Genomic DNA, 288358 nt, shown 5'->3' with positions numbered 1-288358 from the left:
AGAAGTATGTGCTCAGAGAGAAGGAAGGGAATAAAGGGTAGTGGGAGACTTCCTTTCATCAACTGCCAAATCCCACCCCCAGCCATCCCATTCTCCATTCTGATTGGCTATCTGTCCTTTTGGTGGCGATTAAAATCAACCTGATGCTCCAAACCTCATCTCCTGCTGTAGAATCAACTGAAAGTTGATTTCCTGTCTTTGTGGATAAGTTTGACAGATCAAGACCTCAATAGAGAAAGTAACTAGAGATGTGACAGAAATAGCAGAGGAACTGGTATTAGGAGTGGAATTTGAAGATATGACTCAATTACTACATTCTCTTGATGAAAGGTGCATGAATGAGAAGATGCTCCTTTTGTCTGCAGGGAAGTGGGGAGGCCTGTGGCCAGAGCCTCACACACGCAAGATATGTCCTCTTCCACTAAACCAGATTCTTGAGAAGTTGCTTCTCATGGATGATTAAAGAAAATAGTTATTGAGATGGAATCTATACCTGGTGAACATTGTGGAAATTCTGTGAACATTGTGGAAATTCTGTGAACATTGTGGAAATGTTGACAAAGGGTTTGGAATATAACCCAAACTCACTGAATAAAGCAATGTAACAAGACATGAGAGGACAGACTTCAAAATTTGAAAGACTTTCAACTTTGGTTAAAATGCTACCAAAGAACACTACATACTATATTCTAGAATGAGAATTATTTTGTGAAAGAGTCCATTGAGTGACAAATTTTATGGCTATCTTTTGTTATTGTTGTTGTCTTGGGGCCATACTCAGTGATGATCAGGACATACTCCTGGCTCTATGCTCAGGGATCACTCTTAGCAGTGCTGGGGCACTGTATGCACTGAGGATCAAATGGGGGTTGCCTAAAGGCAAGGCAAGCATCTTATCCCTTAAACTATCTCTCTGGTTCCCTCTTTTTTTCCCCTCAAATGATGCTGGGCCTCATACATGTGAGGAAGCATGTGCTCTACCACTAGAGCCATATTCCAAGCTCTACATGACTTAGTGTTGTAGAAGCTACACCCAACAGTATTACAGGTTGCCAGGTTCACACTCAAGGATGCTGAGGCAGTTGAGGATTGAAGTAAAGACTTCACGCATATAAGGCATGTGCTTTACTACTTAAACAATATCCCTTATCCCTTACCTTATGTTAAAAAATTATCTCAGCTGCCACAATGATGTCGAGACACCTTCTACCATGAAAAGATTACAACTCGCTACAAGTTTAAATGATGCTTATCAATTTATTGGAAGAAACTATTTTTATTAAGGTATATATATATATTTCAGGGGTATTAGTTTATTTTCATTGTGAAACAATGTATTTCACATTCACTAGAACACAATATGGCATAAATATAACTTTCAGATGCAATGAAAATTATAGACATGTGTGTGACTTGTTTTATCGTAATACTTGCTTTACATTACTGGGGTTTGAAATTGAACCTGCAGTATCCTTGAGTTGTGCTTATACATAAAATATTGTCAGTCAATAAAGTTGTGGAGCTTATAAATATGAACTTTGAGTTTATAAAGATTTTTTGCACAGTTACCATATACCGAATGTCTTTGACACAGTGGCTAAGAACCGAAGTCATATTCACTCTCCTGGAATTTAAATGATTTATAGACTAGGTTATTAAACCAAATAAGATAAAGTTTAAAATTCTCTCACATAACACATGTATTTGGTTTCATGTCTAAACTCTGTAAATACTTATTAGTTAAGACTATAAATAGGGGCTGGGGGTCTAGCTCATGTGGCAGGAGCATATGTTTGGCATGCATGAGCCCTGGTTTTAATCTCTGCCATCTGCACATCTCACAAAGCACCACTGAAGCCCTGCTGTCCCCCAACACTGCTGTGGAAGCCCCCTCCCTCCAAAATTCCACCAAAAAGAAAAACCACAAGAACAAATACTATAAATCAAGAACATCTTAAATTTATAAAAGATTAAGATGAATATGATAAGGGCAATTTGACTTATAACCAGTAACATATGATTCCATAGTAGTATACTATGTTTATAGAGGTGTCCTTTGTAAATTTTTGTTTCTTATCTGAACCTGCATATTACAAGTATAAGATAATCCCACAATCATAAAGCTCCATGGACATAATTTAAAACAGAGTCCAGAGGAAGTCAACATTTAAAATTATTTTTCTCTGCAGTTAAAAAAAAATAATAAGTAAATGCCAGGCCAGGGAGAAAACTCAGAGGGTTGTGGAGTGCATGCCTGTCATATGAAAACCCCAGGTTCAATCCCCAGCACTTTCTGGTCTCCTGAGAACCACTGTTGGCCCTGGTGTCCCCTAGCCTACTGAGTTCGAGTGACCCAAGCTCAGCAGCCCTGTGAGTATTACTGAGCACTGCTTTGGAAGACAATCCTCAAAAAAAATTAAGACCATATTAATTTACTAAATGCTTATTCTCATACCAGAGATTCTATGATCAAAGGGTTATAGACATTTCAACAACTATCAATTTGTCCACATAATCAGAAGTTTCACTAAGGAACCAGCATTTGGGGCCAGGGATATCACTTAGTGCATGTGCTTTGTGTGCATGATATACATGTTAGATCCTCTGATTACTGTCAGGGGAGTACCGGAAGCACCAAGCTAAGAATAGCCCTTGAGCCCACTGGGCATGACCCCAAAACAAAACAAAACAAAAACAGGAGCTAGTTCTCATGATATCAATACCTGAGGTCCCATAGAAGTTCTTTTTAGGCAAAACACGCTCTTCAGAGACCTTTCCCCGCATTTCTCTGCTTGCCGTGGGGTGTACTCTCTGGGAAGAGTGTCCCTTTGATATTTATTATTATTTTTTTATTGAATCACCATGAGATAGAGCATTGAAAAATTGTTGATGATTACATTTTAGTCATACAATGTTCCAACAGCCATCCCTCCACCAGTGCAATTTCCAAGCACCAGTGTTCCCAGTTTCTTTCCTACGCCTTCAAGTCACCTCCCACCCCAGCCTGTCTCTATGACAGGCACCTCTCTTCTTTCTTTCTCTTTCTCTTTCTCTCTCTCATTTTAGGCATTGTGGTTTGCGATACAAATGCCAAAAGGTTATTATGTGTATCCATTTACCTGCTTTCAACACTAAGTTCTTGTTCAGAGTGATCATTTCCAAATGGTATTGTCATAATGGACCCTCCTCTATCTTATATACCCTCCATCCGCAACCACTGACCTGTTCTCCTGGCCCTCTTTGTGTCTCTCAGGTAGATCCTCTGATACTTTTACTTCCACACTGCCACATCCACACTGCATAGATAAAACAGTAATATTCAATGGGTTAATTAATTTACTCTCAAGGGGAAAAAAGTACTAAAAAGTGACAAATTGTCTACTTAGAAACACTATAAATAGAGCCAAATTTCATTAGGTACTGCATCAGTTTCTTGGCAATGCAGAGTTCAGCATGGTTCTGTTTCATTGACTGTTCAAATCTTCATGTCTTTTTGAGAAATCACTTTTCTTATTCTCACTCCACTAACTTGGCCTTCTAATCTATTTAGTATGAAACCAGGTGGAATGATATAGTTGATGGGTTAATTTTCACCTAAATATCAAATAACCACTCAGCTGAGAGCAAGTATCTTAAACGTCTGCAGAAGAGTGTTGGTGCTGCTGAAATATTTATAAATAAGTTAGAGATACCATCCCAGATTTTCTAACATCACTGAGTTTTTTGCAAATTTTGGATCATGCAATTTCAAGGACTATTTAAAATTAATAGAAGTGGCAGTCAAACTGAAATTCACATAATATTTATTTATCTGTTTCTCTCTTAAAGAATACTTTTTCATTTAAAAATTATATCTCCACTGAAACAGAAACTATTCTGCAGTGAAATACAACTTTACACTCATTGGGATATTTTTAATAAAAAAGATAATAACAAGTTTTCATAAGGACAGGAAAAATTATAAACCTCATTGGTGGAATTACAAAAGAGAGTAGTCACTTTAGAAAGCAGTCATTTTAGAAAGCAGTTTGTAAATTTCTAAAAATGTTAAATACAGTTCTCAAATGATAGTTTATTTCTAGGCATGTACACAGAAATTTGAAATCATATCTCCAAATACCTGGACACTAATGTTCATAAAAGCATAGTGGCCCAAACCAGAAATAACCTAGATGTTATAAAAAGATGGCTAAAGAAACAGTATCCTCATATATACACATGGCAATATACTCATATATATATATATATATATATATATATATATATAAAAGGTTGGCTAGAGAAACAGTACACTCATATATACACATGGCTGTATACTCATATATCCACACATACTCAATGTACAATAATATTATTTGGCCATGAATAAGTGCTCAGGGACAGAGATTCTCTGCTTGCTCCCACCAACCACAGGTGACAAAGGGATTCTAATCAGGAGCCCCACCCTACACTGCCCTGTCTGCTTCCAACAACCACCCAGGGATCGGATTGCGCACAGAAGACCCACCCTACCCAGATAAATACCCCACTGGCAGACTTCCACTATCGACACTTCCTCCACTACCCAGCCACCGCCACACTCCAGGACGCTTTCCGAACCCACATGACATATCATAAGACACTAAATACCCATCTTCTGAAATTGTCGTACCATATTTGATAGGGTTCAAATATGGTAACACCTACAAGGGCGATTAGAGGTCGCCCCAAAAGCCTCTATCCCTCTCGGAAAGACTGGCAAGCTACCGAGAGTATTCCGCCCGCATGGAAGAGCCTGGCAAGCTATCCATTGTGTATTCAATATGCCAAAACCAGTAACTACAACTGGTCTCATTTACCTGACCCTGAAGGCTTCACCGACATGGCAGCACTGAGAAGGATGAGAAAGGAGAGGCCTATAAAATCTCAAGGCCGAACTAGGCTGCCACAACGAAGGAAGACAAAAATGATCGTCTGTACTTTCAATGCACGTACGCTAGCATCAGATGCATCCATCGAGGACCTGATGGTACAAGCGCGAATGATCAAGTACGACATCATTGGTCTGACCGAGACAAGAAGGCATGAATCTCACCATGCCGTTTTTGACACTGGAGAAGAATTGTTCCTCAGAACATGCGATAAAAGAGGTGTTGGAGGCGTCGGTGTCCTTGTCAACACAAACTTGGCCAAGAGCATTGATTCATTCGAATGCCTAACAACCCGAATCGGACATTTACATTTGAATAGATGTGGCTCACTGCCTGCAGTTTCTATCTTCATTGTCTATGCACCAACATCTCATTATGATGAAAGAGAAATCGAGAAGTTCTACATGGAGCTGGAGTTCTATAAAGAAGACCACACCTTCTACAAGATCATTGTGGGTGATTTTAATGCCAAGATAGGACCGAGAAGATCATCTGAAGAACTTCACATCGGGACCCATGGCCTAGAATGGAATGAACAGGGTGAGAGACTGTCTGAGTTCATCATGTCGACCAGGACCATCCATGGAAACTCACAGTTCCAGAAGGCAGAATCTAAATGTTGGACATGGGAGTCTCCCGGTGGACGATTCCACAACGAAATAGACCACATCATATTCAATCGAAGGTTTTGCCTGACCGATGTCGCTGTTGTCCCAAAATTTCGAATGGGATCGGACCACCGTCTCCTTCGTGCAAAATGCTACTTCACAGAGCGGGAAGAAAGGGCTGCAAAGTTCAAAAAGAGAACTCCCAGAATGACCACCAACTGGGAACTCTTTGGCACTATTGCGGCAACATGGGAAGATGCCATTGTTGACAACATTGACAAGGAATACGATCGACTGGTTCAGCACCTCCATGAATGTGCTAGGAACGCCAAGAGAGACATAGCCACAAAAAATCGCCTATCTTCGAAAACTCTTGAGCTAATTCGCCAGCGTGGTTTGGCGCATGCCTCAGGCAACCGCAAGCTAACGTCCGAGCTCACAAAGCAGTGCAGAGATGCGATCAAGGAAGACCTCAAAGAGAGAAGAGCAGAAGTGCTGGTAGATGCGGCAGAAGCCAGGAAAAGTATTCGTTACGCCCACCTGTCCTTCGCCAACTACAAGACCAAGATGACTGCCCTCCGACGTCCTGATGGATCCATCACATCCTCCAGAATGGCAATGGAGAAGATTATCCATGACTTCTACTCAAATCTCTTCGATAGCCATGTCCACTTGCCGACATACCAAATTCCACAGGATGGATATGTCTTTCCCAACGTTCTCCCTTCTGAAATCTGACACGCCATTTCGTCAGTAAAGAAACAAACAGCACCCGGCCCAGACAAGGTCAGACCTGAACACCTGAAGAACCTGCCATCAGTACTCATCAATACACTGTCTTGGCTCTTCACTTGCTACCTGTCGGACGGAATGCAAGGTTCCGTCCCAATGGAAAACCAGCAGGACCGTACTACTGTTCAAGAAGGGAGACATCCATGACATTGGCAACTATCTCCCGATCTGCCTATTGTCTGTCATCTACAAGTTGTTCACTCGAGTCATTCTAAATAGGATTGTCAGAACACTAGATGAAGGACAACCATGCGAGCAAGCCGGGTTCCGCAAAGGATTCAACACCATCGACCATATCCACACAATAACCAAGCTCATTGAGGTTTCTCGGGAGTTCAAGATGCCGCTCTGCTTAACGTTCATTGATCTAAAGAAGGCCTTTGATTCTGTTGAGACGGAAGCGGTCATTGAAGCCGTAGTCAATCAGGGCATTCAAGCCCAATACATCAAGATCCTCCGTGAGCTGTATTGCGATTCACTACCAGGATCTCACCATTCTACAAAGAAGTAATCATTGATGTCAAGGGAGGGGTTCGGCAGGGTGATACCATTTCACCGAAACTCTTCAGTGCCACCCTCGAGAACATCATGCGACGACTGGAATGGGAAGGAATGGGAGTGAAGCTAGATGGTCGGCAACTACACCACCTCCGCTTTGCTGATGACATTGTTTTAATAACACCAAACATCAGCCAAGCGGCACAAATGCTGGCCGACTTTGACCGTGAGTGTGGAAAGGTAGGACTACAGCTGAATCTATGAAGACAATGTTTATGAGAAACAGCTTCGTTCCTGATGCCCCATTCGCTCTCAACGAAATGACCATCTCCGAATGCAACAGCTATGTGTACCTAGGTCGAGAAGTCAATATGACAAATGACCTGGCACCTGAGCTGCGCAGGAGGAAGAGAGCGGCTTGGAACGCCTTCAAGAACGTCGAAGAAATAGCTAAGAGGACGAAGAACCTCCGGCTCCGGGCACATCTCTTTGATTCCACTGTTCTTCCTGCATTAACATATGCCTCAGAGACCTGGGCCCTACGCAAACAGGATGAGAACGCTATTCAGGTCTCCCAAAGAAGAATAGAAAGAGCTATGCTTGGAATATCACGTTTCACTCAAATGAGAGAAAGAATCCGGAGTTTCGACCTCCCTCAATGATCAAGAATCAAGGATGCTGTCTCATTTGCCAAGGTGTCCAAAATCAGATGGGCTGGTCACATAATGAGATTTAAAGACGACCGCTGGACTAGAGCTGTTACTGACTGGATTCCACGGGATGTCAAAAGACCGCGTGGCCGCCCACCTACCAGATGGTCAGACTTCTTCGTCAAGATCATGAACGATCGGTTTGAGGCTCTTCATGTTCCCGGAGCGAACAGATGGCATTGGGCTACACTAACACGCGACAGGGACAAATGGAGACGTTACTGGCACCCGCTCGAGCAAATCGACGACTAACGGGAAGTTAAGTGTTAAGTGAAAGTGCTGACAAAGACTAAAATGTGGATGAGCCATTAAAATAATATAATAAAAATCCAAACACGAAAGGCTAAATGGTTCTATTTCTATGAAATGTCAAGAATAGGCAAATGGATAGACATAGATTAGAATTAGCGGTTCAGGAGGTGGAAAAGCAAGAAATTGAGGGGTGACAGCTAAAGTATAAAGGTTTCTTTTTGTGGTGATGAAGCACTAAAAATTACATTGTAGTGATGTTTGTCCAACCTTGTTCATATATTAAAGCACAAAATTGAACATAATTTCCCAAGGATGAATTTTAGGGTGGGGAAATTTTATCTCAATATAAATATTTGAATTTATTTGGGGTTTGGACTGAAATGGTGCCCCATCTGGTGGTGCTCAAGACACGCTCCTGGTTCTGTGCTCAGGGATCAGAACTCTTATTGATGCTTAGGGGTCCATATGTGATGCTCAGGATGGAACCCCAGCCAGACACATGCAAGGCAAACAACTTACCTCTACCTCCTGTATTATTTGTAACTCTGGCTCCTCAGTACATATACTTCTGATATTTAAAAAAAAATTTAATAAACATGAATTACGGAGTTAAAAAATATTAATTATTAAGTTTCAGGCATATACTGTTTCAACAACACTCTTCACCAGTGTCCAGTTCTCTTCACCAATGTCCCTGGTGCTTTTCCCAATCCCCCAGCCTGCCTCGAGAGCAGGCACTTTTCTCTTCCACAATTGTCCTACTGTGCCTTTCCCAATCTTGTCACCCTTCAACTCCAATTCAGTGGCAAACTTCATACTATATAACAGTTCTCTTGCTCTTCATTTCTATTGCTTTTTGGGCTTTATATTCCCCTGTGAAATTTTTTTATATCCCACATATGAGACAGAGAGAGAGAAAGAGAGAGAGAGAGAGAGAGAGAGAGAGAGAGAGAGAGAGAGAGATCTCATTCTGGGTCTCTCCCTGTCCCTCTGACTAACGTCACTCAGTATGATACTCTCCAGATCCAGCCATATAGCAGTAAATTGCATGACTTTGTCTTTTCTTATGGCTGAGTATTATTTCACTGTGTATATTTACCGTAATTTCTTTATCCAATAATCAGTTCTTGGTCACTTGGGTTGTTTCCAGATTTTGGCTATTGTAAATAGTACTGCAATGAACATAAGAGTGTAGATGTGTTTTCTGGATTGTGCTTTTAGACTCTTGGGGTATATTCTGAGTGGGATTGCTGGGTCATCTGGAAGTTCAGTTGCTAGATTTTTGAATAATGAGCATATTGAGTTCTAATAAAGGCAGGATCAGTCAACATTTCTACCAACAGTGCATGAGAATGCCTTTTTCCTAGCATCCTCACCAACACTGGCTATTGTTCTTCTTGATGAGTGCCAGCCTTTCTTGAGTGACATAGTATCTCATAGTCACTTGGTTTTCTTTTCTTTTTCTTTTTTTTCATATAATTTCTTTTGAATCACCATGAGATACACAGTCACAAAGTTGTTCATGACTGGGTTTCAGTCATACAGTGTTCCAATACCCATCCCTTCACCAGTGTACACCACCAAAGTCCCCTGTTTCCCTCCTGACACCCTCCTAATCTTCCCCACTCATCCCCACCCCATCCTACCCTGCCTCTATGGCACACACTTTTCATCTTTCTCTCTCAAAATCCTGTTGTTTTGATTTGCATTTCTCTGATGAATTTATCATTAATAGTATTGTAAATATTGGCACTACAATAAAAATGTGGGGGCAAAAAAAATGGGAGGGCAGAAAATAAGTACTATTTGATCTAGTAATCTCACATTTGGTCATTATCTGAATATTTAAACACCAATTCAAAAGAATAAGTGTACTTCTATGTCCACTGGGGCTCTGTTTACAATAGCTAAGTGCTAGAAACAACCTGAATGCCAATGATAGATTACGGATAAAGAAGATACGGAATAAAACACAACTCAAAGAAAATGAAACACTGCCATTTGAAACAATGAGTAGACTATGAGGGGATTATAGTAAGTTAAGTAAGTCAGAATGAGAAATACAAGTGCCTTATAACATCACCTATTTATAGAATGCAAGGAAATAAATCCTTAGACACTGACAATGAATGATTACAAGAGGCAGCTATGGAATAGGCAGAGGTGGTGGATGGTGGCAAGATATTTAGTGGTGAGTGTGGTATAATGTATACAGTTGCTGAAGTAAGAGAATGGTACACTTGATACCTGGTGCAGTTTTATAAGCTAGTATTACACAAATTTTAAAATAAAGATACAGTGCCATAAAGATAGTACGGCAGGTAGAGGCACTTGCCTTGCAAGAAGCCGATCCAGGTTTGATGCCTGGCACAACATATGGTTCCCAAGCTCCAACATAAATGACACCTGAGTGAAGAGCCAGGAATAAGCCCTGTGCATGGTCAGTTGTGACTCAAAACCCAAAAATAACTCAAATAATGATAATGATAAAAATGAAGATGTGAAAAAATATTCAATGATATTGCATTGGCATAGTATTGTTAAACTGTTCAAAATACCTGAAACTGTAAATCTAATATGATCCTTATCAAATTACAGTGTTACTTTTGTCAGAAATATAATCGATCATTCTAAAAATCTATATCAAACTACAAACAACCCCAAAGATCCAAAACAATTGAAAAGAAAGAAACAAAACTGGAGGCATCACACTTCTTAATTTCAAACTATATTAAAAAAATCTTAGTGCCAAAATTGTGTACTATTGGCATTAAAAAAATAAAACAGGCACATGGACCAATCAATGACTCAGAATCAAAAATTTATAAATAAACCCAATCACAAACAGCTAACTAATTTTTGACAAAGGAGTATGAAATTATGAATGGGGCCATTACTTCAGGAAAATATAAGCTCAATAAATTATATTTCAGCCTTAAAAATCGAGAAAGTCCAGCCATCTGTGAGAATAGCTAAATGGAGGATATTAGTGCTAAATGAGATAATCCAGACAGAGGAAGAAAAAATACTGTAAGGTATTACCCTATGATAATATAATAATATACCATATTATAATGTGGAATTATTAAAAATAAAATAGTAAGTCACACTTGAGTAGGGAGTAGACTTACACAGAGAGTTAATAACACCGTGCTATAACTTTGAAATTTACTAGTAGTAGAATTTCACTGTATCTCTCCCAAAATATTATTATGTAAAATGGTTGATGTACATATATATCAAGATGTCACATTTTACACTTAAAATGAAGAGCAACTATTATAACTATCAATAATTCTGGGGAATAAAACAACAAAGAGACTGATGAATGAAAATAAACAAACACACTGATTTCGTAAAAGAAAAGCAGTTACATTGGGGGGGGGTGCAGTTCAGCAGTAAAGCACTTTTCTTACATGTGGGTGGCTTTGCTTTTTATACTTGAGTTTCAATAATGAGAGCACTGTAGCACTGTCCTTCCGTTGTTCATCAATTTGCTCAAGCAGGTCCAGTAACATCTCCATTTGGAGACTTGTTGTTACTGTGGGGCTGGAGCATAGCACAGCGGTAGGGCGTTTGCCTTGCACGCAGCCAACATGGCCAACCCGAGTTCGATTCCTCCGCCCCTCTCGGAGAGCCCAGTAAGCTACCGAGAGTATCAAGCTACCCGTGATGTATTCGATATGCCAAACACAGTAACAACAAAGTCTCCAATGGAGACGTTACTGGGCCCACTCGAGCAAATCGATGAACAACGGGAGGACAGTGTGACAGTGTGACAGTGTTACTGTGTTTGGCATATTGAATACTTCACGGGGAGCGTGCCAGGCTTTGCTCACCTTGCGGGCGACATACTCTCGGTAGCTTGCCGGGCTCTCCGAGAGGGGCAGAGAAGTTGAACCCAGCTCCACCGGGCTGGCTGTGGGCAAGGCAAATGCCCTACCACTGTGCTATCGCTCCAGCCCATATAATGAGAGAGAAACCAAAAAGCTACTATTGTAGAAGTTTCTTTCTATCTCATTTTATTTTTATATACTTTTTGAGGGGGAAATGGTTCCATCTTCTTGAAGGTACCTAAATGGGATAGCAGAATGTACCATCAATTGTATTTGGGGAATTCCAGCTATTCCCATGAGAAAGTTCCTGTTGGTAACTTTCTGTCTGTGCAGTATAGGTCTCTCTAACTAAAAAAAGGAAAAGAAAAAAAGTCATTTCTAAAAAATAGGGAATATGACAATTTTTGATCACCTCTGAACAACGGGAATAGAATCTGAATAACAGATTCTGAATAACAGAAACACCAACATTCTTCTCCCCAGGCATGATACCTGCATTAGGCCTGCCCAGAGGATTTCACAGGTCAAGCTATTTACTGTGACCAGGGCAATAACACATTAATCAGTATTGCCTTAGCTGACTTTCCTCTAGTCTACAGCATTCACAATCAACCAGCTACAAGCCCTGTGTTCTTGTGAATTCTGACAAATATTTGTATACAAAATTTACAAATATTTTGGGGTATACATATAAACCACTATTTTGATAAGCTTTGATATAAAGTAACAGGATTCAAGTAATATCTAGAGAAGCAATAATGAGAGGGAAAAAGCTATGAAGTAAGGAAGTGTATACTTACATCCTCCTATTTCTGAGGTGGGGAAACAGTAGAATTACTGGGTACGTTGAATTCATGTGAGATTTTTTGATTTGTTCCCCAACCCTTTCAGGACTGACTTCTGAATGCAGAGCAAGGAGTAAGCCCTGAGTCTGTTTTCGTGAGTCTGATTTTTCTTGAACAAGGCCCAGCTGATGAGCTACAAGCTCAAATAATTTAATTGGGTTGAATTTGGTTAAGTTGGACTGGAGCAATAGCACAGTGGGTAGGGCGTTTGCCTTGCATGCGGCCGACCTGGGTTCGATTCCTCTGTCCCTCAAAGAAAGCCCAGCAAACTACCAAGAGTATCCTGTCTGCATGGCAAAGCCTGCCAAGCTCCCCGTGGCATATTCAATATGCCAAAACCAGTAACAACAAGTCTCACAATGGAGACGTTACTGGTGCCCGCTCAAGCAAATCGATGAACAACGGGACTACAGTGCTAAGGTGCTTTTTTAAGTTGGGGTAAGAGTGATTGAGGCAGAAAAGCTGGGGGGGGGGGGGAAAGGAGAAGAGGAGAACCAGGAGAAGACTGATAGATACTGAGGAAGAGATGAGATCAATGAATTAGTGTTCCCAATAAGGTTCTAAAATTATAACATCGAAAGTTCTAAAACAGGGTCAGCGAGCTCTCTCTATACTTGCTGGTAACTGACAGTAAATACGTAGACTTTGTGATTCCACATATTTTCCACATATGTTTTTAATTTTATTACTTTTTTTTTCTTTTTGGGTCACACCCAGCGATGCACAGGGGTTACTCCTGGTTCATGCACACTCAGGAATTCTTCCTGGCCGTGATCAGGGGACCATATAGAATGCTGGGAATTGAACCCGGGTCGGGCCACGTGCAAGGCAATGTTCCACCAGCTGTGCTATCACTCCAACCCGAATTTTACTATGTTTTAAGAAGGAAAAATAAGGAGTTAGAGAGTGAGAGTACAATGGGTAGGATGCTTGCCTCATTCATGACTGACTGGGGTTCAATCCATCCCTGACATCTGTATGTTCCCCAACCCTTTCAGGACTGACTTCTGAATGCAGAGCAAGGAGTAAGCCCTGAGCATGCTGCAAAGTGTCACATAATAATAATAATAATAATAATAATAATAATAATATTTAAAAGTAAAAATAATTTAATCACAGGTGATACAAAAACTGTTCTTGGGCCACATGGGGCTTGCAGGGCATAGTTCACCAACTACTAATTTATGTGAGCAGAAAACTAGAAGGTGGGAGGTAGAAAGCACATATTCTGAACTGAATTGAAGTGATAGCTTGAGTGTAACTATGGAAACAAGTGCTGAAGTATAGTGGAAGAAAAGATCATTAGATCAGGGGGCTAGTAACTGAAAGGGCAGTGTTTGAAGGATTAGCCATGTAAACACTGAACCACTGAAACTGCTGAGAAGAGTCAAAGAGGAAAAGGGGCTGTCAAAAAAATATGAAATTGCTTTAAAATAAAATTTAACTTGAATTCTTGTATTTTGTTTATACTAACAATCCAGGGTGGGAAAATATTGAGCTGGAAACTAAAGTCTTCCATAAATACATAGATAATAGAAAAATAGTATAATTGTATAGCATGAGCTACAAAGGAACAAGGGTCAGCGTTGGGGAGAGAGGGAAAAAGGAGAAAATGATTTTAAAAGTATAACTAAAAGACATGAAAAGGATTCAAAGCTACATTTGGGCAACAAAGTAGCATAAAGGAAACTCAAAAAAGCTTGCAAGGAAATGAGTGGCCTCGGGACATAACCAGGTCTCAATTATGACAATAAAGAGGAAAAAGGCAAAGAACCCAAGATATTTGGAGAAAATTATGGCAGCTTGCTCACAGTTCTAGAATTTCAGTGGTTGCAATGAGAGTTTTAAAATATACTTTTTTTCAGATTCTCCCCTTATTTTCCTTTACTCTCCACTCTTACTAAATTTTACATTTCTAAGATTTATCTATATCATTTAAATGGTAAAATACATTCACAAAAAATATTCATAATATTAATTTTGAGACTTGCATGCTGGAAAAAAGGTATAGTATTTTTTGAAATTTTACTTTATCAATTTATCACTATTTACAATTTTATGGAATGTAGATTAGCTCTATTCACCTGTATATGTGTCACAACCTGCACAGTAAGATAGAGAGAGAGAGAGAGAGAGAGAGAGAGAGAGAGAGAGAGAGAATTCTATCCAAAATATTAGAATAAAAAGAAATATAGGGGCAGAGTGATAAAACAGTGGGTAGGGCGTTTGCCTTGCAGGTGGCCACCCGGGGTTCGGTACCTGGCATCACATTTGGTCCCCAGAGCACCACCAGGAGTGACTCCTGAGTGCAAAGGCAAGAGTAATCCCTGAGCATTGCCAGATGTGATGGAGGAGGAGGAGGAGGAGGAAGAGGAAGAGGAGGAGGAGGACAAGAGGAGGAGGAGGAGGAAGAAGAGGAAGAGGAGGAGGAAGAGAAGAAGAAGAAGAAGAAGAAGAAGAAGAAGAAGAAGAAGAAGAAGAAGAAGAAGAAGAAGAACAACAACAACAACAACAACAACAACAACAACAACAACAACAAGAGGAAGAAGATAGCAAAGAAACAAAAAAAAATGGTCAAAGTCATCAGAAGTTTTTGTCTACAGAACTGAGCTTACATGGAGTGGAGACCAGGAGGAGGGTCCCTGGGACACTGGTGGAGAGAAGCAAAGTCTCTGGAGATGGAGCACTGGACTGATGTATCCTTGAAAGGTTTAATTAGTAATATTGTAAATCCAGGTACTTCTATAAAAATGGTTTTTAAATAAAATAATATAACAAAATCTGTGTTTAGAGGTAAGACTTCTCGGATTGTCCCAGGAAAGCAGGGCCTGGGGCCGAGGTGATCAAATAGGAGAGCAAGGTTCTGGCTTTGCATGCAGCTAACCCAGTTCTATGTTGCCCAGGCACCATAGGTCCCACAATCGGACCCGTTGCCCTAAGCACCGCCAGGAGTCACTCCTGAGCACAGAGGCTGAAACAGACCTGGAGCGAAACCTGAGATGTTAAGACTCTCAGAGTAAGTGTGGACTCAGCATCGCTGTCCAAGAACCAGACTTGGAAAGTTAACGTTGTTTATGGGCGTGTAAATGAAGACTTCTGAGAAACTGACACCACCCTGGATTAGACGCACAAGAAATTTCTTGGGGGAAAATTACTTGTGAAGGATAATAGGGAGAAAGCTGGAGTCCAGAGAGAAGGGCTGGACTCGTGCAGGAGTCTCCGCAAGCAGCACGGATGAAGAAAGTTTCTGCCAGGCTGCTAGGACATCCCTTAACCAGCGTTGCCCAGGAGAATAGGAATTGGCCGAATGAAGTCGTTGGCTGGAGGACCCAGAAGGGCAGTCGCGGTGCTGGCTGTCAGTCAACGTTTCCCTCCCCAGAACTGACCCTTAACACAGCTTCTCCCTTTCTCTAGCTCCACTTAGCGTTTAGGGGCATAAAATGTGTATTATTTCTTTTTTAAATTTTTTAAACTGAATTATCATGAGATATACAGTTACAAAGCTGTTCCTGATCAGGTTGCAGTGATACAATGTTCCAACGCCCATCCCTCCACTAGTGCACATTTCCCACCACCAGTGTCCCTAGTTTCCCTCCCACCACCCCCAAACTGGAGCACTCTCACCCTTTTGCTCTCTTGCTCTCTCTCTCCCCGCCCCCTCTCTTCCCTTTCTCCCACTCTTCTCTCCTCTCTCCTCCCCCTTCCCTCCCTCCTTTCTTGCTTCCTTTTGGGAATTATGGTCTATTTACTTTATTGGCCTTTTATTCCAGCATGCAAAAGTGCTGTTCTGTGTAGAAATGATCCTTTTTCTACCCCAAATTTTCCAGAATGACCTGGAATCTGCATCCTTTTTCATCTTTCTCCAGTGTCTATATTTGCAACATTATTTTTAAAGCATGACTTTTTTCAAATAGTGAGAGGCTCACCATTCATTTCCCTACTTTTATTTCTAAAGACATAAAATTCTATTTCTTTTAGTGTAATGCCTGTCAGGAGGACAAACTCTGTAAGGACAAAAGAGGCAATAGTATTGGAATATCTGAATCTGAGTGATAGAAAGAAGCCCATTAAAGTGATAGAGGAAAAGGAATAAGGCAAGTGCCTTAATCTAAACCCCATTAAACTTTCAGTAACCAGAAAACTACCACTGCTACCTTTAAATTTTTTTAATGATAGGACCATAACTTGAATGGAAGTCATAGGACATGTTCAGTTTGAAGTATGATAATGCAGAAACTCTATTTAATCGATCCTTTCATGAATACCAGAGCTCTCTACCTACTTTCTTTCAGAATAAATAAAAGTCAAGAATTATATAGCTTTTAACACTTGAAATAATACAACATATGCATAGTCTTATGTAAAACTGCCAAGAAACCATAAAAGTGATTTTTAAAATTTTCTCTAGGGCTATTAAGCGGTCCACAAAATTTCTTGCAATGGAAATATTCAGTTCCATATACCAAGAAACTGCTTTTTGTTGTTGTTATAGAAATATGAATTGCCCAAATTATCCTTACTTGCCTCTTCCCTGAAGCTATATGCTTTTCTTCTGGTGCCTTAAATTGCTGCATCCCTATCACCAAATCATTTGCATAGCTATTAGAACATGACAGTCCCTTCATCAAGAGGCGAGGGACCTACTTTTTCAGTACTTGAATAACCCCAAAAGATGAAGTGTCAATTTGTTTCATGGTAATATAAATTAGAAGAGGGTTTCTTTCCTTTTAAAAAAAAAGTTATAGTTTAGGTAATAGGGCTACAATAGTGTGCAAGATTATGGTGTTAATGAACAAATTAATACCATAACTCTCCACCCTTGTTCCTATGCTACCTCTGGTTTGAAATTTCTTTCTCCCCTCACCTCCCCATATTATTTCTCTCTTGACAGTTACAGTTTGGGTGAATATTGTTACTTAACCCTGTATTCCAGACCCTATATTCCCCACAGTAACTTTTGATTTTTTCCACTTGTGACCCCTTTTATTCACAGACATGCTACATGCGTGAACACTGGCAGAAATATCTATTTCAATATGCACTTGATTTTTATTTTGTGGTTGCTGCATGTTCAGAAGCATTTTACTGTTTCCTTTTTATTTTTTTGCAAGCCCCACATTCAGCTCTAAAACTCCAGATGGAGTCACAACCCATAGTTTAAGAAGCTAGGAGTTTGTGTACATCCTGATTTCTGTGTTTCTCAGAATATTCTTTCATGGACTGTCAATATTTAAAGTTGTCTTAGTATGGCAAAATATACATTGCCCAAATTTTATCATTTTAACCATTTTTAAGTGTGTAGTTCTGTGTCTGTAAATATAGTCATGTTGTTATGCAAGCATCACCTTACAATCTTGGGAAGTATTTAGAATTAGGGACCAAAAATGTTAAAGTGCTCAGCATTAACTCCAGGCTCTAGGCTCAGGGATCACTCCTAGCAATGCTCAGGGAACCATTTGCGGTGCCAGAGAAGGAACCCAGGTGGATGATGTGCAAGGAAAATGCCTTACCCTTGAGTTACCTCTCCAGCCACTCCAGAACACTTTTAAATTCTGTGCACAATAGAAACCAACTCTCCCCTACCCTTCGTTCTCCCTTCCCCTGGCAATTGCTCTTCTACTTCTGTATCCATGAAATTCACTTTCTAGGACCCTTTATATAACTGGAACAACATAGCACTTATCCTTTTGTAATTGACTAATTTCACATAGCATAATATCTTTTAAGGAATGAATCTATACTGTAGTATATGTCAAAAGTTTTCTTTTTTTTCTGGTTGGAAAGTATTGTATTATACATTTTGTTCATATGTCACCTGTTGATAAACAACCAAATTGCTTCTACCGTTTGATTTGTACATAACACTGCTAGGCACATGGATATGCAAATAGGAGATTCAACTTAGAGTAAGCTGGTGGTTGAAATAGCAGCAGAGATACCATCAATGTCATTTTCTTCTTCCTTTTCATTTCCCGGATCATTATAGTTAGTACTGCAGATGGCCACAAAGTGAATACCGAGTTTGAACGGCAGGTGGCAGCAAAAGTCTACAAACCACACAGCTTGAAAATGCATAGCTGTTCTGTGCTATTAAAGTAGAATCAATATTTTTCTCTAATGTTCAACATAAGGAACACCTGAAACATTTGTTTGGGCTTAACTACGAAGGAGTACCTTGTGAAATGGAAAACACTGAAATCAATGCTGATGAATTCGTATCTGAATACCTGAAATTCTACTCAGTTTTCAACAACCTGACTCAACAGTTTCAGAAATACTTACATATTGTCATCTTCATCTTCTCACCCTATTTTGGAACTTTGAAAGTATATATATATAGGCTTTTTGGGTCACACCTTGCAATGCACAGGGGTTGCTCCTGGCTCTGCACTCAGGAATTACTCCTGGCGGTAGCTCAGGGGACGATATGAGATGCTAGGAATCGAACCCGGGTTGGCCGCGTGCAAGGCAAACACCCTACCCGCTGTGCTATCACTCCAGCCCCCTGAAAGTATATTTTTAATAGTTTCTAATTATCTTTTCTTTGGTAGGGGCATTAGGAGGGGGTCGAAACTGGGCTACCCCCCGCCCCATGGTGCTCAGGTCTAGTCCTGGCTCTACTCATGACTGACCCCTGGCAGTGCTAGGGGACCATATACATGGCAGATTCAAACTAGCCTCTGTGACATGCAGGACAAGTGCTTCACCCCATGTTCTACCACTCCAGCCCTGCTGTAGGCTTCTCCATGTGACAGACACAAGTGGTTGTTTGTGTTTATTTAGTTGGGGTTTTATTTTGTTTTTTTTTAAACTGTTTTCTTTCCCCTTCCCTTTCCTTTTGTCGTTCCCTGCCTTTTGCTGTTTCTGCAATGAAAGGGTTCCACCTCCTGACTTGTGACTCACACACACATTTGATTGTAGCACCTGTGATTCCAAATAACTCAGTCTCCAGGATAGCATGTGGGCATGTAGGTGGTGCCAGGGACAACGTGCAGCTTCAAACTTGCAAGGCGGGCTCTCCCGCTCTGACCTGTCCTCACACCCCAACACTCAGAGTTGCTTACCAAACATCATTCTCACCTTATTCCCCATTAATTAAAAACACAATATGGTTGTTGGTTCAGAGGCCACACCCAATAGCGCTCAGGGCTTACTCCTGGTTCTGCACTCAGGAATTACTCCTGGCATTGCTCAGGGTTTGCTGGGATTGAGCCTGGATCAGTCACAAGCAAGGCGAATGCCATACTCACTGTATTATCTCTCCGGCCACCAAACCTGGTTTTGATGAATCCTTTAGTATACCCAACTAAATCAGCAACTACTACTATGTTTCCCATCTCCATTGCAGCCTGCCTGGGACCATGTGCCACCCTTGAGTTGTAAGCTTAAGCTTGCTGGCGATTAAAATTTTACCTTGCCTCATGTGTGCTTCTCCCTTTTCTTCTTATCTTTGTTTTGTTGACTTGTTTGCTTCGTGACTAAAAAGTTAGATAGGAAACAAACATTTTAATCAGATATGGATTACAAGAGGCACATATCGTGTAATATTTAAATTAATGATCGAAAAGCCTTCAGATAAATGATGAAAAGGCATTTAGGAGTGGAACTATCAGAATAATACTTTAATAAAAATATAACTGTGTTACTGCTATTTCTCAGAAAGCCCTTGTGAATGTGGTGATGGTGGCGGGGGTTTATTCCATTACATTCAGTCCCTTTTCAGACGGTTCCATTTCTCTCATTGTGCCAAATGCATTAACAACTCACTTGAGAACCACCATAAGGTGAAGGTAAAGCTATCCCCAGCTTTATAACACATCATATTATGCTTATTGGAAGTGTTTCTTGTCTATGCACATAGCTATATCTATCATACAAAATGAATGTTTACCACAAAGCAAGAGGTAAAAAGGGAAAGAACTCGTTTTCTTTCAAAAAATAAAATTAAGTAGGGCCAGAGGGAGATAGCATAGCAAGTGCGTGATTTATAAACAGCCAACCTGGGTTTGAGCTTTATGTTGTCCCCTGAGCACTGCCAAGAGTGGTCCCTAAGCAAAGAATCAGAAGTAAATCCTGAGCACACTGAATTTGACCTAGAACTAGCTAAAATAAAATAAAATAATAATTAAATTAGAGAGTCAAATAACTATTCCAGAATTAAATCATCAAGTGGAAAAATACTAAATAGGTGGTGGTGATGGTGGTGGTGGTGGTGATGGTGTGTGTGTGTGTGTGTGTGTGTGTGTGTGTGTTGAGAAGTGGGGGTGGGGTTGAGAAGCAGAAGCTCAAGTGCTAAAATCGGGACTAAATCTCTGGCCTTAATTTATTCTAAGATTTTTCATACTAATACTTTTCTAAGATTTATTCTATACTAAGAGCAGTTTTTACATCCATAAAGTGATAGATGTGAACTGTCCCATGACACCTGTAATTTAGAGAATAAAAAATTATAGCACATTAACACATCAAATTATGTGGCATAATATGTAACTAATGGGTATATATATATAGTTCAGAAGATCAATGCTACAAAATTTGAGACTGTATGACCAAGTACTGTAGCACTGTCCTCCCATTGTTCATCGATTTGCTCGAGCGGGCCCAGCAACATCTCCAATGTGAGACTTGTTGTTATTGTGTTTGGATTATTGAGTATGTCATGGGTATGAGTACGTCATGGGTAGCTTGCCAGGCTTTGCTGTGCAGGAGAGATACTCTTGGTAGCTTGCCGGGCTCTTCAAGAGGGGCAGAGGAATCTAAACTGGCTCAGCCAGGCCGGCCATGCACAAGACAAACGCCCTACCTCTGTGCTATCGCTCTAGCCCTGCACGACCAAGAATTGTTAGGAAAGATTTTGTAGAAACTAAAGGAATGAGAATTTTTTTTATAAATTTATTTATTGAATCACCGTGAGAACAGTTACAAAGCTTTCAGGTTTAAGTCTCGGGCATACAATGATGAAACAACCATCTCTTCACCAGTGCACCTTTTCCAACACCAAAAACCCCAGTATCCCACCAATCCCACCCCTTCCCCTACCCGTGTGGCAGATGATTCCCACATTACTCTCTCTCTACTTTGGTTACATTCAATATTTTGATACCAGACCCACCATAATTATTTGGGATTATACCCCAACACCTGCCAAAAAGGCAATGCTAGACGATTTGTTTTCTATTGCTGATTATGAATGAAAAGTATTCTTTACGCCAGCCTGTCCTTCGCCAACTACAAGATCAAGATGACTGCCCTCCAACGTCCTGATGGATCCATCACATCCTCCAGAACGGCAATGGAGAAGATTATCCATGACTTCTACTCAAATCTCTTCGATAGCCATGTCCACTTGCCGACATACCAAATTCCACAAGATGGATATGTCGTTCCCAACATTCTCCCTTCCGAAATCTGACACGCCATTTTGTCGGTAAAGAAACAAACAGCACCCGGCCCAGACACGGTCAGACCTGAACACCTGAAGAACCTGCCATCAGTACTCATCAATACGCTGGCTCAGCTCTTCACTCACTACCTGTCTGAATGCAAGGTTCCGTCCCAATGGAAAACCAGCAGGACCGTACTACTGTTCAAGAAGGGAGACATCCATGACATTGGCAACTATCTCCCGATCTGCCTATTGTCTGTCATCTACAAGTTGTTCACTCGAGTCATCCTAAATAGGATTGGCAGAACACTAGATGAAGGACAACCATGCGAGCAAGCCGGGTTCCGCAAAGGATTCAGCACCATCGACCATATCCACACGATAACCAAGCTCATTGAGGTTTCTTGGGAGTTCAAGATGCCGCTCTGTTTAATGTTCATTGATTAAAGAAGGCCTTTGCTTCTGTTGAGACGGAAGCAGTCATTGAAGCCCTAGCCAATCAGGGCATTCAAGCCCAATACATCAAGATCCTCTGTGAGCTGTATTGCGGATTCACTACCAGGATCTCACCATTCTACAAAGAAGTGATCGTTGACGTCAAGAGAGGGGTTCGGCAGGGTGATACCATTTCACTGAAACTCTTCAGTGCCACCCTAGAGAACATCATGCGACGACTGGAATGGAAAGGAATGGGAGTGAAGATAGATGGTCGGCAATTACACCACCTCCGCTTTGCTGATGACATTGTTTTAATAACACCAAACATCAGCCAAGCGGCACAAATGCTGGCCGACTTTGACCGTGAGTGTGGAAAGGTAGGACTACAGCTAAATCTTACGAAGACAATGTTTATGAGAAACAGCCTCGTTCCTGATGCCCCATTCGCTCTCAACGGAACGACCATCTCCGAATGCAACAGCTATGTGTACCTAGGTCGAGAAGTCAACATGACAAATGACCTGGCACCCGAGCTGCGCAGGAGGAAGAGAGCGGCTTGGAACGCCTTCAAGAACATCGAAGAAATAGCTAAGAGGACGAAGAACCTCCGGCCCCATCTCTTTGATTCCACTGTTCTTCCTGCATTAACATATGCCTCAGAGACCTGGGCCCTACACAAACAAGATGAGAATGCTATTCAGGTCTCCCAAAGAAGAATAGAAAGAGCTATGCTTGGAATATCACGTTTCACTCAAATGAGAGAAAGAATCCGGAGTTCTGACATCCGTCGACGATCAAGAATCAGGGACGCTGTCTCATTTGCCAAGGTGTCGAAAATCAGATGGGCTGGTCACGTAATGAGATTTAAAGACGACCGCTGGACTAGAGCTGTTACTGACTGGATTCCATGGGATGTCAAAAGACCGCGTGGCTGCCCACCTACCAGATGGTCAGACTTCTTCGTGAAGATCATGAACAATCAGTTTGAGGCTCTTCATGTTCCCAGAGCGAACAGATGCCATTGGGCTACACTAGCACACGACAGGGACAAATGGAGACGTTACTGGCGCCTGCTCGAGCAAATCGACAACTAACAGGAAGTTAAGTGATTATTAAGTGATTAAGTGCTGATTATGACTAGCATATGATTTTGCAATTCTGAAATTTTAATAATTATATCAGGAGATATTTCTGTCCAAAGCCTCTGGGTTCTGAGTTTTGCTTGTGTGTCTCTGGAATCATGGACATTAAGCTGCTTAATCGATGGTCAAAGGGCCCGTTCATGGACGGCGACTTGTCTCCTTGGGTTGGGGAAGGTGAAGGGCCGGCATCACCCCCATCCCATGAGGCCCTGTGTGTCTCGTAACTGCAGGGTCCGTACCTGTCTGTCCAATGGCCTCTGGAAGATTGCAGCCACTCAGCTGCCAGGAGGAAAAGGAGGAGGGGCAGCACCCTTTCCCCCATGGGGTAGCCTGGCGCCGGCTACCTAACGCAAAGTCCGGACGCATTTCTGCCCAAAGCCACTGGGTTCCGAGTTTCATTTGTGTGTCCCTGGGATCATTGCCATTAAGCAGTTTTGGGAATGAGAATTTTTTGAAGACTTAAAAACTTTCAAAGTATAAAGGAAACAAAGATAAGGATGTATAAATAGAATTAATTTATTTGAAAATTCAGGTAATTTCTGCAAATTAAAGCTAAATAGAGGGGTCCAGGAATTAGCTTCAAAAATCTGAAGTATATGCTTTATATTCATAAGCCCTTGGGTTAGATTCGCAGTACTACATTTTTCTCTGAGCTGTTCTGAAAGTGACCCCCAAGCAATGACCTGAGAGTAAGCCCAAACACCACTGATAAGGCCTCAAAACCAAAATAAATTTTAGAAATCTAGATAGAGTTCTAAAGAAGTTCAATAAAATTCTCCCATACCCCAGATCCTCTGCTTCCTTGTTCTTCCTGTGGCCTTTCCTCAACACACACACACACACACACACACACACACACACACACACACACACAAAGAAGCAGGTTTCCCTTTATCCAGGCTCTAGCATCCTCCACTCTGAACTCTACCACCCCAGCAGGCCCACATCCACACCTCAAATCATGCGGCAGCTGGGATTGTCCCCACACATTTTCTTTCAACCCACCCAACACATTTGAATCTCCTCCTCTGCACCCACAAGGTCTCACTGTACACAAAGCCTCCATCAAGAACTCCAGCAGCAAAATCAATAGAGGCATAAATAGTAGCATGCAATCATGAACTGCATACAAGATCACTGCTCAGAACATCGAGAATTCGAAGTTTCACCCCACCACCATGAAGCACTAAGAAAAATAAGAAAACAAAGGAATTCATTGCCTTTAGCAGATATGCTCAGAAGTCCAGCTAAGTACCGAAGTTCATCACTCCTAAGGATGACCTCAGAACAATTTCCTCAATGGTAACTGAACTGAAGAAAGCACTGGATGAAAGATTCACTTATCTCAGAGAAAAATTGATTTCAAACATTAAATAAGTCATTCAATTAGAACTCAAGAATTAGAATGGAAGGAGCTAAGGAATACAGTAGTGAATTACAGAAGCAGAACTGAGGAAGCTGAAAATAGTCAGAGTAGTTAGAAACAACACAAAAGACATCATAAAAAAAAGAGGCAATACTTTAACAAATTGTGCTGGCAAAATTGGACGGCTTCATGCAAAAAAGTGGGCTCAGATCTCTGCCTAGTACCATGTACAAAAGTAAGATCAAAGTGGATTAAAGACCTCAACATCAGACCAGACTCCATAAGGTACATTGAAGACAAAGTTGGCAAAACCCTCCATGACATTGAGGTTAATGGTATCTTCAAAGATGTCACGCCACTGGCCAAGCAAGTGAAAACAGAGATAGATAAATGGGACTATCTTAAACTAAGAAGCTTCTGCACCTCCAAAGAAACAGTGACCAAAATATAAAGACAGTCTACAGAATGGGAAAGGATATTCGCCGAATACACATCCAATAAGGGATTGATATCAAGGATATACAAAGTACTGGTTGAACTCCACAAAAGAAAACATCCAACCCCATCAAAAAAGGGGGTGACGAAATGAATAGAAACTTTCTCAAAGAAGAAATCCAAATAGCAAAAAGGCATATGAGAAAATGCTCTACATCATTAATCATCAGGGAGGTGCAGATCAAAACCACAATGTGATATCATTTCACACCTCAGAGACTGGCCCACATTCAAAAGAACAAAAGCAACCAGTGCTGGCGCGGATGTGGCGAGAAAGGGACCCTCCTTCACTGCTGGTGGGAATGCCGACTGGTTCAGCCCTTTTGGAAAACAGTATGGACGATTCTCAAAAAATTAGAAATTGAGCTCCCATTTGGTCCAGCAATACCACTCTTGGGAATATATCCCAGAGAGGCAAAAAAGTACAGTCAAAGTGACATCTGCACTTGTTTGTTCATTGCAGCACTCTTTACAATAGCCAGAATCTGGAAAAAACCTGAGTGCCCGAGAACAGATGACTGGATAAAGAAATGTTGGTATATCTACACAATGGAGTACTATGTAGCAGTTAGAAAAAATGAAGTCATGAAATTTACATACAAGTGGTACAACATGGAAATTATCATGCTAAGCGAAATGAGTCAGAAAGAGAGAGACAGACAAAGAAATATGACATTCATCTGGGGAACATAAAGTAACAAAATAGGAGACTAACACCCAAGAATAGCTGAGATAAATACCAGGAGATTTACTCCATGGCTTGGAGGCAAGTCACACATGCTAGGGGAAAAGGCAGCTCAGATAGAGAAGGGAGCACCAAATAAAGGGTGTTGGGAGGATCCTCCCAGGATGGGAGAAGCATGTTGAAAGTAGACTATAGACCAAACATGATTGCCACTAAATACCTCTTTTGCAAACCACAGCATCCAAAAGGAGAGAGAGAACAAAAGGGAATGCCCTGCCACAGAGGCAGAGTGGGACGAGGGGGATGGGGAGTGGGAGAGATACTGGGATCCGTGGTGGTGGAAAATGGGCATGGTAGAAGGATGGGTACTTGATCATTATATAACTGAAACCCAAGCATAAAAATTTGTAAGTCTACAACTGTACTTTATGGTGATTCACTAATACAAATTTTTTTTTTTGCTTTTTGAGTCACACCTGGCCATGCACAGGGGTTACTCCTGGCTCTGCACTCAGGAATTATCTCTGGCGGTGCTCAGGGGACCATATGGGATGCTGGGAATCGAACGAGGGTCGGCTGCATGCATGGCAGATGCCCTACTCGCTGTGCTATTGCTCCAGCCCCAACACTAATACAAATTTTTTAAAAAAAGAAGCAATAGAGAGGAGATGTAAAAGATTTTTTAAAAATACACAATATTTAGAGGACATTAGCAGGAGTAATAATCTCTAAATCATAGGAATATTGAAGGAAAGGGAGTAAGGGAAAGAAAACCTAGCAGAAGAGACACTAGCTGAGAATTTCACCAGTCTGAGGAGGGAGGTCTGCGAACAGATCCTGGAGACCCGTAGAGTGCCAAACAAAGTAAACTCAAACAGAACAACACCAAGACACACTGTCATCAAAATGACAAGAACCAAAGAGATTGACAGATTACTTAAATTAGAAAAAAGAGGAACAAAACCCCGAGTACAAGGGAAATATCATAAAATTCAGAACCGATTTCCTACATGAAACCCTACAGGCAAGAAAGAAATGGAAACTTTTAATCTCAAGTACTTTATCCTGACAGGCTATCATTCAAATTTGAAAGAGGAATAAAAACTTTCTGAGACAAATAAGAACCCAAGATATTTTCTGCACTGAAACCAACTCTGAGAGGAATACTGAATAGCCTTCTATAGACTGCTATCCTTACAGACCAGAGGAGATAGCTCCCCAGCACACCATAAAGTCCTCCAAGTCTGCTATGAGTGCAAAGTCAGGAGTTAGCCCTGAGCATCACTGGATATAGCCCAAAAGAAAAAAAGAAAAAAATTAAAACAAGTAAGATAAGACTGGAGTATTAGTACAGCAGGTAGTGCACTTGTCCTGCATGTGGCCTACCTGGGCTCATTCCCTGACATCTTATGTGGTCCCTGAACACCACCCAGAGTGATCCCTGTGCACAGAGCTAGGAGTTATCACTGAGCATCACTGTGTGGGGGCTCCAAATGAAAATAAGCAAACAAGTTAATAAATGAAATGTACAAATAGGTGCAAAGTTTGGACAAAGATGAATCTGAAAGAGAAGTAATTATATCTACTTCCAATGCTGCTGTATCCCTGCGCAGTTAGAAAAGTTGCTTCCTGTGGGGCTCTTTACCATTTTTTAAAGTTAAATCTTATGTCAAATTATTTTGTTTCCCCCCAAACTGTCCCTGAGACTGAATTATTAATCATCCTCCACCTTATTAGGTAAGTCTCCTTTTTCTTGAGTAAAAAAAGATTCAATTCTTTCCTATCTTAAAGTTCACAGGGATGAGAAGGGACAGCGGTACAGAGGCAGAAGGTCAGAGACTCTGTGCTTGGGTTGGTGAAGTAGCATTGTGAGCATAAAACAATAATACAGGAACTAAAACATACTATTTCAATACAAATAGGGAAAAGAAGATTTCGATTGCTACAATTTATATTCTGAAACTAAAAAAGCGCTCTTTCATCTTTATATATGTTGGTTTATAGTGATGCATACATGAAACATATAATGTTGTAATGCAGTGTTATTTCAATAAAATATTTTTTGAAATTCTCAGAGGAAGCAAGCCCAGGCCACCATTATGAATCATTGTTAGAGGCTTAAAGAGACCTCAACATTTGTCATTTTCTAGAGCCATTGAACAAGCTGAGCCCCAGAGGAATATAATTCAATCACTGGGGAACAGGGAACTGAATAGTATTTCAGACAGGGGAAGAGGTCCTCAGTGGCTGGTTGTTGGATAACACTGGGTTGTCTTTGCTGCTCCAGCAGGGAGCTTAAGATTTACTGAGCCACTCCTGCAACAGAGCAACTGAGTTGATAACTAATAATACTATATTGCTTTTCTCTTTCCTTTATGTTATTTTTATGGTTTATTTAGCAATGTACTTTTTGTATAGACACAGGAATACAACTGATGCTATGCTATGTAACATAGGATTTAATTGACTCCAAAATAATATTTACTCCTGGGCATCCATATTTACTTGGTTTAAGCCTCAATTGCCCTTAGTTCCTAGCACTCCAAGAGCAGGGTCCCGACGGGGGACTGATGGACCCAGGGCAAGTTGTGAGCTACCCTGGCATCGAAATGGGCCAGGCCAAGCACCATAACACTTAACTATAAGTTAAGAGCATGGTCATGGACAAAAGAAGTAATTGAATAAAGACCCTGCTGGGGTTAGGAAGACTAACCTAGCCTGAGAACTATGGTCTGGAATATATAGTGAGATGTCCCCAGAAAGAAGCAAACTTTACACTTGAGATATTTCTTACTGTACGAGAAGAGACCAGAAACTGAAGAAGACAATGGCAGCAGACTAGAGAGAGCAGGAGACAGAGAGAGAGAGAGAGAGAGAGAGAGAGAGAGAGAGAGAGAGAGAGAGAGAGAGAGAGAGAGCACAACGACAGGGACAGAAGACAGAGGACTTAAGAGCACAATCCAAGGTTAGAAGTAGAAGACGGCAGTAAGAAGAGGACAGACTACAGACACTGGAGAGGAGAGCCTGAGACCGGAAACAGAGACCAGAGGAGAGACTACAGAGATGACAGTCAGACAGAGACTAGAGAGACAGATAGAAAGGAGCACAATGACACGCACAGAAGCAGAACACAAAGGAAGAAGACAGAAAGAGAATACAACAACGAAGAGAAGACAACAAGAAGACGAGGAGGAAAGCTGAGACTTTGGAGACTTTAAGGTCCGCGAGGAGATCAGAATGATGGAACTCTGATGACCGAGACTAAAGCTATAACAATGACTATGACTGCGCCATAAAGGGAGAGATCAGACAATGCGGGGGAGTCGGCTTATCGCCCATTCTCCTCCCCATCTGGGGAGGCCTATCCCTCCATATCCTGTCTGCGCCCGGCCTGTGAGTGAACCTGCCTTCACCACTGCCCATCATTCCTATTTCTTATATATTGTTTCTTGTATTGTGTGCTAAGTTGAGTGTGAAAACTCACAGCTCGTGGCTTCCACTTTGCTCTTCGTAAGACAGTTGCTCCCTCTTCCATAGCCTCATCACACACAAAACATAAGAACGATTTGATAAGGACGTCAAGGGGAATTTGCCCACCTTAAATCAAAGCACCAAACAGTCTGGATGAGTCACGTATATTAACCACACATAAGAAGAAATGAAAGGTCATGGCCATAGGGCAAGAATTCTACAATAGAAATCACCAGTACTCATCAGTGTTTCTCAGAACTTAGAGTACTTAGGAATTCAACGCAGAGAAACTGGGGAGCTAGTAAAAGGGCTAGGGCACAAGCTTTGCATTATCAGGACAGGAGGCCTGGGTTCAATCCCAGCTCTGCACGCCACTCCTCCTTCCCCCAACCAGCAATACTGGGAGCAACCCCAAGCAACATTCAAGGGGCAGCCTGAACACTGCTAAGTGTAGTACAAAATCCAAAAAGAAAAAAAGATAAATAATTAAATGGAGATTTTATGAAAATATATGTGCTGAATGAAGTTCATTCTTACAAATACTGCTTCTCACAAAAATCAGCCACACACACACACACACACACATACACACACACACACACACACACACACACAAATGACCCCATTCACAAATAGGGCCAGGAGACAAATAGACACTTTCCAAAAGAAGACGTATGGATGGCCAACAGGCAAATAAAAAAATGACTCGTCATTGCTCCTGATTAGGGAAATATAAACCAAAACACCACAGATATCATCTCAAGCCAGTGAGAATGGCACATATCAAAAAGTGGAGATAGCCAGTGTTGGGGTTGTGATAAGAAAGGAACCCTCTTCCACTGTTTGTGTAAATGTCACACCATTCCTTCTTTATGGAAGTCTTTCAAAAATAGGAATAGAACATCTGTATCATTGATACTTTATCAGCAGTACCATTTCTTGGCATCTATCCCCCAAACACAATTCGAAAGCATACATGCATAACTGTGTTCATCACTGCACTCAATACATTATTTTTTTAAATATAAGCTGCTTTTTTGGGGAAATGTGGCCTGGCTCTCACTGGGCTGTTATAGATTTAAGAGTTGTAGTAAAGGGAAACTGACACAGTTTTCTGCTATAATAAAATAATATTTTATTTTTACATATTAATATCCTAAAATGAACCCAGAAATTGTGGATTCTCTTTTAGGGTAATATTAATGTAGACATTTTAAAGCCATACATTCTAATTTTAACCTAAACAGTAATAGGAGCATAGTAGAGAGCCTATTGGCTTTGTTTGTTGTATTCTAATTGAATCACAGTGATATACAATTACAAAGCTTTCATGATTGAATTTCAGTCATACAATGATCGAACACCCATCCCTCCACCAGTGCACCTTTTCCACCACCAATGTCACCAGTATCCTTCCTTCCACCCTCAGCCCCTCCCACCCCCTGCCTCTTTGGCAGGCACCTTCCTTCTTACTCTCTCTATATTTGGGGGCGTCGTGATTTGCAATACAGATACTAAGAGGCCATCTTGCTTGGTCCTTAGTCTACTTTCAGCACACATCTCCCATTCCTAGAGATCCCTCCAACTATCATTGACTTAGTGGCCCCTTCTCCATTCCAACTGCCTTCTCCCCCAGCTCATAAGGCAACCTTTCAAATAGTAGAGCAATCCTCCTGGCCCTGTCTCTATTGTCCTTGGGTGTTAGTTTCATATTATGTTATTGTCTGTCCCTCTCTTTCTGACTCATTTCACTTGAGACTATTGGCTTGGGCAGACTGAAATCATAGCACTGTAGCACTGTTCTCCCATTTTTCATATATTTGCCCAAGTGGGCCCATTAACGTCTCCATTGTGAGACTTGTTACTGTGTTTGGCATATCGAATACGTCATGGGTAGTTTGCCAGGCTTTGCCATGTGGGCCAGATAACTCTCGATAGCTTGCGGGGCTCTCTGAGAGGGGCAGAGGAACCAAACCCTGATCAGCCAGGTCGCCTGCATGCAAGGCAAATGCCCTACAGCTGTGCTATTGCTCCAGCTTGGCCCCAAAACAAAAAATGAACAAAAAATTAAATCAACTAGGCTATAAAAATTATAGCCTTGATGTGTGGGGACTGACCTAGGATGAATAGAGAGAAGCCACCTGGTCTTATTCTACCTATTGGAGCTTTATGTTTTTCATATACCCTGTTTTATAAATCATTTGCTCTCATTAGGGCACAGAAGGCCTGTGCTTGGACTTTTATGGTTACCCTTAGTTCAGTAATTTTACTTAGTAAACTGTTTTTCTTAAAAAATGAGTGTGTATCTACATTGCTCTAGCATTGTAGAATAAAGATATTTGATGGGCTGGAGACAGTGCAGAGGGTAGGGTGCTGCTTTCACCTTTTTTAAATCTCTAGCACAGAGACACGAGGAAGCCCTGGACCCAAAAACTAATTAAAAAAAAAGACTAGAAATCTCTGAAAACTCCCTGTCCCCGAGCTGGAGTGCCAAGCACCTGCTGTATGTGCAGGGGGTCAGAACTTGACTGCCTGGCTCCAGAAATTATTTCACCACATGTAATTTATACACTTAATTATATATATGAAGTAGTTTCTTTTATTAACTTCTATTACAGCTTTAAGAGACATAGTTTACCCCCACAATTTGGTATTTCCATAAAAGTTGTGAAGGGGATGTTGCCTTATACAAATATTTTATAAAGTTAATAGCCTATATAAATGAGCATAATTATACAGATTTTTTTAAAGAAAATTTAGATTCTTGTATTATTTATTTATTTATTTATTTTGCTTTTTGGGTCACACCCAGCAATGCTCAGGGGTTACTCCTAGCTCTGCACTCGGGAATTACTCCTGGCAGTGCTCTGGGGACTATATGGGATGCTGGGGATCGAACCCGGGTCGGCCGCATGCAAGGTAAATGCCCTAACTGCTGTGCAGTCGCTCCAGCCCCAACATCTTGGATATGTTTAAAGGAATGCTTATATTAACCAAAAACCTCAAATACCATGAAATTTACCTTACCTAACACATATTTTAATGCCTTATTACTATGTTTATTATAATGACAACTTTGTATCATATTAGATAATTACTATTCCTCATTCTTAAAGATGAAGAAACAGATACAAAAAGGTTAATTTGTTTCTCAAAATTTGTCGAAGTCAATTATTTCAAAACTAAAGTAACAATCAAGCAATTACATAGGTGTACTGGGTTTACTCTGAATGATTCATATGACCTCAACTATAAAAGTTGAATTAGTATAAGAACCAAATGATTAATAGTGTTACATTTTTTTCAAAATCATAAGGCTGTGAAGACCAAAGTTCTCATTCTGAGAAATAGCTATACAGATTATCACTTAATATGTTCTCTTCTTAAATTAGTGCAGTTGAGTTTTTTTGTGTGTGTTCTCTAAGAATTTTTTAATGTAAAAAAGAAAATGCTTGGTGCAATAATAAGGAATGACAAAGGAGCCAGTATATATAAACATATATCATTTTTAAAACCTAATTTCAAAAAGGCACGAGGCTTACAAAGGCATCATCTGGCAAGTGACTTAAAGAACACGAAGGCAAGTTCCCACAGCTCTGGTCTGAATCCAGTGAGACACCCGTCTCGGAGGGGAGACCCTGAAATGCTCAGAGTCGCTCTGAGGAGGCTGAGGGGACAGAGACAGGCCGGCACCAGCTTCAAGAGTCCCACGTGACCGACAGATGGACACGTCAGAACCGTGGCGAGCACGATGGCTGGCACGGGAGGGCCAGGAAGGCTGGTGCCTCCCGCAGGAGCTGGGGCTCCCGGCACAGACACGATCGCCGTCTCCCACCAGGCCCCGCACCCCACCCCCACCCCTCCAGGGCAGCTTTCTCAGCCACGCCAGAGCTGGCCCGGTCTAAGTGGCCCAGAAGAGCACACACTCCAAGGGGTTTCTTCCACGTGCTCCTTTAAAATTCAGACTCACTGTCACCTCTTCAGATATCTGCTCACTAGTAAGTATGTCACACATTTTACATGTAAAAGTGACGCGTGTAATGCAGAAGAGCTTCGATGTGCACTAAGGATGCTCATCAGTGTTCTGTAAACTGGGCCTGCTGGCAGTGGGCAGGCGACCAGGCATCAAGGTGACCAAGGACACTTGGTGTCGAGCAACAAATCCCCTGAGTTCAGAAATGACATCTTTGTTCTTACGCCACCTTAAGCTTTGGTTCTATCCACATGATGGGGGAACTCGAGTCTCATTCCCAGGGATACGGAAGAGACAAGTGTCCTGGTACGGGACCCAAGGCCCGGCCAGGCAGGCCTGACACGTCGCTGGGGACAGAGGCTTGAGTGCAGTTGATTTTTAATAGTGTTTCTCCACTGGTAATATCCAATTCACAAATGACAGTTTATAAAACGTTTGCCAAAAGTCAATTCTCTCACCTTGAAATGATCATCAATTTGTTTAAAAATAAAATTAGTACTTTTTGGTACTTGTCTCAGTACCTAAAGTCCTTAGGTTAGTTACAGTGAATGGTTATCAACTACATATCTTGGCAGTAAATATACATATTTACTTTCCAATACATATTATAGTGGCAGAATCTCTTGCCCTCACGCCAGGCTGTCTTCACTGGGGCCCCTCGGAGGGGAAGAGAGCAACACCTGTAAAAGTGATTAGAGGCCGCCCCCAAAGCCTCCGCTCCTCTCAGAGATCCCGGCAAGCTACCAAGAGTATCCCGCCCGCACGGCAGAGCCTGGTAAGCTACCTGTGGCATATTCAATATGCCAAAAACAGTAACATTAATGGGCCTAATCCCCTCGACCCTGAAAGAGCCCCCAATATGCCACTGGGCTATGCTAGCATGAGACAGAAACGAATGGAGTCATTACTGGCGCCCACTCGAGCAAACTGATGATCAACAGGATGACAAGAGACAAGTGACATATTATAGTCAATGTATGTTTAAAATATATTTCTATTATTAATAGAGCAAAACCAGATTTGTTTTAAATGATATTTATTGGAAAAACAGAAAACCTAGCTAAAAATATTCTATCTCTGGTTTTAATATGAACATAGGTATACACGTATCCTTTCGAATTGTGTTTGGGGGATAGATGCCAAGAAATGGTACTGCTGATACAGTACCAATGATACAGGTGTTCTATTCCTATTTTTTGATAGATTTCCATAAAGAAGGAACCATGTGACATTTACACAAACAGTGGAAGAGGGATTTTTCATCACAACCCCAACACTGGCTATCTCCACTTTTTGATATGTGCCATTCTCACTGGCTTGAGGTGATATCTATGGTATTTTGGTTTGTATTTCCCTAATCAGGAGCGATGATGAATCGTTTTTTTATATGCCTGTTGGCCATCCATACGTGTTCTTTTGGAATGTGTCTATTTACCTCCTGGCCCCATTTGTGAGTGAGGTCATTATTATTTATTTATTTATTTATTTATTTATTTATTTTTTGTGGCTGAGTTTTGTGAGAAGCAGTATTTGTAAGAATGAACTTCAGCACATATATTTTTATAAAATCTCCATTTAGTTATTTATCTTTTCTTCTTTTTGGATTTTGTAGCACACTTAGCAGTGTTCAGGCTGCCCCTTGAGTGTTGCTTGGGGTTGCTCCCAGTATTGCTGGTTGGGGGAAGGAGGGGTGGCATGCAGGGCAACAAAGTGATAATACAGCAGGCAGAGCATTTGTCTTGCATGCTGCCAATCTGGGTTCAATTCTCAGCATCCCATAAAGTCCGCTGAGCATCACCAGTGGTGATCCCTGAGCACAGAGACAGGAATAACCTCTGAACCTCACCGGATGTGATTCCCTCTCCCCAAAATGATTTCACATCTTAAAAGCCAACACTGCCCTCATTTCTCTTGTTTTAACACCTGGAATATTTACAAATTTAAATAATTTTAAAACATTCTCAAGTTTCCAGCTAATATCATCTGTAGTGGTGAAAGGCTGAAAGCTCTAAGATTAGAAACAAGACAAGGTGCCTACTCTCGCCACTCCATTAACACAGTACTAGGCGTTCTAGCCAGTGCGATAAAGTGATAAAGAGAAATAACAGCATGTGAATTAGAAATAAAAAAATAAAATTACCTCTGACTGGATATGACATGAGCTCGTATATAGAAAATCTTCAAGATGCCACAAAAACTTCTTTAAGCTAATAAAAAAGATTTAGTAAATTTGCAGGATATATAATCAATACAAATATCAGTTGTTTTACTATACACTAACAACAAATTTTCTGAAAAATATTTTTAAATCCCATTGTCTATGCATTTATTGTTTATTTTATTTTTTATCCATTGTTTTTGGATACTTCCATATGAACTATTTGCATATTTGGGTTAGTGTGACTACAGTAGCACATCAGAGCATAAATGTCTTTTCTGAATACCGGTTTTGGGTCCTTCGGGTAGATGACAAGAAGTAGAATTGCTGAATCATATGGAGACTAAACTCTCAGTAGTTTTTTTTTAATTCTTAGTTTTTTTAGATGTCCATATAGTTTCCCAAAAAGGTTGAACCAGTTGGCATTCTCACCAGCAGTGGATGAGATTTCCTTTCCCCCCATCCATGCCAATACTGATTTTTATCTTCTGATGTGTGCCAATCTCAGTGGTGTGAGGTGATGTCACATTGTTGTTTTGAATTGTGTTTCCCTGATAAGTGGTGCAAAGAAGTTTTTTGTACTTGTATTTTTTCTTCTTGGCTATCTTGATGTCTTCATTGAGGAAGTTTCTTTTCATCTCTTTTCCCTGGTTTTTGATGGGGTTGGTTGTTTTTTCTTGTTAAGTTTTACAAGGGCTTTCTATACCTTGCATATTAACCCTTTGTGAGATTAGTTATCTGCAAATATTTTGTCCCACTCTGTGAGGTGTCTTTTTGTTCTGTCATTTCTTTTGCAATACAGGAGCTTCTTAATTCGATATAATCCCATTTGTTTATCTTTGCTTCTGCTTGATTGGCCAATAGCATTGAATCATTGAACATACCTCTAAATTCAAATTCCTGAAGGGTTCTTCCTATATTTTCCTCAATATAATTTATAGATTCAGGTCTGATATTATGGTTTCTAGCCCATTTTGAATAGCACAATATGCATTAGGGTTGTAAATTCATTTTTTCTACATGACTAGTCAGTTTTTCCTACCACCATTTGTTGAGAAAGTTTTTCTTTCTCAAAGAGTACAAGCTTTCCTCACTCCTGTCCATATATTAGGCTCTCTGTTCTATTCCATTGATCTGAGAGTCTGTCTTATTTCAGTACCACACTGTTTAATTCGATATGCCAGACACAGTAACAACAAATCTCCAATGGAGACGTTACTGGGCCCGCTCGAGCAAATCGACGATCAACGGGAGGGCCTTTACCTTTACCTTTTACTGTTTAATTACTATGGCTTTATAGTATGGTTTAAAGTTAAGGAGAGCTAAGCCTCTCATCTTATTTCCTAGGATTGCGTTGACTATTTCAGTAGGAGGTTATTACTCTATGTGAATTTCAATAGCATTTAGTCTACATCTTTAAAAAAAATGACATGGTCCCTATTTTTTTTTCATTATCCCACTTGTTTAATCTATTTTTTTATTATTTTTAGTGAAACACCATGAGGTACAGTTGTAGATTTACAATTTTTTGTGCTTGGGTTTAGATTATACAATGATCAAATACCCATTCCTCCACCAGTGCCCATTTTCCACCACCATGGATAATATCCCTCCCACCCCAATCCCTCCTATCTCACCCTGCCTCTGTGGCAGGGCAATCCCCTGTGTTCTCTCTCTCCTTTTGGGTGTTGTGGTCTGCAAAAGAGGCATTGAGTGGCAAACATGTTCAGTCCATAGTCTACTTTCAACATGCATCTCCCCTCCTGGGAGGATCTTCCAAACACCCTTTATTTGGTGCTCCCTTCTCTATCTGAGCTGCCCTTTCCCCTAGAATGCCCAGCTGGCCTCTAAGCTATGGAGTAATCCTCCTGGTGTTGATCTCAGCTATTCTTGGGTATTAATCTCATATTTTGTTTCTTTATATTCCCCAGATGAATGCAATCTTTCTATGTCTATCCCTCTCTTTCTGACTCATTTCGCTTAGCATGATACTTTCCATGTTGTACCACTTGTATATAAATTTCATGACTTCACCTTTTCTAAGAGCTACATAGTACTCCATTGTGTAGATGTACATGGTCCCTATTTTTATAGGGACTATATTGAATCTATATAGTGCTTTTGGTAGGATTCTCATTTTGAAAACATTAATTCTTCCAACTCATGAACAGGGATGTTTTTCCACTTTCTTGTTTCTTTTTTTATGATTTTAGTAGTGGTTTATAGTTTACTTGACATAAGTCTTTCAATTCTTTTGGTAAGCTGAGTACTTGATTTTTGTAAAAAAATTTTTTAATCCCCTGGGGTTAAAAAAAATTCTCTCTTCTCTTTCAGTATTTGCATAAAGAAATGCCATGGATTTCTACATATTGATTTTTTTTAGCCCGCCACATTACTGTATAGTTTTATTTTTTCTATAAGGTTCTTTTGTAGTCTTTTGTTTTTCTATGTATAGCATTATGCCATTTTCAAATATTGATAGTTTAACCTCTTTTTCAGAATAGATGCCCCTTAATATCTTTTTCTTGCCTAATTCCTATGATGTTTTATTTTTTTAGTTCCATGTAAAGCATCATCTTCAGCACCCAACAAAAACTAAATGAACAAATAAAATAATTAAATGGTTGAATAAATAAATGAATACATATGTAAACAAAATAAACAAATAAATGAAATAGTTTAAAAAAACTAGATACTAAGAAATAATTTTAACTTTAAAGAACCTGATAGTTATCTACAATGGAAACTAATAGTGATTAAAGAAATCAAAGATTTAAATATATGAAAAATGGTTCATATTCATGAATTGGAAGAATGAATATTCATAAAATGTTAACAATAGTCAAAATAATCTGTATATTTAATGTGATCCATATCAAAGTTCCAAAATTTTTCATTTATACAAAAATAGGAAAAGCAATCTTAAATTCACACAAAGGCACCAAAATCCTAAATAGCCGAAGTATTTCTGAGAAAAAAAGAACATAAAGAATAGGTAAGTATCTAAATAAAACTAGTTTTCTGTTAACAGAAAATAAGGTAGAAATGAATCTTGTGTAGAAAACTAAAAGCTATTATATTTTCTTTCCAGAATTTCCTGGCAGTGATTTAAATCTGGTTTTAGAGCCCATTTTGTGCTCTGACATTGCTGTTTTCTGCCTTTTCTTAATACTTGTAAAATCACATTCACATTTTTCTTCAGGATAATAATTTTGTGCTTTCTTGGCATACACTGAACCTCAGTTTTGCTAAAATTCCTTTTACTTTGTAAGCCTGGTTGTAAGTAGAAATTATTGTAGGCAACATGTCTCCTTTCTAAAACCACATTGTTATTTGCTTTATGATATATTAGATCATATTCCTCCTTTACCTTGAACTCAGAAAACTTCCTGCTTTCCTTAACTTTTTACAAATGAGACCAATCCAGTCTTCAACAAAGTCCACTACTGTGATCAGAGTTAATATATAATGATGTGTTGACTATTTCCAATCTAAGGTGGAAAAGGTGGTTGGATATTCAATAGTGAAACATGAAATCCTTTAGATGATATGTTTGCAGGTCCACTGTCCACTGTCCTCTCATTGTTCATCGATTTGCTCCAGTGGGCCCAGTAACATCTCCATTGTGAGACTTTTTACTCTGTTTGTATATTGTTTGTCATATTGAATACATCACGGGTAAGATGCCAGGCTTTACTGTGCTGGCGAGATACTCTCAGTAGCTTGCCAGGCTCTCTGAGAGGGGTGAAGGAATTGAACCCGAATCGGCCAGGTTTGCCACGTACAAGGCAAACGCCTACCCACTGGGCTATCGCTCCAGCCCATGTTTTCAGGTACTACTCTGTAAATCTTAATTTTATACGTTTTGTTTGTTCTGTTATTTAGTTCATACTCTGGGAATTCAAGGACTAGTCTGTGCTCTGGGATCACTTCTGGCCATGCTTAAGAGATCATGTAGTACTGGAGATTGAGTCAAGACATCCCAAATCCAAAGTAAAGGCTCAGCTCATTGAACAATAATCTTTCTTACTTTTTACATGATTTCTCAATAATTACTTGAAAATTAAGTATATGTAAGTCATACCATTTTGAAAACATCAAAATAAAATTCTCACATTAATTCAATTCTTACCCCAATAATTTTCTCCACAATTCTTACCCCAATAATTTTCTCCATTACCTGTCAGTAATACTTGGGGAAAATAAATAGTTGTACTAAATGTTGGCCTATAGCAAATCCTACATGGCTAATATCTTAAGTCTATAATCAAACTCGCTCTTTAAGAAAATTACACTCCTGATCTTTCTTGTCTTCTGTGATGTATTCCAGGAGCAGTACTAGGTAGGGGTATGAGAGAGTCATATAAAATACATTAACATGATTTGTACTTATATTTTAGCAGTGCAAGAATATTATCTCATGCCTATGTTCAAGAAATGTGTACATTATAGGAAATATATGTGAATCTAATGGGCAAAGACCCAAGTTTAGAATCAAAACAGTAAGTTTTGAGCATCAGTGGCTTATGTCTAAAAAGGGTAGGTATATGTAATCTTCTCTTAACACTTTTCTTTATAATAGAATGAGGATATTTGTATTTAGCTCAAGGATTATTCTGAGATGAAATTAAATCATTTGTATGAAAAGGCATTGTGAAAATTGTGACATGTTATAAGGTACTTCAGAGCTCATAAAACATAATAAGGATAGGGTAATATATTTTTTAATTTTAAGAAAACTACACTAGAAGCCAAGACAATATTATAGGAAGTAGGCATTTGCCTTGTATAGGACTAACCCAGGTTTGATTCTTAACACCCGGTTCTCCTAACTTGCCAGGAGTAATTTCTGAATGTAAAGCTAGGAGTAACCCCTGAGCATCTTCAGGTATGTCCCAAAATCAAAACAAAAGAAAAAAAGAAAAGTAAAATAATTAAGTCAACACAGAAGCGGGGAAAGCTAAATTAGCAGATGACTTTACTCAGACAATAACTGGCAACTTTGGCATCACAATCTAAGATCAGCTGTGTTCAGGTAGACAGTATTCTTAACTCCAAATAATTTCTTTCCTTAAGCATCTCTTCTCATTGGCTTCCAGGAAATTAATATCCCGAGAGCAAACATCAACCAACAATGGGCAAATACCCCTGCTTCTGTGTTCTTCATTAGGATAATCAAGATATATTTTACATTTTCCCTCAGAGGGCTCACAACACTAGTGAATGCCACATGCCCATGGCAGTAACCTGTGAGGTAAAACCACACACCATCCATTACTCTCTCCCTCCATTTCCAGTCTCTCTTCCCCTCTCCCTCACTGAGCTTCGTAGAATCACTAAATAAATTACTTACACCAAAGTTTTTGTCTCAGAATCCCTATCTGGTTAAAAACCCAAAAAAAAGACATCTCACTTTTAAAATTTTTCTCAATTTGCTTAAGTGGATACATTACAAAACATTATTTTACAGGTGTTTGTGTATTCTGTTTCAGTCTTTGCCTTTCATTGTTTTTTTTTTTTTACAAAGGTATAATGGGAAATGAGAGTAGAACAGGAAGAGGAAAGACGATAAGAGGTGAAGAATTGAAAGCTAAACTTCTTTAAGTGGATAACATTTTTGAAAAGGGAAGTAGCGCCTTTCAGGTTGTGAAGAGAGCCAGTCATGAGGCAGAAGCGAGAGAGAACAGTGTGAACCTCTAACTGGAGAGGATGGAAGGTAATGTCGTCATTATTCTGACCCCAATATTCCCTTACATATTATTTTTCTAAATCTGGAATCTTCTCATCATTGACTCTTCTAGATCCCATTCTTTGTACTCCCAAAATTCCTCCTCCTTAACCCCATTTCTCATCCTCTAGGATGACACAAACAAATCTTCAAATAAGAAGACTTTCAAGGAGTCTGTGCCAAAATGCACTTTTTAAAATCTAAGTTCTGAACTTGGACCGGCTGTCTGGAGGCCAGCCCATGCCCACCAATGCCAAGGACATATTGGAAACTGAGAGGAGCCAGTGCAGGGGTAAAATGGGGTGCAGGGAGCAAACGGGGACATAGACATGTATGCAAATTTCTGTCTGGAGAACTGTCACTCACACACTGAATGTTAGCATAGCAAAAGTTAACAAAAACTCTCATGTTTCTCTTAGCATTATCCTTCTCTTTTTATGATCTGGAAGGAAAGAAGATGGGCCTAACACAGGAAAACACATAAAAATTTACACTATTTTTCCCTCTAGATATTTCTAACGTCTTCTTGGAGAAATTCTCCTCAGAGACTGACAGGCAAAGCTGTATCTTGTTGGGAACCAGGTTTTGAACTAAGGAACAAGAATTAGACATCTGATCGATCATTTACTTAGAGGTAACTAAACATAAACAACTAACTAAACACACACACACACATACACAATCATTTAATCCATTAACTCCCATTGCTAGGATCCTTCCTAACCTGCATTAACTTTACTTTTTGATTTTTGTGCCACACAGAGCAGTGTTCAGAGTTTACTCCTGCCTCTTGTTCAAGGACCACTCCTGGAAGGGTTCAGGAAACCCTATGTGGTATCAGGAAGTGAAACTGGGTTGGTCACAGGCAAGGCAATAGCCTTAACCATTGTATGTAATGCTCAGGGCCTTGATCTTCACTAACTTTATAAAATGTATGTGGACTGGCTTTTTTTTGGTCTCAGTGCCTTTGGTGGGAGAGAGTTCCCCTCTCCCTGCCAGTAGAAATAGGTAAGATTTATAAGTTAGGTATTAAACAAAGATGAGATGAGGATATTTAATCAAAAGTGAGCAGGATACTGTTCACAGGCCTTGGTAAAAGAGCCAGTGTTTTTTGTAACCTGTGTGTGTTGCATCCAACTAACCCCTGTGGTTTTAGCTACAATGATCCAGGGCTCTCCCATGCATAAGATCTTCTTCTCTGTGACCTTCTTTCCTAAGTCTTTCTCTGAAGCAATGAGAGTTTGCACATCTGTGTTGGAACAAGCACATGGTCCCAGAGGTAACACCCCAAGTTTGCCTCATGCAGTGGAGTATGGAAGCAAGGGGTGAAAGCCCCCACTTCACTTTCTTTGTAGGTACAATTCTGAGTTGCATTTTGCCTAGTTCTCAGAGGATTCTTGGAAGATTTGAGTTACATTATCCTTATTGGAACTTGACTCAGTTATATAACCTTGACAAAGTTTCCATCATTCTTTCTCTCAGTAAACTCCCTTCCTTGTGTTGTTTGGAATTTTTGGAATCATTTCCAAAATTATAAATTACAAATTACATAGGTAATTAATAAGTCCTTACCTCCAGGGTCCATTTGTGAGAAAACCTAAACTAAGACAACACCAAATAGAGCTCTAGAAAGCAAATTCTCTGGAGAATCATTTGGAAATGTTTTTCCCATTAGTAAGTGTTGATTACTCTGCTAAAACGGGCCCCAAGATTTGGACCGTCTCATGGGTAAAGCAAGTTTAGAAAGAAAAGATGCATATGTGCATTAGAACTGCAAAAATGCAACACAGCAGAGAATGTCTTGCTGGGAATGTATAGGAAAACTAGTTTAGTAAGTGACATTTAAGGTGCAAACATGCATCTGATGTGCAAACACGTGACAAAGCAGAAAACATCCTGGTAGAAATATGTAAGCTTAAACAGGTTTATAAAAACTATAAATCATGTAGACTTACAGGGCATATTCTGCTCAGAAAAATAGGATAATCTCCTCCCTTCAAGATTATACATTAAGTGTGTAAGCTGGTGATTTATCTACAAAATACAATAAATTTGCCCTGGGCTATGTAAATCCTTTGTTCTAAAAAGATACATTTTAACTTATGGAGAATGATATATGTGATATATGTAATATATGTGACAGGATAGAAGTGAAATTGCTTTAGACCAAAGAATTTATAGTGAAGCAGGCACAACAATAGAACAACAATTAATACATGATATTTAAATCTACCATTTGTACCATACACCATGTTAGCCCAAAGTAGCTGACTTGGCAGAATGTTGGAGTGGGAATGGTTACTTTGGAAACGGTACTGCATTGTTGGGAGTTGTCAAGATAAACTTAGCATCAGTCCAATGACCAATACGTGATGCTGTGTACTCAACTGCAAGAATACAAGAGTTTGAAAAATGAAGTGGGAAAGGACTGGCTTCTCATTGTAATGCCTGGCATCTGTGCTTCATATTCTCACGTCCTTTGACTTTATTAGATTATAGATTTAGGTTACTTTTGGGAGTGGGAAGGAGAAAAATTAGGTAATTTTCATGCTCCAGTGAGAGTCTCACAAAACCTATAGTTATGATTATCATAAGCATCTGTCCTCTGCCTCTTGTCTGTCTCAAGGAGTCCCAGAGAATTGTTCCTCAGCTGCAAAATTCTTCACCCATTTCTTTTTATCCATTCTGCCCTATTTTATATCAATGGTCCATTCTCCCTTGCTCGAATAGTCTTCTTGTCCATAAAGTGCCTCCTTAGTTCAATTTTCACAGTCGCACAATCGAATTATGACAAAGGACAAATTTGATTGTTTTATTCTCTCATTTAAAGCCTGGCAGTGGCTCATCACTGCTTTCAGAACTATCTTAATCCCCTTATCAAAAAAAAAAAAAAAAAGAAAACCACATTCCCCTTACCGTGAATAACTTGGCATCTGCTTTACTCCCTATTTTTACACCCCATCAAAGTTTTTGTTCCAACCACACTGTATCACTTGCTAATACCAAATGGGTTATGTTCTCTCTCATCTCCTGGGATTTACCCTTGCTATCCTCAGAGATGATGATCTACTTTTTCTATCCATATTTATCTAAAAAATTCAACGGTTCACTAGTGCATTCAAGAATTACCTGTTGATTATGTGAAGCTGTCTTTGACACCCTGACACCAAGTTGAGTGACTTCTTGTGGGTTCCTTGTACACTTCCAACACTGTACTGCACCTAATCCTTTACTTGTCTGTCATTTCCACTAGCTTGCTAACTTCTTGAAGACAAGACTGATTCTCAGTCATCACTGTGGCCTCAACACCAATTTCCCCACAATAGGCATTTGATAAATGCCTGCCTCCTTCCTTCCTTCCTTCCTTCCTTCCTTCCTTCCTTCCTTCCTTCCTTCCTTCCTTTGATTTTTGGGGTCACACTTGATGATTCTCAGGGGTTACTCTTGGCTTTGCACTCAGGAATTATTCCTTGAAGTGCTCAGGGGACTATATAGAATGCCGGGGATCGAAACCAGGTGGCTGCATGCAAGGCAAAGACTCTCTCTACTCTACTGTTGCTTTGGCCCCTTGATAAACATTTCTATCTGAACCATCTCATGAGAATAAGACTCTTAGTAAAAGTTTCTGGTCTAGCCAGCTTTTCTTCTTTCTTACTTTTAATACCTCACTCACTTAGATTTTTGAGAATTTAAGATTCTGGATGATGGGTATATGCATGCAATATATAATTCTTTAATTTTTCTATGTACTACTTATTATCAAGTAGAATTCTTTATTGGATTAGCTGTTTCATCCCATTGTGGTAGGGCAAAATAATTAAACGCCTGGGCTAACGCTGTGTGTCTTTGGAGTCTAAAATAGCATTTTTCAACTTTAAAAAAATTTAAATTTTTAAATGAATCACTGTGTGGTACAGTTACAGACTTACAAACTTTCGTGCTTATTTTCCAGTCATACAATGATCAAGTACCCATCCCTCTACCAGAGCCCATTCTCCACCACCAATGATCCCAGTATCACCACCCCCCCCACCCCATCCTGCCTCTGTAGCAGGGCATTCCCTTTTGCTCTCTCTCTCCTTTTGGATGTTGTGGTTTGCAATAGAGGTATTAAGTGGCCATCATGTTCGGTCTGTAGTCTACTTTCAACTCGCATCTCCCATCCTTAGCTGGTGCTCCAAGCACCATTAACTTGGTGGTCCCTTCTCTATCTGAGCTGCCTTTTCCCCCAGCATGTGAGGCCAGAGCAATCCTCCTGGTCCTTATCTCTACTATTCTTGGGCATAAGTCTCACATTCTGTTACTTTATATTCCACAAATGAGCATTCTTCAACCTTTCACACCATGGACTGGCATTGTGCGTATGTTGTGTGATGTGTGTGTTGTGTGTTGTGTGTGTGTGACATCCAGCAGTATTCAGGGCTTATTCCTGGCTCCACACTCAGGGATCACTTCTGGCTGACTTACAGAACTATAATGCAGTGTTTGAATCAAACCTGGGTCAGCTGCAACAAAGCAAGCACCTTACCTGCTGTACTAACACTTCAGCCCTGTACCAGCCATTATAACCAAGGCTACAAACCTGAGGTTTCCCGTTTTGCACCTGTAGACCAGTCTTTGGACAAGTGACTAAAGAATATGGTTATGTAGAAAAGGCTCTGCTGAATAATGATGTTAGGAACTTGTGTACAATTGGGTTCAGAGTGAACCGTTAGGAAGGTTATGAGGGTCTGAAAATGTAGTCAATTACTAGTAGACTAGATTCACAACCTCTCACTCCCAAAACAGAATCAGAAGAGATTGAGAATGCTGTTTCTTTTTAAAAGGTATTTGAAGGGCCTCCATTGGGGTTCAAGGACTACAGACCATACATTGTTATTTCCAGACCCATATATTCTACACAATGTCATAGTGACAAAAACAAAAACATCTTAGGCCTAGTATGACTTGGCACTGTGCTCCTGTTGTTCATCGATTTGCTCGAGAGGGCACCAGTAACATCTCCATTGTGAGACTTGTTGTTACTGTTTTTGGCATATCGAATATGTCCACGGGTAGCTTGCCAGGCTTTGCTGTGCGGGTGGGCTACTCTTGGTAGTTTGCTGGGCTTTCAGAGAGGGGCGGAGGAATCAAACCTGGGTCAGCTACATGCAAGGCAAATGCCCTACCCGTTGTTATTAGCTATTAAAAAAAAAGGGAAAGGGAGTCTTTTGAGCATATACTTCTGCTTAGAATGGAAAGAACATAAGAATTCTTAATGATTGTGCATCTCCATGGCACAATTTCTAACAATGGCTAGTAACACCACTACCCATTCTCTTCTTCTAACCAAGAAGGGAGCGATTTTACAAGAGAGCTGTCTGCTCCATTCAAAACTTTGGTCTTTTGTGTGTTGGGGGGGCTGGAGGGAAGCTAAGCTCTTAGAAAGATTTAACCAACTTCAATGTTTGTTTCTGGAATTTCAACTGTTCTGGAAGCATTTCAGCGTCCTATTCAAAATTTACCTAATAGGTTTATATTTTGTTACAAATACTTTTTGTTTTGTTTTGGGACCATACCCAGTAGTGCTTAGGAATCACTCCTGGCAGGGCTCAAGGGTCAATCTGTGATGGTAGTGAACAAACCCTAGTCAGCCATTGCTCATATCAAGATCCTTACCTGCAGTACTATCTCTCTAATCTCACAGTCAGATACTTGAAACATTTTTGTTTGACCTCAACCAGATTTGTTAACAATCTCAGATTTATAGAATGGTTAATACTAAAGTCACATTACATATTACAATGGGGGGTTCAATCCTACGGAAGTGCATGAGCTCAAAGTTTTTTTTTTTTTAATGGGAGCACAATTCCTACATTTTTAGTTTGTATTAAGACTGCCTTAAGGTGACTAGACTTTAACAGTACACACTGAAGAAGTAGAGGTGAGGGGGATCTTTGAGGTGGGGATGGGGGGTGAGGGAAGGCCTGCAGTACGCAGGAGAAATGAAAGAAAATCAGTATGAAGTAACAAACTCAGGAAGGAAAGTATGCGAAGAAATAACACATAATTAATTTGCCCTCCCCTCTCATCCTTAAGGAGCTCAGTTTGTACCATCTTCTGTTCCATGCTCTGCATTATTTCAGGTAACAGGACTTCTTATCTGCTTCCTCTAGGACCCATCATACAGGGAAAAGAAAAAAAAAACCCAAAAAATACAAACACAAAAACTTAGTGCGATACAGTATCCACTGATGGAGGTGTACCCCTTGGCCCATACTCACTTTTGAACGCAGGAGTGTGGAGCCTGTGTAGTAGGTTCCTCTAGGCTACTGTAACAAAAGTACCTGTGCAAGTTAGGAAGACAGCAAACGCAATCATGAAAGCTTTGTAACTGTATCTCACGGTAATTCCATTTAAAAAAAAAAGAAGAAAAAATTGATGAAGGAGAAAGATGAGAAAGGGAAATAACATGGGAGCAGGGGCCAGGGGCCTCAGTACATCAGTAATGTGCGGGGAGTGGTACAGCTCTATATCCAAACCACAGACTCAACTGCACTGAAAACATGAGACTCAAACTGTAACCAACAAACTTTAAAATGTGTCACGTCAAGGTGGCCTACTGGGGTTGGAGAAGGATGGGGGGGGGGGGGGGGGACTTGGGAACATAGATGAATGGTAGTTAACACGGGTGGTGGGGCTGGTGCTAGAACATTGTATATCTAAAAAAATCAACTATGAATAGCTTTGTAACTAAAGGTTCTTAAATTAAATTAAAAAAAAAAATTAAAGACTGACCAAAAAAAAACCCAAAAGACAGGTTGGAGGCCCGAACGATCCGATACCCCTGCTGGAGTACTCAGGCCCCCGGGTACCCGGGGCGCCCGTGGGAGGGGGCCGCAGCGACCCCGCGGCTCTCGGCAGGTGCGACGCGGGCCCGGCGCACGCGACGACGCACGTGGTGGAGTTGGGTAACCCGCGCGCCCGTTTGAAACCGCGACGGCCCCGCGCCCGCCACCTGCGGGCTTTCCCTCTCCCCAGCCCAGAGCCGGGGCTCGGCGCTCGGGCCGTGCCCGAGACTCCCGCACGGGCCGCGGGGCCGGCGGGGGCCGGGGCGGGGCCTGGCTGCGGGGAAATGACGTCGGCAGCCCCGCGCGCTCCGCGGGCCGCGAGCCGCGCGCCCCGGTAACCGCGCTTCCGCGCCTCCCTCCCGCTCCCGCTGTCCCCGCCTCTCCCGCAGCCGCCCGCCGCGTCTCCTCCTCCCGCCGCCGCAGCCCCGGCCACATCCCCGGCGGGGGGCCGGTGGCCGCGGGACCCGCGGGGCCATGGTGCCCACGCCGCCCCTGCCGGGCGCGATCTGAAGCGTCGGCGCGAGCGGGCCCGCCGGAGTGGGGTGGGGAGGGCTGAGGGGTGGTGGGCAACCGCCGGAGACGACCCCGGGCTCCTGCCCCGCACCGGGGGCACCCGCGGCCTCGGGTTAGTGGGGTAGTGGGGAGCCCGCCCCTGCCTGGACTGGACCGACCCGAGGGTCGCGATCGCGCGGGCATCCCCGCCGACTGCCTCGATCGGTAGCAGGTGCGGGGGGCCGGGGCCGCCCCCTCGAGCGCGGGGGCCCTTGCCCCGGCCGGGGTCTGCCGGGAAGATGGCGACCCCGGGCATGAGCTGGCAGCAGCACTATTACGGCGGCTCGGCGGCCGGAGCGGCCAAATTCGCGCCCTCGGCGCCGCAGGCGGGGCAGTGCCTGGACTACAGTCCCGACCTGCACATGAAGATGAGCAAGAAAATCGCGCAGCTGACCAAGGTAAGGGGGCGGCGGCGGGGTCCCCCTCCCCAAGTCTCCACCACCCCCGGCTCGGCCGGCCGCCACCCAGAGGCCCGTCCGGGGGGCTCACCTGCCTCGCGAGGTGGGCGCGCGCCCTGCGCCCGCCGAGGATGGAGCCGAAGTGGGGTCGCTTCTCTGGACAAGCATCAGCCGGAGACGCAGCTCCGAGAACCCTCCAAACTTCAGCAGAACGCTGGCCACTGTCATGGCAACTAGGCAGCTCAGTAGGACGGTGGGGTTTAGGGGAGCTGCATCCCGTTGCCCTGTAAGGAGAAGCCCAACACAAGACAAATCGGATTTTTTACTTTCTTTATTCCACAATAATACTACTAATGAAACCACTCTAGTTTTTGCTTTTCCGCATCTAGCAGGGCGCCAGGCACGAAGCTTTACACCTTAGTACTGGATGAAGTACAGTACCGTATTTACCTAACATGACCTGGAATTCTCGGAATTAATCGGTACCTTGGTCTGATTACATAGAGGGAGAACAAATCTTCCGAGCAACGTAGGAGAGCAAAACATACCTTGCCTGCCTCTGGGGGTGGGGGGTGGGGGATTTTTATGAGTCATTCCTTATCCTGACAAATTGTAAAAAAAAAAAAAAAAGGCTTATTAGATGAATCATGTATCTGTGTTTAGTTAAATGTTTCGATTATTAAAAGGTAATTTTCAAAGAACAAATAGCCTGCAGATGTTTCCCGCTGTACTTTAGGATGCTCCTTGGATGTTGAGCTTTTTTTTTCTAGTTTAGTAAATATTGATAATGAGAAGAGAGTTGTTATGTGTGAAACTGAGAGCTATTCAGGTCGATTATATTGCTGTTTAGATCTCAGAGCTATTTAGCAGAACCCATTAAGTGAGAAGTGATTTGTGGCCTTTGAAAGTTGCTAGAGTGGATAGAAAGAACTCTATGCATTTAAATTGAACTGGCTAATCACTTGTTTCAGGGTCAGTAATGATGACAAGTGGGCATTTGTGGAGGTTACTACCAGATAATCTCTAAAGTCTGTCTCTGGAAAACTCCAGAATTTTCATTACATAACCTCATTACTAGTTACCACTTTGGAGACAGTAATAAGAGTGGGAAGAAAGTAAAATGCAATGAAAAGGGATAATAGAGGACAAAAGATTTGGGTGAAAACAAATGAAGTTGGGGCAGTCTGGAACATTATAGGATGTTTAGGAGATTAGAAAGAAAAATAACAGAAAGGCTCAACGAGTGAGGCATTAGATGGAGAAGCAAAGGAAAATGTGCAAGTATGAATGTGAAAACTCACACATGCAAATCAAGGAACGTTTTGTGAAACTTTATTTTTTTTGTGTATATCAGGCATTTTCCTGGAGGTAGGTATCCCTGCTGTTTTCTCTTAGGATAGAGGCTCCCCAGATTCAGACAAAGAAAGAATCCAGAGAGAGCCAGAGTTAAAAGTTGGCTTCCTGAAATAGTGTTTGGTCTTCAGAATACAAATGTCCAGAATGAAACACATGGCTCTTTATTCTGATTTTTCCTCTTACTGTTTACAACTTCCATTTTAAAGCTGTTAGAGCCCTGTAATAAGTAAAAGAAACAGTACATTGATGGTGGAACTGAGAATTGTTTAATAATAAAGTTTTTTCATCTTGGGACCGGAGCTTTAGTACGGCAGGTTTGCCTTGCACACAGCTGACCTGGGTTTGATTCCCAGCATTACATCTAAGCCTTCCAGAAGCTACTGCTGGGTGTAGCCCCAACACAAAACAAAAAGTAGTTTTCTCATCTCTCCAGTGAACCACTTTTTACTTTAGCTTTTTCAATTTCCTGTTCTTATCTGAAGTAAAAATGCAGCACATCTGCTAAAGGTGGGAGTCTTGAGTAGAAATTGCTGTCATTTTCTCTTTGCAGATGTATCTCAAATCTAATGAGGCAAGAGACTGCCCCCATACCTAATCTCTACTGTTATTTCAAGCATGCTGATTTAGTGTTTATAGTAACCGTCTCTGAACACTCCATCCACCCCCTCTGCTAAGTAACTCAGATATTTTACCTCTTATACTGACTAGTTTCTCTATTTCAGAATGGCAATTTGGACTGGATGTTTTCTCGTTGGGTAGTAGCATGGAAGGATGGGCCGTCTTGTACATTAGAGAATGTGCAGTAGTGTTCTGCTGGCACTGGTGGTTTCAGTAGCACCCCTTCTGCAACATAGCACCCCCTCTGCAACATAGAATTGCCACAATATACATCTCTGCCAGATGTTTCTAGGCTGGGAGAGGGGCTGTTGTTCCAGGTTGAGAATCACTGATTTATCTAGGGTTCCCGCCACTTGTCTCTTAGCTTTATTACTAAAATATGGCCTGAGAAGGAACTAATCTGATACTGGACTGCTGCTGGCCACAGTCTTCAAGTTATGAAACATTCAAGAAGATCCACTTTGTCATTCATGTTAAAAAGCTGTCAAATGTCATAATTGTGTATTCTTACCGCAGATATTATATCCTAAGAATGACATCATGAGTGATAAATTGATTGAATAAAATTGGTTGACTTCGGACATCAGTGGATTTTGCTTCTTTTAGGAATGAGTGTAACTCAGCTCTTAAACATTTATGGTTAATATGGCTTGGGAATCTGAAATACTGTCTTAAGACTGGCTCTCTACTTACCGAAAGTGTAACCTTGAGCAAGTTATTAAATTAAGCCTCAGTTTCTTAATTTAAAAAAATGGAATGATGGTTACTCATCCCTTAAATCACTTTAGGATGGTACACTTACTTTTGTGGCATGGAGGTCTCCCAGGCAGTGCTCAGGAGGCTGTGATAGGGGTTAGGGGTGGGGTTCCCTCCTAGAGATTCTTGACCAGTGGTACCAGGGATCCAGTCTGAGGACCAACGAGGATTGTGGTACCTGGGGATCACGATGACTGGGGGCTATGAACCTTTAGCTTTCTGGCCTCTAAAATAGTATAATTCGACTATCACTATAAAAACTTATTATATACTAACAAAGTATTAGTAAAATAGTAATATATTTTAAAGATAATCTTCATTAAATACTTACTTCTCATTACATTTATCTTGGGCAATGTGGGGGAGGGTCTTTTAAGCATTACTAAGGTGTACTGGGAGCCACTTGTAGTGTTTCTTGGCTAACCAAGTTGATAGGCCAGTAAAAGCCCTATCATAGATACTGTGCTGTTCGGGTAGTGGAGTGCTGTGGATGCTCAGGGCCACACCCTGCAGTGCTTGAATGGTGATTTTGAGGGTTTAGATGGTGCTGGGGATGGAAGCAGGCATTGGACTCTATCCCATTCTCTGGATTTAATGGCATTGATACTGAATTTCTGAATTTTCTACCTAGAAAGTACATAGTCATTTTTCTTGTTTGCATATCAAATTTTAGATTTCCACACTTTTTACTCTACATTTTTTAGTATAATTTAAAAAGTACATTTCATTTTTCAGAGATTTTAATGGGCTATGATACAATTATGATGAAAATAATTTTGCATTGTAATTTTATGCTTTGTAAGATTCGGTTTTTCTTTTCTTCCTTTCTCTTCCCTTCCCACCTCTGGCTTTTGGGTCACACCTGATGAGTCTCAAAATTTACTGCTGACTCTGTCAGGAATCACTCCTAGTGATGCTTGGGAGACTATAGGTAGTACCCGGCATCTAGCTGGGGTTGGCTGCATGCAGGGCAAGTACATTACCCTCTGTACTATCTCTGCTGCCCCAGATTCCATTTTTCTTAACAAACCAAAAACCATCTCATCTATAGACATATTTCTTAAGATTCTCGTTCCTAAAAGTCATGGCAGCGTGTCATGGAAAAGGAGGGCAGCAGTTCTTCAAGTACCTTTTATGTAAGGGGCATTTTGCTAAATGTTAGCGAGCTAATGGGAACAAGATAGTCTCAGCTTTTTAAAACACTATATTTAGGTTGTTCATGTCATAATTTTATTGAGAATTCCTGTTAGATTCTTGAGTTATGTGGCAAATTATAGAACTGTTAATGACTGAACCATCTCAGGATAGGCAGACAGGTTGTTTGGGATGGTTATTTATTTTTCAAAATAGGATGACATTTCCGTGCTTATCCTACTAAGTGTTGACTTCCACAGTGTTGACTCTTTAGTGCATTAGAACTGCGGGGTGTAATTATATAAAGCAGCTTTATCTTTGCCATTCTCTGCACCCTTTTAATGTACTCTGTGAGGCTGGTTCATCTCCTAACCATGGGTAAACTTGACTTCTGTTGCTCTTAAATAATACAAATCAGCCTCTTCCTTCTCTCCTTCTCTGTCCCCTCTCTTGCCAGTCCTGGCTTTTGCCCTTTCTTATGCTGAACAAGGAATAAGAGAAGAGGACAAAAGTCGTAGACGTGGCAGATGTTTAAAGCTAATGCTTCAGATTCCCCAACCTCAAGTTACTTGACTCAGATTCTGGATGGTTTCTCACTCCTTCCTTACCTCCTAGATCTGGCAAAACCTTCATGCTCATTTTGTTGAGGTCCATTTAACTTTGTGTATTCATGTTTTTGTATTCTTCAGATAGCCAGCCAGAAATATGGTCTATAAATCCACATCTTAAGGAGGATCCATCACTTACTTAAATCACTTAACTTCCCGTTAGTCGTCGATTTGCTCGAGCGGGCGCCAGTAACGTCTCCATTTGTCCCTGTCGCGTGTTAGTGTAGCCCAATGCCATCTGTTTGCTCCGGGAACATGAAGGGCCTCAAACCGATCGTTCATGATCTTGACGAAGAAGTCTGACCATCTGGTAGGTGGGCGGCCACGCGGTCTCTTGACATCCCGTGGAATCCAATCAGTAACAGCTCTAGTCCAACGGTCGTCTTTAAATCTCATTACGTGACCAGCCCATCTGATTTTCGACACCTTGGCAAATGAGACAGCGTCCCTGATCCTTGATCGTCGACAGATGTCAGAACTCTGAATTCGTTCTCTCATTTGAGTGAAACGTGATATTCCAAGCATAGCTCTTTCTATTCTTATTTGGGAGACCTGAATGGCGTTCTCATCTTGTTTGCGTAGGGCCCAGTTCTCTGAGGCATATGTTAATGCAGGAAGAACAGTGGAATCAAAGAGATGTGCCCGGAGCCGGAGGTTCTTCGTCCTCTTAGCTATTTCTTCGACGTTCTTGAAGGCGTTCCAAGCCGCTCTCTTCCTCCTGCGCAGCTCGGGTGCCAGGTCATTTGTCATGTTGACCTCTCGACCTAGGTACACATAGCTGTTGCATTCGGAGATGGTCGTTCCATTGAGAGCGAATGGGGCGTCAGGAACAAGGCTGTTTCTCATAAACATTGTCTTCATAAGATTCAGCTGTAGTCCTACCTTTCCACACTCATGGTCAAAGTCGGCCAGCATTTGTGCCGCTTGGCTGATGTTTGGTGTTATTAAAACAATGTCATCAGCGAAGCGGAGGTGGTGTAGGATCCATAGCTTTTTTTTTTCCCCAGAATGGTTGGATCGAGTTTCATTGTTGTAGAAAGCATCAGAATATTTTAAATAATTGGGTTTAAATTTCTACTTCTCTTCCTCCTCCACCTCCTTCTACTTCCCTCCCACACAGAGCAAACATGGTTTCATACAGTTCTTTGTCTAGTTAATTCTTAAAGTAATTCTAATTCAGCCATCCTTTTTGTTTTCATTACTCTTTAGACTTGAGAGGAATGATGCAAGTCTGTTCTTTAAAGTGCTTGAGACTCATAATCAAGCTCAGTAAGTGATTCCATTAAGCTCTTCCCCTAGACTGTGTGGAGGGGAAACATCCACCTTCACACTCTTCTCATTGAAGATTGGGCGACTTATTCCCATAGCTCTGTCTAAGGGAACTTCTAAAACGTTCCTCTAATCTTGAAGCTTCTAGTGTAGGTGTAGTAGGTAACACACCTTCTTAAAAGGTTTTGAGAACTTTAAGTCTGGTATTCAACAGATCCTTTCCCCTGTTGGCTATTTATTGAGAACCTCTTTAGTTTATTGCACTTTTTGATAGAGTTTAGTCAGTTGGGCTGGAGCAAAAGCACAGCAGTAGGGCGTTTGCCTTGCATGCGACTGACCCAGGTTCGATTCCTCCGCCCCTCTTGGAGAACCCAGCAAGCTACAGAGAGTATCTTGCCCACATGGCAAAGCCTGGCAAGCTACGCGTGACGTATTCAATACGCCAAACACAGTAACAACATGTCTCACTATAGAGACGTTATTGGACCCGCTCGAGAAAATCGATGAATAGCGGGAGGAAAGTGCAGTGCTATTCCCTCCTGAAAATTGCTCTGACCTACCTAGGACTTGTTGGACTTTCCTTATTCTGCATTGTTATATTATTCACTTATTTGATTTGATCTTTACTTATTTTTCAAACTTGTGCAAGTTTGAAAAATAAGTTTTAAAAAATATATTTTATTCCACCTGTAAGTTCCTCAGCTTTAGGACTGTATCTTATATTTCATGTGGACTTGATATGCATATTTTACTCATGATATAAAAGCTTTAGAACTGTAGCTGATGGTGATGGTGGTAGTGGTGGTAGTGATGATTATGTTGAAACAATTTTCCTTTATGGTAAGAAAGTATTTTTGTATACTTGTATCTGATACTCTCCATGATTAATGCTAGATCATACCAGCCAGGCTAAATAACTGTTAAATATTTATTGGTTTTCCATTAAAATTCTTTCAGATGTTAAAACATTTCATGATATGTTTATGTTTTAATGATGGAAATAAAGTACTTTGTGTTGTTTTTCATGTCAGATCATAGGTAATTGATATTCTTGATTCTTAGGAAATACTAAAAAATACTTTATGATTATTCATTTAGTATTAGCACTGCTTTTACTGTATCCAAATCCAAAAGATGTTTGCCTGGTTAAATTCTTAAAGTGGTCTGAATTCAGCCACCTCTTTTGTTCTCTCTTGCTTTTTATATTTGTCAGGGATGCTGCCATCAGTCTGTTCTTCAAAGTGCTTGAGATTCATAATCAAGCTCAGTGCATTTGTTTAGTATTAAACAAATGAAATATTCAAACAGTCCTCTCTTCTTTATGTTAAATATAGCTGAGTTTTTGACAGCTGTTTTGATTGAGTCACCTACTGTTTCATAATAATATTTATTTGATTATGACTTTGGTTGTGTGAGCTTAGCACCTGCATATAGCTTCTTTTCTCTTTCTCCTTGTGACATTACAGCTTTTTCATTCTATTATGCAGTAGCTTGCATATAATCATTTAATTATAGCTGAATAGCTTGAATTAATTTCTCATATTTTATTAATGGGCACAAAGACATGAGATAGTATTGTCCAATTGTCAAAGAAAATTATAAAGAACTGCCTTTCAAATGAAAAGGTTTCGAGCTGGAGGAAACCTCAGATTTGACCAGCTTATCCTAAGTTGGGAACCCAAAGTTACTTTGAATATTATGAAAACATGTCACAGGCATAGATGACTAGAATTCAGGTTTTTGGATTGGCCTGGGGGAGGGAGCTGTCTTTGCACAACCACTCCCAGTCTGCTTTTTTTCCCTAACTCATTTTGCCCCACAAGAGGCCGCAGATTCCGTGACCCCCACACCCCATTTCTGACCTGTGTTGCAACAATGTTTTGCTTACCATATAAATAATACTTATTCTTTTTGAATTTTGGGGCCACACTTAGTGGTGCTCAGGACTTACTCATGGTAGGGCATCAGGGACTGACTATATATGGTGCTGGGAATCAGACCCAGGTCAGCAGCATGCAAAGCAAGCGCCCTACTTGTTGTACTGTCTCCTTAGCCTCATTATAGGCTTTTTTAAAAAAAATTTTTTTCTTCTCATTTTGAAAAATTTCAAATGTACTAAAAACTATGTAATTACTCATTCATTACTTACATTTAAAAGTTATTTAATTTTGAAAATATTTTGTAATACTTGCTTTATTTTTTTAGCAGGCACATTATAATTTATATTGCTTGTTAGAATTACATGGCTAATGAAATTTTTTTTTTTTGCTTTTTGGGTCACACCTGGTGATGTTCAGGGGTTACTCCTGGCTTTGCGCCCAGGAATTACTCCTGGCAGTGTTCAGGGGACCATATGGGATTCTGGGAATTGAACCTGGGTCAGATGCATGCAAGGCAAATGCCCTACCCACTGTGCTATAGCTCCAGCCCCGATAGCTAATGAAATTTTCAAATATACTTCATTTCTAGATTGTAATTGGTTGGGTTCCAGAGACATCTCTGTATGGCACTAATCCATTTTGTGATTTAATTGGGAGTCTCTGGGCCAGGGCTGTTGGTGCACCAAGGCTGTTGGTGGCATCTGGAGGCAAGTTGTGGGCATGACAGCCAGTCTTCTGGGAAAGTGGGGACCCGGATCCTCTGCCATCTTGCTGCCTGGAAGTTTAGTCCTGAACTGCATACCTGGGCCTTATTTGTGGAAGCTCTTGGTCACCTGGATTCCATCTGGAGTAGGTGGTGAGACTGTACCTGCTCCATCTGGGGTGTCCCAGTGATATGGCTTCTTATGGGACCAGAGAGATCTCTGGTGCTGTGGTGTCTTCCAGGACTTGCTGCTGCGTCTCTGGACCAGGGCTGTTTGTGTGCTAAGGTGGTACCTGGAGGCTAATTGTGGGCATGACCGCCAGTCTTCTGGGCAGGCAAGGACCCGGAAGGGACAACCCAATCCTCTGCCACCATGCAGTCTGGAGATTTAGTCCTGGAACCCGCATACCTGAGCCTTGCTTGTTGAAGCTCTTGGTCACCGGGATTCCATCTGGAGTAGGCAGGGAGACTGCACCTGCTCCAGGATTTAACATTTTTAAAAAAAATTATCTGTAAGAATTTAAATGTATGTGACTATTATTCACAAGATTATGTGACTAGAAATTTGTAGTGCTTTCAGAGAACGTTCCATGCTTCAGACAGAATATTGGGGTGGGGTTAAGGCCAGTTATAGTTTGTCCATTTTAAAGAATTTATTACAGACACCCAACTTTAGAAACCACGAATCTGACTTGTGAGTAGAATCGGAATTGTGGTTCGATCCTCCTGTCACCAGCAAAAAGATTACACTTCCTTGTGAAGTCAGATGATGGTTATCTTGTATTGGCAATGAAGTATTTTCTAGGGAAAAATGTATGCATTACTGATTTGACACTACTTACAATATAGGATTTCAGAGGTATGTTTTATACCTCTATATTTGTTTAGAATTCACCATATTCATTACCAAAGTTTTAGTGCCATCTCATCATTAGAAAGATTGCTCATTCTTCCCACCTCTACCCCCTTTCCCTCTAGTAACCACCATAGTTTTTACCAAGCCTCCAAGTACATTGTTGTATGCCAGTTTATTTGATTTAGTTATTCATGTTTCACATATTAGTCCTTAACTCCCTGGCTTATTTCACTTAGCACAGACTTCTTACACCCATCCATTTTTTTCCCAATAGGCATGATTTAATCAGAGTAATAGTCCACTGAATATATAGACCACAGATTATTTATCCAGTTCTCTATCCAGTAGGTTGGTTTTCTGTTTTGGCTGATGTAAACAATGCTGCTATAAACACAGGTGCAAGTGTCCTGTCAAATTACTATTTTCAGATACGATGGACAAATGCTTGGGCATATACTTGCATTGTATGCAGCCAATTTGGGTTCAATGTCTAGCATATGAGACATGCAATGAATGAATGATTCTTGAGGATGGGAGGTCTGGCCAAAACTAACCAAAAAACACACATAAGAAAAATCCTCCCAAATGCCTAAGAGGAGTATTGATTTATCACATGAAATTTTCATTTTAATGTTTTTAAAAAGGAATTTTCCAGTCCTCCTAGCATGTTTTCCCTGGCTATGGATATTAGTCTTCTACTATATATTTTTTTGTTTGGAATCAACCACAAATGTGTGTGGGGTAGAAGGTAGGTAAGATAGAGAAGAGACTAGTGTGACAATAATAATTGGGAATGATTATGCTGGACAAGGAGTGTTAAAAGTTGGTAAACGGATATTTTTGATAACCATTCAGTATCAATATTGCGAACCACAATGCCCAAAAGGGGGGAGGGTGGGGGAGGAGAGAGAGAGAGAGAGAAGTAGTGAGAGAGAGGGGGAGGAAGGGAAGGAGGGAGAGTGAACTTGCTATAGAGGCAAGCTGGAAAGTGGTGGGGAGGTAGGAGGTGATGGGGACACTGGTGCTGGGAAATGTACACTGGTTAAAAAAAACTTAAAATAAAACTTCATAAACAGTTTCAATAATCAGAAAATCCTATCTATTATCCTTTATACTGCATATTCTATATTCTATATTGTAATCTTATTTTTCAAAGTATTTTTCAATGCTGTTTTTGTTTTTTTTTTATTGGGTTATATTTTTGGTTGACTGGAGGAGAGTTTAATCCCATATTTTTCATAATTTATCAGACTAAGAAAGTTTAGTCTAATTTATAAATTAGTCAATTTTCACTGCTTTAATAAAATAAAATTACCATTATTTGTCCCTCTCATGCCCCCTTCCTGTTTTCTCTTAAGAGCCACATCCCTGGCTCTTAATACCACACAGGTAGTATTCTAAGTCTCAACTATTAGATTTGTAAAGGGCTTAGAACAAGTCATGCCCAAATATGCCACTTTGACTTATTGATTGTTTTGAATTAAATTTACTTAAGAATCATCCAGTTCAAAAGGACTTGCTGACCCTTGCCTGTCTCTAGGAAAGCAGAAAATAAATGGTTATGTGTTAAGGATCAGAAGGTAGAGATGCCCAAGAGGTAATTCAGGGTAGAAAAACATATGTAAACAGCCAATGCTACTTCTTCAGCAAGTAGTACACAGGTTAAAGTTCAAGTTCCTCTGTCTAGTTAGTTCTTCATAAATGTATTGTTCCCTAGTCAAAAAAAAAATCGATAGACTACCTGCTATGATTGAACATACATAAATAAATGAATAAAAATAAATAAAAAGGAATCTCCATTCCATTTGTCACAGGGACTGCAGCAATTTACATTCTCACTCACAGTGGTCTAGTGTTACCTTTTCTCCATTTCCTCACAAACCTTCCTTGTTTGCAACCTTTTTCATGTAAGTCATTCTCAGCAAGGAGTGGTTGTTTCTCCTTGTGATTTTGATTTGCATTTCCCTAATAATAAATGCTGTGTGGCTTGTATCTGAACTTCTGTCTGTCCTGTGGTGACCTGCCTCTTTTTTTGATTGGTGACTTATCTACATTTTGCTTATAGCCTTGAACCATACTTGTAATGCCTTTGTGGTATGACTAATAAATTCATTATTTTAAGCTATAATGTTTATACATTTTAAGAAGTCTTTTTCACTTCTAGATCATTGCTTTGATCAGTGAAAGTATAGACAATTAGAACAAATCTATACTAATCCTGATGCAGTTGCTAAAATATTTTATTTTAGGTTTTTGACCTTACCCATCTGTGCGTAAGACTTAGCGTGGCTCTGTGTTCAGGCATCACTTCTGGTTATGCTTAGGGAGACCATACATGGGCTTGAGCCAGGATTAGACAAGCAAGGAAAGCATTTTGTTTTACCCCTGTACTATTTCTCCAGTCCCTGAAATATTTCCTTTTTTTTTTTTTTTTTTTTGCTTTTTGGGTCACACCCGGCAATGCTCAGGGGTTACTCCTGGCTCATGCACTCAGGAATTGCTCCTGGTGGTACTCGGGGAACCATATGGGATTCCAGGCATCGGACCTGTGTTGGCCATGTAGGCTGCGTGCAAGGCAAACGCCCCACCCGCTGTGCCATTGCTCCAACCCCAGAAATATTTACTTTAAAAAAGAATTTTTTAAATTGAAGTAGATTCTGTGGCTTATAATACCTGTAGTATTATTCTTGAATAAATTCTGTTACTTTTTTATATTCACTACTTTTTTCTTATAAAATTAAGTCTCAAGTTTGAACATGTATGAATTCTAGACATTGGACTTTTTAATCATTGGGAAGATTTAGTTGTTTTCTGCTAAGTGTGTGGCTCTGTATTCATAGGTATTTGCAGTTTTTTTTACTTCATTCAGAAAATATTTTGTGACTAAAACACTAAACAGTAATCTATTCTTATATGCTTTGCTTAGTAAAATGCTATTGGATAAAATCTGTGAAATTTTTTTTTCTGATTCCATTAACTATTCTTTTTTTTCTTTTTTTTTTTTATTAGTGAAACACCATGAGGTACAGTTATAGACTTACAAATTTTGTGCTTGGGTTTCAGTTATACAATGATCAAGTACCCATCCCTCCACCAGTGCCCATCATCCACCACCATGGGTCCCAGCATCCCCCCCACCCCCCATCCCCCCCGTCCCACCCTGCCTCTGTGGCAGGGTATTCCCCCTTGTTCTCTCTCTCTTCTTTTGGGTACTGTGTTTTGCAAGAGAGGCATTGAGTGGCAATCATGTTTGGTCTATAGACTACTTTTAGCATGCTTCTCCCACCCTGGGAGGGTCCTCACAACACCCTTTATTTGGTGCTCTCTTCTCTATCTGAGCTTCCTTTTCACCTAGCACGTGTGACTGGCCTTCAAGTCATGGAGCAAAATTCCTTGTACTAATCTCAGCCATTCCTGGGTGTTAGTCTCCCCTTTTTTTGCTTTATGTTCCCCAGATGAATGCAATCTTTCTGTGTCTATCCCGCTCTTTCTTTTTTTTTTTTCCCCTTTATTTTATTTTATTTTTTTTTAAGTTGTAGATTTACAATTTTTTGTGCTTTGGTTTCAATCATACAATGATCAGATACCCATCCCTCCACCAGTGCCCATCTTCCACCACCATGGATAATATCCCTCCCACCCCCATCCCCCCATCCCCCCTGTCTCTGTGGCAGGGCAATCCCCTGTGTTCTCTCTCTCCTTTTGGGTGTTGTGGTCTGCAAAAGAGGCATTGAGTGGCAAACATGTTCAGTCCATAGTCTACTTTCGACATGCATCTCCCCTCCTGGGAGGATCCTCCAAACATCCTTTATTTGGTGCTCCCTTCTCTATCTGAACTGCCCTTTCCTCTAGGATACCCGGCTGGCCTCTAAGTTATGGAGTAATCCTCCTGGTGCTGATCTCAGCTATTCTTGGGTATTAATCTCATACTTTGTTACTTTATATCCCCCAGATGAATGCAATCTTTCTATGTCTATCCCCCTCTTTCTGACTCATTTCGCTTAGCATGATACTTTCCATATTGTACCACTTGTATGTAAATTTCATGACTTCATCTTTTCTAAGAGCTACATAGTACTCCATTGTGTAGATGTACCAAAGTTTCTTTAACCAGTCATCTGTTCTTGGGCATTCAGGTTTCTTCCAGTTTCTGGCTATTGTAAAGAGTGCTGCAATGAACAAACAAGTGCAGATGTCACTTCGACTATACATTTTTGCCTCTCTGGGATATATTCCCAGGAGTGGTATTGCTGTATCCCGCTCTTTCTGACTCATTTCGCTTAACATGATACTTTCCATGTAGTACCACTTGTATGTAAATTTCATAACTTCATCTTTTCTAACAGCTACATAGTGCTCCATTGTGTTAATGTACCAAAGTTTCTTTAACCAGTCATCTGCTCTTGGGCACTCAGGTTTTTTCCAGATTCTGGCTATTGTAAAGAGTGCTGCAATGAACAAACAATTGCAGATGTCACTTCGACTATACCTTTTTTCCTCTCTGGGATATATTCCCAGGAGTGCTATAGCTGGGTCAAATGGCAGATCAAATTCTAATTATTTGAGAATCGTCCATACTGTTTTCCAAAAGGGTTGGACCAGCCGGCATTCCCACCGGCAGTGAAGGAGAGTCCCTTTCTCGCCACATCGCGCCAGAATTGGTTCTTTTTGTTCTTGTGGATGTGGGCCAGTCTCTGTGGTGTGAAACAACATCCCACTGTGGTTTTGATCTGCATCTCTCTGATGATTAGTGATGTAGAGCATTTTCTCATGTGCCTTTTTTCCATTCGTATTTTTTCTTTGCAAAAGTTTCTGTTCATTTCCTCGCCCCATTTTTTGATGGGGTTGGGTGATTTCTTCTTGTGGAGTTTAACCAGTACCTTGTATATCCTTGATATCAACCCCTTGTTGGATGTGTATTTGGTGAATATCCTTTCCCATTCTGTAGGCTGTCTTTGTATTTTGGTCACTGTTTCTTTGGAGGTGCAGAAGCTTCTTAGTTTAAGGTAGTCCCATTTGTCTATCTCTGTTTTCACTTGCTCGGCCAGTGGCATGACATCTTTGAAGATACCATCAGCTTCAATATCATGGAGAGTTTTGCCGACTTTATCTTCAATAAACATTATGGATTCCGGTCTGATATTGAGGTCATAAATCCATTTCGATCTTATTTTTGTGCATGGTGTTAGGCAGAGATCTGAGCCCACTTTTTTGCATGTAGCCGTCCAAAATCTGTGAAATTTTGAAAGCAATTTTATGTGCTTGTATCGATGTGTTTGGCATAAAGGTTTACTCAGAATAACAAAAGATGATTTACTAAAATATGACAAAATACAGCATATATTCCACATGACTGGTAAACTTTTGTTGGATGCCCAACCCATGATATATATTTTTTTAATATTTTAAATTTGCCATTTCATAATATTCTCATTTATTTATCGTAGGTGTTTTGGAAAGTGTCCAGAATAAAGTAGATGAAAATCTTCATAAATAGGGTAAACTGACAAATTCCAAATGTTTGATTATGGGTAGCTTTTTTTCTTAAGTTAGTAGGTTTGCTTTGTGTAGAATTCATGTAGTTTATAGTCTTCTATAAAGAAATGCTGCTCATCCTTTCCTTAATGAAGGACAATGTTGACTCATTCTCTGGTTACACATTTCTACAGTGTATTTATGCAGGAGATAAAGGAACTTTCCGTCTTTTGACACCCAGAAGTTCAAGAGTCTGTTATAGTTTCTGTCTGTTGGGCAGTTAAGAGAGGCCCATTCCAGAGCCAGGCCATCTAGGGAGGCACCAGTGGCTATCACTCAGGTCAGAGGTGCGACACAGTTGGTTATGTATGGTTTTGCACACCTGCACTGAATTTCGGTCCCACCACTTCATAGTGTGTGATCTTAGAAAGTCTTAATCTCAGACTCAGTTTCATCATCTATAAATATGAGAGAAAAACAGCCTGTCTCAGAATTACTGCAAATACGAAGATACTCTGTGTAGGAATGAGGTAAATAAGTACCACTTTTTACTTACTTTCTAGGTTCCTACCCTTTGGTTTGAAGTCTACTGACATGGTCCCTAATAATTAAATGCATGTTTGTATGTATTTTCGTCTCTGTTGAAGAGTCAAAATATAGTGTTTCTCAGTCTTTGTCTGACCCTTTTCCTACCTTTTCTTCCTGTATCCGACCCTTTTCCTACCTTTTCTTCCTGTATCCCACCTATTCCTACAGGGAAGCTACCCTATCTTGTGCCTCGGCCCCTCTACCTTAGATTATCCTGGGGCCCATAAGGAGCCATATGGCCCCCAGTGAGAAATGTTGATCTACATTTTTAAGGGTTGCAGCTATCAAAAAGTTGGGTGGCAAATACAGTTGATTCTCATAATTTGAGGTAATTATGTTCTTTCAAGTTTTGTTATAGTGTTAAGATTGCATTGCTGAGTTCCCTGGGCACATTTTTAGTAGCTGATCAGTATATAATCTTGTTTTAAGTGTAATGGTTCTGTTTTAAAAAACTCTGTTTAATACATATTGTTGATTCATTTATCATTCTGTGTGTTAGATTTTTAGGTTACACTTTTAGCAAGTTCGTAAATTTGGAAGCACAGCAGTAGGCATTTGCCTTGCGCGCAGCCAGCCCGGCTGAGCCGGGTTATTTTCCTCCACCCCTCTCGGAGAGCCCGGCAAGCTACCGAGAGTATTGCCCGCAAAGCCTGGCAAGCTCCCCGTGATGTATTTGATATGCCAAACACAGTAACAACAAGTCTCAGAATGGAGACGTTACTGGGCCCGCTTGAGCAAAATCGATGAACAATGGGAGGACAGTGTTTGACAGTGTTATGAAGTTAATGAGTAATGGGAATCTATGTATAAGTGGAGGCAGTACCTTGCATCTGCTATGTACTGAGCTCCTGTTCTGATCAGTTGTTATCATGTGTGTGGGACTATGGCTGCCACCCTAAGTACCCTTGGATGAGAGTGCTTTGACTCTTTATTTCTCTGAACCCCCTCAAATTAAAGAGTAGAAGGATCTTGGGATAGTGAATACTTATCTTTTGTGTGAGTTGCCAGTCACCAGGCAACTACCCTACAATCATAAGCATGGGATAAAATTACATTCAGATTCTACCCTTGTATATAATTTAAATAAATGGAACATAAATCTACCACATTACTTTAGTTAAAAAAAAATAAGTAGAATTTTATTTCATGACATGGAGAGAAACCTTTTAAGTTTTAAGTCTTATTTATTATATTCATTGGTCTAAAATATATTTGCAGTTACTTCCTTCCCAGCATAATTTGTCAGTGTGGGAGTTGGTTTTGCGAAATGCCTTTGCTGTGATCTTAAAGATAATATGTTTTTTGAGGCTATGCTGTATTTGACTGAATGTTTCTGAATTAGTTTATTATAATATACAGAAAACCTTGAAAAAGATTCAAGTATAGATGTCTGAGGCAAATAGTTTTACTGTTTTATCCTGAAATATATCATCCTTCAGTGACCTAGGATTATATTTAATGTTATTAGTTGAGCATGTTAATATCTGTCTCACAAACTGTTGTCCCTTTCCCCTGTGACTGTCAGGAAATACTTGTGAAAAAAGGAGCCTGAGAGTATCCTTATGAATCTGAAGGCATTAGCAAAGTCAACTGACCTAGCTAAACTACGAATTTCATTTGAAGCCAAATCCATCATTTTAATATTGCTCTCTTTAAGACCATACATATCTTTAACCTTCTATCTTGGATTGATTTGCATTTTTTTTTGGTTTGTTTTGGTTTGTTTTTGTTTTTGGATTGTGCAGAATTACTGGAGAAAATTTGGGGACTTAGTGTGGCAGAATAATGACTCCTTGAAGAGCTCCACATTCTAATTCCTGGAATCTGATAACATTCTAGCCTTAAATATGATTAAGATCTTGAGATGGACAGATTATCTTTTTTTTAAAATTAATAAAACCAGAGTAATCAGAAGAAATTCTGAATGAAAGGAGAAGACATAGGAGTATTAATGTCCAAGTGAATTTGAGAAAGACCTGATTGACCAGTTTTGACTTTGAAGATAGAAGCTTACTGTGACCCAGGCAGTTGTAGGTGGCCTCAAGAAACTAGAAAAAAACAACAAAAAAGATTGACCCCAGGAGCTTCCGGGGAAACTCTCTTTCATACTTCCAACTTTTAGAGTTGTAAAACTAATATATTTGTGTTGCTTTTTACTAACAGTTTTGTAATAAATTGTTATAGCAGCAAGAGGAAATGAATACATGGATGTGTATGATTCTCTATAATAGCAAAGAAACTAGTTTTCTCTGATTACTAAACATTATTGCATTATATCATGTTGTTTTCTGTGAATTGTTATGTCCTATGCTCTTTCTGTATACAAATTACGTAGAAAAAAGGTTTTCTCATATTAAAACAGTCAAGACTTTCAAGCTTAGATGATTTGTTTGTGAATACTGAGGTCATTCAAGCCTTTAATAAAGCAAGAGACATTTTTTTATTGTGGGGGAAGAAAAATGATTTAGAATTTTTTAGATTTAACAGTAAACACTGTTTTAGCAACAGTTACATGCCATTTCACATAGTTTAATCTGTAACCTTAGCCCCATGATGTTAGAGTTCAAGAAAGCCAAGTGTTAGAGAGGTTAAGTGACTACCTCAAAGCATCCTGTTGAAAGAGTTGGAAATTGAACTTTCATTTGTTTTACTGTACCCTTTTAGAAGGTAGTGCTGGGCAATGAGTTGAATGCCCTAAACAATTTTGGATTCTCTTGAGTTAAATGCAACATAGATTTAAGCGCAACATGAAGTACAATCTTTGGAAGAGAATCTGTTTTTGGCTGAAGAGCAGAAATGAATTTCTGAGGATGTAAGAAATTAGAGGTGCGTGTGTGTGTGTGTGTGTGCGCGCGCGCGCACGTGTCTGTGTCTGTATCTGTGTGTCTGTCTTTATGTCTGTGTGTCAGTGTATTTGTGTGTCTGTATCTGGTTCCTGTTCACATACTGGCTCAGGGACTGCAGAGAATGTAATAAGGTGGCAGTCAGTGGTGGAGAAATGAAGGGATGAAGGTAGTGGAATTTAACATATAGCTAATACTTCCGGAAATAAAAGAGGACATGAGGAAATGGAAAAATATCCCCTGTTCATGGATGGGGAGAATTAACATTGTCAAAATGGCAATACTTCCCAAAGCACTGTACAAATTCAACGCGATCCCTATTAGGATACCCATGACATTCTTCGAAGAAATGGATCAAACACTCCTGAAATTTATATGGAACAATAAGCCCCCACGAATAGCTAAAGCAATTCTTGGGGAAAAGAAAATGGGAGGAACCAACCTCCCTAACTTCAAACTCTACTACAAAGCAGTAAAAATTAAAACAGCATGGTACTGGAACAAAGGCAGAGCTGTAGACCAGTGGAACAGGGTTGAATATACTGACATCTCGCCCCAAGCATATGATCATCTAATCTTTGATAAGGGGGACAAGAAAAGTGAAGTGGAGCAAGGAAAGCCTCTTTAACAAATTGTGCTGGCAAAATTGGACGGCTTCATGCAAAAAAGTGGGCTCAGATCTCTGCCTAACGTCATGTACAAAAGTAAGATCAAAGTGGATTAAAGACCTCAACATCAGACCAAACTCCATAAGGTACATTGAAGAAAAAGTTGGCAAAACCCTCCATGACATTGAAGCTAATGTTATCTTCAAAGATGTCTCGCCACTGGCCAAGGAAGTGAAAACAGAGATAGAAAAATGGGACTATCTTAAACTAAGAAGCTTCTGCACCTCCAAAGAAACAGTGACCAAAATATAAAGACAGTCTACAGAATGGGAAAGGATATTCGCCGAATACACATCCAATAAGGGATTGATATCAAGGATATACAAAGTACTGGTTGAACTCCACAGGAAGAAAACATCCAACCCCATCAAAAAATGGGGCAATGAAATGAACAGAAACTTTCTCAAAGAAGAAATCCAAATGGCAAAAAGGCACATGAGAAAATGCTCCACATCATTAATTATCAGGGAGATGCAGATCAAAACCTCAATGAGATATCATTTCACACCACAGAGACTGGCCCACATCCACAAGAATATAAGCAACTGGTGCTGGCGTGGATGTGGCGAGAAAGGGACCCTCCTTCACTGCTAGTGGGAATGCCGACTGGTTCAGCCCTTTTGGAAAACATGGACGATTCTCAAAAAATTAGAAATTGAGTTCCCATTTGACCCAGCAATACCATTCTTGGGAATATATCCCAGAGAAGCAAAAAAGTATAGTCGAAGTGACATCTGCACTTGTCTGTTCATTGCAGCACTCTTTACAATAGCCAGAACCTGGAAAAAACCTGAGTGCCCGAGAACAGATGACTGGTTAAAGAAACTTTGGTACATTTACACAATTGAGTACTGTGTACTCTTTTCTTTAGAAAAGATGAAGTCATGAAATTTACATACAAGTAGTACTACATGGAAAGTATCATTTTAAGCGAAATGAGTCAGAAAGAGAGGGATAGACATAGAAAGATTGCATTCATCTGAGGAACATAAAGTAACAAAATAGGAGACTAACACCCAAGAATGTCTGAGATTAGTACAGGGAATTTTGCTCCATGACTTGGTGGCCAGCCAAACATGCTAGGGGAAAAGACAGCTCAGCTAGAGAAGGGAGCACTAAATAAAGGGTGTTGGGAGGATCCTCCCAGGATGGGAGAAGCATGCTGAAAGTAGACTATAGACCAAACATGATTGCCACTCAGTGCCTCTTTTGCAAACCACAACACCCCAAAGGAGAGAGAGAACAGAGGGGAATGCCCTGCCACAGAGGCAGGGTAGGATTGGGGGGCGATGGGGGGTGGGAGGGATACTGGGATCTATGGTGGTGGGAAATGGGCACTGATGGAGGGATGGGTATTTGATCATTGTATAATTGAAACCCAAGCACAAAATTTGTAAGTCTACAGCTGTACCTCATGGTGTCTCACTACTAAAAATTAAAATAAATAAATAAATAAAAATAGCATATAGCTAAAGTTACAGGTTTATCACTGTCATGTAGCTAAATAAGATCTTACTTGTAGAATCTTGGAATGTAGAATTTTCTTAATGCAACGTAGTTGTTTTTAATAACAACTAGAACATTATAGGTGTTGAATAAGAAACTAGAATTTTTAAAAAGTGATTTTGTTACTGTTTCATAACATTATGAATTATCTGATCAAGTGTTTCTAACTTGATTATTACTTTTTTCCAAATTTCTGCATTATTAACTATTCTTAAAATAACAAAAATACTGATACTGTCCTGTTTATAAGGTCCTTCTTTTGAATCACATTTTTTGGCTGATAATTTTGAAATAAAAATGACATCTTATAAATTTAAGCATCTTTCAGAAAACTAGCAGAAAAGTTATTTAATGAAAAAGATCTGGTGCCAAATATAGCATTAGGAATTAGTATCTCTGACGTATATGTCTTGGCTGGTGTTACATTATTCATATGTGGAGTGACCTTTTGGAGTATTGAATTAAGGACTAGGTGCTGAGGGGTATTCCCATAAGTTAAGATGCTTTTCCTTTGGAAGATTTCAGTCCAGCAGATACAGAAAACAGAAAATGCCTAATACAAAGCATTATTTAATAAAACTTACTGTTTAGAGTTATCTGAGTGAAAATCTTGCGCTATCAGTAACAAATTCTGACTCCTTTTATTTTCTTGACTAAACACAGATGCTTTTGACACAAGATAGGAGGCGGTGAAACCAACCATGTACTTTGTTACAGTGTCTTTGGAATATCATAATGAGAACAAAGACAAACCAAACCAAAGATAAATAATGCTATTGCATGTCAAATCACACAGCGTTAAGTAATTTACATGTTATAATGTTTAATGATTATAACATCTTAAATGTATGATACAGGAAAAAAAAATCCTGAGATTTATAGATGTTTGAAGTAACATTCCCATAGTTTTACAACTGTAAGTAGGATGACTGTGATCACCTTTCTCTAATAAATTTGGAATCTCATATCAAATCCACAGTATGCTCTGTTCAAAATGTCTACCAGAGGGGCTGGAGTGATAGCATAATGGGCAGGGCATTTGCCTTGCACTTAGCTGATCTGGGTTTGGTTCCGAGCATCCCATATGGTCCCATGAGCATCGCCAAGAGTAATTCCTAAGTGCAGAGCCAGGAGTAAACCCTGTGCATCGCTGGATGTAACAAAAAAAAAACAAAAAAAAAGGACAACCAAAAAAACGTCTACCAGAGTGCATTTTGGAAGCTTCAAGCTTGTTTTATCTTTGCTGTACCATTGTCAAAGGGCCCAAGCTTCTAGGGCAGACCTTTGCCTCATCATGTATGCTTACATTTTCTAGACATTTGCCAGGTTTCATACTTGCCTTCTAGAATTTTTATTTCATGCTTAAGAATCTTATCTTTTCGTAAAATATTTTATTTCCTCACTTAAATTGAAAATCTGGCTCAAGATAATTTTCTGCAGCTTTTGTGGGTAACGTGCTTATTTTTACATATTTTATCTTTTATTAACTGAAAACCCTCAGAAGTCACATATTATTCTAGATTTTAATTGTATCTTGCAAACCATCACTCTTAGTAAAAGGCTGTAAGAGTCTTACAGTGAACGCCTATGTGCAAACAAATTAAACAACTTAAAAGAAATGGATACATTTTTAGAAATCTGCAACCTGCAAGACTGAGCCAGGAGAAATAGAATGCTTAAATAGACCATTTACAAGTACATAAATAGACTAGTAATCAAAAATATAGAGTGCCAGGGATATGGCTCAGAGCACATCGTTGCATATATGAGATCCCGGATTTGCTCCTGAATACCACTTAAAAATCATGCTAAAAATATAAGTCTAGAATAAGATGGCTTCACTAATGAATTCTACAGAGTGTTCAGAGAACTAATACCCATTTTTTTCAAAAAGCCCAATATTAGTTTAATGCCCAAACACAAAAAGGACAACAGAAAGAGGAAAACTACAGACATGATACAAAAACTGTCAACTAAATCTTGGGCCAGAGAGATAGTCCCTATAGTAAGGCACTTGGCTTGCGCATAATAGACTTTGGTTCAATCCCTGAAATACATAGCATATGGCCTCTTGAGCACTTCCAGGAGTGAAATCTAAGTACAGAGTCAGGAATAAGCACTGAGTATCTCAGGAGTAAGCCCTGAGCACTGCTCAGTATGCTCCCCCGCTGCCCCTTCCCCCCCCTCAAAAAAAATCCAAACAAAAACAAAATAGGACAAAATCTTGGGCAAAATGAATGCAGCAACACATCAGGAGAATCACTCATCAGACTAAGTAATATTCATCTTTGTGATGCTAAGTGGTTTAAGAAATGCAAATCAATTAAGATAATACACCATTTCAGTTAAAATAAAAGATAAAAAATTACACAGTCATATCAACATATGTTGAAAGGTATTTGAGAAGATTCATGACCCATTATGACTAAAACAAAATTCATTAAATTGAGAATAGAAGACTGGAGTGATAGTATGGTGTGTCGGTGCTTATATTGCATGCAGCTTGATCCTTGAGCACCACCAGGGCTAATTCCTGAGTGCAGAGCCAGGAGTAACCCCGACCATTGCCAGGTGTGGCTCCAAAACAAATACAAACAAAAAAGTTGAGAGTAGAACATACCTCAACATAATAAGGGTGATATTTGGTAAGCCCACAGCTAATATCATACTCATGGGGGCGGGGAGGAAGCTTTTCCTCTAAAATCCGGAATAAGGATTTTCCTTCTGACTACTGCTTTTCAATTATTTTTGTGAACCCTGGACAAAGTAATTAGTCAAGAAAAATAAAAGTGATGAAGATTAGGAAAGTAATTTTTGCTGTTGATGATATTGAAATTTAAAGATTCCATCAGAAAACTACTACATGTAATGAGTTTAGTCAAGTGCCAAGAGACAAAATTAATATCCTGTTGCATTTCTATTTTTATAGAGGTGCTTGGGAATGTTTGGGAGATATGGAGTCAATTCCAGCGCTTGGGACTAGTGGACATGGAACTACTTCCTGCTGGGTGGATCTGAGAGTGGGCGGTGGGAAGTGAGTGGTGGGACCATTGGCACCCTGGGAAAGATTGTGGAATAAGGTGACAGGGGTTGAATTTAGGGCCTCGCAAAAGGCTATGGTGTTTGTGCTCTACCAGAAAAACAAAAAAAGGCAATTTATATTTGAGAGAAGATGCTTGCACATCGTACCTCTGACAAGGGGTTGATATCCAGCTTACTATTAAAGAACTGAACTTGTCCAACAAAGAAGCAAACAGTCTGAAAAAAAAAAAACCATACATTTCTCCACAGATGACAAACTTACCCACAGACTCACGAAAAGGTGTTAAGCATTATGTATTAGCAAAATGCAAACCAAAACCATAATGAGATAATTACTTGACATTGGTGAGAATGTTTGCAAACAAACAGCAATTATTGGAATGGATGGGGAAGAAAAGAAACATTGGTACACTATGGGTGAGAAAATAAGTTGGTGCAGCCTCTTAAGACTAATTAATAAAATGAAGATTCTTTAAAAAATAAAATGGAAATTCTGTGTACTACTAGTAATGATCCAACAGTAGTACTCCTTGGCATTCATTCTCACTATCTAAAACCATTAATTTGACAGGGCATTTGCATGTCTGTGTTTATAGCAGCATTGTTCACATTAGCTCAAAACATGGACCATATGCCATCAATAGAGGACTGGATGAAGGACCTGTGGTCAATATATTCAGTGGAATACTTTTCGGATTAAATCATACCTATCAGAACAAAAATGGGAGTTGAGACTATGCTGACTGAAATAAGAAAGAAGACAGTTCCTAGATTATGTCACGCATATGGAAAAATGAATGATTCAAACTGGCAAAAATTATAAACCTTATAGACCTAGTGAACACTATGATGGTCACTAAAGGGAAAGTGGAGGGGGATTATAGGAGGATCAAGAAAAGGAATTCTTTGAATATCACTGGAACTTTGATGATAGTAGTGGTGATACATAAACATAAAGAATTGTAAACTAAACTCAGTAGAAAGCCATAAAAGTTTAAGGTGATGCAAATCAAAAACAACAAAAGTTCTGGAGCTAAAATTCATAATCCCTGTAAAAGGCGTGCCTGAGAAGAGTGGAAGTGGCAATATTATTTGAAGGGGCGATCCTTGGATGGCAAAGTTTCAGTTTTGAGTAGTAGCATATTAGAATAGCTAGTTATGATTAGTGTCTTTTAAAAAGTCTCTCAGCTTTAGTAATAACTGGACATTTCGAAGCAATAGAATTAAGTTCTTCTCTGTCAAATAGTCAAAAACACTGCCAAAGAAGATGAAATTCTATCAGGATTATTAAGAGCTTGAGTTTTTTCAGTACAACTTGTGAGCAATTTATAGTTAATATAGTAGCAAATTATAAAATAATTTGTAAAAGGTAGAGATAGTGTGTTTTAGCTTATGTACCAAACCAGAACCATCTTTTCTGGATAAATAATACTGTAGATAAGAATAAATATAAAATTAAATATAGCCACCTTATGGAGACGTTACTGGGCCCGCTCGAGCAAATCGATGATCAACAGGAGGGCCTTTTATTAAGGTATTTATAATATAAATAACTAAAGGAATAATATATTTACATTAAACATGGAAAACTTCTGTGTCTGTCAGAATAATTGATTAAGGTTATAGTTGAATATATGACATCTTCCTTCGGGTAATTTTTTCTTATTTTATGACCTAATTCAAACATAGTCTGGATAAATATGGGCAGACTCCCCTGAAATAATTCCAGTAAGTAAAGATGTTGTTGAGAGAGAAGTCTCAAGTAATTTTGAAGGGTCAGGGATGTATCTCAGTGTAGAGCACACAGGTTTTACATATGCCAGGCCCTAGACACAATCCCTAGTAGCATTAAATAAAGAATAAGTCAAAGTTCAAAATCTAGAAAAAAAATTTGGGGAGTCAGATGTGATAGTTTTGAAGCTGAATTGTGAAAATAAATAATGGGGAAACTAACAGTGAACATTGACAAAAAAAATTATTTAGGAACGGGTTTCAGGGAATTAAATGGGAAGCAAAATGTAGAATATGGTCATTAGAACAAGAGATGGCCATGTTACCCAACATATACATTCCATTTATCTGTTGCTAACTTTCAAACCACCACACAATTTGTATAGAACAATAGCTATTGATATTCTGCTCACAATTTCTTGTCTTAGGAATCCATAATTAACTGGGAACAATTTGTCTTGGTTACATAATGACTGGATTCTAAAACAGAAAGACTAAGAATGGCAGGATGGGAATCTGGCAACTGGGGTTGGAGGATGACTTTTTACTCATCTTCTCTATGAACTGGAATAATCGGAAGGCTGAGTTTAGCTGGGATTATTGACTTGAGACTTGTTCTTTAAACTGCGGGTCACAACTCCTTGTGAGGTTGTGTAACTTTTATTTATTTATTTATTTATTTATTTTATCTTTTTAAGGCTATGGGTTTATTTTTTATGTTTTTATTAATATTTTTTGGCTTTTCTGGTTTATACCTGGCGATGCACAGGGATTACTCATGGCTCTGCACTCAGGAATTACTCCTGGCGATGCTCAGGGGACCCAATGGGATGCCAGGAATTGAACACAGGTTGGCTGTGTACAAGGCAAGTGCTTCACCAGCTGTGCTGTTGGAGTTTGTGAGCCCCCATGGGTGGCTTATGTTAGGTGGTGAGGAGAGATGGTCACTTTCTCCTGATACACATCTGCTACCCTGGGACAGCTGGAAAGGTTAGGACTGATAAAAGTATGAACACAGTGAGCCCTTGCTCAGCACGGGCCAGAGCCCTGCCATCCCCACTAGGTGGTGATGAAGCTACACCTGACGCCCACTTGACCTTCTCTGTAAGAGAGTTAATCCCACCTTCCGATTTCTTGGGGAGCTATGGACTCAGGCTGGAATGAGGAATTACTCTGTAGGAAAGGAAGGCCAGTCCTAGGCCTTACCTGGGCCTTTCAGGCCTTTGTCCTTCTCATAGAAAAGAATTTCAGGAAGAGATGAGCAGTGAAGTAAAAACAGATTTTATTTGGAAGCTTTTAGGAAGGGGAAGAAGGGAGAGAAAGATAGTAACATGCTCAAAAAATAACATGGGCTTCTCCAAAGGTGAAGAGAGCCCTGATTGGCTTTTAACACTGGATTTATATGAATAAATTCTTCAGGTTGCCTTGGCCTGGAATGTTCTGGAGTTTTCTGTGGACTGAGCCTGAGAATTAATAAGATTAAAGTGTGGACTGTGAGGGTTAATCAGGTTAAAAAGTAAGGAATTGGGAGCTTTTGAAGAATTTCCTTCAGGTCCTTATCACAGTCTTTGCTGAAGTTTATCCTCTCTGTAGGGAGGGGTCCAGTCTGCTGCTGGTGAAAGTCTTATTAGATCTTGGTTCCCGTATCCACAAGGTCTGGACAGCCTTCGGACTAGTGGTTTTATTACTTCCCAGGAATTCCATTGCCTTGGGAAGTGTGATTTTCTGTCTGACTGACTATATCACTATCCTTCATGCTCTGGGTTGAGTGACTTTTTTGTGGGGAGAGCCTCCTCCTCCCCCGTTCCCCCCCGCCATGCCCAGAGATGCTCAGGGGGTTACTCCTGACTGCACTCAGAAATTACTCCTGGCAGTACTTGGGGATGATATGGGATGTCCGGGTTTGAACCCTGCAACCTGCCTGCTGTACTGTTGTTCTGGTCCCAGTTGTATAACTTTTTAAAATACTTGTCTTAGAATAAAATTTTGTGTGATTAATTTATTGTTAGCAAATGAGTACTCTGTTTATCTATCCTACAAACCTATACATGTAGAGTCGTATAACAATTTCTTAGATAAAAGGGGATCGTGACTGGAAAGTTTCAAGAAGCTCTGGTCTTATGTGTCCCCTTTATGTAGCTTGTGTTTTAATGGCAGAGTGGCCTCTGGGGACTGAGAAAGAAGCTGCAGGATTTTTACTAATCTAGATTTGGAAGATGTTCAGTATCAGTTTCATCACATAGGTTTGGAAGACATTCAGTATCAGTTTCTTCACATTCTGTTGCTAAAAAGTGAGTTATTAAGGGCACCCTAGATCCAGGAAGAGAATTTGACTCTACTTATTTATGAAGGAGTGTATCTTGTGGTTTACAAAGTATTTGTTGTTATTCAGATGACTAACTTCTGTTTATTCAGACATACTGACTTTTGTTCACAGTTCCCTAAACCCTTCTTAACCTTTCTTAAGTGTTGAAAGTGACAAAGGATTGTTTTACTATGTTAATGAAGTGGCTTTTGGGTAAGGGTACAGGCTAGTGACTGGGAGAACTAACCATATGATTAATTTAGGGTTGAAAAATTTGGTTGAAATCCCTCACCTCCAGGAAAAGGAGAGCCTGGATTTTTTATCAATTATGATTGATTAATGACTAATGATTTTTTATCAATTATGTCTCATATAATGACAGTTTCACTAAAAAAAATCACAACCTAGGACTAGAGAGAATAATAGCAAATTATTAGATTCCACAGAAGGGACATGAAAATCTCTGGTTTACAAACAGATGGTCTGAAGCATAAGTGTGACAGCCTTGTGACTGACAATTGATGTCTGAAGTGAGGAGTTGGATACCTGTCTTGAGAAAGAGCCCATTTTCTCTGGAGTTTCATGCTATTTTCAGACTGAGACGGCCTGCAGTTAATTCTCCTAGAGTTGCTTGTTGGAATTGGAAGCCACAGCATACACTTATGTTGGAATTTGGTCCATCTGATCAGGGAGTTTGATAAAGACACATTACAGAATAGCATGTGAAGAGCACAGGACATACTGTGTCAACTTTTGGACATTATAGTCTGCCAATTTTCTGGGATTAGAGAAGTAAGTAAGACATATTTATAGCATTCTCAGTGATTATTTATCAGCTTATTTTGGAGGTTTCACATTTGGCAGCAATCAGAGGCTGTACCCAGCTTAATGCTAAGAGGTTGCTACTAGTGGTGCTCAGGGACCATGAAGTGCCAGGTATCAAACTGAGGACTTCTACATGTTACACATGCACTCCAACACTTTGAGCTATATCTGGCCCAATTATCCACAAGTTTCCTGAGAGTGAAAATAGCAGATATGGTAACATAATGTGCATGTTTAGAAAATAACTCTTTTAAGATTCTCCAGATTAGTACTCTGCATTCATCCAAAGACTATTTTAGATATATGACAATTTCGGTAATAAGAAGGACATTTTAAATTATATGCATAGTAGAAAGTTGGAAAATTTTACTAATTAATGCAAATGATATGCATTTTGGAGATTGCCAATGCTTTGCCACTTGCCAGTCTTTCCTATTTGGACAATAAGACATAATTTCAGGACTATTTAGATCCCTTCCAAGATTTCCAATCTTTCCCTCATGGTAATGTTAGTCTATATGTGTATATTAGGGAAGTAGCAGCTTTTATTGGTTTGGAGTTATGCTACATTAATTCTTAACTGCGCTGCCAAAGAAATTTATCAATCTGATTTAAGTTCTTATTTCTATCCTCTTAGATCCTTTGCTAAAGGGGCAGCTGGTAACATAAGTCGTGTTTGTCTCAGGAAGGAAGAAACTAAAATATACTAGCACACCAGTGAGTGCTAACCAGACCATTCTTATAGAAAACAAAGTCCCAAAGTAGGGGGAATTATAATAAGCTACTCATATAGAGTACTGTATATTTGAATACTGAATATTAATGGCAGTTGAGATTTTGGTTTTGTTTCATCACTTTATCACATTATAAATGCTCAATAAATGTGGACATTGACATTTTTGTCATTTTGGAAAAGAAATTTCTTGGTAGATGATATAAATATAAAAGATATAAATAGCGTAAATCTTTGGAGCTATTTGAATATTTAAGTGATGGAACTCACTGCTTTGTAAAACGTTGTTACTCTGCCAATAACTGATGCCTATGCCAAGTTATATTCTTGAGTAGAAGAGATATATTTTGGGGAGTCTAAATTGCTGCTATGGGGGCCAGAGTGACAGTACAGTGGGTACTACACTTGCGTTATATGTGGTTGACTTGGTTCAATCCCTGGCATCTCATATGATCCCCTTATCCCCACCAGGAGTGATTCCAGAGCATCTCTGGGTGTGACCCCAAACCATTTCAAACAGAACTGCTGCTGTAGAATGGTAGAGCCCTATATTAATATTTAAGATGTTTCTCTCCCTTTCATCTTTTATTTATTTTTAAGTTTTTATAAAATAGTTCACAGTATTTGATTACGTTTAATATTTGAACACCAGTCCCACCACCATTACACTTTTCCACCACCATATTTTGGATATTTCCATTCTGAACCCCAACTGTTTCCCCAAGCAGAACTGAAATAGTTTATTTTGTATTATTATGAATAAACCACTGAAAATGCTCCAAAAAACTTTTCCTTACAGGAGAGTGTGTAAAGATTGTTTTATTTCACCCATGGCCATGGGTCCTGATGTGAAGTTCTTCAGCTGATCTTCTCGGTCCTATCTTGGCATTAAAAAGAAGATCAGCTGAAGAACTTCACATCGGGACCCATGGCCTAGAATAGAATGAACAGGGTGAGAGACTGTCTGAGTTCATCATGTCGACCAAGACCATCCATGGTAGCTCACAGTTCCAGAAGGCAGAATCTAAACGTTGGACATGGGAGTCTCCTGGTGGACGATTCCACAACGAAATAGACCACATCATATTCAGTCGACGGTTTTGCCTGACTGATGTCGCTGTTGTCCCAAAATTTCGAACGGGATCGGACCACCGTCTCCTTCATGCAAAATTCTATTTCACGGAGCGGGGAGAAAGGGCTGCAAAGTTCAAAAAGAGAATTCCCAGAACGACCACCAACTGGGAACTCTTTGGCACTATTGCGGCAACATGGGAAGATGCCATAGTTGACAACATTGACGAGGAATACGATCGACTGGTTCAGCACCTCCATGAATGTGCAAGGAACGCCAAGAGAGAGATAGCCACAAAAAATGCCTGTCTTTGAAAACTCTTGAGCTAATTTGCCAGGGTGGTTTGGCGCATGCCTCAGGCAACGGCGAGCTTGCAAAGCAGTGCAGAGATGCGATCAAGGAAGACCTCAAAGAGAGAAGAGCAGAAGTACTGGTAGATGCGGCAGAAGCCGGGAAAAGTATTCGTAATGCCCGCCTGTCCTTCGCCAACTAAAAGACCAAGATGGCTGCCCTCCGACGTCCCGATGGATCCATCACATCCTCCACAACGGCAATGGAGAAGATTATCCATGACTTCTACTCAAATCTCTTTGATAGCCATGTCCACTTGCCGACATACCAAATTCCACAGGATGGATATGTTGTCCCCAAGTTCTCCCTTCCGAAATCCAACACGCCATTTCGTCGGTAAAGAAACAAACAGCACCCGGCCCAGACAAGGTCAGACCTGAACACCTGAAGAACCTGCCGTCAGTACTCATCAATACACTGGCTCGGCTCTTCACTCGCTACCTGTCTGAATGCAAGGTTCCGTCCCAATGGAAAACCAGCAGGACCGTACTACTGTTCAAGAAGGGAGACATCCATGACATTGGCAACTATCGCCCGATCTGCCTGTTGTCTGTCATCTACAAGTTGTTCACTCGAGTCATCCTAAATAGGATTGGCAGAACACTAGATGAAGGACAACCATGCGAGCAAGCAGGGTTCCGCAAAGGATTCAGCACCATCGACCATATCCACATGATAACCAAGCTCATTGCGGTTCTCGGGAGTTCAAGATGCCGCTCTGTTTAACGTTCATTGATTTAAAGAAGGCCTTTGATTCTGTTGAGACGGAAGCGGTCATTGAAGCCCTAGCCAATCAGGGCATTCAAGCCCAATACATCAAGATCCTCCGTGAGCTGTATTGCGGATTCACTACCAGGATCTCACCATTCTACAAAGAAGTGATCATTGATGTCAAGAGTGGGGTTCGGCAAGGTGATACCATTTCACCGAAACTCTTCAGTACCACCCTCGAGAACATCATGCGACGACTGGAATGGGAAGGAATGGGAGTGAAGATAGATGGTCGGCAACTACACCACCTCTGCTTTGCTGATGACATTGTTTTAATAACACCAAACATCAGCCAAGCGGCACAAATGCTGGCCGACTTTGACCGTGAGTGTGGAAAGGTAGGACTACAGCTGAATCTTACGAAGACAATGTTTATGAGAAACAGCCTCGTTCCTGACGCCCATTCGCTCTCAACGGAACGACCATCTCCGAATGCAACAGCTATGTGTACCTAGGTCGAGAAGTGAATATGACAAATGACCTGGCACCCGAGCTGAGCAGGAGGAAGAGAGCGGCTTGGGACGCCTTCAAGAACGTCGAAGAAATAGCTAAGAGGACGAAGAACCTCCGGCTCTGGGCACATCTCTTTGATTCCACTGTTCTTCCTGCATTAACATATGCCTCAGAGAACTGGGCCGTATGCAAACAGGATGAGAACGCTATTCAGGTCTCCCAAAGAAGAATAGAAAGAGCTATGCTTGGAATATCACGTTTCACTCAAATGAGAGAAAAAATCCGGAGTTCCGACATCCTTCGACAATCAAGAATCAGGGACGCTGTTTCATTTGCCAAGGTGTCGAAAATCAGATGGGCTGGTCACGTAATGAGATTTAAAGATGACCGCTGGACTAGAGCTGTTACTGACTGGATTCCACGGGATGTCAAAAGACCGTGTGGCCGCCCACCTACCAGATGGTCAGACTTCTTCGTGAAGATCATGAACGATCGGTTTGAGGCTCTTCATGTTCCCAGAGCGAACAGATGCCATTGGGCTACACTAGCACGCGACAGGGACAAATGGAGACGTTACTGGCGCCCGCTCGAGCAAATCAACGACTAACGGGAAGTTAAGTGATAAGTGATTAAGTGATTTCACCCATGGGGCATTAAGCCTTTCTATAAGAGATTACTAATATTAGTAATAATATATATTAATTATTTAAAATTTGTATATATATCAATTATTATATATATCTAAAAATTTATTTTCCTCTAAGTTTTGTTTCTTTCTACTTTAAACCCCATCAAGTGTAGTGTGCTACTCTTGGAGTATGAGTGGAGTGAGATATGAGATGTTGTACGGCTGAAATGCAGCTGTACAGTCCAGGGATAGGTTTACTGGTGGGTGAGGCTCAGCCCGAGCGTGTGGACAGTGGCCATGAGCATGGTGGCAGTTGAGTTCTGGAGGTTTTGGGCTGCTGGGGGTGGGTCCCTTGGGGTGGGATACCCCAAATGAAACAGCCTGGCATGGTCTGGGTCCAGTGGCATGGCTATGACATGTGTCATTTTATGCTCTGTTCCAAGAGAGAAGGGCAATGAATCTCCTTTTCATCTATTAAGACTGTCTCCTATACCTAGATATTGCCACCATCACAAATGCCATATGTACGAAATTGAATTAATCATCTTTTCCACAAGACATATCACATAAAATAAGTAATGAAGAAGAAACACCAGAAAACATACTTACCATCCCAACCTAGTATTTTTGTCTGAGTCTATCTAAAATCACACCACTTAGGATAGAATCTAGAATACGATTTTCCTCATCCTATTTTTTTTAATGTTTCTTACTTTGAAGTAGATTTTTTTTTTCATTCCCATTCCTCTCAAAAGTCAATATAGACCTTATTAAAGTCTCTCCTACTTCAGTTTATTTTGCTCAGTGTCTTGGTTCGTCTAACAAATGTAATGTTTCACAAGTGTTCATTTTCTCCTTGTTCTTTACCAGTGTAAATCTAAATTACTTTGCGTGGTTTTTATATATTTGTTGTTTTAAAAGCCTACAGAGTTTAAGCACCTATGTTATTCTGGATTCTATAGTAAAGTCAAGATTTAATTTATTTGTACACATACATATTACTAAAAGTGAATCTTTATTCAAATCTGATATTTTAATTAAGCAGGAGGATTATTAGACTGAGGTGGCACTAATGCCATGCTTGCCTCTATATAAGCAAATCAGAATGTACACATGTGAATTCAGGTTATAAAATTGAAACCTAAGCCTGATTAATCAGAAATAGCTAGCTATTGTGATTTTCATAGCCACATGATTTTTTTTCATTTTGTGTTTGCTCTTCTCTGTAAAGAACTTTTCCCTCTTCTGGTAAATGGAATGCCCCTTATCAACCAATTAAGTGGTGTTGCTCAGTTTAAATACAATTTTGCTCAGATCGAAACACAGAATTTTAAGTATGTTATAGTTTATCTTTTAGCACTATAAAATAAATCATACTTACATGTTATATATATAATATAACATGTAAGTATGATTTATTTTAAGATCCTGACACATGATTGTGGAGGCTTAAAAAATGTCAAGATCTGTAGTCAGCAAGCTGGAACACCGGAAGAGTTGATTGTGTAGTTCCAGTTCGGGGGCAGAAGGCCAATATTCCAGTTCAGTTAGTAAAAAGAAATTCCCTCTTGAGCTGGAAGAGCTGGCCTTAACATTTTCAGTGTTGTCCACCCCACCTTACCCCACTCCACCCTACAGAAGCTGAATGAATATTCTCTTGTGTACAAAGGATTCTTCTCCAGGATGGGTGGCAGACTGAAACTGAGAAGCAAGTGTCAATAATAATGAAAACTAAGATCACATCTGTTTCCTTTTCAGATCCTAACCTCATACCGTTAGTGGTGTGAGGATAGAAATCTAGCATGAAAAGGAGAGTAGGGAAAAACGCAAATATCTGGAACCTAAATGTGCCATTGAAAACCTAATACATTGTAGGGTGACATTGCTTTGTCCTTCTTCCACAAGAAGCTTACGTTTATCTGGTTACACCCATCACAGTGCTCCTGAGGCACTTCCATTCCATTGTGTTTATCTGTAAACAGTCTTCCCAATGCTCTCCTCCCCACCCAATCAGCTTTCCCCCTAATCAGACTCTGTTAACTTGTAAGGTTAGATTCCTCAGAAATCTATGATTTTATATGTATGAGTGAATATTGCCTTTCTCCTCTCCTTATGCCTTATGAACAGTTTACTTTAAAGCAATATCCTTTTTGTATAGATACAGAAAGACTGTTAACATTATGCTTTGTAACTTAGGATTTGATTGGCTTTGAATATTATTCACTCCCAGGCATCTGCTTTCTCGACTTAAGCCTCAGTTGCCCTTAGTTCCTAACACCCCAAAAGCAGGGTCCCGACGAGGGACTGAATGGACCCAGGGCAAGCAATGAGCTACCCTGGCATTGAAATGGGCCAGGCTAAAGTGCCATGATTCTTAACTATAAGTTAAGAGTTTGATTATAGGCAAATGCTGTCATGATCCAAAGGTAACGACGAGACTAGGATCCTGCTAGGGGTGGGAAAGTCTGTCTGGCCTGAGCACTGTAGTCTGAGATCGAGATGGCCCTAGGAGAGCAATTCTATAAGTTTAAGATATTTCTTACTGTATCCATACAAAATGATTTATGTTATATATTCTTACATGCTTGTAGGACAAGGAGAGGAGAGACACACCCACTGGGATCCCGCTCTAGGGTGGGTTGTCCTGCTGAGAAAGGATCTGTCCTAGGAGCAGCTTTCCCTGAGGCTAAGAGTTCTACCCTTATTGATTGTGACCACACCTATGTGTAATTATTACCCCAACCCCTCATGCTTTAACTAGACTGTAAGAGTGGGCTGGGGGGGTCAGAAGAAAGGAGAAGGGGATCAGAAGGAAGAGAAGGATGAAGGGGGATGGAGAAGGAGAATGAAGTAGCATGGGGGAGGAAGAAGGAGAGGAGGTGGCAGAGGCAGAGAAAAGAGACTGATGTGGATGGAGAGAAGATTGGAATAAACTGCGACTAATACCAACCAGCCTTGCCCTCGTTTCCTTCCTCCGCTTGCCCATCGCCATCGACCTCCTCGGGGTGGGGAAGAAGGGTGAGACTACCGAACGCGGGCGGCAGGAGAGGTAGAGCCACCGCTGTGTGCCGTGCCCCCTTTGTGTGAGTTTACACAATATGTAAGTGAGAAAATAACAAAAAAAGAAATTAGAGTTTCTGAAAACAACTAGAGAACAAAGCCATGTGTTTTAGAAAGTTTGGAATACAGAAAATGCAGTGCTAACAAAGAAGTTCACAGTAATAGAGGGTATATCGGGAAACAAGAAGATCTTCGAGTAAACCATCAAAACTCACATCTCAAGGAACTAGAGTCAGCAGAAGAAAGGAAACAAAAAAGAATAGAGTGAAAATAGAAGTCAAAGACAGATCTGGAGAGATAATACTGCAGGAAGGGCACTTGCCTTGCATGTGGCTGACTCAGATGGTTCCTTAAGCTTGCCAGGAATAATCCCTGAAGCACAGCCAGGAGTGATCCCTGAATACAAACCATCAGTAAAACCAAGAGCTGGTTTTGTTTTGTTTTGTTTTTGAAAAGAATAAACATCTTTGCAAATCCCATCACACCATTCAACTCTGTATCCAGAATCCTAACTACATCTATTAGCTAAGATAAATAAAAGGAATTCAAATTGTAGGGGAAAAGGTAAATTGATCAGCTTGGCTGGAAGTGAGTGAATCTGTTCTCAGGGATTTCCCCTCCAGTCTGTACTGTGGAGAAGGAGATCTAATGTAGAGTTCACCAGCAAGGGTATGAGTTTGACAGATGGTGCCTTCCTACGGCTTCAGCCCCTTAATGCTTGATATTTTCTTGCCCTTCTCTGTTGCAGTATTGTAAATATAGGATGGTAGTGGTTTCAGATATTGTGTATACCTCTTTCTGCTCCCCAAGGCAAAGTCCTGCACCTTAGAACCCCCTTCCCACTTGCAGGATTTCTTCTGTGGAGAAAGCATCTCTTCTGTCTGTAGGTGAGCTTTTATTTTATTCCTTGCTGCGAGCTTTGTTCACTAGGGTTTCACACCATCTTCTATATGCAGGAATCCTAGTGTTGGTATAGATTTGCTATTTTCGTGGATGATGTTAACAGAAGTTCTCTCTGTTTTAACATTCTGGCCTTATTCTCTGTTGTGAATTATATTTCAAAGCTATTTAAAAAAATCTGAAGGTTTAGTTACTCAGGAATAAAAACAGGAGTAATCCTAAAATCAGGGATTATATAACAAGAAGTCTGTATGAGTTTCTCTGCCATTTCATTCTGTGTTAAGCAATAATTTGTAATTCCAAAAATTTAATGTGCTACTTATTTATTTCTAATAACAAAATAAAAATATTAATGACTGAGTCATCTTGCTACATTTTAGAGAATTATGGATTACTATATGTGATTGCTAAGCTATTTGCTTTAGTTTTATTTTCATGGTTATAGACAAGATATTTTTATTATTTTGTGAAAAATAGTGGAAATAGGTTAGAAAAAGAAATATGTGCATTTTTGTTTTAGTCACTATTTTTTTGTGAAGATTTTGAATTATACAACTTGAAAGCTCTTTCCTGGAATTTCATTACCTTTCTTCAGATTCTTTTAGAATGGCACCGAGATTTTCTCAGTAGGGAGAGCATTGTAATATTTGTCTCATTAGACTATATGTAGTTCCTGCTGAGAAGTGAATTGAAACCTGAAAATGCTTATTACCACAGGAAACGAAAGAAAAAATATTTCAAAAGAACAGAGTTACCTCTTAACATCTAATATGAAATACTACTGTTATATTTCAGAATTCTTGACATAAATTAAGTATGCATATAGTATTTATTCTTTTTTAACTACTGAATTAATTTTATATGCCCTTATCTTTGCACTCAGTAAAGTAATAATTGACTTAAGTCTTTTTTTTTCCTCATTCAGTCTCTCCTTTTGGCCATCAGAATGGCAGAAGGTAATGAACGTGTAAGTTTTTAAAAGACCATTTTCTGACTCTTTATTGTTTCTTACCCCTATATTAAATTGGAAATGCCTGAGACCAAAAGTTATTAATGAAAGTATAATAATCCCTTGGTTCTTGGGCAGAAAATGGTCAAGCACAATTAGCCTTAGAGAAAGAAAGATAAGTTTGATGTGTTTTTAGAAGTACCTACTGTGCAGTATAGATTGGAGCTAAAACTGTGGTAGACCTTGTTGTCAGAAACTGAGTTCTAATCATTTTAACTAAGTGCTATTCCAGGTTACCTCGGAATAGTTGGGGTGTATGCGTGTAAGTAGTTGAACTTGGTAGATGCTGTACAAGGATCCCTTACAAGGTACGAACTGTGGTCAAAAACAGAATGAAATGAGTAAAAATAACCTCGTCATACTGAACAGTTAGGAGAGGATACATCTTCTGCTTTGAATTAACCACCACATGCCCTTGCCATGACCTTCTCCTTAATAACTCTTGAGTCTTCAGGCCTCACTCACCTCTCCTCCCTGTAGAGTTTGTGTTTGGAGCCTTAGGGGTCTCCTGAGTTATCTTGGTGCCTCAGACTATTGCTCAGTCTCACTCCATCCAATATATCCTCTTCAAAAACAACCAATTTTTAATTTTGTTTTTCTTCTTGGACACAGCCAGGTGTGCGTGGGGGCCACTCCTTGCTCAGTACTCAGGACTTATTTCCAGTGATGTTCTGGGGTCCGTGCAGTGCTTGATATTGAGCCCCACAGCTCCTTTGAACTGGCTATGCTTGCTGAATTAGCTGCTCAGCTCCATATTCCCCTTATTAAAATTTTTAATTTATTAAAGAATTATGGTTTACGAAGTTATTGACAGTTGAGTTTTAGGCATATATTTTCAACACCAATTTTGCCATCACTCTCAACTTCCCTCCACTAGTTTTCCCATACTCGGGCCCCACCCCTCACACCCCACTTCCTGCCTGCCACTTTGACAGGAACATTTACAGAGTTTGATGGTTGCAGCTTAGTTCTCATGTTTTCAGTGTTATTGTGTCTGTACTTTGGATAAGCAGCTAAACCATTCTCCCATGTCATCAGTATAATGGTAGCCCTGACCCCTGTTCCCCTATTATTTCCCTTTCTCATCATCTTCCTTCCCCCTTTAATTTCTTTCCTTTGTCCTCTGCCTCCCTAAAATCAGGGTAAGGTGTGATCTAGGCATCCCCTCCTTCACTACATTACATTTCCACGTCCAGGTATTCTCAGATAAGTGAGACCATCCTGTGTTCGTTTTCAAATGCAAATAAGAGCAGGTTACTACTTTGCTTACTTAATTTCTTGAGTCTCCCTTACCTCTAAAGAAAGATATATTTATTAAATTCAGTAATTTTTTTTTGCTGGTATATTAGGGTGTTTCCTTAGAGAAAATGCAATTATGGAAATTTAGGTACTCCCGAGTTTGCCCTGTGTCTCAACACATAATTGTTGGGGGGAGAAAGTGACTTTAAGCTTAGATTGAAGAGTGGGAGCCTATCAGGTACAATTTTAAAGGCAACACAAAAGTTTTCTTTCCAAATGTATGTAATGGGAAACTATGGAAGGACAATAAATAGGGGCTATTGTGGCTTATATTTTGAGATAACCACTCTGGCTCTTGAGTAAGGAATGGATCGTATTGTGCTTGAGCAGAACTTTATCAGTTAGCAAGTTTTGCAGAGGAGTCAGAAATGATGGTTGTGTAATCTCACACACAAGGGGCACGGCACACAGCAGTGGTGGCTCTATCTCTCCCGCCGCCCGCGTTTGGCAGTCTCACCCTTCTTCCCCCCCGGGGAGGTCAATGGTGATGGTCAGGCAAAGGAAGGAAACGAGGGCCAGGCTGGTTGGTATTAGTCGTAGTTTATTCTGATCCTCTCTCCATCTACACCAGTCTTCCTTCTCTGCCTCTGCTCCCTCTCCTTCCTTCCCCCATGCTACTTCATTCTCCTTCTCCATCCCCCTTCATCCTCCTCCTCCTTCTGATCCCCTGCTTCTTCCTTCTCCACCCCCAGCCCACTCCTACAGTCTAGTTAAATCCTCACTCCTTGAGGAATTGGGGGAACAATTACACATAGGTGCGGTCACAATCAATAGGGATAGAAGTCTTAGCCTCAGGGAAAGCCACTCCTAAGACAGATCCTTTCTCAGCAGGACTATCCATCCACCCTAGAGCGGAATCCCAAGGGTGTGTCTCTCCTCTCCTTGTCTGACAAGCTTATAAGCATATATAATATAAATCATTTTGTATGGATACAGTAAGAAATATCTTAAACTTATAGAATTGCTCTCCTAGGGCCATTTCGATCTCAGACTACAGTGCTCAGGCAAGATAGTCTTTCCCACCCCTAGCAGGATCCTAGTCTCATCATTACCTTTGGATCATGACAGCATTTGTCTATGATCAAACTCTTAACTTATAGTTAAGAATCGTGGCACTTCGGCCTGGCCCATTTTGATGCCAAGGTAGCTCATCGCTTGCCCTGGGTCCATTCAGTCCCTCGTTGGGACCCTGCTTTTGGGGTGTTAGGAACTAAGGGCAACTAGGCTTAAGTTGAGAAAGCAGATGCCTGGGAGTGAATAATATTCAAAGCCAATCAAATCCTAAGTTACAAAGCATAATGTTAACGGCCTTCCTGTATCTATACAAAAAGGATATTGCTTTAAAGAAAACTGTTCATAAGGCATAAGGAGAGGAAAAAGGCAATATTCACTTATACATATAAAATCATAGATTTCTGGGAAACTGACCTTACAAATTAACAGAGTCTGATTAAGGGGAAAGCTGATTAACTGGGTGAGGAGGAGAGCATAGGGAAGACTATTTACAGATAAACACAATGGAATGGAAGTGCCTCAGGAGCACTGTGATGGGTGTAACCAGATAAACCTAAGCTTCTTGTACTCCAACAATGGTGGTTTGCATTCAGGCAGTTGCTGTAGATGTGGAGAAATGTGTAGAGATTTGTGATATATTTTGGAAGTATAGCTGATAGAACCTACTAATGAATTCATGTTGGGTGAGGAAAACAAAATTTAAAAAATATAAAAAATTAAAAATATGTGTATTTCCACAGGTGAGACATTTGTATATTTTCATTCTTTAACAGTACAATTTCGGTGTGGATGAAGAAAATGTGAAATTTAAAATATAGGTACCTGTATTCAAAATGGGCCAAAGGGGGTAGGGCATTTGCTTTTCACACGACTGACCAGGGTTCAATTCCTCTGCCCCTTTCAGAGGGGCAGAGCCTGGTAAGCTACTCATGATGTATTCAATATGCCAAAAACATTAACAACAAGTCTCACAATGGAGATGTTACTGGTGCCTGCTGGAACAAATCAATGAACAATGGGCAGACAGTGCTACAGTGTTCAAAATAGTTAAGGAAAATATTGTAAGCCCTGGCTTAGATAGTAAATGTTAATATTAGATCACTTGATTATTTGACATCCCGTTACTCATTACTTTGCTCAAGTGGGTGCCAGTAATGTCTCCATTTGTCTCTGTCACGTGCTAGTGTAGCCCAATGGCGTCTGCTGGCTCTCGTAACATGAAGAGCCTCAAACCGATTGCTTAGGGTCTTGACGAAGAAGTCTGACCATCTTGTAGATGGGCGGCCACACGATCTTTTGACGTCCTGTGGAATCCATTCGGTAATGGCTATAGTCCAGCAGTTGTCTCCAAATCGCACAGAGCCAGAGGTAATGCTCAAACAATATTGACGTGAACCCAAAATAAAATGGGGTATTTTAAAGAATTCTATTGAATTTAGTATTGGTATGGTAGGGTGCTTAAAAAATATACCGAAGTTATCTGTATTGCAAACCATAATGCCCAAAAGTAGAGAGAGTATGGTGGAAATTGTCTGCCATAGAGGTGGGGGGAAGGGTGTGATGGCGGGGGTGGAAGGTGCAGGGGGATACTGGGGACATTGGTAGCGGAATATGTGAACTGGTGGACGGATGGGTGTTCGATCATTGTATGACTAAAACTCAAACATGGAAGCTTTGCAACTATCTCATGGTGATTCAGTAAAAAAAAAAAAGATGTATACTAAAGTAATACTGATTTATGTTGTATAAAATATTATTCAATCCTATATGGCTTCCATTGTCTGGATATTCCACACTTACTTTTGCTCTGGATATACCCTTCTTTACTTGGTTGCTCCCAAGTTTGGCAATTATGAATAAAGCTAGTATAAACATTCATGTGTAGGTTTTTGTGGGAACATAAGTTTTCAGTTCATGTGGATAAACACCAAGGAGCACAGTTTCTGGGACAGACATATGGTGAAAATGTGTTTTGTAAAAAACTGCTAAACTCGACTGGCTGTACCATTTTATATTTCTACCAGCAACGAGTGAGACTTCTTGGCTGTACCATTTTATATTCCTACCAGCAGTGAATGAGAGCTCCTGTTGTTTCATATCCTTGCCAATATTTGGTGTTGCCAGTGTTCTAGATGTTGACCATTTTAACAAATGAACTCTCATTGTTTGAGATCTAATGATCCTGAGCATCTTTTCATCCAGTTACCCTTTGTATGCCTTTCCCTATCACCCCTTTGGTTTCTGTGCCAAACTGGCGGTGGTCAGGACTTACTCCTGACTTTGTGCTTAGGAATCACTCCAGATGGTGCTTGGAGAACCATTTGTGAGGTTGGAGATTGAATTAGGTCAATTACAGGCAAGGCATGTGCCCTACCCACGATACTATATTCTCCAGCCCTCTGTGTCTTCTTTGTTGATGTGTGTGTGTTCAGACCTTTTGCTCACTGATTGCTGAGTCTTAAGAAGTGTGTGTGTGTGTGTGTGTGTTTGGTACCGGTGACATATTTAGTGGTACTGAGTACCCAAGACTTCTCTCAGTGGTGCTTGGGGGCCTTGTCTCCTGGCAGTGCTTGGGGAGCATGCAGTGCTAGGGATTGAACCTAGGGCCTTGCACATGTAAAGTGTATGTTCTATCACTTGAGCCACATTTTTGCCCTTTAAGAATTTAAGTCTTTAAAAACTTGCAAGAAGCCTATTAATCCCTGAATTTAGCCCTTGCTTTCCAATGCTCTGCTTGACAAATGAACTTACTTTTCAGTGGCTTTTCTTTTTTTACCTCTCAGGTCTTCCTTTACTCTGATAATCCATCATTTACTGTGTATACATTACTTTCTTTTTTTCTGGTCTCTCTTGCTTGAGCTATCTACTTTTGGTCAAGACACAATTTGTGTATGTTTCTGTCCCTTCCAGTTTTCTGACATCTTAAGATTCATTGTAAGCCAGAGATTTAGGTAGTATTTTTTGTGGACTTGATAATTTATTATGTTCTACTTTATACAGTCAGTTCATGTAGTCTTCCTAATGACTGGCATTCTAGATTCATAGTGGTGGCTGATTTTAAGGTGCACCATTGTTTTATATACTATTGGGGAGAAAATTACGATTAGGCTAGACAATTGACTGTAAGGTGCATCCAGATTTAGCACATATTTCAATGTGAAAAAAGTGTCTTAGAATCATTGCCCAGTACCATTGTAGACATAAATAGAAAGTATCTGATTATTAATCTCCTAAAATTAGACCCATTCCTCAATTAGATTTCAGGGATTAGTCACTAGGAGCATTTCAGTTTTAACTGGTTCTCGCTGGCTGTTGAAATACAGCTCCAAACATTTTAGGCTTAGCATTGGTTTGCCCTTCTCCACTTGCCACGAGGAACTCAGGTTTATTACAGTGCTCCTGAGGTACTTCCATTCCATTGTGTTTTTCTGTAAATTCTTCCTTATGCTCTCCTACCCAACCAGTTAATCAGCTTTTCCCCTAATCAGACTCTGTTAACTTGTAAGGTTAGATTCCTCAGAAATCTATGATTTTATATGTATGAGTGAAATATTGCCTTTCTTCCTCTCCTTATGTCTTTTGAATAGTTTAATGCAATGTCCTTTTTGTATAGATACAGAAAGACAGTTAATATTATGCTTTGTAACTTAGAATTTAATTGGCTTTGAATATTATTCACTCCCGGGCATCTGCTTTCTCGACTTAAGCCTCAATTTCCTTTGGTTCCTAACACCCCAAAAGCAGGGTCCCGACGAGGGACTGAATGGACCCAGGACAAGCGATGAGCTACCTTGGCATCGAAATGGGCCAGGCCAAAGTGCCACGATTCTTAACTGTATGTTAAGAGTTTGATCATAGACAAATGCTGTCATGATCCAAAAGTAACAACGAGACTAGGACCCTGCTAGGGATAGGAAAGACTATCTTGCCTGAGCACTGTAGTCTGAAATCGAGATGGCCCTAGGAGGGCAGTTCTAAAAGTTTAAGGTATTTCTTACTGTATCCATACAAAATGATTTATATTCTATATGCTTACATGTTTGTTGAACAAGGAGAGGAGAAACACACCCAGGGGATTCCGCTCTAGGGTGGATTGATCTCATAATGAGAATCTGTCCTAGGAGGGGATTTCCCCGAGGGAAAGAATTCTACCCCTATTGATTGTGATCGCACCTATGTGTAATTTTTACCCCAATCCCTCATGCTGGGGGAAATATGAGACTGTAAGAATGGGCAGGAGGAGGCAGAGGAGAGAGATAGGAATGAATGGAGAGAGTATTGGAATAAACTGCGACCAAGACCAACCAGCCTGGCCCTCGTTTTCTTCCTTTGCTTGCCCATCGCTGTCGACCTTCCTGGGGTGGGGGAAGCGGCCCGAGACTACCGTGGTTGCGGGACAGATAGACCGCTGCCACTGCTGCACTCTCTATGAGTTTACCTATGCTGGCATTAGGCTTTCCTTCTGTTCACCTTTATCTGTCCACATCAGTGACCATTATCATTCTTTATATATATATATGTTTAAATATTTTATTGAATCAGTGTGAGATACAGTTACAAAGCTTTTGTGATTAAGCTTCAGTTATAAAATGATCTAACACCCATCCCTCCACCAGTGCACATTTTCCACCACCAATGTTCCCAGTATCCCTCCCCTCATCCCCACCCCATCCCACCCCCTACCTCTGTGGCAGGCATCTTCCTTCTTATTCTCTCTACTTTTGGGCATTATGGTTTGCAATACAGATACTGAGAGGCCTCTCATTCTTATCCTGTGCCTTAACTCAGGTCGCTTTTCTTAGAGTTGTCTGCCTTTGCCCTTTCAAGGATTTTTCTTTACTGCAGACTTCTGAAAACCTCCTTGCGCTCGCTCTCTCTCTCTCTCTCTCTCTCTCTCTCTCTCTCTATTTATATATAGTATTCTGTATCTCACAGTTTGACACTTAATATATTATCCAAAAATATCATCTATTTTGTTTTATTTTAAGCAGTTATACTTAAGTGAGAATAAGTAAAGCTATTTTTTGTGGGTTTTTTTTTTCTGAGATGCATAAAAAATGATCTGTGTATATATAATAAGTCTTTAAAAATTTAAAAATTGTTTGATTCATTTATAATAAGTCTTTAAAAATTTAAAAATTGTTTGATTCATTTATTTTTTTCGGTTAAAATTTGGTATCATGGAGCCAATTGAACACACCATAAGTAATAAACTTTGTATAAGCCTTCTTTTTGATATTTTAAAAGTTAAATTATTTGGAAAGTAGATGTTTCTATTTTATCATAGAAGATAGTTCCTTCTACATTGAATTTATGTGATCCAAATGATTTTTCTACCAATAGTTACTGAAATATTTATGTATAGAGAGAAAATGTATTTTTAAAGTTCTTTCCCAAAGTAATTGAATTTTAAAACCCTTTTTAAAATTAGGCTTTTATGATACCTTTGTCTCAAATCTTTGGCTAAATGAATGACTAATACTCAGAAAGTTTTTTGGTTAACTCCCTCATAAATGTTTCATTTGGACATGAGTTTATTGCGGAATTAACTTTATTACATAATATAAATAGCCTTAGTTATTTTTTTTCCTTTCTAACTTAAAAGAAACTGGGCCAAGAAAATAATGGAAGTGATTAATTACTGGGACAAACCTACCTTGTATGAATAGCAGTTGTTACCCTCCAACTCGCCTGTACTCCTTCTCCAGTTATAATGGAAAATGGATGTGTGATTGAGTATTCTGTGAGATTATAAATTTAGGTTTTATATCCCACACCAGGTATAAAAACTGTTCATTCCTTAATTCTTTTTTTTTTTTGGCAGTGCATGGAATATAGCCCAGCACCTTACACATGCAAGGCAGGTGCAATCCAGCTGAGCCATATTTTCAGTCTACAACTATTAAAATCCCTTTACCTATCTATCCTGACTGGTTTCTTCACCAGTCTTATGGTTCCATAAAAAAAGATCTCCATGGTAATGGTTCAGACCTGGCCTTTGGCTTGAATACTGAATTTTGGAAATGGTAAGACAAGGAACCCAGAGGGTCAAATTATTCAGGCAAGTCCTCTTAGGGAAGCAGCATTGGAATGTCTGTGCAGTTATAGGTTAGGTATATAATAATAGCATTAACATGAATGAGCTAATACACAAAAAGTTTAGTAATTTTATATTTTGGATGGAGATTGAACCCAGACCTACCACTGAATTACAACCCCTGCCCCATGTTTAGTAAATACATGTTGTAGGGAAGAATGAATAAAGTATAATTTGGCCATTGAAGTTTTGCTGATAAGCTAGTACATTTATCTAGGTAATTAGATTTAATTTTTAGATTTTCCTCAAAATAATTCTCTTTTTAAAATATGACTTATACTTAGTATTCTTGGAAAGGTTTTGAAAACCTTTGTAAATCAGTTTTATTTCAGTGAGTAATTTTTAAAGAAATTAGCAAGGTATCTTTGAACATTAATTAATGTCCTCTTGATTTTTTTTTCATTAACTGTGTTTTGAAAAAGTCAACCAAAATGCTACGGCATTTTGAGTATTAGTTCATTTAGCTCTGTTAACGTTAATTTTTTAAAAAAGTTTACTCTTTATTGATTATAACAGTAATCTACATTTATCATAGTGAGTTTAGTAATGTCCCAGTTAAAGTTTGGCATATGTATTTACAAACCTTTTCTTTGTCCTTTTTTTTTTTATCATTATTTTTGGTCAGACCCAAGTATACTCAGGACTTCGTCCAGGTTTAGCACTTAGGATCACTTTTTTTCCCCTGAAACAAATATTTAGGAAACAATTTCAGAAAACATTTGAAAAACTTGAAACCACAGGCTCAAGTAAGACCACTGGGTTGTAATTTCAAAATAATGATGATAGGGATTTAAAAAAAAATTATTGAATCAAAGTTACAAAACTTTCAAGACTGAGTTTCAGTCATACAGTGATCAAGCACCCATCCCTCCACCAGTATGCATTTTCCACCACTAATGTCCCCAGTATCCCTCCCGCCACTCCTACCCCATCCTACTCCCTTCCTCTGATGAAGGTACCCTCCTTCTTATTCTCTCTCTACTTTTGGGCATCATGATTGGCATACATATACTAAGAGGTCATCATATTTGGTCTTCAGTCTACTTTCAGCAAACACCTCACATCCCAAGCAATCTCTTGGACTATCATTGATTTAGTGGTCCCTTCTTCATCTCAACTGCCTTCTTCCCCAGGCAGGTTTCCAACCATGGAGCTATCTTCCTGGTCCTTGTCTCTACTGTCCTTGGATGTTAGTCTCTGTATGTTCTTTTATATTCCATAAATCAGTGCAGTCATTCTATGCCTGTCTTTCTCTTTCTGACTCATTTCACTTAGCATGATACTCTCCATGTTCATCTACTTTATAAACAAATTTCATGACTTCATATTTTCTAACAGCTGCATAGTATTCCACTGTGTAGTTGTACCAAAGTTTCTTTAACCAGTTGTCTGTTCTCAGGCACTTGTTTCCAGATTCTGGCTATTGTGAACAGTGCTGCAATAAACATACAAGTGCATGTGTCATTTCTACTGTGCTTTTTTGCATTCCTGGGATATATTCCCAGAAGTGGTATTGCTGGGTCATAAGGGAGCTCAATTTCTGGTTTTATGAGGAATGTCCATATTATTTTTCCAAAAAAGGCTGGACCAGTTGGCATTCCCACCAACAATGAATGAAAGTCCCTTTTCCCCTGCATCTGCACCAGCACTGGTTGTTCTTGTTCTTTTTGATGTGTGCCTGTTTCTGTGGTGTAAGGTGATATCTCATTGTTGTTTTGTTTTGCACCTCTGAGGGCTCACTTTTGATCACTCCTGGCAAGGTTCAAGGGACCAACCAAGGGCTCAAGGGCAGTATGCATGGCAAGTGCCTTACCACCATACTACCTCTCTAGTCACAGACTTTGAAATAATCTGCATACACATTCATATACTACTTTTTCCTTCAGTAATTTTTTTGGAGGGGTGGGAGAGAAAGTTTGGACCGTATTTGGTGGTATTCATTGGCAGTTCCTGGCTTTGTGCTTGGAAGTGACTGCTGGACTATATGAGGTACCAGGCATTAAATGCAGGGTTGGCCAAAAGAAAGGTAAGTGCCTTACCTGCTGTACTGTCTTTCCATCCCTATTATATTTTAATTATTGCCAAAGTGTTAGTCAAGGCTGAGGTGGTAGTTCAGTGACAGGACATGTCTATGGATGTGTTATGCCCAGTCCTCAGTCTCTGTTATAGCAAAAATTAAAATTAAAAAAATGCCTCAGGCCTGCATAACTGAACCCATAAGCCTTCTTGCTGTCCTCAAATGGTTTAGTGAAGTTGGGGTTCTGGATGCTACCCTTGAGGGCTTCAGCTTCTTGACCTTACATAAATGTAATTACTTCCAGCAGACCTTCCCAAATACCATCAGACTGGAAAGTAAGAGTTTATGGAGTGTAGAAGAGACATAATTTAGTCCAAAATAGCCAACAATGAAAATTATTTCAAAAACTTTTATAGGTAGGTAGCATTTTTAAAAGTGAGGATCTGGAACTGTTCTAATTTTATCTGTGGGGAAGACTGCCTGAAAATCTTCATAGAAATAGTAAAAATTACTCTCTATTGCTTATTCATGATGAAATATATAGTTAAATTGTGTGTTATTGGCATAAATGGAGCTATGAAATTGCTGAAATGATTGTACTATCCCATTCAATGAATGTTCATAATTCTAGAAAAACTGCAAATGGCTCTAATGTCTTTTAAAATAGTTATGAAAAGAGACATTAGAGATTTTCCTTCTCCTGTGTGGACAATAATAACCAATTTTATGGATGATTATGATCATTTACTGAAGTTTCTTTTAAAAGTAGTATTCTCTTTATAAATAAAATGATACAAATAATAAGAGATTATCATACAGTGTTATATTTTTTTAAAATGTCATTTTTTAAATGTCAATAACCGGTTGCTCTTTTAACCATATTTATTATTACTATAGTAGTACAAATAAAATCCATATTTAATATTGAAAAGCTTGAAGTATTTAGAAATTAAATCAGGTAAGGGAGAGGAATCCAGTTAGGGCCAGTTCTAGTACATTAAGTTGTATCTTATATTCAAAGAATATAGACATTTATATTAACTTCGTTTGAGAATTATAAATTAAAAAGAAAGATACTGATACATGATTACCTTTACAATGATGTAGAAAAATGAATTTAGGATAATACATCAAATTAAGGTTAACTATAAGTTTTTATATAAAGTCTACAGGTGGACTCAATTGAATATGGTCTTAATTTGGGACCAGTACACCTGGTGGTACTCAGGGCTTACTGCTGGGTCTGTGCTCAGGAACCATTTCTGGGTGAGCTTGTGGGACTATGTGCAGTTTCAGCATTAAATCAGGGTTGGCCACATGCAAAGCAAGCACTATAACTTCTGTTCAAGCTCTTCAGCCCAGCAATACACCCTTTTCTATAGCTGCTGAACTCTACTATTGTGGGAAAGTGTTCCCAGACTATACAAAAAATAAATCCTATTTATTTTATGAAAGTAAATAGCTGGGGCCGGAGTGATAGTACAGGGGATAGGGCGTTTGCCTTGCACATGGCTGATCAGGGTTCAATCCCCGGCATCCCATATGACCCCCCCCAAGCACTGCCAGGAATAATTCCTGAGTGCAGAGCCAGGAGTAACCCCTGAACATCATTGGGTGTGACCCAAAAAGAAAAAAAAAAGCAGCCATCATATTTAGTGTCAGACCATATAGTTTGCTGCCCCTAGATTAAAACATAAAGTGTATCAGAGATCTCACCATAAAACTTGATGGTTATGTGCTTTTTTTTTGTTTACTTTTCTCATTATTTCCAGTCTCACTTAATGCTCCATTCTCCTTTAATTTCATCTTTTTAATCACATCGTTGTGTACTACTGAGCGTTTGTTTCTTCGGATATTTAGACTCTTATAATACTCACAGAATATTCCAGCATACTAAATGTATTCCATTGCTGAATCAGGGTACCAGTGGCTTTATTTGTTCCTAATAATTTGAGTGAAGACTGGTCAAATATTCAGGAAGACAGAATTGGAAAGGTTTATCAGGTTGTGGCAAAGCTAGAGTGGGGGCTTGTGTTAAAGGTTGTTTTAAGGCCTGAAAGGCAGCCTCTTGTTCTTGTCCCCCCAAAGTGGGATCTTTCTCACATCTGTCAGGTTTCCATACAGAGGTTTTGCTGTTTTCCTGGGTTTTACAACCCAGAATCTATGCTGTCCAGTACAATATCCATAGACTTAAAGTTACCTTTTGGTTGTGGGTGTAGGAATATGAAGTGTAGTCTGGATTATCTCTGGTCGTATGGCTTTGGTTCCTGGGGTTGAAATTACTCCCAGGTACTTAGCTTCTTGTTTATTGAGCTGGGCCTTACTTCTAGTAATTTTGTATCCCCAAATGCCAAAAAATTAAGGGTCTCAATGATTATTTTCATGTTACTTCTGTAGGGGAGCAGATTATAGAACATCCATCTATTGGACGATTTTCCGCTTTTTTTTTTTTTTTTTTTTTTGCTTTTTGGGTCACACCCAGCGATGCTCAGGGGTTACTCCTGGCTCTGCACTCAGGAAGTACTCCTGGCGGTACTCAGGGGACCATATGGGATGCTGGGATTCGAACCCAGGTTGGCTGTATGCAAGGCAAACGCCCTACCTGCTGTGCTATTGCTCCAACCCCAATTTTCCACTCTTTTAATTGCAAATCTTCCAGATCTCTGCAAACACTTGACTAAATAAATGGGCACTATCCCAAATCCCATGGGGAGGCACAGTGCAGGTGAGACATGTGAACCACTCCCAGGGTGGTTCTGAATAGGTATTGTGAGTCTTCTGCTATGGGAATGCAGAAAAAAGGCATTCTTTAAAAAAAAAACTTTATTTAAATACCGGGGTTTACAAACTTGTTCACAGTACAGTTGGTATGGGCTAACTAAATGGTTCAACACCAGCCCCACCAGCAGTGTGATCATCCCTCCACTATTAGCCCCAAGTTTCTTCCCCAAGCCTGCCCCATTGGCAGGCGCAACATTTGTTTTACATTACTTGTTAAAACAAAATGGTAAGTATAATTATCAAAAAGCAGTCCAGTAAAAGAAAATTTGTGAAAATTGTTATATCTCCCAATGGTGTTATTATCATTTTCTGAGGATTTACTGAGCAAACTAGTTGGTTGCTCATTGAGCCTTTTGTGTTATTGTTTTCACTTATTGAGCTTAGTTGGCCTCTATGCTACTTTCCCATCTAAGTTGCTGTGCTCCTGCTGGGCTGTCAGGATTGTGGAATTTGGAGGGGTTGTGAGGCTGCATATGTGGCTGTTTACTTCAGAAGCTCCAGGATTTGCTACTTTGGAGTTTTATTGGCTTGGCATTTCTGCAGATAAATAAAGCAGTGAAGTTGGACCGTTTGTGTGGTGGCAGTGGAGGGGGTGTTGTTGTGGTTTCCAGGGATTCAGTTGGGTGGGGACTCAGCTCACTGCCATCCCAAGGGTGACCCAGAGTTTTTTGCCCAAAGGCCAGTGCAGTGAGTTTCTGCAACTTGACTTGTATCTCTTCTGAGGTTTGCATAGCTGTGAAGTGTGGGTGTAGTTGCTAGGACTTCTGGCAATATGGGGGTGTGTGTGTGTCGGGAGAGGGGGGTTGGGGGGAGGGGGGTTGCGGCTACCTGTCTTCATTCCAAGAAGACTCCTCTTTCAGTCCCCAAATCAGTGTTCAGTCCCCAAACCGGTGTAATTGGGAGTTTCATTGTCTGGGCATCTCTGCAGAGATTAGTTGTGAAACAGCCAAGTTGCACTATTTGTTTGGTGGCAGCTGAGGGTGTGGGTACAGTTGTTGGGACTTCAGCAGGACTTGGACTCACCTGACCCCCCTCCGAGGGTGCCTCAGAGTTTTTAGCCCAAAAACAATGTATACTTGCATTCAGTGCATTCTTATCACTTCTCAGATTAGTCATGAAGCTGTGAAACAGGGCTGTTTACATTTAGGCAGCTGTGGGATGTGGGTTATAGTCAGTAATTTTGTTTGTTTGTTTTTGGACCACATACAACAGTTCTAAGTGCATCATCCTTTTGGCTCTGTGATCAAGGATCACTCCTGCCAGGTGGTGCAGGGACTCAGACCAGGAAAGGCTATATGCGAGGCAAGGGCCTTAAGCGCTGTACTATCTCTCTGGCCCGGAAAAAGGAATTCTTTAGGTCTAACATTCAGCTTTGATGTCCCTCCTGGGATCAGGGAGGAATATGTCCAAAGACACACAATGCTTTAGGGACTGTGGGACAGATTGGAAGAATATATTCATTCATCACAATCACAATCACAAATCATCCTGTTAATCGTCGATTGCCTCAAGCAGACCCCAGTAACGTCTCCTTCATCCTAGCCCTGAGATTATATTCAAGGCTCTTTAGGAGAATGAGACCCATCATTGTTACTGGTATTTGGCATACTGGGTACGCCACCGGGAGTTTACCAGACTCTGCCGTGTGGGCAGGCTACATTCGGTAGCCTGCCAGTTTGTCCAAAGTAGGAATGAGATAATAAGATGTCATAATAGGATGTCCAGGAGCTGGTTTTTATAGTCTCTGAGTCTTGGCCGCTGATGGGATTACACGGCGCCAGGGGGCCAGTTGGTGGGTGTGATCCCCGCCTACTGGAATTTGGAGGATCTGGGTGGAGGATGCTGGGCCCAAATCCGAGTAGGCTTGGAGATCTCGGCCCCGGAACCCGCGTGACTTTGTCCCTCTGCCAGTACCTTCATGTGTGCGGAGAGTGGCCTCAGCATGGTGGTGGCTGGTCCTGGAGGTCTTTGGCTGCCGGAGCCCTGGTCGGGGCGGGGAGGAAAGCTCAACCCGCTCCCCTCCAAGGGGCCCCGGCGGTGAGGACAGTCAGGCGCGGGGGCAGTGCTCATTCATAGCACTGAAATCTTGTGCTATTCTCTCATTACCCAACGGTAGTCTTAAGAAATTAAAAACAGAATGTTCTCATATGATCCAGTGACTGTACTCTTTTTATTCCAAGAACACAGAAACATTAATTCAGAGCATACCTATGTTCATTGAAGCACTACTTATAATCAAATTCTGGAAACAACTCAGATGCTAATGTGAGATGAAAAGATAAATTGTAGATAAAAATTACTGCTCAGCTGTAAGAAAAGATGAATGCTGCTTTTTGCTGCAACTTGGGTGGAAATAGAGGGTGTCATATTAAATGAAGTTAGTCAAAGGGAGAAGAAAAAATATCAGGTGATCTCACTTGTGTTATACTGGGAAATTAAGGAAATGGATGCTATCCAGCAAACCCTTGACACTTGACAACAAAACTGAATTTACCAAGTAAGGTAAAGGAGAGGATGGGATCAGGCAGGAAGTAGTGAACTAGAAGTCACATAAGAGCAGTGGTAAAAGGGTCTTTGGCATTTTGGTGGTAACAGATTTGCAGCAACTTAATATACCAAAAGCATTAATATTTCCACTATTTACCTATGTCATCTCAATAACAATAAAATATTAAGAATAATTAAAATAATTCTTTGCAAAAATGGCAACATATTTGCATTTTAATTGTTTTTGTTTTGTAGTGTTAGGATTTATTTCTAATAAAATTACATTAAAATAGAAACTGGTTTTTTAGTTTCTGGCTTATGCGTTCTATAGTGTTCACTATTTTAACATTAGAAGGTGTAAGTTTCACGTGATATTCAGGAATACTGTACTCTTTGACCACAGCAGTATGATCAGAGGTGTCAGAAAACACACAAAAATGGAACTGTCCGAGCACCACTGGGAGTAATTCCTGAGCACAGAGCTGGGAGTGAGCACACTTGAGTACCACCAGGTGTGTCCCCAAAACAAACAGAAAGAATGGGAATGTTGCTGTAAAGGGAATATGTTGTTATTTGAATATTAAGGTTGGGTAAGACCCAGTGGAATCCTTAAAATCCAAGAACTAAAATGAAAATAATAACTTCTACTGAGAATACTTTGACTCTAGGAATTCAGCTGGTCTTGAAAGCAGAGGGAAAATTAGGCAATGCGGAAAACTGGAATTTTCTGTGTGAGTAGAAATGTACCAATTATATTTTATGAAGAGACTGAAATAGAAAAGGTTCTACTTTAAAAAACAGATCAGGAGACCCAGAAGAGGGCTCAGTGGCTTGGGATATACTGAGGGCATGTGCGAGGCCATGAGCGCAATCCTAGACATGCCACATGTGCCGAGGTCTTTGATCCTGACACCTGATCCCGATTGATCCTACCAGTGTCTGGGTATCCCCAGCAAGGGGGGGGGGGGGGAAATAGACCAAGAGTAATTAGGAAAGGACTTTTCTAAATTTAAAATATCTTGGACATTAAGATGAAAAAATCCACTGGGAGAATTTGGGGTTTAGACAGAGCTTCTGCTTATTCCAGTTCTCTCTCATCTCTAGGATACCACTGCAGGGCAGAAAACTGCTCACGAAACTTTCTCTTGATCCCCAAAACAGCCCCCCCCCCCAGGAAATAGGTTGGCCTCTTTTGTCTCTCATTAGTAGTAAAACATATGTAATTTTGAATGCTTTAAAATCCTATTCTAAAAAATATCCAGATCATACATTTAACATTGTGCTCTGGTAAAAATTTGATAATTAATCTGATAGTATGAAAACCGTGTGGTGAAATTTCAGTACTTAGCATAACCAGTATTATGTATAGTGAAAGCTTTTAGTTCAAATAAGAGAATTAACTTTCAAGTTAGAAAAGAATGTGTTTCCTGAATTTTTCTTCTTTTTACTTTAAAATTATGCAGGTGATATATGCTCTGAACACCAAAAATGATGAGCACGAATCTGCCATCCAAGCCCTCAATGATGCTCACGAAGAAGAAATACAACAAATTCTTGCAGAAACAAGGGAAAAAATATTGCAGTATAAAAGCACAGTAATAGAGGAGTCAGACCTTAGGAGAAAGATCCAAGTTTTAGAAGCGTCATTAGAAGAGCATATAAAAATGAAAGAGCAGGCCTTAACAGAATTTGAAGCTTATAAGCACCGTGTTGAGGACATGCAACTTTGTGCTGAAGCCCAGCATGTTCAGCGGATTGTAACTATGTCTAGAGAGGTTGAAGAGATTAGGAGGAAATTTGAGGAGAGATTAAGGAGTTTTGGACAACTACAAGTACAGTTTGAAAAAGACAAAAGGCTAGCATTGGAAGATTTGCGAACTGCTCACAAAAGGGAAATCCAAGAGCTATTGAGGTCACAGCAGGATCACAGCACCTCTGTGAATAAAGGGCTAGAGAAGGCCGAGGAGCTGCACAGAATGGAGGTGGAGGGCTTAAACAAAACCCTTGAGGAGCTGAGGCTTGAACAGAAAAAGCTAATTGAGGATTATGAAGGCAAGTTGAAAAAAGCGCAGTCCTTTTATGAACATGAACTTGATACTTTGAAAAGATCTCAGCTTTTTACAGCAGAAAACCTGCAGGCTAGCAAAGAGAAGGAAGCTGATCTTAGAAAGGAATTTCAGGGACAAGAAGCAATTTTACGAAAAACCATAGGAAAATTAAAGACAGAATTACAGATGGTTCAGGATGAGGCTGGAAGTCTTCGTGGCAAATGCGAAAAACTTCAGACAGCACTTGTTACAGCAGAAAATAGTGTTCAGGTAAGTAAAGAATGTTACAATCAATATGTGCCTTTTCCCAGATTTCTCCTTATCTTTCCAATTAAGGCAGTTTAATTTTTTTTTTAATTTTCTTTTTCCTACATTTCCTTTGTGGGGGGAAAAAAAAAACCTAAGGAATTTTGTTAGTTTGTACTGATTCTTTTCTACTAGAATTTGTTATCACAAAGCCAGAGAAAGGTAAGCTTAAAACCATTTAATTATTTATGAAAGGGTCTTTTTTAGTAAGGGGTTCCACTTTTTTTGGTTCACACCTAATGGTGCTCAGGACTTACTCCTGGCTCTACACTCTGGGATCACTCCTGGCAGGTTTTAGAGATCATATGGGGTGCTAGGGATTGAACCTGAGTTAACTGCATGCAAGGCAAACATCCTGCATATTGTACTATTGCTCCAGCCCCTAAAAGGTTTTTATTTTTGATTAAAAATGTTTTAATTAAAGAACCTTGATCCACATAGTTATTTATATTTGAGTTTTATACATTTCATATTCTAGCACCAATCATATCTCCAGTGTCAACTTTCCTCCACGAGTATTCCCATGTCCTCTCCTCTCCCCAGTTGCCACATTGACTGGCATATTTTAAAGTTTGGTATGTTGTTCAATGCTAAGACTTTGTTACGGGTTTTTACATAGAAGTTCATCAGAGAGACTGCTCTGAACTTTTGTTTTTTTAGGTTCTTCAAAAACAACTTAATGATGCCAAGGAAGAAGAGATGGCCTTAGTAAGCCAGCACAAGGAAGTGGAGAGTGAGCTTGCAGCTGCCAGAGAACGTTTACAACAGCAAGCATCTGATCTTGTACTCAAATCTAGTATGTCTGCCTACCCTTATTGGTGTATTCCTCAACTAACAGCAACACTGAAATGTTGGTTCACGACAAAATTGGTTGTACATTTATAGACTTGAAAATTATTTAGATTCTGTGCCAAAGGGATTATATTGTGGATAAAGTGCTTGCCTTGCAGACACGGCCAACCTGAGTTTGATCCCTGGCATACTGTATAGTTCCCGGAGCTTGCCCGGAGTAATTTCTGAGTGCAGAACCAGGCACCTGAATATTGCCAGGTGTGGCCCCAAGTCCTAAAAACAAAAAAACAAAAAGAAAGTTAAATTATTTAGCTTCTGAGTATTTTGAGAAACTCATATCTTCCCAAGCATTCATTTTTAGCAAAATATTTTTATGGCAAAGATTTAGAGGCAGCAGACATTATGGTACTCGTAAATCAGCCATTTAGAAGAAGAGTTATCTTTCTAAGAGGTGTTATTTATTAAAAACATGTTTTGCATTGGTTTTGATATTTATCATTTTTTTCTCTTGTGAACCAGAGCCAGTCCATGGACTGTACTGGCAGTTGAGAACCTCTGTTTTAAAGATTTAATATAGTGAAACTATATGTAAAATTTCACATTTGACTTAATAAACTCTCATTTCATATAGGAATGCAGAATTTACATGTTCTGATATGGGCCCCGTCCTATTTCCATAGCCTTGCAGGAGGGTATGAGTAACCTACTTTGAATTATGGTGGTCATTCAGTTTTGGTGATCTGAAATTAATTTTTTCCCGAGTGTTTGGTGTGCCAGGTGAAACTGTTAACCACTTCTTTGATCACAGAGTTCCATTAGCTCATTAGTGTAACTCAGTTTACTCTTCCCAGCCCCAGAGATTAGAAGTCAGCAGGGCAGTCTGTGGTGTGCAGCTTTTCCTACTAGAGTTCTTGGGTGTTGCTAGTTCAGATACTGGAAAACCACTGCAATAGTTCCACTTTCTGAGACCTTTTTCTCACGTATGCTTTTTCTTTCTCTCTCTTCTTGTTCCCTCCTTTTCTTTCCTTCCACCTTTTATTTGCTGCTGTGATTTATTTTTTCATAACCTTGCTTTTTTCTTATCTGTCTCTTACTCTGCCTTAGATTTATCAGATCTCTTGTCTAATATAAATTCAATTTCAGCCTAGCTTTTGCTTGTCATCTTTATGCCCTGCATACAGATTCCTTCCTCTTTTGTTAGAATTTGAAAAGAAAAAAACAAAAGAACAAGTAATTCATTTTGGGTCTATTGCATTAATGCATTCACTTGTACTTTGTTTGACTCACAAGACTTCTATATACACCCCTGAGGAGTTGCTTCTACTGCAGCTTACATAACTGCAATCTTAAAATAAGTAGCACCAGCACCACAAAGAACTTAGGTATAGGGAGCTACATCAGTAATGTGAAAAATTGACTTCTTATTTATTATTCTACTTGGTAAAAGAATTCCATCGTAAATATTTACCCTTTGTGTAAGCAAGGATACTAAAGACCATGTCTTTTACCAAGGTATTAATGTACAAATGTATCATTGTATATAACTGTTATTAACTATGGTACAATAGATTTTAAATTGGAGGAATATTTTGTTTTGGGGACTAGGTCATATTGGAATGCTTCAAGCAACTCAAATGACACAGGAGGTCACAATTAAAGATCTAGAATCAGAAAAATTAAGGGTCCATGAGAAATTATCTCAGCTTGAAGAAGAAAGAACTTTATTGCAAAGCAAAACTCAGAGTCTGAGTGAAGAGCAGACGCACCAGATTTTGGAACTGGAGAAGGTAAAAAAGCAGCAAAGGATTCCACACTCCTCTCTCATCCCACCCCTGAGAAAGAAAATTTCATTTTCCTCTTTTCAGATTTGATGTGGAATATTTACTCCTACTCCATAGAAATAGTGTATTTCTTTACTATTTATAGTATATCTTTATTAGGATTTTGCTTTGTTTTGTTTTTATTTTGAGGAAACAGGGTATATAGCTGGACTATCTCACATTGAGTTTAAAGTAAGTAAAGGCCCTCCCGTTGATCATCGATTTGCTCAAGCGTGCCCAGTAACGGTTCCATTGGAGACTTTGTTGTTACTGTGTCTGGCATATCTAATACGTCACGGGAGCTTGCCGGGCTCTGCCGTGCGGGCGAGATATTCTCGGTAGCTTGCCGGGCTCTCCGAGAGGGGCAGAGGAATAGAACTCGGGTCCTCCATGTTGGATGCGTGCAAGGCAAATGCCCTACCGCTGTGCTATCGCTCCGCCTCACACATTGAGTTTATATTAAAAATATTTGTAGTAAAGTTTACATGATGTGAAAATGAGGCATTTCAACCTATTTCATAATTTATATAATGTGAAAATGAGACTGCTCAGCTTATTTCAAGCAAGGAATGGGATAGTTTTTTTCAATGGAATGTTCATTTATGTTTAATATTTTTTGCTTTTCTATTGCTGAAACATATTGCATATACATCTAGGAGAAATTTTTGTAAAACTGAAAAGTATAATAAGTATCAAGTTCTAAAATCTCATATCAACATACTGAATTTCTGGAGTAATTGCTGAATATTTATTCCAATTTTTCAGATGTCTACAATACAGTGGGAGTTTTGGATACTCTTTCTCCTTTCCTCAGCAGTCAAGCATATTGAAAAATGTCTATTCTTGCCCCTTGTTCACCTCCCATTCACTCCTTAACCAGGTGCAGTCTGGTTTTTCTTACCACCACTCCACAGGATCTGCATTTGCCTCAGCCTCCAGTGATACCCTAGTTGCTGGACTTGATGGATCTTATCTTACTGTGGTACTTATTCCTCTCTGACTTGTGTTTTCTTTTGGTACTTCAGTTCTCTTGTGTTTTTCTATCTCCCTGGCCTTGCATTCCTGTTTGTGAACTTTGCTCCTCCATCTGTTCTTTTCCTAGTGATGTGCCCCTAGCATTTCATCTCATTCCACATGCGCATCCATTCCAGTAATATTAACTGTCACCTTGTTCAGATATAGTTCTCATATCTTACCAGGCTAGACCAGATATTTTCCCTGAGCTTGAGTTCTGTATATCTGATATTCCCAGAAGATGCTTTTCTTTCTCAGAAATATGTCAAATCAGCATGTCTAAAAAAAACTCTGTTTTCAAAAATGCCATCTTCTTTTTTCTACCTGTATTGCTACAGCGTATCTAGTTTAGAAAATCAGAAAACTGGGAATAATTTCTGGTACTGTTTCCTTAACCCTTTTCTTTGTTATTAAGCAAGTTTAACTCCCTTAATATATTTTTGTTTCTTCCTTTCCTCTTCACACAGTTTTGTATTGTATTGTACTACCTGGGCTTATGCATCTGTCCTTTTTTCCCCTAGTTTATAGTTCCAAACCTCTTAATCACATTCCCTGATGGAGTCAGCTCACTAGATTACTGTCATTATAGATGACTGTTTTTAAAAATGTCAGATTCCTAATTTTCAGGATTAGTTATTTCTTATAGAATAAAATTGAGTCCTGTCATAAAAGACCCCTTCTCATCATCTGACTCCTACCTATTTCTGAACTTAATCTCTCCCACTCTTAGCCTTGTATCTTATGTTCAGTTCATACTACTGAACTGTGTGGTCTTCCTATTGGCCTAAATGTTGCTCTTTGGTTAGTTACTACTCATCTTTCAGAATGCCAGAATTGGTTATAAATGCAGACTTTTGACATTAGGCTCAAATTTCCCGATGGGCTACTTACAATGTGAGATAATCATATGTTATCATCATCACTATGAGTGCTTTTTTCTGGAAAGTCTTCCCTCTCCTTCCTTTCTTCTTAATTGTCTTTCTCTTTCTCTCTCTCTCTCTCTCTCTCTCTCTCTCTCTCTCTCTCTCTCATGCACACACACACAAACACACACACACACACACACGACTCATACTTTCCTACCTCCTCCTCCAGGTCACACATGGTACACTCTATTCATAAAACTTATAAAATTATATTGCCATTTTTGCCTCTTTATCATTATACCGTGCATGCTTAAAAAGCATGTAATTGACAGTAAAATTGTATCGAGTAACATCATTTCACTAATTGGTAGACCATTTATGTACAACTTTGACATACATTAAGACTTTATTAAGCTTGCAGATGTGCTAATTCATTTTAGGCTTTAGGCTAATAATCATCTAATTTATTGCTTACATTAAAATTACTCATTTTGCCTGTGCTACCCTGTCATTTTCTGAGAACAGCTATGGTGTATTCTCATGTTCCATAGTCTAAATCTCGTAGCATTCAGCTCATTTGAGTTTATGTGTTTACTGAATATTCAGAATTCTAATAGGAGTAATGAAAAACACAGGTGCCAATTATTGATTTTTATTTGTTTTAATTTTAGAAAGTAAATGAAGCAAAGAAAACTCAGCAAGAATTTTATGAGATGGAGCTTAAAAATCTGCAAAATAAATTAGAAGGGGATGTGGCTCAATTAAATGAAGCCCATTCTAAGACTTTGGAAGAATTAGCTTGGAAGCACCATATGGCAATTGAAGCTGTCCACAGTAATGCAGTTAGGGATAAGAAAAAGCTTCAGATGGTGAGCAAAAATTTAGTTTCATATTGCATTGTAAACTGTCGGGTTTCTGTAACAACTCAGCATGCCTTATATTGAGGTATAGCATGTTACTTGACTTTGATGACTGCAATCTTATAATCAGTTCACAGAATTGCACACATAAAATTCTTCATATTGGCTATAGTTCCTTACATTGACCTGAGCATTTCTACTTTGTATATTTGTAGTGGAAACAGTTGCTATATCTTGGGTATCTCATTATGAAGCAGCAGCATTTTTCTTGTACATATCAGGAAACCTCTACTAGTTGAAGGCTTATTCTTCTATATTTTCTCTTCATGGGATTTGTTCTGTGTTGTTTTCCTCAACAAAGTAATTGGCTTACTAATAGTAATGCATGATAACTAGTTTTGCTTAGAAAACCACAAGGTCTGATGGATGTGGACCTTTTTTGTGGGGGGAGAGAGCTGGAGGTGTGGTTTGGGACACACCAGCTATGCTTGGGAATTACTCCTGCCTCTGTGCCCTGTGCTCCCTGATCATTCCTGATGGTGCTTGGGGTACCGTGTGGGGTGTTGCAGCCCAAGCCCAGGTCAACCACATGCAAGGCAATACTCTCTCTCCAGCCCCCAGATGTATCTCAGCCTTAGTTCTTTGTTCACTAGCTATCTGACCCTGGTCCCAAAAGCTGCATCTCAGGTTCTTCATCAGACAGAGGAAGATAAGGTCACTCTTGTAATATGTCTGTGAGGATTGTGATGAAGTGCCAAGACTCAGACAGTTCATAGCATATATTAATATATTAATAAGTATGAAATATTAGCTTATCCTACTGCATACCAGATACAATAAAGTGTGTTTTTACTTATTTTTTATTTAGTCCTTTTAGCACCACTACAGATTTGTTTCTATTTCCATTCTAGTAAATAGGAAGTACATAGAGAGTCAGATATTACCTCATTATCAGGAATCAAGTTCTAAATCATTTAAACAGCACATCATATAGACAACAGCACATCATATAGACATGGATTAATCATGGTTTTTACATGTTTTTTATAATAGCACCATAAAGACTCTTGTTTTGGTTTTATTGGATTTTGGGTCATATATAGTTGGATTCTGGGGTCACTCCTAGCAATATTCAGTGGACATATGGGGTGCCAGGGATTGAACCTTACCCACGGTCACGATCCTCCCGTTGTTCGTCGATTTGCTCGAGTGGGCCCAGTAATGTTTCCATTGTGAGACTTGTTACTGTTGTTCAATATTTGCATATTGAATATGTCACGGGTAGCTTGCCAGGCTTTGCTGTGCGGGCGAGATACTCTCGGTAGTTTGCCAGGCTTTCCGAGAAGGGGGGAGAAATCGAACCTGGCTTGGCCAGGCCGACTACGCACAAGGCAAACGTCCTACTGCTATGCTATCGCTCCAGCCCAACCTTACCCATTGTAAGTATTACTCTTCGGTAATAGCACCTCTAGAATAGCACTTTAAAGTTTACTAAGATGCTTTTAAAAATAGATTTTTTATAATTCTGATTTGGTTATAAATTAATTTTTGTTTTATATAGTTAATACATTTTTTTAGTTTTGGGTCACATTGAGTGGTACTTATTCTTGGCAGTCTCTGGGGAACCCTATGGTGTACTGGGGATCAAACCGAGGTCTTTTGCATGCATGGCAAGTTCTCTACCCTTTGTACTTTCTCTCTGACCCCTAGAGCTGAAATAGATTTAATTACCTAAACTAAGTTTTCAAAGCCATAAGCCTAACAAATGGAAGATGTAGCCCTTGAATTGAGATCTTCTGCTTCTGTTTCCCTTGCTTTTGTGGCACATCTAACTGGAAATATTCAGTATTCAAACTCATTTAATTTAAAACTTAGAATTTCGTGTTGGAATGTGTTTTTTTCTACTTAAACATACTCTGTTGTGTTTATGTAGCTAGAGACAAAATGTAATGATGTTATTTCTCAATAATTGTGTTTGTGATTTTCTCGGAGCTGGCTCACTGTCTCTTGGCCAGTTTATGCAGCTTCTTTGTGTGATGTGTATATGCTAGGATGGGCCTGTCAAGTGTTAAGGTTTTATAATGTGTACCAGTAACTGCTGCTCCAGTGATCTTTCTCATAGTGACCTCCTCCCACCCCAATTTTTACATCTTTTTCACCACAACCTCCTCTCTTATTGCTAAATACACACACACACACACACACACACATATTTGCTTTTTGGGTCACACTTGGCAATGCACAGGGGTTACTCCCGGCTCTGCATTCAGGAATTACCCCTGGCGGTGCTCAGGAGACCATATGGGATGCTGGGAATCGAACCCGGGTCGGCTACATGCAAGGCAAATGCTCTACCTGCTGTGCTATTGCTCCAGCCCCTCTCATTGGTATCATTAAATTTCAGGTCTCCAGCTGTTAGTTTCTTCTATGCCCCTCCATTAAGTTCTAAGTGCTGGAGTCAAGGCATCTTTCATGAGTATCTTCTTTGCATCATTATTTCACTCACTATAATCCTTTTACTCATTACATTTCATTTTCTGAACTTACTGAAAAATCTTTCAGCCACATGCTTTTTGACAATCTTTCTTTCTAACTGCAGTTGCCATAAGAAAGAGGATATGAGTTTCCTGGTGGTGCCCAAAGTCAAATCTCCTGTTATAACCTTATCTGCCGTCTTCTCTTTCTCAAAGCGACTTATTTATGACTTGGTGCTTCACTTCTTTCAGTCTAGCTAATTTATATATGAGCTCAAGCTAAAACTAGCTTTCTTTCAGAATAGTCTTTTTCAGATGACATCTTTTTTGTGAGCTAAATATGATTTATTAATTTCTTTTACTTAGTTAGCAACCAACCAATGATTATATTTTCCTTCACAACTTTACTGCAACCACCTTATTTGAAAGTAAGTGTATAAGGAAGAATTGATGCAGAAAAGAATTAACACAGCAGTCTTGAAACTATTTTTGTTGGTCTTTGGCTGCTATTTGGGAAGGTTCCTAGTAACAGTGACTCACTGTATCTTAATTGTTTATGCAAACAATATGGTTTATGCTGAACATCTGCTTTCCTTCTGAGAGTCAGCAGTTTGGGTACATGCTAGTCAGGGCTTTCGTACCTGGCCAACATGTTAAAAAAAAAAAAAACATCTGGCCACAGTACTTTTCAGAGCCTTCCTTGTAGACGATATCTCATATTGCTGGAGAGTTTTGGAAGAGGAAAATGAGAGGGGGTATCTGGCTTTCTGGAGATTTCCCCCATGTACCTTTTCACTTTGATGAATGTATTCTTGTTGTAATAAGTCATTTCTGTGAGTAGGACCATAATCAGAGTTCTGAGAATCATCTCACCAAGTCATCAAACTTCAAAGTTTTCTTGGAAACTATCACATAGAACCCTGTTTATTACTCTTTTCCATAGTACATTCATACCATGCTCTTTTATAATGCATGGCTTTTGCGTATACTTTTTCTAATGCCAAAATGTCATATATTACCATTTGCTTCACATTCCTTTTTCCGTTGTATTCTTCCAGACTATAGTTAAGATGGATGGGGACTGGAGAGATAGTACAGTGGGTAGGGTGCTTGTTTTGCATGTGGCCGACCTGGGTTTGATCCTTAGCATCCCATATGGTTCCTCAACTACCACCAGGAATAATTCCTGAGTCCAGAGCCAGGAGTAAAGTAACCCCTGTGCATCACCAGGTGTGGCACCAAAACAAAACAAGAATCACTCTTTATATAGGAAGGTTTCATCACAAAGCTAGATTTGTGGTTTTTTTTTTTTTTGGTGGTGCGGGGGGGTGGGGGGGTGGGGTCTTTGTGTCATACCTGGCAATGCTCAGGGGTTACTCCTGGCTCTGCATGCAGAATTACTCCTGGCAGTACTGAGGGGACCATATGGGATGCTGGGGGTTGAATACGGGTCAGCTGTGTGTAAGGCAATCAATCACCCTACCCCCTGTCCTATCACTCCAGTCTCATAAAGCTAGATCTTACCAGTTCTCCATCCCTTTATTCCTGTACCCAATGATAATGGTTTCTAACTTGTGATCTTTGTTGCATAGTGTCATGAGTTTATTCAGAGCAGGTACCAGGTCTTACTGCCTTTGTTGCCAAATTTTTCAGAAGTATGCCTTGCTACTTCTAGGTGTTCTTTAGAAAGTATCAATTTTGCTGGTATTGCTCTTCAGACACCTTAATTTTTGTACCTGTAAATTTTCAGCTCTTGACCACCAAATGCAGATTTGTCACTGAACTTTTGAAAAGATGTAAAAGAATTCTGAAGATTTTTTTTAATATCACCAAATTATTATTTATATTAGATGTCAACTTTTTCACCAAAACTATAGTCAGAATCTTTTTTTAGTCTTACCTTCCACAAAATTTACTTTATGTCAAAAGTTAATTTTGGCATAAAGTTTTTAACTGTAGTCATAACTCAGTATGATAAAATTTAAGCCACCAAATTTAATTAGTTCAGTGTTCTGATAGTGATAGTTAAGGCTAAGGCTGATTTGTAGAGCAAAGTTATCCAGATCAGGATATAAAACAGAGAGTTCTTTGAAATAAACAATATGTGATATTTTAATTATATATTTAATATAGCATATTTATATATTATATATAATAATGTAATATATACTATATAATAAAATATATAAATTATATATTTTTTTCTTTCCCTAAGGAATTGGAGGAGCAATATGAAAAAGAGAGGCTAACCTTAGAAGAGGATAAAAACCATCTTCATCAAGAACTAGAAAACCTGAAGGAAGAACTGGAAAGCAAGCTGAGTATAGCCAATCAAGAGGTAAGGATTCTTTGGCCTTATTACCTGTTATGTATTAATTGTAATATTTGCTATTATTGTGTAATAACCCCAATAAAGGTAATAGGTAGGTTAGAGAGAATCAAAACACTTTCATTAATGTTGGATTTTTCACAGTTCATTGGTTATATCTCATCATGTAAATTGATCTACCTATTGTCTGTCATCTATAAGCTGTTCACTTGAATCATCCTGAATGATTGACAGAACACTAGATGAAGGACAACCATGCGAGCAAGCCGAGTTCTGCAAAGGATTCAGCACGATTGACCATATCCACACCATAACCAAGCTCATTGACGTTTCTTGGGAGTTCAAGATGCCGCTCTGCCTAACGTTCATTGATTTAAAGAAAGCCTTTGATTCTGTTGAGACAGAAGCGGTCATCGAAGCCCTAGCCAATCAGGACATTCATACTCAATGCTTCAGGATCCTCCATGTGCTGTATTACGGATTCACTACCAGGATCTCACCATTCTACAAAGAAGGGATCATTGATGTCAAGAGAGGGATTCGGCAGGGTGATAACTATTTCACCGAAACTCTTCAGTGCCACCCTTGAGAACATCATGTGACGACTGGAATGGGAAGGAATGGGAGTGAAGATAGATAGTCGGCAACTACACCACCTCCGCTTTGCTGATGACATCATTCTAATAACACCAAACATTAACTAAGCAGCACAAATGCTGGCCAACTTCAATCATGAGTGTGGAAAGGTCGGACTCCAGCTGAATCTCACGAAGACATTGTTTATGAGAAACGGTCTCGTTCCTGATGTTCCATTTGCTCTCAATGGAACGACCATCTCCGAATGCAACAGTTATGTGTACCTAGGTCAAGAAGTCAACGTGACAAATGACCTGGCGCCTGAGTTGCGCAGGAGGAAGAGAGCGGCTTGGAACGCCTTCCAGAACGTCAAAGAAATAGCTAGGTGATTAGTAACGGATGTCAAGTGATCAAGTGATCAAGTAAATTGTACTGCAAAAATATTAGATCAGGTTGCTTTTGGAAAAAGGCGGAGTGGGAAAACATCATCATATTGAAAAGAAAACAAAAGATGGTTCTCTACCCTTTTGAAAAACATAAACTTAGTTTGTGCTGTACTATTTCTGTATTTTAAAAGGACATGGCAAATTCTACTTAATGACATATAAAATAGTTTTTCTTAAGCACATATTCTTCTTACATGAAGAACTTCATTGGTGACACTGATTTATTTCCCTTGCAAAAGACCACTTTGCAGCCAAGTGAAGTGAACATAACTTCAAGGTTTATCTTCATAATAAAAGAGAAAACTTAGACCTCTATCACTTGGCTCTGTCATCCCGTTTTTAAAAAAAGCTCCTAGTTCAAAATTCTTCTTAAAGACCACCATAGTTTTAGATATGGAGTTGGACTCGGGGCATGCAAGCTAGCACAAGTTGTAGTTAACCTTTTCTGGGAAGTTCACTTTGTCTGCTCTCCATAACCACTTTGCTTCCTGCCATTACCGACTTTTCTCAGGCACACAGAATCCTTGCCCTTCCTGGTCTGTGTCACTTTCTATGGCTGATGCTATGCTTCTAACAAGAAGTGAGATGGGTTTTAGAAATGTTCAGCAGGATTTTGGGGTCATTGTCTGCTAGGAGAGCCTAAAACAATTCTTAAATGTTTGTTATGCAATTAGAATTGTTTAGCTTGGGAAAGCTAAACATTATAATAAAAATTGTGAATAAAGGGCCGAGGAAATAGATAACTACATGAAATCCATGTGTGAGACCCTGAGTTCAATCCCTGATACCACATATCCACACTCCCGATACTGCTCCATGTACCCTGCTTGTCCCTGACCACCTTGGACCTTGACCCGCAACCATCAGGCCCACATTGCATGCTGAGCATCTCCCGACTGGTCCCAGGCTTGCCAGCATTGCTGGATGGGGCACTGTTCAAAAGAAGCTATGACTGAAACATAAAGACAGTTTGAAAAGCAAATTGTTTGTTCTTTCCTTTCTATTGCCTATACCTGCTTTCCTGCTGCTGTGCTGTTTTCCTTCTGTTACAGCCTCATCCTTGCAGCTCATCTTTGCTGTAGTGTAGACTTGTCTTGACACTTGTCTCCTAAGGGCTGTTTCTACCTCACTGGCATTATGTTCCCCAACTGTTTTTAAATGCTGCTTTCTCATCATTCGACTTCTGCTCTTAGAGACCACAAGCTAATAATTTGTACTTAGTGTTCTTTAATTATCTTCAAAGATTTATCCAAAGAAGACTCTAAACACTACATTTGGGAATGATAGAGAATTAAGGTTGTTACTGATATTATTAGCTCAGCTTCTTTTCTCTTGTTTGAGATAGTCCACTGTTGACTAGAAATCTGTGTACCTCTCTTGGCGGTGGAACACGACTCTGGTATTTATAGTGTCTCTCTCTATCTCTCTCCCCTCTCTCTGTCTCTGTCTCTCCCTCTCCCTCTGTCCCTTTGTCCCTCTCTTCCCTGTCCCCCTCTTTTCTTCTCTCTCCCTCCATTCTCCTTAGAAGGCAGTTTCAGTGACTACTTGTATTTCTCACACAAGTCTCCTTGGATTCTACTCTCAAGTTCCAAATGGTTTAAATTTTCTTTCAACCTACCTACAGTAATATCACTGGGAAGAGTTCTAATAAGTATGCAATTGGCTTTCCTTCTGGTACGCTCACAATTATGTTTTAGCACATGGGTAGTGTTTTCGTGCCATGTTAGAATGGCTCCCCAGGAGTCTCCCGGCTCATTTCTCCTTATGTGCACCTGCCTTCGCTTCAGCCTGCGGCATCTTTTTTTTTTTGTCCTACTTTGCTCCACAGGAGCTCCAGAGATAATAAGCATTCTTGTTTTGCTTCCTGCTTTTAAAGTGAAGTATGTCAACCTTTCACGGATAATTATGATCCTTTTCTAAAGTTTATTTTGTAAATTCTCAATCAGATTTGGGAAATTGTCTTATAATTCTTATTTCCTAATTTAAAAAAGTCAAAAATTGATGTTTGGTTTTTTTTTTTTGCATCTATTAAGATCATACTTTTCCCCTTTAATTTGTAAATGTTGTACGTTCTGTAACTTTTCTAACCTTAGATTTCTAAAATAAGACCAAGTTAGTTATGATAATATATATTATATATGATGATCATAATATATATATACATATGATATATATATAGCACCGTAGCACCGTCCTCCTGTTGTTCATCAATTCGCTCGAGCAGGCACCAGTAACGTCTCCATTGTGAGACTTGTTACTGTTTTTGGCATATCGAATACATCACGGGTAGCTTGCCAGGCTCTGCCGTGTGGGCGAGATACTCTTGGTAGCTTTCTGGGCTCTCCGAGAGGGATGGAGGAATCCAACCCAGGTCGGCCACGTGCAAGGCAAACGTCCTCCTCGTGCTATTGCTTCAGCCCCAAGCATTCATATATAGATAGGTAAATGCAAACAATATATCATGATGTGTGTGTGTGTGTGTGTGTGTGTGTTTGTGTGTATGAATGATACTAGATTTCAGGTACTAATATTTCTTTTGGAATTTTTTGGCCTAGGTTTCGGAGAGATTGCTTTGTACATTTTTTATGCTATCATTTTCTGGATTTGTAATCAAGATTATACTAACTTCAAAAAATAAAGTAGAACATATTCCCTTTTTTCCCCCTAGAAAGTTGCATGGTACTGAGATGCATATTTAACCTTAATTATAGAAAGGTTAGAATTTGTGGTTTGTTTAAAAACACTTTTGAAACCTATTAAGGCTAGTACTGTGACCTAGTACATAAATGAACTTTAGATTTCTAGGGCATCCACTTGTTTAATGTAATGCATTATTACACTAGTTTGTTAAATCAAGATTTTAAGCAATTTTCTTAACATATTTTTTTTTTATTATTATTGACTAATTGACTATAAAACCCAGCTCCCAGAAGCGCAGCCGCAAATGCCTTATTATCTCATTCTTGCTTTTGACAACCCGGCAGGCCACCAAATGTAACCTGCCCACACGGCAGAGTCTGGCAAATTCCCCGTGGTGTACCCAATATGCCAAATACCAGTAACAATGATGGGTCTCATTCTCCTAACCCTGAAAGAGCCTTGAATGTGGCACTTTTTAGAATCTCCAGGGCTAGGATGAAGGAGACATTACTGGTGCCTGCTCGAGGAAATCAACGAACAACAGGGTGATTGTGATCGTGATTGACTAATTACTAAAAACCCATACCATAGGGTGAATTTGTTTAGTTTTCCTTACATTGTTAGTTTTTGCTTTTATATTTAGCTGCTTTGTTATGTGCATACAATTATAAAATTGAGTTTTTCTGTTCAGTGAATTTTACTTTTTGGCTTACTTTGTATTTTTTGATCTTGTATAATCAGCATTTTTTAAGTTTGATATGACTAGCTATCTTTTACCATACAGTGCATTTTAGCCTGTATGTGAATTTTGAATATGTATATATGTATATATATGTATATATATATGTATATATAGCCAACCACATACACTTTAGGAAAAAAAACTAGTATTAAATTTTTACCTTTTAAGCAGAGTCTATTCTGTTTACATTTTAGAAGAATAAGGTAAAGGTAAGGTAAAGGCCCTCCCGTTGATCGTCGATTTGCTCGAGCGGGCCCAGTAACGTCTCCATTGGAGACTTTGTTGTTACTGTGTCTGGCATATCGAATACTCTCGGTAGCTTGCCGGGCTCTCCGAGAGGGGCGGAGGAATCGAACTCGGGTCGGCCATGTTGGCCGCTTGTAAGGCGAACGCCCTACCCGCTGTGCTATCGCTCCAGCCCTAGAAGAATAAATAGATGTGTATCTGTTGTAATATAGAAGAAAAAATCAGAAGTACTTTATAAAAAGTTTTCTGTGTTTTAGAAAAAAATTGAATATATATTTAAAATAAAATTAGGAGCTGGAGTGATAGCACAGCAGGTAGGGCATTTGCCTTGCACGTAGCCGGCCCATGTTCAATTCCCAGCATCGCATATAGCCCCCTGGGCAATGCCAGGAGTAATTCCTGAGTGCAGAGCCAGGAGTAGCCCTTGTGCATTGCCGGATGTGAGCCAAAAAAATAAAAATAAAATAAAATTAATAATTCTTGACACTTTTGCATGTGATAAAGCCTAAAGATATAAATAGGTCAACTGTGGATTTAGGTGATAAACTTATGGCTATTAGAATCAAAATAGGGTATAATAGAAGCTTGTGAGTCTAAAATCTAGGGTAGAATAGACATATTCTCCAAAGAAGAATTATTGAAGATAAAATACTAGACTGAGTGGTTTATAAATCTAACCTCTATGCTTTTTTAAATATTCTTATGACATGTCAATTGTACAGCTACAGTTCTTTGAAGTCGTGGCCATGTACAGAGATACAAGCAGAGTTTGGAAAGATGTCAAGACTTAGGTGAGACTGTAGTAGAGAGTGGGCTTTTTATTTTACTTTTTCTGGCCTTTTTTTAATGACAATACATTTAACTGAGTGATTTAAATACAGATTGGCAATTTGACACTTTCCTGACCTTTGAAAAGTCAGAAGAGTATGAGATAGCTAAATGACTGAAAATTTAAGATAGTTCTTAGGAAGAGCAAGGGTTATGGGAGGGGTATTGAAAGTTTGTATATAAACTATGTCTAAATATCTTACTGATTCCTGAATTGCATTTACACAAGCCAGACTAAAGCATTCCAGTAAACTGGAAAAAGAAACTGGGCAGGAAATTATCCTTTACACAGACTGTATGAGTTAAAATCTGTAAATAAAACACAGTTTTTAGTGTAGATAAGTAGAATCGAGAGACTTAATAGAATAAATAAAATATCTAAATATATAATCCAGTGGGTTGGAGTGATAGTACAGTGGGTAGGGCATTTACCTTGCATGCGGCGACCTGGGTTCTATTCCCAGCATCCCATATGGTTCCCTGAGCACCATCAGGAGTAATTCCTGAGTGCAAAGTAGGAGCAACCCCAGTGAGTGCATTACTGGGTATGACCCAAAAAGGAAAAAAAAGAGTGATAAAATATAATCCAGAGTTATTCAACAAAGAAGAATTGGAACATGACCCATTCTAAAAATAAAAGAAAATAATACAGACCAACCCTGGTTCTATTTCTGTGGAGATTGAGGTCCAGTATGGAATCTACCAAGACTTCAGCAAGCTTAAAAGAGGCTACCCAGATATCACCTGTCTGCAACTCTGACCTTTGTTTATACCTACTGTTTATCAGCCTCTTGTTCCCATGGGATGCTGCTTATGCAGCACAGTCATCCCTGCTTCTCAGGGGGATGTTCTGCAGCTTAGAAATCTCTTCCTGGCTGCAGCTTGTTGGCCCATAGTGGGCTTTCTTCCTTGATGAGTGAGTCTTTCTGTTTCAAATCTGTTTGGGTACTTTGTGGTTTTTGCTGTCAGAGTTTTGTTTTTCAATATATCAGGTCAGTTTCTGTGTAGAGTATTCCAAATTTTGGTGTAAATTCGATGTAATTTCCAGAGGAGGTAAAAGTAAGTTTTCCTATTCAGCCATATTAGTTATAGGGAATATTTTCAAAATTTCCCTTTTTGATGAAAGTCAAAGTCCTTAATTATGTCTGTAAGATCCCTTGGTGTTAAATAACACAATAATGGGAGTGATACCCCATGATATTCAGAGGTCTGAGGAAAGTGAGAGTCAGAGAGGGTCATTTAGAATTCTTTTTTTAAAATTTCTTTTAGTTGGATATTCGTGAGATAGACTATTATAAAACTGTTTATAATTGGGTTTCAGTCATACAGTGATCCATCACGCATCCCTCCAACAGTGTACATTTCCCACCACCAATGTCCCCTATTTCCATACCATTATTCCCCAACCCCCCACCCCCCATTCCCAATCTCTCCCTATGGGAGGCATTTTCCTTATTGATCTCTCTCTTTTTCCTTTTGTGCATTATGTCTTGTAATACAGGTGCCAAGAGGTCATGGTGCTTGTTCAGGACATCCAGTATTTTTATCGGGATGGTAAGGCTAGAGTAGCTTTTCATTTGGGTGGCAGCTTTGGGGTGTCAATATGACTGCTGAGGCTTCTGGAAGTACAGGGGAGAGGTAGCCCATCCTGGCCCGAGAAAGTCTGAAGATTCAGTCACAAAACCTGCATACCAGAATTTTCAGCAGATTATGTCTCAGTCCTAAGATGGTATCCGTCCTAAGATAGTGGAGTCAGGCCAGGGATATGGCAGCAATTTTGGATTGTGGAAGTAAGCAGCTGCTTCGGGGGACACCAGGCCCACCTGCCCCCCACTTCAGTTTACCCCAGTCTGTTAGCGTTAACCATGTGCGAGACTGAGCTTAACTGAGGCTTTTGATCTCTTGAGATTTATTTATGGGTCTCTGAAGCAAACTTGGTAGTAGAGCTTACATGGTGGCGCTGGAGTTGGTTTGTGCGGGGTGACTGCCACTGCTTCCATGAGCATTGGTCAGTTGCGGGGGAGGTAGCCCACCCCAACTCCATGAAAGCCTGGAGATTTCAGTCACAAAACCCACATAACAGAACTTTCAACAAATTGTATCTTGGTGAGGTCCGTCCTAAGATGGTGGAGTTGGGCCAGGAGTATGGCGGTGATTTTGGATTGTGGAAAAAGTGACTACTTGGGGCTCTTCTTGGGCAGGCCACCAACCTGGCCTCTCTGATTTACCCCAGTCTGTTCAGCTGTGCACGGGTTCGAGATTAACTGTAGCTTTTATTTATGTATTTATGGGTCTCTGAAATAATAAGACCTCTTATTGTCTAGTTCTTACTCTTTGGAGAACCCAACAGGCTACCGACTATATCCTGCCCACACGGCAGAGTCTGGCAAGCTTCCTGTGATGTATTCGATATGCCAAAACCCAGTAACAATGATGGGTCTCATTCCCCTGACCCTGAAGGAGGCTTCAATGTGGCACTTGCTAAAATCTCAGGGCTAGGATGAATGAAGACGTTACTGGTGCCTGCTTGAGGAAATCGAACAACAGGATGACAGTGACAGTGATACAGTGAAATAAGGTCAATAAATGAGCTTGTATTGCTGAGCTGGAGGTGGTTTGTGGGCGTGGCTCCCACATACCTAACTTTTGGCCGTTTAATTTTTTGGTAAACCTGGTTCCAAGTTGTTGGAGTCTGGGCAAAGGCACAGTGGCAATTTTGGGGTATCAGGAATCCAGAAGGGTCATTTAGAATTGCTTAGAAATAAGCAAATGACATTTCTCTGGTGCTTTTAGTGGATGCAGCAGCGTCAGTTAACAAATATATCTGAAATATACAGGATATTTTTAATTGCGTTTAGAGAGTATATACTTGAGCATCTAAATCTTGTTCCTGCTTATTTGCTTATCTGTATGATTCAGAGCCACTAATTAATGAGTATTAAATCTTTGGAGTGTTGTTATTTATGAACTTAGGCAATTTTCAAAAAAGAAATGATCAAAATTATGCAATATTTTCAAAATTAGTTTTGTTTTCATTTTTAGAAATGAGGGCTTATTATACTTAATTTTCTGGTTTTTTTTTTTGTTTGTTTCTTTTTACCTTTTCAATTTATGCACCATGATTTTTGTTTTGTTTTGGGTCACGTTTGACTGTGCTCAGGCTTACTACCGGTGCTGTTTTTAGGTATCACTACTGATGGGACTTGGTGAACCATACTGTGTGCTAGAAATCGAACCTAGGTTGACCATGTGTGGGACAAGCGCCCTAACTGCTGCAGTATCTCTCCATAGGCACCATGATGTAAAACTGTCAGTAGTTTCAGGCATATAACGTTGCTACACCATATCCACCACCAGAGTGTCAATATTCCTTCACCATTGTCTGTGGGTCCCCTCAGATTCACCCAACTCCCACCCACACAACAAACTTGGTTCTGTAGACTGACTTTCAGGATTGGCAGCTTTTCAACTCCCAACTACACTTCTTCATCATATTCTACATACGAGGGGAGATCATTCTGATTTGTTCCTTTCCTTTTGACTTACTTCACTCAACATGTTGCCCTCTAGGTCCGTCACGTAGCTACAAATGGCATGATTTCATCTCTTCTTATAATTGATTCCTATTACGTTGCATGCATATGCCATTGTATCTTTATCCTTTCCTATGTTCTTGACCATTGGGTTACTTCCAGATTTTTGCTGTTTGAATGGTGCTAATGAACATAGAAGTGCAAATAGCTTTTCAAATAAATGTTTTTGGGCTTTGGGGGTAAAAATCCAGAAGTGGAATTCATGGAACATATGAAAGCTCAATATTACCTTTTGGAGAATTTTCCATAGAAAATGAACCAGGCAACATTCCCATCAGCAGTGCATGAAGTTCCCTAGTTTCTTTAAACGCCTGCTGTCCCTCCTGCCCCCTGGCCCCCCCACCCCCACTGGTTGTTTCTGCTCTGTCGGATATAAAGTTTACCATTCTCACTGGTGTGAGGTGATGTTTTATTGGTTTTTATTTGGACTTCCTTGATGATAAGTGGTGAAGAGTCCTTTGTTTTTATATACCTATTTGCTATTTGTTTGTCTTATTTGAGTAAGTGTCCATTCAGCTTCTCTTGCATTTTTTGATTGAGGTACTTTGTAGTATGATTTAAAATTAGGAAGAGATCAGCCTTCCATCTTTTTACCCCAGAATGGTTTTGGGAGTTTTATTTCTTTTTCATGGTGCTCTCCTGGAGACCCCACATCACTGATAGCTTGACCTGGGTAATCCCCAGCATTGCTGGGCCTGAGCAGCACCATATTCTTAGACCTCCCATTGAACTACTGATCTGGTTGGCTGAGTATCACTGGGCGGGACCCCCTGGCCTTTTGAGGGTCACTTTAGAGACATCCCTCTCTACCCCCATACCCACTGAAAAAAAAGAATAAAAAGAATGTGTACTTGACATTCTTAGTGTGGAATCATCTATACATGTTTATTAGTCCAATATCCTTTATTTCTTCCTTTAAAGTCTGTGTTTCCTTCCTTTTTTTATTGATCTATCTTGTGATAAGGGGATGTTAAAAGTTCATTACTATTGTGTTAGTGCCTACATTATTTCTTTTTTTTTTGTCTACATTGTTTCTTAGGTTTATTAGCAGTTGTATTATAAATTGTGTTGGTCCTACATTTCATTTGTTACATATATGTATATGAGTGTAAAATCTTGATGTATAGATCCCTTTGATCATTAAATAATGCCCATCTCTGTACCATCTAAACATTTCAAGTTTAAAGACTGTTATGTGACATAAGTGTGGCTATCCCAGCTGTGTTGAGCAACTGTGTGTTGGTCAGATTGTTTTCCTGAATCGGATCCTGCATTTGTCATGAATGTTCAGGTGTATATACTGTAAGCAGCAGAAAAGGATTTTTCAGTTTTCTAGTTCATCCATCCACTGTCTGCTTTATGTTTGGTGAGTGAAAGCCATTAGCATTAAGAAAAATTTTGAGGGGGGACAGAGTGAAAGTACAGCAGGTAGGACACTTGCCTTGCACATGACTGATCCAGATTCAGTCTCCAACATTTCATATGGTCCTCCAAGCCCCATCAGAGTGGTCTTTATTGCAGAGCCAGGAGTCCTGAGGACAACTGGATGTGACCCCGTAACAAACCAAAAATAATTGAGATAAAGAAAGTTATTGCCATAATTTTGCAGAGATTATAAATGTGTGTGAAATTTGTCTTTCCTTTTAAGGGCAGACATTTAGTGCTCCCTGCAAAACTGATGTAATGGCCATGAACTTCTTTAACTGTTGCTTGTATATAGAGCTTTGTGTCTGTCATTCCTTTAAATTTGAACGGCAGCCTCATTGGTTAGAGTATTCTTGTTGAGGTGCTTGTTTCACCCAACTCATTTGCTACATCCAGTCATTTTTTTCTTACTAGCACTCTCATTTGATAGTTCTGTTGTCCATCATATATAAACTCCTTCTTTGATCTTGCTGCTCTCAGGATTCTATATATTTGGCTTTTGACATTTTAATTATTCTGTTTGGGTTTATTTGTTTAGAAGTCCATGAGCTTCTTGAGGCTAGGCATAGGACTCAATTCTCAAATTGGAGAAGTTCTTTGTTATAACTTCTTTCACCAGTCGTTCTGCATTCTCAACTTCCTCTTTTTCAGGGACTCCTGTAATTCAGATATTTTTTGTCTTAAACTCATTCCATAATTCCCGGACATTTTCTTAAACTCTTCATCCTCTGAGAAAGAGTTGAAGAGAGCAGACTCGTTGGTAACTGTTTAGCACCACCTAGTGTCATAGAGATCCTTGGCTGAAGTGCTTCCCAGTGTATCTGAGCTGTCATATAGGCTTGGGTCTTTTTCCCTTTTTTTCTGCATTGCTGATGAGAGCTTTCCCAGTTTCCTGACACTTTTTTTTATCACTGTTCTTCCTTTACCCACACTGTGAGCTTCTTCTTTTCAGTTTCTTTGTCATTCCCCCAGCCCAGGACCACATGATGGGTAACTTGTTGAGATAGTGGTTCTGCCAAAGTTCTCTGGTACACTCCATAAAGTTTTGCACTCTCTCCTCCCTGCCAAGTCTCTTACAGGACTGATTACTGTTTCTGTTCCGATCATTTCATCTCCTGGAATAGTTTACCAGGCTTTTTTCTCAGTCACCTTAGTCCTGCCTCAGAAAATTGAATTCTCTATTCATTTCTTTAGCACAGATACTTGGGCTGGAGTGATAGCACAGCAGGTAGGGCATCTGCCTTGCACGTGGCCAACCTGAGTTCGATTCCTCTATCCCTCTCAGAGAGCCTGGCAAGCTACTGAGAGTATCCCACCCGCACAGGAGAGCCTGGCAAGCTCCCCATGGTGTATTCGATATGCCAAAAATAGTAACAACAAGTCTCACAATGGAGACATTACTGGTGCCCATTTGAGCAAATCGATGAACAACGGGAGGACGGTGAAGATGGTAGCACAGATACTTAAACTTTGCTGAGTATATAACATTAATTTTTCAAATTATTAAAATGGTGAAATTTTAAGGAGTTATTTGATAGGAGATAACCTGTGTTTTGAGGGGGCACATATAGTCATTAAAAATCATGGCCAGAGTATTAAAATAAAGTTGGATTTTTTTTTAAGGCCCATTCTGCACCTTGATTTGTTATCATTGAAGACATATTTCAGCCATTGATCCTGAGACCTTACAGAACAGGCATATTAGAATTTCCTTTTGCTCAATCATATTATCAGATCTTTTATTTTTTTTACTGACAAATTGATAAATTATTTAGCCTGTATGTATTCCTTTATATTAAAAGTTAATTCTCTTTTGTTGTTCTTGCAATAAATGAAATATTACTGAGTCAAAGAGTAATGATTTCATAGCTTTCATTATTTTTTACTAGACTAGTGCTTAGAAAAAATGGGACTGATTTCCGTAATATCGGTAATATTTGCATATTATTGTCATATTCAGTCATCATGAAAAAGGGAAATCACAAATAGAAACATAGGAGAGCTGACAAGCGTTACTACAAAGAAGGTTTTTCAGAACAGGAGGGCATAGTATTTAAATAATATTTGTACAGTTAAAGGTAGTACTGCTCTATATAAAAACAAAGAAATTTTTGAGAGTGAAAACTGGGAAACATTGAACAATTGGTTAGTTTATTTTAAGGGAAACAAAAAGTCGTATCTCTAACATCTCTAGTATTTTGAAAAATAAAATAACACTGATTTTTCAATAGGTTAAAAATATAAAAAATAATTTCACATCACTGTAGTGTAAAAAGTGGAGATGATGGGGCCAGAGTATAGTATAGTGGGTTATAGTATAGTGGGTTAAGTGTTTGCCTTGCACCCTGCTGACCTAGCTTCAATCCCTGGCATCACATATGGTCCTCCAAACCCTGCCAAGGAATGATCCTTGAGTGCAGAGTCAGGAGTAAGCCCTGAGCACTGCAGGCTGATGAAAAAAAGAAACAAAGAAAAAACTGGAGATGAAATCAATAAGATGCTTTTTAATTATAATATCAACAATAATAAAATATTGAGACTACACAGTAATGAGAAAAATTAAAGCAGAATTAAAAAACCTCTAGTAAATCTTATAATTTCCTGGGTAATTAGCAGCATGGAAAAATGCCTTAAGAGATGGACGTTTCCTATGACTTAAACATTTTTATGTATTTGACCTTAACAGATAATTAAGGATTATTGAAGAAAATGTTTGCACTATCTACAGTAAGAGAAATAGAGAAACAAATTTCCACAACATTCTCCATAGAAGAAGAGATTTTTTTTTAAATTTACATGTAAACATCTTCTCTTTCTGTAGTCTGGGTCAGCTTTCAGAGCTGAAGCAATTTGCCTGTTCCACTTTAGAGGTATCATATAATGTAGCAGCTGCATTTTACAATGCAAAGTCAAGAAAGCAAAGACAAGGAGAGAGTAGGAAACTTGCCTTGTATATGGTGAACCTGGGTTCAGTCCCCACATGTTCCCCTGAACACCACCAGGAATTAGTTATCCCTGAGCATCTAGCTTGGAGTAAGCCCTGAACACAGTTGCATGTGACTCCCAAACAAAAACAAAAAGTAAAGGCATTGAAGACTCTTTTAGGAGTTAAAGATAACAGGCTAAAATGATAAAGTATATCTCTTGTTAGTCTATTGTATGTGAGTTTTTACTTTTACCGACTCATTTACTTTTGGCTTTGGGATCACAACTGACAGTGAGCAGTGAGCAAGAATCACTCCTGATGGGGGTTGGGAAACCATATGGGATGCAGGGAATCATACCTACGTCGGCCTCATGCAAGGCAAGGCATTATTGCTCCAGCCCCTCATTCATATAATAAATATTGAGTGGTTAGTAAGTACCAAAGCACTGTGTCAAATAAGTAAGTCTGATACAATTCCTACTTTCAGGTAGATAAGTAATTTCAATTCTGAAGCATGTTGCAAAATGATGGTAGTTGATTTTCCTGAAGAATAAACTGAAGAAAACTTATTCATATGTCTAAAGTGTGAGGTGTTTCTAGGAATTTGGAGAGATGCCAGTATAGGTAGAGTGTAGTATTATTAGTAGTATTTATAACTAAATTACTTAGTTCTTACTGTATTTCCATGCATTGTTTTATATAGCCTATATTCTTCATTCTTTTATGCAATAAGTGCTAGTTACTAAGTTACACTCACAAAATAGTTATAACCTGGCTCAGGTCACATAGTAAGTGGGAAATGGCAAAAATCCTGCCCGTGGTGTTACTGCAGAACTCTGTTCTTAATCTTACTGTTACTCATTTTTCCACTGACTATGAAGACAATGGAGAGGAAGATCACCATGTCTGGGGGGGTAGTTAGAGGCTCTGCCATTGAGCTTTGTAAGTTCAGTGAAAGATTTTGGAGCTTTTTCTAAGGGAGCTTGAGGTTCTCTATTTATTTATTTTGTTGTTATGAAAAAGAGAAATTATAAATAGGAGGTCTTGTCAGAAAACAACAGATGAGAAGGCTATTTGTTCTTTGTTATCAAGAAAGATCCATTCAGTAAAATTGCAAATAAAGAGTCAAGTTCACTGTTTTACTAATCAGTTGAGGCGTGTAAAAAGTACTTTATTTGTTTGTAGATTGGACGTCTCCAAGATCTGGTAAAGAAAAGTGAACAAGGTCTTGTTTCTGCTGAAGAACATATTGCTAGTCTTCAGGACTCTCAGGAAAGACTTCAGAATGAGCTTGACTTGACTAAAGGCAAGCTGAAGGACACCAAGGATGCTCTATTAAATGTTGAGGTAATTTCATAATCTAAACATCAGTGATATTAAAAATAATATAATTTTGTCACTTATAAAATTGGTTTTAAACATTCGATCATTTATAATTAGTGTAGTTGTTTTCTAGCATTGCTATATCAAAGTACTTTAAACTAGCTGGCTTAAATAAGCAGATATTTTTTTCTCTCAGTTCTGAAGGTTGAAAATCTATAATCAGTGTGTTTTTGGGGGCATTTCTCTTTTTGAAATCTCTAATGAAGGATGTTTTCTTTCCCATTGCATTCCTTTGCTCATGGAAACATCCATTTCAATCTTTCCCTCTGTCACTACATCCTCACATCTTCCAACACCAGTCACACTGGAGTAAGGACTCACTCTACTCTAGTACCACCTTATCTTAACTGATTACATCTGCATTGTCCCTGTTTTAAAATAAGATCACATCAGATTTTCTAGGGAGCTGGTACTTCCACATATCTTTTGGGGAACACAATTTTTCCTGTAATGACTAGTATACAAGGTCTTTATTAACATGAATTTAAACTCTGATATACATTATTTTCCGTGATGTACAAATTTCAGAAAGTCTTTGTCTTTTTCCTTCTATTCTTTTTAATTTTTTTGTGTGGGAGCAGGATTTGGGCCATACCCAGCAGTGCTCAGGGATTACTGCTGGTCTCTGCACTCAGGGGTGCAGAGTGCTGGGGTACCATGTGGGATGCTGGGGATCGAACCCAGGTTGGCTATGTACAAGGTAAATGCCCTACCCACTCTAGTACCAACCTGGTTCCCCTCCTATTCTTTAGAAGCAGAACAAATAACTTAGGATTACTATGGAAAGCAAAGCAAAGAATCCATATAACTGAGGAACAGTAGGTAGGAAGTACTTATTTTTCTTTCAGACAGGTGATCTAATACGGACTCTTAAGTAAGATTGGTGGGTGTGAACTCTGAATCTACCACTTAGTTTGTAACATGTATGAGGTTAATTTTTTTAAAACCTTGATTTCCTCATCTGTGCGGTTTTGAAGGGGTGGGAATAATAAGCTTCATACCACTATTACTGGAATTGAAGCAAACCAATCTAGCACAGTGTTCAGCAAAATATCAAGCATTGATAAATACTGCCTTTTTTAAATATTGTTTCAAAAAATTTTAGCTTAAATATAAACAAGAACACTTTAATGGATATACCTTCTGCATGATACATATATAACTCTACTAATACTTTATGTAAAGTGTAATTAGTCCTTATACATTGAATACTAATTACATTCTATTTAAAAATTCTTTGATTTATTTTACTCTTTGAATCTTTTTTTCCTTTTGATTACCTATAATTAACATAACCAGTATATAAAGTAGCCAGTACTGTGCATAGTGGCTATATGTTACAGTATGTTACAGTGGTGTTTATAACTCAGAATAGGTTGGAACTTAATATAAAACAACTTGATATATTTAGATTATTTGATATTAAAAACATTGATTATAACATAGGAAACATTCTGTGGCATAAGATTGAACTGAGTGACTCAATTGGGGGGCCACAGCCGGTGGTGCATAGGGCTGCTGGTGGCTCTGTGCTCTGGGGATGCTTCCCTATGGTACTGGAGATAGAACCCTTACGTAAAGCATGCACTCCACCCATTACAATTTCCCTTGGGCGTGTGTCACTATTTTTATATTAAAAATATTTTTAATTGCCAAAAATATCAGGAAAATAGTATCTTAAATATTTAAAAGCATTTACTATATATTAAGTATACATACATATTAATATAAAGATACTTTAAGTACATCTCAGTAGTGGGAATCTTCCTTCCCAATGTTGGTATCCTAGAGGATGTGTCACAGAAGTACCATCGAGGTTCTTTGACCCTCAGTGCAGTGTGCATCCACTTCCTACCTTCAAGGCATTTTATTGTGCTTACTTATTGTCCTTCCTATCCTGGCACTGGGAAATATAGTTATCAGTTTGCTTTCAATTCTTTAGGGTTCTTGATCATAATTCAATTTTTTCCTGTCAAATGGAGAAAGAAAGGATATAGCTCAATGATAGAGCACTTGACTTCTTAAATGTGAGACCCAGGGTTTAAAACCTGCCACTGTAGAATACCAGCCAGTTCACCAAATTGTAGAATACAATGGGAAAAAATAAATGTTTTATTGCCCTCCCACTATTTTGTTGCCCGGCCAGACTGTACTAGTCCTGGTGCTGTGCTCAGAGATCTCTTAGCAGTGCTTGTGGGGGAACATATGTTGCCAGGGATTTAGCATGGGCCTTCTTCATGTAAACTGTAGGCTTCAGCCCTTTGAGCTCTTTCTCTTAAGCTGGAATGGAAAAGTTTTAAGCAAAACCCTATCAGCTAATCATTTTATGTTTTGATGGATAATTTTTATGAAGATAATAAATGGTAAGTTCTGTGAGAGTGATTTGCATTCAGTAAATAGGCGTGTGTACATATTTATTCAATGCTGTGATTTGTAATACTATTAATAATAGGGTTTCACACGTATAACTTTCAATATACCTTACCTTCCACCAGAGTGTCTTGTCCATTGTCTCAGGGTCCCCTCCCTTGCACCTCCTGCTCCTCATCCTTCATAAACCCAGTTTTGTAATAGTTCTCAGGTTCTGTGTTCTTTGACCATTTGTTATCCCATTACCTCCCACATAAGAGAATAATGATTCTACATCTGTCCCTTTCCTTCTGCCGGCTTCACTCAGCATGACACCCTTTAGTTCCATCCATGTAGTGGAAAATTGTATGATTTCATTTTTTCTTATAGCTGAGTACCCCAAACTATACACTGTGAAATAATGAAATCACTATTTTGAAAGACATTTGCAGTGCTGTGTTTGTTGGCAGGATAGGGGAAAAAAACCTGGTATAATGACATGATTTTTTAAAAAAAGGTTTTGGGTCACACCTGGCAATGCTCAGGGGTCATTTTTGTCTTTGCACATAGGAATTAATCCTGGTGCTGCTCAGGAGGGACCACATAGAATGCTGGGGATCAAACCTGGGTCAGGCATGTGCCCAGCAAGCACTTTACCCACTGTACCATGTCTCCAGCCCCAGAAATATTTTTTAAGTTAAAAAAATTTTTTAAGCCTTGCAGGGAAGTGGGGTGTGAGAAATCATTCCTCCTGGCAGAGTACAAAGGATTGGTGGCTAAAATGGTTGCACTCAGTTTCAGTGCTTGTTACTTACTAACAATGTAGAATGGCAGTTTTTCAGCATTAATTTACTTCTATCCTTATAATTTAGTTATGTTTCTCAATAATTTAGGAGATGGGTGATCCAGTAAAGGTCATTGTGATGGCTGAAGGATGTCTCATCTTCTCTCCTTCTGTTACACCCTGGGAGCAGATATTGCTGGCAGGAACTGATGCTGCCATTGTTGTCCAAACAGGTCACCCCTAGCCCTAGGCTCCAGAAAGCCACTTGACTTGTGCCACTCTTCAGAGATTTTATGTATCTCACATCTATTACCATTATCTTAAATAAATGGGTCACTGTAAAGTCATATAATAAAAAATAGCCTAAGTTTCTCATAATTTTTTTAAAATTTCTAAATATAAATTTTATGAAATCTGTGGTAAAAATTTAACTGCATAAAGTCACTAGTAAGACAGGCACTACAGGAAAAAAGATGAGTACTCACAGATCAGATAGTAGATATGACACAAAAAATACAAAATTCATATCAGAAATTAGTATCTCATAATTATTTTAATGACAGTTCAGTACCACTATAATGTTTACACTTTGAAGAAATATTATACTTTTGAATATAAATGAATTTTAATTATTTATAAGCTTGTGTATAATTCTTAACAACAATTGAATAATTGTTAGATATCTACGATACAGAGGGTTTAGTTATTAACTATGCAGACTTTAAAAAATTTAAAATAATATGTAGGGATCAGAGCAAGAGTACAGTGGGTAAGGTCTTTATAATCTAATGGGGGTTTGATCCCTGGTATCCCATATAATCCCCCAAACAAAACACAAAACCGATCACAGTCATGATCACGATTATCCTGTTGTTCATCGATTGCCTCGAGCAGGCACCAGTAACGTCTCCTTCGTCCTAGCCCTGAGATTCTAAAAAGTGCCACATTCAATGCTCTTTCAGGGTTAGGAGAATGAGACCCATCATTGTTACTGGTATTTGGCATATTGGGTATGCCACGGGGAGTTTGCCAGACTCTGCTGTGTGGGCAGGTTACAGTCGGTAGCCTGCCAGGTTGTCCAAAGCAAGAATGAGATAATAAAAACCAAATAAAATAATTTGTGAAATTATGCCTTAATAAAAAATAATTTGTGCAAGGACATTTAAAATATAAAATGTGTATCATATCTTCTGTTAGAAGGAGACTGCAAGATGGTTGAGTGGGTTGGAGTGCTTTCTTTGCATGTGAGAATGGAAGGTTCAGTCCCATACCTCATGGTTCTCCCGGCACCACCAGGTGTGCCCCCTTGCCTCCTCCAAAAGAAAACAAATAATTTGCACAAATAACTATCAGTCATTGTACCATAAGAATTTAAAAGTGACAATGCAAGTTCTTACATTGAAGTAACCAGTAGTGACTCCTCCTTAAGAATAGACTTTATTGAAAAATTTTAATTCTTCAGGATGAACTAGTGCAGGAAAGGCAACAGCATGAAGAAACCCTGGCTTCCATGAGAGAAGAAGAGAAGCTCAGAGTGAACAAAATGGCCCAGGACTTACAAATAAAATGGACTGAAAATCTTAGGTACATTTTTCACTCTGCAATATAATCTTACCAATAAATGTTTACAAGATTGCTTTTTCTTTTATGGCTTATATACTATCTTTTTTGTTAACTGTGTAGAGCAGCATTTTAAATGTTTTTTTTTCCCCTGTGAATAGATGCAGGAAAAAGTGGGTTTTCTTTTCTGCTTGAGTACAGATAACTTATTTGTGATTTACTCTAGACTTATTCTAGTTTCTGTTCTGCCACTGATAAATTTCTCAACGATCTTAGTTAAATTACCAGTTTACCTTATAGTGCATAATTTTTAAAGATTAAACTCTTACTCTAAATTGACTTTTGAGGAGAATTTATTAAAATGCTGAGAAAATTCTCATTTATTGGGAAGGAAGCATTCCCTTTACAGAGTAAGTGCATTTGCTTTATTTTAGGCAAGAATGTTCTAAACTTCGTGAAGAACTAAGGCTTCAACATGAAGAGGATAAAAAGTCGGCAATGTCTCAGCTTTTTCAGTTAAAAGAGAGAGAGAAAAATGCGGCCCGAGAGTCATGGCAAAAGAAAGTAGAAGATCTTCTAAACCAGGTAATTTGTAAAAAATCTTAAGTTTCCATTTCCAAGGAAGATATAAGACATTGCCAATTGATTTACTCTAATTTTTAATTGGGCAAACTCAAAATATTTCAAATGCATAAAACAGATATTTATAAACATATGACATACTGTTGAATAATTATTACATATGCAGTTCTAAATACTGAGAAGAATTTATAGGTTTTTAATGTATTTGAATTGAATACCAGAGAATTTAAGTAGAGAAAGCTACCTACTTCTCAAAATATAAAACCTTTCTTTCAAGCCATTAGATACCATTTTTGCATTGGACAGTAAAATTGATTAAATGTATCCTGGTTGCTGAAAAACCACTTTTCAGAAATGAGCAATTTACTTCTCTCCAACTAGCAGGATGTTGCCTGTTAAACTTCAAAGTGACAGAAAGGAAGGGTGTTGATATTCTTGAATCTCACATTTACATGAGCATGATAATCTGTGTCATGCTTACTTTTTCCAAAGCATTTATAACTGTAATTAAAAGAATTTTGCACCATTTCACTCATTTATACAACTTCTAAATTCATGAATTCCTAGCATTCTCCTGAAAAACTGGTAATTAAATAGGGCTGACTGCATGAGTCACCAGTTGATAAGTAAATGCAGATGGTGGACAAGAAGCAGCTCAATTATTTAGGGCTAGAAATCCACTATTATCTTTCTATTTGTGATCCTGATGAATTTCAAAGGAAAGACCAGGCTTTCTGCAAGATAATTTGTTGCATAGGTATATGCATGCAAGTGTCTTTCAAGAGTACGTAGGACCTGTCAATTTTTGTCAAGTTTTGCCAGCTTCCCAGAAAGAATTACTTACAAGATTTCAAATTAATTAATTATAAATAACAAGATAACAAGGAATTAATTGTTCATAACTTGCAGTATTACTCAGAAAAAGGAAGTATACATCTGCACATACATATATTTGTAGCATTTCCTTGTTATAAACTTTGAAGATTTCATATTTATTCACGAAAGCTTTATATGTAGGAATATATGTATGTAGGAATATAAGCATATATGTAAGTATTCTGTTAGCATTACTTACCTTATTATTTAGGAACAAAGACAGTCTACTGGGAAGAGTAGTGCTACTCGTCCATGTTCTATGCTTAGATTTTATTAGTTTAATTATATGGGAGGGCTGGAGTGATAGCACAGCAGTAGGGCATTTGCCTTGCATATGGCCGATCCAGCCGACTTGGGTTCGATTCCTCTGCCCCTCTCAGAGAGCCTGACAAGCTACCGAGAGTATATCGCACGCATGGCACAGCCTGGCAAGCTACCCACGACATATTCAATATGCCAAACACAGTTACAACAAATCTCAAAATGGAGATGTTATTGGGCCCGCTCAAGCAAATCAATGAACAATGGGAGGACAGTGACAGTGACAATTATATGGGAAAATGGGGGGAAATTCCTAAAAGTTTGTCTTGTTTTCAATCAGAAAGTGTTGAACCAGAGACAAACTGGGCACTTAAAGAATACTTACTATTTTGGGGCTTGGGGCACACCTGGCAATGCTCAGAACTTACTCCTGCCTGTGCACTCAGGAATCACTCCCACCGGTACTGAAAGGCCCATTTGGGATGCCGGGGATTGGACCTTGCTTGGCTGCATACAAGGCAACCTGCTACCTGCTATATTAACTGTTCAGCCCCAAGGATTAACAATATATTATCTGTTTTCTATTACATCATTTTGTTCATTATTCATTTTATCTTTCTTGTATAAATTGTCTGATTCCATCCATGCTTCTTTGATACTCTTTTCCTTCTTTGTCTGTTTTGCATCTTTTATACCAGTGAAGATATGTTTTGTATCTTGTAGTTCTCTGTATCATTAAATATTGCATATTGGCTCTAAATTTTGTCAGCTTCCAAGGAAGAATTATTAAACAAGGTTTCAAAGCAGATTAATCATAAATACCAAGATAAGAAGGAATTAATTGCCTCTGAATATTAAAACTATTTTGTGATTCTCCATTTTATCAAGCCATTCCCCCATCACAGTTTCTTTATCCTTACCTCTAAAATACATGGGAATATACACTATCGTAGATAAGCAAGTAAATATTGCATTTTGGGATTATTTATGTCTGAATAAAGTTCAGAAAGGAAATATCTAAACAGGATTCCACATTAAAGTGAAAGAGTGTTATGTACCCAAGTTTCACTCTTTTTCAGACATATGAGATAGCAAAAATTATAGCACAATGGTTATCTTTTTTAATATAATATTATTATGGACAAGAACCATCTCTGTCGGCCTTTTGACTCTTGTTATCTTGACTCTCAGTTGTATTCCTAGAGTGTGTGTGCTCTGATGGCTCTTATCCCACAACCATTTCATTCTCTTCATTGCTGCTGGCTTTATGCTTACCTGTGTTTCTGACTCTGCAGGTGGCCTCTCTCCCATTCTAACCCACCCTCCCTCATATGCTGAGAGCAAACCTGGCTGGTGGATGTGATATTTAAGGAGAAAGACAAGGGTAATAGAATTGAAACAGCTGGGGCTCAGGCAGACACCTATATTATGGAAAATATCATAGAATCTCCATTTTCTCATAACTTATGGCAATCATGAGACTATTGTTTGTACATTCCATCATACTTAAAGCAAAGAAAAAGATAAAGGAATTTTTCTTTTTGTTTGTTTGGGGTCCACACCCAATGATGCATAGATCTGGGATGCTGGAGAATCAAACCCAGGTCAGCCATATGTAAAACAAGTGCCTACTGCTGTACTGGCTCTCTGGGCCCTTGGCTTTTATGTGAACTTAAGCTGTAGAAATTAAAATTGACAATATAATCTTGGACTACCTACCAAAAATAAAAAATGGGTGTCAAAAAGTACAATTTTTTGTTTTCTTGAATCAGGTAATTTGTACTGTATCAAAGTTTCCAAAAACTTATTTTCATTTCATGTTCAAAATAGTAATTTAATGTTTTAGTTTTTAGTTTGTTTCTAATCTGCTACATCATTAAACTTTGGTCTAAAACCTATTATATTTTCTATGTTAATTGATGTGCATATTTGAATTCTTTTGAAGTATATGACCTATATTTTTCTTAAACTCTAAGAAAAGTGACTATTATATGGCATCTTCTGTGACCAGTTTCTGTTTCTGTTCCAAAATGACACCTGTTTTTTTACTTCCACCTTTGCCAAGGCAGATTTTATTTTTGGCCCAATTTAATGACTTCATATTAAGACCCTTATTCTGAATAGTGACTGAGAAAATTGGGAGACACCTAGATCATTCATGAATAGAAGGGCAGGATTTTACATTTCATATTTTACATTTGGGGTTTGAGTCGCCATATTGAACTTTGAGGCTCCAATACAATCTTGCTGGTTACAACTATGTATCTGACACAGTTTCCCCTGTCCACCACCTCTTAAATTTTCCATCTAATAGGAATAATATTTGTATGCAGTAGCCTACAATGGTAGTCACCAAATGCAGTTGATGTTCTGGAGAGTTTGTTCTTTGGAGAACTGTTGAGCTGGAAGAGCTCACTGTAGGCCTTTACTTTGAGCATATTTTCTTAATTCCATATTCGGGAATATAGTGTGGGTGACTTACAGTCATCTACGGTGGGTACTTTGATACCACTGATATCAGAAAATGCTAGAAATCAGGGCTTTGTTTGTCAGAGTACTATTACACATTCACCAACCTATCATTGGGTAGAGGAGAAAGGGCAGAATGGCCAGTGTGAATGGGAAACATTTTTCAAGGATAGCTTTTGTGAAACTCCTGAGGATTGTAAAGAATTAACACAAATGTTTTTACTCATTCAACAAACATTTGATTGAGTCTACTCTTACCTCAGACATTGTGAGGAATTCAGATAAACAAGAGGTGGGCATAGTTGGGGAGAAATGACATTATGTAAAACTGTGACATTCAGCATTAGGAATTTAGAGTTTGCTCAGTAAGCTACAGTTTTCTGTCCAAGATTTATGGATAGAGGAATATCTGGCTGGAAACACTGTTTTAGGAATTTGACTTAAATGGCTGTGATATTTAAGTGAGGATGAAATGAAAACATATCAGTAAAAATCTCTCGGTCTAGATTTTGAATTTGTTTCTGAAACAGAATTCTTGTGTATGCACCCCTTTATCTCCTCCTAGACACCAGCCTTCTGTGTTGAAGATTCTTCTTTTTACACTGTGCAAGCCAATCCATCAGTGTTTTGTATTGGTCTACTTTTAAAGGAGCTCACCATTTATCATACCTACCTTTGCTACCATCCTAACCCAAGCTCCTTGCTTTTTTTTTTTTTTTTGCTGCACTGCAACTGGAACCATATATTTTTGCCCATCTCTACTTTCACCTGTTTACAAATTATGTTCCAACCAGCCAAAGTGCCACTCTTAAAATAGTAAGTTGGATCATTTCATCGTCCTGCCAAACCCTCCAGTAGCTTCCTGCCACTTACAGAATATAATCCACTCTTACTGTGACCTATGTGCCTCATGGTTTGAACTCTGACTGCATTGCCAACATCATCTCTGCCACTTGCTCCCTTCTCCCTTCCTTTATTAGTCATACTAAAAGCTATAGTTCTTGTACCATACACACATTTATTAATAATGGATTAATAAATGAAGTTTCAATTTGATGCTTAAATCCTTACTCTTTCCAAAGACATTTTTTGCCACTTTCTTTAAAAATAGCATCCTCGAGATAAACAATGTTATTGGCCATGTGGGTGTTCAATAAGCATATGAAAAGTGTTCAGTGTCACTTATCAGGGAAATGCAAATCGAAACAGTGATTAGGTATCATCTCACTAGTAAGAATAGCATATATCAAAACTCCTAGAAACCAGCAGTGTTGGCAGGAATGTGATTTTAAAAAGGAATTCTTATTCACTGTTAGTTAGAATATTGTCTGGTTCAGCATCTGTAGAAAATAATATGGAGATATCTCCAAAAATTACTAATTTAACTCCCATATAACTCAGCAATTCATTTCTTGGCATCTGTCTACAAAATGCAAAAATACTAATCTAAAAAGATATATGAATCTGTATGCCCATTGTAGTGTATAATAGTCAGGATATGGAAACAATGCAAATATCCAGTGACAAATGAATGGATTATAAAGTTGTGACATAGATACAGAATGGAATACTATGCAGCAGCAAAGCAAAAATGAAATCATTCAGTTTGCTGTAACTTGGATGGAACTGAGAAAAATAAGTGAGAGGGAAGACAGTTCCCAGATGATCCCACTCAATCTGTGGTGAACATGGAAATAAAACAAGAGTATAGACAAAATACTAATTATAACAACAATCTATGGGTACTGGAACACAAACTGTAAACTCCAAACTAGTGTATAGTAAGTTCACTGGAGGTGGCACAGGGGCCTTGGTGGGGTGTTGGAGGTGGTGAGGCACATCACGATCATAAATGTCAACATCATTGTAAACACAGTACCTTAACTCTAATAAAAAAGGGAAGCAGCATCCTCCACCAACGTTGGATATGAAAGGGTGCAGTAGTTATATGTAATAGAGTTAAGGCTGTGTCTTAACACTACTCTGAGTAGTGTTAAGAATTATTTAACATATAACCTTTCAGTATCAATATTGCAAACCACAATGCCCAAAAAGGGGTTGGGGGAGAGACAGAGACAGAGAAATAGAGACAGAGAGGAAAAGTACCTGCCATAGAGGCTTACTGGGGGTGGGTTCGGGAGGTGATGGGAGGGACCATGTGGACACTGGTGCTGGTAAATGTACACTGGTGGAGGGTTGGGTGTTGGAACACTGTTCGACTGAAATATAATCATAAACGGCTTTGTAAGGGTCTATCTCACAGTGATCCAATAAATAAATAACATTTTAAAGAAGAATTACCTAACACATTAGCTTATCTCTACCTTAATTTCACTTATACACCTGCTGTTACTACTTTAATTATAAAACAATTGTTCAGGACCTTTTCTTTGTTTTTGCATTCAGAAAAATTGTTAAAAGCCATGACTCCCTCCTCTAAGTGTTAGCTATGTGGGTTGCCTTTCTCTAGTTAGTCATATATTTGAAATTTATATTAAAGAAACTTCTTCCCCTTGTTTTTAAGCCACACATGGCAGTATTCAGGACTTACTACTGGCTCTTTGCTCAAGGATCACCTCTGGCAGGGCTCTGGGGACCATCTGATGGTGCCAGGGATTAAAGATGTGTCAGCTAAGTGCAAGGCAAATCCCCTCCTTGCTGTACTATCACTTCATCTTTGAAAAAAACATTTTTAATGTACTTTGAGAAATTACAGTCTCGTATTTAAATAATAGAATATTAAATTTTAGCTTGTATTAAAACGTAAAATTAGTATTGCTTTATCTCAAGAATGCTAGAAATTTGATAGATGGTGTTTCTTTTGTTAGTACTGAGATTCTCTCTGATAATATTTTGACATCTGTTAAAACCTTTATGTCAAACCAATGATCACAATAATCTCTGTCTTCCCAGAGCTACAATGGGAGAAACAGAAGAAAAGAACTAATAGTGTGACTCAATTCATTGGAACCATGGTATACATACTTGTGTACTATGCGGATTTCAGGTAGTCTGGGAACTTAAGGAAGGCTTTTCTGAATGTGGGATCCTTTACCTGAGGTCTGGAGTAGAAGCAGGAGTCAGGTCAAGAGGTTAGGAAGCATTCTGAGCAGAAGGGGAATGTTTGTTCTAGGAGTATGGGGAAGTTTCCCAGGGTTGGATCTTGTTTGACATACTGGCCTTTATCCAAAGAGTTCTGGGGAGATATCAATCACAATCGTGCCACACACAAATACTGTAATTTCAAAACTCTGATTACAGTGTAGAGAATAGAATAGAGTAAGACAAGATTGGTACCATTCAGTGAATATTGCTTCCATCCTGACAGCCTTTCTTTTTCTCAGATTACTGTTTTCTGGATAAAGATTTAGTAGTAATATACTCATTAGTGTCTCTGAGAAGGTACACTTATACCTGTAAGATTCTGTTGGCTTTCGTCAATAGGATTGTTGTATGATATATGTTTTTCCTAACGACCTTCCTTTGATGTAGAATTTTCTCTTTACTGCTTCACATATCAGGGTATAGGGAAGAAGTAATGTAGCAGAAATAGGTTTTGGATTTTTATTAATTTTTTTTTATTATGAACCAGCAATAGAAGTCCTGGAATTAGGGAGATTACTCAAGTGTTAGAGCACTATAGCATGTGCAAGCCCCTGATTTTGATGAGACACCTCGCATCCTCTTTTCCTCAGACTCTGGGCATGGTTGCTAGAGAATAAATTATATTGTTTTTTTAAAACACTTAATAAACACTTCATGCTGGGACTGGTATATAAAATACGAAAAGGGGAGCCTCGTCCTCCAAAACTTATGCTATAGTGTATTGCAGAATTTATATATCAATACATTTTAAAGATTGCAGAGGTGTAAAATCTTGTGTCGCTAACTGAATAAACTGGTTCAGAAGAATGAGATAACTCCTAGAGCATAATTTCTGTATTTTTGTTGCTTTTTTGAGGGGGGAGGGAGTGTGTTCCACGCCTGATGGCACTTAGGACTTACTCATGACTCTGCAAAGGGATCACTTGCTCAGTAAGTTTGTTTTAAAATATTTAAGTTTCTTGCCAGTTTTTGAGAAGACTGAAAGGGTCTCAAGATATTCCCGGCTTCAGCTTGTTGAGAACAATCAGAGTTACATAGAAGCCTGTGTTTCTGTCTTTTTAATCTTGAAGGATAAATATTATCAGACTTTCAGATAATTGATAAAGTGAATAAGTTTAAAAGGTGGATAAGTGATGAAGAAAAATGGGAGATAAAAGATTGATGTGATTAATTAGAAATTTAGAGCTTTGTACATAAGAAACTCTGTTCTTAGAGGCCAGAGAGATAGTGTAGCGTGGAGGGAACTTACCTGTCACGCACAGGTTTGGTCACAGCAACACATATGGTCCTCTGAGCAGATCCCTGGATGCAGAACCAGGAGTAAGCCTTGAGCACAGCCAGGTATGTCTCCAAAACCAAATTTTTTTTTTTTTAAATTGACTTTTATAGATTATAAGGTTTATGAATATAAGAATCTTGCTGATTGGAATATTTGCTGAATGATTTTTAATTCAGTATTCTTTCAAGCAGAGACTTTCCAGTGGATTTCATCCACTCTAGCAGCTTAAATAACCTCTACATTTCAATGACATTCAAAGTTAAATCTCCCTTTTATTTCTTCTGGAAGTCACTATCACTCGGTAAGCTAATAGCATCTCAAGTAGCACATCTGACTCAGAAGTATTGATCTCCACTTCAGATCCCTGTTGGTAATTCAGAAAAAAAACTGAAGATTGATTTTCATTTCTATCTTTCATGTCAATACGTCTAAAAGACATTCCAGCTCTGTCCACTTCCATCTCCTCAAGTATATACAGGGCCTACTCATTCTTAATAGCTCCCCATCTAACCTCCTCAATTTTACTTTTCTTAGAGCATTCAGTGGTCTCTTATGGTGTCATTCAGATTGTGCCAGCCTCTGCTTAAAATTCTTTCATGCATCTCACTGAATTAGGGTTCTTATTCTGATTTCTTTACTGTCTGATAAAACTTCAAGCCATCTAGTTACTGAAAGTGACCGTCTTCAGTTTCCTATCAGCCTCATGAACACCCCCTTACCTACACCCCCAAAACACACACATGAGTGTACACCCAGTCATATCTACCTTAGTTTTTTGTTGTTGTTGTTTTGGCCACACCCGGCAGAACTCAAGGCACACTCTCTGCTCGGGAATCACCCCTGGTGGTACTCAGGGATGGGATGCTGGGGATCCCACCTGAGTTGTTCACATACAAAAGAAGAGCTTTAACTGCTGTACTGTCTCTCTAGCCTTTACCTCAGGATTTAGTGCAAACTAAATCATTTGCTTCTACACTCTTCCCCTGAGACACTCTCCCCAAAAGATTATTTCATTTTTTAATTGGCTGCTTCCTTGATTCCCAGTTTAAATGACAGTTCTCTCAAAAGATCTCTTACTAACACTCATTTGCTGTTGGTAACTCTTTTAATCATAAACTTGTTGTGAACTTCCTATTTTTAAATGTATTTCTTGTCTTACACTCTTTTTAACTTATATCACTCTACATTTGTGATGTTTCTTGAATTAAAATGATTCTCTAATAAATTTTTAACAACCAAAAACCTCATTTCTTTACTAATAAGAGTGATATTACCACCTAATAGCACTGTTTGTGTCTTTGTTGATTATCGTAGCTAAATCGGTGTTGTAAATCACCCAAGGAAATAGCTCAGGGACTTGTCTTTTTTCAGATATTCCTATATCCAGCAACAATATATTGATAGAATTAAAAGAGGTAGAGATCTTGTGAGTTTATATTCTAGATACTGAATCATATTTATGTTATAAATATAAATCATAGAATTTAAAAAAATTTTTTAAAATGTTGAGCCAGACCCAGCATTGCTGGTTTACTCCTGACTCTGCAGTCAGGAATCAGTCCTGGCAGTGCTGGGGGACTGTAGATGATGCCAGGAATCAATCCTGAGCCAGCCACGTGCAAGGCAAGCAGATTACTTACAGTACTATGTCTGCAGCTCCTAAACTCTATAATTCTTAAAACCTGGAATGCCATGATGGTATAGTTTATCAGTTAGTGCTGGATTTCTGAATAACATAGATTTTTGTTTGATAATACCTTAAAGATTGAAAAATCTAATCCATAATTACATGGAATACATTTTAGGTTAACTTTTGATAGTAAACATCATGTCTGAGAAAGGCAAAATGGTAAAAAAAAATTGTAGTTCAAAATCCCTCAGAGACCCAAGAGATGTTATAAAGATCAATGTGCTTGTGTACTGTGCAACTATGGGCAGGGGATCCTGGTTTGAATCCCAGCACCGTGTGGTACCTCAACACCAATTCAAGTGTGGCCCCTGAACTCAGACCCTGAGCATTGGGGCCCTCCCCCCAAGCACACACACCCACACAAATACCTCAGATTTTTATAGCTTTATTGAAGTCTGAAAAAGTTATTAATTGTCCCATATATAAAGAATATTGTCTGGGGCTGCAGAGATAGAACAGGGATTAAAGCACTTGTCTTACATGTGGGAGCCCTAGTTCAATCCCTCGCACTCTTTATGCTAGACCAGGAGTGATATCTGAATGCAGAGTCAAACTGCCACTCCCTCTAAAGAAAAACATCTTGTATGAAAAGAAGATAAAGTAAAAAATAAAAATGACTTGTATATATAGAAACATGACAAAATTTAGACAGATATAGAATAATTAAATAGAAAACCCTTTTCTCCAAATAAAAATCATATGATCAAGTTAGTAGATACAGAGAAAACATCTGATGAGATCCAGTACCCACTCATGATAAAAACTCTCAATAAAATGAGATTTGAAGGAACTTTTCTCAGCATAGTTAAAGCTATTTATCACAAGCCCACAACAAACTTGTGGGTAATTACTGAAAGAGTTCCCTCTAAAATCAGGCACTAGATAAGGCTTCCCATTCTTACCACTATTATTCAGTATAGTATTGAGTGTTCTTTCCATTACAATTAGTCAAGAAAGAGATACTTAGGACTTCCAGATAGGGAAAGAATATGTCAAGCTTGCTCTCACTATTTGTGGAAGACATGGTTCCTAATTAGAAAGCCCTAAGAACTTTACAGAAAAGCTCCTAAGAACTTTACAGAAAAACAATAGACTTATATAGAAAAGTGGCAGTCTAAAAAATCAACACACAAAAACCCAAGGCTTTTTTGTACTAAAAACAATAAAATAGAGGACAGAGAAATTTAAAAAAATTCAATTCACAAATGTGCCTCAGGAAGTTGGGTACTTAGGAACAAAGTAACAAAAGAGGTGAAAGACCTATACAAAGAAAACTAGAAAACATTGCTTTAAAAAAATAAGAGGCCATGAGCAAATGGAAACACATCCACTGTTTATAGAACAGGAGTATCAACAGGGTCAAAATGACAATACTCCCTAAATTATACAAATTCAGTGCAGTCCCTCCCTATAAGAATACCCATGGCCTTCTGTTTCTAGGAGTTTTTTTGTAGAGTCTTTCAGATTTTCTAAGTATAGTATCATGTCATCTGCAAATAGTGATAGTTTGCCCTCTTCCTTTTCTATCTGGATGCCCTTGATATCTTTTTCTTGCCTAGAACTTCCAGTGCTATATTGAATATAAGTGACTTAGAGTGGGCAACCTTGTCTTGTCCCTGGTCTTAGAGGGAAGGCTTTTAGTTTTTTGAGAGTGATACTTGCTGTGGGCTTGTGGTAAGTGGCTTTGACAAAACTGAGGAAAGCTCCTTCAATTCCCACTTTGTTGAGAGTTTTTTTTTATCATGAATGGATGCTGGATCTTGTCAAATGCTTTCTCTGCATTTATTGATATGATTATATGTTACTGGGCCCGCTCGAGCAAATCGATGAACAACGGGAGAACAGTGACAGTGATCTTTTCTTTTATAGCTTTGTTATATTATGCTGATTGACTTGCGAATATTAAACTATCCTTGCATCCCCAGAATGAATCTTTTTTTAAATTTTTGGTCATGTCATAGTGTATGATCTTTTTGATGACTCGTTGGATTCTCTTTGCTAGGGTTTTGTTGAGGATCTTTGCATCTGTGTTCCTCAGGGATATCAGCCTGTAAATTTCTTTCTTAGGCAAGAAAAAGATATCAAGGGTATCCAAATAGGAAAGAAAAGTCAAGCTTTCACTATTTGAGGATGACATAATACTATATTTAGGAACCCCTGAAGATGCTACACAAAAGCTCCTAGAAACATTAGGTTTGCATATTAAAGTGGCAGGCTACAAAATCAACACTCAAAAGTCCATGACTTTCCTCTAAATAATGAAAGAGAAGAATGAGATATTAAAAAAAATCTCATTCACAATAGTGCCTCAGAAAATCAAGTACCTCAGAATCAGCTTAACTAATGAGGTGAAGGATCTATACAAAGAAAATTACAAAACACTACTTCAAGAAATAAAAGAGGACACTAGGAAATGGAAACACACTCCCTTCTCTTGGATCAGGAAGATTAACATTGTCAAGATGGCAATACCTCCCAAAGCATTATACAGATTCATTGTAGTCACTGTAAGGATAACCATGACATTTTTCAAAGAAAAAGACAAAACTCTCCTGAAATTTGTATTAAATTCACAATTACCCCCACGAATAGCTAAAGCATCCTTGGGAAAAAGATGTGTGGCATCACCTTCCCCAATTTCAGACTGTACTACAAAGAAGTAGTAATTAAAACAGCATGGTATTAGAATAGAAACAGACCCTCAGACCAATGGAACAGAGCTGAATTTTCTGTCACAGCCTCTCAAATATATGGTCACTTAATCTTTGATAAAGGAACAAGAAATATGAAGTGGAGTAAGGAAAACCTCGTCAACAAGTGGTGCTGGGAATATTGGATAGCTACTTGCAAAAAAGCTGAACTCAGATTTCTGTCGTATGCCAGGCACAAAAGTCAGATCAAAGTGGATTAAAAACGTCAATATCAGACCTGAATCCATAAGGTACAGAGAGGAAAATGTAGGCAGACCCTCAATGAGATTGAAGCTAAAAGCATTTTAAGGATGTAATGCCACTGACCAAGCAAGTGGAAACCAACATAAACAAATGGGACTGCATTAAACTAAGAAGCTTCTGCACCTCAAAAGAAACAGTGACCAAAATACAGAGAGAGCCTGGGGAATGGGAAAAATTATTCACCCAATACCCATCTGATAAGGGGTTAACATTGAAGATATACAAGAGATTAGTAGAAGTGTATAGGAACAAAATTTCCAACCCCATTAGAAAATGAGAAGAAATGAACATAAACTTCCCCCAAAAAGAAAATGGCCAAAAGGCACATGAAAAAATGTTCTTCATCACTAATCATCAGGATATGAACAAAACACAATGAGATATCATCTTCTACCACAGAGACTGGTTCACATCAAAAAAAGAACAAGAGCAACCAATACTGGCGCTGATGTCAGGATAAAGGGACTTATTCATTGTTGGTGGGAATGCCAACTGGTCCAGCCTTTCTGGAACACAATATGGGCATTTCTCAAAAAACTAGAAATTGAGCTTCCATGTAACCTAGCAATACCACTTTTGGGAATATGCCCCAGTGCTTCAAGAAAGCACAGTAGAAATGACATCTGCACCTTTATGTTTATTGTAGCACTGTTCACAATAGCCAGAATATGGAAACAACCTGAGTGCCCAAGAACAGGCAACTGGTTAAAGAAAATATGGTACTTCTACAAGTGGAATACTTTGCTGCTATTAGAAAAGATGAAGTCATGAAATTTGCTTATAAGTGGATGAACATGGAGAGTATCATGCTAAGTGAAATGGGTCAGAAGGAGAGGGACAGACACAGAATGACTGTAGTCATTGGTGGAATATAAAATAACATAATATGAGACTAACACCGAAGGACAGCAGAGACAAGATCCAGAAAGATTGCTCCATCATCGGAAGCCTGCCTCATGAGCTGGGGGTAAAGACAGCTGGGATATAGAAGGAATCACTAAGTCAGTGATAGTTGGAGGGATTGCTCAGGATGGGAGATGTGTGCTGAAAGTAGAAAAAGGACCAAACATGCCTCTCAGTGTCTATATTGCAGACCATAATTGCCAAAAGGAGAGAGAGTAAGAAGGAAATTGTTTGCCAGAGAGGCCGGGGGTGGGGTCTTTTGGGGGTGGAGAGAGGGATTCTAGGGTCATTGGTGGTGCAAAATGTACATTGGTGGAGGGAACGGGTGTTTGATCATTTTGTGACTGATAACTCAATTATGAAAGCTTTGTAAGAATGCCCCTGACATTTTAAAAGAAATAGACCAAACACTACTAAAATTCATATGGAATAATTAAACCCACCCCTGCTCCAGAATAACCAGAGTAATCCTATTGAAAAAAGTGGGAGTCATTGCTTTCCCAATTTCAAGTTGTAGTATGAAGTTGTAGTAATTAAAACAGCATGGTACTGGAATAAGGACAGACCCTCAGATCAGTGGAATAAAATTGAAAATCAGAGACAGAGCCTCAGATAGAGGAATAATAGCTCTTTGATAGAGGAGCAAAAACTGTAAAGGAGAGCAAGAAAAGCCTCTTCCACAAGTGGTGCTAGGAAAACTAGTCAGCCACGTGGAAACATAAATTTGGGGAACTTCTGCTTGCTGCTCCCCCACTCCATGTGAAGCTTACCTTCAGGTGACATCACAGGAGCTACAACTGAATGGGAGGTGGAGCCTCCATGCCAGCTAGGTCCCAGCAGGCTTCACACCAACCTTTACTATGTTACTGGGCCCATACCACAGCTCCTGAACTTCTACTTGCACTTTCACGATCTGCATAATGGATCTACTCAACAGATAACAGGATTCCTGCAGTTACACCTCCTGTCATTTGATGAAGATGGGCAGCAAAGGAAAAGGGCAACTGTCAGCTAATCCCTCAGCATCTTCCAGGGGATCTAACTACAAAGACCCACCTACCCTCCAGCTTGCTGTTCAAGCTCGTGTGCTCCCTCGAGAATGTATTTCCTTGCTATATTTCAGATAGAGGCACATCAGCATCAAGATTAGCATCAAGATCCGAAAAGAAATTTACCAGCAAAGGAAAGTCCATAGAAATCACTGCAGACCTATCTAATGAAACAGCTAGGTTTGAGAACCATAGATTACATTTACTCTCTCAAGAAATAACATTGCTATGAGAACAAATATTTGTGTGCTTTATATATTCATTTCAGTACTAAGATTGTGATATTGGAAATGGGGCATAGGAGGGAACACCAACAATGCATAAACAACCAAAGGTGGTTTGTCGGTGCTCATGGTTAATGATATGCCACGCATTCACATGTTAGTCATGTTCAGTAACACAAATTCATGTTTCTGTTCCTATTTTGAGGGAATTCTTCTACAAACACCATTGGAGTTATAGAATTCTTGTAAAGCTGATCTGTAGGGAGTGGATTAATTTTGGTCTTTTAATGAAATTTTTACAGAGTACCGTGTTTGATACTTTTTTTTTCAAAAAGACTAATTTTGGTGGTAGAGTTTTGTTGTTGTTGTTTTGACTCTTTTAGTGGCAGTTACTCCCACAGTTTATTTTTAAAAATAATTTCTCTTCTTTTGAGAGGGGGCCTCTCTTGCAGTGCTAGGGGTTTCCCGTGCTATACCGTATGGTATGCAGGAGGTCATGCAGTACTGGTGATTGAATCTGGGACCCTGTGCATTACAGTCATGTGCTCTAGTCCATTGAGCCATCTCCCAGACCTTTCCATTTAAATGAGGGCTAGAGGAACTAGAGAGCTAGTACAAGTAGGTTGGATGCTTGCTTTGCACATGGCAGATTTAGGTGTGATTTTCATCACCCCGTATGGTTCCGCAAGCATTACCAGGAGTGACTTTTGAGCCCAGAGCCAGGAGTGAGCCCTAACCACCACCAGGCAAAGGCCCCAAACCAAAAATAAAATAAAATAAAATAGGGTCAGAGGGATAATATAAGGATTATAGTGCTTTCCCTGCATGCAGTGGACCCCAGTTCAATCCTCTATACAAAGCACTTTACTCAGTGGCCCCTAAGTACAGAGGTTGGTATGGCCCCCAAACCAGAAATTAAATAGTTTGCAAATTTTCTGGTACTTATTGATTAGTAGAAAATATTACCTAATTCATGTCAAAATTGTGATGAGGGTGGGAGAGAAGCCCAGTGGACTGAAATGTTTGCTTTGCATACAGAAGGACCAGATTCAATACCCAGCTCCAAATATTGTCCCCTGAGCACTGCCAAGAGCAACACCGGAGTACCAGTTAGATGTGATACATTTCTGGGTATGAGCCCAAAAAGAATTAATGTTTTCCAAAGTTTGGATCCTCTTTTTTTTAAATTAGCAAACTTAAGAATTATGACAAATACTTGAAACAATAGTATATACTATTTGATATATTTGGCATAATCTCTGTTTTTCATTTAAGCAACAAATCACTTTATAATTCTGTAATAAAATTTCAACCAGGGCTAGAGTATTAGTACAGTGGGTAGGGCGTTCTCCTTGCATGTGACCGACCTGGGTTGAATCCTCGGCATCCCATATGGTCCCCCAAACATCGTCAGGAATAATTCCTGAGCACAGAGCTGGGAGTAACCCCTGAAAATCGCTGGGTGTGACCCAAAAAGCAAATAAATAAATGAAAGTCCAAACAAGTAGTCCAAACTACTTAAGTTTTGAGTTAATGAAGCTTTATATTAGCATGTATTTCATTAAAGTCCAATAAACTCAAGTGCTTAAATTATAGCTAAAACTATTAGTTGATTTTACATTGCTTTAATTATTACTTTTGTCTTTTAAAGTGCCATGTGGTCTTCATGTTGAATAAAGACTGGTATCAAATTATTTAATTACTTAAACACCTGACATCCTATTGCTCATCAATTTGCTCAACCAGGCGCCAGTAACATCTCCATTCATCCCTGTCGCGTGATAATGTAGCCCACTGGCATCTGCTCACTCCAGGAACACGAAGAGCCTCAAACCGATTGTTCAGGGTCTTGACAAAGAAGTCTGACCAACTTGTAGGTGGGCAGCCACGTGATCTTTTGATGTCCTGTGGAATCCAGTCGGTAATGGCTCTAGTCCAGGGGTTGTCTCCAAATCTCATTACGTTTCCAGCCCATCTGATTTTCAACTCCTTGGCAAAGGAAATGGCGTCCCTGATTCTCGATTGTCTAGGTCAGAACTCCGGATTCTTTCTCCCACTTGATTGAAGCATGATACTCCAAGCCCAGCTCTTTCAGTTCCTCTTTGGAAGACCTGAATAGCATTCTTATCCTGTTTTCGTAGGTCCCAGGTTTCTGAGACGTATGTTAATGCAGGAAGAACAGTGAAATAGAAGAGATGTGCCCGGAGCCAGAGGTTCTTCATCCTCTTAGCTATTTCTTCAATGCTCTCGAAAGCATTCCAAGCCACTCTCTTCCTCCTGTGCAACTCAGGTGCCAGGTCATTCATCATGTTGAGTTTTCAACCTAGGTATACATAACTGTTGCATTCAGAGATGTTCATTCCATTGAGAACGAAAGGAACGTCAGGAACGAGACCGTTTCTCATAAACATTGTCTTTTTGAGATTCAGCTGTATTCTGACCTTTCCACACTCACGGTCGAAGTCGCCAGCATTTTTGCCGCTTGGCTAACATTTGGCATTATTAGAATGATGTCATCAGTGAAGTGGAGATGGTGTAGTTGCCGATCAAAACTGAGATTTGGAGATTTGGTCTATCTTCACTCCCATTCCTTCCCATTCCCGTTGTCCCATGATGTTCTCAAGGTGGCACTGAAGAGCTTCAGTGAAATGGTATCACCCTGATGAACCCCTCTCTTGACATTGTTGATCACTTCCTTGTAGAATGGTGAGATTCTGGTAGTGAATCCATAATACAGCTCACAGAGGATCCTAATGTATTGAGGTTGAATGCCGTTTGGCTAGGACTTCGATGACTACTTCAGTCTTAACAGAATCAGAGGCCTTCTTTAAATCAGTGAACATTAGAGCGGCATCTTGAACTCCTGAGAAACTTCAATGAGCTTGGATACCACATGGATATGGTCGATTGTGCTGAATCCTTTTCGGAACCTTGCTTCCATGGTTGTCCTTCATCTAGTGTTCTGCCAATCCTATTCAGGATGACTCAAGTGAACAGCTTGTAGACAACAGACAACAGCAGATCAGGTGATAGTTGCCAATGTCGTGTGTTTCCCTTCTTCTACAGTACAATCCTCCTGGTTTTCCATTGGGACAGAACCTTGCATTCAGACAGGTAGCGTGTGAATTGCCGAGCCAGTCAGTGTATTGATGAGTACTGATGGCAGATTCTTCAGGTGTTTGGGTCTGACCTTGTCTGGGCCGGGTGCTGTTCACTTCTTTACTGACAAAATGGCGTGTCAGATTTCAGAAGGGAGAACACTGGTAACGACATATCCATCCTGTGGAATTTGGTATGTGGGCAGGTAGACGTGGCTATTGAAGAGATCTGAGTAGAAATCATGGAGAATCTTCTCCATTGCACTTCTGAAGATGTGATAGATCCATCAGGACGTTGGAGGGCAGTCATCTTGGTCTTGTAGTTGGCAAAGGATGGGCAGGCATTGTGAATGCTTTTTCCGGCTTCTGCTGCATCTGCCAGTGCTGCTGCTCCTCTCTCTTTGAGGTCTTCCTTTATTGCTTCTCTGCAATGCTTTGCAAGCTCGGACGTTTGCTTGTGATTGCCTGAGGCTTGCGCCAAGCCACACTGGAGAATGAGTTCACGAGTTTTTGAAGACAACTCTTTTTGTAGCTATCTCTCTCTTGGCGTTCTTCCCACAATCATGGAGGTGATGAACCAGCCGATTGTATTCTTCATCAAAATTGTCAATGAGGGCATCTCCCCATGTTGCCGCAATAGTGCCAAAGAGCTCCCAGTTAGTGAATGTCCTGGGAGTTCTCTTCTTAAACTTTGCAGCCCTTTCTCCCTGCTCTCTGAAGTAGAATTTTGCACGAAGGCGATGGTGGTCCGATCCCTTTTGGAATTTTGGGACAACACCAACATCAGTCAGGCAAAACTGTCCATTGAATATGATGTGGTCTATTTCGTTGTGGAATCGTCCACTGGGATACTCCCATGTCCAACGTTTAGATTCAGCCTTCTGGAACTGTGAGTTGCCATAGATGGTCTTGGTCGACATGATGAACGCAGTCTCTGACCGTGTTCATTCCATTCTAGGCCATGGGTCCCTATGTGGAGTTCTTCGGCTGATCTTCTCTGTCATGTCTTGGCATTAAAATCACCGACAATGATCTTGTAGAAGGTGTGGTCTTCTTTATAGAACTTCTCCAGCTCCATGTAGAACTTCTCAATTTCTTCTTCATAATAATTGGATGTTGGTGTGTAGACAACGAAGATAGAAACTGCCAGCAGTGAGCCACCTCTATTCAAGTGTAATCGTCCAATTCCAGTTATTTGGCATTCGATTGAATCTGTACTCATGGCAAAGTTTGTGTTGACAACAAGGACACCGACACTACCGACGCCTCTTTTTTCACTTGTTCTGTGGAATAGTTCTTCTCCAGTGTCGAAGTGGTGTGATGTGTTTGATGCCTTCTCGTCCTGGTCAGACCAATGATGCAGTACTTTATCTTTCACACTTGCGCTATCAAGTCCTCAAAGGATGCATTGATGCCAGTGCACGTGCGTTGAAAGTACAGACAGTCATGTAATCTTTCTTTGTTTTGGCAGCCTAGTTCAGCCTTGGCATTTTATCAGCCTATCCTTCCTCATCCTTCTTAACGCTGCCATACTGGTGGCTCTTTCAGGGTCAGGGGAATGAGACCCATTGTATTTACTGTTTTTGGCGTATTCAAGCGCCGCAGAACTCTGTGACTTTGGACTTCAGGCTCAATGAGACCCGGGAACAGAGATCCTCTGCCTGCTCCCACCAATCTCCAGCGACCCAGGAATTAAACCCAGAAGCCCCACCCTACCCTGTCCTGCTTGCTTCCACCAATCTCCGGCAACCCAGGGATCACACCCAGAAGCCCCATCCTACTGGTACCAGATAAATATCTCATTGGCAGACCTACACTACCTCCACTACCCAGCCACCACCACACTCCAGGCTACTTATGACATAAGACACTTAATACCTATTTTCCAAGATTACTGCACCATATTTGATGGGGTCAAATATGGTTTGAATCATGGGAACACCTGCAAGGGCGGTTAGAGGCCACCCTAAAAGTCTCTATTCTTCTCGGGGAGCCTGGCAAGCTACCGAGAGTATCCCGCTCACATGGCAGAGCCTGGTAAGCTATCTGTGGCATATTCAATATGCCAAAAATAGTAAATAAATTATTTATATAAAAATGAAATAATTTTTACTGCATTATATATTGGGAAAAGATACTTTCTGTATGCATATAGCCTTGAGCATGAATCCGATGATCTTAGGTAACTTTAATTTTATTTTGGTATGTTTTCATAGTTAAGAATACAAAACATATAAACTCAATGTACAATATTACAATGTTCATATCTTTCCAAATATATTTTATATTTTTGCATACATATAAAGATTAAGTATTCCAAAAAGCAACATGCTAATTTGGAATTTCTTCACGGTAAAATATATTATGATAAAAATATTAGGGTATTCTGCAGTGGCTTCAATTTTTTTTTTATGTAGAACTTCTATATTTCTGTGCTATTTAATTCTTTTCAGTTGCAACTTTTTCTCCTGAGTTTAATCCTTAAAAAGTTCGAGTATGGGGGCTGGAGCGATAGCACAGCAGGTAGGGCGTGCAGCCAACATGGCCTTGCATGCAGCCAACATGGCCAACCCAGGTTCGATTCCCATCATCCCATATGGTCCCCCAAGCACCGCCAGGAGTAATTCCTGAGTGCATGAGCCAGGAGTAACCCCTGAGCATCGCCTGGTGTGACCCAAAAAGCAAAAAAAAAAAAAGTTCGAGTATGAGTCAAATGGAAGTAGGTATTAAGGAAAATAACACATACTGCTGTGAACTTATTGGCTTCTTAATACCCAAATGCACATTTCACTCAAGGTGGACACAGGCCACTGCAGCCCCTAGGGGAGATTTGTGCATTTGGACAGAACATGCTTTTCCTCTTTGGATAGCCATAGGCAGTTTGATGAGTAGAATGAATGTTGGGTAGATTCGAGTACCCTCTTGACCAAGTATCAACTATTTACATTACACATGGCACACAGTCTTTTTCCCCATGTGTCCTTTATTTCCTGGCAAGGTTATTTTTTTTTTTTTGCGGCGGGGGGTGGTGGGCAGGAAGAGGGTGGTTCTCACCCAGAGATACTCAATAATTATTACAAAATGGCGGTACTCTATGAACCATATGGGATACCAGGGATTGAACCTGGTTGGCTGCAATGCCCTACCTGCTGTGCTGTCATTCCAGCCCCTCTAGCAAGTTAAAACCAGAGGCAATCTGTGTAAACTCACACAAGAGGGGGCTCGGCACCCAACTCAGCGGCGGCTCTATCTCTCCCGCCACCCGCGTTCGGTAGTCTCACCCTTCTACCACCCCGGAGAGGTCGATGGCGATGGTTAGGCGGAGGAAGGAACAAGGGCCAGGCTGGTAGGTATTAGTCGTAGTTTATTCTGATCCTCTCCTCATCTCTCCTTCTGTCTCTGCCCCCATTCTTCCTCCCCCAGCTACTTCATTCTCCTTCTCCATTCCCCTTCATCCTCCTTCTCTAGAGTCTGGGTTCTGATCCTCTCTGAACTCTCTTCTTCCTTCTGCCCCCATCTCACTCCTACAGTACAGTTAAATCCTCTCTCCATGAGGAATTGGGGGAACAAATACACATAGGTGCGGTCACAATCAATAGGGGTGGAGATGAACAGGGGTAGAAATCTTAGCCTCAGGGAAGACCGCTCCTAGGACAGATCCTTCCTCAGCAGGAGGACCCACCCTAGAGCAGAATCCCATGGGCGTGCCTCTCCTCTCCTTGTCCGACAAGCATACAAGAATATAATATAAATCATTTTGTATGGCTACAGTAAGAAATATCTCAAACTTATAGAATTGCTCTCCTAGGGCCATCTCGATCTCAGACTACGGTGCTCAGGCCAGATAGTCTTTCCCACCCCTAGCAGGATCCTAGTCTTGTCGTTACCTTTGGATCATGACAGCATTTGTCCATGATCAAACTCTTAACTTATAGTTAAGAATCGTGGCACTTTGGCCTGGCCCATTTCGCTGCCAGGGTAGCTCACTGCTTGCCCTGGGTCCATTCAGTCCCTCGTCGGGACCCTGATTTTGGGGTGTTAGGAACTAAGGGCAACTGAGGCTTAAGTCGAGAAAGATGCCCGGGAGTGAACAATATTCAAGGCCAATCAAATCCTAAGTTACAAAGCATAATGTTAACGGTCTTCCTTTATCTATACAAAAAGGATATTACTTTAAGGTAAACTATTCATAAGGCATAGGGAGAGGAGAAAGGCAATATTTCACTCATATATATAAAATCATAGATTTCTGGGAAACTGATCTTATAAATTAACGAAGTCTGATTAAGGGGAAAGCTGATTAACTGGGTGGGAAGGAGAGCATAGGGAAGATTGTTTACAGATAAACACAATGGAAGTGGAAGTGCTTCAGGAGCACCGTGATGGGTGTAACCAGATAAACCTAAGCTTCTTGAAGGACAAAGCAATGTTACCCAACAGCAATCACCATGTATTCTCATTCTGAGACTGGGTCTAGCATCCAGTATGAGAAGACAGTGGGTGGTGTCTGCTCTGCTTCAAAAACCAGCCAGCTGAAAAGACAATGGCTTATCTGTTGATATCAGTATTCATGAACACATTCATGTTGCCTTTGATTTTTTAGGATTCTTTTTCTTTCTGTGTTTTTCTGAATATTAATTTATTTCACCCTGATTTTCTCCACATAAAGTGGTAAGTAGTGTCATGGTATGATTTTTCTTGGATCTTATGCTTGAGAAGTATGACCTTAGCCATTGCTATGATATTCTCCTGCAATTTCACACTTCACGGTTTCATTCTGTAAGTTGTGGGTGGTGCTTAGACAATGAAATTCAGAGGTGAAATTGGGAAGTTGCAGTTGCCTGGAGTGAGGTTTTTGCAGTTCTACTTTAGCCGAGACATAAAATAACCGCGACATAAAATAACCTCTGAAGTTTTTTTGTGTCAAAATTTGCTAGATTTTCATGTAGCTTTTAATAAGTAGGGCCACACCTTTATAAATCCATTAAAATAGACATAACGTCCGTGTTCTGTTGTATCATTGCTCAGCAGAGCTTGACTATCTCCATAAAAGTATGTACAAACTGTTACAACTAATCCTTCTTTATAACTCAAAACTCCCACCCTACTAGTCCTCCCCTTACAGTCAGTGCTGTGCATCACTCTGTCCTGGTGTTTTCCAGATATAGTGCTTGTCTGACCTTTTCTGTTCTCATTTCTCTTTCTTATTTTGTATTACTGGTGATCCTCCACCCTTTCTCTTTTTTTCCCCAAGTATCTCTCATTGTGAGACATGTGAGGCAGCCTGGACCTGCCTTTCATTCAAAAGTAACTGCTCCTGTTTTTTTGTAAAAATTCACTTAAAATTTACATTAATTCACATAAAATTTACATTCACTTAAAATATTACTGCCTTGCAAATAAGCAGTTTAGCTTTTTGTACAGCCTCCTTTAAAAGTGACTGTGACTCAATAAATACATTAGTTGTCTTCTGCTTTCACTTCATAGTTTAGGTTTTTATTGCAGTTTAGACATTCATTGTGTTTCTAAATGTGGGCTTCAGTATTCTTCATCTACCAGCTTAATTACCAAAACCATTTTTTTACTATAATTATTAAAATCATTTAAAAATTTTAATATCTAAGAATTAGATATTTATGATCTCTAATAAAACATTTTACATTGACACTCCTTTTTAGGCAATTCTTTTACTACATTTAGTGTTTTTGAAGTGTTTTCTCCTTCACCTTATCTTTATTCTTGATTGTGTACCATTCTGTGACAGATTTCCCTGCTGAAGCAGAATCTGGACCTACAGCTTTCCCAGTCTCAGACTTCTCTTCAGCAGTTGCAAGCTCAGTTTACACAAGAACGACAACGACTTACACAAGAACTTGAAGAATTAGAGGAACAGCATCAGCAGAGACATAAATCTTTAAAAGAAGCACATGTTCTTGCATTTCAGACAATGGAAGAAGAGAAGGAAAAGGAACAAAGAGTAAGTTTATATGTTTGAATATAATTCAGCAACTTAATAAAAATTTGCCCTTAACTTTTTTTCAGTGGAGCAAAATAGTTTTATTTGAAGACATTTACTTAGAGATATGTGAGGGGAGAGAAAGAGAGAGAGAGATACATGTTTAAGAGAGAACACAAGGTTCTTCGTAGATAATCAAGCAGAGAATGGCTTTTGGGAAAGGGTTATATATGATTTCTCCTGATTATCTTGACTCGAAGTTCTCTACATACATAAAAGTTAATCTGGTAGGGACCAGAGCAATAGTACAGTGGGTAGGGTACATGCCCTGCACTTGCTGACCTGGGTTTGAACTCCAACACCACAAATAGTCTTCCAAGCTCACCAGGAGTGATCCCTAAGCTCAGAGCCAGGAATAAGCCCTGAGCATCTCTGGGCATAACACCAAAATAAAGACAAGCAAATATTCTTTTATATTCTTATCGTGATCTTTTGTGTTTGTTTTATTTTGGGGGGGGGGGGACCATGCCCAGTGTTGCTCAGAGTTCACCCCTTTCTCCAAGCTCAGGAATAAACTCCTGGCAGGTATGGGGTAGAGTGGGTGGTTACCAAAAAAGTAACTAAATACTAGTTGTTGTAAATTATGAGCTAGAATGATAATGAAAGAAATCTACCAGAGTTATAGTAAAGTGTCTTTCTCAAAATAATTTACTTAGTATTTATAGATTTTATGCCTTTTTGGCATAGTTTATTCTCTTAACTTGAAATACTTTCCCTACTGTTTCTCTCCTGTATTCTCGTATCTTTTCTTAGTTTTACCCATATTTAGTTTGTTCTCTCCTGTTAGGCATTTAACACTTATTACATAAAAGACTTTAGTTTACTTTTCCAACTGAGATCTCTTGGAGCTTTTGCTTATTTCACAAATGGTAGATCAAAGACTGATAACTGAAAGTAGCCACAGAGGCTGGAGAGATAGTATAAGGGGTAGAACTACTTTGTCTTACATGTGTCTGACCTAGTTCCCATCCCTGACACCCTATATGGTTACCCCCCAACTGCCAGCCCTATTAAGAGTGATCCTTGAGTGAAGAGTCAGAAGTAATAGACCAATGCGGCCCAGAAATCGAAATGAAAAAAAAAAGTCACCACAAAATATTTGATATAATTGGAGCTATATAATATCTTGTTTCTTTTTTTCTATTCATGGTTTTTTAAATTTTTGTCATTTTAATGGCCTCTTCTTATCTTTCTTAAATTTTTACAGAGAAATAAACTATTCATTAATTTTAGGTTGTTTATACCCTGTTGCAGTGCAATTTTTTAAATGAGTTATGTGAAAATATGCTTTTTTGTGTTCTTTTTCTTATTTTGAATGAATCACCATAAGGTACAGTTACAAACTTTAGTGATTATGTTTCAGTCATACAGTGATTGAGTACCCATCCCTCTGCCAGTGCCCATTTTCCACCACCAGTGATCCCAGTATTCCTCCACCCCCCCACCCCCGCAATCCCCTCTGTGGCAGGCACATTCCCTTTTACTCTCTCTCCTTTCGGATGTTATGGTTTGCAATACAGGTACTAAGTGGTCATCATGTTCGGTCCATAGTCTACTTTCAGGACACATCTCCCATCCTGAGCGAACCCTCCAAGCATCATTTACTTGGTGGTCCCTTCTCTATCTCAGCTGCCTTTTCCTCCAGCATGTGAGGCTGTCTTCCAAGCAATGGAGGTATCCTCCTGGCCCTTATCTCTACTAACCCTAGGTATTAGTCTCCCATTATGTTACTTTATATTCCACCAATGAGTGTAATCATTCTATGTCTGTCCTTCTCTCTCTGACTCATTTCACTTAGCATGATACTCTCCATGTCAGTCCACTTATATGCAAATTTTATGACTTCATCTTTTCTAACAGCTGCATAGTATTCCATTGTGTAGATGTACCAAAGTTTCTTTAGCCAGTCATCTTTTCTCAGGCACTCAGGCTTTTTCCAGATTCTGGCTATTGTAAATAGTGCTGTAATAAACATACAAGTGCAGATATCATTTCTACTGTAGTTTTTTACAACTACGGGACATATTTCTATAAGTGGCATATGGGCTGGGTCAAATGGGAGCTCAATTTCTAATTTTTTGAGAAAAATCCATATTGTTTTCCAAAAGGGCTAAACCAGTTGGCATTCCCACCATCAGTGTAGGAGAGTCCCCTTCTCCCCACATCTACACCAATACTGGTTGCTTTTATTCTTTTGGATGTGTGCCAGTATCTGTGGTGTGAGATGATATCTCATTGTTGTTTTGATCTACATCTCCCTGATGATTAGTGATGAAGAGCATTTTTCCATGTGCCTTTTGGCCATTCAGATTTCTTCTTTGAGAAAGTTTCTGTTCATTTCATTGCCCCATTTTCTAATGGGATTGGATGTTTTCTTATTGTAGAGTTCAACCAGTACTTAATGTATCCTTAATATTAACCTCTTATGAAATGGATATTGGGTGAATATCCTTTCCCATTCTGTAGACTGTCTTTTTATTCTGGTCACTGTTCTTTTGATGTACAGAAGAAGCTTATTAGTTTAAGATAGTTCCATTTGTTTATCTCTGTTTCCACTTGCTTGGTCAGTGGCATTTCATCTTTGAAGATACCTTTAGCTTCAGTTTCGTGGAGGATTTTGCCAGCCTTTTCTTCAATGTACCTTATGGATTCCGGTCTGATGTTGAAGTCTTTAATCCATTTTGATCTGACTATTGTGCATGGTGTTAGGTAGAGATCTGAGCCCAGTTTTTGCATATAGCTGTCCATTTTTGCCAGCAATATTTGGTGATGAGGCTTTTCTTGCTCCACTTCACATTTCTTGCTACCTTATCAATATAGATGATCATATATTTGAGGGTGTGTGTAAGTTAATTCAACCCTGTTCTATTGGTCTGTGGCTCTGTCTTTGTTCCAATACCATGCTGTTTTAATTATTACCACTTTGTAGTTGTGTTTGAGGTTGGGGAAGGTGATGCCTCCCATCTTTTTTCCCCCAGGAATTACTTTGACTATCCATGGGGGGTTTGTTGTTCCATATGAATGTCAGGAGTGTTTGATCAATTTTTTTGAAGAATGTCATGGGTATCTTTATAGGGATAGCATTGAATCTGTATCATGCTTTGGGGAATATTGCCATTTTGACAATGTTAATTATCCCAATCCATGAGCAGGGGATGTGTTTCCATTTCCTCGTGTCCTCTTTTGTTTCTTGAAGTGGAGTTTTGTAGTTTTCTTTGTACAGGCCTTTTGCCTTCTTAGTTAAGCTGATTCCAAGGTATTTGATTTTCTGAGGCATAATTGTGAAAGGGACTGCTTTTTTCATATCAGTTTCTTCTTTCTCATTATTTGCGTGTAGGAAAGCCATGGACTTTTGGGTATTCGTTTTATAGCCGGCAACTTTACTATACAAGTCTATTGTAGGAGCTTCTTGGTAAAGGTAAAGGCTTTAAGGTTCTCTAAATATAATATCATATCATCTGCAAATAGTGAGAGCTTGATTTTTTCCTTTCTCATCTGGATTCCCTTAATTTCTTTTTCTTGCCTAACCACTATTGAAAGTACTTCCATTACTATATTGAATAGAAGAGGTGAGAGTGGGCATCCTTGTCTCGTCCCTGATCTTAGAGGGAAGGCTCTTAGTGTTTTCCCCATTGAGGATAATGCTTGACATAGGCTTGTGGTAGATGACTTTGACTGTATTGAGGAAAGTTCCTTCAGTACCCATATTGGTCAGAGTTTTCATCATAAACGGGTGCTGGATCTTGTCAAATTTTTCTCTGCATCTATTGATATGATCATATGGTTTTTATCTTTTCTTTTATTGATATGAATTATGTTGATTGACTTCCGAATGTTAAACCTCCTTGCATCCCCGGGATGAATCCCACGTGGTTGTGGTGTATGATCTTTTTAATGAGTTGTTCTGTTTGCTAATATTTTGTTGAGGATCTTCAAATTCATGTTCATTGGGGATATCGGCCTGTAGTTTTATTTTTTTGTGGTGTCTCTGTTTGCTTTTGGTATTAGGCTGATATGTGTCTCATAGAAACTGTTTAGGAGTGTTTCTGTTTTTACAATTTCCTGGAAAAGCTTGAAAAGAACTGGCAGTAAGATCTCTTTAAATGTTTGGAAGAATTCACTAGTGAATCCATCTGGACCTGGGCTTTAGTTTTGGGGAAGACTTTTGATTACACTTTCACTTTCCTTGATAGTAATTCAGGTATTTCAAATCTTCTTGGTTCAGCCTAGGGAGGTTATAGGAATCCAGGAATTTATCCATTACTTCTAGATTCTCTTGTTCCATGGCATACAGACTTTCAAAGTAATCTCTGATGATCTTTTGAATTTCTTTGGTTTCTGTTGTGATGTCCCCCTTTTCATTTCTGATTCTGCTTATTAGGTTCTTTCTCTCTCTTTCTTTGTGAGTCTTGCTAGTGATTTATCAATCTTGTTTATTTTCTCAAAAAAAAAGCTCTTGGTTTCATTGATCTTTTGGATTGTTTTTTGGTTTTCCATGTCATTAATTTCTGCTCCAAGTTTTATTATTTCTTTCCTTTTTCCTAGTTTGGGCTCCTTTTGTTGGTCCTTTTCTAAGATCTTGAACTGTGAAGTCAAGTTATTTATGTGTGCCCTTTCTTCCTTCCTGAAAAATGCTTGCAGAGCTATAAATTTTCCCCTTTACATATTCCACAGGTTCTGGTAGTTTGTGTCTTCATTCTCATTTGTTTCCAGATATCTTTTGATCTCTTCCTTAATTTCCTCCCTGACCCACTTGTTGTTCAACATTGAGTTGTTTAATTTCCAGGTGTTTGATTTGATTCTCCGTCTGTGTGTAATTAACTTCTATGTGCAGTGCATCATGGTTTGAAAAGATAGTTGATAGAATTTCTATCTTCCTGATTCTGTTGAGGTATGTTTTGTGACCCAGCACGTGATCTATTTTGGAAAATGTTCTGTGTGCACTGGAAAAGAATGTGTATTCGGTTTTTGGGGGATGGAAGGCCATGTATACAGCTACTACCCCTCTTTCTTCTGTTTTTTTCTTCAAAGCCAGTACTTCCTTGCTGAGTCTTAATCTTGCTAATCTATCCAGAGGTGATAAGGCAGTGTTGAAGTCTCCAACTACTATTGGATTTAGTAGTTGGAGACTTCAACACTGCCTTATCAAATGTCTTCCTTGAAATCTATTAGCAGTTATTTTAAGTATTTAGCTGGACCCTCATTGGGTGCGTATATGTTTAGAAGTGTGATTTCTTCCTGCTGTACATATTCTCTTGATGAAAAATGGCATTTGTTGTCCCTTCTAATCTATTTCAGCCTGAAATCTATGTTGTAAGGTACTAGTATTGCCATCCCAACTTTTTTGAGGAAGTTGTTTGCTTGAAGGGTTGTTTTCCATCCTTTGGCTTTGTGTCTTTGTTTGCTCTGACTTCAAATGTGTTTCTTGTAGGCAGCAGAATGTTGGGTTTGGTTTTTTAATTCATTTTGCCTCTCTGTGTCTCTTAATTAGTGCATTTAAACCATTGAGAGAGATTATTGTCATGGGGTTTTGTGCCATCTTTTTTAGAGGTTTGTTGTACTTGTAGGGGTTTTTCTTGTCTTACAGTAGCCCCTTCACTCCTTCTTTTAAGTTTGGTTTTGGGTCTGTGAAAAGTTTGGGTCTGAGCTGCTGTTTATCCATGAAATAGTGTATCGTTCCTTCGAGTTTGAATGAGAGGTTAGCCAGATATTCTTGGTGAGGTGTTCATTTCATTGAGTTTTTTTCACTATATCCCACCATTGTCTTCGGGCTTGGAAGGTTTCCTCTGATAAATCTGCTGTAAATCCAAGGGGTGCTTGCGTGATTTCCTTCTTTGACCTTGCTGCTTGATTATTGTGTCTCTATTCATGGTATCCGATATTCTGATAATAATATGTTTTGGAGTCTTTATATTAGGGTGTCTTTAAGCTGGTACCCTTCAGGCTCCTTGGATCTGGATGACTGCATTCTCCAGCTTTGGGAACTTCTCAGCAAGGGTATCTTTGACTGTTGCTTTTTTACTGGGGTTTCCTTTCCTCCTTCTGGTACTCCTATGATTCTTACATTGTTCCTCTTGAATTCATCTCCTAGGCCTCGCCCTAGAGCTATTTTGAGGTCTTTTCCCATTGTATGTTGTTGCCTGTATTGCTTTCTGTAGCTCATCTTCAAGTTCACTGATTCTGTCTTTGGCTGTAGTCATTCTACTCTTGAGGGCACCCACTGAGTTTTAAATTTCATTGACCAAATCCTTTATTAGTGACACTTCTGTTTGTAGCTTTCTTATTTCTGCTCTCATTTCTTCCTGTATTTTATTGGCTGTCCATTCCACTGTTTCTTTCATATACTCTCTTAATTTACTGGATGTATGTTCCACCATTTCTTTGAGTTCATTGATCATCCTCGGCATTTCATCTCTGAATTCTTTATTAGAGACATATTTCTGGATCATCCTTGTTGATGCTTCTGGACTCTTATTCATCCACTCCTCATGGTGTGGATTTGTGCTGTTTCTTCATGTTGGTGTGGTAGTCTGGAGGTCGGATCCTCCAGTTCACTATCAGTGTACCTCTCTCACTGTGAGAAAGGATTCTGGATAAGTTCGGTTGATGGTGATCACCTTTTTCCTCTTCTAGAATACTACCTTCCTGTTTGGTGTTCCTCTGTGACTTATGTGAGGCCTCTACAGAAATTTCAGAGAGTGTGTTCTTTTTATATTAGGTTTGTTCGGTTTCTTTTGTTCACCGTTATTTTGGTAAGATTGGAATAGGCTACTGGACTATATTGGCCTAATGTGATTGGGATAGCCAAGATGTTCTCCTCAGAATAGATAATAGAGATTGAGATGCGAGTCCAGAGCACTGGGAAGGGGGAAAATAACTGCACTGGCCCCCGCCCCGGAGGCCATGCTCCTCACTGTGTTGTACCTGTGAGGAAGTTGGCCGTGTTTGTGCCCGAGCAGAATTAAAGTCCCACCTCTGATAATAGTCCTAATGCTTGCTGGGGAACCCCTCTGGCCTGGATACAGGGAGTGGGGGTGCACCTTGACCAAGGGGAGGGTGTTTTGGCAGTTCTTTGGGTCTGTTTTCTGGGCATGCCACCCCAGAGGCCATCTGTGAAAACTATGTTACTTAAAAATTTTATACAACTCAAACAACGTATTTAGCCAAACTGGTTTCATGATGATTCTCTATTAAATTCTCTATTAAAGTGACCAACTAATTTATTTTTGGATTGTGATATAAACCAGTTTTAAATTCATTTTCAAGAAATTTGGATGAAAAATAAACATTTAAATAACAGTTAAGCTTTGATCATTATTTCATATTTTGTTTGAATTTTCCTCAGTTTGTTAGCATAATAACTTGAGTATGTTTCTCCTTTTGTTCTAGGCACTTGAAAATCATTTACAACAGAAACATTCTGCAGAGCTTCAGTCATTAAAAGATGCACACAGAGAATCCATGGAGGGCTTCCGGGTAGAAATGGAGCAGGAGCTTCAGACTCTTCGGTTTGAATTAGAAGATGAAGGAAAAGCTATGCTTGGTATTTTGGAAGAATTATAATGTTGTCATTTCTTCATACATTTCTCTTTTCTAAAATTCAAATTGAATCAGAGTTTTGTTTTCAGTTTTTGAAGCATCAAAATGAATAGGTATTTTGCATATTTTATTAGAAGTTACCAGATGAAGAGGCAAGTATGGTAGAACATTTGATGTTCACTATATTGTATTTTAGTCTCTCTAATATGAATTCTCGGCCAACCTGAGTTCAATTCTTCCGCCCCTCTCAGAGAGCCCAGCAAGCTACCGAGAGTATCTCGGCCACACGGCAAAGCCTGGCAAGCTACCTGTGGCATATTCGATATGCCAAACACAGTAACAATTGTCACAATGGAGACGTTACTGGGCCCGCTCGAGCAAATCGATGAACAACGGGAGAACAGTGACAATGAATATGAATTCTACGTAGTATTTTCCTGGTAGCTAATGATGTTCAACAGGTGTTCATAAGTTCATTTGCCTTCTTTTTATCTTCTTTTCCATGTGGTGTAAGGAATTGAGCTGGCCTTTTTGCATAGGTAGCATATACTTAGCCTTTTGTGTTATTTCTCTGGCTGTCTTCTAATTATATTTCTTTACTGTTAGGTTCTGAAAGTTCTTTTGTCTATTTTAAGTATAGTTAAATTCCAGTTTAAGGTTCTCTTTAAGTATCTTTGTTGGAATCCTTCAATCGACATTTCCTGCCTATTATTTTATTGAAATTACTTTTGATGTCACCATTAAAATTTGAAATTTCAAATCCAAGGCACTCTTACTGCAGCCATCTTACTTGTTCCTACCTGAACCCTTTTGACCTTCTTGAATTATTTTCTCTCTTTGTTGCCATGATAATAAGCTGCATTCACTCTACTATTTTTAACCTCTTTTCTTTTTGTTAAATAATTAACTTTTTGGTTTGGGGGCCAACCTGTTGGTACTCAGGTGCTACTGCTAGCTCAGTGTTTGGGGGATCATGTGGACCTTTCTCTGGCTCCCAAATTTCCCTAATTTACTTTTTCTTCTTTGGGTTTAGGATCACACCTGGTTTGTTCAGGAGGTGTCCCTGGCTCCTTGCTCAGAGATTACTCGCAGTGTTGCTGTGGTTCAGGGGAAGGAAACTTTGGAATCCCAGGAATTAAACTCAGGTCTCCTGCATGCAAAACTTGCACCTTAGCTAAGGAGCCATCCCTGCCCCGACCTCTGCTTTCTGATCATCTTCCCAGTTCTCTTTCCCTATACATCCATTGAGTACTGCCATGTCTCAGGACTTAATCCCCGGTTTTCTGTCTCTTCTCCCACCCACCCACCCACCCCCACCGTCGCCAGACTTTAGACTTTCTGGATTATTTACAGGCACATGCATGGCTTCAACTATCTTCTGATGTCAAGTGACTCCAAATGTGTGTATCCAGACCAGTCTCTTTCCTTTTAAATTACATAGATGTTCCTTCCTGTTTTCTCAGAAAGTGTGATAGTCTAACTTACTCTCCGTGTTTTAAAATAGGACTGCATCATCTCCCCTGTAGTTTAGAATGTGTTTCTATTCCTGTACCACCTACTTTAATAAATGTTCTCTATGGTTTATCCTGTTGCCAAAGCCAGGAATGTGGGAGTGGCATCCTACATTTTTTTCTTTCTCTTCACATCCTATCAGTGCCTCCTCTTACGTGTTCCTCACATTGGTCTCTTCTCTTTTTTTCCTACTTAAATACAATTTTATTTAAAAAATTTTAACTTCATTTAAATACCAAATTGTTTATAGTACAGTGCCTCAGGTATTCAGTATTCCAACACCAGTCCCACACCAGCATGCCCTTACCTCCACCAGTGTCCCAACCCCCAAGTTGAACTAATTGATTTTGCTTTATCTTGCTTGTTACAGCATATATTTTGTAATGGTGTTGCTAAAATTATCACCTGAGAATTCACTAAGCTGTTAGGTGTGAGGGTGAGACTCTGCTATTGTTTTCACTCACTGAGCTTAGTGGGCTTCTACTCAGTTTTCCAGTCAGTGTTCTTGTTTCTCTCAGACTGTCAACTCTGGGAAGTTTGGAAGTGTTGCACAGCCACATATACGCTGTTCCTTCCGGGGCTTTGGAGTTGGGACATCTGACTGCTGATGTCTGTCTGGCATGTCTGAGATCAGTCCTGGATCCTCTGGCAGCGGTGGGAGCAGGGTGTATATGGGTGGAATGCTAGGCCTTTAGCAGGGAAGTGACTCAATCTGCCCCAATGCCGCTTATGGTCCAGAGATTGATCCCCGTGGTTGCCAGGCCTTTCTGGGATAACTCAGCAGCCAGTGGATATAGCCCTTGCTTTGCATGCATCTGACCCAGGTTTGAACCCAGCACCACATATGGTTCCCCCAACTCTTAAGGAGTGATTTCCGATCACAGGAGTAAGCCCTAAGCACCATCAGGTGCCTCCACTCCCCCAATCCCCCTAATGACGGACTGGGAATGTAGCTCAAGTAGCATATGCTTAACATGTACAGGGCTCTGGTTTCAGTACCCAGATCACATGGACCTCAAAATACCACTGGGTATGACCATGAGAACTGCCAGGAATGGCCTCTACAGCAGAGAAAAGAAAAATTAGCTTTCAAAAATCTTTTCAAATAAAATACTTATTTTAGAAAAGGCACGTGTGTATTCTCCTCAGGAATACTGCCACACATATCACAGGTTGAGGACCAGGAGCCTAAGTATCAAGTAAAATGCATCTTTCATACTAAAACTTGCTTTGACTGAGCTCTGCTCTCTCCCCAGTTTTTCCTATGATTTTATTTTTAATCAACTAATTAATTTTTGAGTTTTGGACAACACCTGGCAGTGCTCTGGGGACTATATGGGATGCTGGGGAACAAACCTAGGTGGGCCTCATGCAAGCAAGCATGCTACCTGCTATACTGTCCGTCAGGTCTGTATATTTTAGATGAAATTACTGTGACAAGTTTTTTTTTATTGCTTTTCCAGTTTCCCTTTCTTTGGGAAAAGTAGGTATTTTCACCATGGTGCTTTTATCAGACCAAATAATTATCTATAATGCCCCACTTAATTTCTTGGCATGATGCCTTCCTTTCTAGCCTTGTATAGTTATAAGGACAAAGTCATATATTAATTGCTATTAGTATACTACTGGTATTCTATATATGTGGTTTATATGAAAGAATCAATGCCAAATTTAAATGACTTCCAAATTTCTCTTAAAGCATTCACCAGCCATTGTTTAATGTCTTTTAATGATTATGTAGAAGAGTTTTATATCAGTGGAAAATTGCCTCCTAAATACAAGTCATAGTATCATTCATCTCTAAAGTTTCTGTGGTCTGATATTAAGAAGAGTTTAAAGCATTCATCTCCATTAGCCCCTTACTTGCAAACTGAAGATACACACAAAAATATATATCTATACTAATACTGTAGTCCATTTGAGCAGGTAAAAATTTTCTAATCTATTCATAGCTAGATGGTCTCTAAAATCATGATGATCTCTGATAGTCTTAGCTTTAAAAGGTATAAAGAATAGTTTATATAATAATTGACCTGTCTCATGAATAATATTCGTGAATTTTTGACCCATATTGTCAGTATTCTAAAAATATTCTAAACCTCCTTCCTTGTATTTTAGCTTCCTTACGTTCAGAACTAAACCATCAACATGCAGCTGCAATTGATTTGTTACGTCATAGTCATCACCAAGAATTAACAGCTGCTAAAATGGAATTAGAGAGAAGCATAGACATCAGCAGAAGACAGGTTAGTAACAATGTTTTGTCCTGTGATGAATTGTTAAGTCTAAATAAATTTAAATGCTGATTTTCTGAAAAATTTTTTGTAATAACTAGAATGTTCATTAATTATTTACTATCTACATTAAAAAGCTTGGTACTCAGGAGGATTACTCCATAGCTTAGAGGCCAGCCGGGCATGCTAGGGGAAAAGGTAGCTCAGATAGAGAAGGGAGCACCAAATAAAGGGTGTTTGGAGGATCCTCCCAGGATGGGAGATGAATGTTGAAAGTAGACTATAGACTGAACATGATTGCCACTCAGTGCTTCTTTTGCAGACCACAACACCCCAAAGGAGAGAGAGAACAAAAGGGAATGCCCTGCCACAGAGGCAGGGTGAGATGGGGGAATGGGGGTGGGAGGGATACTGGGATCCATGGTGATGGAAAATGGCACTGGTGGAGGGATGGGTATTTGATCATTGTATAATCGAAACCCAAGCACAAAAATTTGTAAGTCTACAACTGTGCCTCATGGGGTTTCACTGATAAAAATTGAAAAAAAAAAAGCTTGGTGCTGAGAAAGGTACACTGGTAGAGGGATGGGTGTTGGAACACTGTATGATTAAAACCTAACTATAACCAGTTTTGTAAGGATCTATCTCACAGTGATTCAATACATTAAAAACAATAAAGAGTAGCTCTCTGGAAAGAAAGATGGCGGCCGCACGGGAGCCTTGTGGAAAGCAGGTTTGAGCCGGGGCTGGCGGGAGCGGCAGGGACCTCATGGGAAGGGGGGCTTTGTGGGCCGTCCCCCACGCCCCACCGAGGTCGCCAGCTGCCCCCCACAAGCGGCTCTCCGGCACGGCCACGGCCCCGGAGGCACAAGGACTTAGCACAGAGAACCAGCCGCTTGGAGCAGAAAAGCAAATGGACTTGTGTTGAACCGCGCCACCAAGCCAGCCCGGAGGGGAAAGGGCGTTGACCGGCCCGCCCGCTCCTCTCTGGAAAGAAAGATGGCGGCCGCACGGGAGCCTTGTGGAAAGCAGGTTTGAGCCGGGGCTGGCGGGAGCGGCAGGGACCTCATGGGAAGGGGGGCTTTGTGGGCCGTCCCCCACGCCCCACCGAGGTCGCCAGCTGCCCCCCACGAGCGGCTCTCCGGCACGGCCACGACTCCAGGGCACAGAAACCAATCTCTTAACTAGCTAACTTTTAATAGAAATTCTTCCAGGGTCAATAAGTAAAATAGCAGAAATTCAAAACCGCGATTCAAAATCGCGGCCGCGCGACATCATTTTATTCTTAAACCAAGTTGTAGAAAGCAAATCATTTCACAACGCTGTTTCAGCATGTCTGATTGTGGGGGGTGGGTCGTAAACTCTAAACAATAATTGTGCATCTTCTATCGAAATTATCTAGTCAAAGTAGATAGAGTATTAACTAGAACTCATCTGCCTCACAAGAATTGGGAGGGGTGGGAGGTGGGGGTCTATTGGGGTTCGGGGTTAAAAATGAGTATTGGTAAAGGGAAATGTGTTTGGTATCTACATGACTGAGACCTAAACCCAAAAGCTCTGTAACTTTTCCCACAGTGATTCAATAAATAAATAAATTATTAAAAAAAAAAAAGAGTAAAAAAATAAAGGGAAATAGACAATGCAATGTTAGTATGTTGGTCATAAAATTATATATCATGATCTTTCAATGAAAATTTTGAATTTTAGATACATCTTCAGAAAGTAAGCCATGAAATATGTAAAAAATTTTTTATTGAATCACTGTGAGATAGACCTTTACAAAGCTGTTCATGATTAGATTTCAGTCTATAGTTTTTAAGTTTGTATATCTGTATATCTGGCGTTTACACATAGTATAATGAAGACTATTATTTACTTGTTTTTTAGACTAATAACACTCAGTTTGTAGGTTTTCAGCTATGTTAAAGATCAGCCAAGGTTTTCTCTTTATTGTTAGCAAGTTTTAAATGAGCCTCCATACAGTCATATTGAGAAGTTTTTGTCATTTTTGTTGTTGGTGGGGTAATTGGCCACACCTGATGGTGCTTAAGAATTACTCTTCTTGCCTTTGTGCTCAGAGATCACTCCTCATAGTGCTCAGGGGACCATATCAGGTGCAGAGGTCATATTTGGGCTGGCCACATGCAAGTCAAGTGCCTGCCTACCTGCTGTACTACTGCTCCAGCTCAGATTCATGCCCTTTTTTTGATTCAAGATCAGTGATGTTAGTTTTGACTGCCAGACCATATAGCTTTTTGAGTGCCCTGTGTTCTGACTTTGCTGTGCCATTGATCACAAGTCATGATAGGACAAATTATCTCTCGGATACAGATTATCCAGGATATTTGATCACACTGTCACTCTCCTCCCGTTGTTCATCAATTTGCTCGAGCGGACCCAGTAACATTGTGAGACTTGTTACTGTGTTTGGCATATCAAATACGTCACAGGGAGCTTACCAGGCTTTGCCGTGCTGGCGAGATACTCTCGGTAGCTTGCCAGATTCTCCGAGAGAGGCGGAGGAATAGAACTTGGGTCGGCCATGTTGGCTGCATGCAAGGCAAATGCCCTACCCGCTGTGCTATCGCTCTAGCCCGAGATATTTGATATCTTGGATAATTGGGTATAGAGACAGATGAGACCCTACCATTGCAAGGAGGATGGTATGGGTATTTATGGTCTTTTAGCTCTCCCTCTAATAATCTAGACTGAATTATTGATGCTATATTCATATGATTACTTCTGACATATGAAAATAGAAAAGGCCTTGACCTTTTTTCATTTTATCAGTTTGTTTCTAAAGCACTGTCAGAGTTGTTACATTTGACACTCTATAATGTCATTTTCTTTCCTTCTGACAAACACAGAAAGTAAATATGTAGAAAACTTTAAAGAATTACTTGTATTTTTCAGAGTCAGGAGCACATGTCTAGAATAACAGATCTACAGGAAGAATTAAGACACAGAGAGCATCACATCTCTGACTTGGATAAGGAGGTACAGCATCTTCATGAAAATATAAGTGCCCTAACCAAAGAGTTGGAATTTAAGGGGAAAGAAATTCTCAGAATACGAAGTGATTCTAACCAGCAGATAAGGTATGTCACTAATTACAAGAGAAGGAATATGCAGTGCTATATGAAAGATGATTGCAATGATATTCAGCAAAATAAAATATTTTTATAACTAGACTACCCCTCTAGGAAGATATTAAGACTATTTTTACTTTGTAATGATTTATAACAAATTTTTATTTTCTGAATGATGTATATGTATTAACTAACTTTGGAAATTTTATAATTAACTAAAGTCTTTTTAAAAATGTTATTTAAAAAAGCATTAAAGGAGACAACCCGAACAAGCTGGAAGATAAGAGCAAAGTAAGTAACTTATTTTAGGTCGTTTCCATTACTTTTCTATATATTATACCTAATCTGGTAGAATACAGAAAGTTTGGAAAGCTTGACTTTAGAATAACAATGTCTTAACTAAAAATAAATCAAACAGGTTGCATGAACAAGATTTAAACAAGAGACTTGAAAAAGAACTGGATGAATTGACAGCAGACCACCTCAGACAGAAAAATCTCATGCGGGCAGATTTTAATAAGACTAACGAGCTACTCAAGGAAATAAATGCAGCCTTACAAGTGTCGTAAGTCATACTATATTAAAGACCATTCGTATGTAGATAATAAATTTAGGAACACTGTGTCTCACCTCAGATTAGCTACTCTTTTTTTAATCTAATTAAATCATACTTTCAAAAAGTGTAAATACTGTATTACCAGTGGCAACTGCAGTATGATATATTTAATTAGGATAAGCAGTAGAGTGATTATCTTTTCTGCTGCTACTACTGCAATTCTACCAGGACAATATTTCTCTAAAGACTGTCCTCCAAGATCATAAAGTATCACACCATGGTGAAAAGTCAAAAAATATTCATTTCTGAATGTTAGTGAAAAAGACTATATCATGACAAGGAGGAATGTTAGGATCTAATATATATACTACTAAGTAATAATCCATGCTAGGATCTGATACATATGCTATTAGACAAAGGATCAAAAGATAATACAAATATAAATTTTTAGTGATATAGTATTTTTCTCTTGGGAATGGATGAGGAGGTTTTTGGGAACAGAGAATAGCAGCCTTTTTATTTCATGTATTCTGCTTAAATATTTTTAGAATTCCTACAAGCTTTTAATTATATTGTGAATTTAAAAATCAGTAAAGGCATAACATTGTGGGGCTCAAATGATCTGTAGAGGCATCCCCCAAAGAACCTCTTAACTGTTGAACTCTGGAACACTCTATCCATGTTTCCATGACTGTCTAACAGAGTCCCTCCCTTTTGTTTCTCAGGAGCTCCTTATCTCCCGTCCCTCCCCTTAAGTCATTTATCTCCTGCATCTGCTTTATACATCTCCCCAAAGCACTGACTTGTAAAGTATAAATTCCCCGTTTTGTCTTTACTCGGGACTAAGACTTTTGGAGATTTCTTCCCTGAGCCTGCTGGTGTAAAATAAATCCTATTTTTAAAGTTTTCTGAGTGCTTGATTCTTCCCAGTCTAATCAGGCTGCCTCCTGCAATAACTTAAAAAAAAAAAAAAGAATTATTCTTCACTCAAAGTAGCTCCAATATTGCTATGCCCCAAATTTTTAATATTTCTTCATGATTTGAAGTATTTAATAGCTCCTGTCTTTCCTACACATTCAGAAACTGCTGAGGCCAAACTCATTGAGTTCTATCTCTCTGGCCTCAAGCTTAGAATTACTACACTAAGCTGCTGCAAATTACTTTTCATGACCTTCAGATTTTTCCCTCCAAATAAAATGCTTCATTCAGTTTTTTTTATCAATAAGATAAAAATAGTGATTCATATCATGATCCATCATTTTAAAGTGCAATGCTGAGCTCTTGTGCGACTTCTACTTTTGCCAGCAGCTGGCTTTATTTGTTCTCCTGTATTGCCTTTGTGTCTGCCAGGCTGAGTCCTCAGTTTCCTCCTCAGTCTCCTGTGTAGTCCTCTGAGTCTAGATTAACTTCCCACATCTTTACTACCTAAATTCTCTTTCTGCTGTCTAGAAATCGTATCTTCACATTTTTGTCTCTTTTGACAAGTCTCACAGTCAATCTTGTTACATGTATGTGCAGGAACACACTTATTCATCATCACTCACTTAACCCCAAACAAAATAACTACATATGCACACACATAGCCTGCCTTGTCAGTTCCTTCAGTGGCCTCTGAGGTGAGGCCCTCTTTGTCATGGATACACGTGTAGAGGATTTTCATGGTAGTACATATTTAATGAATGATCATTTAATGAATGATCCAGGATGAATATATTTTTTTTAGCATTACCTCCAGTATTTACCTTTTAGGAAATTATCCTTGAAACGATAAGGAATCTCAGACAGTCATTTCCCCAGTCACAGCAAACTTGGGATTTGCAAAAGTTGGAGGTAATTATTTAAATCCTTTTGTGAGACAATAAGACTTTGACAGAGGGTCAGGAAAAATGGCTCAGTTATGGGACGCATCCCTCACATGTGTGAGGGCCAGGGTTTGATCTTAGACACCAAAAAAATAAAAGCTCAGTCATCTACCATGTAATGTCCTAACCTCAGACACTTAAAAAAAATGAATTACAAAAAAACCCAGTGCCTTTGATTTTCCTGTCTCCCAGACTCAGTATTATTCATGAGGCAGAAATTGAAATCCTAGCACTCTTATTTCATACACTAAAAAATTTAGGTGCACAAATAGAATAATCTCTGTATGTTCCTGTGTCCTGTCTCCTTAGGAATGTTAACTTACAAAGACTGAAGACTGTGTCATTGTTTTTACTTCCTCTGTTTTTATGTGGTTTTACATGTTACATATTTTCAATAGATAGTAAATAATAGTAGTTTTTCTTGCTATTTTAATTGAAGTATTCCTTAATCAAATATTGTATTTGCTTTTATACTATGTTATACTTCAACTAGGTCCATGTTAAGGATCTATACTTTTTTTTTTCTCCAGAAAACTGGTGCCACTATCCAGTCTCTAGGTTTAGGTATCTACTCTTTTAGTCAAAAACAAACACATAAAATATATTTTAAACTAGGACTGCTTAAAAAATTGTTCTGTGATAATGAAGTGTCCTTTATCTGTTCTGTCCAGTACAGTAGCTACTAGCCAAAATGTCTATTAGTATTGTTACTGGTGAAACCAGGGAATAGAATTTTTAAAATTTCATTTTAATGCCAGTAGACACGTATGAACTCGGGGTTACCATTTTGGAATGCAGCTCTAGATGACTGAGTATTTATTTTGGGTGCCAGTGGAAAGGCTTTACCCAGCGGTACTCATGGCCTGTTCCTGGTTCTGCCTCTGAGCTCAGGGGTGATCCCAAGTGGTGCTCAGGTGGACCATATGAAGAGACATTTGAAGAAGTATTTTGGCAAGCACCTTAACCCCTGCAGTGTATCTCAGGTGACTGAGCATGAATTATGAATTCTACCCTGAATTACTCTTTTAAAGTTGGGTACTTTTATCTCTGTTACATGAGTAATTTTTTGTTGTTCCATTTGATTTTTAAATTGTTAGATTATTTTCACTTTTTTAAAAAAATTCTGATTTGAGAGCCACAAGAACAGTGCTCAAGGGCTCCTGAAGATTGTGGACTCTGTTGTGCTGGGAACTGAATGAAGCAACACAGGTGCTCAGCACATTGAGCTCTCTCGCCGGCCCTCATAAACTTCTCAAAGTAAGGATGCAGTAGTCCTTTTGCCACAGTCAGTTTATGGGAAAAGAAGTTTTTGAGATTAAGATCCTTCAGTTGCTCTATTTCCTTTTAAGTCTATAGAGGATTATGTATAAGAGAGTTCTTTAAATGATTTTAAATGATTAAAAATTAGAAGGTGCGTGTGCCTAATAAAATTGTTGTTTGGTCTAAAGTCTCAATTTACAAATTTTTTGGTCAAGAACCTATTTTAAAAATAAGTATGAATGAAGGGGGTGGGGATATGAAAAGGAACCTGGAAACATTGTTGGAGGGAAGTTGACACTGGTGGTGGGATCAGTGCTACAATATTGTATGTCTGAAACTCAACTTTGAATAACTAAATTATGGTGCTTTAATTAAAAAAAATTTAAATCATCATGGAGGGTTATCAACTTAGAAATTTTTTAAATGTAGTTCATACCACTTCTTAGACATTTATATTTTAGCTGGTATTGTCCATGAGCCATATAAACACTGACCTATATACACTCTCAGAGCCCAGAAAAATCGGGGATTGATGCCTGGGAAGAGCCCAGGAGTGATTAATTAGTAATTTCCAGATTCTAGTTCTCTTTGTTCTCTCTTAGTATTACTTCAGACAAGAGTAAAATGCTCTATATACTTGTGTGGTTACTTCAAGATTCCCTCATTTCTCATGCTTTAATCCTATAACTTTGAAATTTTAGTAATTTCTGATTACCTATGATACTAACATCCTTAGCATATTTAATTGACTTAATTTAAAATTTTTAACAAAAAATTGTGATTTATTTATACAGTAAAACTACAGCTAACTGGAAAACCTTATGTAATTTTAAGTTGAAGCTAAGTTATAATTCTGTAGATGTAAATTTTGTGAAAATAACTTTGGATTGTAACTAGCATTGCAACTCAAGATTTACCTGAATATTGTGAAATAAGGTAATAGATATGTGTTATAAAGATCATATAAAATAAGTAAAAGTTTAGATTTTATTGACTTTCCTTTCCTCGGGGCTGGAGAAATAGCACAGTGGGAAGGGCGTTTGCCTTGCACGCGGTCAACCTGGCTTTGATTCCTAGCATCCCATCTGGTCCCCTGAGCACCGCCAGGAGTAACTCCTGGGAGCAGAGCCAGGAGTGACCCAAAAAGCAAAAAAAAAAAAAAGTTTCCCTTCCTAGTGATAGAATACTTTAAAGAAATACTAATTAAAAATCATCTCCTGTATCAGTGTCAGTCATGCATTGCATAGAACTGAAGAGAGAAATGTCAGTTGTATTGGCTTAAAATGGATATTGGACTGGGGACAAGATAACTTCTTGTTTGAATCTGAGAAAACTAGTATTCTAGAAGTGCTTTGTAAATTTAAATTTATATCGTATTTACTTGTTCTCTCCTTTAATGCTTTCCCATTTGTATTTATATAGATTATGTTTCTTCAGCTTAATCAGTTCTTTCCCTTTAATATTTAGGTATCCTTTCTCTTAACATTTTTTTAATAAAATAAAATATTTTGTGAGAGTATTAACAAATAGTAATTTTGTAAGATAAAGCATGTTTAAATGTAAACTACAAACGAATTTAGGTTTAGAATAGCCTTATTATGCAAACAGTGGTTCAGCGACTAGAGTCATTGTTTTAGGCTCACTTTGGATTCATTTTGTGTTAAAAAAATATATATTAACTTCATTAGATTAGCTTCATTAGCTTGAAGGCTTTAAACTTAACTGCCATTAACTACGAAATATTCTTGTTCCTAAGCAGTACACAGAGACTTTCTTTAACTTGCATTCATGATAGAAGTGGTTCAGTGACATCTTGTGGCTGGTTCCATATTAAGGCAAAAAGTATTTGGGTTTATTTAAAATATTACTTCTCAAATATCTTGAAACTTTGCTTATTAAATTTGTAAACCTTCGCCCTTAAAGTGCTATAGCATGATAAAATACAAGGTCACTTTATGTGGGCTTAGTAAATCACATTAATTTTTCACTGCATTATCACAATAGCAAAAGTAAATAGCTCCCACTGATCCTGAGAAAATCACTTCCTAACCCTTCACTCTTATCAGCCTCATACCTCCCACTCACCACTAAAGATTAAAACATTAGCTCTGGGCAGGGCATGGGGGCAGCAGTTATGTTATCTCCAGATCTTGGGTCTGGTTGGTGGGGGCATTTAATAAGATAACTAAAATACATAAAGAGCCTAGTACGCCTATAGAACTGGGGGGGGGGGGGGGGCAGAAATGAATCACTGATTCCTATAAGATCATTTATTCAGAATAATGTTTCTTGGGACCTTTTGTTGACCGTTGCTTCCCTCTGACCTTGTTTCCTTCCTGTGCGCCCTCCTCTTCCTACTAGTTGGCCCCCCGGCCTTGTGTTATGGCTCACATTTATGCAGTTTTCATCTGTTGGTTGAAAATTTTCATTCTGTTGGAATATCCTGAGCTCACAGGAGGTCATATGGACCCTACTTAAGAAAGACTGGTCTGCAAATTATTTAATTGTTGGGTGAATAATTTTTTTTTCTTTTTTAGAAATCATTGTGGTTTTAGAACATATCCAACAGCGTTTAGGGCTTATTCTTGTCCTGCACTCAGGGATCAGTCCTGGCAATGCTTGGGGGGACCATTTGTGCTACTAGTACTGGGGATTAAACCCAGGCCAGCCACATACCAGGCAAATACCCCCTACCTGCTGTACTATCACGCCCACCCCCTGAATAAATTTTTCTATGAATAATTAACCATAACTTTATTAAGTTAAATTATATACTTTGGATTTTGAGTAATATGCTTTAAAATTGTTCTAATTGTTTAAGATTTTTTAAAAATTGTAAGTGCTTTCTTTAATTTCTTCACCATATTAGGCTGGTTACCAGTTGCCTCTTCATTTGACCCTGTCCTGTCATTTTAGACTTCATAAAAAGTAGCTTTTATTCTAGCATGCACAGCGGTAGTCATCGTAGTGTCATCCCTTGTCCTTCAGAGCAGAACAGACCCAGATTACACTTCCCTTAAATGAGGACACTTTTTTTAGAATTGTATGTAATAACTGATAACGAATGCATTTTTTCTAAATCAGGAAATAATAATGTTACATGTGTGTGTCCTTGTGCTCCTTACCTCTGTATCTTCTTTTGTCCCTTTTATGTGTTACCAAGATGTGTTGCCATAAAATATATTTGTAATAAACTCAATAATCGTTGATCTTCATTTCCAGCATCAAGTCTATGTTTGCCAGATTATCATTTAGTATACATTTTTTTGAACAGATCTTATGCATACTTCACGCTCGTTTACTCTTTAATGACTTAAAAATAAATTTTCCAAAAGATATCCTGCAAAGCCTTTAAATAATATCATCTGCGATAGAGAACTTTTAATAACTTTTAGTAACTGTGACTCTTGACACAATTATGACAGTGGGCTTGAAAGCTTCAGGGGAGAAAACTTGGCTTAAACTTTTTTTTTGTAAGTTCAACTGGACTAATTTTGAAAAATGTGGGTATTATCAAAATGTTTAAGTTGTATCAGTGAACTAAAGGTTTTCTTGTTTTCAGATTGGAAGAAATGGAAGAAAAATATCTAATGAGAGAATCAAAACCAGAAGATGTACAGATGATTACAGAATTAAAAGTTATGCTTACAGAAAGAGATCAGGTCATAAAGAAACTAATTGTAAGATATTAATATGCTGTTATAATTAATTATTCGTAACTATCCATAATTAATAATACATGATTAATTGGAAGAACAGGGAATATTTTAATAAATGATAAATAAAACAAAAGTATGTACTTTGTGATAGTTTATTAAAATGTTTATGAAAGTCTTTAATATTAATTGAATGTTTAATAATAATGTCATTACCAGTGTACAGTTAGTATACCATTGATGTGTATGCACACATTGTACATGCAACAATCAGATAAGAAAGTATAGTCAAAACATGTGTGCACAAAACATTATGTATTAATCTGTCTTGTCCTCTTCTTTTTTTTTTTTTTATTTTTTTTTCCCCCTTTATTTTATTTTATGTTTTTTTAAAGTTGTAGATTTACAATTTTTTGTGCTTTGGTTTCAATTATACAATGATCAGATACCCATCCCTCCACCAGTGCCCATTTTCCACCACCATGGATAATATCCCTCCCACCCCCATCCCCCCATCCCCCCGTCTCTGTGGCAGGGCAATCCCCTGTGTTCTCTCTCTCCTTTTGGGTGTTGTGGTCTGCAAAAGAGGCATTGAGTGGCAAACATGTTCAGTCCATAGTCTACTTTCGACATGCTTCTCCCCTCCTGGGAGGATCCTCCAAACATCCTTTATTTGGTGCTCCCTTCTCTATCTGAATAGCCCTTTCCTCTAGGATACCCGGCTGGCCTCTAAGTTATGGAGTAATCCTCCTGGTGCTGATCTCAGCTATTCTTGGGTATTAATCTCATACTTTGTTACTTTATATCCCCCAGATGAATGCAATCTTTCTATGTCTATCCCTCTCTTTCTGACTCATTTCGCTTAGCATGATACTTTCCATATTGTACCACTTGTATGTAAATTTCATGACTTCATCTTTTCTAAGAGCTACATAGTACTCCATTGTGTAGATGTACCAAAGTTTCTTTAACCAGTCATCTGTTCTTGGGCATTCAGGTTTCTTCCAGTTTCTGGCTATTGTAAAGAGGGCTGCAATGAACAAACAAGTGCAGATGTCACTTCGACTATACATTTTTGCCTCTCTGGGATATATTCCCAGGAGTGGTATTGCTGGGTCAAATGGGAGCTCAATTTCTAATTTTTTGAGAATCGTCCATACTGTTTTCCAGAAGGGCTGAACCAGTGGACATTCCCACCAACAGTGAAGGAGTGTCCCTTTCTCGCCACATCCACGCCAGCATCGGTTGCTTTTGTTCTTTTGAATTTGGGCCAGTCTCTGAGGTGTGAGATGGTATCTCATTGTGGTTTTGATCTGCATCTCCCTGATGATTAATGATGTAGAGCATTTTCTCATGTGCTTTTTGGCCATTCGGATTTCTTCTTTGAGAAAGTTTCTGTTCATTTCATTGCCCCATTTTTGGATGGGGTTGGATGTTTTCTTCTTGTGGAGTTTAACCAGTATTTTGTATATCCTGGATATCAACCCCTTGTCAGATGTGTATTCGGTGAATATCCTTTCCCATTCTGTAGACTGTCTTTGTATTTTGGTCACTGTTTCTTTGGAGGTGCAGAAGCTTCTTAGTTTAAGATAGTCCCATTTATCTATCTCTGTTTTCACTTGCTCGGCCAGTGGCGTGGCATCTTTGAAGATACCATTAGCTTCAATGTCATGGAGGGTTTTGCCAACTTTATCTTCAATGTACCTTATGGTTTCTGGTCTGATGTTGAGGTCTTTAATCCATTTTGATCTTACTTTTGTACATGGTGTTAGGCAGAGTTCTGAGCCTATTTTTTTGCATGTAGCCGTCCAGTGATGCCAACACAATTTATTAAAGAGGCTTTCCTTACTCCACTTCACATTACTTGCACCTTTATCAAAGATTAGATGAGCATATGATTGAGGAGAGATGTCAGTGTATTCAACCCTGTTCCATTGGTCTGCAGTTCTGCCTTTGTTCCAGTACCATGCTGTTTTAATTATTACTGCTTTGTAGTACAGTTTGAAGTTCGGGAGGTTGATTCCTCCCATTTTCTTTTTCCCAAGAATTGCTTTAGCTATTCGTGGGGGCTTATTGTTCCATATAAATTTCAGGAGTGTTTGCTCCATTTCTTTGAAGAATACTCATGTGAATTTCCCAAACCATGTTCTGCCTATTCCTGATCCCAGAAAATACTTCACAGAAAATTGGTTCCATATGTTAGTAGAAGAATACTAGAGACTGACGAGACTGACTGAAGACTGTCAGTCAACAACAAGGTGTTCAGGGCTCTGAGAAGTCCATCAAGGAGGAAAATGCAATTTTTTTTATTCTTAAGTCACGGTCCTCCCGTTGTTCATTGATTTGCTCGAGCGGTCCAGTAACGTCTCTATGTTTTCCAGATAATATTTTTATATTATATTATATTATTATTATTATTATTATTATTATTATACATTTGAGACTTTTTGTTACTGTGTTTGGCATATCAAATACATCATGGGTAGCTTGCCAAGATCTGCCCTGTGGGCGAGATACTCTCGGCAGCTTGCCGGGCTCTCCGAGAGGGGCGGAGGAGTCAAACTCGCGTTGGCCATGATGACTGCGTGCAAGGCAAATGCCCTACCCGCTGTGCTATCGCTCCAGCCCGTTATTCTTAAAGAATAACAAATATAATGATTCATTAAAGTGATTATTCTTTAAGGAAAAAAGTATTCAGAGGTTAAATAATTCCTAAAATGTTTTTTTTCTTTTTGGGTCTCACCTGGCGATGCTCAGGAGTTACTCCTGGCTCTCTAGCACAGTTACTCCTGGCTCAGGAATTACTCCTGGCAATGCTCAGGGGACCATATGGGATGCTGGGAATTGAACCCAGGTCAGCCGTGTGCAAAGCAAACGCCCTACCCACTGTGCTATCGCTCCAGCCCAATTCCTAAAACTTTTAAAAATCTTTTAAAATATATCCAGATTAGTAATCAGAATATTATTATTTATTGTTACTGACAAAATCTTCAGAGTGTGAAGACTAGAAATAGAATGCTAAACAGACTTTCTCATTGAAACTGAAAACTCTGGATTTAGTATGCAACAGCACACATATCTGCTTTAGCATATAGGAACGCCAGCTGTAGTCTGAGTTAAGCAACAGGTAGTAAATTTGTATTCATAAAAGAAATCCAAGAGCAGGTTATTGGATAGGTAGTCTGCTATTTCAACACATTAACAACTAAGTTTTCCAAGCACTGTGAACATGATAGCTTGTTTTGATAGTGGTAGACTTGTCAAAGTAACTGTATTCTGCACAGGATATTTAAAAAAAGATATTAAGTATATAAAAATCTATAATCCATAGAAGTAGCTATTGATTTTCTAGTTCTTTCTCAGTTGGTGTTACAGATATCATTGCATTACTTTTTTCTTCACAGCAGAATTTAGGTTTCAAAGAGTAAATTAGACTTCAAAGAGTTGAGTAGCTCTCCAGATCAGCATGCTGGTTAGCGACAGGAATCTCTCCCCCAACAGTGATCTATACTAACACCCTGATTCTGTGAACTGTGATGCACATAAGCTGCGGTTAATGATGCAAGTGATGGCCAGTGATAATTAAGAGGCAGAATAAAAAATCTAATTCTATTAGAATACAGCCCTATACTCCATACTTCCATTTACTTATGTGTGTCCTACTGTCTGTTCAGTTAGTACATGTCGGTAAAGTTTGTGGAAAGGATTTCTCTGAGCTTTTTACATTGTCTGCTTTGTGGTTTTCATTGCTATAATAATATGTTGCATCATAGAGATTACGTAAGATCAGATCTATTTCTCACACTTGGAATAATGATATCATAGTATCACCTCATGTGGAGAAATAATGCAGACATGTATACATCCCACATAACTCAAAGGGCTGGAGTACAAGCTTTACAATCAGGAGCCCAGAGTCCCCCATCAAGTACTACTGGAAGCAGTCCCCCAGCACCACTAAGAATCTAGTGTAACTGGATCTGGAAAGCAAAAACAAAAAGATGGCTCAAACTGCAGAGTTAGTCCTTTAGACTGCAGTTTTTCCACATGGGACCAAGTGAAACACTGAGTTCCCGTTTCAAGAGGAAAAAATATTAAAGCACAAAGTTCAGATTATAGTATTTGGAAGGTATTGAAAACTTGCCTACCAAAATCCTTAAGACACTTGCAGTCAGAGCTAGAAGTGTTTCAACAAGGTATATAAATCTCAGATTTTATATTAAATTTTGAGTGAAATGACATTTAAACAATTAAGTTAATACTCAACAGAAATGTTTAAAGTTGTTTATAATTGTTTTGCATAGGAGGATAATAAATTTTATCAGCTGGAATTAGTCAATCGAGAAACTAACTTCAACAAAGTGTTTAACTCAAGTCCTACGGTTGGTGTTATTAATCCATTGACTAAGGTATGTGCTGTAAATACTGCTAAGTAGGATATGGTGTTTCAAATCTGATTAAAATGTTTTATAAAATATTTATAGAAGCATAGACTAAAGCTCCCCAAAAATATTTTCTTAAATTTGATAATCTAGGATTAAAACCTATAAATTTTTATGTATTTATTTTCTGAATGAAACATTTTTATTTTTTGATAATTTGTACTCCTTAAAGTAATATTGAATAATAGAAACTCTTGGCTCTACTATTTTATTTCTTATATTTCTGAGAAAAACTAACTTGCAAAACTCTTTGAGGGTAACGTTTAATTCCTAAATGTTCACTGTCCTCTATGAGGTCCTGAAAGCTACTTAGGAGTCCTGCAGCAGCTCTCCCTAATAAACTACATCCCAGCAGCTCTCCATAACTAAACTAAGTCCTAGCTGCTCTCCCAGCTAAACTAAGTCCCGATAGCTCTAACTAAACTAAGTCCCAGCAGCTCTCCCTAAGTAAATCAAGTCCCAGCAGCTCTCTCTAACTAAAGGCATGCCATATTCATGGGCCTTGATCGGAAATATGGTTTGTTGCCTACCTACATTTAGAGAGAATTTTACTTATCCCTGTCTTATGAACTTCTTTGACTATTGAAAGTGAACATGACATATTTTGATCACTTGTTCCTACTAAAGGATAGAAAAGCCTTGTAGACAAAGAAAATGGACATAGCTAAGTCATAAACATCCTTGTACTTCTCATCTCTTTGGATCTCATCATAGTTGTTTGGTTACTTTGGGTAGCCAATATTTAGTTACAAAACTTTAGCACATTTTTAAGAAGTTACCACAAATTGTTCGGATGAATAAAATGAATATGTATATTGGCTTCATAAGAATCAATCACATAATTTTGAACAGAAATCAGTAGTTAATTTAAGTGTTAATATTACTTTCATTCATATTTTAAATTTTTCATATGATGACTTAGCCAGAAATTTTTGCTTTCAAATATCACAGAACTTGTTTTGTGAAGAACATGGAAAGAAACTGGGGCCAGATAGAGAGTACAGGAGTGAAGGCCTGTACTTATCTTGTGTGCAGTAGATTTGTTTCATCCTTTGCACTATACATGGTCCCCAACACTTCCAGAAGTGACCCCAGAGCACAGAGTCAGAAGTAAGCCCTTAGTACCACCTGGTGTGGGGCCCCCACAAAGAACGAACATAGAATATCTTCTATCACAACTAAAAGAGCTCCTACCTTTAAACACAAATATTATATAAGATAAAATGAATGAAAGTATGGAGGGCTACAGCTCTCTCTCTTGAGCCTAATAACACTTCATGGCATGCAGAAGTGATAACTGACTGAATGAATGAATATGCCTAGAGTTTTTAAATTCATAATTTAAGGTGAAATAAAAGTTTAATTATGAATCAAGATAAAAATTCAATACTAAAATATTTAAATTTTATTTAATTGAAATTAAAGGTTTGCTATAGCGCTATTACTATGGAACATTGTAAATGATATTTGTGGTTTCTAAAATAGAAACCATCAGTAGGTTTAATTATGCCCTCTGGTGACTAGAACAAGAAAATGCAGGTAGTTCATCTGTATGAACTTTTCTAATAGTAACTTTGTTTTTTCAGAAATTATTCTGAAGACATTATTCTCACCAATTTTGGTTCTGCTAAAGCAGGCTCCTTGCTAGGGACTCAGTTACTGTTGGAACATTACATAGAAGACAATGTCTAGATTGTGAAATTATTACCTTATAAGAAAAAGAAACATAATTTTTTCAAACTCTGGAGTCACTGTGTAAAAAAGGGACTGTCTTGTATTTGTATTTTTTCATACTTAAGAATAATTTTGTAAAAAAAATGCTATGTAATTAATAAAAGTTTGGAGTAGCCAAAATATTTTACCAGTATTGAATTTTGTTCTGCGCAGCAGAGTGGATATTCTGATTTTGGAGATGTAAATGAGTTCAAGATTTGCAAGATGATGAGATTTTGATCATTTATAATTTTATTCTTCTTTTCATGTAAAAGACCAATCAAAAATTTCAAGTTATCTCTAGTTTCAGACTTAAAAATTTAAAGAATATAAGCCAGTTAATTGGGAAACGAGACTTAAATTCATACTCAAAAAGATGCTGCAGTAAATTTTTTTAAAAAATATCTCTTTTAGGTCAGCTTTAGTTCATAAGTAAATGTGGGATTTGTTTCAACTACTTTGCCAAGATTTTTCTTATTCCTTTTTTTTTTCCAGGCCAGGACTGCCTCCTTTTGACAGATGACTAAAGTTCACAGATCTCACTTTTAAATTTGTTTAATTTTATGCCTTTTCCTAGCTTTAGCCTAAATCTACTTAACCTCATGGTATCTGTAAGACCTATCCTTTGGCTCCTCCCTTTGCCCCTTTCCCTCCTTATTACCCCTTGGAATTTTTTTCACCCCTTCCTACCCTTCCCATGAACCATTTCTAAATGGTTTATTTAGGATCATTTGTTCCTCATCTTTTGTCCTAAAGGAGCATGTTTGTTAAGGATTCCATTTAGATAAAAAACAACTCCAAGGACCCCAGACCACAATTTGGGTAACACTGGTTCAGATGAATATCGTATATATCTTCAAAATATTTCCCATGCCAAATTTATAAATTTTATTATCCATACTTTCTCATTTGTCCTTGGACAGGGACGATCCTCACATATATTATTTTTAATGCAGCAAAAGAAGAAGAATGATAAATCAACAACAAGCAGGTTTGTGAGTGTTCCCAATCTAAGTGCTCTGGAATCTGGTGGAGTGGGCAATGGACATCCTAACCGCCTGGATCCCATTCCTAATTCTCCAGTCCACGATACTGAGTTCAGCAGCAACAAAGCACTTCTACAGCCAGTGCCACCCAAACAGTCCAAGACATTTTTGAGGTGAGCCCTGTCTCACCAGTGGTGTTTTTTTTCTTTTCTTTTTTAACTTGAGAAATTTACATTCTTACATTTCAAAATTCACTTCCTTAAGAACAACATAGAACGAACATAGAAATATTCACAGTGAAACACAGTGAAATATTTTTAAGAGAGATTTATCACCTTGCTAGAGAGCTCCTTTTTCTGACTGTTAAAGACTTTTTTTCTGATTTCTGTCAGTTTTCTAAATGCTTGAAGAGGTGCTACTAATATGCTTATAATTTTAATATTGACAGTTGTTTCACTTTTATTATTGTCACCAATCTTTTTTATTAATAATACATTTTTACTGGGCCAAGGGTGTGGTCCAAGTGGTAGAGCACATGCCTTGCATTTGCAAGGTCCTGGGTTTGATCCCCAGCCCTCCATGATGCCTTCCAAACACAGTCAGGCATAGCCCTACTTATCCCTAGGCACCCCAGAATTGACTCCATGACTAACAGTAACAATGAAATTGTAGTAATAATTATTACAGAGCTTTAAAATATTTTTAATTAAATATTTTTTGTTTTGGTTGTCTTTATTTTGCCTTGTTTGCCAGTGTTTTATATAATATGGTGTAACAATACACACAATGCAAAAACGAAAAATACATAAACTCTGGGAACCTAATGATAAACATAAATAAAAATATTTTAGAAAAAAATAATTTCAATTGATAATCCAGTTTTGTTACCTGGTAGTTATTAATTGATATAGTAAGAAAAAAATGAGTCAAATTCATTTATGCTTATTAAAAAGTCAGGAAGTACTGTCATTCAATGCTTATTACTGATTCTATGCTGCTTTAAAATTTCTTTTTATCCTTTTTTGAGGGGGTTTAGTTTTGGTTTTGGGCCACACTCTGTGGTGTTCAGGCTTCCTGGCTCTACGCTCAGAAATCATTCCTAGCATGGTTCTGGGAGTCATATACCCTGCTGGGGATTGAGCCCAGTTCAGCTGCATGTAAGGCCAGTGCATTGCCCTAGTACTTTGTCTCTGGCCTTCTTTACTTATTCTTAACTAAATCATAGCAGTATCATCAGTAATAGTGTTATAAGTGATTATTTTTGTACTTTTAAGTGGTTGATGACATAATGACTATTTTAAATAGAACAAAAAAAAGCAAGAATGAAAAATAGTCAGATATACCTTTGAATGTGTCTCCTGCTAAATATTTTATGTTGCTTATTTTCCCTTGTGCATGGGTATGTTCAGGTATCAGTAAGATGCATGTGCATGAATCAGTCAAGAATCATGACTACTGGAATTTCCATTACAAATTGTTGCGTGCCTTGTAATTTCCCCCAGAGACGGTAGGGATTCTTTTATTTTATCAACTAGTATAAGAATCTTTATAGACTTAAGATAAGTATAAGTCATTTAATTTTGAAGATGGAGAAGATGCTGGCTTTTAAATGTATTTCCTTTTCCCCTAGAATATTTTCTAATAAAATTACAAAGTGAAAGTTCAATATAAAATTATTAGAGCAAAAATACTTTTAAAAAATGTTTAGTTATATTTAACAAAACATCTGTAAAAACAAATACTGGCATCAGATTCTGAAATTTTAATTAAAGGAAAGGTACCAAAAGAGAGGAATGTTATCTTGGTCTCTCTTATTTCCCTCAGTTTCTCCTTTCAAAGGTGACACTGTTTTTTCCCACTGTTGCAGTTATGGGTTTTGGAATTGTGACTTGGGCTGAGTTGCTGTTGCTGCACTTGCTTCTGGCAAAGAGCCAGGAAGGAACCTAGTATAGAGCTGTAGCCAGTCCCATGTGGAATAGCTCTCCTTATGTACCCCGTTTTATGTGCTTTCCCCTACATTTTGCAAAACAGCTTAATGCTGGGTTACATGTCTCTCTTTTTATGAATTCAGTCCTCCTCAGAGTGAAGCTTCCCCGGTGGCTTCTCCAGATCCCCAGCGCCAGGAGTGGTTTGCCCGGTACTTCACATTCTGAAAGAATTGTGTTGGCACAGCTCTGTGTGGACTGTTACAAAGAGCATGACCTTATACAGACCATTATGTGAATAGGTTTCCCTATGTCAAACACTGTGAATGAGAAAGTATTTGTGTCTCCGGTTTGAAAATGCACTGTATTCATGTGATGTTTATTGGTACTATATTATGTGTGTAATTATAACAGTTATTTTTATTTGAAATGGAAGAATCTTTAACCTTTGTAATTACTGCATAATAAATTTTGTTAAAACAATAATACTTTTCTAAGATTTTAGTCCATCTTGGCAGGCTACAATATTATATTCTGTGGCCTGAATGGTGCATCCATTTCTAAGAGTGCCAAAGTAATTGATTCTGTAATGTAGAACTTATTTAGGGGGAAGGGGCCATACCAGCGGTGCTCAGGGTCCACTCCTGGGTCAGTACCAAGGGGTCGCTCCTAGTGATGCTCAGGGGACCATAAAGAGCCAGGGATTGAACCTGGGCCTCTTGCATGCAAAGCAAGTGCTCCTCCCATTGAGCTATCTCTCCAGCCTAGTAATGTAGAATTTAGAGGAATCTGGGTGAACAAACAAATGCAAAATACATGATCTATAAGGCATTATAATAATGTTAAAGACCAACTTTCCTATCATTGTCTGTTTGTTTTTGGGTCACACCAGGTGATGCTCAGGGATTACTCCTAGCTCTGCACTCAGGAATCACTCCTGGCAGTGCTTGGGGGGATGATATGGGATGCTGGGGTTTGAATCCAGATCCGTCACGTGTAAGGCAAACATCCTACCCACCTGTACTATCTCTCTGGCCCAAGAAAAACTTTTTTAATGGTTTGTGTAGGGCATTGTGCTTTTAAAAGGGTAGTTATTTAACCCTCACAAAAATTTCAAAGAATAAATCATCACATGTTACAAGTGCAGTTGAAACATGAAAGAAAAGGAAGCTTTATTTTAGATACATTGAAGTGATCTGGAATAAGAGGCAAATCAACATAAGGATCTGTAGTTTGACTCACCTGTTTTTTAAGTTTCAGTTTTTGCTTTAGGGCCAAACCCAGCCGTTCTCAGGACTTGAGTCTCTGTACTCAGGGTACTCACTGCCTGGCAGTGCTTGGCAAACCATGCAGGGTGCCGGGATTTGAACCCTAGTTGGCCACATATAAGTCCTTACTTACTGTATTATTTCTCATCCCTGAGTATGGCTGATATAAGAACAATTGAACAGGGCTTGATTAGGACCCAGGAGTGGTGTTGTGGATAAAATGTTGAGAGACCAACATTTAAAGAACAGGCGGGGCTAAATGAGAAGTAGTTATAGACAGTGCTGTGAGGGAAGATTTCAAGAGAGCAGAGTATCATACATGATGTTATTTAACCTGAAGCCTACATAATATAAACCATTGTTACTTCAGTTTTAAAAATTAAAGCGATCTTTTAAAGAAGGAGCATGGAAAAGGGAGAACAGTGTCAAATACATCAGAGATCAGGAGAGGGGAATACGGAAAAGTTCCCAGTGGCTCTGACAAGAAAATAGTCTTAGTAAAAGCAGATTCAGGATAATTATGACAGCAAAGCTAGATTCCAGGGAAGTAAAGCAAAAGAAAGCTGAGCAAGTTCAGACAATGAGCAAAAATCCCTCTTTGAAGAAAGGTGGTCTATACAGGATCATATATACATAGGAAAGGGACAAGAGAAAGAGAAGGTGATGATAGTAAACTTGGGATGCAAGGTCAAGATAGATTTTGTTTTCTTTTTTTTATCACAGCTCTGTGCTAGAAAGAGTAGAGTTTCTGTTCAGGATGATAAAGTTCTGGAATAAGAAAGAATAGTTGCACAACATTTTGAACAAACTTGATTCCAAAACGTTGTACACTTAAAATAGCTAATAAAAAATAATATAAAAGTTAAAGAGGGCCAGAGCAGTGATACTGTAGGTAGTGTGTTTGCTTTGCACACGGCAAACATTTTGATCCCTGGCACCCCATAGCACCCCCCCACCTCCTGAGCCCACCAGCAGTGATTCCTGAGCACAGAGCCAGGAGTAAGCCATGAGCACGGCCAGGTGGCCCAAAAGCTCCAAAATAAAAGATGAAGGAAGAATAAGTAGGGGCAATTATTCCAGTGACTGCATTCCTTTTCTAAATAAAAATATTTTAATTATAATTGCTATATTCGCAAACTACGTAAGATAAAAAATATTTTCTTTCTATTAAGATTCAAATGCCTTTTGCTTCTTTCTACAACATATTTAAGTCTTAGCATCAGAACAGAAGATGCTTGGATAATAGATGCATAAGAATGACTGCAGATTATCTCAGATGCTTGAAAAGAACAGTGCAAAAAACTTATGTTTCTGTAACTAATTTCATTATGTTTGGTGGGGGTGGTTTGGGGCTAGCATCCGACAGTGCTTAGGGGCTATTCCTGGCACTGTGCTCAGGGGAACATATGAGGTGTGGATGCTCTGAACCAGGGTCATGATCAGTACAGCTGCATTCAAGGAAAATGCTTTACCTCCTGCATTATCTCTCCAGCCCCAAGTTTTATTCTTTTTATCTCTGAGTTTCTTTACCTTTCTGTTACCACTTAGTTAACTGTCTTTTCATTTCCTTTGTGAAGTATTTTCAAAGCCCTCACAAAAAAAAATTGGACTTTCCTTTTTAGGTGCAACTATCTTACAGTTATTTAATCATTACTTCTAAGGTACATCTATGGCTCTTAAATTCACATTTTTCAATCAACATTTTAAAGTGCCTACTGTGAACCAAGCATAGGATGAATATGTTATTGGACAAAACAAATAGCCCTATTCTTGTGTACCACAGATTAGAAGTCAAGGAAAGATACAGTAAACCTAACAAAGATATCAATTGCCAGAAATGCTGTATAAAAAAGGATGGGAGTGTAAGAGTGAAGAATGTGAGAAAGGATGGGTCTGACATAGTATTAAGCAGAATGATCTTGCTTATCATCCTTAAAGGATGGTATTGAAATAAAGCCTTGACTAAGTGTCTCCAAAAATGGTCTCAAAGTCAGTACCAGGTACTTTAGTCTTCAACAGTGTTGGAATTCCAAGTTATTGGATGTGTCAAGTGAAATGGGTCTGTATTCTTAAGAGAAACTGGTTCCATGTATGTGGTTGTACATAAACACTAATTTCTTTCACATTATCCATTCATTGCCATTTTATGTTTAAGTTATATATACATTAAAATATATGCATAATTCTTTATTCAAGGGACTGAAAGTGACTGCAAATATGTACAATAAAAATCATGTATTCTTTATTAAAGCTACTTTTTAAATAGTGGGAAATCAGGGCTACTTGAAAAGACTATGGATATATAATCAAAAGCTAACAAGTTTAAACTGGGTTTAAACTTGCATCTGCATGACGTGATTCTGAGCTATGGTAAAAGATGATGGTTAAATGGTTATTATGTGAAAAGAGGAAGCTCCTTGGAAGGAGAAAAAACTTTTGTATCCCTGAATTCCTAAAGGAGTTTGTCCTTTAGACAAAATAGAATTTCATTAGATTAAGTAGTGTATAGTATTCTTCATTTTTACAATGAAAGAGATACAATTTGGACAGGGATATGGCAACCAAGTTCAATCCCCAGTATCACCAGATATTACACTAGTGATTCTTCAGCACTGCTAGCACCAAGCATCATAGCTCTAGGACAGGTATGGTTGACCACTAGTAAAAGAAACACACACACACACACACACACACACACACACACACACACTTATACAGTCAAATTTTACAAAGCTATTTTGATAACATGGGAAACTTTAATATTAAAGAATAACAGTGTAAGAGATTCTGCATAAAGTTCCAGATCACTTAATAATAGGTTGTCTAGGGCCTAACAATCTTAAGACAGAATTGAGAAAAAGTGAGAGGTCCCTGAGACAGCCTTCCCTCAAATAGAAACTCAGCTAGACTTTTGGCTGTTTTTTCATCAGTCAGAAACAGAGGACGTGATCTAGGATGCTTATGTTTTCTATTTCTGACTGATATTATAATACTATGAAAATCATAAACTTAACATGAAATTATGAAATAACCTTTATTATGACCATCTATGACCATTTTATTTCAAGTATAGTAAGAGTTTGCTTACAAATGTGCTAATTAAATCTAGTTTCTAAAATAACTCTCCACTCCCTGTTCCCAACCCAACAGGATTTGTTCTAGCACTGTGCAGTGTACCAATATTCATAGACTGATAAATCTTAAATGTACAACCCAAAAGAGAGAGATAAAAGTGGACTCTGGGCTGAGCGATATTACAGCCTGTAGGATGCTTGCCTTGAATATCGCTGACTCAGGTTCAATTCCTGGCACATAGAATCCCCAAGCCTGTCCACAAGTAATGTCTGAACACAGAGCTAGGAGTAAGCTTTGAGGATTTCTGTGTATGGCCCCAAACCATCCCCCCAAATGCATATAACCAAGGTCCAAACCCCTCAACAGTTCCAACACAATGACACAGTGACTGCTCCTCCTTACTCTTTCACCCAACTGGCAAAGCAGCACTTAACCATCACACCCTGCTTCCCTCAGGCACAGACATCACATACCAATAACCAGCATAACTAAAAACATAGCACTACCTGCTGAAAAAGAAAAATATGAGCATCTCACTTCCAGTTGCTTATCTAGATTTTTTTAAAGCACCACAAAACATAAGAAATTATTTATAAAGTGGAAAACAGGTCAATGAATAGACAGAGGAATATATCATCAAGCAACTTGAGACTTCTGAGTAATGATATCACAAGGAGAGAACATCTGCTCTTTAGAAAACAAATGCAAAACATGAAACATTAGGACCTAATGGAAAGAGAATTTAAAACGAAGAAACTCAAGAGATAGCAGAAAATTCAGAACAGCAATTTGCAAATATAAGAAAACCCAGAAGAGTAATTCAGTGAGCGTAAGAGGAAAAAACAGGAGGAGGAAAGTGAAACTATAAGAAAACATTCAAGATGGGAAGAATTCAATATTGAGTATTATGGAAAAACTTGGAAATAATACTTGAAGAATTAATCTCTGAGATCAAATATTGAAACTAGAAATGGTTCAAGTGGAAGATAAGAAAAAAGATACAAAAATAAAAAATGCTATAAGAACTACAGTTAGGGTACATAAGGCAAATGTACCCTAGAAGGTAAAGAAAGGAACACAGGTTATTCAAACAGGTGATAAATGAAAAATTGGAAACTGGGGAAGGAACCAAATAAACAAGTGCAGAAAGCTCACATAGCATCTGGTTATTTTTTTCTGAGTGAGGAAGGATATGAGGGTTCTTCCACAGGCCCCTTCCTGTGTTTCTTGACCAACTGGGTCTGCAGTTGAATGTAAGACTCTATAATGTGGGAGATTACCCCAGGTACCCTTGTGGTGCCTGGTGGTTTTAGGCCTCTGGAACTGCATCTCACAAAACCTGGAGAGCCAGCAGCATAACAAGCAGGCATTTAACCCCTGTGCCATCTTTTCAACCCCACATTTGGTTGTCTTAATGCAAACACTGTACAAATATTTTTTAGGTGGGGTCAGACCTCACCTGGCTATGCTCAGAGGGGCTCTGTGCTCAGGGATCATTCCTGGCAGTGCTTGGGAAAACTATGTGGTGACAGAGAAGGGACCCAGATTAGCCAATTTCAAGCAAGCACATTCCTTACTGTACTAGCTCTCTGCAACACCCTACCCTCTCCCCGCCCCCCCCAAAAAAACCCTTATTAACGAAACTGGTATGAGTTTGTGTGTCTGTGTCTGTGAATAGAATAAAGTCCAGTGCTTCACACATGCAAGGTAAGTGCTCTACCACTGAAGTACATGCTTAGCTTGATTAGTGAAACTCAGGAGTCAAGACGGAATATTACATGCAGTTAATCGGTTGGAGGGGATAAAGCAAGTAACAGTATAAAAATGATATAAAAACTCCATCTGGCTTCAGTCACCATGTACTCTCTCACCTTAGTTCTATACCATAAGCTCTTCTAACATGGTCTGGTTGAAGAGATCATTAAGTGAATCACTTTAAGCCAATAGATACACTGTGTCTGAGTTCCTAAATTGATCCACCTCCCAGATATGAGATAAATAGCATCTCAAAACTAACTCATATTGGAAAAGAAAATGATAAAGACTGTTACAGGAGAGGATTGTGAAAAACTACTATAAAAAGCAAAAGCAGGATGAGCAGTATCATAACAGGTATGGGCATTTGTCTTGTGCATAACACCAGTTTCTATCCCCTTCATCCCATAAGATTCTCCACCAGAATTAATTCATGAGTGCAGAGCCCAGGAATAAGTCTTGAGCACCAAATAAAAAATAAATAAATAAAACTGGACTTGGGGTGGGAGAGATAGTATAGTGTGCAGGGTGTTTGCCTTGCACAAAGCTAACATGAGTTTGATTGCCATCATCCCATATGGTCTCCTGAATTCTGTCACCCCAGATGGCCTCCCAAACTCCCAAGTGGTTCCTGAGCACAAATCCAGGAATAAGGTCACTGCTGGGTATGGCATGAAAACAAAAACAACAAAAAAGAACTATGTCCAAAGGAAAACTAAAGACCTTGAGACACCAACCCAGGTGACATTCTGGTTACTTACATTGAGTGAGGACCTATGGGAAATACAAGATATTTATTTTAAATAAACTAAAAAGTATTATATGGTCCAGCGATTCCACTCTCATCTATTCAAAGAATGAAAAAATAAAAATACATATGCTGATGTTCATTGCACATATGTTCAACAGTCATGATCTGAAAACAACCCAAGTACTCAATGATATATGGGATAAAAAGATGTGGTATATATTAACTATGAAATACAATTCAACTTGTAAGAAAAGGTGAAATTCTACTTTTTGCTACATGAGATGGAAGAAAGTCATGCTAAATGAAATGTCAGATGAAGACAAATACAAGATAATCTCATCATATGTGATATATAAGGAAACAGGAATAGATAATGTCCAGTGAAAACAACTCTTCCACTGATTTAAGAATGTGTTTATAGGGAAAGGGTGGGTGTGGGGGATTGAAGCTGGGTCTCCTGCATGCAAAGCATGTGCTCCATCCCATGGAGCTCTCTCTAGCGCACAGCAGTCTTGTTTTAAAAATTTTCTATAGCCACATAAGCCTTCAGAAAACATTACCATGATTGGACAATAGTCATCAAAATCATTGAGGCTAGAACTGCCACCAACAAAAAGAATATGCCTTGCTAAAACTGTAATAATGGTTAGTATTTTTCAACAATAAGGCATTTGTAATGAAAATATATGAGTCCTTTTAGAAACAATGATTTGTATATAAGAGATGGCAGTTTTTATGCCCTGGAAAGTAAAAATATCCTTATGCTTGCTTTATTGTGACAGTCACTATTTTTTATGGTGGCCTAGATGAGATCTGCAGTATCTCTGAGGTGTGCCTGTATCAATAGAGGAAAAGTAATGTCTTCAATAAATGATTCTGGAATAATTGGATATTCACTTATAAAAGAATGAAACTAGATCCAGAGCTTACACCATTTATAACAACTGAAATGAAATGGATTAAAGACTTGAATGTTAGAATGAAGAGGAAATGCCTTGAAAACCTAAGAATAAGACTGACTTGAGTATTGTTAATGATTTTGTGTAATGCTGCCTAAAACACAATTAAAATTTTTTGTACGAAGCAGGATATCAAACAATGGGATGAATATTAGCTGAACCATATATCATAATTACAATACCTGTGTTTCAAACCATGCTGTATGCCTTATAATGATGTATGTCAATGATTTCTCAATAAAACTGGAAAAAGGTATAATTCCCTATTCTTGCTGGCTTTAGGACTAAGTGAATAATCTGATAAAAAGATCAACTTTTTTTAAAAAGTGTTTTTATTTTATTCTTTTTTTATTTTTGCATTCTGAGTTACACCCTGCGATGCTCAGGGGTTTACTTCTGGCTTTGCCCTCAGGAATTGCTCCTGACTCAGGGGACCTTATTGGAGTCAAAGACTGAATCTGGGTTAGCTGCCTGCAAGATCCAAATCTAGCCCTACCTGCTGTACTATCGCTCAGGACACTCAAGATGCTTTTGAAGATAAATTATGTAACACCTAAATAAGCAAGGTTTACTTTGTAGAAGGGTCACATGACCAATAGCATGTAAATTCTTTCATTTGACTTATAGATTCTACACACCTCTAACAACTAACAAAAAGAACCACCTAGCTTTTAACATATTTTTTTAAAGTAAGGGGGCCAGAGCAATACTAGGGTGGTTATGGCGCTGCTTGCCTTGTATGCAGCCTACACTGGGTCGACCCCCCCACCACCACCAACCCCCAGCACGCTAGGAGTAATTCCTAAGAGCATCGCCCGGTGTGGCACAAAAGAAAAGCAACTAGATCATAAAACCATAAAGGCTCAAACAGTTTTGAAAAAAGAACAAGACGAGTTCGAATCTAATTTCAAGATTGATAAAATGACAGTCATCGACGATCTGGTATTCCAAAACCTTTGTAACATGGAACAGAATGAGACCCATTAGCCCCACAAAACAATAAGGGCGGCTCATTTTTGAGAATAGCAAACGCAACTTAGGGGGGAAAGCAAAGCTCTTTCAATAAGAGTTTTTTTTTAGTACTTGAGTCTGCGGTTACTAGGCCCGCTCGAGCAAATCGATGAACAACGGGAGAACCGTGACCGTGACCGAGTCTGCGGTAGAAGGGGGCAGTGATAGCTGTGACAGAAGGGTAGGACACATTTGCCTTTCACGCGGGTCGCCGACGCGGGTTCGATTCCTCCGCCCCTCTCGGAAAGCCAGGCAAGCTACCTAGAGTATTCCGCCCGCAGGGCAAAGCCTGGCAAGCTACCCAGTGAGGTATTCCAAACGCCAGAAATAGTTAACAAGTCTCACAATGGAGACATTACTGGTGCCCGCTGGAGCAAAAATCGAACGATGGGAGGACAGTGCTACAGTACTTGGGTCTACGCGATAGTACAGACAGTAGGGCATTCGCCTTGCATGGGGCTGACCGGGGTTCCATTTCCGCCACCTCCTTAGTCCCCCCTCGGAGCTCTACAGGGGTGATTCCTAAGCAGAGCTAGGAGTAAGCCCTGAGCACCTTTCCCGGGCAAAAAAGGGGAGGAAAAAGGACAAAAAAAAAAATCTTTGAGTACTCAGTACGCAGCTTCCATATCGAAAAACTCAGAAGGAATCACAGATCTAAACAACCCCCCCTCTACAACCTATAACAAACAGCTGGACGAGGTCCCAGGTGAATGGATCTCGGGCAGGCAAGCCCCGGGAGCCACGCCCCCCGCCCGCTCCATTCGTCCAGCCGGGCGAGGCCCCGCCCCCGCCCCCGCCCCCGCCGTCCCGAGGCGGCCGGTGCGGAGCGCGCACGCCCACTTCTCCACCCGGAAGAGCCGCCCGGGCTGCGAAGTTGAGGCGGCGCCGAGGCGCGTCCTACGTCGGGAGCGCGGGCTCTAGGCAGCCGCCCGCCCCAGCGCCGCTTGGGCCCGGGCACGCGGCGGGCCCGCCCGAGTCTGCGCGCCGCCAACAGCCCCGCGCACGCGCCCCGCCCCTGGTGGCGTCCTCGCGCCCCCGGCCCTACCGCCGGGCCGGAGCTTGCCGTGCCCCTTGGCTTCTGAAGCAGCACGCCTCCGGGGACTCCTACCACTGCGTACTGGCCAGTAAGTGACAGCCGCTGATTCGTTTCATTTTTTTTTTCCTCCCACAGTTGTCCCCGCCCCTCCCCCCAGCGTCGCCCACTTCTGATTTGTTCCAAAACTATTCAGCTCTACGACCGGTCCGGCGACGAAGCTGCCTGGGAGCCCAGCTCGGAAGGTGAACCGCCTTGCCGAAGTGCTGTCAGGCAGCGGCTGTGTCCAGAGCCCGGAGGGTGCAGTGCAGTTCTGCAGGCTGGGCTGGGCTCTACGGTTGCGAGGGCCGGCAGCGATCCAGGCGGGTGGGCGGGCGGGCGGAGAACTGGCGGGCCCGGAGGACGCGCCGAGCTGACGCCGGCGCGCGGGAGGGGGCGGGCGCTCGGCCGCGGGGGCGGGGCGGGGCGAGCGGGCGGGGGCGGGGCGAGGGCACAGTCCCGCCCAGCGCAGCCCCGCCCCTCCCAGCCTGGCGCTCTCTAGCTTGGGAGTCGCTGGCCAGCATCTTTTTCCCAGCGATAACTTCCAGAATCCCTCGTGACTTTTCTTGGCGGGTAGTTTACATTAACAATAAATGTTAGTAATATGAGACTGATACCCAAGGACAGGAGAGGCAAGGGCTAGGGTTTCCGCGATTGGAAGCCTGCCTCATGAGCGAGGGTAGAAGGCAGCTGGAATAGAGAAGGGATCACAAAGTCAGTGATGATTGGAGGAATGGTTCGGGATGGGAGATGTGTGCTGAAAGTAGATAAAGAACCAAATGTGAAGGCTTCTCATTATCTCTATATTGCAAGCCATAATGTCCAAAAGGAAAGAGAGAGAGAGTATGGGGGAAATTGTCTGCTGTAGAGGTGGGGAGGGGGACGCAGGATACTGGGGACATTGGTGGTGGAAAATGTGCTTTGGTGGAAGGATTTGTGTTTGATCATTGTACATTATACAGTGACTGAAAACTCAACGTGAAAGCTTTGTAACTGTCTCATGGTGATTCAATTAAAAAAATGTTAGGAATGATAAAGGCATGAAATTTGTGGCAACATGGATGGAACTAAAAGACAGGTTAAATGGAATAATGTAGAAGAAAAAGGACAAACGCTGGATGATATCACTTACACATGGTATTTAGAATAACCATATTAGGGAATGCAATGTGTTAAAAGAGGGAATGCCCTGATCAATCTTGGCCCCAGAATATAAGGAGAAGGGAAGAAATATGGGAAGGGAAAGGGATAAGACAGATGAGAACCAGCAGGGACCAGGACAGGAAAACCAGGTATTAATAGGTGATAGAGACAGATATCCAAACCACAGAGAAAACAACGCTGAAATCAAGAGACCCGAATTTTAACAACCAAACTTTGGAAGGTGCCTGTCAGAAGGGTAGGCTGGGAGGGGATTGAGGGAGGGGAGTTGAAACCTGGGAACATTGATGGAGGGAAGTTAACACTGCTGGTGGGATCATTTCTACAATATTGTATGTCTAAAACTCAACTGTGTATAACTTTGTAAATTACAGTGCTTTAAAAAAAAGGTGGAAAAAATTTAAAAGTACAGGGCTTCATTTTGACCATATTGTCTTTTAAAAAATGGTGATGAGGGAGAAGGAAATTTGAAAGATGTCAAATAGTGTTAGCAGTTTGTATTTGTCCTGGGGCGTTTATAAGGCTAGCAAACTATTTAGAAGCAGTTGATTAGGTGGTTTGAGGCCACACCCCTGACAGGGCTCAGGGATCACCCCTGGTGGTGTTAGGAGGATCTATGAAATTGCTGGCATCAAAATATATCAAAATTTGATTCGACCACAGTTTGAACCATGAATTCTATGAGTACATTCTTCCAACCCTATCTGGTAATTGTTAAAATCTTAAGAGATTCTCTTGTAGCTAGGCTTGGCAGTACAGTTTTTTCCTTTGTTTGACAATGAATAAATAGCATAGATTAGTTTAGTTCCTTCCCAAACTTTTTTTTGATAGTACTTAAACAAAATGAACTACTTACTCATATTGTGCCCTTAATTTCTTTTTATTTTTTTATTTTTTTGCTTTCTTTGGGTCACACCTGGTGTTGCACAGGGGTTGCTTCTGGCTCATGCACTCCCAGCGGTGCTCAGGGGACCATATGGGATTCTGGGGATTGAACCCGGGTCGGCAGCGTGGAAGGCAAACGCCCTATTTGCTGTGCGATTGCTCCAGCATCCCCTTAATTTTCATTCATTCACTTGGATATACATGCAGTTTTCTCTTCTTAGCCTGTGATATATTTTCCCAATTGCCTTCTCACCTACCAGGATAGTTTGTGATCAAAGAAAACAAAATAATTGCTGATAAATAACACGTGTAGCACATATTTAGGATGCTAAGCTATCAACGTAATATTTTTTTTTAAGATTTTAGGCCACATGTAGCTGTGATCAGGACTTACTCCTGGCTCTGCGCTCCCATGAAAGGCAGGTGTCCTACCCACTGTACTGACTCTCTGGTCCCTATCATATTTTTTTAAAATCACGTTTCTGTGTATTACTAATTCAGCAGCAAGCCCTGAACACACCCAGGTGTGACTCCAAAAAACAAAGATTTGAATTCCAATAATATTTTGACCATATACTATCTTTCAAAGTGAGAATATTCATAATCCATTATTTCTCTGTAAGACTAGCAATCCCAAGATATAATGATTGTATCTTTTTCTTTACCTAGATTCAAGATGAATAATGATCAAGTTACATTGGTTGGACAAGTGTTTGAATCCTATGTTTCGGAATACCACAAAAATGATATTCTTCTAATCTTAAAGGAAAAAGATGAAGACAGTCATTATTCAGTAGTGGTTAATGCCATGACCCTTTTTGAAACCAACATGGAAATTGGCGAATATTTCAATGCATTTCCCAATGAAGTACTTACTGTATTTGATAGTGCTCTACGAAGATCAGCCTTGACAATTCTCCAGTCCCATTCTCAGCCTGAGGATATCTCCATGAAGCAGAATCTTCATGCCAGGATATCAGGTAAATTACATAAGAATTTTACTACCATTTCATTTTCTAAAGTGATTTTGAGAAATAATAACTCATTCTGAATTCAAAATACTTGGAAATTATTGGGATTCATATTTAAATGTATACCTATTATGTGGCTGATAGTCATTATTAGGGCAGAATATTGATGGGAGGGTGTTATGGGGAGGTTGAGAGGACTTTCAGAGGATGAGGGCCTTGCCACTAAGGGAAAGGAGAATGTGGAAGCAACAGTACACTTGTGTTCCTATATACGTGTGTGAACAAGCAGTTTTATGAGCTTTTGCAACTGCTGACAAAATAATTGATAATATAACAGATTATGAACTATTCCCTGTCATATATTGATAATAGGAATAATTAGATATGTAAATGCTTCTGCCTGTCTTGGAAATTATTTTGAGGAGGCTTCTGCCTGGCAAAGGTGGCCACACTCTCCTAAAGCTCTGGGTAAATTTTTCTTAATGCTGTCATAGGGCCTGGAAAGTGTTGCCATGTGGCAGTTTTCTCCTGCCATTTGCCAAATCATCTTTCTTATTTTATTTTTTTAAAGTTTTATATTTTTATTTATTTATTGCATTTTGGGTCATACCCAGTGATGCACAGGAGTTACTCCTGGCTCTGCACTCAGGAATTACTTCTGACAGTGCTCGAGGGATTATATGGGATGCTGGGAAACAAACCCAGGTCTAACGCCTTACCTGCTATGCTGACACTCCAGCTCCCAAATCATCTTTCTATTGGCTGTCCAAGTGTAGTAACTCTCCCATACTGAACTCTCAGTCCGGGTCCCAATAACCTGGAAGGGGCTGGGGTAGTTGCATAGAACGAATTGGTGTCACAGTACTTGGAGAGTGCTGAACACTGCCTGGGTACCCAAGACATTGGCAATACTATTGCCCACTGCCTCATCCATGTACTTCCAAGCATTGGAGCTAAAGAAAGCTGTAAAGAATGAATGAACTTTAGAGATGATGCAGCCACTGACTGTCATAAAGAAGTGAAGCCAAATCCTGATTTAGTGGTTTCAAGGAGAGCTTTGATTGTATTGTCAGTGGAAATTTATCATGTATATTGACACTAGAAGGAATGCAGTTTGTAATGTTTTCATTTTTCATTTCATCATCCTGTTATTCGTCGATTGCCTCGAGCAGGCCCCAGTAACGTCTCTTTCATCCTAGCCCTGAGATTATATTCAGTTTGTAATGTAGCCATCCAAAAAGCTGTTTGTGTAAGGTCCAAAGTGTTTTGAACATTGGAACAGGAATACTGGAGCAGAAAATTTTGTATATGTTTGTGAGTTATCCAAGACCATGTGTGAACCTGGCATGTATGAACCTCAGCAGCAAACAAGATGTAAACAGAAATCCAAAGTCTTACAAAATTACTGGACATAGAAACTCTGAAATGCATTTCTGACAGAGTATCCCTGGTTGTAACAGAACTCTTCACACAGGTTTATTTGGAGAAGGAGTTGTGGGAAGTTTTATTCATACATGGGAGCATTTACTTTCACTATCAAAGACTACAGGTAGACATGATAATTGTGAAAATTTTGGGAAAGTTAACCAGCAAGTCCTGTGATGTATGGCATGACAGCAGATTTCAGAGATAAGAAGACATTATTGAGTGGATAAGAAGTACCTTGGTGGCATCTCTTTGTCCACAAATAAAAAATTTCAGAGCCCAACTTACTCTTCTACAGATACTGACAAGACAGCTAAGCCTTATACAGCTGAAAAAAATAAGTATACTTGGTGTTGACAGATACTTTTGATGTTGTAGATGGGATTTCAACAATATTCAGGTTAAATGTCTTGCATCTAAAAAGACTTATAAAGTTGGTATTCCTGTGATTAAAGAAACCAGCCTACCAAATGCTGTTGCAGTTTGGGTTATACTGTAGCTTGATTATGAGCACAGTTTATCCATAACTCCCAGTGAGGGAACAGGCTACACTGTACTAGACCTTGCAGACAGTTTGATAAAGCTTGAGTACCATGTGGCGATAGAGGTGTCATGTCAAGATTGTGACTTCTGAATCCAGATCCTGAGTCTTCAGAATATGAAATGGATGTTGGCACATTTTTCACAAAGGATAAAGACTTCTTTCTCTAGCACATGAGGTTGAACTCTAGTGTCCTGATGATTCTTCACCAGTAAACCAGATTCTTTGCAACAGACCTGTGTAGTGGAATCAACAGAAATTGCTTTGTTTACTAGCATCCTATGTCCTGAAGGCTTTAAAATGGCCACCAGCAAAGTGTTTCAATCACTAACCCCAGAAAAACCATGTGAAGTTATGCACAATCATTGTCAGAAGAGTGAACAGGATTTCACTTAAGAGAGTGCTCCCTGAGCCTTTGTATGTATCATATGTATACAAGGCTACTTTATTCTTTCTATAATTGTTGACATACTTGAACCTTTAATTCTGTGGTACAATTAAAACCAGCTTCACATTACCCTGGGCCTCATATCTGAGAATCAAAGACAGAATTAACCAATATGGACTTATATCCAGCTATTTCAAAAGGTGTTTTGTTCTTTTACCAATGAATGATTTAGGAAGAAAAAGGTTTTGATTTCCAATAATAGTTCCCTAGTGCCTAATATAACCCTCCTCTTTGATAGAATAATTGAAGAACATCACAATATTTATAGTAAGACGGAAAAATTAAAATAACATTCTTCCAACACACTGTTTCAGAGCCATTTTTAGTACTGAGATTTTTGGTTGTATGTGACATATGTACTGTGATTTTGATTGTATTCACACTCTATATCACGTTAGTTGCCTTTATATTGTAATTTGCTTAAAATTGATATAAAAGAAAAGAATTTGAAGATCCAGAAATGGACTTATGTCTGTTATCCTTTTCTTACTATAATATGCTTTACAGTATATAACAAACTGCTTAATCTGGGCTACAACAGCAGGTAGAACACTTGCCTTGGACATGATCAATTCAGGTTGGATGGTGAAAGTTGGATCATGAAAGTTGGATGGATGAAAATTCACACATTATGAATCATACGTTAGGAGCAACACAGGGCATCGGTGGGCACCTGACGACCCTAGGAGCTGAGCCCTGCCTCCCTCCACTTCCCACCCTGCAGCACTTCACCATATGCTCACTGAAATTAAACCAGTTTTGTGTAACCTTGTCGTAATCCAGCAAGCATAGGAAGAAAAGGAAGGTGTCCACAGAACAAAGGGATACCTTTAATTTTACTTTCCGTGCCAGACATAAAAGGCATCATTTTTTTCTTTACATATGGTTTATAAAGAGACATAGTGAAGAAATAACTAAGGCTCCAAAGCAGCAGAAATTAAACTGGTTTTGAGGAGGGGTGGGGTAAGGGAGAGCAGGATGGTATGAGAAGGGGGGCCGCCGCGACAGTGGTGTAGAAGAGTGAATACTCTGGTAGAGGGGATGGTGCTGGAATGTTTTATGCATGAAACCATACAATTAAAAGAATTGTAAATTATGATGCCTAAAATAAAAGAATTTTTTAAAAAGGCATTTATGCAGTAGTATTTCTGGCCATTTTGTTTGGCTACTTTGCCATTTGTGTGTTTATGGTTATGCTAAGCTGGACTTAGGAAAGTTTTCTTGCAGAAGGCTCAGTTGACAAGCATTTATAAGACTTACAGTTATTTATAGAAATCCATCATATTCAAAATTCAAATTCCTCTAAATTATACTGTGCATTCCGCAATCATGCATGGCATTGGAGTAATAAATACCTTCTATTACTTGGATTCTTGTGTTTTAAAATACTTTTTTTCCCCTTTGGTTTTTGGGTAACACCCCATGGTGCTAGGTGCTTACTCCTGGCTCTGCTTAGGGATTACTCGTGGTAGGACTCAGCAACCATATGTAGTACTCGGGTCGAAGCTTGGTGGTCATATGCAAGGCAAACAGGCACCTTCGTTGCTGTACTCTCTTTCTAGTCCCACGTAGATAATGTAGTTTTAAAAAAGAGTCTTTCCATTAAATATTTGCTAAAAGATACATAATTCTTTTTTTTGTTTTAGCTGTTATGATTTGTTTAAATTAAAACACAAATGCTTTTTGAAATTATTCTTTCTCCCCAGGAAATTAGAAATGAGTATATTCCATGGAGTTAAATTTCAAGGTCTAGGCTGATGATGATTTTTGTTGGTTTTTGTTTTTGCTTGTCAGGTTTGCCTGTCTGTCCTGAGCTGGTGAGGGAGCATATCCCTAAAACCAAGGATGTGGGACACTTTTTATCTGTCACTGGAACAGTGATCCGAACAAGTCTGGTAAAGGTCCTGGAATTTGAGCGGGATTACATGTGTAACAAATGCAAGCATGTATTTGTGGTCAAGGCTGACTTTGAACAATATTACACCTTCTGCCGACCAAAATCGTGTCCCAGTTTGGAAAGCTGTGATTCTTCAAAATTCACTTGTCTATCAGACTTATCTTCATCTCCAGCCAGGTGTAGAGATTACCAGGAAATTAAAATTCAGGAACAGGTAAATGATCAAATACAAGGAACCCCCCACCCCCCACCCTCATAGAATTTGAAAAAGTTTTTTATTTTCGGAAAGTACTAGGACTAGGACATTGCTGTATGCATGGAAAAAAAATGGAAGTTATTTCATCACTTTGTATAAGATTAAACTTTTGCATAGGAATTTGTCTTTAGAAAGCTTATCTTTTTATTGCATTGGCAAGAAGATTGATAATAGATTAAAATTAAAGAAGTGGTTATTTAAGTTCTTTTTGTTTTTTTGTGTCACACCCAGTGGTGCTGAGGGCGTACTCCTGGCACTGTGCTCAAGTTTCATAACTCGCATTGCTGGGAATTGAAACAGGGTTAGCTGTATGCAAGACATGTACCTTATTCGAGCGAGATATTTAAGGGTTTTGTTTGTTTGTTTGTTTGTTTGTTTTTTAAAGCCATATCCAGCTGTGCTCAGGATGTACTCCAAGCTTTTTGCTCAGAGATTACTCCTAGCAGTACTCAGGTAACCATATGAAATGCTAGGGATCAAACCTGGGTTGGCTATATGTGCAAGCTCTACCTGTTGTACTATATTTCTGTCCCCAGATATTTAAGTTCTTAATACAAGATTCATAGGAGAAAATTTAAGGAATTTAGTTGGTTGTAAACATTAGAATGAATAGGAATTAGAATCTTGGTCCAATTTTGTTTTGCCAAATTTAAGGTATGCATAAATACACTAACAAATATGAGTTAACCTGGTTTTCCTTTACTTAGAGCTGGTACACAAAGGTTTATATTCTCTAAAGTTATTGGAATTGAAGATTTTGTCTGTAGATCTGAGTTATCTGCTGGGGAAGGTGCCTTGGAACATTTGGTGATGTGGTGTGGTAGTGGAGATATATATATATAGTATGAATGGCATTGTAAATCCCAGTACCTCAGTAAACATGATAAATTGATTGGAAAAAAAATAACCCAGTAGCGTGGCCAAGGCTAGCATATAGACTCCTTTTTGTTAAGGACTCAAACTGTGTTTTTATTCAGTTCTGAATGAAAATGACTCTGCTCTTTGGTTGTCCTGTGGTGTAGGATTATGGTAACAACTGTATCACATCTGCAACCTAGTTAGAGGATAAGAAAAAGAAATGATTTCTATTTAAGCAGTCTCCTTGGGAAGTCTACACTATGTCTACTTATCCTTATTTAGTCAAAACTTAGTCAAATGATAATTTTTAAATGCAGGAGATAAAAACTTTTTTTTTCTTGGACATATGTCAGAGATAATAGGCCTTGGTTCTGTTGTTAAGGATTAGGAAACTGAGTGGTTTCTCCCCGGTCTTAGGACTAGAAATCAGGAAAAAAAACTTCCTCTCTCTGCTAGGTAAATAGTTTTGATTTTATGTTTAGTAATTGAAGAATATGTGTGCTTTGACCAACCGGAAGGTCAATTATATTTGAAAGTAGTGTTAATAATAGTGTTGTTATTTCACTGTAGGTTTTGTGTTTTTTATATTATTATGATTATTTTTATTGAATCGCTGTGAGATCATGACAAAGCCCTCATGACTGGGTTTCAGTCATACAGTGATCCAACACCCATCCCTCTACCAGTGTACAGTTCCCACTACCAGTGTCCCCAGTTTCCCTCCTATCACCCCCCTACCACCCCCGGCCTTTTGCCTGCCTCTATGGCAGGCACCTTTCTGCTCTCTCTCCTATTTTGCATTATGGTTGGCAATACAGGTGCCAAGAGATCATCGTGTTTGTTCAGGGTGTTCAGTATTTTTAGTAAGGTACAGCTAGAGTAGCTCTTTTAACTGGATGGTGGCTTTGGAGTGTGGGTGTGACTGCTGGGGCTTCCAGATGTACGGGGAGGTGGGGGTAGATAACCCATCCCGACCCCAAGAAGGCCTGAAGATTTAAGTTAGAAACTTGCATACCTGAATTTTCAGCAGGTTAATATTTCAGTGAGGTTTTCCTGAGGTGGTGGAGTCCATTTAGGGGTATGGCAGCGATTTTGGATTGTGGGAGCAAGCAGTTGTTGGGAACTCTGCTTGGGTGAATACTGAGCTGACTCACCCTGCTTCTATCTACCCTGGTTTGTTCAGTTTTGTCTGGGTTCGAGATTGACAGTGGCTTTTGATCTATTTCAAGATTTATTTATGGACCTCTGAAGCACAGCCAGTAGAATTGCTTACATGGGAGCAGTGGAATTGGTTTAGTAGGGGTGATTACTGGTGCTTCTAGGAACGCAGGGAAGTTGGAGGAGGTTCCCCATCCCCACTCCAAGAAGGCTTGGAGATTGCAATCACAAAACCTGCTACCAGAACTTTCAGGAGGTTCATATCTCGGTGATGTCCACCTTGAGTTCGTAGAGTCCAGCCAGGAGTATGGTGGCAAGTTTGGATTGTGGAAGCAAGTGGTTGTCAAGGACTGCTATTTGGGTGGGAACTGGGCTGACCCACCCCCCACCCCCTCCGTTCTACCCTGGTCTGTTCAGCCTTGTGCGGGTCTGAGATTAACTACGACTTTTGATTTCTTTCAAGATTTATTTATGCGGGGCTGGAGTGATAGCACAGATGGTAGGGTGTTTGCCTTGCACATGGCCAACCAGGGTTCAATTTCCAGTATCCCATATGATCCCCTTAGTACTGCCAGGAGTAATTCCTGAGTGCAGAGCCAGGAGTAACCCCTGAGCATCACCGGGTGTGACCCAAAAAAGCCAAAAAAATCAAGAAATATTTATGGATCTCTGAAGCATGGCTGATAAATGAGCTTGTATGATTGAGCCAGAGGTGATTCTCCCACATACCTAACTTCTAGCAGTTTAATTTCTCAGGAAACTTGGTCCTGAGTTGTTGGAATCCAGCCAGAGGCACAACAGTGATTTTGGGCTTTCAGGAAGTATGAAGGCAACATCAGACTGCTGATGCACTTGCCCTGTGGGTCCAGGTTGACCTGTTGGTAAAGCCAATTTTTCTGCACACAAATGTCAATGGCACAGTGGCCCCAGCAGGGACCAGGGTCAGCTGCTATCATTTGTGGCCTGGGCACTCAGGGAAGGCTGTAGCCACCAGTCCAGCAGAGCCTGACCAGGGAGCATACACCCATCCTGGGTCTCCAGACAGTTGGCTCAGGGACGTTTTCCACTATAATAAGCTACAGGTGGCATGGGCTGGTCTGGGCAAGAAATGGCAGTGGGACTGCTGTTGGTCGCAAATTGCTGGGGTCCCATGGTGAGAACCCGGGGTGCCCCCTCAACTCTTGTACTCATATTCTGTGCTGGTACCAACCTGAACCTGAAGAGTCCTATTTAGACACCTTAAAATTCTGCCGCTGCCCATAGCGCCAAGAGCTGCAGTGGCTCTGCCCATTGATGGTCGCGCTGTCACCATCCTCATGAATCCCACTCCGGGCTGATGCTCCACAGTGGCCAGCCAGCTCATTCATTCAGTGGCACTCTCCCGGAGACAGAATATCCAAGGGGCACCCTCATTAACGCATACAGAAATGTTAAGACCCCATTGGGCCCCGAGAGCTGCTGTCCCTCTGCCAGCTCTGACCCTGCCGCTGCACCGCAGCCATCTTCAGGACTCTCCTAATCAGGGTTTTCCTGCAATCCAGGACACAAAGCCCAGAAAACTTATATGCCAGGGCCCCCACCATCGCTATGTCCTCAGTTCTGTGCTTTGTGCCCTGGATCTTTGGGGATCTGAGGAGAGGGAAAGAGCACCTTCACCTCCTCCATGTCTTCCATAGCTACTATTTACTAATCTGATAGTAGGCACAGCTTTCAAGAGAAGTCTGTAATTTAATTGTTTGGTAATACCAAGGAAATAGAAAAAAAAATTTTTTTTTTGCTAGGCTTCTGAATATTTAGCATGTATCTAAGCACACTCTGGTTTTGTTTTCTATTTTCTGTTTTTTTTTTTTTTTTGCAAGGTTCAAAGGCTATCTGTTGGAAGTATTCCACGATCCATGAAGGTTATCCTGGAAGATGATTTAGTAGACAGTTGCAAATCTGGTAAGAATGAACTTTTGTTAGCTTGTCTAGAAGGTTCTAAAGTGTGGATTAGGAAAAGCCATCCTCCTCCTTCCACCTCCTCCCCAAGGTAATTGGCAAGTAAATTTAAAGGCTTAATTTGCAAGCCATGAAAATAGAGGCAGGCATGAAGATAAGAGTTCATAGCAAGAAAGTAGCCACAGATCCTATTTCTGTATGATTTCAGCTGCTTGTTGTATAGATGAAGAACCTGACTTGGCCCACGGTCTTGTAAAATTAAATAGTGTTAGTGGAACATAAACTCAGATCCATCGACTTCTAGTCTAAAATTTTCTTTTGTACACTTTAACAGAAACAAATTAAGAGTAATGGATTTAGTGTATCAGATCATCAGATAGTGTATAAGATGCTTCAGCGGATGTGACAGTCAAATGCAGTTCTATTGATATCTAGAAGAAAGGAGGTGATTATAATTCTGTTTTATGTTAGTAACATCATTAAGGAGTCATATTGTTATAGCCTACTGTCCTTGGGGTCCTGTATTTGGGGGGGGACTTGACATCATATAGAAATAGGAACTGTGGTGTGTAGCATGCAAAAGGCTTGGAAATGGCAGCTAAATTTGGCAGTCATATAGAAGTAGAATTTATATTTCTAAAAAGAATTATTGGTTTCAGTGGGCTAAACGTATAGGAAAAGTAAACTTCTGCTCTGTTCTCAATCTTATTCTTTATGTTTTGGGCCACACCCAGCAGTGCTTAGTGCTTACTCATGGCTCTGCACTCAGGAATCACTCCTAATGATGACTGGGAGTCAGGGTATCAAACCCTGGTCAGCCGTGTACAACGCAAGCACCCTACAGTCTGTACTATCACTTTGGCCCCTCCTAATCTTAGATCACTTAGAAACTCTTGGTTTTTCTTTTTTCACCTAGCAATTTCCACCTGCTATTTTAAGTCAAATTGCAAGTACCTCAGAAAATGAAAACTGATATCAACAAGTGCCTGTTTTAAGTACTTGGCATTCTCACTCAAGTACCCTTAATCTTTATTTAAAAGTTGCAATGTTATTCATAATTGAGTTTCAGGCTTACAATTTTAACCAATCCCATCACTAATGTCCACTTTCCTCCACCAATGTCCCCAGTTTCCCTCCTAGCCCCACTTTTTTCTTTTTCTCCTCCACCCAATTTTTGGGCATTGTAGTTTATGATACTGATAGGGTATCGTGCATATCACTTTACCTCCTTTCAACACCAGACCTGGTACAGAGTGACACTTCACACCATCACTGTGTAATGGTCCTTTCCTTGACCTTTCTACCTCCCCAGCGGCAAACTTCCTACTAAGGACCTGCTCATTTCTGTTGCCTTTAGGCATTAGATTTTTTACTGTTTCTTTATATCCCGCATGAGTGAGATAATTCTGTGTTCTAACTCATTTCATTCAGCCTGACTCTCTCCAGATGCATTCATGTACCAGCAAATTGCATGACATCGTCTTTTCTTATCGCCAAATAGTATTCTGTATATGGAAGCACTTCTCTTTTCCTAACCCTAAGTCTTCCTAAATTTCTTATTTCTGAAATATTTACCAAGCTGACATTTTTCTAAATTATGACGTAAATATTCTATTTAAGAGAAATCAGTTTTAATTCTTTTTTGTTGTTTTTATTTTGGGGCCACACCCAGCAGTGTCCAGGGCATGGGTCATTCCCGGCAGGGCTCAGGGAACCATATGTGGCGCTGGGAATCAAACCTGGGTCAACTATATGTGAGGCAAAAGCCCTTCCCACTGTACTATTGCTCTGGCCCCTGAATTGTAATTCTTTAGCTACTGGAGACATAGCTCAGTGGAAGCACACATGCCTTGCAGGTGTAAGGCTCTAGGTTGGCTCCCTAGTACTGCCCAAAAAAAGACGTTCTTTATCAGCTCTTCCTATCACCAGCCTTCAATTCAGAAATATTGTTTATAATTTTCTAAACAATACTAGCATAATTATTCCCATTTAATGATCAAGCGTCACAATAGTGAATACTGGAGTAATAGCACAGCGGTAGAGTGTTTGCCTTGCATGTGGCCGACCCGGCTGACTCGGGTTCAATTCCTCCTCCCCTCTCAGAGAGCCCGGCAAGCTACCAAGAGGACCTCGCCCACACGGCAAAGACTGGCAAGCTACCTGTGATGTATTCGATATGCCAAACACAGTAACAAGTCTCACAATGGTGACATTACTGGGCCCACTCAAGTAAATCGATGAACAGTGGGAGGACAGTGATAGTAACTTTTTAATTGATGCACCAAATTATGTGATAATATGCACATATATTCGTGTTTGGAGATTGCCCCCATAGACAACCCAAGGCCTCTTAGGAAAATCTGTAAAAATTTTGTATTCTGCCCATATGGTATTGATTTCCTCAGGTGGGAAGGAACCAACCAAGAAAGGGACAAGTAGGGTTCTATCTTCTGCTTTTAGTTTACAGAAAAGAGCTTTGAAGTAGAACAAGATATTCATTATTGATTAAAAACAAAAAAAAAGGCACTGAGTAAAATGTTAACACAGAAGTTAAAATGGATAAATAAAAAACAAACTAGTATTCCCTATCAAGAGATTGTCTTCATTCCTGACATTTGCATGTGCTCTTTGTCCCCAAATTGTTTTCTTTGTGAATGTATGCAACTCTAACCCTGGCAGGGGAATTTATAGCTGGTCCTTTGTCATGCGAGTGTGTGCCCCACATGCAGGGTGCTTACTTTGGACTTCTTCGTCCATTTCATAGGTGATGATCTCACTATTTATGGAGTGGTAATGCAGCGGTGGAAGCCCCTTCAGCAAGATATGCGCTGTGAGGTGGAGATAGTTCTGAAGGCTAATTACGTCCAAGTAAATAATGAACAATCTGGAGGGATTGTCATGGATGAAGAGGTCCGAAAGGAATATGAAGAGTTTTGGGAATACTATAAGAGTGATCCCTTCGCAGGTTGGTAATTTCTGGGTACAAATTTTTCTTCGTTTTCGTTTTGGGCCACACCCAGCAGTGCTCAGGGATTATTACTCCTGGTTCCCTGCTCAGTGATCACTCCTAGTGATGCTCAGATCATATACGGTGCCAAGCATTGAACCAGAGTAGGCTGACTGCAAGGCACGCACCTTTACCTCTACCATTTCTTCAGCCCCAAGCTGGTAATCACTGACATTTCACAATACAGCAGTTGAAAATAGTTTGTGACCAGAGGGTAGCTTTACAAACTGCATAATTCAATGAATTCAAAGGGTAGTAGCAGTAGTACCTCCAGCTTAGTCTCTTATTTTGAAGTCATTTCAGAGTTTTTTGCCTTAAATTTTTTTTGTAAAATCTACATAATTTAACATTATTTTAACATTTCTTATACTACCATAATAGTTTGATTTCAATCCTTTTTACCAATTAAATATATAATAACTACATCTTAAATAGGACAAAACTTGTCCTATTCTGAAAACTTACCCCACTGAAGTCTTAGTTCTTTTCTGATGTACCTCAACTGACAGCTTCATACTACTTTACTTGGAGAGAGGTAGGAGGGGATGATGATGGGCCACACACAGCAGTGCCTCCTAGAGGCTATTCCTGGGTCTGTGCTCAGGAGTAACACCTGATGATGCTTGGGGGACCAATACTGTACTGGAGATTGAATCAGTGTCTGTGGCATACAACCTTACTCCCCCAACCCCAGCTCCTGTGCTGTCTCACATACCCCATGCTACATGAGCTGAAGACATCAAAATACAGAATAAGTAGGAAAGAAATGAGATAAATATGAAAAAGTTTTTTCATCATAATTACTATGAATTGGATCTAATTCAATTTAAATATCAGTCTTGGGCTGAAGAGATAGTACAGAGGGCAGGGTATCCCACTGACACTAACTCTGAATCCCTGGTTCCATTATTTGCATCCCTAACCACATAAGAGTCCCCAAAGTATCCACAAGTTTCTTCTGAGCACAGAGTCAGGAATAATTCCCAGCACTATGACCCCAAGTTCCCAAAAATAAATAAAAATACTGTATCAACCTTTTGATTCAGAGTATTTTTTATTTAAAAATCCCAGATGTGAAGTGAAATTTTCAAATGTCTATTTTCGTTATTCCTTGAAGGCATCTTCTGTGAAAAACTGAAGCCAATAATAAATTACTTTGAATAAATTGCACCTGAAATCTAATACATATATATTCCTTATTCTTTTTTTTTTTGCTTTTTGGATCACACCCGGCAATGCTCAGGGGTTACTCCTAGCTCATGCACTCAGGAATTACTCCTGGCGGTGCACGGGGGACCATATGGGATGCTGGGAATCGAACCTGGGTCGGCCATGTTGGCTGCGTGCAAGGCAAACGCCCTACTTGCTTCTGCTATGGCTCCAGCCCCATATATTCCTTATTCTTAAATCACATGCTGAACTAGACAAATATTTCACAAAATACTCATCTACCTATATATAGGTGGTTTGCTTATCTTTTTCTTTGCTTGTGCATTTAGCACACTGTAGTGGTTTCTGATCAGTTTTGTTTTTTCCCATCACAAATGGGCTAATGCTAATGCTCAGGGCGAACTCCTGACTCTGCACTCAGGAATCACTCCTGGTGAGAGATCATGTAGGGTTCCAGGGATCAAACCAGGTCAGCAGCAAGCACAGCAAGGGCTGTACCCACTGCACTATTGCTTCAGCCCTGGTTCTTTATCATTATTTGTATGATTTTTACTGTAAGAACCAAAGTTTTCATAAAATGAGGATCAAGTCTTCTTTGGATCATGGTTTATTCCCTTTTAATTCTAGTGCTATAGTGTCATTGGACCAGTGACAATGAAATAAGGTCATCATCACACAGTGCTCTAACCAGACTGTTAGAAGTGCTTTGCGCTGTCTATTAAAAGTGGTCTGTCCTTTTAAAATTAGGTTATAGCTGTCTAAAACATTTTCTGGATAAAAGGAAGAAGTGCAGGGCCAGGAATATGGTGCACTGATTGAGCACTTGCTTTGCATGTATCTGAGACCATGGGGTTGATTCCTAATCATAACTAAAAAGGAGGGGAGGGGCAGAGCAAGAAGTATAACTTTATAATCTTAGGAAAAATATAAATAGGAGAAAATGAAGCAATCTTTTTCTTCATTTGGTTTTTGGGCCATACTTGGCAGAGTTCCAGGGTTACTCCTGGCTTTGAACTCAGGAATCACTCCTGACAGTATTCAGGGACCAAATGAGATAGATGCCAGGGATTGAACTCAGCTATGTGCAAGGCAAGCACCCTGCCAATGACCTATCACTTCAGCCCTTGATTTTTTTCTTTCGTATGAATAGATTCTGTTGAATTTCCTAAGTATGCAGAATTCACCATTTCAGAGTTTATAAGCATGTTGGGGGTCAGGAGGGATAAGGGAAGGTAGGGGATTCTATAGGGCACCTCCATTATGTCAGAAACTATAACAGTGCTTTGCTCTTGAAGGTTGACAGTTCATAAAGATTTGATACTGTGGGTATTGATTAGGATGAGCAAATACATTATTCTGATCTAAAGTGTTAACAGGGATCCCTTGACTCTGTCACTTAGACACTATATAGAATCTGTTGGGCCACCTTAACCCATTCTTAAGTGAGTGGATTATCTTAGATTGAAGGGTTTGTCGGGGGAGGGGGGGGGAGATGGGGGGGTCAAGAGGTTTGGGCCACACCCAACAGTGCTCAGGGATCACTCCCAACACTGCTGAGGGAAACATATGGGGCCTCAGATGGCAAACCTACAGACTGCATGCAAGGCAAGTACCCTACCTGCTGTACTAGCTCTACAGCCCCAGAGTTGTTTTATTCATTGGGGTAACAACTAAGGACCAAGCAACAAGGGTGAGTTACTAGACAGTAGCCACACTATCAGTACAGCTATGTGCTGAATCTTGGAGAGATGACTAAAGAAGTATTCATTCTGATGGATTCTCTCCCAAGATATAGCCACAGGAGCTTCTATTACAACAATCCAAGAAACTGAATCAACTTCAAGCAAATTTAAGAGGACAGGCCCTGTTTTTGAAGCACACCTGACAGTGCGCAGGGCTTACTCCTGGCTCTCTGCTTGTGATGCAAGGGGGAAAACAAATGATGCAGGGAATCAAACCTGGTTCACCCAAATGCAAGGCCAGTGCCTTATCAACAATATTGTCCCTCCTGCCCAGCATGGGACCTGAGCAAGACCCTAGTTTCAGTTACTGGCATGCACTCCAATCCTCCATATACTACCATAAAAGAAAAGGATTTGCTGATTGCTTTAATCCCACCCATTGTTTCTGAGAGTGAGTTCCTGTTATTTAAGCAGAAGGGTAATCTTACTGAAATTACTGCACAGAGTACACAGCTGGCAGTTAAAAGGAATACGTGGAGTTGAAGAATTTTTTTGTCCTTTCCACAGTATAAATTTATTGAAATATGCAGGTAGCAATCAAGAATAAAAAGCAAGCAAACCTTTCATCTCACAATATTAATACGCAAAGAACTTTTAGAATCAAAGTTAATTCACTCCTTTTAGTCATTTAGAAATGATCATCTTCTTGATCATTTTAGGTGGTATCTTTAGAGGAAGATGACCAGTTAGGATAGAAGTAGGGGCTAGAGCGACAGGGTAGGGCGTTTGCCTTGCACACGGCCGACCCGGGTTCTATTCCCAGCATCCCATATGGTCCCCCAAGCACTGCTAGGAGTAATTCCTGAGTGCAGAGCCCGGAGTAACCCCTGAGCATTGCTGGGCGTGACCCCAAAATTAAAAAGATAGGAAATAAATTTTAGTTAGGAGTTTGTGAAAATTGCTGGGGATTTCTGATGTTTCTGCTTTTCCTAGGAAGGAACGAGATACTGGCCAGCTTGTGCCCTCAAGTTTTTGGGTTGTATCTAGTAAAGCTTGCCGTGGCCATGGTGCTGGCTGGTGGGATTCAAAGAACTGATGCTACAGGAACACGAATCAGAGGTGAGCACCTACTTTACATTTTTTGGGAAATATAACATACAAAATTACTTAAGGGGTGGGAGAGACAGTACAGTGGGCAGGGTGCTTGCCTTACACATGGCCGGTCCAGGTTTCTAAAACTATGTATATTTTTTGCTTAGCCTATAATAAAATCTTCACATTTCATTACTATGCTATTGGATTTCCAATCTCTCTTCAGTGGAAAAGATGGAATGATAGTAGTTTTTAATGTCTCCATCTTAGCATCTCTACATCTTTGACTGACAGTGTGTTTCTCAGACTTCTGCTCCTAGTCATCTGCCTGTTGATTCTCCTTGTGCTGTTAGGTAGCAAATGTACCATCTGTTATGAGGTGCTGCCATCAGAATACATGCAAGCAAAGATGATTCAAGCAAAGTGTACAATTGTTTCCCAATGGCAGAAAACAGATAGCATACTTAAATCTGGGGCCAGAGAAATAGTACTGGGGTTAAAGCACTTTTTTTTGCACGTGGCAAAACCAGGTTCTATCCTCTGCACCACATGTTGTCCCTCAAGCATTGTCAGAAGTGTCCAGTGAACACTGCCAGATCTGGTCCAAACCTACCTTCTAAAAATTACACAAATCAGCATAATGTAGGTTATTATGGCCCTTGTTTAGGCAGTTTGAGGGCCAGAATAGAGGTGAAAGCAAAAGATGAACAGGGTATTACCATATACCAAATTGTTATAGGAACTCAAAATAAAGAATAGTATAATAAATATAGTAAGATTTGTGTATTTTATATCTTATTCAAATGCTGTTTTTGAGGCACTCTGCTCAATGTTGAGTGTCTTATTCGTATTTACAAAATAAATATCAATGAAATTTGATCATGAGATAGAACATATACAGCATATTCCTATGTTCACGTCATATTTGAATACTAAGATATTTGACTAAACTAAGATTTTTATAGCACTGTAGCACCATCCTCCCTTGTTCATAGATTTGCTCAAACGGGCACCACTAACGCCTCCACTGTAAGATTTGTCACTGTTTTTGGCATATCTAATATGCCACAGGAAGCTTGCCAGGCTCTGCCATGTGGGCAGGATACTCTGGGCAGCTTGCTGGGCTTCCCGAGACGGATGGAGGAATCAAACCCGGGTTGGCCGCATGCAAGGCAAACGCCCTACCCTCTGTGCTATCGCTCCAGCTCAAGGTCTGTATAAAAAGGACTTTTACTGTCAGAACATGAGTGAGTTAATACTTAGAAAGTCCCAAACACTAAAATATAGAAAATTTAATCATAATAATTTGGTTTAAAATGAAATAAAATCAAGTTTTATCAGCCAAAAATTATATCTTCTTTCCTTTTTTAATGGATTTTGTAGCCATACCTGGCTCTGCTCAGGGCTTATTCTTACTTTATTTCTCCAGCTCAGAATTTAGATTTTAAAATGTCAAATTCAGAAATCAGTTAATAATCATGATTAATGATTTTCTAATTGCATTCTTCCTGAATTATCTAACGTAAAAGTATATAGCAAAAGCATTATATAAAATCAAAGCTGTACTCCAAGTGAACCATTTTTTTTTTCCTTTTGAGCACAGATAGGGTGTTTGCCTTGCATAGCCAATCTGGGTTCAATTCCTTTGCCCCTCTTGGGAGAGCCCGGCAAGCTACCGAGACTATCTCACCCGCACAGCAAAGCCTGGCAAGCTACCCGTGAAGTATTCGATGTGCCAAAAACAGTAACAAGTCTCACAATTCGTTGTGAGACGTTACTGGTGCCCGCTCAAACAAATCAATGAACAACAGGAGGAGAGGACAGGATTCATTATACTTATTTATGTGTCTTTTCAAAAAAAATTACAACTTCCCATATTTTAACATTTCTAGGTGAATCTCATCTTTTACTGGTCGGGGATCCTGGCACAGGAAAATCTCAGTTCCTCAAATATGCTGCAAAAATTACACCAAGATCTGTGCTTACCACAGGAATTGGATCTACTAGTGCAGGTATTTTATTCAACAGTTTCACTTAATTTAACCTTAACCTTGCTACAGAAACGAACAGTGTTTTTTTCTTATAAAGTTACCTATATTATGATATTTCTAGGTAATTTTGACCTGTTACCAAAACTTGAGGGACATGTGCAACATTACTTTATCTTCAAGAAAAGTATTTATAAAATTACACGACTGTGTTAAAAAAATATGTATCACTTTGATATTTGCATCTTAGTTTTAAATGCTCCTGCTTGATGCTGTCATTCTCTAGGTATTAACTTCCTATATTATGCAGGAAAAATTTTGCATCTCATCACATTTTATGAATACCTAGCAAATTATGTTCAAAGACTTCAATAGAAATCTAACAAAAGTAGACATAAAGTAGAAAGCTAAAGCATTTCCATTATTATAAATTTCAAAAGTAGCCACTGCTTCTACTAAAAATTCTTAGAAAATTTTTCTATTTGAAATGCATACTTATGATGTGTAGCTTAATTCATACACTATTAGGAGTCTTCAAGTACATTTAAAGGCTCTGCAAATAAGAATTCAAGGGGATAGATAGTACAGTGTTTAGGATGCTTGCCTCGCTTCGGCTGAGCTGGGTTAGATCCCCATGACATGAGCCCACCTTAGTAACCCTTAAGCACTGCCAGATATAGCCCCAAAACAAAACAACGACAAGAATATTAAGAATTTCTATTGACTGTAGGAAAAAGAATTTTTAAAATATTTTGTTGCCATTTTGTATTTTACAGATTAGATTAAGGAAATATTTGTCTATAATAGACCTTTGGCATCACACATTGCGCAAGTGTTAAGTTACTTGGTAAGGGAATCTAATGTGCACAGCCCACGCTCAAATTTCTTTTGACAAACTAATTTGCATAAAACAGCAAATGCCCCACTACTGTTTCTGTATAGTGAGAGCCCCATTCTAAGAGGCTCAGGTTTTTAGATAAAATATAAGGTTTTAATGAGATTTTTTAACCCTGAGTTACGCACAGCCCCAGGATACTGGAAGGGAAATAGACAAGAATATATAAGAAAAATGCGTATGTGCACTCTAAAATCCTTATCAGTATTCTAAAATTTCTGTATAAAATTATATAAACATAAAACAAAGCTATTCCCTGTGAAATTAAGCCAAATGCTTCCTAAGTAACTATAAGAGTTTGAAGAAGCAAATCAGGGCTGAAGAGCATAGCAGGTAGGGTGCTTGCCTTACATGTGGCCATCCTGGGGTTCAATCTCCAGCATCCCGCATGGACCAGAGCTCTGCCAGGAGTGATTCCTGAGTGTAAACCCAGGTGTAATTCTCAAGTATGGCAAATGTTGCCCCAAAACAACAACAAAAAACCCCAAGAGACAAGTCAAAGCTATCTCAGAGTCTACTAGTAATTTTAATAGTTTTGAGGTGAAGAGCTGCTAACTCAGTATCAGTACTTTTCATTTCTTAATGCCATCATCGTAACTGAAGCATGAGAGTTTAGACAGAGAAATATAAACTTTGTAACAGTATTTATCATTTACCAAAGGCCCAAAATTGCATTTCTGCAAAGTGTGTTATCACAATCCGTTGGTCATAAAAGTTGAGTCAAAATCAGCACTTTCAAATTAAAATTCAGTAAGATATCAGAATATATTGCATATAGCAAAATGGGCAATGGTATTGAGTGTGGTATAAAAACAGTATGAAAAATTGTTGACACTTTATAGGCTCAGACTTAAAATTTTTAACTACAGATCACAGTAAAGTTTGAGAACTATTCTCATATGCTGAAAACCCAGAGGGTAAAAATACATGGAAACCTAGCATTGTATAAAGCTATAAATTCACATATGCTTTTAAGCCTCATTCCCCAAATGTATAATTGCTTATCTCTTCTGTAGAGTAAGTATTTTAATTATGTTTATCTTCTCAAAACATAGCTATATACTTGTGATCAAAAGGTGGGGGAGGGGCTGAAATAGTACAGCAGGTAGGGCGCTTGCTTTGTATATGACTGACCTGGGTTCAATCCCCAGCATTTCATATGGTCCCCAGAACCCACCACGAGTGATCCCTAAAAACAAAAGAAAAGAAAAGAAAACGGGGAACAGTTCTAAAGCTTCTATCTTTCTATCTCTAATTCAGATAGTATCTGTTATATGAGGCTACAAATCAAGGAGAGGGCGAAATCTATGTATTTTCTTAGTTCCTAATATTTGAATTCTAAATATATTATTAATTTAGGTAATTGAAGGTAACTGATTTTTAAAATCCTAACTTTTTGATGTCAATACAAGCTGATAATCAGAATAAAAACTCATCACTAAATTGCTTTACTTGGTAATTTAGCTTATATATGCTTTATTTCTATTAAGCACATATCTTGTTCTTATTATATTAATCACTGAATTCTTTTGTTGGAAAGTATTTTTATTTTCATTTTAATATTTTTAACATTTTTAATTGCAATTAGACAAAAATGAAATTTAACAATCGGACGTGTTTTAAAGTCTGCAAACTAGCTAGTGGAAATATTTTAATAATCTGGTATACTAAATTTCAACATTTAGCAAAATTTTGCTTCACAATTTTTTAGAATGACAATATATATATACAACTTTAGAATCCATATTCAGACAAATACCCTTTTCCCTTCCTCAAAATAAAATCTTTAAAAAGTGCAGCATAAAAGTTTCAGCTATAAAGGCACTGCATAACTGCATCATATGGCTAGTCTTGCTTAACAGCAAGAGTAATGAAAATATTCTACACTTAATTTGAGGAAGGACCTAGCTCTGAAAGATAAAGAATCTTTTGGCCCATTTGGTTAATGAATTCCTTACCAAGATAACTTTTCCATATTTTAAAAAGCTGTCTAAACTATGTCAGCACGAATGTGCCAATCTTACTCTGCAAGGGATATGACGAGCACTATACGTGTGAAAATATTTCCAAAACAGTCACTTATCTATTATGATTAAGCTAAATATCCTCTTCCAAATCCACTGTTTTTAAATGCTAACAACAAATGAGATATCAAAAACAATTTTAAAGAGTTCATAGGACTTTCATGAGCCTAGTAAGTCATCAAAGATGTAAGTCATTAAAACTTTCCATGAGAGCGATGAAAAGGGATGCCAGGGGTCACACACAACAAAGATTGAATTTTAGGGTGTGAGGATCTGTTGCTGGTAAGACCCTGTGGTGTGACAGAACACCAGGGCCACCCTGCAGTTCTGGGAGAAGGAATCTGAGGTGATGTGGTGCTGGGGATCAAACCAGGGTGAGGAACATGAAAGGCATGCACTCTAGCCCCTATACCAGAAACAATTTTTAGTTTCTTGGCATTTTAAATTATGATGTTCTGATTTGTTATAAGAGCAAGCCAGGAGACTCTTTAAACCAAATTGAATATTGAGCAAAATTATGTGCACTCTAATAGCCACAAGAGGCTTCTTGGTGGTCTAGAAAATCAAGTCCTAAAGTTCTTGGCAGCAGTTGACTTCAAAACCCTTTTTAAGGACTTGTGGGGAGCCGGGGGAGAGTGCTGGTGGGGGGGCACAACAGAATGTTCCCCTTTAAAAATTAAGCCAACTGTTGTGTTATCACAGATACAGTTTAGTTAAAGTGAATCGGGTTCTTTCAAAGATTAGTAAAATATTGGTCTAAAGATTATTGTCCAAGAGGCAAGATATCTTTATATCCTGGTCTGATTTCACATTTTTTTGTAAGTGCTTTAATTACATATAGAGGAGAAGAAAATAATATATATGTTTTAATCAGAGTAGTTTCAGAACAAATAAAATAACACATTAGAGAAAAAAATTACTTAAAAATAGTTGTATTTATATTCCACAATTTGCTCAAATACTGGTTTTCTTATAAACTTTCTACAGGATGTCTTTAAAACAAATTCTTCACATTGTATCTTGGCTATATACTTACGGAATTTCAGGGAAATAGTTCTGTTTTATAGGTTAATTTGTACTAAAGGGATGGCAGTTGGTCACATGCAGTCCATATGGGATTCTAACATAACATTTAGTGAGTTTTCTGATGTAGACCATCCCTTTGATGCTGAAGGTAATGCATCTGTTGAAAGAAGTGATTGTAGATTTGGATTACTGCTCTCTGCATCTTCCAGTTTTTCTGTATTATCTTCCCAATTGATGTGGAATCTTGTGACTCTGGGATTAGATGCCAAAATATTCCTTTGAAGCTAGAGGAAGAAGGAAATATGTAAGTGATAAATACTAGGAAAATCAGATCAAAATATACAATCAAGGTGCTTAATAATATGATCCTCCAATATGAGTACTGTGAGGGCTAAATTCACATACAAAGTTATAGTAAATCAAATAAAGCCCTAAGTGAATGAAGTCTTAGAACAGGTCTATAGCACAGTAGCCTAATGAAAACCAGATATGGAGAATTTGAGAGAACGTATCCCAAAATATATAACTCCTCTATATTTCTTTCCCCTAAAAAGAGGAGAATATCACAATTTGAAGATCAATATTTTGAAGGGATGCTATATTTGATAAATTAGTTTGTTCTTTACTTGGAGTACTGTCTAATATTTCGTAAAAAATTTATAGTTTTCACAAATACAATCTCATATTACTACTTTCTAACTTTTAATTTTGGCTCATTCTTAAAAAAAGCACTGTGGATGTTTTTCTTTTTTTCTATAGAAGGAATTCTATAGATAATATATTGGATCAGTGCAAGATCCCACACCAACAAAAAAATTCCAGGAAAAAGGAACATTCCAGCCTTATCAGAAAGGAGAATATTCCATTCTCTACCCATTTAATTTTTCTTACAAGGTCAGAAAGATAAGATGTCATACATGATCTCACAGAAATCACTAGTTAATTGTTACTGTTCCCAACATCAAGTCAAGAAATAGGTATTTTTGAGAAACAGAAGGACATCTCTAAAATATGTAAGCCCTTTAGTCTAACCTCTGAGAAGCACAGATTAAATGAAAGCAATTAGGTGTTCTGAGATAACAATGTTCAAAAGAAAAACACAAACTTCCCCAATTCTTGGAAGAACTAGAGATAAAATTATTACTGAATAAAGTACAACACGGACTTGCAAGTCCTAATGGTAGAAATGAATATCTGACATGTGTTACATGAGAAATGTCATAGAAGTCAAAGACAGAGGTCTATGTTTCTTATAGAATGAAATTTCACTTCTAAATCATCTCAAGGAACTCAAGTAACATCAGTGGACTCATTTGGTGATAGCGTATGATAGGGCATCCAGAGCAACAGAACAGTGATTATGAGTAACAACATAATTACAAATGAAGTTTGCCCTATTACTCAAGTTTCTTGTCTTAACGTCAGCCTCATTGTGCACTATTTGTCCAGTGCTCAAATATTGTATAGCAAAAGTGATGAGAAAAGTAATAGAACATTACCTTGGAGAAGTCTGGTTTTACTGGAGGATTTTCTCTTAACTCTGTCTCAGTATATTCATTATTTACATAATAGCCAACTCTAATAAATTCTTGACCCCGATAGGTACACGTAATTAGCACAACTGTTACACCTACTGCATCTGCATCTGGAATGAGTCCTGGATTAGGAGCATCAGCCTAGAGTAATTTAAAAAGAAAAGAAACAAAACACAAAAGGCTGTTAGTTAAGACCCAAGATTTAATTATCTTGAGCAACAACAGTTGAGGGGAGCACAGTAACAAAACTTGAAGTCATACTAAGAAAGCAAAGTGTTCACTTTTGAGATGGATGTATCTAAAAACTTCAGTTAATACACCTACCTAAAGCATACCTAATGATTTGGGGGCCAATTAAGAGCATCACTACTCTTATTTTAGGCCACACCTGGAGATACTCAGGGCTTACTCCGGACTCTACACAAGAAATACTCCTGGCAAAGTTCCAGGGACCATAGGATATTCCAAGGGTAGAACCTGGGTCAGCCACACATAAAGCAAGCACCCTATCTGCTGTACTATCACTCCAGCCAACAGCATACTACTTCTGGAGGAAAATCGGAATCTAGTATATCATAGTTCATGAGGCATTACATAATAATTATAAAGTCTTTATAAGCTATATAAAATAAAGCCTTGATAAAACATTTAAATTAACTCCTCTGCTAACGCCTCTAGTCATAATTTTCAGACCTAGATTAGTAAACATTCAACTTTTTTTATACAGCCTATTGGCAGCAAATATTACCCCAGTTTTTCAATTCTAACCAGAACATATATCCTCACGCTCACCCATTCACCTCACAGATTTAAAAGTAATTTAGAAATAAATTAGTAGGTAAAACTGGAATGGAGATAAGCTATTTAACAGATTTTTGAAGCTTCAATTCTCTGTTGTGAATAATGTACTAAACTACATTGTACTGTTTATACCGCACATACTGGACTGGGAGTTAGCTCAGTGACAGAGATAGCTTTGCATGTGGGGTGCCAGGGGTCAATCGCTGGAACTCCCTGGTCCTCCAAACACCACTGGGAACCACCACCAGAAACCAAGCTGGAAATAGTCCCTGAATACCATCAGATAGGGCCCCCAAACAGAAACCACACATGTTATGGAAGTTCAGAGAAGGTAAAGACAGCTTTAAATTTACAAATGTCATCAATGATCTTATTTTGAATCAAGCTTCTGTAAGCTAAATCTTGGAAGAAGACAACTGACACAAATGAGCTAGGAAGCAAAGATTCCATTTCTGTCCATAGAATGCTGTGCAGGTTAAGAAAATGACTCAGACTGAAAAATGAACAGTGATGGTAAAGGCATCTGAGCTCCACTGAGGCAGCCATTCTGGGTGCTAACTGGATGTCAGCAGATTAGTTTACTGTTGCCAGGAGACTAGGAAACAGATTCCTGGACCTGCATGAATACATCAGCCAATTACTTTGCTTGGGAATAATTGATATTCTCAATTAGACCATTTCAGACTCCTACTGTTCCTACTATATGCCTACTGTGGAGTGGCATAAAATAACCTACCCAGTCATCCAAGCTAAAAGCTCTGCATCCTTCTCTATCTCCCACACCTAGTCTATTAATCTCAACATTGTTCATCTCTGAAGGCTGAAACTGGGTGATCTTTTACCTGAATACTGCTAAAACTTTCTAACTGGTCTTGCCCAGCTCTAGCAAATTATTTGTATTTCTGCCAGCAATAGATAGTTAAACATTCCTTTTTTTTTTTTTACCAGGTTTTACAACTCCATTTCTATTCCTTAGTTTACCCTGGCTTCATTTTTAGAACACCTCGCTTATAGGATTTTTTGACAATTTGTCCCACCATCAGCATATCTAATCAAAATTAATTTAATTCCATATTTCTTACTCTTATTCTAGAATTACACAGGTCCTTTAAAATGTAGTGATAATCCTTTATGTATCTTTGCCTTTTATCTTCTGTTTGCTTCTCCTGAAGGGTCCATTCCTAATATTCTGAAAAATTCATCTCTTGAAGCTTTCCTCAAATGTATACTTTCCAGTAAAGCCCTTTCTAATTCAAAGGCAGGATTAATGCACATGCTTATACCATGACATAAATTCTATACTAATATGTGCCCAATAATTTAAATGTTTACCATTTAGTTTTTCTAGAAGTTCTAAACTTTATTCTGGGTCTGATCAATTCATGGGCTGGAGCCATAGCACAACAGAGAGGGCATGTGCCTTGCATGTGGCCAACCTGGTCAAGCCGTGTTTGATTCCCCGCCCCTCTCAGAGAGCCTGGCAAGCTACCAAGAGTATTTCGCCCGCATAGCAAAGCCTGGCAAGCTACCTGTGACATATTCAATATGCCAAACACAGTAACAACAAAGCCTCACAATGGAGACATTACTGGGCCCACTCAAGAAAATCTGTGAACAATGGGAAGACAGTGACAATGACAAATTCATCTTTATAGCCTTATGTCTGTTATAATGCTGAGTTATACCATATACTTAGTATTTTGATAAAGGTAAAGGCCCTCCCGTTGATCGTCGATTTGCTCGAGCGGGCCCAGTAACGTCTCCATTGGAGACTTTGTTGTTACTGTGTCTGGCATATCGAATACTCTCGGTAGCTTGCCGGGCTCTCCGAGAGGGGCGGAGGAATCGAACTCGGGTCGGCCATATTGGCCGCTTGTAAGGCGAACGCCCTACCCGCTGTTTACTTGTCTATATCCACTCATAACTCATTTCTGCCCTAAAGGAATTTTGGTTTCTTTGGAGAAATTGCAGAATGGGAACTGAGGCCTATCCTGGAAAATATGCTGTTTATTTTAGAGGTCCTTTGCACCCTTCCCCAGAAGAGTTCAGTTTACTTCCACAACACTCAAAATTCCCATTTTATTGGAAATGGCTAGATTAGAGAAATAGAAGCACTTTAGTATCACTATAGGAAATTTCTCCCATAATGTGTTACATCTCGTTACCAAACTGGTTCTAGGAAAATGTTCTAAAACCTTGCCAAAGAATTTAACTTGAACATGCATTGACACAAAGTAAAATTAGAAAATCACTTGAGTTTTGAACAAATTTTTCCTACAATACTCTAGTCAAAAGCTTACTAATGTTCTTAACATTATAAACATCACATTTATTTGCAAGTTTTTATTGTTGCATAAAAAGGTGCATTATTACAAAACAAAGAATGTTTCACAGATTTGTGGGTAAGCAAATATTGCTCCTTAATTTCAAGAAAAGAATTAAAAACTTAGTTCTAATTATAGAAATAGAGCATTATTTGTCAGTCATCGTAATTAACTGCTTTATTTCTCACTTAATCCTCTTAACACTCTTATGAGACAGGATATTATCCACATTTTATTGATGACTGTAGTAAGTCATGAATTGAGTCATGAATGGCTAATAAACAGTGGAGTGGGATTTGAACCAGATCTGTCATGGTACCCATATCTTTTACCAAGGTTATATTTAAATTCACTTTCAATATGCTTGAGCCCTTGAGTTAACATGTATGAGGTTAAGCATCTGTTAAGATTTAATAAATTATTTGTTCCTGTTTTATTTTTGGTTGGCAGTCATATCCAGTGGTGCTCAGGGTTCACTCCTAGTGGGGCTCAGGGGACCATATGGGATGCCAGGGATTAAACCTTCATTCAGGGCAAATGCCTTACCTGCTGTGCTATTGCTCCAGCTCTTACTTATTGTTTTTAAGTTAAAACAAAACACTTAAGCTAAGAGACCAAGGTTCTTCTAGTGTTTAGGCCACACATGGTGGTGATCAGGGGTCACTCCTGACTGAGTGATGTCATCTGGTGCTAGTGACCAAACTGGGTTAAGAACAAGATTCTAAATTCTATAGGAGAGAGAAAGGTAACAGCTCTAAAGACACTGTATGTTTGAGCAATTCTTAGCCCATATTTACTTGGTATTATTTGACTATCGATTATGATGTGAGAGGACATGAAGGTCAAAGATGAGAGGAAATGAATATTTTTCTGGTTGAGGATTTTTCAGTGGATTTATCTGATGGGACTCTCTTTGGGGAGGAATTACTTGGAATATAACATATATATTTAAATCTATGTATTATTTGGACTAATATAAATATCTCCTAATAATCATCTATCAATGTGAAGTAACTGGATAGTTTCATACAAAATTTAACATGTATGAAAAGAATTTATCATCTCATTTTTTGGGTCACATCCAGCTATGCTCAGGACTTACTCCTAGCTCTGTGCTCAGGGATCACTCCTGGCAGGGCTCAAGCAACCACATGTGTGGTACTACATGGTTCCCTGAGCGGCACCCAGGAGTAACCCACCACCTCCCTACAGAGCTGGGAGTAGCCCCTGAGTACCACCAGCTGTGGCCCAACATCCCTCATCCAACGGGAAAAAAAAATGTTAGTTTACATAATTAGCAGTCTAGCTACTAGATTTCAATTCTGACAACCCAAGTTCTCACAGATCTCTAATTGATAAAAATACCCGTTAACCTATCATTGAATAATGATTAGAAGGAAATCGATTTTTTGTCATCACTGCTTATTGCTGAAACTAAATCAAAAATGAGTACTACTAATTATACCAATTACGTTTTTAATTTGTGCTCTGGACTGCTCAGTAGACATCCAAAAAAAGTCTTCAAACCAGAGACTATTCATAGAAACAATATAAAATTAACTACCCAGGGATGTTGTGACAGATTTGTCTACAGTATGTTGTGCAAACCCTGAGGTAATGAAACTCACATGAAGTAACAAAGATCACATTAATGTCTCAGTACACAAAACTAAAAAGTGGCATTTAAGACAGAGGGATCCTAAAATATCATAGACCCATACAGAGTAAATGCAACAGAAGTAGAATGAATTAATCCAAAACAAACAGGAAAACAAAACAACTATGGGATCCAGTTTATTTAAAAATACTTGGAGGGTGTGGAATGGAACCTGGAGATACTGTGGAGGGAGACACTGGTGTTAAGATTGGTGTTCGAACACATTACACTTGAAACTCAACTATGAATAACTTTGTATATCACAGTGACTTAATATTTCTTAACTAAGTGTAAAAGAATAGTTTAAAAATAAAACATACTTGGCATAAATATTCAGCAAAAATAATCTTACCTGAAATACAAACATATGCCTTCCCGCAGGTACAGGACCCACTAAAACAGAGTCTAAAACTTGATCGTATTCTTCACTTTCTGCAGAGCCCACGTAGATAATTTTCCATTCCAAGTCTAGGGTTAAAAACCAACACAGTATTTTATATTTAGTAATAACATGGAAGACTATTCATGTTCACTTAATCATTTATGGGTGCTAAAGGTGACTTCTCATAGCAGAAAATCCAGAAAGGAACTTAACTGTCACTTATAAAGTTCTTATGTTTCATTCTTTTTCAAAATATTATTTTGTAAAGCAGTGCTGCTTTATAAAACATGATCAGATACATCAGAAATATTATAGACTCATTGTAGGTTTCATTGGGGGAGCAAGTGATCTGTAACATTCCCAGTAAATACCAATAACATTCATCTATAACTTTCCCTCATTCATTTGACTACTGAGTTCTTCCCTTTTCATATATAATCTCTGACAACCTCTGAAACCTTCCTCCAATACCACTGCACAGATCCACTCAAGAGCGCCAAAGTAGAAAAATGATTCAGAAGGGGATTTAGATCAAAATTGTTACAGGCGTTTTTCATGGTATCTTTTATTTATTTATGGTTTTGGGCCACACTGGCGATGCTCAAGGCTTACTCCTGGCTCTGCACTCAAGAATCACTCCTGCTGGGCTCAGGTGATTATATGTGGTGCTGGGACTGAACCTGAGTCTGCAGCATGCATGGCAAGGACCCTACCGACTATAAAATCTCTCCAGCTCCTCATATTTAAATTAGGAAGAGGAAATGAAATGAAGAGAGCCTTTCTGGTCATTTATGGGCTGGCAGTTCAATGCAAGTGCCCAAGGATGCAGTGCTGCAGCATCAGGGATTATATGGGATACCCTGACAGTGTTTGGGAGCTTCCAGGACTGCACCTGGAAGTGCTCAAGGGATTATGGTGCCAGGGATCAAACAGGTCAGCTGGAATCAAGGCCTGTGCCTTAATCCCCATACTACCTCTCCACCCCCTATATCCTAACTCTGTAAACTGTGGGTCATCTTTTAAAACCTTTGTTTAAAATAACTTTATGATTTGTTATCAGTATATGTTTGATTTGTATACACCTGTTTTATATACCTATCTATATGCACAGGCTCCTGTAGAGATTTCTTTTACAAAAAGGGACAGAGTAGAAAAATTTTAAGAAGCCCTGCTTTGCATCATCTGATTTGGGGAAAAAAAAATTTTTTTTTTAACCAGGGATCATTTGGTTACCCTATAAAGTCCCAGGAAATTTCAAGGAGGCCAAACAAATTATGTAAATGAGGGGCCAAGGTATGAGATAGGCCAGAGTAGAGAAACAGGGAGGGAGGGTCTTCCCCTCCACCCCCAAAATAAGGTTGGATGGGGGTAACAGTTGGAAAACTATTGCAGAACACTGCAATATTGAATGTTTGGCATGCTCAAGGAGGAAGGAGACCAGGTCTTGTATAGAAGAATGAGCAAAGGAGAGACTGGAGGTGAGAAATGGTTGAATGATGGTTTTGAAAGTCATCATAAAGTCTTGATTTGCACTGTGTAGTAGGGAATGCTATTGGAGGAGTTTCAGTAGAATCAGGGTAACATGATCTTGCTTTCATTCTGAAAGAATCATTTTGGCTGCTGTATTCAGTGTATATATAGACTGGCAGAAAACATAAAAAGAACAGTTCAACAATTAAGGCAAGAAATTATGGTGGCATGGACCAAGTATAGACAGCCACAATGGTGAGAAGCAGCTACAAACTAGACAGATTATCAAAGATGCAGCAAGGGCCTTAATATTTATTTTTGTGGGGCCGGAAGAGGAGGAAAGCAGCTAGTTTTAACATGTTACACTGAAAATGTCTTATCTTACTGGAGATATTGAGTACGTCCATTAAAAATCTGGAAACTGTCAATATGAAGTCTAGAGGATGCCTAGAGAGCAAGATTGGGTGCTCTAAAGCTAAAAACTTGAAAATGGAGAATCAATGAAAGTGGGTTAAAGAAGGAAAGAGATAGTGCAGTTGGTAACCGTGCAGGCCCTGCACACGTCCAACTCAGGTTCGATCCCCAGCATTGTATATGATCCCTGTCAGGAGTGATCTCCTGAGTGAGTCTAGACTAAGCACTAATCACAGGCAGTATGGCCAAAAGAAAAAAAAAAGTAGATTAAAAAACTAGTGGCCAACAAGGTAGGTAACCCAAAAGCCAATCAAGAGAAAATATTTCTAAAAGGATGTGAAAGCACCTAAATTAACCAGGTGAGAAAACTAGTAAATCATCACATGGCCATTTTTGAAATATTTTGACCATACCCTACGTATTTGTAACCACTAGTAGTGCACTTGGGTTCCTAATAGATATAAATGAAATTGGCATTGGTGGTCTGAAAAGAAAAGCAATGATTTATAAATCAACTTTATAAAATATCTGTTCTGGGCTTTGATTTTAATGCTTCACACCTGTTTGAGCTTTATGGCATAGATTAGATCATACCTATTATGCAAACAAATTAAAGATGTGTGAGAGGCCTTTCCCAAAGTGCTTAATAATGTTTCTTAGGAAGCACAGGAACAATGTAGAAGTAGGTAAATGCAATTGGGCTGGGTAATTTTTTTAAAAAACCGGGGCTGTAAGCCAAATAAGTTTGGGAACCTCTAAGTAATCTACCCAGTAAATCAAAGAATCAGATACCAAACTCTTTCCCAAAAACATTAATTAAACAGATATTTCCCTTTTCAGCTCTAAAATAAATGGCTGAATAAAGGAAAAGAAACTTAATTGGGAGGTGGATGGAGGCACTGAGTAATCTCTCTGGCCAAGAGATGATAATTTAGCCCTAAGGAGTATAGGTGGTAACTCACTCATCACCTGCACTTTTCTTTATTCTTGTGAATGCTTACACTAGTTACAAGTTTAAAATGATCAGTACTTATTTTTAAATTAACATCAGCAGTCTTTGTTTTAAAATCAGCTTTGATTTTGTTGCACCCTGCATTAAAAGTTGGAAAGGAGAGCATCAAATGCTTTACCAAAGTTTTCAGTTGAAGGAGCCTATTCATTTATTTAAAAAGTTAACTAATTGTTTCATTTAATCATGGTTATCTTAGCCTAGAAATATCTGCTTTTGTAGTGGGCGTGAGCAGTCACCAAAGGAAAAGTTTAATTACCCTAATTGGGAAGACCTGTGGTATATATATAGTGTGCAGTCTTGAGAATTAGAGCAAGCATCAAGTTTGAAAGCATGTTGCATCCACTAAGTGCATTCTGGTACTCCCTAAGTATGCAAGTGACATTAGCTATGATTACTAATATTGATTAAAAATGGCTCTATCCAATAGAGAAACAGAATCTGATTTGATATCCATTATCCAGTCCAAATAAATGAGTCTATTTCCCAGTAAAGTCTCTGAAATCAAGATTGCTGTCCTACCACTGATGTTTTGTACTATAAAACGCTCAATCATCTTTACAGCAAATACTCAACAATTTTAAGCAAAGCTTCAGGGCAGCTTTTTAAAGAAAAAATGAAAAAAATGGGGTTCTATGACAAGTCAAATCATGAAAAAAATAATCTCTGGGATTTAAGAAAAAAATATGAATTTTAAATTTCAGTAACGGATTTCAAGTACTGTGAAAGTATGGAACCTATACAAAGCCCTTTGCTAAAGTAAACCTCTAGGTGGAGTACACAAACATGGCACCTTTTTGCTTCAAAGATTCCTTTGCAGCTCAGTATGACTCAGCTTAAACTTTTTCTAAAAAATACTAAATAGATGTCCAGCATAGGTCCCTGGGAAGGGAGAAGTACAAATAATAGGTATATATTTGACATTGGTACTGTGAAAATTCTGATGAATCAGCTGGGTTGTGACAGATCTCAGTTAAAATTGGAACACCCTGCTTCCAAAAATGGCGGGTTTCAACCAACCAATTTCAAAGCCTTATTGACAGAATTGGCTCCTAAAATGGAAGATGTTAAGATATATGTGTAATTTGAAGAATGCCTAAAACATTAGTCTAAAGTAGAAGGAATTGATTAATGATTTATCTTGCACGTGCCCATATTTCATATGTAATGGATAATAGTTGGATATAAAAAATGGAAAAATTAAGATGGGCTGGGAAAAAAGGGTCAAATTTAAGATTTGGCTAAATGTAGACAAATTTGGCTAACTAGCTAAAATGTTTACAGATGATATTATGAAAAAAATAACCAAATGTCTTGTTCTTAAATTTGATCTTTAGATAAATAGCTTGAACATTAATGTAACAATTCCCTTTTATTACCAAAGATCCATTTTAGAAATTAATGAATAATCTTTTTAAAATGTATACTGTGTGCAATATATGTACATATTGCACACTTTCATATGTGTATAAACACTGGGAAAGCTCAAATGACTGAGAGGAAGTACAAGCTTGTTACTTTCTTAGTACAACTTTTTTAAAAGTTTATTTGCAGCGAACATTAGCTTTTATAATTTAAAAGTTAACTATAAATCATGGATTAATAGTGAAGTCTAGTAAATACATTTTTAGAGACTTGAAACTATTTTTTAAAGTGAAAACACGTCACCTGTCATGAGTAACATAATTTAGATACGTTTCGTTAAATGTACTACTAAGGTCACAGAATTATGTCTCTTATTTAAGTTGTAAAATCATTCTTGATGAAGTTTAACTTTTCCTTCAAATTTTAGAAATAACCATCACTATTTTAAAAAAATCTGAAAAAAGGGAAAAGGTTGGCAAGTTTCAGCTAAGTATTTCTTAATGCACATGCTCAATTAAAAATATTCCTCTTTGAAAACCTTACAGACGTACGAAAAAAAAACAGTGAAAATGCTCGCATTGCCATCAGGACTTGACCTTTTCTTTCCCAGCCCACTTATATTCGGGGTGTGCGGATGTGGAGTTATTTTAGTAAGATTTCAACGCGTTCCTTGGATTCTTCTTTCAGACTACTCACTTAGAAGCCAGTGATTCAAGTCCTGGAAATCATTTAATAACATTACTGATTTCTGCTCTTGGGTTAAATATAACTTTCTAGCTTAGCAACATTTTTCTCCCTGAGAGAGAGAGAGAGGGGAGAGGAGGTTTCACTCGCGAGGGAAAAGGAGGCGTCCGTGCACGCCGGTGGGGCGAGCCTGCGCTCCCGCATCCCCGGGTGCCCGGAGCATCCCGGGCGCCGCCGGGCAGCACCCTCGGCCCCGGGGAATCGCGGTGCCCGGCCCGCGGCGAGCGCGGAGGGGCCGGGACTGCGCCCGCCTCTCCCGCTGGTTGGTCGAAGGAGCCAGAAATCCGCGCGAGGCAGCCCCGCTCACTTCCCCCCCGGCGGCGGGCGGCGAGGCATGGCCAGCCCGGAGAGTAGGCTAACTCCAGCGGCAGCTCGGCCGAATAAATGGGTCTGGCCGGGCGCGGGCAGGAAGGTGGGCAGGCGGGGCGCCGTCACCCGCGGGGAGGAGGCGGCGTGACGCCGGGGTCGGTGGCCCAATTCTCGACTCGCTCGGGAAGATGGCTCCAAGGCTAACTGGTCGGCGGCGGCCACACACCGCCCTCTGGGCGCCCGAGGATCCCCGCCCGCCGCCCGGAGGCCGTTGGCGGCGTGGGGCCAGCCCGGCGCGACCCCCGGCCGGCGCCGCGGGGCTGGAGCGGCGGGTCTCCCCGCACGGCCCGCCCGCCAGACAAAGCTGACAACATGGCTACCTCCGCTCGAACAAGTTCCTCGCAAGTTGAGCCGCGGCAGGCGCCCCCGGCCGCCGCCGAACGCCGCGCGCGCCTCGGCGCAGTCGTCCATCAACTTCAAGTTTCCCTCCGCAGCGCCGAGCCCGCAGCCCGCTCGGCGCCGAGCCCCGGCCGCCCGCACGAGGCCGGGCCCGGGAAACTTTCAACGTCTGCAGCCCGCAACTGACAGCCCGGCGGCGGGCGAGCGCTCGACTCACCTTCAGACAGGTCCTCGATGCACTCGAAGGTGATCTCGAACTGGAACGGGTTGTAGAAAGGAGAAGGGTTATCCAGCACCACTACATTGTTCACCTGAACCTTTGCCATATTTTGAAAAAAAAAAAAAAAAACCAAAACAGAAAAAAGCCCCACACAAACAATGGGAACGAGGGCTTGTTGCGGCACAATAAAGTCCAGCGCGCGGCCGCTCGGGAAAGCGCAGACCCCCGCCCCGGCGCCGGCCCGACGTCGTGCAGCGGCGACTTGAGAAACTTTTTTTTTCTCCTTCCCCTCTTTTTATTTACACGGGAACACTCCACAGTGTTTTTGCAGCTTTCCTATTTCACTAAACTACAGCCCATTCTGCTCTGATAACTAGCAGCGTTGCCCGCGATTGGCTGCACCCGAGCTCTGACCCTCCTCCTCCAGTGAGGTCCTCGGCGGCGAGCAAGATGGGCTCCCGCTCCCGGAATGGACTCGGAAACTTTAACTGCGGCTCCACCTGCTGGTGTGGATTAGGACAAAGGCGGAGAACAAAGTGAGTGGAATACGGGCTGGGAGGCCCGCGCGGAGGCCGTCGCCGCCGCCGGCGGGGGGAGGGGTCGGCGCAAGCTCCGCCCCCGGCCCGGCGGCTCCCGCGCCTCACGTCGGGCGTGGCCGGGGCGGGGCGTGTGAGGTGTGAGCGCGGGCCGCGGGTGGGAGGCGTGGCCGCGGCGGGAGGGCGCGATTCCGGGCGGCCCCCGCCCTCCGGCATGCTTCTTGGGGTTTTTTGTTTGTTTGTTTGTTTGGGGGCCTTTTCTTTTTTTTTTTCTAAAGCTTCTTTTAACATCTGTCCAACGGTTATGCGGGTTTTTTAAAATAATTTTTAACTGAATTTAGTAGATTCAGTTAGCTGCCTGCACTCTGGTTCGGCAGTGTACCGGTACTGACTGGAATGAGAGGTTGCAGTGGAAATAAATTTCAATTTATAGACCGATGCCAGCTTGAAAGAGCAAAGCCATTTTGGAAATCCCGTTCTTGGTCAGCATCTGCGTCTGGGTACGACAGCGCCGTTAGATACTCAAAATGAAGGGGTAATAGATGCTTTTTTTTCCACGCACTTCGCGTGGAACATCTTTATAGGTACTATTGGAACTATACCTGGCTAGTCTTCCTCCCATTTCAACTTGGAAGCCCGTAGAATAAGAAAGATTACTTAGAGTTGTGGTCGGTAACGCCCCAGGTTTTTGCCATTTGGTGGGTATAGCGGAACATGAAAGGAGAAAATGGAAGTGTCAGACCAAAGGGCAATAGATGATGAGATGAAGGGAGAAGGAGTGTAGAGAACACAAGGGGCATACCAAGACCTTTGATTTTTTTTCAAAAATATGACCCGAACCGTTTGTAAATTTAAAGAGCTGTCGGGAAAGAGCTTTTAGCAAAATTGTGACACCACAAACAAGTTCTGAGGAACCTTTGCTTGCTTGAAAACCGATTCCGGTCTGTATTAAGAAAATGGATTCATTCTGCTGTTGATGCTCACTGTGGGGAAAGAGTTTTAGCAAATTTGTGAGTTTATTGAACTGTTTAAATTCTAAGAGTAGTGTAAAGGTTTCTTTTAGTATTTTCTATTCACAAAGTGTTTTTTCCTGGTAAGTTCTGTGAATGAAACCAAGGAAGTTGTCTGATTGGGGAGAAATTTAGCTCCCCCCCCAAAAAAAAAGACGTATCATTTATGCTGAAAGGATTTTTCTAGCATAGTGCCTGGAATCCTAATTTGCCTTTCTTTGGATATTGTTCATACCTTAAGTGGGCTGCTCTTGATGAACCTTTCTTGATCTGCTGATCCTTTGAAAGTTAATGGGCTGTAGTTTGTGTTAATTAAAGCAAATCCAAATGTCAGCCACCAATGGTAAGCTCAGGTTGCACGATATTAAACAATCTAATAGGACCTAGCAGAAACGGTTTTCATAAGCCCAGATATTTGTGTGCATTAAAGCGTTAGTCATAGAGATGATAAGGTAGTACAGTAGGTAAGGTTCTTGCTTTTCTGGCAATCAACCTGTATTCGATCCCCCAGGAGCACCTCCAGGTGTAATCTCTGAGCATAGTTTAGAGTGAACGCAGCAGGGTATTCCCCCAAACCCAAAATTAATAAAGTGTTAATCATTCATGGTGATAAGTACAGATAAACTATATGCACTGTTGGCCCTTATAGTGATGGGCCTAATTACAAAAATAAAATGTAAATTGCTGCAGACTATAACACAGGATATATAAATGACCAGTTGAAGATTAAAACAAGATGCCCTTGAGAATGTTGTATCTAGTTTTCTGATTATTTGATTATTTCAGGTACCCTTTTATTGGAGGGGGGGTCCTAATTAGTGTTCAAGGAACTTGGGGCCCACTCCCAGTTCAATGTGAAGCCCAGTGACACTAGACCACCCTGACAGTACTCTGGGGCCTCACCATCACACCATGCTAGGGAGCCTTCAGGGCAACACAAGGTGATGCTTGGGAGGATATATGTATAGTTTATGTGATACTTTGGATTTAATCCAGGTCCATGCTAAAGACACACTAACCCCTGTAATACCTCCCAGGTCTTATTGTATGCCCTCTTATTCACTTGCTTTATAAAAGTGTCACCATATACTTAGTGAAATGAAGATCATTTTACCTTCTGCCCTTTAATTGGGGTTTGGGGGGTGGGAGGGATATTGGGATCATTGGTGGTGGAGAATGGAAACTGGTGGAAGGATGGGTACTTGATCATTGTATAACTGAAACCCAAGCACAAAAATTTGTAAGTCTAGAACTGTAACTCATGGTGTTTCACTAATAAAAAATTTTTAAAAATATGTCATTATAGAGTGAATCTTGTCGTAAAATTTGGTTTGGGTAGATATGTAATCTCAAGTACTGTAAAGGTCTACCTGCATACTGTTGATTTGGCTTCTTTAAAATGTTTTCTTTAGGCATGCTTGCTTTTTCAAGCCCATGTTACCTCTTAAACACATGTTTTTTCTTTCCCCCACTCCCCCCCCCCCCCCGGAGAAGCCCATGTTTTCTGTTGAACACGTGGCTCTCCCTTTCCTTCTCCCCAGCTCTCTAAATTTCTTTTACTATAAACTATTTTGCTTCACAATAAAAAGAAGAGCAAAATGTTTTGTTTAGCATGTCATATACAACAGTACTTGGGGAAGCTCTAATAGTTCATTGGAAGTAAGATTTGGTGCCAGGCCTGTCATAACTGCTTCTCCATCTTAGAACTTCCATCCTTCAGAAACATAAAGGAGCCTTTGAGTAGCTGAAGAGGTAGTACAGTTGGTAGGGTGCTTACTTTGCACACAGCTGACCGGGCATTGTTCATGGTCCCCTGTCAGGAGTGATTCTTGAGTGCAGAGTCAGGAAATCTGGAGGAGGGCATCGTGTGGCCCAAAAACCAAAAGAAAATGAGCCTTTGAGCACTCTCCCCAATATTTTCCTCTCTAGTAACAATACTCTATAGGAAGAGATTCCTCAGATGTGCTTTGTCATATTTCTAAGTTAATTTGTAGTGAAAGATACTATGAAAGTTTTTCTCTGGTTTCAGAGGCAATCTAGAGGCGAACAAACTGGTGATTCTCAAACTGACCATATTTCAAAACAGGGGTCATCATAAATGTCTTCATTGGTTAAGTACTTGAGGGGACCCACATTATGCATGGTAGGCTCTAAGGTATATAACCCCCATATTGCTTCTTTCTGTGCAGATTATTTGACAGGGATTTGGCAATTGGAAAGGCTCAATAGCTAAAAGATGTTTGGGTTCATAGGAGCAATGTCAAATTTTTGCCTAGGACAAAGATAAGTAAACGTAGTAGCTATTATTATGGGCAGAATAATTTCCCCTCTTGCCCTAAATTCATAGTTAATCTTCAGTACTTCAAAAAGTGACTTAACTTAGTGATAGGACCTTTAAAGAAATAATGAATTTAAAATGAGTCCCTTAGGGTGGGACCTAATCCAGGAAAAAGTTGAATATACAAAAAGACACATAAAGGGCCAGAGCCGTAGTACAGCAGAGAGGGAGAGGGCGTTTGCCTTGCACACGGCCGACCCGGGTTCAATCCCTGACATCCCATATAGTTCCCCCAAGTACCGCCAGGAGTGATTTCTGAGTGCAAAGCCAGAAGTAACCCTTGAGCATTGCCAGATGTGACCCAAGAAGCCAAAGAAAGAGAAAAAGACTTACAGGAAAGGCCATGTAAAGACACAAGGAAGAAGCAGATGCAAACCAAAGAGAGAGGTCTCAAAAGAAACCAACCCTTGGGGCCAGAGCAGGCAGGGTGTTTGCCTTGCACACTGCTAACCCCCGTTCAATCCCCTGCATCTCCTATGGTCACCAAGGCACCTGAGTGCATAACTGGGAGTTACCACTCCCCAAAAGTGAAACCAACCCTGCTGATACCTCTCTACCTCAAGCCTTCAGAGTTGTACTAAAAGAAATTTCTGTGTTTAAGCCATCCAGTCTGAGAGTTTGTTATGGTGTCCCAGCGAGCTAATTATAGCTAAGTCCTCTGAAAATTATTTCTTTTAGGGAAAAGTGATAGAGCTTGGGGGTAGAGCACTTGCTTTGCATATGAGTTTTGGGGTTTGGTTTTCAGCATCGGGGAAAAAAAGAGGAAAAAATTTAAGTTTGTTTTATAATCTAAGCTCATTTAATCTATTACTGGTATAAAGGACAGTGTGTAGTGGTCATCTGATCATGGCAGTAGGTGGTACAATAGTGTGGGGTGTTGAGCCATCAGTATTCTTCAGAAGAATAAAGTACAACTTAAATTCTTAAGAGCCAAGATATAACCTGTTTCTGTAATCCAAAGACCTCTACAGAGAGTATCTAAAATCTTAAACTTGATGTTAAATTGAAGTAAGGTCACAAAAAAGCAAGATGAAAAGAATGAATTAAAATAAACTACAATTAAATTGAATTGAAATATACTGAATTAAAATGTGTTAGAATTAAGAATTAAATCAAGTCTCATTCCTTGCTTGCTGCAGAAGTTACCATAGGAATGAAAGCACTAACTCTTGTCTTTGTTCCAATCCTAGATTCCACTTAGGCATAATTTCATTATTACTGTTGAAGTCACTTTGTAGAGACATTTGCATTTATTGTCCTCATCTTAAAAAGAAATTCTCATGGAAGTCTTGTCTAATATGATCTTTAATTAGTTCAAAGCATTTACTATTAATTACAAGATGTAAAAATTTAATGATGAAAAGTAAAATTTTCTGTATAAATATAGAATTTACAGATATGCTGCAGTGTACAGATGTTTCTTAGAGGAATAGTGCAATAACAATTTTAATGCTATCTCGGAGAACTTATTATGTGGAATTATTGTGCTAGATTTTGTGGAATACTAAAAATATGAATAGATTTTATCCTCAAAAATCTTATGATCTCAGGCCAAGGAGATAACTAAAAGCTGGAGCACATGCATTGCATAAGAAGCTGATGGTTTGTTCCCCACATGGTTTCTGGAGCACTAAAGGACGAGCCTCAGAGCACAGTTGGGTGTGGCTCCAAAATCAGAAAATAAATAACCTTGTGGTCCAGTTTGAATGGTAAACAACTAAGTTGTTATAGGAAGTGTTAAATGCAACATTAGCCAGTAATGCTTAGAGTTCTGTGGAAGGCATATTTGTAGCACAATAAAATCTCTTAAGTGTGTAGCGTGTACTATATATGTATGTATACATCTATTTGTATACATGTATGTATATCCGCACATGACCATATAGACACAGAAATATATCTGTATACGCATAAGCATAACCCTCTACCTTTTCAATCACCAGAGCCTTTTTTTTTTCATGATTTGGTGGTAAGTAGAGAAAGGGCTCATATCTTTAAAGCATCTCTAAGCTAGACCACTGCTTGCACAAAGCCACTGCAAAGCATAGAAGCTTTTCTGGTTGGTTACTATAGAGACAAGCTACATTAGGTAGAGCTCTTGCTTAACAAAAGCTAGACAAATAGATTTTTGTAGATTGGAAGCCTATTTGCAGGGTTATTTAGAAAACATCACAAACTAGGAATACGATAGGAAGGAGAAAGGCTGGAGAAGTGATCAAGTAAGTAATCAATTGTTACATTTTAGCTTGGTGTAATTTGTGCTTGCTAAGACCTTGAATCCAATATAGAAAGACTCTACCTCTAAGTGTCCGTGGTATGATTACACAGTCTTCATTATTGTTATTAATAGCTATTCTAAAACAACAGCTACATGACTATAATGTACATTTATGTGCAAATTTTTGGTTCGGTATATGTCTTAATTTCTCAGGGCATATGCTAAAAAATGAATTGCTAGGTTATATAGCAATACCAAACTGTTTTCCTCAGTACTATGTTCCCATCAGTACTGTATAATAAGCATTCCAACTTCTCCACTTTATCCAATATTTAATACTGTATCTTGTGAAGTAATATCATGTTGTGGCTTTGATTTACATTTTCCTGATAGCCTGATAGCTAAAACTGTTGAGCATTTTTATTTGCTTATTTGTATCTCTTGTAGAAAATTTTATACAGTCCTTTGACCTATTTTAAAAAATGGGTTTTAATTTATTGAGTTGGAAGATTTCTTTCCTCCTCCTCCTCCTCCTCCTCCTCCTCCTCTTCTTCTTCCTCCTCCACCTTCTCTTTCTCCGTTTCCTCTTCCTCCTCTTCCTCCTCTTCCTCGTCCTCCTCTTTCTCCTTTTTTCTCCTCCTCTGCCTTCTCTTTTCTCCTCCTGCTCCTCCTTTTTGCTCCTCCTACTTTCTCCTCCTCCTTCCTGCTCCTCTTCCTCCTCCTCCTTTCTCCTCCTTCCTCCTTTTTTTCTCCTCCTCCTCATCCTCCTTCTCCTCATGCTTCTCTTCCTCCTCTTCTTCCTCCTCCTCCTGATACCCCCCCCCCAAAAATTAATGGTATTATTTTCAGTTCTTATTATCAGCATATACTTCTTTTTAAATTAATATTTCCTTAAATTTGATGTCTTGAGCCAGAGAGGTAGTAGAGTGGGTAGGTGGTTTGCCTTGCACACGGCCAACATGTTTTTAATCCCAGCCTCCCATATGGTCTTCTGAGTACTGCCACAAACTCACAGCCTGGAATAACCCCTGAGCACTGCTAGGTGTGGCCCAAAACCCCCCTTCAAAAAAATTTATGTCTTAAATAGGCATTGGTACTCTAGGCGCCAGCAGTCTTTACAGCAGTCTGTAAAATCAATATTTTAGATTTTGAGGAATACGCCATTTTGTTCTACTGTTGAGGATGACATGGATGGTATATAAATGATAAATACAACTGCATTTCCAAAACAACTGTTATTTGTTCAAAAATAAATACTAAACTAAATTTTACGCAACTAAATTTTGCAGTTCCCCTGCTCTGGATGTTATTCAAACAAGTGTAATTTTTTTTAACCCTTAATTGAGAATACTATCTTTACAGTATTATGTTTTTAAAGACGATTAGATATTATTATTATTATTGTTTCTCCATTTCTCTTTTGTTTACTATTTGCATGGAGTATTCCATTCTTTTATTTTCAAACTATTTGTGCCTTTAAGGTTAAAGTGTGGTTTCTATAGATACCACATAGTTGGGCCACATTTTGAGATACATTATACAAATCACTGACTTGATTAGCTTTTGCAATTTTTTTTAATTTTACTTTTTTTGGCCCTGGTTTTACTCCTGGCACAGCCTAGCTGTGTGGGAATGACAGATCAGCACTTGGGCTGGTATAATCTGTCCAGACTCAGTGATTCTGGGGATATGCAGGATGTAGGAACCCAGGACAGGTCACACAAAGTATGCATCCCGGCTCTTGGGCCCTGACCTTTGATTAAAGTTCTTATTTGAATTTAATGTAATTACTAATAAGGTAGGATTTATATTGCCATTTTTTTCTATTTATACAGTTTGTCTTCTTTGTTCCTATGTATTCCTTTCTTCTTTTCTGTTAAATGTGATTTCTAGTGTATTACCTTAATGCTCTTTTTGTTTCTTTTGCTTTATTTCTGAGGGTTTTTTCCCTTTGGACCAATTGGGGGTATTATCAACATTCTAATCTAAAATAATTCAGTTCAAACTAGTAGCAATTTAATTTTAATAATATTTAAAAATGTCTTTAAATGTAATTTTCCCTCCATCTTCTTTTATTCTAGTAGTTTCATACAAATTACACCTTTGTGCTTTATAAACCATAGTTTTACAATTTTTTTCTTTAATTTTTATTTGAATCAGAAGAAAAGACTTACAAACAAAATTACATTAATTCACACATTTACTTGTGGAGTTAATTTATTGGAGCTTTTTATTTCTGTATTTGGCTTTGTCCTGATGTACTTTCATTTCAGGTTGAAAGACTCCCCTTAGCATTTATTTTAAGTCAAGTCTACGAGCACTTATTTTTGTCCCTTTTTTTTTACATTGATAGTAGTAAAATTGTTCTGTATTATTTTGCTTCTTTTTTATATTTTAGTACTTTACAGTATGTTTAGTTGCTCATTTCTTAATGCTTTGCATCATTCCACAGAATGAACATACTAAAATTTTATTATCTGTTCTACTGTTAATAATCTTTTGGAAGTGAGAGGTTTTTTTGTTTGAATCTATGATAGATAATGTTTATATATTATAATTTTTGAGTTTTATTTACCAGAGACAAACCCCACAAGGTAATGGCATATGATTCTTTTTACAGTTGTTGAATTCAGTTTACTCATGTTTTATTGAGGATTTTTGCATCTATGTTCACAAGAGATGTATCTGTTTATACTAAAGTCTTTGTCAGATTTTAATAGTCCTCTTTAATTGTCCTCTGATCACTGCTCAGGAGTGATCCCTGAGCACAGCTAGGTGTGGCCCCAAAATACAAAATAAAAAAGGTATTCTAAGAATTCTCTGTCTCTTTTTTCTGGAGGATCTCTGCGGAGAAAGGTCACAATTTCTTCTGTGAAACATTGGTAAAATTCACCAGTAAACCCACAAATCTGATACTTTGGAAGATTATTAAGTCATTCATTTAATTTCTTTAATAGACATAGGTCTATTCACACTATTTCTTCTAATATGAGGTCTGCAGTGTTGTGATTTTCTAAGGAATTTATCCTTTTATCTAGTTACCAAATTTGTGTGTATGTAGTTACATAATAATCCTTAATTTTTTAATTCCATAAGATCAGATCTTGAAAGCACATATTTTGCTTCTGATATAATTATTTTTGTTAGCCTGATTATAGGTTTTGATTAGTGTTATGATAGTGTATCTTTCTCTGTCCCTTTACTGAAAAATAATTAACATGAATTTTATCAATTTACTTTTAATCTATATGTCTTTTATTTTTTAAAGTAGGTATCTTGTAGGCAACATATAGTTGGGCACTCTTTTTATTTTTTTCTAAATGTACTCTAGCAGCCTTTCAGTGAAATGGGGGGCAAACTTTGATAGCTGATATGGTGTTGGAACATTGTATGCATGAAACCCTATTCATTAACAGTATTGTAAATCACAGTACCTAAAAAAATTTGTTTTTTAGCTAGCAATAGAGCATCTATATGACCCAGCAATTCCACTAACTGGCATTTAGCTCAGGAGCACAAAACATTAACTCGAAAGATATGTATACAACTCTGTTCATTGCAATATAATAACAGGAATATGGATCACAACCCAAATGTCTGATGACCGATGAATGGATAAAGAACTTATAGTATATATCCATAATGGAATGTTTTGCAGCTAAAATAAAAGATAATCTTGTTGTTTGTTTGAACATGGTTGGAACTGGAGGATATCATGCTAAGTAAGATCAGAAATACTAGATGATCCTACTCATCTAAGGTATATAGAGAACAAACCGGGAATAAGTTGTAGCAAATGAGAACATATTCTTGATCTTGGATCACGAAACTGAGATTACCAAGCTGGTGGGGGGTGGGAGTGGGAGAAAGGAAGCAGGAGACCAGAAGTGACATAAGAACTGATTGAACCACAGTGAGATACTGTGGTTCAATAACAAAGAAAAATAGTGATTGAGGATCTTGGACACAGTGGTGGTGATAAAAGTGCAGTAACTCTACATCAAAACCTTAAAAGTTAATGTTATTATAATCATGTTTTCTCAACTACAGTAAATAAATTTTTCAAAGAATTTGTAACATTTCTGTCAGGGTAGTTCAGCTGGCAACAAATTCAGTTTTATTTATCTGAGAACATTTCTACTTCACTTTTGAAGGATAATTTTGCAAGGTCCAGAATTTTTGACAGCCAGAATGATAAATCCAGGATTCAAATTCAGGTTTAGATGACTCCAAAACCTCTGCTGTTTACTTTGCTTTATTGGCTGGCATGAATGTCTCAAAATCATAAGATATGTGAAGGGAATCCTTTCTCTTTCTGTAACTGGGAGCAAACATCATTTTCATCACTGGACTGTAATATATGCTGTATCTCTGGGCCCTTCTCTGGAAGTAGCATGTAATATGGCTCCACTTATCATAATATCCTTGGGGATCTGCTTGCTCCTTCTAAAATTGTGGCCCACTTAGGATACCGATCAAAGAGAGAGAAAAAATTTGAGAACTTAAGATTGCCACAAAATACTTGGTAACGCATTTTAGATTTTCTGAACATAACAAAATGCCTTCCAGTATCTGTATACATAAAGTAGTTTTTGCAGTAACATCCATTCTTGTCAGATTAGAAATAAAGCATTTACTCTGCCCTTCTCCTTAAAATGTAGGGATATCTTTTATTTCATAGGTATATGGTACACTTTTGAAAATACAAACTGACAGCTTGCTTTTTTATTTAGGTCTAACGGTAACTGCTGTGAAAGACTCAGGAGAATGGAATTTAGAGGCTGGGGCATTAGTCCTTGCAGATGCAGGCCTCTGCTGTATTGATGAGTTTAATAGCCTCAAAGAGCATGACAGAACCAGTATCCATGAAGCAATGGAGCAACAAACCATAAGTGTTGCTAAGGCTGGGTAAGAGTTCCTTTTCTTTAAAACCTATGGGAATAGTGAAGTCGAATATAGTGTGATTATGGAAAAGTGTGAACCTTATTGAACTGCAAAATGTGCTTGGTCATATTATAAATGATTTGTCCTTCAAAGTTTCATTTTTTGGCGCATATGCTGCCGAGCCCATGTGCTGCTTGCACCCACGTGTCTGAGCATATGTGGTGCCCAAGCACATGTGTCACCTGCATCTCCCCTCTTGAGATGTGTACTTTCATGCCTTCGTGTCTAATGCTGGGATGTGTGTAGGGCCTCTTTCCGCACCTGTAAAAACGTGCATTCTCTCTTGAGCATATTACTCACTCTCACTCTTTCTCCCTCCACACCTTCAAAAAAACCCTCCAAATAAGATCTATTTGCTACCAAAAAAAATTTTTCATTTTCCATGGAGATGTGTGAGGAAATAAAAATTTAATTATTAGGAGATACAAGGAACAGCTGATGTGTAAAAGTAAGTTGACTTATTTTAGAGACGAGATAATATGAAGAGCTTTTAATGCAGGACTTGGTTCATTCTCTCTTGTAGTAATTGACCGATATAGGCATACTTACAGTTGTAGATATTTTGAAAGATTTGAGAAGAAAGAATAAATAATTTCTCTTTACAGTCACATTCTCCTTTTATAGCGTGAAGGAAGATTGATCCCAGGATATAGAAAACTAATGATAACAATGTACATACCACAAAATGAAGTATGTATTATGACCTAAGTCTTAAAGGTTGAGGTATATGAGTCTCTGGCTATAAATAATCAATGGCAAGGAAAAATAAGGCCGATTCAGATAAAAATCAATTCACCTAGACATTGAAGTGCTTTTGGAAAATTTACTTGACTACAAAGTTTGACTACCAAGTAGGCTGCCAAATCATCCAGATGTATAATTGAGTAGCCAGGACTCACTCAGTCCTATTGCTGCTATTATAATATGAATGAGGACAAGCTTATCAAGCAAACAGGGTTTCAATGGAGTCTTCAAACAGTCGCAGGTATTTGAGAGCAAAGCAGACACTAGTGTATGTAGATTCTGTGACATCTACTTGCAAAGAACAAAGAGAGGGGTAGCTAATAACAGGATGTAACCCATATTAAAAATATGTAAGAGGGGCTGGAGAGATAGCACAGCTGGTATAGCGCATTGCCTTGCACGCAGCCAACCAGGGTTCGATTTCCTATATGGTCCCCCAAGCACCGCCAGTAGTAATTCCTGAGTGCAGAGCCAGAAGTAACCCCTGAGCATCTCAAAGTGTGACCCAAAAGAAAAAAAAAAGATGTAAGAAAGAAATCAGGTAGCACCATTAGCAGATCTGTTCATTTAGATCAATATATATTCATTCAGTTTATTTTGTTTGCGCTTACTACTTGTCATCCCTGTGCTAGATATTTGAGTAATACAAAGATGATTACAATGCTATACTTCAATCAAGTTTTCACTGTTTTGTTGAAAATGATAGACAAAACAACAACAGAAGGTTAAGTGAATAATAAAAGTGCTATGAGAGAACATATTCTAAAATAATTATTGCTTCTGAGCTCTTTATCAAGAAAAATTATATATATACAATTTATAAGTATTTTTAAGGCTACTTTTTTCCTCATTATGCTCCACTTAATTAGCACCTTTGCTGGGTAGTAGAATCTGTGGTTTATTTTGATAGGCCTTTTCAGGGCAAATTTGTAAAACTTTAAAAGATGGACAAGAAATAAATCCTTTCATCAGGGAAAATTAGGACAAAAGCTGTGAATCTGTTTTAGAAAAGGAGAAAATATTTTATAAACCACTTGTACTGCCTTAACCTCTGCTAAGTGTGGATTGGTATAAATCTTTTTGATATATCTAAGTGCCAAAAGTTCCAAAAGAAATGTTCTTATAAATAACAATTCGCCTATGATAATCATAAGTTGAGTAATCTTGCCATAATAATAACTGCTTTATATACTAGAATAGCTTTTCACACTAAGGTATTGTTCTTTTCAATCTGTCACAGAGCAGTATGCTTTTAAGTACAACAAAATTTTTAATGAGATTTTGAAAAGCATATAAGATACATGCTTTGGGGTTTTTGGTTTTTATTTATTTTTTACTTTCACTTTACACTTAGGATATAATAAAATTCAAATGACAAAAAAATCAAAATTTTTCTTGAAAAGGTATCATATTGCTGAATTTACAAGGAAGTCAAGGGAACTTAATTCTAGATTGTGACAAAACCTCTAAGGAGCAATGAGGCATCAGTCTGTGTAACCTTGAGAGGAGGAGATGATTGCCAAAAAGGAAAAAGAAATCACTAGGTTTTTATACATTCCCTACAGCCTAGTATAGCATGTTGATTTAGAATGACCTGAAACTCACAATCAGAGAAGTTAGTTCTCGTAAGGCTTTTTCTATGTGTCCCTGCTCACAGGATTAACTGGGCAGGGCAGAAGACCTCTTCTGTGTAAATGGGCACAAACCCTACTTGCTTCCCAGATACATCTCATGCAAGCAAAGACCTTACATCAATGAGGCTCTGGCAACAAACCCTCATCCTCAGAGCCTCTAGAGAGAAAGGGGGAAAGCCACAGAATTCTTATCTCTGGTAGAGATGAGCTTTTTCCTTCTCTCCCAGGCGAACAAAGCAAATAGATTTCTGCTTCCAGTAGAAGTGTAGAAGCTGAAGCTGTTTTACTCTGAGGTATGGGCAGACCGTGCCAGTCCAGGACCCTGAACCAATATATAGCAGGGATTTGTTCCACTGGGAAAGAGGTAGAACCCCCCCTCTACAGGTCCACTGCAGCTTTTAGCTACCGCAGGTTGGGGTGAGTGGGGTGGGAGTTAACTTCAAAACTCTTGGAGAGAAGAGCCACAGCTCTGTCTGAGACCAGGAGACCAAGAACTACACTAGCTCCAAAACAAGCCTAAACTGAGGAATAAGCAAACCAGTCTACCACTGGAAACCCACCTCTCTGTGGCACAGTATGCAGTGACTGCTAGTAGCTGAAGGTAGAGCAGAAATTCTGAAAGTGTTTCTTTTTAGCTCTGCACTGTAATCCTTTTCCCTCTCCCACTCTGCCCTCCCCTGTTAAGCACAAAGTAATGGCAATTCAACACCTAAAGAAATCTTTTTGGTGAGCCAACCATACCCAGTGATGCTCAGGGCTGACTCCTGGCTCTGTGCTCAGGAATCACTCCTGACAGGGTTTGGGGGACTCCTTTATAAGTGGGAGGTTTGGGTTCAATCCCCAGAATCACATGGTTCCTGGAGCATCATTGAGACCAACCCCAAGCAACATACAGGAAATACCCCCCTGAGCTTTCTTACCAATACTTTAGTAAATTCAATCCAAATATGTATAAAAAGGCTTATAATCATTGTAACTCACAGCATTACCAAAATCAAAAGGACAAAACATAGTCTTCCAATAGATAAAATAAAAAGATTTTCTATTGGACATAGTTACCCATTCATGATAAAAGTTCTCAACAAACTCGAAGTCTCTCCACCTGTTTCATTGGCATCTATGAAAAATCTACAAGAGATATACTTAATAGGTAAAAGACTGAATGTTTCCCACTTAGTAGTAATTCCCACTTGGAAACAAATCAAGGGATTCAGTTTTACAATTTCTTGTTACCATTGTACTGGAAGTCAGGTCTATTTAGTTAAGCAAGAAAAGAAAACAGAAGATGTTCAAACTGGAAAAAATTTAAAGCTGTTTGTATTTTATATAATGTTACCATATCAAATAATCTCAAAAAATAATGAGATTCCTTGAAAAAGGTTAAAGTAAATAAGTCATGTAATAAACAAATTTTAAAGAATGTAGGTTGATTAGCATCTACAGTCCTACTAGTAAACAATTGGAAACTAAAGTAAAACATTCTAATTATAGTAATATCCAAAATCAGGAAATGCTTAGAAAATAATCTGGAAAAATTAATTTTATATTTTTACCCTGAAAATGATAAAACAGACCAGAGAAATAACTCACTGTGCATGTGCTTTGCGTGCATAAGACCTGGGTTCAATTTCACTGCAATACATAGTCCTCTAGGCACCAACAGGAATAACCCCCAAGCACTGAACCAAGAGTAGCTCCTAAAAACATTTGGATGTCACCCAGAAATCAAAATGAACCAAATCAAGTCTCACTGACCAGAAGACTGAACATATTAAAATGTAATTTCTTGTCACTGAAAAATAGTACAGTGGGCGTGATTCCTGAGTGCAGAGCCAGGAGTAGCCTGTAAACATTGCCGGGTGTGGCCCCAAAACAAAAACAAAGTAATTTCACTCCAAAGTGACCTATAAAATCAGTATAATTTCAATCAAAATCCCAAAAGGGCCTTTTTTGCATAAATGACAAGCTTATTTAAAATTTTATATGAAAAAAATTACAAGAACTATAACACAGCCAGAACAATTTTGGGGGCAAGGAGGAAAAGAGTATTTACTTATTTCAGGCTACCATAATTAAGATGTTGGAGTAAGGAAAAATATAGATCAATTGAATGAGAATAATGGTCCAGACAGATAGATAGTAAGTAGGTTTTCAGGAACGATGCCAAAATAATTGAGTGGAAAAATAGTCACCTCGAAGAATTGGTTCTGGAACACTTGTATATCTATTTGCCAGTAAGAAAAAACATTACTTATATGTAAATGCTCATAGCAATTATATTATTAAACACACAAGATTAAAAACAACCAAATAGATCCATCAACTGTTTAATAGATAAACATTTTGATGCATCTATACATTTGGGCCCTGCTAGCAATATAAAATTAGCTACTGGATATTGAAACATGCAGTACTATGATTGAATATTAAAACTCCACGTTAAATAAAATATGCCAGACATACAGTTAGGATTAATTTTTTATAAATTTTTTTCTCTTTTTGGGTCACACCTGGCGATGCACAGGGGTTACTCCTGGCTCTGCACTCAGGAATTACCCCTGGCAGTGCTCAGGGACCATATGGGATGCTGGGAATCGAACCTGGGTTGGTCACATGCAAGGCAAATGCCCTACCCGCTGTGCTATTGCTCCAGCCCCATCATTTTTTATAAAATGTTTGAAAAAGTAAAACTATAAAGAGAATGATCATTGGTTGCAGGGGTTGAAAGTCAGGAAAGAAGAATGACTGCAAAGAGAACCTGAAAAACTTCAATATGCTGTATGTAAATAATACCATAGTAACCCTTAATTTAAAATATATGCAAATCTGTAGTTGGTTTTTAGATTCAACAAACATGAAATCACTTTGTCAAATTGCTATTGAAGTTTCTAAGCAGTTCATTCTTTCTGTAGTTATCTCCTCCCTGACTGATAACAGTATATGAACAAGATCACTGTCAGTTATTGATCTGGGTGGTAGACTTGTACAGTAGGATACAGTAGGATAGTACATAGAAATAGTGGGGAAAAGAATACATTTATCTTTGGTAAAACATTTATTTAAGTGGAATGACATTTTACAAAAGAAATAGTCTTAAGCAATTTTCAAATTGGATTTCTTTCATCTATTGGGAAAGGAATGGACTGGCAGATCAGGAGACCAAAGATCTGAACTTTAATTATTTTGCTATTCATATTTACAATCAGTTTTGCATTCTTTATCCTCTAAATCATCTGTCAAACATATAGGTTTGACATTGCATCGAAAGGTCTGTTTCCTGAGATATATAGACCTGCCCTCTGTATTATCCCTCTGGACCCAAGTAATATTCTTTGACTTTGATCTGTTTGCTTTGACCTGTGGACCACTGGGCGGAGGACCTAAGAAACTGCATGCAGCAGTGGGGTCCCTGGGCCTCCTGAGCACTACTTGGGAGTCCCCACCACTCCACAGTGCCATCTCTTAGACAGAATCACAGTTCACTGGTAGAGAATTATCTACGTTAGCCGTTCCCTGGAGGCTTTAGTCTACAAATCTACAATAAAAAATTATACATTAAAGAATTTGCTCTTTTCTGCTGCTGGAAACCTTAAAAGTTTATTAAAGAAAAGCCCTTCAAACACCACACATAAGACGTCTTTTATTTTGACTACCACTTATAAGATCCAGAGTCGGGGAGGGGGACATACCTACAGTGCTGGGTAGAAATGGGGACCATAATATGTGATGCTAGGATTCAAACCAGAGTCACAGCTGCTACAGACTTAAAATTTGTACTCTTCAGCTCCAAGAGCCAAGATTTGTGCCACACTGTGCTCAGGGATCACTCCTGGTAGATTTGGGGAAATGTATGGGATACCAGGGATTTAATCCAGGTCAGCTGAGAAAGCAAGCACCCTACTCCCTGTACTTTCTGATCCAGAAAAGATTTTTATATTTCAAAATTAAGTTTTAAAATTTTAGTTAGCTCAAATCTGTCAGTATGACATGTTTTATCTGTACTAAGAACAAAAAAGTCACACTAATACAGGATAGAATTTTGATGACTGATAATCCCATCAGCGGCCAAGACTCAGAGACTATAAAATCCAGATCCCGGAACCGCGAATGCGGCCGCGCGACATCTTATCAGAACTTTTTTTATGACATCTTATTATCTCATTCCTACTTTGGACAAATTTGCTGGCTATCGAATGTAGCCTGCCCACAGGGCAGAGTCTGGCAAACTCCCCGTAGCGTACCAAATATGCCAAATACCAGTAACAATGATGGGTCTCTTTCTCCTAAAGAGCCTTGAATATAATCTCAGGGCTAGGATGAAAGAGACGTTACTGGGGCCTGCTCGAGGCAATCGACGAATAACAGGATGATGAAATGAAATGAAAATGATAATCCTTGTATATTGGACAGCATCCAGTTACAATATCAATATAGATTACATTCACAAAAGAAAACATTTTATTCAAGTTTCAAAAAAAAAAGTGGGAAATTATGAACTGAAGAAAAAGGTCAAGTTGAAACCAGAGTTTTCATTTGGTAGAAGCTGAAATCAGTGTACACATTTATCAAAGAACTGTTCTGTATGGTATTTCTTAATATTTTATTTCTATTTATTTATTTTTATTATTCGCGGCCACGCGACATCTTATCATCTCATTCCTACTTTGGACAAACTGACAAGCTACCGAATGTAACCTGCCCTCACAGCAGAGTCTGGCAAACTCCCCGTGGCATACCCAATATGCCAAATACCAGTAACAATGAAGGGTCTCATTCTCCTAACTCTGAAAGAGCCCTGAATATGGCACTTTTTAAAAAATCTCAGGGCTAGGACGAAGGAGACGTTACTGGGGCCTGCTCGAGGCAATCGATGAATAATAGGATGGTCGTGATCGTGATCGTGATCGTTGATCTGTTACCCCTCTGGTAATCAATGAGTTCATTTTTGTTTCCTTTTTCTCTTTTCTCTTTATTATTATTACTATTGTGTGTGAAACTTATTTAGAAAGATGAGAAAGGTGGGGGCTGGAGTGATCGTGCAGAGGGTAGGACTTTTGCTTTGCATACAGCCAACCCAGATTTAATACTGGTCTTTTAAAAAAAAATTTGCCTCCCCACCCCCACCCCACATTTTTTGCCCCCTCCCCTCGCCCCCGGAGTAATTCTTAAGTGCAGAGCCAGGAGCAACCCCTGAGCATGGCTGGATGTGACCCAAAAAGAAAAATTCAAAAAAGAAAGATAAGAGAGGAGAGAAACGAAGAACTACATGTTTGAGAGAGAACACGGGCTTTTTCAGAGTGAAAATTAGTGAGCAAGGAAACAGAGAGACCATAGAGAAAAGCGAGACACATGTTCAATAGAGAAGACAGACTTGAAGAGTAACCCTCCCTTTTCTTTATTATTTTTTTAAAAAGGAAAGTTGCATTAGCTATGCTTTGGAGATGAATAGGGTTTACATATTTTTCTTTCATTTTAACCCCTTCTTATGATTAGATCCCAAATTTAATGTATTTAGCACTTCACCTGGTTGCATGAAGTCCTTCATTTTTGAAAAAAATGAAGATACCTACTTATTCAGTACTTCAATGCTATCTATACAAGCTGCACCCTCCACCACAACCTTTTATTGTTGTTTCAGTGACAATGTGATACTTGAACACTTGTTTATGATGTTCACCAAGGGTCACACTCTTTGTTGAGGTGCTCACACGCGTGCAGTGTGCCAGAGATCACAAACTTTGTTGTACCACCAAGGATCACAAATGGTAGTGCCACTGATATTGGCATGTAAAGAGATGAAGGGGTGTAACTCCAGTCTCACATCACTCTTGCACGGAACTAACCCAGGAAGTTCATTTTCTTTGAGTACTGTATTATTTTGTGTTGTAATAATGGTTTTGTGCATTTTTCAAATTTTCATAGCTATGAAGAATTGCTCTGCTGGATATGAAAAAGTTAGCTCACTCTTTATTTTCTGAAATTTTTTGTGGTGTGTTGCTATTGATAAATCCGATGCCATTCTGAAACCCTTTGCTGTATTAGGTAATTTGACTTTCATGCGTAAAGGCCTCAAAAGACTTTTTTTAAATAACATCAAGGTACAGTATATTAGATCATATTGGTTGATTTTTATTCATGGCCATATTTTCTGGATGTTAGTCAGCCTTTTGGAATGCAGAACTCTTTTGTTCCTTCAAATTTTTCTTGAATTATAGTTTATGTTGATTCTATCCTTTGTTTTGTTTCTATATTTCAGTAATTCTAATTATATGTATATTAGGTTTTATTTGCCTGGATCCTATAGCAGCCAACTTTTAAAAGACATTTTATTCTTTTTATTTATTAGGGTTTTTTTAATTGAATCACTGTGAGATACATAGTTACAAAGTTTTCACGATTGGGTTTCAGTCAAGCAATGTTCCAACACCCATTCCTCCATCAGTATACATTTCCCAGCACTAATCTCCCCAGCCAGCTCCCTGCTCCTCTATCTCTCTCTCTAACTCTCTCTCTCTGCAATACAGATATTGAGGGGCCTTCATGTTTGCTCCTTTACTCACCTTTAGAACACACATCTCCCACCATCCAGAGCGATCCCTTCTAACCATCATTGTAATAGTGGTGCCTTCTCTGTCCCAGCTTCCCTGTCTCCCAGCACCTGAGGCAGGCTTTTTACTGTGACTAATCTTCTTGGCCTTGTGTCTACTGTCCTTGGGTGTTAGTCTCATACTATGTTTTTTTTTTTTAATATCCCACAAGTGAGTGCAGTCATTTTATGTCTGTCCTTCTCCTTCTGACTCATTTCACTCAGCCTGGTACTCTCCATGTCCTTTCATTTATAAGCACATTTCATGATTTCACTTTTTTTCTAACAGCACTATAATATTCCATTTTGTAGATGTGCTATAGTTTCTTTATCCAGTTATCTGTTCTCAGGTACTCAGTTTGTTTCTAGATTCTGGTTGTTGAACAGTACTGCAATGAACATAGAAGTGCAGGTGTCATTTCTGCTGTGTGTTTCTGCACCCCTGGGGTATATTCCCAGAAGTAATATTGCTGGGTCATATGGAAGCTCAATTTCTAGTTTTTTGAGGAATGCCCACATTATTTTCCAATGACTGGACCAGTCGGCATTCCCACCAACAATGGAGAGTCCCTTCCCCCTCACGTCTACTTCAGCACTGGTTGTTCTTGTTCTTTTTGATATGTGCCAGTCTCTTGGTATAAAATTATATCTCATTGTGGTTTTGATTTATATCTCCCTGATTATTAGTGATATAGAGCAGTTTTTTATGTGCCTTTTGGCCATTTGCATGAGTTTTGAAAGAGCTGCGTGGAACGGCAGGCCACAGGCTGGAGGCGGCTCCAAATTAGGGCCACATTCTACAAAGACCTAATACTGAAATCTGTTAGCTATTTTAATTCCTTCTGTTAACAATTTTCAATTAAAATTTTACCCTGTCCTTTATTTTCTTTGGCACCTTGGATTTGAATGTTCACTCCTAATGTTATTTGTCTTTCCCCTCTCCACCCACTTGCTTCTCTGAGTCATCCCTAGATAATAATCTTCTTCTTCCTCTTTTCAATCCTTGTCTGATAGGAGTTTTAAAGTTCCTAATCTGGAGTAGGGCTTTTCTTTTTCCATGATGTAAATGTTTAATGAGATTTAATTAAGGTATATGAATTTCTTCTGCTTTGTAGGTTTGGGAGAGGTGGTGGGATTGTGGAATTTTCGACTGAAATAGATTTTTGCTCTTAGAGTATTTTTCAGTAGGGGTCTACCAAGGAGTGCTCAGGGATAACAGGGATTGGTCCTAGTAATGCGCAGCCCAGTGGTGTGTGTCGGGCTTTTAGGAACACAAGCCTGGCAATCCCTGGTGGTACTTAAATGGTCTATGCTGTGCCAGGGATCAAACTCGAGGCCTCCAGCCCTTATAGCTCTCTCCCTTACCCTTCTGTGGTACTTTTGCTGTTGTCTTGGTTTGGTTTTGGCCACATTAGGCTGTGCTGAGTACTTACTCTTAGTGGTCTGGCTCTGCACTCAGGAATCACTCCTGGCAATGCCCGGGACCATATGAGATGCCAGGGATCAGACCCACATTAGTCACTGTTAGGCAAGCACCCTGCCCATAGTAATATCTCTCCTCTGTAGTTTGTTTTTGTTTTTTTTTTTTTTTTGCTTTTTGGGTCACACCTGGCTTTGCACAGGGGTCACTCCTGGCAGTGCTCAGGGGACCATATGGGATGCTGGGAATCGAACCCGGGTTGGCCGCGTGCAAGGCGCTGTGATATCTCTCCAGCCCCATCTCCTCTGTAGTTTTAATATGGATGTTACTTGATAATTTTCTTTTTAGACATTTCTCATTTTGAGACATCTTTTCCTAAATCAGTCCATCTCAGCTAAGTGTATTTTACTTAATAGCATTTTTTTTCTAAGGTTGAAGGATGATGACTGATGTGTCTTCTCCGTTTCTTATTTGTTTCTGTAGGATCATTAGCACTCTAGTAATTCACCTTCTTTCCTGTTCCCCAAGGTCCAGGGAACTCTTGCCCCTTAAAGGTTTTCTTATCTGCTCCAAGACCTTCCCAGGACTGCTATCCTGGTCCTTCAGTATTCACTTCTTTAACTCTTTGTAAGGAGCCAGATAAGTAAACAGTTATTGGCCACATCTGTGCAAGAGCTACCACTACTCTTCAATCTTTTCAACCCAAACGAGGCCTACCAGGTCACTCTCCTCAGTGGGAACTAGGGCTCTGTGGTATTCAAACCCACTGTGGCTCTTAGCTGAGCCAGCTGTAGGAATTCCAGAAGACTCCAGCTGCCTGAGCTCCCAGATCTTGTGAGGCTACATCTCAGGTGGCATCTTTCAGACTAACTCGACATGAAGGGAGGGGAGCTGGAAGCTTGGTACTTTTATCCCTTTGACTTCTTATTCCTGTTGTTTGCAGACCACTTTTTCACTATCTTTCACTAAGTTAATTGAGATGGGAAAGGTAATTTGTCAAAAAGTGTTGCCACCTTATTAAACCTTATTAAAAAGTGAGGGACTGGAGTGATAGTACAGTGAGTAGGTTGCTTGCACGCAACCAACCCGGGTTCGATTCCCAGCATCACATATGGTCCCCTAAGCACAGCCAGGAGTAATTCCTGAATGCAAAGCCAGAAGTAACCCCTGTGCATTGCCGGGTGTGACTCAAAAAGCCAAATTAAAAAAAAATTGAGTGAGGCAGTGATTAACAAGCACTTAAGATTACTAAGAAGGGCTGAAGAGACAACTCAAGGGCTCAGGTATATACTTTGCATGCTGACCACCCAGGTTCTATCCCTGACACTGCATGGTCCTGGATCAATGCTAGGAATTGCCCCCAAACCACTAGGAGTAACCCAAACATTTAAAAAAAAATACTTAATGTGAACTCTGAGATTTTATTAATATGTTTTTATTTTGCATAGTTTTGGGGGAGTTCTCCCAATTTGGGGGTTGCTTAAGTAGTTTTTTTAATCTGCTTAGTCTAGAAATGTGAAATAGTCTGGAAACATGCATGAGAATGCTGTGTCACAAGTTGTTTTCTGGCCCAATTCTTTTGGTGAGGATACCATTCAACCATTGGAAGAATTTGGCCATAGTTAAAGAATTTGGAATGGATTAGAGAGAGATACTGTATATCAGTTACTGCTATCAACTGTGACTATTTAAGGTTATTTCTTGCTCTTGTATGTATGGAGGAGGAATTCTTCTGTTTCCGAAATCTTACAGCGAGGCAGAGCCCTTTCCAGTATTGGGCTTTTCAACCTTCAGAATCACCTTTACATGGAAAATAAGAAAAGTAGAGGATTGTACAGGAAAGATTTTAAGAGACAGGATCACACAGTGTCCATTCCTCCTGTGCACACTGTACTGGGCAGAGCCCAGTCACATGCCCAACCTTTCTGCATGTGGTTAGAACCACAGAGCTACCCAGACTGTACTTGGCACGTGGCAACACTAGGGTTGAACTCTGAGCCTCATGCTTACAAGGTAGGCACTTTTTGCCACTGTGTCATTTTCAGACCCTTTGCGATCATTTTTACACTATGTTTTGGCCAACTGGATTCAGAGATCTCAGCAACTATCTTTACAAAGCCCTTTGGCATGTAATTTATAAAATCTGGATTACCTCTTCAGATTACGTTTTCAGAATTTTCCCCTTGCAGTGATTTTTTTAAGGGAGGCTTCATTTTTTAAAATATGCCTATTTCTTTTTTTTTTTTTAATGAGTGTCTTGTGCCAGTCACCACATATAAAAATCTTCAGATTTTCAGAGTATGAGGTAATTGCTAAAGCCAACTGGAAATAGATCAGGGATTAACAAATGTAGCACATATTTGCTGATGTCACAGGACTGTGACTGCTGAGACTGACTTGGCACAATCACTGAAAAGAATCATCTAGTGGCAGGCAAATAAACTTATGAAGAAAATGTTACATTTGCTATTGTCAATGAATACCATGAGGATTGGAGGAATAGTACAGGGCTTCAAATGTCTTCATGCAGACATATGGTCACAAGTTCAGATATTGAGCATAATCCCCAAGCACCACTCAGACTGGTCCCTGAACACTATTTTGGAAGTGACTGTGAGCAACCCTGAATTTGACCTTCCCCACAACCCCCAGAATACTGGATTAGGGATGTAACTCAGCAGTAGAGCACATGTCTTACATGTGTGAGCCTCTGGGTTCAATCATGACCACAACCACCATCAAGAGACAAAGAGTGAGAGGGATGGGCAGGAGGTGGGGGATTATGGCATATCATTTTAAGGATTTGCCTTATGATGAATAAGTTTAAAATCATCAATACCTTAAGTTTTGAAGCCATACTTAAGTTTGAAGTCAGTATCTTCCATTATGTTACAGCCATGCCTAGTGTGTTCCTCCTCAGAGTTGCCTGCCTCTTCCTGGACCATTTTGCTATTCTCCACCTGTCCCATCAACCACCCCCAGCCAACAGCCCATCCACACACTTCCCTCCATTATTACTCCTCAGAGACCTGAAGCCAATCAGTCCACACTTCTACTGATTTTACTTTTGAGCTTCCCTTTCCTCCTTTCCACACTTTCTTTTACTTTTAGAAAACAAAATTAAACACAAAATTTTTGCTTGCACCATGCACCATTCTCCAAAGTCACCTTTATTCTTTGGAGAATGAGTACACTTCTACAAATATATCTCTCTCCACTTAAAAAAATTCATGGTGGGGGTTGAGAGGCAGAAAAATAGTACAATGGTTAGGGTGCTGACCTTGTATGAGACCAATTGGATTTTATTTATTTATTTATTTATTTATTTTGTTATTGAATCCCCATGAGATACAGTTACAAAGCTTTCATGTTTCAGTTTCAGTCATACAATGATTGAATATCCATCCCTCCACCAGTGCACATTCTCCACCACCAATGTTCCCAGTATACCTCCCCCCTTTCCAAACATCCCCCTGCCTCTATGGCAGACAATTTCCCCTATACTCTCTCTACTTTGGGGCATTATGGTTTACAATATAAATACTGAGAGGCTATCATGTTTGATTCTTTATCTACTTTCAGCACACATCTCCCATTACGAATAATTCCTCCAGCCGTCATTGACTTAGTGATTCCCTTCTCTATTCCAGCTACGTTCTCCCCAGCTCATGAGACAGGCTTCCGACTATAGAGCAATATTTCTGGCCCTTGTGTCTACTGTCCTTGGATGTCAGTCTCATATTACTTTATATTCCACAAATAAGTGCAGTGATTCTATGTCTGTCTTTCTCTTTCTGACTAATTTCACTTGGCATGATACTCATTTCACTGAGCATGGGCATCCACTTATAAGGAAATTTCATAACTTCATCTTTCCTAACAGCTGCATAGTATTCCATTGTGTAGATGTACCAAAGTTTCTTTAACCAGTCGTCTGTTCTCGGGTACTAGGGTTGTTTCCAGATTCTGGCTATTGTAAACAATGCTGTAATGAACATACAGGTATAGATGTCATTTCTACTGTGCTTTTTTGCACCCTTGGGATATATTCCCAGAAGTGTTATTGCAGGATCATATGGAAGCTGCATTTCTAATTTTTGAAGGAATGACCATATTGTTTCCCAAAAAGGCTGGACCAGTTGGCATTCCTACCTACAGTGAAAGAGCATACCTTTCTCCCCACATTCACACCAACACTGGTTGCTTTTGTTCTTTTGAATATGTGCCAGTCTCTCTGGTGTGAGATGATATCTTACTCTTGTTTAGATTTGCATCTCCCTGATGATTAGTGATGTGGAGCATGTTTTCATATGCCTTTTGGCCATTTGTATTTCATGTGTGTGTGTGTGTGTGTGTGTATTCCTTTTTTGAGGAAGCTTCTGTTCATTTCTTCTCCCCACTTTTTGATGGGGTTGAAGGTTTTTTCTTGTATAATTCTACTAATGTCTAGTATATCCTCAATATTAATACCTTATCAGATAGATATTGGGTAAATATTCTTTCCCATTCTATGAGAGCTCTCTGTATTCCAGTCACTGTTTCTTTTGAGGTGCAGAAGCTTCTTAGTTTAATGTACTCCCATTTGTTTATGTTGGTTTCCACTTACTTGTTCAGTGTTGTTTCATCCTTAAAGATGTTTTTAGCTTCAATGTCATTAAAGGGTTCTGCCTACATTTTCTTCCATGTACCTTATCGATTCAGATCTTATATTGAGGTCTTTAATTCACTTTGATCTAACTTTTGTGCCTGGCATTAGAGAGAGAACAGAGCTCATTTTTTTAGGAGGTAGCTGTCCATTTTTCACCGAACTACTTATTGAAGAGGCTTTCCTTGTTCTACTTCACATTTCTTGCTTCTTTATCAAACATTAAGTAATCGTATATTTGAGAATCTGTGACAGAATATTCAACTCCGTTCCATTGATCTGCAGGTCTGTTTTAAGTCCAATACCATGCTGTTTTAATTACTACTGCTTTGTGGTACAGTTTGAAGTTGGGAAGGTGAGGTCACCCATCTTCTTTTCCCTAAGTGTTGCTTTAGCTATTTGTGGGGGGTTGTTGTTCCATATGAATTTAAGGATGTTTTGTCTATTTTTTGAAAAATGTCATAGGTATCCTGGTAGAAACTGCATTAAATCTGTATAGTGCTTTACCAACCGGGGTTTGAGCTGAACACAGACAGGAGTGATCCTTGAGCTCAGCCAGAGTAAGCTGTGAGCACCACTGGAGATAGCCCAAACAAACCAAAAATAGAAAGTTCGAGGCTGGAGAGAAAATACAGCAGATAAGACACTTGCCCTATACTATTTCCCTGGCCTAATAAATTAGTTTTTTAAAAGAGAAATATTGGGGAAGAGAGAAGAAAGAGAGAGTATTCAAGAGGAAACATGTGCGAGAGGAAAAGGCCAAGAATATCCATCTCAGATTGAAATGTGGATGACACCCAAGATAGAGAATGTGCCCCACTGGTCATTACAAAGGTTGTAGCATTTTCCCAAACTTCCCCCACCTAGAGTCTTTTGGTAGCAAATCAGTACAGGGATGCATCTTGGATTCGTGTATCTCTTTTCAGATTGTTATCAGGATCCTTAGTTTCTCTTGAAGCCTCTTTTTTAAAGTGACTGCCTTGGTTTCCCCATCTCCAAAGATTTCCATATTTGCATCTCAGTGAGGTCCAACTTTCCTGCTTCTGGGCAGTTTCAGGACTAGTGGTAACTTCTTTAAATCATATCTTGGTTTTACTGCTCAAAGAAAAAACATTAGCAGCAGCACACACCCGCACACCAACACCCCCTTCCAGGCTCCCTCTATCTATATCACACCAGCGATTCCTGTAATTAAAGCAGGTTCATCACAAACATCTTGAGCTTTGTATTCATGTTGGATTTAATTTTGTATATCTCTTAGCACCCAACAGATAGGAGCTCGTATTTATTCTCTTAGTAGGTATATAAGAAGTATTTATTGAGTGCCAGAGGTGTCACTCAGTGGTAGAGCCTTGCATGTGTGAAGCCTTCAATTTGATCCCTCTTATCATGTACACACCAAGACGTATTTTTAAGATAGCTTCAAGAGCTGAGTGCATACAGTACATGAAGGAGGCCCATGTTTGATACCCAGAAGTTCAGGGTCCCCTGAGCAGTACCACCAGATGTGACCCAAATCCAGCATCCCCATAAAAGAGACAGTACTATTAAATACATACTCCTCTCTAAGATAAGCTTATGTAAATGTACTGTGTGAACTTGGTGCTTATGATACCTCCTCTGTCTTCCAGATACCTTTATATATGAATTTCTCTTGATTTTTACAGTGCAAAAACAGCTCTTTTTTATTAATAAAATTCAGTTAAATCTTCAAAATCAGTGACTTGTACTCTCTCTTTTGATAGGCTTGTGTGCAAGCTGAACACGAGGACCACCATCCTGGCAGCAACTAACCCCAAAGGCCAGTACGACCCCCACGAATCTGTCTCTGTGAACATTGCCCTTGGCAGCCCTCTCTTAAGCCGATTTGACCTGATCCTTGTTTTGCTTGATACCAAGAATGAAGACTGGGATCGCATAATTTCTTCCTTTATCTTAGAAAATAAAGGTATGTGGTGGCCAACAAAGTATTCAAGATGAAAAAGTAGACATAACCCAATGGATATACCTCCCAAGCAATTGGAGGTACTTAGCTAGAAAGCAAAGAGGATACACTGTTTGGTAATCACAAGTTAAAGAGCATATGAAGGGGCCTTTCTCTCGTTGCCATGGGTGAGATTGTCGCTGTAAAATGCCTCCTTTGTGATGTATAGAGACAATACTAGGATAAATAGTTACCACTCACCTCTTACATACAAACAAAACAGGACTGGACTAGGATGATTCTCAAAGATCTAGTAACATGCCTTCCATGCAGGAGGCCTGTGATCAAGCCCTGGCACCCCATGCCCCTCTGTGGACTGGGAGCAGCCCTGAGAACCACCAGATGTGGCTAAAGTATTAAAACAAAACAACCCATAAACCTGGGCTTCTTTTGCAATTAAATTATATATACTCAAATACTTTTCTATTTGCTTGTTTTGGGATCACACCTAGAAGTACTCAGTTTTTGTTCCTGGCTCTGTGCTCAGGGGTCACTCATGGCAGGACTTGGGGGACCATATGTGATGTTGGAGATTGAGCCTGAGTCAAGATAAGTTTCTTACCCTTTGTTCTATCTCTCTGCCCCTCAAATTTCTCTATTTCTATTGTACATACCGGAATTATTCTGAATAATTATTTTAAACCCTGAAGGAAGTTTACCTTTATTGAGTTTATATTCTGAGACTGGTTAATCTAGAACTGTATGCCATGCAGAGACCAGATTCCAATGGTCATAGATCCTAAAAATATCTCTACCAAAAAAAGGAGTGGAGGGTGGCAGGATTGGTGAAATGGATAAAAGTGATCAAAAGGTATAAACTTCTAGTTATGACATAACTTATAACTTATAAATTACATATAACAACATGTAAGTGCTAGAGATGTAATGTACTTACATGTATTAGATGCATTGCAGTGTGGTAACTGTAGTGAGCAGTATTAGATATAACATTTGATAGTTGCAAAGAGTGTACATCTTAAAAGTTACTTTCTTATTATAAGAAAAAAGATACAACTGTGAGATAATGGTTACCTAAACTTGTTAACTGCAAACTTATAGTGATCCTTTTTTCAGTATTCACCAGGAACAAATCAGGTTGTATACTTAAAACAATGTCATACGTGTCATAGAAAGAAAATAATAAAAAATAAAGAAATTAATGAATTTTACCTAGTTTTCAGAGGTTTTAACTTTTCAGTAGGAAGTTCTTTGAAGAGAAGTTGTAGATAGCTGATGACTTGAAAATAATTTGGGGGTTAGATTCATTCACCTTTTACACGATTCATGTCTCCTATTTTTTTTTTAATGTTTGAAACTTTATAAACACCAAGATTTACAAAGCTGTTCCTAGTACATTCAGGTATTTAGTGTTCCAGCACCAGTGTCCTAGTTGCCCACCTACTTCTCCAGCCTTTAACAGGCACAAAGTAATTTACTTTATATTGCTTGTTATGTATCTCATGATGGTGTAAGTAAAGTCATTGAGTGTTTACTGAACTGTTAGATGCAGTTAAATCTAATAAGTGTTATTGTTTATTGTTATTGTTTTCACTCATTGAGATTAGTGGGCTTCAACGCAACATTCCCATCTAATTTTCTATGTTCCTACTGGGCTGTCAGTCTTGGCCAAGTACTCCCAAGAGCTGTGGAGCTGGGAAGATTCAGCAGAATGGCATCTCAGCTGAGCTGTTTATACGTGTGGGTGCAGCACTGGGCGTTCCAACAGGACTGGCACTCCGCCCACCCCATCCCAAGAAGTCTCCAGAGATCTGGGCCCAGAGACCAGGACTATCTGGGCAGCTCAGTTGTGGCATTGGGGTCGGCTCTCCAAAATCAGTCATGGAACTGAGTTGTTTACTTGCATATAATGTTTTTAAGGTAAACGTAATTAGCTCAATTGATAAAAATGACTTAGGTTAAGGTCTTCAGAGTGGGTGAGAGTCATGTCTTACCAAGACGTTCCTCCTTCCTGGTAGCTGGAACTCGCCATGCCCTTCTAAAACTCTGCACATGCTGGTGGATGCTGACATAACTAGCAAGGTTTTTCTTGATCTGCAGAAAGAGGGTTCCTGCTACAGATCTCCTCCACCTGAGATTGACTTGGTCAGTAAAGTGATACTTTGTTGGTATAATTCGTCCAACAAGAAAGCCAGGGAAAGTCTAACCAGACCGATGGGCAAAATTTCCCAAAACTGACAAATCTCTTGCCCGTCATTTTACAGAAAACAAGAGAGACTTATAAGACAAAAAAAAAAAAAAGCCACTTAAAATAAGATGAATATTAACCCTTTAAAATATTCTTGGAAATTACTTATTCAGTACCTGATTTTATAGGTTACCCAAGCAAATCAGAGAAGCTCTGGAGTATGGACAAGATGAAGACTTACTTCTGCCTCATCAGGACCCTGCAGCCTAAACTGTCTGACATGGGGAATCAAGTTCTTCTTCGATACTACCAAATGCAGAGGCAGAGTGATTCCCGGAATGCTGCCCGCACCACCATCCGCCTATTGGAAAGCTTGATACGACTAGCAGAAGGTGGATTTTATTCAGCAGATAATATTTCCATTGTGTGTTGAGATGTGCCAGGCTTGGGGCTTTGCACCATGACCCAAAGATGAGATAAATCATCCCTCTTCTAAGGTGTTCACAATCACTTACATGTTCAAGGCTCCGTGGGGCCAAAGAAAGACCTCAGAGGACTCGTACACATGCTGTGCATGTCAGAAACCCAGGTTTAATCTTTGGTTTTATCCCCAGAAGTACAGAGTCTGGAAGAGGCCCTATGCACTCTCGAGTGTGGCCGCAAAACCAGTAAATAAAGATTCTGAGCTGTGAAACCTTTTCTCTTCTGGAAACAGATTATAGGAGTTAGAGAGGAATGCAGTATTATTAAGGAAGATAACTCTTTTTGTAACATTTTAGGAAATAAGCTACAACTTAAGTCATTGTTTAAAAAGTTTTATTTATGTTTTATTTCCCAATTTTACTCTCTCAGCATTTTGGGTGGGATACTCTTGCTTGAACTTGTTTTGCATATTGCTGCCTACCACAAGCATATAACACCCCAGCCCTCAGACATGAGTCACAGATACATTCATACAGCTAACATGTTTCTCAAGGCTGTTTTCTAGCAGTCACTTTTACATTTTGCCCTTGTTTACATCATTCTAAAGAGAATTCATATAAATTGTCAAATGACAATGATTAAAGAATTCTGTAAACAAATACATTTCATTTTTTAAAGAATTTATAGGTAATATTAGAACAAGCAATACCCAGAGTTGAGATTGTGAACTTGATAGTTTTATAAAGCTCAGAGGTAAAAATATGCAAAATGATTTCTAATTTATTAGACTTTTATTATAGATTAGAAAAATTTTGGAAGTTATTGAACAAAAAAAATATGCTTATATAGCCCCTTTCTTTGTGCTTTATCATATAAATAATAAAATTGCCATGGTCTGCGCAGAAGGATTAGGCCCATTATTAGAGAAAAAGCTAATTAAAGGTAGACTTTTGTGTTTGTCCTAGTAAAATTAGTCATTAGTGGCTTAGCCATAAGATAGTTTTTTAGAAAGAATCAGGCAGAATATTATATTCATCTCCCCAAATATTCATTTAAAAATACCTTTGGGCCAGAAAAAGCTCAATGAACTAGAGTACAAGGTTCCATTCAGGGGCCTTTAGATGTACCCCTGAGCTCACTCAGGCATAAACCATGAGTACAGAGTCAGGAGTAGCCCCAGAGCACCCTGTGTGTGGTCCATAACCAATAATAATAATGACATAATAATAAATTACTGCCCATAATCTCAAAAGCGTCTTATTTTCTTAGCACATGCTCGCCTGATGTTTCGTGACACGGTGACTCTGGAAGATGCTGTTACAGTGGTATCAGTAATGGAGTCTTCAATGCAGGTGAGGGTATTCTGTACCTACTATCTGAACCCTCACAACCATCCTGTTGTTCGTCGATTGCCTCGAGCAGGCCCCAGTAACGTCTCCTTCGTCCTAGCCCTGAGATTTTTATTTTTAAGTGCCATATCAAAGCTCATTCAGGGTTAGGAGAATGAGACCCATCATTGTTCCTGGTATTTGGCATATTGGGTACGCCACGGGAAGTTTGCCAGATTCTGCCGTGTGGGCAGGTTACATTCAGTAGCCTGCCAGTTTGTCCAAAGTAAGAATGAGACAATAAGATGTCGCTTCTGGGAGCTGGGTTTTATAGTCTCTGGGTCTTGGCCGTTGATGGGATTACATGGCGCCAGGGGGCCAGTTGGTGAGGGTGACCCCTGCCTACTGGAATATGGAGGATCTGGGTGGAGGATGCTCAGCCCCGATCCGAGCAGCCTTGGAGATCTCAGCCCCGGGACCCGCATGCCTTTTTTCCTCTGCCAGTACCTTCATGCCTGTGGAGAGTGGTCTCCGCATGGTGGTGGCTGGTTCTGGAGGTCTTCGGCTGCCGAAACCCTAAATGCAGGAAATTTCTTAAATATAATTTGTAACGTAAAGAATTATAAAAATGATCAGATTCTAGATGTACTAATTCCAAAACATATCTCTAAAGGAAGCCATTAAAAAGAATGGGGAAAGTCACAGAAACCATTCTACGCATTCTCAAGATTACTTTTTTCCCTTGCTATAAAGCAGCAATTCTCAGCTTTTCCCAGCATACCTGAAGAATGCTCATGGTCTCATGATTTCCTAGAGCAATGTTTGCCCCAAGAACTGCAAAAAAGGACTAGTGAAAATTGCAAAAGGCTTCCAGCAATTCTGCCCCCCAAAATAAGAGTGTGGAGAGTGGTCTCTGGCATCCGTGGTCCTTGGTACCTCCTCTGTGCAGGCTACTGATGACTGGTTTTCTACGGTATTTTCTATTTCTCCAGACAATTCTATAGGGTATATAGATTATAGATTATAGTGTATGGTCTATAATTTATACCATCTAGCCAATTTCTACCATAATGACCTCAGCAAGATCAGCTGCCCTTGAGTCTGAGGCTATTTGAAGACCTTCAGGGTTTGAGAACTATTTGAAGATCACTGATGGGAGCTCAGGATAGATTATAGCATATAATCAGAGTATAAGTAAAGGCCCTCCCGTTGATCATTGATTTGCTCAAGCGGGCCCAGTAACGTCTCCATTGGAGACTTTGTTGTTACTGTGTTTGGCATATTGAATACGTCATGGGGAGCTTGCCAGGCTCTGCCGTGCGGGCGAGATACTCTCGGTAGCTTGCCAGGCTCTCCAAGAGGGGCGGAGGAATCGAACTTGGGTCGGCTATGTTGGCTGCGTGCAAGGCAAACGCCCTACCGCTGTGCTATTGCTCCATCTCGCCCCCATGGCAGAGCCTGGCAAGCTCCCCGTGACATATTCGATATGCCAAACACAGTAACAATAATCAGAGTATAGCACACATAATTAAAAGTATCAGCAGTATGTCTGGAGCGATAGCCCAGTGGGTAGGGCGTTTGCCTTGCATGCAGCCCACACAGTCAACCCGAGTTCTATTCCTCCACCCATCTCAAGAAACTGGCAAGCTACCAAGAGTATCCTGCCTGCACGGCAGAGCCTGGCAAGCGCCCCATGACATATTCGATTTGCCAAACACAGTAACAGATCTCATGATGGAGACATTACTGGGCCCACTCGAGCAAATCGATGAACAACGGGAGGACAGTGCTACAGTGCTTTCTATTTCTCACTGTTTCAGGGAGGGGCGCTGCTCGGAGGTGTGAATGCACTTCACACTTCCTTTCCTGAAAACCCCCTGGAGGAGTACCAAAGACAGTGTGAACTCATTCTGGAAAAGCTAGAGCTGCACGACCTCTTGAGTGAAGAGTTAACAAGACTTCAAAGGTGAGAAAAGAAAATCAAGAAAGGCATATAATAGAAAATCATTGTTTGGCATTTAGTAAAATGAAGAAAGTATAGATTAAATGTGGAAATGTCTGTGCTGTGTGTCAGAAATTGTTTGAGTTGTCTATTGCCATATTATCAACACCCCAAAAATACCGTGGCTTAGATAAAAACAAATAATAAAAAGGGGGAAAATTCTTAGTGCTCAGTTTTCTGGGAGTCAGAAATGGAGAGAAGAGCTCATTGAGGATGTTGATCTGCATTCTAGAGCAGTGTAGAGCAATTCAGTTAGCTGTGAACAGATCTGGAGTTGACATATACCCAAGCATATAGGGATAGTTATTGGATCAGAGCTATGTCGTACTGTCATCTGGGAAAGCATGCCTGTTTCATTAACAAACAGCTCTGACCCTCAATTCAACAAAATTGTTATTATTTTTAATGTAGGAGTATTGCTATTTAATCAGCCATTGATTAAGCTAATTGTATTGGGCATGAACTCCACATTACTTGTTTTTTTTTTAATTGAATCACCATGAGATACAGTTACAAAGCTTTCATGTTCAAGATTCATTTGTACAATGATCGAACACCCATCCCTCCACCAGTGCACACACTTACCACCACCAGTGTCTACCAGTGCATACACTCCCCACCCCCAGTCCTCACCCTGCCTCCATGGCAGGCAATTTCTCCAATACTCTCTCTCTACTTTTTGGCATTTTGTTTTGCTCGAATTTTCCCACCACCATTCAAGCCTGCCTGCCAGGGCTAGATGCTAGATCCTTTATTGGCCAATGCTCATTTTGAATATCTTGGGTGCCACGGCCGTGTGCTTCTGGAATCCCATATTGTAAATGATTGAGTTCCAGAGACATTTCTGCAGGGCACTTAATCCATTTTGGGATTCAATTGGATGTCTCTGGACCAGGGCTGTTTGTGCTCTAAGATGGTGCCTGGAGGCACATTGGGGTTGACAGCCAGGCCAACGAGTGGATGGGGAGCCAGGGAGAGACAGTCCCGCACCACTGCCGCCACACAGCATGGGAATTTAGTCCTGGAACCCGCATACCTGGGCCTTGCTTGTGGAAGCTCTTGGTCACTGGAATTCCATCTGGAGTAGGCTGGGAGAGTGCACCTGCTCCATCTAGGGTACCCCGGTGAAATTGACTTGGTATGGGGCCCATATCTCCGGTTCTGTGGTGTCTTCTTATATTCACTGCTGTGTCTCTGGCTTTTGATCTCTTTCAAGATTTATTTATGAGTTTCTTAAGCAAGGCCGCTAATAGAGTTTGCAGGCTGGCGCTGGAATTGGTTCATGGAGGTGACTGCCAGTACTTTCATGTGTATTGGGAAGTGGGGGAAGGTATCCCACCCCAACTCCATAAAAGCCTGGAGGTTTCAGTCACAAAGCCCACATACCTGAATTTTCAGCTGATTATATCTTGCTGAGGTCTGTCCTGAGATGGTGGAGTCAGGCCAGGGGTATGGCAGCACTTTTGGATTGTGGAAGCAAGTGGCTGCTGGGGGCCCTGCTTGGGCAGGCACAGGTCAACCTGCCCCGCTCCAATTTACCCCAGTCTGTTCAGCCATGGGCGGGTTCGAGATTAGCTATAGCTTTTGATCTCTTTCGAGATTTATATGTGGGTTTCTGAAATAAGGCCAATAAATTGGCTTGTATAGCTGAGCTGGAGGTGTTTTGTGGGCATGGCTCCCACATACCTAACTTTTGGCCATTTAACTTCTTGGTAAACTTGGTCCCAGGTTGTTGGGGTCTGGCCAAAGGCACAGAAGCAATTTTTGGTGTCAGGAAGCTTGAGGGCACCATCAGGCTGCTGATGCACTCGCTGATGCACTCGCCCTGCAGATACAGGTTGACCTGTTGGTGGCACCATGCCCCCTAAAATTATTTCTCTTTGCCCTGCTATTGCCTAGTGCTCTAGACCACAATAAGCTTTACTTTTTATGAAATAACCCTCTTTTCTTTTGCTCTTTGGTTTTTTTTTAATGCACAGTGGTATTATGGTCCAAGCTGCTGCTTTGACTCTTTTGTGCTTTGATGGAGCTTATCCTTTTCAGGCCTGCCGTGGGCGGGCTGGAGTGACTACATGTTTTCACTGAGGACAAACTGACATACTAGATTCAGGAAGGAATGGATTTCTGAAGCTCAGAATTAGAACTATGTGATAGAAAAAAAACAATTTGGTAAATTTAAAGTGATCATCCTTTGAGGGAAACAAGCATGAAAATTTTTGTCCTCAGTAGAGAGTGATATTACAGACAGGATCTGAATTCTGCCTTAAGGTATGTTTTCCTGTAATATTTCTTTGTAATGCTGGGCTTGTTTCCAGGTTGATTCCCGTAACAACCTGTGGTGATCCACAGAGCAGCCAAGTGCCCTGCAAATGACAATGGATTACCTCCAAGATAAACTCTAAAGTTAAGCTTATCAAGTGTTAAAACCTCAGTAGCACTTATATTTTTACCCCTTATCATAGAGCTCTCTATTACTTAAGGAGATCACTTTTTTGGGTTGGTGTTTTTCTGGGGAGTCACACCTGATGGTGCTCAGAGCTTAGTCCTGGCTCTCTGATCAGGGATCACTCCTGGTGGGGCTCAGTGCTTGGGGCACTACATGAGGTTCCTTTGAGCGGGCCAGGATTGACTGCATTAACAAGCAAATTACCTCTTGTACTTTCTTTCCCAGCCCAAGAGATGATATTTTTATAACAAAACTATTTGTATTTTTATCACAAGATAAAGACATTTTACGAGCAACCATCTGTCCCAAATGGTGACCATTCTAGCATCTTTGATTGATTTGCTTGAGCGGGCCCAGTAATGTCTCCACTGGAGACTTTGTTGTTACTGTGTTTGGCATATCGAATACATCACGGGTAGTTTGCCAGGCTCTGCCGTGCAGGCGAAATACTCTCGTAGCTTGCCGGGCTCTCCGAGAGGCTACCATCTTTAACAAAAAACAAACAAAACAAACAAAGATGCTTTTTTACAATGAAGTAGTAAAACTGCAGGTTTTATGGGGATAACTTAATTATCCATTAATTATCCAAGTCGGAAATAGACAAAAGTACTAGAGTTAAATTTTCATATGCTTTTAAGTTATTTGTCTTTTAGAATACTGTTATTGTGCTCTAACAATTATGAGTATCCCTTGACTTCAGAGTATTTTGAATAGAAACTAGTGAATTAATAAAAGAACAAAAATCATAAATCATTCTGTTTCTCAGAGAGATCTACCATTGATATTTTAAGTTAAGTATGCTTGAACTTCATTTTAATTTAATGTGTTTCCTTGCATGCATTTTCAGAATAATTTTCTTATCTTTGTTCTGGTGCAGTTTCCTTTTGAGATTTAGTACAAGGTCTGATTTATGTTTTCTGACATGATTCCATTTCAGATTTAGTACAGGGTCTAAATAGAAACCGAAGCAGTATGTACACAGGGTCATGTTGCCCTTTATTATGAAAAGACATTTCAAGATTGCTAGGAAGAGCTTTTATTTTTCTACTAAAAATATGAAATGCCTCACAGATTTGTGTGTCATCCTTGTACCAGGGCCATGTTAGTCTTCTCTGTACCGTTCCAATTTTAGTTTATGTGCTGCTGAAGCGAGCACTAGGAAGGGTTTTTTGAAGGACTCTCGTTTGAAAAATACAATCCCCATTAGAAACTGGCCCTTAGGTATTATTAGTTTCTAAAATGCCTGCGATTTGAAATGAATATCCCTAATCATATTCTTTATTCTGGGAGGATCAATAGGTTTTAGTTCCGTATCAGCATGATGGAGAGTTGCTGCACAGAACAGATGTTGAAGTGTAGCTGGGCTTTGTGAGAAGATGTCACAGTTGCCTAGGAGATCTGCCATGAATGTAAAGACTGAGAGAGAGTGGTAGGGGCCCCCCATCCAGAGGAAGCACAGTCTCATTACTCTTGAGAAATGTGACTTTTTTAGTTGTAATAAAATTCCATACCCCGTTTAGGTAAAGAGCTGAAGCAATTTCAATCACTGATCTTTCACTTTGGATTTCATCCGCGAACTGGTTACAGAACAACCAGAGCGACATTCATGATTAGCAGGCCACTACTGTGCAGCGAGACACAGTCTGTCTCCCAACTCCATTTAGCATGGGAAGTGATGACAATGACCCTTCAATCTTAATTGAATTAAGTAGACTTTCAGACAGATATAAAAGTATAGACAGATCTGTGGCCACTTAATTTTATTATATTATATTTATAGAGGGCTAGAGTGATGGCACAGTGGGTAGGGTGTTTGCCTTACATGCAGCCGACCTGGGTTCGATTCCTCCACCGCTCATTCCTCCACTCCTCATTCCTCCATCCCTCTCGGAGAGCCCGGCAAGCTACCAAGAGTATCTCGGCTGCACAGCAGAGCCTGAAAAGTTCCCCGTGTCATATTCGATATGCCAAAAACAGTAACAATCTCACAATTTGTTGTGAGACGTTACTGGTGCTTGCTCGAGCAAATCGATGAACAATGGGAGGACAGTGCTAAGAAAGTGCTACATTTATAGAATATATTAGAATGATTTATCAGAGCAAAATATTTGACAAAACTTTGTACAAATGGGAAAATATTTCTTCTCCTGTTGCTCTGCAACCATATTTGGTATTAACTTGGAATTATCTTGGATTTAAAGCTTTATATGGCTCCTCTGAGAATACAGAAATGACAGGTTAAAATTCTCTTCCCATTAATCCACATTTTCCTTATGTATGTCCTCTACAGGTTGCGGAATCAAAGTGGGACCCAATCCCAACAACAGGCTACGGAAGCAGAGTCTACTCCAGAATTCATGAGCAATGACCAAGGTGAAAAATCCACATTTAGAACTTCCACACCCCAGGAAATGAATTGTGGCCGGCATATCTCTTCCCCTGGAGGTAGTCCCAAGGAAAAGCCGCTTCTTGATCTCTCATCCCATGTGGGGCCTAATAGATCAAATAGAAAGCATTCAGCTGAGCTCAGAACTAACCAAGATAATGGTTTAGACCAGTTTGATACCATGGTACCTCATCAAAGTGAACAAAAAAATACTGTTTCTGCATCTTTTAGTTCCAAAACAGCTGCAGGAGAAATGGCTTTTAAAGTCCACAACGAATTTCAAGGAAAGGAAAAGAATCAGCTGGGTCAAACTGGCCAACTTCCAGCTCCAGCAGAGACAGAGGGTACAGGGAGGCCAGATGATGTTGAGAGTGAAAAGGCAGCAGTAGTACCTGAAGCTGTAGTATCTGCTGATGAACCGAACTCAGTGCTGACTCATCATGTCCCCAGGAAACTGCACAAACTGCACAAGGGAAGAGCCCAGAAGTGTAGAAGCACCAACACAACACCTTCACTCCCCACTTGCCCTTCTCCTCAATGCACACCTGTCCCTAGCCCAGAAAAAATGCTGAAAACTCCCAAAAGAAAGAGACAGAAATCCCTCACTCTGGCTGAAGAGCCTGAACTTGAAAATGTTGAGAGTCAAGGTCCCCCTTTAGCCAAACTGGCAAAGTTTACTTTCATACGGAAGTCCAAACTGATCCACTGCCCTCAAGACCACAGCTATGAGTCTCCTGGTACAACTAAAGTAACAGTTGAGAGTCCTAACCCTTCCCAATGTAGAACAGGAGAAGAAGCAGTGCTACCTGGGAAGGGCTCAGAAAGGTTGACATCCATCTCAGGAAACTGAAGCTCAGAACAGCTACTGGGCAATGCAAAGGAGGTGCCACAACAGCCACCACAGAAACATGGATCAAGAGATAAAAGAGAATGTTTTCCTGAAAAGAGAATTATACAGCCTGAATTAGAGCTGAGGCATGAGACTGGGCATTTTCATCTTACTGGTGAAAAAGATGGAAAGGAGCTTTCGTGCAATAATAAAAGTGGCAAGGTTCATGCTTCTACCTTAACCAAATTGGCAAATTTCTCCTTCACTTCCTCTGAATCCAAAGAAGAATCCACATCTCCTCCTAAAAGTAAGAACTGGAGTGAGAAAGGCCCAAGCCTTCCTTCTACCACCACAGCCCCAATATTTGGCAGTAAAAGGAAAAGTTTTCAGCTAGAGAGTTCCACTGAGAAATTGAATCTTTCAAAAAAATCTCTCTTCTCTTTATCAGAACTAGATGATGAAGCATTAGATTTTGATTGGGAAGAAGAAATGAGAAAAAAACCATAATCATGAAAAGCTTTTTGATCAGCTTTCAGCTTCTTATCCCAATATAACACTTTGAAGGTAGCAGTATAGTATTTGTAAGGGTAGAAAACTGTTGACCCTACTAAGTTGGCATTCTCAAACTAGCTCCACTAGCAGGTTTTATAATTTCAGATATAACTTCTTGACTTAAAGAATTGTAAATCTGCTTAAGTAAGGGCAGCATTAGCTCTGAATCAAATGCTTCACATTGTGCTTAATTTGCAAAGGGGAGTACTTGTGTTCCCAAAGAAGTCCCTGTTTGGGGTTTGTTGGTAGTTGATTTTTTAGGGGCCACAGGGTCTTCGTTAGGTCACTTATTTTACTCATTGTGACTCAGTGCCAGGCTTGTGGTGCTCATATGCTATTCAAAGCAGACAAACTGCTCCTCTAGTTTTCCTTTTATTTGTTTCTTAGTGTTTCATCCAAGATTTACCAGGTACTGTGTATATTCATTAGGATTTGCCAAAATCATGTGCTTTTTCTAAACTTGTCTGAGTTTATTTTCATGTCAGATTAAATGCCACTAGTGCTTTTTTCTCTTTGAGAGGCATCTTTCTAAGTCCATGGTAACCCTGAAGCTGATCAAACAGTATTTCTCTGACATACAGGCTTTTTGGTTTAACCATTTTTTAGCCAACATGTGCTTCAAGGTAATCTTTAACTCTTGGGGACCTGTCTTCCGCACACTTTAAATCCATAATTGGAGGGAGGGTGTGCAGTAGCTTTCAATCATGTATCATGGCATGTAGCCAAGTGATTGAGAAGAAAAAAGAACTACTAAATCATGATACATTTGTCTTTAAAACAAAGCAAGTGACTATATTTGGGAGGAATGGACATCTTAAATGCTTGAAATAAGTTTTTCCTTCACATTCTAGTATGGGTTGCTAGAATTCTGTAACTGGAGACTTTTTCTTAATTATGAATCTGAAAAATAATTAGTATATTGTTTAATTTAGGGACTTTCAGACATGAGGAACATGTTAAAACTTGGCTTACTGTTCACTTCAGAGCCAGGGAGATAGCTTAAAGGTCTGGAGTTTATGCTTTGACATCAGAGCCCCAAATGTTCAATCCCCAGCACTTGAAGATCCCTTGAGCACTGCTGGGAGCACCCCTCAAGCACTGATCTGGGAGACTCCCCTGAGCACTGTTGGTTGTGGCCACAAAGCAACAGCAAAAAGACAAAGTTCATTTCATCAGATTATACTGGAAAAGTAAAGATTCCCAGTTTTTCTTGAATGTTAACACCAGAATTGATAACATTTTCAGGAACGCTTTAAACTTTGACTAGAAAGTTAGAATGGATGAGTCTTTTGAAGTTTTCAAACTGTTTCAGCAGCTAATCAGAGACGTATAAGATATAAAATTTATTGTTATGAATTTAGTTCTCCCTATTTAAAACATCAAGACTGGTCTAAGTTCTTTGTTGTTTCTGTACTTAATAATGTCCCAGCATAGTATGAATATTAATTTTCTAAATTGCTATCTTTCAATATAACTACTCCTAAGTTTCACTGTACTTGCTAAAACAAAAAGAAAGGCTCTAGGTTGTTGGCAAATTGAATTGATCTGGCTATGGTATGTTTTGGTAGCCTAGGATATTTTAATTCATAGCCTCTTGTTGATGAGCTGCTTTTAAAAAATTAATAATAATAAAGGGCCTCCCCAGAACTCTTCAGGGGCTGAGAGGTGTGTGGATGGGCAGGGCCCACTTCCATCTCCACGGGTGCTCATCCTGGACCCAGTAGTGCTGGGAGTTCACCAGGTCCACATGCTATGGTGCTGCGGTGCAAGGCCGGGGGGGGGGGGGGGCGGCAGTGCCAGGGAGCTAACTCATGCACGTGGGGCATGTACTCCAGCCCATTGAACTGTGACTTTGGGCTCAGCTGCTTCCCTTCATTACCATATTTTTGTATCTAAAACCTGGTATTTTTTACCATAATAACATTAAATGTGGTGTGATTTAAGATATAAAATCTCTTCGCTTGTCATCATATTAAGTAAGGTGTTTTGATGCTATCAACATTTGAAATGGATGTTATGTTATCTAGGGAATAGAACAGGGTTTTTTGTGTTTATACTCATTTTCTTTTTTTTTTTTTCTGCTATCGAGTCATCAGCCTGCTTCTTGATTCCTTTAAGCATTTCCTGTATAAATAGTAGGTATTATTGATCAAATTTGGGTGTCAGAGATATCCAGAGGGGTCAGCAATGGGCAAAGTGCTTCTACTTTGGTTGAGAATTCCTTGTAGTTTTGCAGCCGGGAAGTGTTGAATATTCCGAAATCACGATTTACTCTGTTGATGTCCTTTTCTTTTTATTTTCTAGCATTGGAAATGTAATTGTTTAATATTTAAAGTCATTAAAATGAAATAAATAAAATATTATTGTGACTTTTTTGTCTTAAACGTTTTTGGTTTTTCTTGACCAGTGGTGGTAGGATGGGATATAGGGGTTCCCAGGCAGTGCCCCGGGACCTAAGGACCACTCCGAGCTGTGGAGGGACATTGTGGTGGATGCTTCTGAGGCACATGTATTCACCTTTTCCTGTATGCTGTGAGATTTCATGAATGTCAAGATTCTTCCCGGATGGGTTTTTTTTTTTACATTATATTTATTTATTTATTTATTTATTTATTGAATCGCTGTGGGAAAAGTTACAAAGCTTTCAGGTTTAGGTCTCGGTCATGCAAATATCAATCACATTTCCCTTTACCAATACTTATTTTTCACCATGAAGAACCCCAATAAACCCCTCACCCCCCCAATGACTGTGAGGCAGATTAATTCTAGTTAACACTCTATCTACTTTGACTAGCTTCATTGTTTTGATAAAAGTTGCACCAATATTATTTAGAGTTTACCCCCCCCCCCATCAGCCATGCTGAAAAAGCATTGTGAAATGATTTGCTTTCTACAGCTGGATTCAAGAATTAAATGATGTCGCGCAGTTTTGGATTTCTGCTATTTTACTTATTAACCCTGGAAGTATTTCTACTGAGAGTCAGATAATTAAGAGATTGGTTTCTCTGCTCTGGAGTCATGGCTGTGCCGGAGAGCCGCTCGTGGTGGGCAACTGGTGACCTCTGTAGGGCATGAAGGACAGGCCGGAACGCCCCCCTTCCCATGAGGTTTCAGTCGTGCCCCCACCCCTGGCTGTCATACCTGCTGTCCACAAGGCTCCCATGCGGCCTCCATCTTTCTTTCCAGAGAGGAGCCGGATGGTTTTTAAAGTGCGTAACAAGGAAGCATACAGGTGTCTTTAGGGAAGTAATGTACAGTTTCAAAAGTTTGTCTGATCATTAAAGGAAAGTGTAAAAAGTACCCTTAATGCTTGAGTCTTGTTGGATTATTCTTACTAAAGACTAGCGGGTGCATATGCTGCCTCAGCACATATGTTGCTGCCAAGTGAATGCAGTGCCCAAGTACATGTGTGGCCTGCATCTCCCTTCTTGCGATGTGTACTTTCATGCTTTCATATCTAGTGCTGGGATATGTACCGGAGTGCTCGTTCCACTTTGGGTAAGCAAATGTGTTCTCTCTTGAGCACATTACTCTCTCCCCTGTCCCCATTTTCAAAACTTGCAAATAAAACCTGTTATACTTAAATACTTTAAAAAAAAAAAAAAAGACTAGCGGACTCCAAGGCTGGAGCAGTAGTACAGTGAGTAGTGCACGTGCCTTGCACATAGCTGACCTAGGTTTGAAAACCTAGCACCCCATATGGTCCCCTGAGTACAGCCAGGAGTGATCCCTGAGCTAAGAGCCAGAAGTACGCCTCAAGAACTGCCAGATATGGACTCAAAACAAAATGAAAGACTAGCAGAATCCTTGATATAAGTTTTATAATGTAATGTTATTTGAACACAATTTTTTTATAAAAGTACCAAAGTAGATTGTTACTAGAACTGTATAAACAATTGAGTTATTATGTTTCAGTGTTTCTGACTGGAAAATATGTAATTTAATTGATATTTTAATATGTTATGCAATTTATGATGGGATTTATTATAGTTTTAAACTATATCTTAGAAATATAAGCAAAACGAGCATATTGTGATGTCTTTACCTCTTTGACTTAACTCAGACTTTAAGCTTTTCTAAAGGCATTCTAAAATTTTAATAGTATATAGTTTTGCTTTACAAATATTTATTTTACCAAACTTACATATTTTGTCGGGGCTGGGGCGATAGCATATTGGGTAGGGTGTTTGCCTTGCACATAGCCAACCCGGGTTCAATCCCTCCACCCCTCTCAAAGAGCCCGCAAGCTACCGCACAGCAAAGCCTGGCAAGCTCCCCGTGACATATTAGACATGCAAAAACAGTAACAACAAGTCTCACAATTTTTTGAGATGTTATCTGGTGCCTGCTCAAGGAAATCAATGAACAATGGGAGGACAGTTCTACAGTGCTAAATATCTTGTGTGTATGTTTTACTTCAAGAGCTAAACATACGTTACGGTGGTTACTGGAAAATCAGCTTGAGAAAAATCAGTGATCAGCCACAAGGGGGACCTCCAGAGCTCACCTTTAACCAAGTCACTGGCTTTGAAATAGTTACAAACCTACATACATATCTTGAAAATCTCAATCAAGAGATTGTCTGGGACCAGGCTGACTGTTCACATGCAGCTGATCAGGTAACCTATGTCCAAAACTAACATTTAGACCTAAGCCATTTAGAAGGTTCCTTTTATTCCTCAGTGTTCAGAATACCATCTTCTATATTAGCATTCTATTTAATATTTAAAGGGAAATAGAATGAAATTCCTTATATTGAATTAGTAATGGTAGTGTAGATCATACATTTGCTTGTTTAGATAAATATTTCTCTTGTAAGTAAGGGGAAGACAGTCTAACGCAGGAATGATCAAATGATTTTTCCCTTTTCCCTTTCATTCTTCCTTGCCTCTCAACACTCAGAAGTCACAAACTCAAGTAGGGTTGAGCAGGAATGAGCCACAGTCAAAGCTTGCTCAAAATTCTGCAGGTGATTTCCCAGTGAAAAACTGTCCATTCCATTCCACTGTTCACGAGAGAATGTCAAACTGTCTTGACCACACAATACTTCTGCAATTCAATCACTGTTCTTGCTTACCTCATGTTCTTTGCTTCACAGAAAATCTAATTGCCTTTACTAAAATATTAATATAATCCTTTCCCTTAGGGCTGTAGTGATAGCCCAGTGGATAGGGCAGTTGCCTTGCATGCAGCCCACTAGGCTGACCCAGGTTCGATTCCTCTGCCCCCCTTGGAGAGCCTGGCAAGCTACTGAGAGCATCTTGCTCGAACGAAGCTACCTGTGACGTATTCAATATGCCAAACACAGTAACAACAAGTCTCACAATGGAGATGTTACTGGGCCCGCTCGAGCAAATCGATGAACAACAGGAGGACAGTGACAGTGATATCAGCATTCTACATTAACATTGAAAGAGATGAAAGAAGGCTCCTGACTCACATCAGCATTCACTTCAGCAGAGTCTTTGCTTTCACTGTCCCATCTTGCATGTCGTAGGGGCCCTCAGAAATATGGGGAGACATTCCCAGCACATATCCTATTCAGTATCACTCAGGACATGTACCAGAAGCTGTGTTATCTTCAGTACTTTTACAGGTCCAATATCTCCTCTCTTGCTTGAAAGTTTAAACATGTTTAAAGTATTTTTTTAATGAGTGAACAAAAGTTCATGAATTTTTTATGTAGATATTCCAGTGGGAAGTACATTCTGAGATGAAAGTGGGATGTGATCATTGGGTGTGATTTATTTCACGAAGCAGAAACTATCTTGTAAACACACATAATATTTAGACCTCTCCTATTTATACTGACATTCTAACTATGGAAGATCTAAACTACCTAAAAGAATGTATTGGGTTAATAACAAAACCAGTTTTGAAATATCAATAACTGAACTTTCAGTGTCCACTGGTAAGGTAGCATAGAAATATTAAGCCAACAGATTAGATTCTAGAACCAAATAAGTTGCTAGTCAGCTATATGAGCTGTGTCTATCTTCAGAGACCCATAGAAGCAGAAGTCTGAGTCAAGTGTTGTTAAGTTTTAAGAAAGGAGAATCCTAAGAGGCTATATGCAGTAAAATGATGTCTTGTAAGGATTTAGCAGGGCAGGAAACACTCTAGGAAGGTGACATGTTCTCCTAAGGGCTAGTGCTCTCCTGCTGCCTCTTAAGTATATGCCAGTGTGCTCCCCACATCACAGCCCCACATTCTGCTCATTCAAGACTTCTCTAAGAGCTTTTCATTTGCTTTGGGAGCAGATCCCAACTATATCTTTTCCTGTTTTTACCAGGTGATGCACCCACTTCTACTTAACTGATTCAGACTGTTCACTTTAAGAGGAAGTGGAGATGGAGGTGGTTGAGTGACCTTCTGGGCCAAATATAGCTGTGGGTAGAGACAGTCCCCCCAAAAGGGAGATGGGTGGCAGTGATTGGTCAGTCTAGTGAGTGTCTTCTGTCTTCACAGGGTTTGAACTTACAGATTCTATCATTCTACCAACCTTTATAGTGTTTCTTACAATTACCAAGTTGGAAGAGCATGTCTCTGAAGACTTCAGTTTATCTTTCCCGAGGAAGTCACATAAATTCTGACCTGAAGGCAACTAAATGTTTTTTAGGTTCTAGCCACTTTTATCTGTTGAAAGTACAGTCTATGCTGTAGGTCAGATAAGAAGCTTTTTCTTGTGTCCCTGGGTAGCAAACATTTATTTTTCTATGTATAAATTGATCCTTGTAACCGCATCATAGCTCTCAGGAATACTCAGATTGAAGAACAGATATAAAGGATATTACTCTGAACTATTGTTTTACATCACTGAAACAAAAACAAGCACTAAAGATATATTTTAGCATCTTTTAAAATTTTCTACTTTATGCATGCCAACAAAATGGGAAGTAGGTACACTAGGAAGAGAGGGAACACACTTTAGTGTGTTAGAAATACTGATTTCTTATTCATTTATTTATTTGTGATTTTTATACATTTTATTTTCATAAACTAGTTCACAATAGTTCATTACAGATAATATTCAAACACCCACCCCACCAGCGAGCATCTTCCCACCACAATAAAGGGAAGTGTGTGAAGTTTGCTGTATTTCATTCTGGAGCCTTTTAAGCCCATATATAAGAGAATACAAGTATGTTAAAACCAAACGTGTGCTACTTTAAGTACATCAGTGGGCTAGAGTATAAAAGATCGCGTGGCCGTGAATGCAGCAGCGCACTCCAGCAAATACTGCATCACTCTCTTCCTGGAGCTTTGTGTTATAGTCTCTGGATCTTGGCCATTGAAGAGATTACATGCGCTGGGGCAGTTTGTGGGTATAACTGCCAAGCTACTGGAAAACTGGAGAGCTGGGTGGAGGAGGCCCAGTGCCAATCTGAGCAGGCTTGGAGATCTCAGCCATGGGTCCCGCATACCTGGATTCTTCTTTTGCTTCCCTCATGGGTGAGGCTCATCCAAGCGTGTGGAGAGTGACCTTGAGCATGGCTGCGGCTGGGTTCTGGAGGTTTTGGGCTGCCGGAGTTCTGCTTGGAGTGGAGGGAAACTCAACCAGCTCCCCTCCAAGGGGCCCCGGTGAAGACAGCCTGGTGCAGGGTCAAGAGATTCTGCCTTATTCCTTTTTAGAGTTACTCCTAGTTCAGAATAATTCCAAACTGATGAGTATTGTAATATCACTCTTTAATGACTCTATTTTATCATTGTTGGGAAATTAAGTATTTTTAGAAAGAAAACCTAAAGCTGCTTTGAGGGATCTAGCATCTTGGCAACCTTAGATTTGGGAATTCAGGTGTAAATGGGGAAAGACATTGATACCTGGAGTTGCAGCAGATTTCCAGAAAGACCAGCTGTCTGTATACCTTACCCCTAAGAACTTGGAAAAGGCAGTGGCGGGCGGGGGGGGGGGGGGGAAGGAAAAGCTTGCATAACATGATCCATCCTTGCATGCCATACACTGTCAACTTGGGTTACTTTTTCCATAGAAAAACAATGATAGTCAAAGGATTTGTACTACGGCTCTTTCTCTACTTTGTAGAAGCCCCTGTTCTCTCTCTCTCTCTCTCTCTCTCTCTCTCTCTCTCTCTCTCTCTCTCATAATCCCTCTCTCCCCCTTCTTCAGAATTTGCAAATAAAACCTGATTTTTCTTCAAAAAGAAAGCAATATAGTTATCGTTTTATTTCATACCCATAATGATTTATAATACTACAAAGAGTTATAGTAGTTTTATTCCAAAAATGCTAAAATAAACTGAGTTTCAAAGAAACTTTGAGCCAAATTCACTGAGCCAGTTTTTCTAAGTTTAATTATTTTCCCCCAGGTTTTAATTATATAAGTCATAATAAAATTAGTAATTAAGATTAGTACTTAAAATGTATTTTTATGACATTTACTGGTCACAGCAACTAGTAATATTTATATTGCAGGTGATTCACCATTTTACAAAATGAGGGAAAAGCTCAGATAGTTAAGTGATTTTAAAAAAATTTAACATTTGAATGATGAACTGGAGCTCAGGAATAGTGCTCAGTATCAGGCTTCTGCTTTGTAGGCATGAGGCTGTGACTTCTATTCCAGGCTCCAGTGCCTATCCAGGTAAGGCTTTGCTGGTTGCAGTTCACAACAAAGTGTATAGCTCACCACAACCAATTATGTGTGAGCACCAGTCATGAAAGGGAAGGAGAAAATAGATTAGGTTCTGAAACATCTACTTCCCCACTCTTTTCCCCCTTATTTCCATTTTAAAAAAAGTACCCAATACCCAGTACCCCATGTTCCCCTCAGAACCACCAATGGTGACTCATGAGCCCTGTCAGATGTGGCCCCCTAAAAAACCAAAAAGTTGTCTATTTAGAGAAAGTAATCTAGGTTGCTTACTTTATGATAGTTACTTAAACATTTTTCTAGTATTAATTCATTTAATACTTTTAATAGCACAGCGGTAGGGCATTTGCCTTGCACGCAGCCAACATGGCCGACCCGAGTTCGATTCCTCCGCCCCTCTCTGAGAGCCCGGCAAGCTACCGAGTATCTCGCCCACACGGCAGAACCTGGCAAGCTCCCCGAGACGTATTCGATATGCCAAACACAGTAACAACAAAGTCTCCAATGGAGACGTTCCTGGGCCCGCTCGAGCAAATCGATGATCAACGGGAGGGCCTTTACTTACTTTACTTTACTAATTCATTTAGAAATCACAGCAATCTGACTAGAGACATAGAACAGAAGATAGCTGGCCCAGTTTGAATCCCCAGCACCACATAGGGTTCCCCAAGCACCTCTAAAGATCACTTCAGAGGACAGAGCCAAGAGTAGCCTCTGTGCACTTTTGCATGGATCCTTCCAATAAGAATTTTTTTTTAAACCACAACAATCCATAATATAGGTGACATTATTTGTTTCATTTTATAGATCACATTCTTGGTGACTGTGGCCTAGTGATCCTCAATAACATGACTCAAGTTACGTTACTAGCAAGTGATGAGTGAGGGAGAACGGCTCTTCATCTGTAAGTGAAGAAGAATGGTATTCTACAAGCAGTTCTCTATTCTAGGAGCACGTCCCTTTACTGACACTCCACAAACCAGCACTTCATGACCACTTTCTGTACCTTACACTAGAGGGAGTCTCCGTACCTGCTGTCCTAAGATGCCCTTCAACAACAAAACACCCAGACCCTTTCTCCACTTTTAGTCTGTTCTCTAACAAAGCATTTTGAAGGTCTTTTCTATTGTTCCATCCCTAATTTTCCTCTCTGACCCACTCTGTTACCCACTCCCCACCCTCCACCCCACTATCTGAGTTCTCTTATCAAGAGCACAGATGAACTTCTATTCTCATTCACAATCCTTGACTTACTGGATTTTAACCTGATTGGCTTTTCTCTGCTCCCCAGAATCCTTTGTCACTCTAGGGCATCAAGTGCCAGGATGTTGCTTACTGACTTGGCTTTTCTGTTCTTTACCTTAGTTTCTCCTCTCTCAGGCCTTAGAGATCTCTAACACCCTTTGCACCTGACCTCCCGCTACCTTTGACATCACACACCAATCTTGCTGTTCTCTAATTCTCCAGACATGATCCAGTGTTGGGGCCTTTTCACTTTGTTCCATTTCTGTGGAGTGCCCACCCTTGAATGACTCGATGATCACTTCCTCACTTTCAGAATTGTGCTAATTGTCACCTCTCTTAGAAGCCTACTTTAACTTATTCAAAATTGCACAACATTCCTCCCCTTATTGCATTTTCTCCTTGTATTTGTATCATTTAACTCCTCTTATAGGATCTCTCTAGTTTCCACAGGGGTAAACCTAGTGAATTACATGGACATTGGCTGGGGATTGTGACTGAGCTTTCTGTAGTATTGCATTGATTTCTGCCCTTTGTGCTGGATGTTTGTAATCTGTCCTCTTGCCCAGAGGTTTAGAGTAGGGTCAGTGTCAGAGGCCCTCACTTATTGCTCCCCTCTGTTCCTAGACATGGGGGGCGGGGGAACCTAGTGATGGTTTTGGGGCTGGAGCGATAGCACAGCGGGTAGGGTGTTTGTCTTGCACACAGCCGACCCAACTGACCCAGGTTCAATTCCTCCGCCCCTCTTGGAGAGCCTGGCAAGCTACCGAGAGTATGTCACCTGCACAGCAAAGCCTGGCAAACTACCTGTGATGTATTTGATATGCCAAAAATAGTAACAAGTTTCACAATGGAGATGTTACCGGGCCCGCTCAAGCAAATTGATGAACAATGAGAGGACAGTGCTACAGTGCTGTTCCCAGAGGAATCACTCAGGGCACGTGGGTATTCTGCCAACCTCTCGGTATTTTCTATTGCAATTATACATTCAGACATGGGGGTAGGAGGTAACCTCTGGATTTGCCTCTGTGAAGTAGAGCCAGTTTAGGAATACATTTATTACCTGCCCCTCCCCCCAAGTACCCACTCCACCAGAGTCCATGTTTTGTATCAAGACGGATGTTGTCAACTAAGACCGTGTGTCCAAAAGTTCTGAAAATGCCATACTATTTTCTTTTCCTCAGGATATGGTTATCCAAGCAGTTGTCGCTTGGTCCTTTTGGGAAACACATTGTCTTGTAGACTCTTCAAGGTACTTCTGCCCAAGGACCTGACCGTTCTTCAGTTCGTGAGAACAAAGATTTTGTCCAAAATTTGGTTTAGGTTGAGAAAATGTCTGACTTGTTATTGGCCCAGCTTCCCCATGACCGTATAACAGAATAGACTGAAATCGACATTCAAGTGCAGATTGCTGGCCCATACCTCCAGAGTTTCTGAGAAGGTTTAGGCTTTGGCCTGAAAAGGGTTGGTTTTAGAACCTTCTCAGATGTTGCTGCTAGTCTTTGAGACTTTGAGACTCACTGGTGTAGATTTATACTACCTGTAGGAACTCCTGCCATTTCCGTTTCCATTTCTCTCTGAATCTGTCTCCTATTTGCTAGTCTGACCTTCTCAATGAGCTGCTTTCATTCCCTTCCTCTGAATATAAACATTATCTTTGGCCTCCAATATTTTGGGATATTCTCTCTCTACATTGATGAATCATGGGATGTAGACTTGGGATGGGACATAGCCTTGGCGAGGGCTCTGGTCAGGTAAGAACAACCTTACCTGACCAGTGATTCAACTCTGATCTGTTAGTTCAACATTTTGAGTAGCTAGGGAAACTGGGTACATGAATCTTAAGTGAGAAAGTTGAGGGGTGCATGTTAGACATGAAGGGAAGAAGTGAGGGATGCACTTCAGACTTGTGGTTAGAACTAGAGTGAGGGGAGTGAGACGTCCTTGGGCATAAATAAAATTTAAGGGGACACCAAAAAAAAAATCAAGAGTTTGCTGTAATGCACTGTGGCACTGTCCTTCCGTTGTTCATCAATTTGCTCAAGCGGACACCAGTAACATCTCCATTGTGAGACTTGTTGTTAGTGTTTTTGGCATATCAAATACACCAGAGGTAGCTTACCAAGCTCTGCTGTGCGGACGGGATACTCTCGGTAGCTTGCTGGGCTCTCTGAGAGGGACAGAGGAATCGAATCCAAGTC

The 288358-nt window shown here is 39.4% G+C and overlaps 3 protein-coding genes and 1 non-coding gene across 15 annotated transcripts; 2 read left to right on the top strand and 2 right to left on the bottom strand.

Annotated features, from left to right (window-relative positions):
* Positions 1-48690: 48690 nt before the first annotated feature.
* On the top strand, positions 48691-189680 carry FAM184A (family with sequence similarity 184 member A). Of its 10 annotated transcripts, none has more exons than XM_056125134.1 (19): positions 48691-49072; positions 103371-104225; positions 104922-105057; positions 106659-106840; positions 107754-107855; positions 109425-109622; positions 114303-114425; positions 129024-129185; positions 133817-133938; positions 134349-134499; positions 158169-158381; positions 165810-165963; positions 169590-169717; positions 172619-172803; positions 173213-173359; positions 180035-180134; positions 184433-184537; positions 187240-187442; positions 189341-189680. In XM_056125134.1, exons 1-19 carry the CDS (start codon positions 48914-48916, stop codon positions 189420-189422), a joined length of 3507 nt encoding a protein of 1168 aa, XP_055981109.1. In that variant the 5' UTR covers positions 48691-48913; the 3' UTR covers positions 189423-189680. The 10 variants fall into 10 exon arrangements, with proteins under 10 accessions (XP_055981109.1, XP_055981108.1, XP_055981110.1 ...); XM_056125133.1 differs by having other exon boundaries at positions 180035-180152; XM_056125135.1 differs by lacking the exon at positions 107754-107855 and having other exon boundaries at positions 180035-180152.
* A 9175-nt stretch (positions 189681-198855) lies between these two features.
* On the top strand, positions 198856-278096 carry MCM9 (minichromosome maintenance 9 homologous recombination repair factor). Of its 2 annotated transcripts, XM_056125062.1 has the most exons (13): positions 198856-199137; positions 201801-202111; positions 206311-206627; positions 210545-210626; positions 213388-213588; positions 217476-217601; positions 219467-219586; positions 246972-247146; positions 263957-264159; positions 266530-266733; positions 268034-268116; positions 269913-270058; positions 274831-278096. In XM_056125062.1, exons 2-13 carry the CDS (start codon positions 201808-201810, stop codon positions 275774-275776), a joined length of 2907 nt encoding a protein of 968 aa, XP_055981037.1. In that variant the 5' UTR covers positions 198856-199137; positions 201801-201807; the 3' UTR covers positions 275777-278096. The 2 variants fall into 2 exon arrangements, with proteins under 2 accessions (XP_055981037.1, XP_055981038.1); XM_056125063.1 differs by lacking the exons at positions 217476-217601; positions 246972-247146; positions 263957-264159; ... (2 more) ...; positions 269913-270058; positions 274831-278096 and having other exon boundaries at positions 219467-219650.
* Positions 222897-236665, bottom strand: ASF1A (anti-silencing function 1A histone chaperone). Of its 2 annotated transcripts, none has more exons than XM_056125064.1 (4): positions 236134-236665; positions 230177-230292; positions 225007-225183; positions 222897-223791 (listed from the first exon to the last, which is right to left on the bottom strand). In XM_056125064.1, exons 1-4 carry the CDS (start codon positions 236240-236242, stop codon positions 223579-223581), a joined length of 615 nt encoding a protein of 204 aa, XP_055981039.1. In that variant the 5' UTR covers positions 236243-236665; the 3' UTR covers positions 222897-223578. The 2 variants fall into 2 exon arrangements, with proteins under 2 accessions (XP_055981039.1, XP_055981040.1); XM_056125065.1 differs by lacking the exon at positions 236134-236665 and adding an exon at positions 235898-236102.
* Positions 273590-273696, bottom strand: LOC130033921 (U6 spliceosomal RNA). Its single transcript, XR_008794024.1, has one exon. It is a non-coding gene; the product is annotated as a U6 spliceosomal RNA (small nuclear RNA).
* Positions 278097-288358: the final 10262 nt, after the last annotated feature.

Source organism: Sorex fumeus, unplaced genomic scaffold, assembly GCF_029834395.1.
Source record: "Sorex fumeus unplaced genomic scaffold, SorFum_2.1 ptg000054l, whole genome shotgun sequence".
In the NCBI taxonomy this organism is placed as follows: Eukaryota; Metazoa; Chordata; class Mammalia; order Eulipotyphla; family Soricidae; genus Sorex; species Sorex fumeus.
This window is presented reverse-complemented; position numbering and strand designations above follow the sequence as displayed.

Excerpts from the sequence above, each read along its gene's own strand:
- FAM184A (XM_056125133.1), top strand. The coding sequence starts at position 48,914 with ATGGCGACCCCGGGCATGAGCTGGCAGCAGCACTATTACGGCGGCTCG. Across the intron at positions 106,841-107,753 it reads AGATTTTGGAACTGGAGAAG|GTGCAGTCTGGTTTTTCTTA; the intron begins GTAAAAAAGCAG and ends CTCCTTAACCAG. Across the intron at positions 172,804-173,212 it reads GATTCTAACCAGCAGATAAG|GTTGCATGAACAAGATTTAA; the intron begins GTATGTCACTAA and ends TAAATCAAACAG.
- MCM9 (XM_056125062.1), top strand. The coding sequence starts at position 201,808 with ATGAATAATGATCAAGTTACATTGGTTGGACAAGTGTTTGAATCCTAT. Across the intron at positions 213,589-217,475 it reads TAAGAGTGATCCCTTCGCAG|GAAGGAACGAGATACTGGCC; the intron begins GTTGGTAATTTC and ends TGCTTTTCCTAG. Across the intron at positions 219,587-246,971 it reads AATTGGATCTACTAGTGCAG|GTCTAACGGTAACTGCTGTG; the intron begins GTATTTTATTCA and ends TTTTTTATTTAG.
- ASF1A (XM_056125064.1), bottom strand. The coding sequence starts at position 236,242 with ATGGCAAAGGTTCAGGTGAACAATGTAGTGGTGCTGGATAACCCTTCT. Across the intron at positions 230,293-236,133 it reads CATCGAGGACCTGTCTGAAG|ACTTGGAATGGAAAATTATC; the intron begins GTGAGTCGAGCG and ends TTTTAACCCTAG. Across the intron at positions 223,792-225,006 it reads TAAAACCAGACTTCTCCAAG|CTTCAAAGGAATATTTTGGC; the intron begins GTAATGTTCTAT and ends TTCTTCCTCTAG.